General features: G+C 42.8%; 2 protein-coding genes, 2 long non-coding RNA genes and 1 other non-coding gene across 8 annotated transcripts; 3 read left to right on the top strand and 2 right to left on the bottom strand.

Annotated features, from left to right (window-relative positions):
• The first annotated feature begins 16,930 nt into the window (after positions 1-16,930).
• On the top strand, positions 16,931-106,553 carry IL12RB2 (interleukin 12 receptor subunit beta 2). The gene is made up of 16 exons (XM_010347867.3): positions 16,931-17,005; positions 29,055-29,160; positions 30,021-30,308; positions 34,242-34,356; positions 35,673-35,857; positions 37,067-37,209; positions 38,436-38,586; positions 46,613-46,692; positions 58,565-58,784; positions 78,248-78,448; positions 83,784-83,882; positions 83,973-84,131; positions 90,954-91,091; positions 97,408-97,498; positions 100,583-100,682; positions 106,011-106,553. The coding sequence occupies exons 2-16, from the start codon at positions 29,091-29,093 to the stop codon at positions 106,551-106,553; spliced, it is 2,583 nt and encodes an 860-aa protein (XP_010346169.2). The 5' UTR covers positions 16,931-17,005; positions 29,055-29,090.
• LOC141580271 (uncharacterized) lies at positions 102,369-114,580 on the bottom strand. The gene is made up of 3 exons (XR_012512445.1): positions 110,310-114,580; positions 105,138-109,329; positions 102,369-104,909 (listed from the first exon to the last, which is right to left on the bottom strand). It is a non-coding gene; the product is annotated as an uncharacterized LOC141580271 (long non-coding RNA).
• Positions 114,581-122,609: 8,029 nt separating this feature from the next.
• Positions 122,610-144,099, bottom strand: SERBP1 (SERPINE1 mRNA binding protein 1). Of its 4 annotated transcripts, none has more exons than XM_003921443.4 (8): positions 143,671-144,099; positions 139,640-139,790; positions 138,298-138,438; positions 138,099-138,170; positions 137,353-137,475; positions 133,270-133,447; positions 127,014-127,187; positions 122,610-124,812 (listed from the first exon to the last, which is right to left on the bottom strand). In XM_003921443.4, the coding sequence occupies exons 1-8, from the start codon at positions 143,981-143,983 to the stop codon at positions 124,756-124,758; spliced, it is 1,209 nt and encodes a 402-aa protein (XP_003921492.1). In that variant the 5' UTR covers positions 143,984-144,099; the 3' UTR covers positions 122,610-124,755. The 4 variants fall into 4 exon arrangements, with proteins under 4 accessions (XP_003921492.1, XP_003921491.1, XP_003921490.1 ...); XM_003921442.4 differs by having other exon boundaries at positions 138,099-138,188; XM_003921441.4 differs by having other exon boundaries at positions 137,353-137,430; positions 143,671-144,098.
• A 90,988-nt stretch (positions 144,100-235,087) lies between these two features.
• On the top strand, positions 235,088-245,042 carry LOC141580406 (uncharacterized). The gene is made up of 4 exons (XR_012512612.1): positions 235,088-235,120; positions 240,971-241,068; positions 243,181-243,330; positions 244,821-245,042. It is a non-coding gene; the product is annotated as an uncharacterized LOC141580406 (long non-coding RNA).
• Positions 245,043-253,542: 8,500 nt separating this feature from the next.
• LOC120366136 (U6 spliceosomal RNA) lies at positions 253,543-253,649 on the top strand. Its single transcript, XR_005580885.1, has one exon. It is a non-coding gene; the product is annotated as a U6 spliceosomal RNA (small nuclear RNA).
• The last annotated feature ends 34,709 nt before the right edge of the window (positions 253,650-288,358 follow it).

The raw sequence follows: 288,358 nt of genomic DNA on the forward strand, positions 1-288,358 counted from the left end.
CAAAAGGCTTCATCCATCGGGGCTCTTTCAGTACCAAAAAATAGAAAACCTGACTCAAATGAACTTAAATGAAGCTAAAAGGTTCAAGAATAGATTTTTAACTTCAAGCACACCTTGATCCAGGACCTCAGGCAATGGCATTGTAGGGGAGCCTAAAGACCCCCTCTACCCACATTTGGGGTTTGTTGCTGTTGTTTTTGTTGTTGTTGTTGTTTGGTTTTTGGTTTTTGGTTTGTTTGTTTGTTGTTGTTGTTTTTTGAGAGGGAGTCTCTGTCACCCAGGAGCGCAGTGGCATGATCTTGGCTCACTGCAACCTCTGTCTCCTGGGTTCAAGCAATTCTTGAATCCTCCTGAGTAGCTGGCATTACAGATACACACCATTATGCCAGCTAATTTTTGTATTTTTAGTAGAGGCGGGGGTTTTACCATGTTGGCCAGACTGGTCTCGAACTACTGACTTCAAGTGATCCACCGGCCTCAGCCTCTCAAAATGCTGGGATTACAGACATGAGCCACTGCACCTGGCCCGTCATTGTTTTTAAGTGGAAGCTTCTGCTGGGTCTAGGAGCTGTTACTGAACCGAACTTTGGTGACACAGCAAAGCCAAACACTGATACCAGAATCTGCAGCTGGAGAAAGTGAGGCATTTATTGCAGGGAACCAAGCAAGGAGAATTGGCAGCTGGTGCTTAAGATCAGAACCCCCTAAGGGCTCATAGGTAAGAGTTTTTAAACATAGGGAGGCAAGCTGGGCACAGTGGCTCACACCTGTAATCCCAGCACTTTGGAAGGCTGAGTGGGAGGATTGTCTGAGCCCAGGAGTTTGAAACCAGCCTGGGCAATATGGTAAGATCCTGTCTTTATTAAAAAATAATAATAAATATTTTTTAAAAGATAGGGAGGCAGAGGTTACAGACAAAATTATAAATCAATAAACGAAGGTTATATATTAATTTGGCCTAAAATGGCAGGACATCTCAAAGTGGGGTGTGGGATGGAGGTGGCCCACAAGTCATAGGTGGATTCAAAGATTCTCTCATTGGTGATTGGTTAGGGATGCAAAGCTTTGTCTAAAAACCTGGGATCAGCAGGAAGAAATGTTGAGCTCTGGCCTGTGGGCATAACTTCCTCCAAGACCCTCAGGAAGAAATTTAGGACAAAGAACCGTGATCAGAGTTCAGTTCTCGGTGCCCCCTGATCTATGTGTCAGTAGATGACATTTTCCATTGGGTGGCGGTCCAGGTTTCTGGAAAACAACTTGAGGACAGAGCTGTTAGCTTTAGTTTCTACATGGAACCAAACATTTTGGAACTTTAACTTCCCTGGCTATTATTTTAAGCTGTTATTACCTTCTTGCTTATCAGGTTGCTCGTGTATTTCCCACGGCTAGATGGGTGCCTGGAATTTCCCTTGAAGGAACTCAAGATTTTCCTTTATTTCCACGTTTGAAGGAGGTCCCCAGGAAGCCCCTAAGAGAGGTTCCTGTTCCATCTCACCAAATTGATACAAGATAGATCAATAGGACAAAAGCATACAGGCTTTATTAATTTTAAATATACATGGGGATCCTCACAAGAGAGGGAAGACCCAAAGCAGAAAGCCTTTACACTTTTCGGGCAAAGAATGATACGTTTTGTGAAGAAATGACAAGACTGAAGAGTCTGGGCTAGGAGCAGTAAATTCCAGGGGAATCATTAAGAGATGTATGGAGGTCTGTAAGGCTAGTGAAAGAAAATTATTTTAATCAGCTCATTTATCCAGATCCATTGCAGCACCACTTCTCAGTCACAGCTAATAAGGGTTATCTTCTAAAGCTGGGACAGGTAAGGCAGCTTCCTTCTTTCTTTTGCTTTAAGTTCCGGGATACATGTGCAGAATGTGAAGGTTTGTTACATGGGTATACATGTGCCATGGTGGTTTGCTGTACCCATCAACCTGTCATCCAGGTTTTGAGCCCCACATGCATTAGGTATTTATCCTAATGTTCTCCCTCTCCTTATCCCCCATCCCCTAACAGGCCCAGGTGTGTGATGTTCCCCTCCCTGTGTCCATGTATTCTCATTACTCAACTCCCACTTACGAATGAGAACATGCGGTGTTTGGTTTTCTGTTCCTGCGTTAGTTTGCTGAGAATGATGGTTTCCAGCTTCATCCATGTCCCTGCAAAGGACATGAACCCATTCTTTTTATGGCTGCACCTTCGTTTCTTTTTTAAAGAGATGAGATGTCCCTCTGCTACTCTTTTTTAAAGAGATGAGATGTCCCTCAGGCTGGAAGGGAGAGGTGTGATCCTAACTCACTGCAGCCTTGAACTCCTGGGCTCAAGCAATCCTACCTCAGGCTCCCGAGTAGCTGGGACTACAGGTGTGTACCACCACGCCTGGCTTGAAGGCAGCTTTCTCACAGGAATTTTTATGGCTTGCTATAGGTAAGAAAGGACAGTTCAGGTGGGGCTTTCTGCAACTGCTGCTTCTCAAGTGTTTTCAGCTAGAAATAATCAACATGCAAGCTGAGCATTTTGGGGTATTGTATCCTTAACTTCTTCAGCATCAAGACTGTTTCTCCCCATTTCTTGACTTGTCTTTCTGCAATGTTGGCATCATTTCTAGGCTTACAGATATAACTCCAGACTCAGGTCATCCTTACTGTTACAGTCCTGGAAAAATGAGACAGCCTCAACTTGGTAGTTCCCACACAAATTCCAATATGTAGGTTGCTTGGCATAACTGGAGTCACATGCTTATCCCTGAACTAAGTAAGCATTGTTGCCATGTAATATGGTATTCTCATTGGCCAGGTCAAGTCACATGCTCACCAGAGAAGTGTTGGGGGGCTGGCTCCACACTTGCACGTTTGGGGGAGGAGGTGTTCTCAGTCAACACTTCTCAACCTTGAATGTGCATTCAAATTGCCAGGGGAGCTTTTAAAATCAAATTCTTCTCAGCACTTTTGGAGGCCCAGGTGGGCAGATCACTTGAGATCAGGAGTTTGAGATCAGCCTGGCCAACATGGTGAAACCCTGTCTCTACTGAAAATACAAAAATTAGCTGGGCGTGGTGGAGTGCTCTTGTAATCCCAGCTACCAGGGAGGCGGAGGCAGGAGAATCACTTGAACCTGGGAGGTGGAGGTTACAGTGAGCTGAGATCATGCCACTGCACTCCAGCCTGGGTGGCAGAGTGAGATCCTGGCTCAAAAAAATAAATAAATGAAATAAAAAATAAAATGCAGATTCTGATTCAGCAGTTCTGGAATAGGCCCAGAGACGCTACATTTACAACAGCCCTTGTCAGATCAGACTCCCAAGGTGCATACTAATCTGCTAAGGGTTTTGAGTGTAGTTAGTTACTGGTGGACCTAATGAGGAGTCTAATGTGAAATGAGAATGTGGGGCCCATCATTCAACAATTATTAAGAATTGTAAGAAAGTGATGGCAAAGCGCTTAGCCAAACACAGAGCTGTCCTACTCTTGGAGTGTGTTCAACTCACAGGTCACGTGCCCATGGAGGCAGCCTTGATTGTAGCCTTCTGTTTTGATGAGTTTGAGCTGGGACCAGAGTGGGATTGCTGTGAACAGTAGGAAAGAGGCAGAGGCAAAACCTGTGGTCCTTCACTGCCCTCCTCCCAAACAGATTTGGCCTCATTTTTGAATGAATGTTGAACATTTGAAAACCAACCATCTTTCTGCAGGAGCACTAGTTATCTGCCTGTTTGTGGAGCCCGTATATCTCACTCCAGTTCTCATCAGAAGAGCCCTGAAATGCTTATGTTTTATTCCTTAATTGCCACTGACTCTGCCCGCATCTTTGGCTAGATGTTCTTGCTCTGTGTCTCCAAAGGCCTTTATGCTTTCACAACCATAACCCTTCGTATGTATTACTTCCATTAACTAGTTTGGTTGTCTGTCTTTCCTCCTGAACTATAGGTTCAAGTAGGGGTAGAAACAGTGTCTGTCTTATTTATCTTTGTGGCCCCTTTTTTAGTATGGTGCCTGGAGTAATGTTTTCTAAATATACATTAACTGAGTTGACAATTATAGTAGTAGTTAACAATAGTTTGGTTGTTTGTTTGTTTTTTTTTTTTTCTGGGCTATAAGTTCAAGGAGGGGTAGAGAGAGCATCTGTCTTGTTTATCTTTGTGACCCCTTTTCTTTAGTATGGTGCCTGGAGTATTGTTTTCTAAATATTCATTAACTGAGCTGACAATTATAGTCATAGTTAACATATTTGGCATTGTCAGATGTTTTAACTTTAGCCATTTTGGTGGGTGAGAAGTGGTAACCTATCGTGGTTTTCATTTGCATTTCCCTGATGACTAATGAGTTGAGCACCATCTCACGTATTTATTGACCTTTTGAATACCCTCTGCATTATTGTACTAGGGTTGTCATAACAGGGTACCACAGACTGGGTGACTCAGACAACAGAGATTTATTTTCTCACAATTTTGGAGGGTAGAAGTCTAGAAGATGAGGGCGTTGGCAGGGTTGCTTTCTTCCGAGGCCTCTCTCCTTGACGTGCGGAGGGTGTGCTCTCCCTGAGCCTTCCTGTGGTCTTCCCCTGTTTGCGTGTGTCCTAATCTCCCCTTTATAAGGACCGTAGTCGTATTGAATGGGGGCCCACCCTAGTGACCTCATTTTAACCTAATTACCTCTTTAAAGACCCGATCTCCAAATGCAGTCACATTCTGAGGTACTGAAGTTGAGCTTCAACATATGCACCTGGGGGACACAATTCAGCTCCTAACATCTTTTGGTATGGGTGTCTAGTCAAGTCTCTTGTCCGTTTTTCTTTTGCGTTATCTGCTGATAGGAGCTCTTGATAATCTCTTTGACTCAAGCCTTTTCTTCAAGCCTTTTGCTGTTGGTTACACGGGTTAAAAATATCTCCATCCATTCTCCTAAGGATATCGTCTAATAAATTTTTCCATACATATTGCTCTTCTCTGTATGTCAGATCTAAAGGTGGGAACTACAGAATTTAAATACAATGGGAATGATCAGATCATGAGGTAGAAGGGGCCAAGTGGCAGCACTCAACTGTCAAAGGCATGGTGGGTGTAGGTCAGAGGCAAAGCAGCAGTCAGAATAATCTGACTAATTGGCTAATTTATCACAGCGGAGACCAACACTAAGCCCTCGATATGACACCATTCTTCGGGGTGATCAGCCAGCCAGCTGGTGGCAGGTTGATTATATTGGACCTCTTCCATCATGGAAAGGGCAGAGGTTTGTCCTCACTGGAACAAACACTTACGCCAGATATGGGTTTGCCTGTCCTGCATGCAGTGCTTCTGCCAAGACTACCATCCATGGACTCACAGAATGCCTTATCCACCATCATGGTATTCCACACAGCATTGCCTCTGACCAAGGCACTCACTTTACAGGTAAAGAGGTGTGGTAGTGGGCTCAGGCTCATGGAATTCACTGGTCTTAACCATGTTACCCAGCGTCCTGAACCAGCTGGATTGATATAATGGTGGAATGGCCTTTTGAAGTCACAATTACAATGCCTGCTACGTGACAATATTTTGCAGGGCTGGGGCAAAGTTCTTCAGAAGGCTAAGTATCCTCTGAATCAGTGTCTAATATATGGTACTGTTTCTCCCATAGCCAAGATTCACGGGCCCAGGAATCAAGGGGTGGAAGTGGAAGTGGCACCACTCACCATCACCCCTAGTGACCCACTAGCAAATGTATTGCTTCCTGTTCCCACAACATTACGTTCCTCTGGCCTAGAGGTCTTAGTTCCAGAGGGAAGAATGCTGCCTCCAGGAAACACAACAATGATTCCATTAAACTGGAAGTTAAGATCGCCACCTGGGCACTTTGAGCTCCACCTACCTTTAAGTGAACAGACTAAGAAGAGAGTTATACTGTTGGCTGGGGTGACTGACCCAGACTATCAAGATGAAATCAGGCCACTATGCCACAACAAAGGTAAGGAAGAGTATGCATGGGATACAGGAGATCCATTAGGACATCTCTTAGTGTTACCATGCCCTGTGGTTAAGGTCAATGGGAAATTACAACAGCCCAATCCAGGCAGGACTACAACTCTCCAAACGACCCAGACTCTTCTGGAATGAAGGTTTGGGTAACTCCACCAGGGGGAAAAAAATTATATATATATATATATAAAATCACACATATATATATATATATATATATATCACACACACACGCACACACACACACACACGTACATATAATATATATATTACACTGCTACCCCCATCTCCAGGGTTCAAATGATTCTCCTGCCTCAGCCTCCCCAGCAGCTGGGATAACAGGCACATGCCATCACACCTAACTAATTTTTAGATTTTTAGTAGAAACAGTATTTCACCATGTTGGCCAACCTGGTCTCGAACTCCTGGCCTCAAGAAATCCACCCTCCTCAGCCTCCCAAAGTGCTGGGATTACAGGTATGAGCCACCATGGCTGGCCCCCTCTGCGTCTTTCTGCCCCATCCACAGAGTACCCATTCTCTTCTTCCTCCAAGTCATTCTTCTCTCTATTTCAAGAGTGACTTAAAGAGAGGATTAGGTCAATGTTTTCAGTCCCTCAATAGTTCTCTCTTTTTTTTTTTTTTTTTTTTTGAGACGGAGTTTCGCTCTTGTTACCCAGGCTGGAGTGCAATGGCGCGATCTCGGCTCACCGCAACCTCCGCCTCCCGGGCTCAGGCAATTCTCCTGCCTCAGCCTCCTAAGTAGCTGGGATTACAGGCACGCGCCACCATGCCCAGCTAATTTTTTGTATTTTTAGTAGAGACGGGGTTTCACCATGTTGACCAGGATGGTCTCGATCTCTCGACCTCGTGATCCACCCGCCTCGGCCTCCCAAAGTGCTGGGATTACAGGCTTGAGCCACCGCGCCCGGCTCAATAGTTCTCTTTATAGACCAGGACAAAGGACAACTCTCTTCCCTAGACGTAATATGCCTCTCTGCCTTTGTCCTCTGCCTGAAAAACCCTTCTTGCATCTGCTGCTATTTTTTTGTTTGTTGATTGGTTTTTAAGGTGCCTTGAGCTTAGAGTAATCTTTACGCCAAAGTGCCATATTTTGAGGTGATCTATTCTACCGCCATTCACACCTTATGAATGTCTCATAGGAATTATGAAAGCCTCTCCAAGCTTAACCTGTATTTGACTTTTTGCTTCTAACCATACTATTCCATCTCCATACAGGTTTCCTCCGCACTCCTCTGTGCCTGCAAAGTTGCTATTTATCCTCCTAGACCCACCTCAAGAGTTGCATCCACATCCAGTGCCAAGCTGTTTTTGATTCCCTAAGAATGAGTCAGATCCTCTTCAGATTACTGCCATAGCAGTGTGTACATTTTATAACTTACTCTTGCACATCTCATGCTTTTAGAAAAATCTTTGTATCTGTTTTCCTCACAAAACTTGAGAACAGACTGAGGACATGAAATGTCCAACCAAAATTGATATTCTCAGCAATTAGCACTGCACACTGAATGACTGATTAAACAAATGTTCAAATATGAGCTTAAGGAAGATTCAATTGGGAAAAGAGTGATTAGGAGAATAATTCAAAGGCAATGAAATCAAATACTAATAATGACAATAGGAATACATAGAATATCAAGGTGGCAAAGTTAAAAGGATTTAACAACCAAGTAAAAGGAAGGACAAGGGAAAAACAGAGTTGACTCCAAGTCAAAATTTTTTAGTTCTACAGGCTTTTGAAAATCTAAAGGAAGTTAAAAACATTCATTCCTGAAAAAAATGCACATAGGCTTTTTTGCATATTAAATGAGGAGATTCCTTTCTTAAATGTCCCTGACTCAAGTTTACAGACCATTACTGTAAAACTGTGAGACCAGATAGTTTGCAAGGTAGTGATACCATTAACTGACCTATGAACAAACATCTTGAAAAATAGTTCTGTTAGAGGAGTAGAGGAAAGTTAAGTTTTGATCATATATTAAGTTGGTGCAAAAGTAATTGTGGCTTTTACATTAAAATTGATAGAAAAACCACAATTACTTTTGCACCAACCTAAATAGAAGCCCCGATAGTGTTGATGAATTTGTCTACTTTGGAGAGACCTGAGGTGCACAACGTGTAGTAACTTGTAGTGATGCTGAGGCACATTCAAATCCTGAGGCACTGCTACAAAACAGCAACTCACTTGGTAGCCCAGCAGAATGCCTAGCAAAACTCAACTGATTTATATATTGGTCCTACCAAAGTGAAAAAGATCAGTTTATGAAGTGGGCTTATGCAAAGGAAACTCAAAACTCTAAAGGGTAAATTTAAATTATTGACACAAGCATTTCCCATGAGAGAATTTATAGATATATTAATTCATCTTGACTATGATGGTTTGCTGTGAGTTTGGAGGCAGAGGTGTTTATTAAGTTGAAATAGTACTGGAAAAGAAACTGAAATTAAGATTGTGATTTGAGAGTGTTTCTTGCTAAGGAGTTCATAGATCTAAGTGTGAGATTACTAAATGTGATAAGCAGAATTCTAAGATAGCTCATGATTCTCCTCTCATTGTATGTACACTGTGTGTAATGCCCTCCTCTTGAGTGTGGGTGGAAACTGTGACCTGTTTCTAATCAGCGGAATATGGGAAAGGTGACAGGGCTATGACACCTGTAGTTGTGCTATTTTTTTTTTTTTTTTTTTTTTGAGATGGAGTTTTGCTCTTGTTGCCCAGGCTGGAGTGCAGTGGCACGATCTTGGCTCATTACAACTTCTGCCTCCCAGGTTCAAGCGATTCTCCTGCCTCAGCCTCCTGTGTAGCTAGGATTACAGGCATGCACCACCATGCCTGGCTAATTTTGTATTTTAAGTAGAGATGGGGTTTCGCCATGTTGGACAGGCTGGTTTTGAACTCCTGACCTCAAGTGATCCACTCACCTCAGCCTCCCAAAGTGCTGGGATTACAGGGGTGAGGCACCGCACCCAGCCAATTGTGCTATCTTATATGGTAAAAGCGAAGGTATCTTGCGGCTGTAATTAAGGTCCCTAATCAGTTAACTTTGTGTTAATCTAAAGGGAGCTTATATAGGATAGACCTGATCTAATCAGATGAGCCCTTTAAAAGAGGGACTGAAGCCCTCCCTGAGTTCAAAGAAATCTTCCTGCCAGGCACAGTGGCTCATGCCTGTAATCCTAGCACTTTGGGAGGCCCAGTTGGGTGGATCACCTGAGGTCAGGAGTTCAAGACCAGCCTGGCCATCATGGAGAAACCCCATCTTTGTATAAAAAAATAAAAATAAAAAAATAAAAGAAATCTTCCTGCTTGTCTTGAAGAAGCAAGCCACCAAGAGTTCTGCAGATGCAAGGAAATAAATTCAGCCAACAACCTTGTGAACTTGAAAGAGGACAACAAGCCTCAGATGCTGTCATAGCCCTGGTCCATACCATGACTGCAGCCTTGTGAGACTCCAAACAGAGAACCTCATTAAGTTGTGCCTCAACTTCTGAGCTGCCAAAACCGTAAGATGATAACGTATTGTTTCAAGCCCCTACACTTATGGCAATTCATAATGCCTCAAGAGAACACTGATACACCAAAGGAAAGAAAATATGAAGAGAAACAAAATGGTTAAAAAAAAATTCTGATGGCTGGGCGCGGTGGCTCACGCCTGTAATCCCAGCATTTTGGGAGGCCGAGGCGGGTGGATCACGAGGTCAAGAGATCGAGACCATCCTCGTCAACGTGGTGAAACCCCATCTCTACTAAAATACAAAAAAATTAGCCGGGCATGATGGCGCACACCTGTAGTCCCAGCTACTCAGGAGGCTGAGGCAGGAGAATTGCTTGAACCCAGGAGGCAGAGGTTGTGGTGAGCCGAGATTGCGCCATTGCACTCCAGCCTGGGTAACAAGAGCGAAACTCTGTCTCAAAAAAGAAAAAAAAGAAAAAAAAATTCAGATGAAAGCACCTGCCTTTGAACGACTGGGGAAAAAAATAAGGACGGTAAAGGGGAATAAAGGGGAGAGTGATCAGGCAGAGACATCCAGAAAATAATATGGCAGGCTAAGACTGACACAGGAAGCTCGCTCTCACTCCAAACACATAGAAAACCTGTTTTTTCCCTTTTTTTCTCGATGATCTAAACATATTTTTAATTGCTTAAAATATATAGCCAAGCCAAAAGCAGGAAAGAAATATCCCATGTGCCAGAAATGAAAAGAGGCCCAAAGTAAGGGCATCAAGTGAGAGAGAAAACAGAGCAGCTCACAGGAGTGAAAGAAACAATGATACATCTTCAGGACTGGAGTTTTAATACTGCTTAGGAGAGTAAGTGATCGGTCTAGGATCTGTGCTTGATGGAAAGCTTGAATAACCCTAGGAACCACACAGGACTGTCCCGTTAGTGAGAATGGAAAACAGAAAACGCCACCAAAACAACACAGTAAGACTATAAAGAGGAGTAAGAAGTAGATGTGAAGAGACAAAGGTTTCATTATTTTTAGGTGATATAATCATTTGCATTTAAAAGGTTCAAGATAAACTATTAGAACCAATAAAATAAACTGTTTTAACAGACTGTTATAATAGTTTACCAGAACAAGATCACTGTATAAAAAGCATTAGTGGGCCAGACGTGGTGGCTCACGCCTATAATCCCAGCACCCTGGGAGGCTGAGGCAGGCGAATTGCTTGAGTCTAGGAGTTTGAGACCAGCCTGGGCAACATAGCAAAACCCCATCTCTATTAAAAATACAAAAAAGTTAGCCGGGAGTAGTGGTACATGCCTGTAGTCCCAGCTACTCAGGAGGCTGAGGTGGGAGGATCACCTGAGCCCAGAAGGTCGAGGACGCAGTGAGCCAACATCATGCCACTGCACTGCAGCCTGGGCGACAACGCAAGACTCCGTCTCAAAAAAAAAAATAAAGTGTTCCTTGGTTTCAGCAACATCCAATTAGAAAATACAATCAAAATATTGCATTTATCAAAACGACAAACAACAAAGTGAGAATTAACATAAGTAATGCCAGAACTTTGTGTGTAAAATATTTTAGGTAAACATTATTTATAAATTAACTATACCATACATATAGCTCAAAATTCAGATACAAAAAGAAATATTACTTTAAAATCTCCTCCCACCTTTCCCAGCCACCCAATTTTCTTTTCTGGGGCAGTCACCCTTTGTTTCTTCTGCATATTTTTAAAAGAGATATCTTAGGCATACCTAGGCAGATATTTTTTTCTTATTGTTTTACAAAATAACAGCATAGTAGAACATGAATCTGCACTTCACTTTTTTCACATATAAATATATCTTGGGGATAGTTTTGTATCGTTACAAATAAAATGGTTTCATTCTTTTAAAGAGAGGCATCATATTCCTTGTATACAACCAATCCCATATAAATGGAAATTGGTGCAAACAATGTTATCGCAAAACTCCCTACACATCATTTTCCACATTTCTATGTGCAAGAATATCTTCAGTTCCAATTGTTAGATGAGGAATTGTTAAGTCAAAGGTTATATGCAGTTAAAATTTTGATAGATAAGACAATAGCTCTCCAAAGAGGTTATGCTAATGTACATGACCACCAGCAGTGTAGGTTCATGTACTGTTTTCTCCCAAGTATCTCTCCATCTTAGTGGGTTTTTTCAAATTTTGATCTTTGCCAATAAGATATGTAAAAAATGGTCTCATGCAAATAAAACAGGGAAAGGAATATCGCTTCACATCTACTAGAATGGCTATAATCAGAAAGACATAACAGGTTTTGGTGAGGCTATGGAAAAATCAGAACCTTCACATACTACTGAGAGTAGGAATTTAAAATGATGCAGCCACTTTGGAAAACAGTCTGGCCGTTTCTTGAAAACTTAAACATACTGTTTGACCCAGCAATTTTACTCCTAGGAATATACTCAAGAGAAATGAAAACTTACGTCCATGCAAAAATTTGTCTATGAATATTCATAGCAACATCATAATTCTACCAAACAGTAGAATAATCAAAATATCTGTTATCCCAAGAAAATGAATAGAAAATAAGTAATTAATAAAAATAGACAAATTGTAGGAGGAGAAACCTGAAAGGCTAATAAATATATGAAAAGATGTTTAACTTGACTGTTAATAATAGAAATGCACACTAAAACTATATCAAGACCATTTTTGCAATAGTTTCACAGTTGTGCAACCATCACTGCAATCGATTTTATTTATTTGTGTGTTTGAAATGGAGTTTCCCTCTTGTTGCCCAGGCTGGAATGCAAGGGGGTGATCTTGGCTCGTAGCAACCTCTAGGAGGCTGAGGCAGGAGAATCATTTGAACTCGGGAGGTGGAGGCTGCAGTGAGCTGAGATCATGCCACTGCACTCCAGCCTGGGCAACAGAGCAAGACCCTGTTTTTTAAAAAAAATAAAAAAAATGAGAGATCTACTATGTACGTTATAGAATGAAGTTTGTGTCATGTGGTAAAAGAAAAAGATGGATGGATAGAGAAATAGAATAATTCAATTTGTTTAAATACAGAATATATTTTTATATGGTTTAAATTTTAAAAAATACCTAAAATGCTTTTGTATTTCTATAAAGGCATGAAGAAAAATATGGAAAGATTCTCATGAAACTATTACTTGGGAAGCAGAGACTGGAAGGGAAAGGAAATACTATTAAAATTTGATACTCCTCTGCAGTGTTTGATTTGTAGAAAAGGATACTTGAGATTATTCCTGTCTTAGTTTTAGCAGAGGTCCTACAGGCCAAAATAAAAAAAAAGAATACATTCCCCGCTGAAGACAGTGGTACTTTGAAGACCAGTGACTTCTGGTGTGTCACATGCTTCCCCTTGTCCTAAGCTGAGCATTCATCGTCCCTGTTCCACTGCATTACATCCTGGGAGCACAGTGAAGGTAATCTGGCTTTTTGTGTTTGTTTTTAGGCTGTGGACGCAAAGGAGCTATATGTCAGTAGGTAGTCACCACTGCTCATTTTTCAGAGCGCTTGGCTCTGAGCTGGATGCCGTGAGTGGACGGGACTTTGGGTGTCTCCCTTGGGAAATCAGAGTATTTTCTATTTATGAGAAGCATGGGGAAAAGAGATATTTGAAGCCAGAAGAGGGAAATGTAGAAAAGAATCTTAAAGATTGTACATCCACATTTCAGAGTGCTTTTCATAGGGCTTCTGTTGATATACTCTATAACAAACCAAAAACAAACCAACCACAGCCACAAAAATGAGGAACGTATATGTGATTTTGTGTGGGAATGTTTGTGAGAAATTTGCCTTTTATGTGAACACTCTCTTTTTTATAAGAACTTGCCAAAGTTTTGTACCACTAACAGTTCTGGCTCTGATGACCAGGTAACCAGCTCATGACATGATGCAATCTGTGAATCCTGTAACATATGTTTATCTTTAGCTGCTAAGAATAACAGAGCCAGTTTGTGAATAAAGTTTATATCGTGCAGGACCCTGCAGCTATCACAGCTTTAAATTTGCTTCATGTCTCACTTTACTCTTTAACCTTTATGTTCATTTAACAAGGCTTCCAGCAACCTAAAAGCGTCTTGAAAATGCATTGTTCCTCTCCAAGGCTGCTGCATTTTTATATTTTTTCCATGAGGTTTTTTTTTTGTTGTTGTTCTGTTTTTTTTTCTTCCAGAGTCTCGCTTTGTTACCCAGGCTGGAGTGCAATGGTGCCATCTTGGCTCACTGCAACCTCTGCCTCCCAGATTCAAGCCATTCCCCTGCCTCAGCCTCCTGAGCAGCTAGAATTACAGTAGTGTGCCACCATGCCTAGCTAAGTTTTGTATTTTCAGTAGAGGTGGGATTTCTCCATGTTGGCCAGGCTAGTCTTGAACTGTTGTCCTCAGGTGATCCACCCACTTCAGCCTCCCATAATGCTGAGATTATAGGTATGAGCCACTGAGCCTGGCCAGTTTGTTCATCTGTAAACAATGTTTGTGCTTGTTAAATGTCAGTTGTGGAGAATTTATAAGTCTACATCTTAAGAATTACAAAGATTATTCATAATCTGAGAATCCAGTATTGCACTATTTTAATTTTATATAAACTTTTTCAATACATAACACTACAAATATATCCAGGAGTTATGCTGGTGTCCTATAAGTTAAGTATTTTGGAGAGATGAGTAAAACTAATAAAGTAAAAACTTTTAGAAATGAAACTTTTACAAAGTGAGGCAGCAAGGCTGAACAGTTAATCTTAGATGCTGAGTTTCCTCATTTTAAGTAAAAGTTTAAAATCATGTTAAAACCTTATTCCCAAGCTTAACAAGTGCCAGCATTCATTTGATGCCCTAAATCACTGTGTTGGCAACCACCTCTTAGTATTTAGGAAAAGCACATCTCAGTTATTCATAGAATAGTGTGATTAAGTATTTTCAGGGTGTTTGGTATCAGCAATGAACCAAATTAGACATTTGAAGTAGTGGAAATATACCAGAAATGGAAACTGAACTAGTATTTCCTAGAAAAGAGTTTGTCACTGTCACTGTGGTTATCCACTTAATTGAGCTTTTGATTTGCAAGTACATTCATTTACCTAACAGCTATACGGAAGACCATGTCACACCCATAGACCTAAAAATGATTACCCTAACAATGATAGTTGACATTTTGGGTTGTATATTAGGCTCTTGCTTCAGCAAGCATTCTCTACCATCTAGGGTTTATTCTTTAAAAAGCACAGAAGCAAAATTGGTTTTTCAACATTTTTGATGGTGTACTTCTTCAGGAAAAATAAAAAGCATTTTTGAGAAACATCTTCAACATATGTTTCTTTGTTTCTTTATTTCCTTATGAAATACATGTATATGTATGTGTATATGTATATGTGTGTATACATATACACACACACATGCACACACAAATAAATCAATTAAATTTGAAATGAGATAAAGAGTAAAATACATTTTTCAAATTATTGATTTATTAACAAAATTAAAAGCCTTCCTTCTCACGAAAAAGTATTGAAAAATCCATGAATTATGCAAGATTGTTATAACATTTGGTTGTAAGTATCTTGTTATTCCTGATATCAGTTGTCATTTTAAATTAATGAGAAGCTGCCACATTTTTGCATTTTTTAACAAATGGATTCAAAATTTACTGCTCAATTAAAAGATTGAAACAAAATAGCAAATTGTTTCCAAGTTTTTAAAAGTATTTTCTGTAGATGATAATCATATAATCTTTAGTAAGAAAAACACACTTTGGCAACATAATGGCAACACTTTGAAATATTTGTTTTCAAATGGTCTCTTCATAACAAGATATCACTTGGCGTGAAAATTACCTTGAAGAAACAACAACAAATAAACCTCTGGGGTTTTTTTTTTCTACAAAACCTTTTAGATAACATATACTGAGAGCCATATATCAATACAGAAAGGATCAGCAAATTTAGGATATTTGTGGGGTTTTTTGGTAAAAATAAATAAAATGTCTCACTTTAAGACGACTTTTAAAAACTTGGTTGCAAATGATTTTTAGCATTAGGTACCATCTCATTACAAAGTAATATTAAGATTTTAGGGTCTACAATTTAAAAGATTTCAATTAAATTATTTATGTAGATAAATTACAAAAGCATGTAAATTACAATATGTCACAATCCCATAAAGACAATCTACTGTACATTGTTGATTCTAAGATGTACATTTTTCACATTTAACACCTCAAACATTGGGAGCGGTTTTAAGGTGATGTCCAGAAGTATGGTCTGTAGTTACCTGCTTGTTCGGGCTCAGCAAACCTGGATTGGGCTCAGTGGACTAGAAGAAAACTTCAGAGACAAGTGGGGGGCGGGGGAGGGTCTTACAAAAAAAATTCTATAGATAATATACATACGTCTAAAATCTAAAAGATATCTCTAAATAAACTTTTAGTTAAAAAGATTCTAAATGTTGAGAAAGCATTGTCATTGTTTACCTGGCAGTTCTTTTTATTTCTTACTAACGCATAAATAATGGTATGTCTTATAATTAAGGAAGTCTCAGAATTAAATATTGTTGGCGGGGCACCAAGGCTCAGGCTTGTAATCCCTGCACTTTGGGAGGCCAAGGCAGGAGGATCGCTTGAGGCCAGGAGTTTGAGACCAGCCTGGGCAACAGAGTGAGATTCTGTCTCTATAAATTTAAATAATTTTTAAAGTAATATTGTCATAAACAAGGGCACAGCTGCCAACCCCTCTGCACTGTGGGCAGTTTTCCCTCTTCCCTGAGAACATCACTTCTAACACGGGATCTATGTGGACTGGTGACATGCCATCTGTTCACGTTTAACTTCTTTCTCATTTTTTAGATAGCAAGTACAAAGGTTAGTTCCAGTATGTTCTGTCCGCACTCCAGTGGGCAGTCTTGTGCGCAGTCCACTTTGGAGGGCTCGGCGCTCGTGTGTGGTAAGAGCTGGGCGGTGCAGAGCACGGAGAAAGGACATCTGCGAGGAAAGTTCCCTGATGGCTGTCAGCAAAGAGCGACCTCTCTGTGGCTGTGAGCGCTGAGAACCTGATCCTGTGGCGCGTATCTTACCTTGGTGCATAACGCAGCTCACCTCGGTCAATCCTTGCTCGGTCTTATGAGACAGGCTTTATTATCCGCATTTTGTATGAGGGGAAACTGAGGGTGGAGAGAGAATTACCTTGCTCAAGGCGACACAGCAGAGCGCACAGGTGGCAGAATCCCACCCGAGCCCGCTTCGACCCCCGGCGTGGAAACCACAGGCGCCCGCCCGGATGCGTGTCTGGCGCTGAACTAGAGAGTTAGTCCTCTTCGCCCGGCGGCCACGGCCCACACCGGCTCCTGCTCCGGCTCGACCCCTACTCGCCGCCAGCTCCGCGCGCCTCGGCGCTGCCTCGCCCACTCCGGGGTTGGTGGCGCGGGGGTGGCGGGCGCGGAGGCGGGAGGGCTGGCGCTGGCACCGCGAAGGGCAGAGCGCCGGCGGAGAGCGCGACACGTGCGGCCTGAGCACCGGGGCCTCCAGGTCCCCGCAGGCCCTGGACCGCGCCCGCGGGCAGGCGACAGGTCGGTGAGTGACCAGTGGCTCGGGGTGGGGGCGGAACCCCAGGATCCCGGGCCAGCGGGGTGTCGGCGTGCCCGGGCTTCCGTGCCTCGCGTCTCCCGAGGGGCCTTCGGCGACGGTCTCTCTCTTTAAGAAAAAAAATATATATATATACATATATTATTATTATTTTTAAGAATTCCAATATGATCTCATATGACTTATCTTCATCACGGCCCTAACGTTCTGGGCACAGATGTTCGCTTGGAGGTGCTGGGTTGTAGTTTGGCTAGATGCAGGGGAGGGAGCGCCCGGACTGAGCCCCTAAAGTACTCTTTCAGCCGGGGCACGGAGTGGTGGGCACACGCGGAAGGGAGGGGCCAGCGACTGGAAAAGGGTAGAGCGCACCCCTGAGGGTCCAGCCTTGGTTCAGGCCCACAGGCGTGGCTCCCGTTGCCTGACAATGGATCTAATGTGAGTAAGCTATTGCTGGGGGTTGTGGGGCGGGGGGGTGCGGGGGGGGGGGTTCTTCCATTGTCTTGGATGAGGGTGAACTATCCCTGTCTCAGCAGGCTTTTCTGTGGCCTCTGGACTGACCCGGAGTCCCTGCGTGACCAGTTACTAGTAGGAAGCTCTGGTGCAAGCCAACTGGCCAGCCTCAGTTTTCTCTTCTGTGAAATGCCTCTTCATTTGTGAAATATGAGGCCCTTCTCACCTCCCTGGGACATACTAAATATCAGCATTGTACGGGATTATGTATCTGTACCATTAGATCCAGGTCTTACCAATAGTAACCTAAAAGCACACTAATAGACCTGGTCTAAGAACAGGGACCCCACGCGGTGGCTCACGCCTGTAATCTCAGCACTTTGGGAGGCTAAGGCGGGTTGATCACTTGAGGTCAGGAGTTAAAGACCAGCCTGGCCAACTTGGTGAAACCCTGTCTCTACTAAAAATAACAAAAATTAGCTGGGCATGGTGGCCACACCTGTAATCCCAGCTATTCGGGAGGCTGAGGCAGGAGAATTGCTTGAATTCGGGAGGTGGAGGTTACAGTGAGCCAAGATGGGGCCATGGTACTCCAGCCTGGGCAACAGAGCGAGACTCTCTCTTAAACGTATATATATATATATCAGGCCAAAATTAGTCCCTTTACTCTCATTTTTAAAACTCTAGATCAGGCATCCCCAAACTTTTTACACAGGGGGCCAGTTCACTGTCCCTCAGACCGTTGGAGGGCTGCCACATACTGTGCTCCTCTCACTGACCACCAATGAAAGACGTGTCTCTTTCTGAAGTGTGGTAGGTGGCCGGATAAATGGCCTCAGGGGGCCACATGCGGCCCGGGCCGTAGTTTGGGGATGCCTGCTCTAGATAATTGTTACAATCTGCTGTAGAATGTGTAGATGAACATCTTGGTTGAGCACCTACCATGTACTTGGTTCTTGGATATATAGTATCTAATTCTTTTAAAACATAGTGAAATTGTTATTAGTATTCCCATTTTACAGATGTGGAAACTTACATGTTTCACACAGAGAGTTACAGATTTCTGGCTCAAAACTGTGTTCCTTCTGTTTCCATCTCTGGCGCAGAACCTTGTAACCACCTCCACATGAGCAAACAAGTGTTGGATTCTTATTCTCCATTAATAGGTATGGTACGGTGCCCTGTTTCTCTGTCCAACACTTAACTGAAAGGGCTTTAGTGGCTAAGAGCTAATACTTTCCTTCCCCGTTTTAATGTGAAATCCTCAATACGTTACACTCTGTCTTTGTTAGGCACAACAGGCTCTAGAAAAGTTTGCAGTATGCACTTTCCCATGTCATGCTTCTTGAATGTTATGATGGTTATACAGGCTGATAAATTCCCAAACTTTGACAAATGTAATATTTCCTGTATTAGAATGAGTTTTAGTGTGGAAAAAACATTCTAAAGTGCACATATAGTTTTTAAGGTCGAATAATCCTCCAAGTACAGTAGGAATTGGGCATCATTTCTGTTGTGGATTTATTTTTGTAATGCTGCACCTGCTTTGTTCTCTACCAAATTATTTTTCACCTTTGTAATCACACTCACAGCACCACTGTCTACTCCTACATATAAATTTGTGCAGACTGGCCAGGTGTGGTGGCTCACATCTGTAATCCTGGCACTTTGGGAGGCTGAGGCGGGCAGATCACCTGAGGTCAGGAGTTCAAGACTAGCCTGGCCAACATTGTGAAACCCCATCTCTACTAAAAATACAAAAATTAGCAAACCGTGGTGGCACATGCCTGTAATTCCAGCTTCTCGGGAGGCAGGAAAATCGCTTGAACCCAGGAGGCAGGGTTTGCAGTGAGCTGAGATGTTGCCCGCTGCCTGGGTGACAAGAGTGAAACTTCGTCTCAAAAAAAAAAAAAAAAAAAAAAAGGAAGAAGAAGAAAAAAAAAATTGTGCAGAATAACCTAAAAAGAAAGCCAAATTCCAAAAGAAGTCTTGCTCTTGGACGTTTCTAGTGCTCTTTACTAGTGTAACAGTGGTTTGGTTTGGTTTTGTTTCCAAATAAGTATTGAACATGTACATTATGGTCCGTACATTTGCTAGACTTAGATTTAGTGAATATAAAGAAATGTAAGACCCAATTCATGACCTACGAAGTCAAAATCATTGGGGAAAATTCAGAGAATACTTAATATGTCTTAAATGATAGGTGGCATGAAGTTAGGAGGTATGGAATCTAGTTTTAATCAAATCGGTCGTTCAGTAGTAAACCGGATGAATGGGCAAAGAGAATCAAAAGCAAGGCCATCTAACGTAATTCTCATAGTGTCACTGAAAAGAAGCGATACTGCCTTTCTTCTTATCATAATAATAGCAGGTAGCATTGATTGAGCTCTTGCTACATACCAGGCACTCTGCGAACAGCTTGTCATTTAACCCCCACGACAATTCTGAAAGGTAGGTACTGTTTTTATTCCCACTTTATAGATGAAGAAACTTAAGCTGAGTGGTCAAGTGATTTGTCACAGGCCATACAGTTAGAATTATCCAAGCCAAGACTTAGGTGTCCTGAGCAGATCCGCTGCTCATTTCATTACTACTCTAGCTGCACAGGAGGCTCTCCAAGGAGCTTGCACTGAAGTGATGAGAGTAAACATGGTTCAATTCCTCTTGGAGGTAGTAGCTTTGTGGCTTCAACATGGGAGCCCTGAGGCTGGCTGAGAATAAATGAGGTGGGTAAGCCTGTTCCTGCGGAATTTAAACCAACAGAAAGGGGAAAGCAGTTAGACTAACAAGAGTATCAAGTATGGGTTTTTATTTCTCAGATGCTCATGGAGTTAGAAGGAAAGCATAGAATGTACCTCTAATCCAATAGTGGATTTATGTGTGGTTTTTCTGGGTTATCTGGGTCAACTTGCACATTTTTCTGTATGTAGAATAGGATGCTAATTATTACTTTACGTACTTGATCAAATATTAACAACTAAATTATATGCTTTCATAATGATAAACTGCTAAGTAAATGCCTACAAAAAATTATTAAAATTAGAATCTTAATTAACCTCTATTTCGCAATGATAAGCAGGAAAAGCAACACATTAAGTAAAATATCAGGAGATACTGAGATGAAAGGTTGTTAGAGACTTCAGTTAATTCTTAATCTATATGAGAAACTTGAGAAACATTGTGGAATAGTCGTCACTACTTTCAGTTTTTTAATTCCCCTCTCAGGTGTGCCTCCAATTATCTTAAAATAATTGTGACATTCTTAGAAAACTCTCAAAACAATGCAATTATTTTAATAGGATAATGCCTCATAGTACTTTATGAAAATACTCAGTGGTTGCTTACAGGGTGAAGCAAAACCTGGCCAGGACTTCACCATACCCAAGATCCAAAGGTAAACCTCCTGCCATTATCCACGAACAGAGTCTTCCAGACTGAGGATGTCAAAGAAAAAATCTTTCCAATTAACTAAGGAAGAAAAGTTCGTTAAAGAGGTTTAATTTTCTCAATAAGGGTCAATTGCTTTCTTTTTTCTCTTTCTTTTTTTTTTTTTTTCATTTTGAGATGGGAGTTTTGCTCTTGTTGCCCAGGCTGTAGTACAATGGAGCAATCTCGGTTCACTGCAGCCTCCGCCTCCCAGTTCAAGTGATTCTCCTGCCTCAGCCCCCTGAGCAGCTGGGATTACAGGCATGCGTGATCACGCCTGGCTAATTTTGTATTTTTAGTAGAGACAGGTTTTCTCCATTTTGGTCAGGCTGGTCTAGAACTCCTGACCTCAAGTGATCCACCCACCTTGGCCTCCCAAAGTGCTGGGATTACAGGTGTGAGCCACCGTGCCCGGCCCAATTGCTGTTTTTTAAGACAAGAAAAGGAGACTTTGGAGTGTGAAGTTACCTGCCACGGTGACAGAGGCAGAAACAAAGGATGGCGCCTGGGGCCTCTTTTCAGCACATCGTCCCTCCCAGTGGAAGACAGCTTATTTTATTGACAGATCTAGCAGCATGCAGAGAGTGAATCAGAGAAGGTTGGAATTTTTTAAACTTTATCGAACACCTGCCATGAGAGTTTTAGGCTTATGGGAACTATTCAAAGAAAGAAAAGAGGTCATGTAGTTTGTTTGAAAGTGTCTTGTTTCTTTCTTTTTACTGTTATGTTGTAGAAATGCTGGTTCAATTTATAGGATAAAATAGTTCTCAGTACAGATGATTGAGGGGTTGGGGTTGGGCGATTTATTTCAAGTGTGATTTGTTTACACACAACATTTCAGGAGCCTATGATGTCAAATGGGATATATCTGAAATGGAAATAAGGATAAACAGAATTGACAGAAACAACATTCCAGAAAAAATTGAAAAGAAGAGAGAAATGAATAAAGGAACTTTTAAAAAATATATAAACAGGTCATAAAGAGGGAAAGGAGAAAACACATTTAATTTTTTAAAAAGGAACAAAAATTCAGAAGTCTTTTGAATTTGAGCAAGAAAACAAAGTTCCTGTACTTGGGTGAAATTAAAGAGGAGCCAAAAGAAAAGCAACTGGCCCTTATTGAGAAAATCAAACCTCTTTCACGAACTCTTCTTCCTTAGTTTATTGGAAAGTTTCGTTGTTTCATCCTCGTTTGAGGGAGGTGGGCATCAGAAGTAATGAGTCAACCTGCTGAAGAGTAAAGCATTAGGCATTATAAATGCTTTACTAGATAGGTATCATAAAGATTGTAAGGTGCCTAGCATTATATCTGAAACATAGTAAGAGATCAAATAACTGCAGTGTTAATATTAGTATAGTGTTAAGATTAGCATTATTTTTAGTATTATGCTGCTACTGTTGCTACTGATTACAAGCAGTCTCACATCTGAAAGTAATGTTGGATTAGAAATCAGGAGGCTGGCCAGGCGTGGCGGCTCACACCTGTAATCCCAGCACTGTGGGAGGCCAAAGCAGGCGGATCACCTGAGGTCAGGAGTTCAAGATCAGCCTGGCTAATATGGTAAAATCCTGTCTCTACTAAAAATCCAAAAATTAGCCAAGCATGGTAGCATGCACCTGTATTCCCAGCTATTCGGAAGGCTGAGGCAGGAGAATCGCTTGAACCCAGGAGGCGGAGGTTGCAGTAAGCTGAGATTGCACCATTGCTCTCCAGCCTGAGCGACAGAATGAGACTGCATTTCAAAAAAAAAAAAAAAAAAAAAAAAAAAAAAGAAAGAAAGAAAGAAAAAAGAAATCTGCTATTAATGTTTACTTGAGTAAATCCTCTCTTTTTTTCTAGGCCATGGTTACCAATTTGTAAAGTAGGGAAGGTGTAATAAATGACCTCTGAAGTGTTGTCTGTATACTGATTTGCTACCAGCAAAACATCTCTGTAAGTAGCTTTGCAGGCAGAAGGGAAGAATTTTGTTCTTTGCCTCATTCAATCACCTGATCATTAACAGCGTGCATTTATATGACATTGAGACACACTTGAAACAGCTATTCGGTTGTCTGTGGTAGCCCAGACTGAAATGTCAGCTGTTGGAGGGAAGGGAGTGGCAGGACACAGTAGTTATTAGTAACTTGTATGGCTCTTTCCTCCCCTGATTTTTAAGTTATTTGATAGCCTTAGGAATTAAGATTTGTTCATCTGGCCTAAAAAAACGAACACTTGTAGTATATTGACAATCGTTCATGATTTAGCGAAGAAATACAAATGAGGGAATCAACAGGAGAAATAGGAACTAGCCTCAGTAAGGTTCCTACTTTGTGCTAAGTATTCTCACGAATCCATGATGCCATGAACTGTTAACAATAACTTTGTCTTAATCGTCACAGTAACTTTGTCCAGCTAGGTGTTACTATACCTACTGTAAGGGATGAGGAAATGGAGCTCTCACAGTCAATAGCATACAGCAGAACTGAGATCCATTCACCTTTTTCTTTTTCTTACTATCACTATTTTTTTTGACCTTAATACAGTGACACAGAAGAAAAATTTGGAAGTAGAAAGTGTTCCTGCCAACATGAGATTATCACCTGTGAAAGGAAACTTAAGAGCTTCTTTTTTTCCTAGCCTAGCACAATACAGTTTGGAAGTAGCTGCATGCTTTGTGCTTCTCTCTAGAGCAAGGGGGAAAGAGGCTGGTCGGGGAGAAATTGTTGCCTCTGTCTTTCTGCCGGTTGGTGTATTTCTGGTTTGTTCCCACCCACCCACTCCCCTACCCACCATGTGAGATGTTGTTTTCACCATCTGGAAACTCTCACAACTTGAGTGATGAGTCAATGACATAGCACACTCTTTGATTTCCTGATTCAAGACAGAGTTGTTGTTTCAACATTGACCCTCTAGACAGGGTATGTGAAGGATGTTTACAGCTGACAGGAGGTTTCATTTTATTGGAAGATACCTCATTTACTTGAAGGTCGTTGGGGATTCTAAACTTCTCATAAATGGAGAAGCTATTTTTACCTGGTAAATGAGCAAGTTTGTGTTTGGATCAATATACCACTATATAAACTCAAATTTATCTTCTATTTTACCTATTTCATATAAATATAGATGTTTATATAATATACACATATATTTTAACCTATGTCCTATATATTATATAGGACATAATATATAAAAACATACTTCATATGTATGCATTTTTTAAATCCTTATAATTACCATCTGAGTTTTTTTACTATTTGGAGAATGTTAGAGCTTCATAAATTGTGATGCATGTTGAAAATTTCTTCAGGGGAGTGCTGCAGATATCTTGTATCCATTCATTCAGTTCAATCCATAATTTTATCTTGTGTAAGACTATTCCAAATTTTAGTACAACAGCTAACATAGCTACTATAGGGGTAGAAAAACTCCCCTCCATCCTTTAGTGTCTTGGTTGAGTCTAAAAATTAAATTGACATTAGATTAACAGGAAAAAAAATACAAATTTACTCATCAAATATTATGGGACATGGGAGCACATGAAGAAATGAAGACCTGAAGAAATAGTCAGTTACTTAAATACTGGATTGAACAAAGAATAGTAAACTATAAATATGTGACTAAATTATGTGGGGATGCTAAAGTCTGTACAGAATTCTCTTGTTCTCATCTTCTCATCCTTGAAGATAAGGAACTTGCAAGGTAATGAAGGAGATAGACAGCTATCTAAATAAATTAGTTATCTTTACAATATGTGCTAAGACAGGAAGATGCCAGGGTGCTCTGAGGATACTGGTAGGAGGGGTCACTCTGACCTGAAGACATACGTAAGGCTTCCTGAAATCTGACCATTTCTATCGCCACTACTGCACCTGAGGTCCACGTCATCATCATCACCTGTGTCTCGGCAATCGTTTCCTAACTGGCCTGCCTGCATCCACCCTAGTCCCCAGACAATAGTGTGTGTGTGTGTTTGTGTGTGTGTGTGTGTGTGTGTGTGTGTGTGTGAATGTAACGTGTATCCTGTTACATCCTCAATTAAAACTCAATTAAATCGGTAAAATTCCTAATTAAACTCCAGTGGTTTCTCATGTATTTAAGAGTAAAATCTAGGCTCCCTTTTTTGGCAAACAAGTCCATAGTAAATCTGGCTCCTGCCTTCTTCTCTAATTTCATCTCATTCCATCTCCCTGCAGTCACTTTCTCCAGCCACCCTGCCCTTATTTCTGTACCTCTCCCTTGGCAAGCTCATTCCTCTGCCTCCAGGCTGTGCATTCACCATTCTTCTGTCAGGAAAAAGTGTTTCTACATTTTCAGTTGGCCAGCACCAATCTTAGCTCACGTTTCACTTCCTACAGATGCCTTCGTTGACCGGCTTCTATCCTCCCCAGGGTCTCTCCTCTTTTATATCCCTCTTTTATTATTACCTGAACTCACCAGTGTGTTGCTTATATTTTTGTTTTCTGCCTCCATACTCCAGGATGTCGTTTCCGTGAGAGCTAAAATCCCTCCTGCCTTGTTCTCTCTTGTATCCCAAGGCCTTGGCACTAGCAGCTGCTTCATACGTGTTTACTGAATGAATAACGAATGAAAGTTGTCTGAATTGAGCTTAGATGGATGAGTAAGACTCACCCAGTGTAAGAATAGTGGGAAAGTGAAGAGAATAGCATGAAGGAAAGACACCAAGGCATGACTCGGCATGGAATGGGCAGGGATATAAGCAGCTCAGTGTCACTGGAGAGTGGTGTCAGCAGAGAATGGAGGTAGATGTGGCTGGTGATAGAAATTAGCTCACAGAAGCTGTTGTACTCCATGATCTTGGACTTTTTTGATTTAGAGATGGGGAGACCTGCAGATTTTGGGTTAAATCTGTGCTTCTCAAACGTTTTAACAGCAACTCACAAGAAATACATTTTATATATCTGTGAACTGAGATCCATCCCCAGCTTTTAGAGGCTGTCACATTCATTGGCTCCTGGCTCCTTCCTCCACTTCAAAGCCAGCAGCAGCGGAGTGAGTCCTTCGTACATCGTATCTCTCTGACCCACTCTCTTGCCTTTCTTTTACACTTTTAAGGACTCCTGTGATTACACTGGGGCCACTTGGTTCATCCAGAATAATCTTCCCATCTCAAGGTCCTTCACTTTAATCACATCTCCAAAGTGTTTTTATTATTTGAATATGTTCACAGATTCTGGGGATTAGAGCGTGGACATCTTTATTGGGCCATTTTGCTGCCTACCACAGGGATGTTTATAGGGAATTTTCTAAAGATCATATTCCTTTCTCTCCTTCGCATCTTTCTTTGAATAGACATTTATTGAATACCAACTGTTTCCCAGTGTTAATTGCTGATATTCAGCAGTGAGCAAGATAGTTAATGTTCTTGCTTTTATGGGGCTTATATTCTAGTATAAAAGACAGATGACAAACAAGTAATTAAGTAAAGAAATAAGGTAGTTACAGATTGTGCCATGAAGACAATAATAATGTGATGAGTAAGAATCAACTGGGGAAGACCACACTGGTCAGGGAGGGTGTGGGAAGGATAGAGACAGCGGTCAGGGAGGGGCTTCCTGGGCAAGTAACACATGAGCTGAAATCTAAAGGATATAAATACATCAACCACATGAAGAAACAAGGGAAAATGATTCTAGCAGAGGAAAATGCCAAGTCCCCTAGGCAGCAAAGAGCATGCCTGCATTGTTCAAGGAACAGTCTGGAGGCCAGTGTGAATGGAGCAGAATGAGCCAGGCAAGAATATAAAGTGATGATGGCAAGATGGGAGGAAGTGAGGCCATGCAGTGGCTGAGAGATCGTGTGTGGTATGGGCTGTGGATAATTTACCAACAGCAGTAGGTATCTGTTGAAGGATTTCAAACAGTGGTGGTGTGCAGCGGGTAACATGATCTGATTTATGTTTTTAAAAGGGAGTGAGCTATGTGAAAATGGCTTAGAAAGGGCAAGGCTGGATTGGAAAAACATGTTGGGGGCTAGTGTAGACTAGGGGAGAGATGACAGTGGTTTGAACAAGGGTGAGGGGACAGTTGGAATGGAGAGAAGTACATTGATCTGTAACATGTTTTCAGGGTAAAGTTGACAGGACTAGAGATGGTTTCGCTGTAGAAGATGAGAAAGAGGTTGGAATCAAAGATGACTTGTAGATGTTTTTAACAACTTAGGGGTAAGAATGTCATTCACTGAGATAGAAAAGGCTGAAGGAAGAACCAGTTTGGAGAAGGGGTGCCAAGCATTCAAACTGAACACCTTAATATTGAGAAGGCTGTTAGACATTCAAGAGGCGATGACAAGGAGAAAGATGGATGAGACTGGAGCTCAAGGGGATGTGTGAGTTGAAGATCTATGTCTGAAATCTTTAGCTTGCAGATGACATCCAGAGCCAGGGGACCAGGTGAGATCCCTAAAGAGAAAGTAGAAATAGAAAAAAAAAAAAAAAAGAAATACCTTGAGTGTGCTAAGGTCCTCCAGGAGTTAAAAATCAAGAGGAAAAGAAAGAGTAGCCAGCAAAGACTTGGGCTAATATTATTTAGGGTTTTCCTGAATGATGACTAGGCTAGAGGTAGAGGAATCAAAGGGCACTTTCCTAGAACCCCACAGGGACAAGATTGCTGTATCTCCAGCACTTATTGTGCCTAGCACATGAAAGGCAGCCATCCATATTGAATGCATAAGTGACATTGTCTGAAGCTCTTCAGTATCTTCTGCATATGTCGAGGAATGGGGTTAAGAGGTAAACTTTTGCTTTGCATTGGCTACCTTTTAGTGGCCTGACATTACAGAACTTCCCAGCCTACTTTATGAATTTTTGGCCTATCTTTAATAGAATTTTAAAAATTTATTACTGACCAGTGGAGCCATTTCTTAGGTTTGAATGGGAAACAAATCAGAAATTGCCAGCTTATGTTTTCTGACATATTCAAGATAAAATCACTCTGTCAAATAAATAACTAATTAAAAAACGAGCTTCTCTAGAAAATGCAAACAGCCCTTGGAATTCCTTTTTTACTGCCAAAGAGATCAGTCTTTTACTACTAAGTTCCAGATGGGTTATGAACCATTTTTCAATATATATTTCCAGAATGACATGACTGGATTAGAAACTCTAATTAGTGAAAATACTCTGTCTGATATGATGATGAAGCCTTGTTTGAAAGAAAAAGTAAAAGAAAAAGTGTTGTGTGGGACTAAGGTTCAGACAGGTTAAGTAATTTGCAGATAGTCTCAAGCATTTAAACCCAGTTCTAAAGGACCCCAAAGCCCATTGCTATGGTCTGAATGTTTATGCCCTGCTCCCAAATTCATATGTTAAAATCCTAACTCTCAAGGTGATAATATTAGGAGGTGGGGTCTTTGGGAGGTGATTGGGTCATGAAGGTAGAATTTTCACGAATGGGACTAGTGCTCATGAAAGCTCTGTTGTCCCTTCCACCATGAGAGGTCACAGCAAGAAGGCCACATCTATGAACCACCTATGAAGTGGGCCCTCACCAGACACCAAATCTGCTGACCTCTTAATCTTGGACTTGCCAGCCTCTAGAACTGAAAAATAAATTTCTGATGTTTATAATCTACCCAGTTTATGAGTATTTTGTTATAACAGCCCAAATGGACTAAGACTGCCAGTTCCTTCTCTAATCCTTTGCTGACCCCAAGAAGTTTCACTGAGTTGGGGGTTGGAAGGTGGCTAAGATATTGGATTTACTAGTTTTTTTTTTTTGAGACGGAGTTTCGCTCCTGTTACCCAGGATGGAGTGCAATGGCACAATCTCGGCTCACCGCAACCTCCGCCTCCTGGGTTCAGGCAATTCTCCTGCCTCAGCCTCCTGAGTAGCTGAAATTACAGGCACGCGCCACCATGCCCAGCTAATTTTTTGTATTTTTAGTAGAGACGGGGTTTCACCATGTTGACCGGGATGGTCTCGATCTCTTGACCTCGTGATCCACCCGCCTCAGCCTCCCAAAGTGCTGGGAGTACAGGCTTCAGCCACCGTGCCCGGCCTGGATTTACTAGTTTTAAAGGTATATATCATTTTTTTAGAATAACAAACAAAATTTCAACAAAGTGGAGAAAAATAAAGTGATACTTAAAACTATTCTGAACTCTTTTGGCTCTGGTATTTTCTAAATGCATTTGACATGAATGAATTTGTCTTCTTTTGCAAGGAAGAATACAAAGTTCTATACCAGAGTTGATCGTTGATGGCACGTAGAGGCTGCTCATTGGCACTGATTTTTATAATCATGTGGCTGTTGATTAAAGCAAAAATAGGTAAGATATTTCTATAAGTTACTCTGTGGAAGAATTTGTGGTTTAAATTTTCAGTTACAGATGAAGTATTTATTTGCAGTAAATGTTTAGGTAGTTGGTCTTTTGTGTACAATCTCTGTCATTTAAGTGGATAAGTCTGGTTCTGTCTATGACTAGTAGTTCTTCTATTTAATTTGCACTAATGATTAATATAGGGGTCCAATTATTTTATTTCCTCCTAAGAAAGTGGCTTGGTAATCCAGCTAGGCATCACAAATACATGTTTTACATTTCAGCACATTTTTCTTCCTGCCTCCCACCCTCCACAAGTTCTTTTTTTTTTTTTTTTTCTGAGACTGGGTCTGGCTCTGTTGTCCAGGTGAAGCGCAGTAACACAATGTTTGCAATACTCTTTTAATGCTCTTTTAAAACTTTTTTTTTCTTGGTACAAGTATTTAAGTAAAAATTACAAGTTATAAATGGTGATGGAACGAATGTGATTTATTCTGGGAAGGCTTTAGTAGTCTGGTAAATAATTTGCATATTAAGAGAGGCTGGTTTTTCCCAGAACTGTGTTCCTGAATGTTCTTTTAATCCTGCTTTCTCACCACTTTCCTGGTTATAGGTCTGATTATAGTTCTGATTGTAGTAGTACTGTTATGAGCAGAATGCATATTTTCATTCAAATACAGTTAGACTTCAATATGTTTATCTTCTGTTCTCATTACACATCACCATTATAAGCAGAGTCATATAGGTTATTTATATTTGCATGATCCGATGGGGCTAATTTTGTCCTGTTTTGGGGAATTACATAAACTCTTCATTTTGAAATGGGTTTATTATCACAAACTAAATATTGCATTTGTACCTTATTGCAGATGAGTGCAGGAGGGGCGATGTGACTGTGACGCCTTCCCGTGTAATTTTACTTGGATCCACTGTCAATATTTCATGCACTTTGAAGCCCAGACAAGGCTGTTTGAACGCTTCCAGACATAACAAGTTAATCCTGTACAAGTTTGACAGAAGAATCAATTTTCACCATGGCCACTCCCTCAGTTCTCAAGTCACAGGTCTTCCCCTTGGTACAACCTTGTTTGTCTGCAAATTGGCCTGTATCAATAGTGATGAAGTTCAAATATGTGGAGCAGAGATCTTAGTTGGTGGTGAGCATTCCATTTTGAATTTTTAAAACTTGGCAATCTTTTAGTATTTTTCATGTGTTAAGCAGAAACCCAGATACGGGTCCATGTTCTTTCTTTCCCGCCACATTGAAGTATTTTATGTTGATAGCAACATGAGAGCTTCAGTGTGTGAAGTTCAGAAATTGAAATCTTATTTGGCAAGTCAGTCTCTCTCTCTCTCTCTCTCTCTCTCTCTCCCCCCCACTAAAACCATTTATCTGTTGTCCTTAACTTTAGTGGCAGAAAAAGTGGATCTCTGCAGTTGGGTCTTTATGCCTTCTTGACTTATAAGAATGTGTTTAAAGCTACAGCCTCCTAAAAAAAAGAAAGAGATGTCTCTTTAGACTTACGCAGCCCAGGATGACTACGCAGAGTTGAGCAGCACCTCTCGCCCTCCCTAACTTAATGCCCCCCAAAATAGTTCTTCCATCCATGCTCACCTAGACCACTGGTTCTCACACTTCATAGAAGTTAAAAGAAAACATTGATCATACGTATTGTCTTTTCCTCAGTTCTCTAGAAAACTGACTGCAGAAAACAACAACAATAACAAAAAAACAAACAATAAAAAACCTGACCTGCTAACCATTCATGGGAAGGGGGTGTGGGTCAGAGGAGTTACACAGCCCCAAGGAGGCAAGAGGGCAGGAGTGAGCCAGGAGAGGGACAAAAGCAAATACTAGGTGGTAACATGATTGAGCTGGCCACAGCTTCAACATAAAATACAGCTGGTTGTGCCAGGCACGGTGGCTCAAGCCTGTAATCCCAGCACTTTGGGAGGCCGAGGTGGGTGGATCACGAGGTCAAGAGATCGAGACCATCCTGGTCAACATGGTGAAACCCCGTCTCTACTAAAAATACAAAAAATTAGCTGGGCATGGTGGTGCGTGCCTGTAATCCCAGCTACTCGGGAGGCTGAGGCAGGAGAATTGCCTGAACCCAGGAGGCGGAGGTTGCGGTGAGCCGAGACCGCACCATTGCACTCCAGCCTGGGTAACAAGAGTGAAACTCCGTCTCAAAAAAAAAAAAAAAATACAGCTGGTTGTTTGTGCACTTAGGGACATTTCCAGAAACAGCATATAGAAATCTCACGACAGGAGAAAGAAAGAAATTTAACTATCTCCCATTGGTCAAAGTTCACCTGACAGGGGATCAGTTTCCCACACTGCTGGCTTGCATCGCTGGGCCCTTCCGGCAGCTGCTGGGGGATTAGAACTAGTGTCAAGAGTCGACATCTGCAGCATGAGCCACAGTGCACAGGATGAACCAGCAGCACACCTACTGCAGTTCCCAACCTGCAGCCCACAGCCTTGCACGTCCAACCAGGCAAGCCCGTGAGCAAGCATGAGACCTAAGGGATTCCATGGCACCCTGTGCCTCAGGGGTTCCAGGGAAGCTTTGGGGTGGCAGACAAGAGGCATGAAGAGACTAGGAAGAATTGCTATAGCAGGCTGGCTGACCAAGCCTCATAGACATGGTATCTGTCCTAAAGGCTGTGATACAGAGCTCAGTGAGACTCTGTCCAGGAAAGATGGAAACCTCTTCTCTGTGACCCATAAGGATATATATGCATAGCTGGTGCCAGGCAATTTTCCACCAAAAGCATGGAGCAGAAGACCAAGCCAGTGGCCAAGCAGATCATTGGTAGGAGGCATAAGGTAGGCCAAGTACGCACCTTCCAGCTCAGGGCCTCCTGTTCACACCACTGTGAGTCGCGTACTCAGCATTGACAGCCTGCGGTACAGCAGAAGTGCCATGGGCTTTGAATGTCAACTCTGCCAGTAGCAGTGTACCTTAGACAACTTAAATTACCTGAGCCTCAGTTTCTCCGTCTGTAATATAACGGTAATAACATCTACCTCATAAACTGGTTGTAGTCTTAGATCTCCTCTTATATGCAAAGTGCTTAATGCCATTCAAGGCACATGGGAGGCATTTAGGTGATGGCTTCAGGCTTCTCAACAGCAACCTGGAATGTGGAAGGCAACAGAGTCCTGACTAAAAATTCTTTTAGACTTAGAAGTCTATACTCAAAGTATCAGTCAAACGTGAGGGTAGAATAAAGACATTTTAAACTATGCTCAAAATATTTCCTCCCATGCACCCTTTCCCAGGGAAATCCTGGAGGCTATGCCCCGCCAACACAAGTCATTCAGCAAGAAGGAAGAAAACATTTAAATCTAAGAAACAAGAGAGCCAAGGGAAAAGGAGAAAGAAGTTAGGACACACTGAGGATGAGCAGTCCCAGAATGACAGCCGGGTACCAGGCATGGAGGCGACCGGTCTTATACTGGAAAGTACACAGGGCTGCAAGAGAGCGGTCCTCAAGCAGATGAAATGGATAGAAGTCCCAATATATTTGAACAGTGTATTGAACAGTGATTGAACAGTGATTCAGATAATTGACTTGAAAGTTTGAAATTTTATTAACAAGAAAACTAAACAAATGGAAAGCAAGATAATTACTAATTCTAAGATAAAAAGTTGTACAGTAAATGTAAAGTGAACAGTATTCTATATGGCTCAGTCATGAGTAGTTTGCATATATGCGTAAGTATACACTGTATAAATATATATATAAATATATCTAAATGTATATATGTACACAGGTACATATGTATATAAGGAAGAGACTTTTTGTTTTTTTTTTTGAGATGGAGTCTCACCCGGACCCCCAGGCTGGAGTGCAGTGGTGCAATCTCAGCTCACTGCAACTTCTGCCTCCTGGGCTCAAGCAATTCTTCTGCCTCAGCCTCCCAAGTAGCTGGGATTACAGGCATTCACCACCATGCCCAGCTAATTTTTGTATTTTTAGTAGAGATGGGGTTTCACCATGTTGGCCAGACTGGTCTCCAATTCCTAAACTCACTGATCCACCACCCTCAGCCTCCTGAGTAGCTGGAATTATAGCCATGCACCACCATGTCTGGCTAATTTTTTTATTTTCTATCTTATTGAAGAAATTAGATTTAGATGGTATAGCCCAGGAGGACATGACTAGGGTGGGTGGATATAAGTGTCTTGACAGCAAATGTCAGGTGAAGAAAGCAAATAAGTCTGTCTTTTTTTTTTTTTTTTTTTTTTGAGACAAGGTCTTACTCTGTCGCCCAGGCTGGAGTGCAGTGGCACGATCTGAGCTCACTGCAACCTCCTGCCTCCTTGAGTCAAGCAATTCTCCTGCCTCAGCCTCCCTAGTAGCCAGAATTACAGGCACCCACCACCACGGCCAACTAAATTTTACATTTTGAGTAGAGACAGGGTTTCACCATGTTGTCCAAGCTGATCTTGAACTCCTGACCTCATGTGATCCACCTGCCTCGGCCTCCCAAAGTGTTGGGTTTATAGACTTGAGCCACTGTGCCCAACCAAGGCTGTCATTTTTAAAGGTTTCTAATATTTGAATGGGCATCACTCTAAAAAAAGTTAATTTATTATTCCGAGGGGTAACGGAGCTAGCATTGATGTTCACCTGTCAGGGAAAACGGTAAAATACAGAGTAAAAGGCTTGGACTTGAGTTAGCCACGCCTGAGCTGAAGCCTTGATTCTGCCGCTTCATTGTTTTATAATCTTGGGCCAGATATTTCACCTCTCTTAGTTTCCCCTCTGAAAAAATAAAGATAATAATGGTATCTACCTCATGAAGTTCTGTGCTGTCTAATTCGGAAAATCTGTACATAGCACTGGGCTAGGCGTATAGTAAGTATTCGATCCGTATTTACTACTATTATTACTGTTTCTAGAAGAAATTTACACCTTACTGGCAAACTGGGGCTTGGATGGAATCTAAAATAGCTTCTAGTTTACCTGAGTTTATGGCATGTGGGGGAGGTATTGTCATGTTGTTGGCAGATAATAACAATTTGGTCGAAGTATCCCCTCTGTGATATATAAAGTTTTGTCTTTTCTTTTTCAAGTTGCTCCCGAGCAGCCTCACAACGTATCCTGCATACAGAATGGAGAACAAGGGACTGTGGCCTGCACCTGGGACAGAGGACGAGACACCCACCTATACACCGAGTACACTCTACAGTGAGTGAGACGCTGTATTTTTACAGCTGTCTTGTAGATCTTCTCTTAAATGACATTTAGAAATATCTGTTTCATTTATTTATTTTGAGACGGAGTCTTGCTCTGTCACCAGGCTGGAGTGCAGTGGCACTTTCTCGGCCCACTGCGACCTCTGCCTCCCAGATTCAAGCAATTCTCCTGCCTCAGCCTCCTGAGTAGCTGGGACTACAGGCATGAGTCACCACACCCAACTAACTTTTGTATTTTTAGTAGAGACGGGGTCTCACCACGTAGGCCAGGATGGTCTCGATCTCTAGACCTCATGATCCGCCCTCCTCTGCCTCCCAAAATGCTGGGATTATAGGGGTGAGCCACCATGCCTGGCCTATCTGTTTTATTTTTATCAGAAAGAAGAAACAATAGATATCTCTAGATAATTAAATACTTTTTTAAAAAAAGTTTCTAGTGTTTGTAGTTAAAAATGGTCCATTCATCTACAGTATGAGAGACCTAATGTCTTGGGTCCGAGTTCTAACTCCGAGTTCTCTTCAGGGCATCCAAGACCCAAGTTTTGGCTGTTCTTTCCCACTCTAGTAGGGTTAAACTGGCTGCATAAGATCTCTTCTTTTTTTTTTTTTTTTTGCAACTGCAGACTCTTGGGGTCATGATACATAAATAAACTCTTCCTTGTGGTAGTTTTCCATTCCCTTGGAGAAGTTTCTTTTTAAAGCACATTGGCTGACCTAAGAGTCCATGAGAAGAGAGAGTCTGGGAGATTCTGTTCCTTGAAGTAGATTTGATGATCCCATTAAAGACCCAGCTGATTTGTGCTATTCTTGAGTGAGGAGATGGAGGAAAGGAGGGATTCTGCATTATTTGTGTTTTTTTAACCTAAAGGAAATAACTACCTACATGCGAGTCTCAGTATTGGGTAAAATAGCCCAGGATTCTACTCTGGCCACTGCTGTACTAGGAACTGACACTTCTGGACCATAGATGTCAAAGTGGCCATGGTCCTTATAATGATGTTTGGAACTGCCCCAGGGAGTCAAGATGACAGAAGGGTTTGGGGAATTTCAGCAGCGTAGGCTTGGTTACCTATCTATCTACACGAACATAAAAAAAATCTCAGTTCTACCAAAAAAGGGAGTTGGGTGAAGTGTAGTCTTATTTATGACCATATAATACAAATGTTCCTGGGGTGTATCACCTAGTCATAGATGGACCTTTAAAAATTGTCTAGAATTCTAACTATTTAAACGTTTTGTTCTTTTGTACTAAAAGTAGAAAGCAGCACATGAACCGTCTTGCTACCCATGTTTGTGTTTTGTTTACAGGTTAAGTGGACCAAAAAATTTAACCTGGCAGAAGCAATGTAAAGATCATTATTGTGACTATTTGGACTTTGGAATCAACCTCACCCCTGAATCACCTGAATCCAATTTCACAGCCAGGGTCACTGCTGTCAATAGTCTTGGAAGCTCCTCTTCATTTCCATCCACATTCACATTCTTAGACATAGGTACATTTTATTTCACTTTTCATGTCATTCATTAGCACTTCATAATTATTTTTAAAATCGCTCGAGTCTTGTTTATATGGTTGTTTCAAGAAAGACAGAGATTGATGGAAACTGACCAACAGGTATAGGCAAAAGATAGAAGTTGCTTTGATGCAAGGTAAAGGGTGCATGATTCTAGAGCTATGTAAAGATGGCTATACAAAATGAGATGTTCAACATTATTCTCTCTATCGGAGAAATTAGTCCCTGGATTCAAATCCCATGAAAGAATCTGACGAGGGAGGGTCCTGTGAGCTCATTCAGGATGCTCAGTGCAAGCCCTTCTTGGAGGACGTGTCCTTTCCCCCTCATGGCTACTTCCATCGTTGTGAGATAGGCTACCTGTGGGCCTACCAGGCTAGAGCATCGAGGTGCAAACTGTAAATTGTGTCAAGTCACAAATGCATCTTGCCCTGAGAATACTTACCTCCATCCCTGGGGCGAGCCAGTCCCAGTACATTTCTGAGCGAATGTAATTGGTCCAGTCGAATCAGAGCCCAATCTCACGCATTCCAAGTTCTGATCATCCAGGTAGAATTGGGCTGCCTGAAGTTCTGACCTCACACTGTGTGCTTCTCCCCTCTTTTCCTACAGCACTTCTTTGCATACTTATTAATACATACTATGAGTCTGATCATTGGTATTTACTATACACTTTTCCACCACATTTTCTCTCAGGCTTCCTCTCATTTTTTTCATAGACTGTTCATCTCTAGGCTACCTCCTTGCCCCAGTATTCTTTTCCTCTTTTCCTCTGTCCCTTTGCTGTGTATTTTCCCGCCAACCTTTCTCCTCCTGAGGCAATCATTACTAACCACCTCTGGCTTCTCAGTCATTGGAACTCTTGGGTTTGGCACATTGGTTTTTTAAAAACCACTGGATTAAGTGGAGTTGAAATTTACCACTCATGTTGGTAGTACTTATTTGGTAAAAATGATATTTGATTGGGGGGATTACTTTAAAGATCCAGAAGTGAATTCAACTTTTTAATTTTTTTCAGTTTTGTATATTTGGTGAAATATACAAACTATACAAACTCCCTTGTATATTTTACCAAACTGATGGTTGTACATCTCAGAACTGAGTTTTACCAAACTCTTTATAGCTCATGCCAGACAACTGCTGATCATAGATCCTGAACAACACTTTTTTGTTTGTCCTGGTTACTAGTGAGGCCTCTTCCTCCGTGGGACATTAGAATCAACTTTCAAAAGGCTTCTGTGAGCAGATGTACCATTTATTGGAGAGATGAGGGACTGGTAATGCTCAATCGACTCAGATATCGACCCAGTAACAGCAGGCTCTGGAATGTGGTAATGATCTTTAGAGTGAAGTTAAGAATATTGAGGGGTTCTTAATATTGCTGCGCAGGCCTCTGTGTTTTCATACAGTAAAATATGGAGTTTAAGAATATTTATCCCAAAAGTACACACTTGAGAACTATCAGAAGTTATGTACGTCCTCTATTGATTAAGAAATATCTTGGGCCGGGCACCTGTAATCCCAGAACTTTGGGAGACCGAGGAAGACGGATCGTGAGATCAAAAGAGTGAGACTATCCTGGCCAACATGGTGAAACCCCATCTCTGCTTAAAAGAAAAAAAATTAGCTGGGCATGGTGGTGCACGTCTGTAGTCCCAGCTACTCAGGAGGCTGAGGCAGGAGACTCGCTTGAACCTGGGAGGCAGAAGTTGCAGTGAGCTGAGATCATGCCATAGGACTCCAGATTGGGCAACAGTCTGAAAAAAAAAATCTTGAATTTTGATCTCTGATTCTGAAATTTTTAAAGCATTTGTAAACCAATATTAATTTTCTATAGTTTATTTCTAGTAGAGGATTCATTTCTTCTTATTATTTACCTCCTGTCCTGTTATTACTTGTCAGCATTTTCAAAAGATATTGAAAAGAGAAATACTAAGGAATGTCCACAGAGATTTATATAGAATTTAATATTTCAAAGGAAAGGCCCACATGTTAATATAATATTAAACATTACAGGGTTTAAAATAAAAGATATAGGATTATGATTCTTTCCAGGATTTTTATAAAATTCAATGGCTTATAATAACAAAGAATCAAGTCTACATATAGTTTATATTCAAGAGAGTGTAACTAATTAAAGGGCTTTTTTAAAAAGCTAGTTCTATGTTTGTGTTAAAACAGTCATCACATTCTAATTGTAATCAAATAAAAAAAACTCTAGTGTAGAAACTTCTCCAAGGCATTTGAAACTTGGTAGTCTTCAATTTTTACTTGTTTTTCAGCTGGTTTCAGGATCCCTGCTGAGAACCTACATAGATGGGTTTTTCCCAGGAGATTTTGTTTTATTTTTAATGAGAAGCTATTATTTCAGATTAATATCATATCTATTTAGTAAGACAGTCATTGAAATTTCTTCTCATTGAATGGTAGGTCTGAAAAACAAATAGGATCAAATGGCCTGGGTTTTTTTTGTGTTTTTTTTTTTTCATTTTCTGTTAAAATTATTTAAATTAGCACTCTAGTACTGATTGGCACTTAAAAAAATGTCTCTTTCAAGGTTAATGTTACAAAGGCCAAAGGAAGACATGATTTGCTGGATCTGAAACCATTTACAGAATACGAATTTCAGATTTCCTCTAAACTACATCTTTGCAAGGGAAGTTGGAGTGACTGGAGTGAATCATTGAGAGCACAAACACCAGAAGAAGGTATGTTTCCACAATATGCATACATATCGGGGAAGAATTGAGGAAGAGAGCGAGAAGATGCAATGATTTCCTTGGAATAGAATCTTCAAAGTACTGGTGCTCAATCAAAAAGTATGATTGCATTAGTTAGCAAGTTAATTTTTATAGTAACTTAAGTATCGCTAGGAAATTTTTAACACCGGGTAAGTTCTACTCCTGTTTGCTATCAGTGATGTGGGCTACAGTGCTTGGTTATAACTCTTACCTCTCTTACTGTCTCAGTAACTTATTTCACAGAGCTATAACCAGTAATTAATCTCATTTCTTTGTAATTAAAGCTACATATATTTTTTTATTTTTGATTCTTTGAAAAGTAATGTGGCTCAGTAAGCCAGATGAGAAAGAAAGTAGGCTCTGGAGACCTATATTTCAAAATAAAATTTAGTATCCAGCAATCCTCTCTTCTCCAAACATTATGACGTCGTACTTCAAGCCTTTGATATTCACTGCTCAGATGAGAACCACCTGACCATCCATAGCTATGAAAAGGATAGCAAATGTATTTTTCAGTCTGGTGAATTTCTCTTTTTTGATAATTATTGGGAAAGGAATGTTACTGAAGTATAAGAAAATATTTTATTGAAGCAAAAATGCCTATATAAACTTTATGCCAATGTTAAATCTTTGGAGACACAAGAAATAGCCATCTGAATATTAGTTTTTAAAAGCACTCATTTAGTAATACAGTAGAGAGCCTGTCATAATTTATATAAATTTGGCTCAGAGGAAAAATTTTTGGCATATAATCCATTGTTCATTATCTGGAGATTTTGTAATACTAATGTGCAAAATCTAAATTCTTATTTGTGAAACTTATGGATATGAGTGCATGTAACTAGCCTCAAAATTAAGTTGCATTTATTTTCTGTGAGCTACTAATGGTTTTTGATAACTGATGATACTTAGCAGTGATACATCAATGACATTCAAGGAACTAAAGGGCCTTTTAGCAGAATATAATACCTAATACATAATTCGTAGAATAATATTATATTCTTCCTTACTTCCTGCATTAATTGCATTTTTTTCTTTTGAGACAGAGTCTTGCTCTGTTGCCCAGGCTGGAGTGCAGCGGCACAATTTTTCTGCCTCAGCCTCCCAAGCAGCTGGGATTACAGGCATGCACCACCACACCTGGCTAATTTTTGTTATTTTCAGTAGAGATGAACGGTTTCACCACATTGCCCAGGCTGGTCTCAAACTCCTGACCTCAGGTGATCCACCTGCCTCGGTCTCACAAAGTGCTGGAATTAGAGAATTGGATTTATTTATCTTAAAAAATTGTCTAAAAGTGAATTTATTGAACAAATGATAATTTATTACCACTCGTTTTATAATAAAATCTCTTAATGTTGAATGACTTGATCTCTGGTTGTCACTTTTATAATCCAGAGCTTACTCATTATATCCTTTTATTATACATAGTCAAAGTAATTTTTTTAAAGACTATCTCATGAATTATATTTTGTTTATATAGGTGGTACAGATAAAATTTCTGAAAATGGGCTATATTTTATATCCAAGTTCTACATAGTAAGTAGGCTGGGAAATATTTAAGTTATATCACATTAAGCTAAACTATAAACTAGGGAAACTCTGGGCTTATGAATTCTTGTCATTCTTACTCACATATGATAATGATCCAGTTAGAGGTGTGTGAAAATGTTTTTCTTTTCTTTTTCTTAAAGTGTTTTTTTCTGTTGAATTAAAAATTCTTCAAGGCAGCACAGTAACTTTCTCATTTCCTATAAAATAAACCATCACAACAATGATATAACTCATTATGGTTATGAACTCATGGATAATTATGAATTGAACTAGGAAGCTGGCTTATTCAGTCATTGCAGGTATTCATAAAGAGAGAAACCCATACTCTGAGACACACCACCTTTACCAAGCTCTGGTGGCTTCCTTTCTGTGTCTGAATCTCCCTTTTCTATATGTGATTTTTCTGTGGGCTGTCATAGGTCTTTTTTTCTCTTACTCTAAGCTGCTTGGTTTTCACCCCTTACCCGCTATTTCTGTCATCAGTTTCTTTATGAAACACCAACTGATGTAAACCTAAAAGGTGTGAATTTTTTTTAGCATGTCTTCCTTTAACTCTTTCAATGTGTACTCATATGTAGCTTGGCATTTAAAATAATTACTAGTGAGCTTTTTTTTTTTTTTTTTTTTTTTTTTTTAGACGCTCTTTAAAACTGTGAATGATTCTAAAACGGAGCTCTCTCTTTTGCAGCCTTTGCTTCTCAAACTTGAGAGGAACGTAACATCTCCGGATGGATCGGGTGCAGTTGTTTATATCATTTGAACAGTGGGCGAGGGCTTCCTTTACTCCATAGGGCCCTTTCCTATGTCATTAAATTCAGCTCCTCTCATTGAAAAACACTTTTTAAATGACTGCAAAATAAGGGGTAGGAGGAAAGAAGCTACTTTGCTGTATTTAAGTGGACAGTCTTGAAATCAAATCCATCAAAGGCAGGCCTGATAGTGACACTGGAAGAGGGCAGCCACATTTTTCTTCTAGTGGGAAAACATCCTTGAATTTGGGCTCAAGGTGCCCAGACATGCTTGAGAATATGCACAGCTATTAAGGGAAGGTGATCTCTCACCACTTAAAACACCAAGAAGAGATACAAAAATACCGATGAATCAGGTGTTCCTTAGCACTATCTTACCAATATGTGTCTCTGTTCATTCAGCATTTTAAAAAGTCTTATTTGCAGTTTTTGATCTTGCTCAACACTAATACAGCTAATAAAGGAAGTGTTGCATGTTCATTCATACTTGGGGCAGAGTAGTAAGGGAGAAACCCTCTCCCATCATGGTGAGGGCAGAGGTGAGGGGTGAAGGATCCCTGAAGTGGGGAGAAAATGAAATTACCAGTTGCAGCCACCTCTTCCCACATTGAGAAGCTAGGAAATTCATGCACTCATTTGTAATTTAAAAATATTTATTGCCAAGAAAAGACAGGTGGGAACAATTAAATATTAGAGGTTATTTTGGCATTAAAAAAATTACTAGTGAGTTGTTTTTTTTTTTAAGGTACTCTCTAAAACTGTGAATGAGCTCTTTTTTGGCAGCCTTTTTAAATGACCGCAAACATCTCATAACAGTCTAGCTTGGGGGATCAGCAAACATTTTCTCTACAGGTCCAGAGAGTAAATATTTTCAGCTTTGCAGATCATATGATCTGCTACAACTACTAAAATGTGCTATTGTCACAGGAAAGCAGCCATTGACAATACCTAAACAAATAGGCATAGCTGTGTTCTAACGAAACTTTATTTATGGATGCTGAAATCAGAATTTTATGTAATCTTCACATGTCACTAAAAAGGATTGTTCTTTTGATTTCTTTTCAACCATTATCAAGACCATTTGCTTACAGGATGTATAAAAATAGGCAGAGAGCCAGATATGGCCCATGGGCCATAGTTTGCTGACTGCTAAGCTAGCTATACATGAAAGCATCATATTTGTGTCATTTTGCCTAAGGCTTGAAAATGAATGATTCTTTTCTCTTCTAAAGAGACTTATATCAAACACTTTCACTAACAGGAAAATTTTATGTTTGCGATTCCGTAACAGTCCCTACCTCCTTCTCTCCTTCACTTGTTCTCCTCTAAGCTCAACACCTATCTTGGAAGGAAGGAATGACTGAGAACACTTTTCAAGGAGTTATATGAAGAGCAGAGATATCAATCTTTTGCTGTTTTTGTTTTTAGAATCTGAGATAATACAGTGTCTTTGCAAAGGGATGAAGAGTCCAGCAGAGAATCAGAAGTTGATAGCACAGGGAAGGTGGGGATGATGGCTTGAGATGGATCTTTGATAAAGCAAGAGGGAGTGCGCCCCAGAACTCTAAAGAGTTGGACCGTGATGGAAGATGGTTCATCCACTGGGACATCAGGAGCAGTGCTATGTTAGGGAATTGCTTGCGGTAGTTTGAACGTTTTTATGGTGGAAAGAGGAAGGAATTTCCATCTGATTTCTTCCTTTTGCTCAGTGAAGTCTGAGGCAAGGTCATCTCTTTTTCATATTGGTGGCTTCTTTCACTTCAACCCTGCAGTTTTTTCCTTTACAGACAAAGTAGTTTCATCTGACTTCTATTTCTCATATTTGTATGTTTAGTCATTTGTGCTCATTTTTTTAATCACTTGAATATATTGGCCTTTGGCTTCTTTTTCTCACATGCCTATAATAGTTTTATCTGTATTTTGCCAGATAACATTGAGGTTAGAACTTTCAGTGATTCCGTGACAGTTGAATGTCAAAGATTCTCCTCACTATTAGCCATTATGCTGCTTTAAGCAGCAGTGATTTGATACCTCTGGTCATGAAATGTTACACTTTGCAGACTCAATTAATGGTTTCTCTCCCATAGAGGTATACACTGCAGGTGGGCACCATTAACATTTCAGTTTACTTGCAATTTACCTTGTGAAAAGAGTATAATTCTAGAATTTGATTCTTAACTCTGTAATAATCTGTTAGGTTGTGGATTTTTAATGAGTCAATGAGTGTTCCCTTTAGATTTCTTACCAATCAGTAATAAACTGAAAACATGTACTGCTATGGTACAAGTCAACTGGCTTTGACACTGAGCATACCCAGGTTTCCAAACCCGGATGTCTGGATCATCTAGTTTATGGAGTATTCAGGGCTTTGGTCAATGTAGTGAACTGTAATAAGAAACGCAGAGTCTTTGGAGACAGCAAGACCTGGCTCAGTCCTCAGCCTTGCTATTTACCAGACCCAAGTCTTTTGCAAATCATTTAACCTTTGTCAGCCTCCTTGTCCTCCCCTATAAAGCAGATGTAATCATAGGCACCCTCATGTTGTATGAGGGTTAAATGAGATGATGGATATAAAGTGTCCAGACACCACCTGATAGTAGGTGGTTGGTGAATGTCACATCCCCTTTCCTTTGTTGCCTGTGCTTTTTTTTCTTTTTGCATCTAAGTTAGCAGATACAAGTCCCCGGCTTGACTCCTGGGCCACTCTTAACACTCCTAGAGAATTAGAGCATTTTCAAAATGTTTTACATAAGCATTTCTTACCTCTAAGTCCTCACTGCAAAGGTAAATACTACCACTACTGGAAAAAGAGAGGAAATAAAAGAAGTGAATGTTTAGAAAAAACAAAAAAGAAAGGAGAGCAAGAGAGGCAGGAAAAGGAAGTGATGAAGGAAGAGGACAGAGCAAAAAGAAGGCCCACCTGGGCCGGGCGTGGTGGCTCAAGCCTGTAATCCCAGCACTTTGGGAGGCCGAGGCTGGTGGATCATGAGGTCAAGAGATCAAGACCATCCTGGCCAACATGGTGAAACCCCGTCTCTACTAAAAATACAAAAAATTAGCTGGGCATGGTGGCACGTGCCTGTAATCCCAGCTACTCAGGAGGCTGAGGCAGGAGAATTGCCTGAACCCAGGAGGCGGAGGTTGCGGTGAGCTGAGATCGCGCCATTGCACCCCAGCCTGGGTAACAAGAGTGAAACTCCGTCTCAAAAAAAAAACAAAAAATAAGGCCCACCTGATGAGGATGGAAGTACTGCAGAGAAACCGTCAGCCTTCTCAGAGCCAAGGCTGTGGGCTCTGGGATAAAACTGATTTGTGTTCAAAGCCTGGCATCCCTGATGATGAGCTCTGGGACCTTAGCAAGTTCCTTAATCTTTCAGCACTTCAGTTTTCAAGCTGCAAGTGCTGAGCACTCACCAGGTGTCAGCACGATCCCCTTAAATTCCCACTCTGCCCATGTGATGTGTGGAATTCTCACCCTCATCTCACAGATGAGGAACTAGCCGAAGGACGTGGTTAGCATTTGTTCAAAGTCATAGAGCTGGGTTTACCCCGCAGACCTGGCTCTGAAGCTCACACTGACTGCTGCACTGCGGTGGCATCCTGGGTTTGAGGACAGGAGTCGGAGCTGTGGATGAGCCCACACAGCACCTGCCCCCATGTGCAGGTACTTATACTCCCTCGCTTTCTCTTTTGCTCTTCTCTTAGCTCCTGTTATCCAGGTGGTGGGACGTAACTTTTTAGAAATTTCTACCTGGTTAGATGGAACTTTTTTTTTTTTTTGAGACGGGGTCTCATCTCACCAGGCTGGAGTGCAGTGGCGCGTTCTCACTCACTGCAACCTCCGCCTCCCGGGTTCAAGTGATTTTCCTGCCTCAAGGCTTCCGGAGTAGCTGGGACTACAGGCACGTGCCACCACGCCCAGCTAATTTTTGCATTTTTAGTAGAGATGGGGTTTCACCATTAGGCCAGGATGGCCTCCATCTCTTGACCTCTTGATTAGCCCACCTCGGCCTCCCAAAGTGCTGGGATTACAGGCGTGAACCACCTCACCTGGCCTAGATAGAACTTTCTTTTTTTTTTCTTTCTTTCTTTTTTTTTTTTTTGAGACGGAGTTTCGCTCTTGTTACCCAGGCTGGAGTGCAATGGCGCAATCTCGGCTCACCGCAACCTCCGCCTCCTGGGTTCAGGCAATTCTCCTGCCTCAGTCTCCTGAGTAGCTGGGATTACAGGCACGCGCCACCATGTCCAGCTAATTTTTTGTATTTTAGTAGAGACAGGGTTTCACCATGTTGACCAGGATGGTCTCGATCACTTGACCTCGTGATCCACCCGCCTCAGCCTCCCAAAGTGCTGGGATTACAGGCGTGAGCCACCGCACCCGGCCCCCTAGATAGAACTTTCTAATCCAAAAAATAACCCAGTGCAGCCTCACCTGAAATAAACTCTAAGTTTCACTATTGAGGAAATTCGCTTGGCGCAGCTGAAGCCTGTTTTCAGAAGTGGTTCCACTCAATCAAAACAAATCTAAGTGACTTGATAGTAGAGAAAACAAAATTACTTCACCCACTCACGTGAGCATGAACTTATGCACACACACACTCACGCTCACAGGTACACACAGGAGTTGATTATTTAGTCTCTTTGCTAGTATGTTTGGCTGAAATTAAGTTGGGCCATATTTGACCATTGTCTTACAGATTGGTGGTTATTTATTTAATCAGTTCAACCTGGGTTTTGGCATTAAATAGATAATATCACCTGATATGCATTCATTATTAAACAATTATTAGGAGACTATTATATTCTAAGCACCATACTGGGTATGTGGCATATTAAATGAGATAGGCCTTCCCTTTAAGTGGATCATCGTCTAATGATCACAAATGAAATAATTATAACTACAACATGATAAGTCTAGGAATGGAGATGAACACAAGGTTTGTCATTTGTATTAGTGTATTTTTCGAAGTCAAAAAGTGTTTTTCTATATGAGTTGTATCTTTCTCTGTTGAGAATTCTTTCTGCATTTTAGTAAAAAAAAAACAACACATATACTTTTAAAATTTATTTATTTATTTATTTATTGCTCTGTCTTATGGTGCTAAAGCCATATATACTTTCCTAGGGTTATTTTAATAATACATGTTTTAAGAGTAAGTTAAGTTCAGGTGCAGTGGCTCAAGCCTTGGGAGGCAAAGGTCCGTGGATCACTTAAGCTGAAGAGTTCGAGACCAGCCCAGGCAACATAATGAAACCCTGTCTGTACAAAAAATACAGAAATTAGCCAGGCATGGTGGCACACACCTGTAGTCCCAGCTACGCATGAGGCTGAGGCAGGAGGATTGCTTGAGCCTGGGAGGCAGAGGTTGCAGTGAGCCAAGATTGTGCCACTGCACTCCAGCCTCAGCAACAGAGTGAGATCCTGTCACCAAAAAAAAGTAAATTAAGAAACAAATTTCTCATCATTTTTTTAGAAAATTGTTTTTAAGGTAACCTTGTTTTTTTGACTTTTTGGCCAAAGATATCTATGTGCATTGTTAAACAAGAAAAAGAAAAAATACTGGAACACACACACACACAAAATTGAAATTTTCCTCTTATTCTACTCTTCCAGAATCATTTAAAAACGTTTAAAGCTTTTCTACTGAGTAAATATGTAAAAATTTCATTTTTTTTCTCCTTCGAAACAGAGCCTACTGGGATGTTAGATGTCTGGTACATGAAACGGCACATTGACTACAGTAGACAACAGATTTCTCTTTTCTGGAAGGTAAGTTTTCAGTGTCAACTTAAAACTCAAGGGAATAATACTAGTTTCAAGGCTGAAAAATACCTATTTGCATAATGGCTTTGATAGGATGCTTCGGTGACTATTAGAGCTCATTTTCTCAGACATATTTATGACACACCACACAGTGTCATGTGCCTTTGGTGGATAGGGGTGAGAGCTGAGTTCCTTCCTCCACACGGTCACATCGTTTCAATCCCACTTGCTGTAAGATCAAGGTCTCTTTCCGCCCTCAGCCTTTCCACCTTCTGTCCCCAGCTACATCAACTCTTCTGACTGTTGTCCCCTCTGCCCACTCCCATCTCTCCCACATAAATATACCCAGCAGTGGCCATGTCATCTTACTTCTTCACTCTTCGGGAAATAAAAGATTAGAAAGCTGTGGATGGGGATATTTAATAATAGTTTTAAGTCATTGAAGAGGGAGAAAGAGGAAAGGAAGCTACCCTACTATAGGAACACTAATAGTGGTAGAAAATAATACAAACAGGCCAGGTGCAGTGGCTCACGCCTGTAATCCCAACACTTTGGGAGGCTGAGGCAGGTGGATCATTTGAGGTCAGGAGTTAGAGACCAGCCTGGCCAACATGGTGAAACCCCATCTCTACTAAAAATACAAAAATCAGCCGGGCATGGTGGTGGGTACCTGTAATCCCACCTACTGGGGAGGCTGAGGCAGGAGAATCACTTGAACCCAGAAGGCAGGGGTTGCATTGAGCCAAGATGGTGCCCTCGAGCCTGGGTGACAGAGTGAGACTCTGTTTCAAAAAATAAAAAGAGAAAATAATATAAACAGGAGTAGAAAGCAGTCTTTTCTCAGGAATGGTAGTAAAACAGTAGTAAATTAACCTTCCAGAAAGCAGTGAAGCCTGACATTATTATAGAATGTGAAAGTTTCACAAAGCGCTGAAAGCTGGCATTGCCATTTTATTTAATCTTCACAAAAGCCCCCTGAGGTAAGTACTGGTATGCCCACTTACCAGTGAACAAGAAAACAAATGAATGAACGAAAAAAGCGAGTATCAGAGAAAGGAAGTTCTTGCCCAAAGTCACCCAGCTACTAAGCACAGACCTGAGACTGAAACCTTATCCAGAACTGCTGCATCGTGATTCATCTTTGTTGAAAGAAATGCTGTGCGACTTGAATTGAGCCACTGATTGGCAATGCTCATAAGAGGTTTCCAGGTGGACTTCCCTCCTCTTTATTTCTCAGAACTCACATCCGCTTCACTCTACCTCGTCAGTTAAGGATAGAAAGTAAGTTTTGGAATTAAGAATCTGAAGGAGCACAAAACCAGAACAGTAAGAACAGCAATTGTAAAGTCCTCTGATGGGGTTCGCATGATGGATTTTGATCACTGCACTCTTCTTCAGTTTTAAACAAAATGAGTTATTTTTTCTTCTTTCTTCTCCGTCTCTCTCACACACGCATAAAATGTCTGGTATAAGAGGAGACTACTATAAATAGCTTGGTGAATCATGATCAAGCTCTCTACTTTGAAACTAACACTGCAGCTCAAAATTTATTTTAAAATAAATCTACTTTTAATAGCAAGACAATTCTCAAAATAGGACATTTAGAACACATAATTTATGAATATTATAGAAAAACCCAGCTCAATTATTTCCTTTTCATTAGCAAGTGACTAGTTAAAATCAAAATTCCCCCTCTCATGTAAAGATGTCTCCTCCAAAAGTGTCCTCAACAGTGATCTGGAAAGATATGTTACGTGCTGTTCTATTCCACGCCCCTCAACTCAAGGGTTTCTCTCAGTAGAATGAGGGTAATGATACTGGTATCTGCAAAGTTGACAAGACCATTTGGGGATCAGCAAATGAGAGGACACAAATGTACAAATCACAAGGGCCACCAGTGTAAAAATCAGCAGTGCTGCATGATGCATGCTTATCCTAATGGTGAAAGCTCCATGCCTGTGTGCTTCTCACTGTAACAAAGCAAGTATATAGTGGACGTCATCTTGGTTCTCTGAAACCAGCATCAGAGTGAAGTCAAAATAAGTATTTGTTAGCCACGAGTGATGCTTGGTAAATGTGAGTATGCGATTTATTCTCTGCTGCCCTGATTTTATTTCTAGCTTCACAAAGCTTAAGTTCTAAAAGGAGGTCTTGGAATTTGGAGGGACTTCAAGGCTCTTCTAGTTCAGCCATCCTTTCATTATAAACATGGCTCCTACTCCTGCCAGGACAGACAGATGTCTCAGTGGGGACATTCTGGGACAGGGAGAATCTCACTTTGTAGTCTGCCCATGCCATGGTTGAACATCTCTTATTGTTTAGAAAATATTTCCTTCTGTACAGGCAGGATTGTGGGCCCAAGAAGAATGCTTAGGGTTGGAACTGGCTTATGATAAGAAACCAAAAAGACCAGGTGCAGTGGCTCACACCTGTAATCCCAGGACTTTGGGAGGTCAAGGTGGGCAGATCACTTAAGGCCAGGAGTTCGAGACCATCCTAGCCAACATGGTGAAACCCCGTCGCTACCAAAATACCAAAGAAATTAGCTGGGCATGGTAATGCTCAGCTAATCTCAGAAACTTGAGAGGCTAAGGTAGGAGAATCCCTTGAACTTGGGAGGCAAATGTTGCAGTGGGCTGAGATGGCACCACTGCACTCCAGCCTGGGCAACAGAGCAAGACTCTATCATCAAGAAGGAAAGAAAGGAAGGGAGGGGAAGGGAAAGGGAAGGGAAAAACAAAAAAGTAAGCACTAGAAGCTTCTACAACTTGATGTCAGATGGTGGTCATCACAAGCTAACCTCAAAACCTTCACTGACTCTCTAGTCTCAGAAGCTCCCCAACGAAAGTTGGATCCAGTCCTAAACTGTCGAAAGATGGATCCAGTCCTAAACAGTCACAGGATTCAGTCCTTTTATGCCAAACCTGGGCTTCTTCAGTGGCCCCAGACAGGCCGCTCAACTGGAGATGGGGGGATGGAAACACTGACCAGAATTACCGAACAGTTGTGCTTTGGACCACAGAAGCACATAGTTACAGACCTCTAGAGCCAAAGGATTTAACTGGCATGTAGTCTCACTCCACATTTTAAAACACAGAAACTCAAGTGTCAAGAGGTGATTTCCAGTGAGGGGATTTCAGGTGATTTGAGTCTGCTCTTATCCCAGCCTCTAACAGGGATTCCTCACGCCGGCTTGGGAATTCAGGCAGGCTTGGGAATTCAAGGGAGTGCCCCAGTACAAGGGACTCATCTAAGTGTCAGGCTAGCAGGAAAACTTTGCAGCCAGATCACTTTGTGATAGGGCCCAAGTCATACCTCACTGAGGAAAGGGAGCAAGAACATGTGTGGTGGGTTTTGTGGGTTTTTTTTTTTTTTAATTTGAGCAACTCTGAGAAACCAAATGCAAGAAACACCCACCACTGCAAGGAAGAGAATTTCATGTCTTGGTATCAAAGGAAGCCCCAAGTAAAACCCCATTTGCCTGTGAACAAAGTGAGAGCACGTTTCTTTTACATATGGGGAAATATGAGATGGCCTTTCACTTTTGTAGGATGTTGACATTAGAGAACAACTCTGTGCTGACTGGGTGCAGCCCCGGGAGTGGGGGTGGGAGTGGGGTGAGTGTGGGTGTGAATGGATGAGTGTGAGTGTGTGGAAGGTGTGGGAGTATGGGTGTATGTGAGGAGCGTGTGAATGTGTAAGTACGTGTGTGTGTGTGTGTATGAATGGAGCAGGTGTCAGTGTGTGAGGGTGTTGGTGAAGGAGACCTTTGCTTTGTTATGGTTTGTCACTCCTTTTCCCATGCCGTAGTTTCTCCAAAAGTACCATTTTCTCAAAAACATCTTGTCCTACTTTTTAAAATCATAGCTTTTTGTTTGTTTGTTTGAGATAGGTCTCTCAGGGTGGAGTGCAGTGGCACAATCTCAGCTCACTGCAGCCTTCACCTCCTGTGCTCAAGTGATCCTCCCACCTCAGCCTCCTGAGTGGCTAGGACTATAGGCCTGCCTCACCATGCCCAGCTAATCTTTGTTTGTCACAGAGACAGGTTTCACCATGTTGCCCAGGCTGATCATGAACTCCTGGGTTCAAGCAATCTGCCCGCCTCAATCTCCCAAAATGTTGGGACTACAGGCGTGAGCCACCACACCTGGCCCATAGCTATTTTTAAGAGGACAAATACTTTCAGTGTTGAAGCCAAAAAGTACAGCCTAATCTATGAAATGAAACAAAGACACCTGGGTATTGTTAAAACCACAAATGCAATAAAAGTAAAAAATGTTGCTTGATCACAAACAGCCCCAGTATTAGACACCTTTACAAAAAGGGGCTTTTAGCAATCCTCTCCTTCAAACTTCCTTTCTCCTCTCCTATGCTGTTTTATATTGTGTCTTTTGCTTTAATTAAGCATCTCAGTCCATGATTCCAATATACTTCTTTTCTAATTAAAACTGCATGTATCTTCTAAGAAAACCACCTTTCCTATGTATACGAAAAAGATATGAGAACCAAGTAAAAGCCACATTAACCTTTCTATAATTTATTTAGTGTCCTCTCATTATCTTGATCATAGCAAATAACAAACTTTCTGAAATTTGTTTGAGGCCATGAGTCTGGGGGAGAAATACTCATGTTAAGCTCATTCATTCATTTAAACAAATATACAAAAGCTCCTGCGGAGCTGGGATGTGAAAGTGAACAAGACAAATCCAGTCCTCATGTCCTGGAGCTCGCAGTCCAGCAAGAGGACAGGAGTAGGAGCAGGATGCTGAGGACACTTGGGTGTTAGGGGGCAGTTCCAGGTTCAGCTGAAGAGATGATGGCTGGGCTTGCCCAGTGGAGTAGGGGAGTGGTGAGCAATCAGAAAGAGCCCCCTCTATGGATTTGGCATGGAAAGGATTACTTTAGTGAAGCACTGTTCCATGGAAATAGAAGCAAGCCACAAATGTGAGTCACATGCATGATTACAAATTTTTATGTAGCCAAATTTTACAATGTAAAAAGAAGCAGGTGAAATTAATTTTAATAATTTTTTTCGAGATGGAGTCTCCCTCTGTTGCCCCGGCTGCAGTGCAGTGGTGCGATCTCAGCTCACTGCAACCTCCGCCTCCTAAGTTCTGGTGATTCAGGGGCCTCAGCCTCCCACGTTACTAGGATTACAGGCATGCACCACCATGACTGGCTAATTTTTTTTATTTTTAGTAAAGACAAGATTTTGCCATGTTGGCCAGGCTGGTCTCAAACTCCTGGCTTCAAGTGATCCACCCGCCTTGGGCTCCCAAAGTGCTGGGATTACAGGCATGAGCCATGGCTCTCTGTCTAATAATACATTTTATCTAACCCAGTAGATCCAAAATATTGTCATTTCACCATGTAATCCATTTTTTAAATTATTTAGATATTTTATAACCTTTTTATCCTACTAAGTCTTCAAAAACTGGTGTGTCTACTCAGTGCCAGTAAGGGCACATTGGTTAAGAGTTCAGCCTCCAGACAGCACATCTTGGTTTGGACTAGCCATGTTTCAAGAGCTCCATGGCTTCCTGCAGCTAGGGGCTCCCTCCCACATTCAACAGTGCAGCTCCTATTTTTTGAAAGCAATACAAAGAGAGTTAAGAAACCTCAGGCCAAGCCTAGTGGTTCACGCCTGTAATCTCAGCACTTTGGGAGGCTGAGGTGGGTGGATCACCTAAGGTCAGGAGTTCAAGACCAGCCTGGCAACATGGTGAAACCCTGTCTCTACTAAAAATACAAAATAATTAGCCGGGCATGGTGGTGTATGCCTATAAATCCAGCTACTCAGGAGGCTGAGGCAGGAGAATTGCTTGAACCTGGGAAGCAGAGGTTGTAGTGAGCCAAGATCGCGCCACTGCACTCCAGCCTGGACAACAGCATGAGACTCCATTTCAAAAAGAAAAAAGAAAGAAAACTCTTGGTTCCAAAAGTGAGGAAAACATTTGATGTTTTTCATTTGTGATACGAGGTAATTCATTTTGACAAACAGCTACCCTCAAATCACAGACGATAGAAAGAGATGATAGCAAGCCCCGTATACCAATTTGTGGCACAGCCTCAGAGAGACTGTTGTGAAAGGAACAGCTTATTCAGTACATTTGATTTGTCTCTTTCTCCTTGCATTTCTCTTTGATATAAAGAATATTCCAACCTATTCCATTACACCGAAGTGATAAATTCTTAGGCCTCCTCAAATGAAAAAACTTGTTAAAAGTGGAAAGTATTATTTGGGACCTGATTTATATTGATGTAGGACAAAGGTCTATTGTAAATCCATAGTGAGGATTAGCTGCCAGGAGCTCGGGGCATTTATATAATTGTAGGAGCTATCCAATCTCAGAATCAATATTTAAATACAAAAGCAGCAGATGGTACAATTTAGATTGTTTTGTTGTAATATTCAACTCTGTCTCCCTCTTCCCCATCCTGGCCCATCACAGGCTGGCACAGCTTTGCCAAAGATATTTTCAGAAAGAAAGGGCTGCTTTTCCTTGCTTACCAGTCACACGTGATGCCAGCTGAAAGTAGGGAATCTGGGTTGGATAGCAGAATGCGGCCAGTGCAAAAAATAAGAGAGTAGGTAGCGAAGAATCAACAGACGATAGAAAGCAGAGATGGGAAGGGCATTTTAAAGTTTTGCTTTCATGACAGGTTCTCTTATTTTTCTGTTTTTCCAGCTGCCAAACAAAATAGAAATCATTACGCCAGGGTCACCATGGAGAGGTTTGACTATGAATTAAATCAGTTCAGTTTGGCAGAACACTGGGGCGTATCCAGGAAGTGCTAGCATGCTACAGCAGTTCAGAGCTCACCTCTTGGTAGAGCTGTGCCACCTGGGTTCAAGTTCCAGCTTCACTACTTATTGGCCGGGTGTTCTTGGGCAAAGTACTTACACTCTCTGCTCCTTATTTTACTCATGAGTAAAGTGCAAATCACATGAAGTTGTTGTCAAGATCAATGAGATCGTTGTGAAGAGTGTGTGTTAAGTTATTGTTATGAGGCAAACATTGTACATGACATTGAGGGTGCTAGTAGGAAAATAGATCCTGAGACAGACAATTTCAATGAAGTGTTTTTTAAAATGTCGAGGTGAGAGTTGTCTTTTCTTTCTTTCTTTCTTTTTTTTTTTGAGACAGGGTCTCACTCTGTCACCTAGGTTGGAGTGCAGTGGCGCCATCTCAGCTCTCTGCAACCTCTGCCTCCTGGGTTCAAGCAATTCTTCCACCTCAGCCTCCTGAGTAGCTGTGATTATAGGCACGCACCATCATGCCCAGCTAATTTTTGTATTTTTAGTAGAAAGGGCGTTTCACCATGTTGGCCGGGCTGGTCTCGAACTCCTTACTTCAAGTGGTTCGCTCACCTTGGTCTCCCAAAGTGCTGGGACTACAGGCGTGAGCCACTGCACACGGCTGAGGGTTGTCTTTTGAATCACTTCTTCATTTTGGACTGGAGTTGCGGAAGGCAGTCATGAGTTCTAAAATCAAGACGCCCACAAAAATCTCACATTACATGTATTTTGTAACCAACTGAATGGCATTGGTGAGACTTCCATATAGAAATGGAGAATACACCAAGAGTCAAGATAACCTAGCTCTCCATAGACTGGTAGAAGAGTCATGTAAGCATATTAGCAGAAGTACCAGTCATGATGATTTCTATATTACTTCAGAGTAACTGAGAGAAGGGAAGTCGCCAAGAGTCTTAACATGTGCCAAGCGCTCTTTAAAGCAGTTTACCTCCCTTAACTCATCGAAGGCTCCAATAAGCCTACATTTGATAGATAAGGGCACTGAGGCTCAAAAAGGGAAAATAATTTGCCCAAGGTCATACAGCTGCCATGTGGTAGAGCAAGAAAGCAAGAGATCTGTTCTAACAAGAAAAAATCAAAGTCAGCAGTATTCCAAAGCCAAAATCAAAAGAGAGAGAAGCTGTGGTTAATAGTGTTCAGATTCCCCCAGCTTTCTAAAGTCTAAATTATAGGCCCTCTTCTTTGATATAGGCTAAGTGCTGAGAGTTTTTTTTCTTGATTATTTGCATCAGGGGAAGTTCAGAAGTTGAACATTGCTTTATGACAAATTCAGTACGTTTTTTTAAATCTTAAGAAGAAATGATTTATCAGTTCATGGAGACACCCCTCCTCCAATAGATCTTTAATTAAAAATAAAAACAGATGCATTGCATTCTGAAATGTACCGTATTTTGTCCTGTCATGGATTAGATTTACCAAATTTTTTAATGCTGAAAGCTTTTTCAGGCAACAGAACTCTTACAGTAGGTTTACTGAGAAAGAGAGCTGTTCACTCTTCAGTTCTCAAAGCCAAGTCCGAAAGGCTTTCCATAAGAAGTTTAAATCCTTTCCCACAGGACAGAGCAGAAAGAAAACTGAAGGAGAGAGGCAGTGGGATGGTGGTTCCTTTATGGCATCCTCTTACCAGTGGGAGAAGGTGACAATGACAGTAGGAACGCTGGCCTGAGACCCATTCTCAGAGAAGGTACAAGACGTTGCAGGTCTTGTCTTGGAGACACTGCCAGGGATACCAGACAGGTTCTGGATAGCGCACACTTCTCTCACATCCACCAGAGGGCACTCTAAACTCTCACTGCAATTTTCTGTGGGGACTATTTGAAACAGTTCCTTAGCTTCCCCAAGCGTCAACATCCTCATCAGAATGGAGAGTTATAAGGATTAAATGGGACATTAAACATAAAGCTCCTGGCTCACGGTATGGCCCAATAAATGTTGGTCTCTCCTTTATCAGTCACCCAAACCAACAGCAGCAGCATACAAAGAAGTTGGTCTGGGAAGAGTCGGCAGGCTCCTCCCATCTGCAGTTCTTCTGAGCTCTCGGTTTGTCTCTTGTGAGTCAGAACCTGCTAGCTCTAGAAAAAAAAGGGATTCTCAGTCTCCACCCTCCCCAGACTGATGAGCTCACGCTGGCTTTTGGTGCTGCATGTCAGAATGTATCAAACCTCACAAGCAGAGAAGTTGCTTTGCAACTTGTGGCTGGAAGGGTGGCTGGGGATTTCAACTATCAAACACACCTGCCCACACCTACCAGTTCACTGTCTCAGGCTTGTCTCTATAGGGAGCAGCATGTCATAACAGAGGAAACACAGGCCTAGAAGTCGAGAACTCTGGATTCTGTGCTTACCTTCTTCATCTGTCCATGGCCTTGAGCAAGTCACTTCATGTCCCTCAGCCCATTTTCCCACTTGTAAAATGAATCATTGAATTAATTGTTAATCTGTAGACTCACTTCCAGTTTGGTGGTTCCTTGGCGATATTCCCTTCCATCAGGGCAAGGCATGTTCCAGGAGTAATGGACTACATACACCATTTGCAAACTTTATGTTGCCTTAAAAAAAAAAAAAAACCCTGAACTGATTATACTGTTTTCAGTTGCCTCAGGAGACTAAGCGGCTAAATATCTGTTTTCCTATTGGTTCATTGAAGTTTTGTCCCATGGACCCTGTTGGACCAGTTAGGGTTGTTTTTCAATTTGGTTAAGGAGACCAATTACCTAAGAAAGGATAATCCTTATTCCAAAAATTGAGTTCTACATTTTATATCAGCCTAACTCATAGGATACCATGTTTACTTCTCCATCTACTTCCATCCCACTCCCACCTTTTCACTGATATTTTCAACTCTAAAATACGAGATGCAAAGGGGAAAATGTCAGAGTCCGAGTCCACACCCTCTTGAAATCTGCATGATCCTTCAGAGCCACACCCCTGTTTACTAGCTTGCTGTGATCAGCTAGATTTTCACAGCAGTCACTATGCACAGTCATTGGATCCAAGATGATATTTCACCCCTTCCTGCAGCACTTTACTACGGTATTAAATGAGATTTCTGGGAGGTCTATGAAGGACAGTGAGAGCGAGGCGATAAAGGCTGCTTTGCAATGTTGGAGTGGGACTGAAGCCTCTTGGGTCCCTGGCCAGAAAGAAGACTTTTGTGAGCTCAGTTAACTCTTGGGAAGTACTTTAGAGCTGGAAAAATTGGGGGGTGAATGGAGTAACAGTCCTGTCTCTGGACTTGCAGAAGTGACAGATAGGGAAGGATGGAGTGAGAGATAGCTGAGGGGATGGCCTTCCTTCACCAGAATCTGCTTTAATGTATTGTTTTTCTCCTCTGACAAAGAGCATATTTAATAATAATAGTTAGAACATCCTACTCTAAAAAGCACTTGCTTGTTCTAATCCCTACAACAGGCCTATGAGATCAGCTGTGACAGACGTTTGAAAAGCTGACTTTCGACAAGGGCAGAATGTCCACACAAAGGCCCAGAGCAACGCGGCATCCTCCTGGGGCACTGACCATGGTTTAAGATCTAGTTTTGGGGCTTTTGGATCCAGAAGGGTCACCAGAATGGACCTGCACTAACCAAGCTTCCAGAAATGGAAATATAAAAAACTAGATGCCCTTGGATTAATTTCAGCAAAAAATGCAACTGTGGGGCCAACCAGAAAGCTTGAGTCAGCAGATCGGAACCTTCTCTCCCAGTATGCGAATTGTTTCAGGAGCCAGATTATAATCAGAAGGCCAATTTATTCACTTAAAGTGAAAAATACAAATTATAAGTGAACCAGATGTTCACGTTAGCCCAGCCTTTCCTGACAGATAAATGACATAGGAAACCAAATTATTAGAAGAGTGCTCCGTGAGCAAGGGGCATTTGCTGACTACAAGGTGTCTTTCAGCAAAGGCAGCTGGAGGCCCCCACTCATGGAAGGGACAGCCTTGCCAAGAAAACTGTAGCGCTTAAGTCTGGTGAGCAAGCCTTCCTCTCCTTGCATTAGGCATGGATGGCCACTACCAGTGCTAGACTTGGCAACTCTTCGTATTCTATGCTTCTGTTTCCTATGGTCCTTGTCAAAACAGGGTTATAATACAAATAATTAGTTCTCTGCTTACTTTCTGGGATTGCTCCCAAATGATCTCAATTGAAATTTTTGCAGTTTCAAAAGTTGTTAGTCACATGTTTATGAACAGCATCTCAGTTTCCCAGTACAGATGGCTAATTCAATTCAGTAAGTGAAGATTTTACTAGTTTAGCTCTTGAAAATCTTCTGTTTGATGTCTTGAGCAGCAGTGCACTTTCTATAGGAAAGGTTATTTGTGCGTGTGTGATCTACAAATTTAAAAATGGAGACTAGGGCTGAGTGCCTTGCCCTTGGGCTGTGTTATCAGTAGAACTGGAACTCAAATCCAGATCTTCTGAGTTCAGATTCTACACTGGTTCTATTGGAAGTGACCAAGTTGTCTACTATTAGTAAGTTTCATTTTAAAGCAAAAAAGGAAAATCAATGTGTTCTTAAGAATTATCTTGCCGGGCGCGGTGGCTCAAGCCTGTAATCCCAGCACTTTGGGAGGCCGAGGCGGGTGGATCACGAGGTCAAGAGATCGAGACCATCCTGGTCAACATGGTGAAACCCCGTCTCTACTAAAAATACAAAAAATTAGCTGGGCATGGTGGCACGTGCCTGTAATCCCAGCTACTCAGGAGGCTGAGGCAGGAGAATTGCCTGAACCCAGGAGGCGGAGGTTGCGGTGAGCCGAGATCGTGCCATTGCACTCCAGCCTGGGTAACAAGAGAGAAACTCCGTCTCAAAAAAAAAAAAAAAAAAAAAAAAAAAAAAGAATTATCTTTAAAAAACATTAACTGATTTTTTATTTCCTAAATGGCAGCGAGGGAAGGGTGGGTGTTGCATAAACGTGTGTAGCGGGGCACTTGAGATGATATGAATAAAAAGGTCACTCGGTGTAGCTGCCTGCTACATCTGGACCCATGAGGTCCAGGCACAGAGTATCAGTGATCTTGTCTGGGAGTAGACAGTGAATAAATGTATCTTGTTACAGAATCTGAGCATCTCAGAGGCAAGAGGAAAAATTCTCCACTATGAGGTGACCTTGCAGGAGCTGACAAGAGGGAAAGCCGTAACACAGAACATCACAGGACACACCTCCTGGTCCATAGTCATTCCTAGAACCGGAAGTTGGACTGTGGCTGTGTCTGCAGCAAATTCAAAAGGCAGTTCTCTGCCCACTCATATTAACATAACAAACCTATGTGGGGCAGGTAAGTTCTAATTCTTCTTTGACATTGCCTGTGGAAAACTGTGTCTTACTCATCTCTTAAGTCCTACAGGCCCAACCCAGGGCTAAAAATGAGTAGCTAGGAGTTCAGGCTTTGGAATCAACAGTTTTCAGAGGCTTTTTTATTTATTTATTTATTTTCCCAATCAGCCTATGAGTAGCCTTGGACAAGTGAATGAACACCTCTGAGCTTCAGTGCCTCCTCTCTAAAATAGAAATTATATTACCTATCTTGTAGATTCATTTTGAAACTAAATATTAATACATAGCATATTTAATACATTGTAGTTAAGGAAGTACTAGTTACATTAAATGGAACACCAATACCTGACCAGCTTTTATAGAAGCAGGAGTAATATGTGTTGTTAAGTTTTCAAAACATTTTACACCTACAATCAAAACATATTTTAAAACCAAAGCTGGGAATGGTGGTGTGTACCTATAGTCCCAGCTACTCAGGAGCATGAGTGGGGATGGTTGCTTAAGCCCAGGAGTTCCACGCCAGTCTGGGCCTCACAGTGAGACCCTCCCCCACTTCATGAAAAACAAATAAATAACTATAACCAATAATATTGAAATTCTGACTCTAAACTATAGTAAAATTTTGTTTAACCATCGCCCTTTATTGCACAAGTTTAGACATGTATCCCATTACCTTTATCAAAAAATTCCCAACTAGATATAGAGTCTCACATTTTATAGTCATATTCTCTAAAAATTAACTTCTCAGGATAAAAGCTTATGATTAGACAAGGAAATTGATAATCCTATTTCTCAAGACCTGTATTATGAAAGAATTCCATATCAAGTTCATTGGCCTAACTTCAAAAAATGCCTAATAGACTAAAACTCTGTAATTAGATCCTTCCTTAAAATTCAGTATAATGATTTATCTACCAGTGGGTTTAGTAATCTTCATTTTGAAAAAGTCTCTACCAAAATACTATTATTTAATATACAGTGTTAAATCTTGGTTATATATCTTTTCAGTCATATATCTGTACACATAGAGATAAAGTAGTAGATAAAAGACTTAGAAGAAAATACAGGTAAACATTAATGTATATATATATATATACAAGTAAACAGTATATATATTATATGCATATAACCTTGGGTTGATGTATGAGTTAGGAACTTCTCTTGGAATTAGGGTTGTTCTTATCAAAGGCCTGACTATAGGAACTTATTTATTCTCTCAAAAAAAGAGAAGTCCAGAGGTAGACAGCATAGGGCTGGTGTGACAGCACCATGATGCCATCGGGGCTCTAGGCTCCTTCTTTCTGTTCCCTCTGCCAAGTCTGGCTTTCATCCTCATGATGGAAATGGTCCAAGATGGCTGCCAAGGCTCTAGCTATTTCCTTCTAAACAGCGGAAAAGGAAAAGAGGGGCTCAGCCCTTACCCTTAAGGAGCTTCGCCCCGGGTCTCACAACAACACTTGCATTCATCAGCCTACTGGTAACCAGATCACACCCAGCTGCAAAGGAGGCTCAAAAATATACTAAGGCAGCAATGTTTCCTTGCTAAAAATGATGAGGAGAAGGTGTTTGTAGGCAACTGGTCTCTGTCTCATGTAGGGAAGACACCTAAAGCAGGAACCTTGAAGGAAGAAAAAGTATTAACTAAAGAGAAAAACACTTCAACTTCTTGCATAGTAAAATAGATTTTTTTAAAGACACCATAAATAAAGCTTTAAAATACAAATAGCAATGTAAAAAAACTGTACGTCACATTTTTAGCAGAGGAGGGTTGATTTCTATATATCTATATGTTTATGTATATATCTATTTATATAACTTTTTCAAATATATGAGACTAGGGAATATGAACAGGCAACTCAAAAAAAAGTATAAAAGGAGCAATAAAGATATGAAAATATGTTTACCACAATCAATGAGATACAAATTTTGAGAAAACCTGAGAAACCAAATCAGATGAGAACGAATAGGTAGAATGAGCATACCCTATGTTGGTGAGGGTGTGGGAATATGATACTCTTGTACACTGCTAGTGAGTGTGTAAATTGGTGCAACTTACTGGAGAGCAACTTGGCAATATGTAACAAACTTTAAATGTAAACTTGTATCTTTCACTTTTTTGGGGGAGGAGGGGATGGAGTCTCGCTCTGTCACCCAGGCTGGAGTGCAGTGGCACAATCTCGGCTAACAGCAACCGCCTGCCTCCCGGGTTCAAGCAATTGTCCTGTCTCAGCCTCCCGAGTAGGTGGGATACAAGGGCGCCTGCCACCACACCAGGCTAATTTTTGTATTTTTTATAGAGACGGGGTTTCATCATATTGATCAGGCTGTTCTCGAACTCCTGACCTCAGGTGATCTGCCCGCCTCGGCCTCCCAAAGTGCTGGGATTACAGGCATGAGCCGCCACACCTGGCCAACTTGTATCTTTTGTCCAGGAAATTCTAGCCTTCGAAATGTATAGCCAGTCACCCAGAGAGGCAAGAGGAAGACTTCATCCTCTGAGAGTGGGCAGAGGACCATTGGTCACGGAATGGTAAGAGTGGGGTTGATGCACGGATCATGTGGGAAGGGAAGGAGGGACATGAGGCAATTCTTTAGAGCCGAGCTATGGGAAGAGGGTCTTAGAAGTGCTAGAATCTCAAGGGTCTCTTGCCTCTCCTAAGATCACACCTGAGCCATTCAATACGAGTAGTTGTGTGTCCCAGAAGGACCTGGAGAACAAACTGGCAAACTGCATGGTCCTTTCTTTGAGAACTTTGCCTCCCACATACTCTGAATGGTCTGTAGAGGTAGAAGAACGTGACTTTGTGCCTTCTCCTCTTTCAGTATGCATTCATACCATTTACATATGTATCTTTCCTTCAAGAAAAGGATAAAATAATGCGTCAACATTATTTAGGCTGATTTATACTAACTTTGAGAGACCAGAGACAAATTTATTGTAAAAAGCACCTGCCACAGCATTGTATATCAAGAGGCACAAGAGTGATTTTGTTAGCTTATGATAAAAATTGCATGCTAGCCAGGCATGGTGGCACATGACTGTTTTCTCAGCTACTTGGGAGGCTGAGGCAGGAGGATTGCTTGAGCCAAGGAGTTAGAGGCTATAGTGAGCCACGATCATGCCACTGTACTTCAGAGCAAGACATTATCTCAAAAAAAAAAAAAAAAAAAAAAAGTGGCCAGGGCCAAGCATGGTGGCTTATGCCTGTAATCCCAGCACTTTGAAAGGCTGAGTGGGCAGGTCACTTGAGGCCATGAGTTCAAAAGCAGCCTGGCCAGCCCAGTGAAACCCCATCTCTATCAAAAAATACAAAAAAAAAAAAAAAAAAAAAAAAAAAGCAGGGTAGTGTGTGCCTGTAGTCTCAGCTACACAAGAGGCTGAGGCAGGAGAATCTCTTAAACCTGGGAGGCGAAGGTTGCAATGAGCCAAGATCATACAGCACTCCAGCCTGGGCAACAGAGTGAGAGACCCTGTCTCAAAAAAAAAAAAAAAAAAAGAAAAAAGAAAAAGAAAAAAAAAGGAATATATGCTAAACTTACCAATCAACAAGTAAAATGTATTAAATATTTCAAAGACCCAGCTCTTTACTCAAGAGCTCTTGAAACTACAGGAAGAGTCAGAAGCCAATACAGTCATAAACACAGGCTCATAGAGATGGCAGAGACGGAGGCCCTGGTAGATGAAGTAACTGAGCCAAGATCATACATCCAATAGTAGCAGAGCTACACGGAAAACCAGTCCAGCCTTGGGTGGGGACTTTTTCCAAATTCCTCATGAACTTTATAACTTCATGCAGAAGCTCTCAGTGAAAATGGAGATGGGAAATGGAAGGATTGAGGCTGAAGGAATAATTTTGAAAGGTGACAGCAAGAACACGAGTTGTTAGCAGACTTTTGAAGGAGAGAACATGCCCCAGCAAACATCATGAAAGAGAAAATTCTAGGCTGGTTCCTGGCAAGTGTGGTGACTCAGAGACCAGCAAACCCTCGGCAATGCCAAGTTGATTTGCTTAGCTAATTCCAGAGAAAGCAGTGGTTAGAAAGGCTCTTTGGCTATTTTACCTCAATACTTGCCAAAGGATCTTGCAAACCATAGTGTTCAACAAATACTTGCTGAATGAGTAAATTCTATTCTCCAAAACAACAACAACAACAAATAAAAATCCCATAGCATAACCAGGACATCAAATACCAAGGCAAATGAAGACAAGGAACCATTGCTGGGAATCCCAGTTCCTGACAAGATGGCCAGGACAGAGTCTACAGGCTCTACCACCAAACCTGGCCCTGAAGATGCTGCTGAGAGATAGGGTATGGATGGCCGAGTTCCCCCTGGTGGGGAATAGTGACAAAGCCGGAAGGACCAAGGGAGCTTTCTACTTGTTTTTTATTATTTCCCTTGTTGTCCTGTTGCGATCACTGCCCAGGTATCTCCCTGATGGGGCAGGAAATTCTGGAGAGCAGGGCAGAGTCACTGTCAAGGAATCCCTGGAAGCTCACTGGGGAGGAGAGCCAGCGGCAGAGTGCCTGTGAGCTGGCTGGCCCTTCAGCACTTTTTCCCATGGGCCCGGCAGTTTTAAACAAGAATCGTAGCCCAATTCCCTCATGAAAAGCAGTCCCTACCATAGAGGTACTAGTTTGATTCTGAAGGTATGTGTATGCCTAAGGGGCTCCTGGGGACAGGAAGAGCTCAGGTTGTATCACTGCGGGATCTCTGACTGGAGCTTTCCAGCTGGAAAGCCCCTCCTCCCTACCCTAAACATACCTGGAGGACCATGAGCTACATCTGAACTTAGACTCCTCTCCCCATAGAAAAAGAGAAGCCAAAGTTGTTGACCAATCAAAGGAAGTAAAACATGATCCCAAAAGAAAATATCAGGACAAATGTGAAGACCACAAGCCCTAGGAATGACAGGCAACAAACCAGTATCATAGGAAACAGAACGAATCCAACAGATAGTACCAAAGATTAGAATAAATATAAAAAATGTCCTTAGAAAGATAAGAGACAATACCAAAACATGAATCAGAAACTGGTAGTTATGAAGAAAACCCAAACAGAGTCAGATGGAATGTTTAGGGGTTTTTCATGTGAAATTAAACAGATTTTTTATTAACTCTTAAATATGTATGTTTTAGCCCAAGTGTGGTGACTCATGCCTGTAATTCTAGCACTTTGGAGGCTGAGATAGGCAGATCACTTGAGGCCAGGAGTTTGAAACCAACCTGGCCAACATGGCAAAACCCTGTCTCTACTGAAAAAAAAAAAAAAAAAAAAAAAAAAAAATTAGCTCGGTGTAATGGTGCATAGCTATAATCCCAGCTACTCGGGAGGCTGAGGCAAGGAGAATTGTTTGAACCTAGGAAGTGGAGGTTGCAGTGAGCCAAGATCATGCCACTTCACTCCAGCCTGCAGAGTGAGACACTGTCTCAAAAAACAAAGAAAAGGAAAAAAAAAGCATGTTTTATTAGAATAACCACAAAGGGCCGAGCGCGGTGGCTCACGCCTGTAATCCCAGCACTTTGGGAGGCTGAGGCGGGTGGATCACGAGGTCAAGAGATCGAGACCATCCTGGTCAACATGGTGAAACCCCGTCTCTACTAAAAATGCAAAAATTAGCTGGGCATGGTGGCACGTGCCTGTAATCCCAGCTACTCAGGAGGCTGAGGCAGGAGAATTGCCTGAACCCAGGAGGCGGAGGTTGCGGTGAGCCGAGATCACGCCATTGCACTCCAGCCTGGGTAACAAGAGCAAAACTCTGTCTCAAAAAAAAAAAAAAAAAAAAAAAAAAAAAAGAATAACCACAAAGGGTCATTAAAGAAAATGACTTCAGTATTGTATAGCAACAAATAATGGCAAAATTGTTTTTTTTTTTTAACCTTTGAAGTTTCTCATATACTTTGTCTATTTAGAAAACAAACACATTTAGTTGTTTCCATCTCTTAAACTCCAGTTGCACTGCATTCTTCAAACATCATTTCATATTAGGGCTTAATGTACTTCGAACATTTTGCTAGAATAGTATTCTACTTTTGCCTGAGAGTGGTCAATTACATCTATCTTTTCCAGCATACAAACTTCAATATATTTAAAAGGATGCAAGAAAAGTTTATTGAAACAACTAACTCAGTCAGTGGGATGAATAGGAGAGATGTGAAGATTAAATTAGTGAGAGGAAGACTCGGGGGAATTCTTCCAGAACGTGTAAAAAAATGGGTAAAGGAATTGAAAGATGAGAAAAATTAAAACACTAAAAGAACAGAAATAGAAGTTATATCAACCATCTAAAAGGAATGAGAGGAGAGGAAAAAAATGGAAGGGAACAAATATTTGAAGACTGGTGATCAAGAATATTACAGAATGAAAGAAAGACATAAGATCTCAAGTGGAAAGGCCTGAGAGTGGTCAACTCAACAGCACTTTTCATTTTATCATAGTGTAAGGACCTTAAAGCCAAAGAAAAAAAAAGTATAACAATATTTAGAGAGAAAAAGGCAAGTCACCTACGAAGGAACGAAGGAACAAGAATCAAAAGGATACTAGATACGTCAATAACAAAACATATAAAAATGTAACAAAGTAACATCTTCAAATGGAAGAAAGAAAATAACTTTAAATCTGGAAATGTTCATCCAGCTAAACTATCATTTACAAATGAGAGAGAACTGGTTGGGCACAGTGGCTGATACCTGTAATCCCAGCACTTTGGGAGGCCGAGGCAGATGGATCACCTGAGGTCAGGAGTTTGAGACCAGCTTTCCCAACATGGTGAAGCCCCATCTCTACTACAAATACAAATATTAGCTGAGTGTGGTGGCATGGGCCTAGCTACTTGGGGGGCTGAGGTTGCAGTGAGCTGAGATTGTGGCACTATACTCCAGCCTGGGCAACAAGAGCAAGACTCCATCTCAAAATAAATAAATTAATCAATTAAAATTAAAGTTAAAAAAATTAAAATGAGAGAGAACTTAGGTAATAGAGTAAATTCAGAGGAACGGGATGTAAGGAAACAATAAAGGTAAGGATAAAAATTAATGAAGCAGGCAATAGCAATATTTAAAATCCAATACAAATGAGTGATAAAACCTAAAGTTCATTTGTTAACAGCCTAATATAGTGGCTCATGCCTCCCAGCACTTTGGGAGGCTGAGATGGGTGGATCACTTGAGGTCAGGAGTTCAAGACCAGCCTGGCCAACATGACAAAACCCTGTCTCTACTAAAAATACAAAAATTAGCCAGGCAGCATGGCATGTTCCTGCAATCTCAGCTACTCGGGAGGCTGAGGCAGGAGAATGAACCTGGGAAGTGGCGGTTTCAGTGAGCTGAGATCACACCGTTGCACACCAGCCTGGGCAACAGAGTGAGATTCTATCTCAAAAGAAAAAAAAAAATTAGTGGTGATAGTGAGATAGCTGAGATCACACCATTGCACACCAGCCTGGGCAACAGAGTGAGATTCTATCTCAAAAAAAAAAAAAAAAAAAAAAAAATTAATGGTGATACTTTCAGTTTCCAGTCTAGTATCTAAGGCACCTTGGAGGTCATCATTCTGTCATAATAACAAGTAAAAACTCAACGAATGGGAAATCAACAATTTTTCTCTGACCGATGAGAAAAGTGAGGCTGTATGGCAAGCCACTGCCCGGAAAATTGAAGGGATAGACAGGCAAATACAGAGAATCGTAAATTACCATAGCAAAAGTCCCCAAGCAGAAAACTTCATGGGAACCAGTGCTGAGGTAGGAAAACCTGAACTGTAACTCACAAACTGTTGGAGGCTCAGAACAGACACATCTGAGAGTTAAAATCTCCACTGGGGATCAGTCATAGGAGGTCCTCACAGTTTTATGACTTTTACCTTAAGGAACTTGAGCAGGGGCTGGACGCGGTGGCTTACACCTGTAATCCCAACATTTTGGGAGGCCAAGGCAGGCAGGTCACTAGAGATCAGGAGGACAAAACCAGCCTGGCCAACATGGAGAAACCTCATCTCTACTAAAAACACAAAAATTAGTCAGTGTGGTGGTGCGTGCCTGTGATCTCAGCTACTTGGAAGGCTGAGGCAGGAAAATCACTTGAACCCGGGAGGCGGAGGTTGCAGTGAGCTGAGAGGACACAACTGCACTCTAGCAGGGGTGACAGAGTGAGACCGTCTCAAAACCAAAAAAGGGGGAGCTTCACCAGCTTCTCACAGTGAATATAAGAAAAATTCCCCATGTTTCTCTCAGGGGGAGGGAAAAAGGAACTGTTACAAAATGCATCAGAGTTGGCCAAACACAGTGGCTCACATCTGTAATCCCAGAACTTTGGGAGGCCAAGGTGGACAGATCATTTGAGGTCAAGAGTTTGAGACCAGCCTGGCGAAACCCCATTTCTACTGAGAACACAAAAATTAGCTGGGCATGGTGGTGTGTACCTGCAATCCCAGGTACTCGGGAGGCTAAGGCAAGAGAATCATTTGAACCAGGGAGGCAGAGGTTGCAGTGAACCAAGATCACACCACCGCACTTCAGCCTGGGCAAGACTCTGTCTAAAAAAATCAAAACCAAAAACCCCAGAGCATTCTGTTCTTAACAAGGCCTGGCCTCCACAGAAACTGTTTTAACAGGGCTGAACTATTGGAGTTCTATCAGAGCCTCACCAACCTGATGAGAGGAACACATCCAATTCCATCCTGGTCTGGCCTTCTATGTGGAGGGAAAGGAAATACCCAACCCAATCCCCTGTAGCCTTCTAGGTGGGAGAAAGAAAATACCCAACTCCAGCCCACTGCAGCCATCCTATCCCACTTAAGGGGGGCAGGGGGGACTGATAAAGCCTTGTGAAGTTCCCAGTCCAGGGGCAAAAGCTCACATAAAAACTGGGATCTAATCATAGGGTTATAGAATGCTTTCTCTCCCCCGACACCTTTCTACCACATTACTAAAGCCCATTTACTGCAGATTCTTTTACCCAGTAAATTATATCCACCTTCCAAGAAAAAATTGTAGGGCATACAAAAAGGCAAAAACAAACAACAACAAAACAACAGTTTGTTGAGACACAGCAAGTATCAGAACCACACTTGGATGTGGCAGGGATGTTGGAAGTATCGGACCAGGAATTTAAAACTACTATGATTAATATGCTAAGGGCTCTGATAGATAAAGTAGAAAACATGCAAAAAACAAAGGACCGGGTAATCAGAGAGGTAGGATTCCTAAGAAAGAATCAAAAAAGAAATGTTAGTGATCAAAAACAGTGTAACAGAAATGAAGAATGTCTTTGATGGGGGATTCATGAAATAGACATATCTGGGGGAGGAGTTTTTGAGCTTGAAGATATATCAATAGAAACTGCTAAAACTGAAAAGCAAAGAGAACAAAGACTGAAAAAACATAACAGCATATAGGAAACCTGTGGGAAAACTGCAAAAGATGTAACATACACATAATGGAAATACCAGAAGATAATTTTTTAAAAAAGGAAGAAAAGAAATATTTGAAACAATAATGAATGAGAATTTCTCAAATTAATGTCAGACACCAAACCGCAGACCCAGGAAGCTTAAAGAACACCAAACAGGGTAAATGCCACCCTCCAGCCACAAAAAAACCTATACCTATGTACATCATTCAAACTGCAGAAAATCAAAATAAAGAAAAACTCTCCAAAGAAGCCACAGGAAAAAGAAAACTTATCTATATGAGAGCGAAGATAAGAATGACATCTAGCTGGGTGTGGTGGCTCAAGCCTGTAATCCCAGCACTTTGGGAGGCCGAGGCGGGTGGACCACAAGGTTAAGAGATTGAGACCATCCTGGTCAATATGGTGAAACCCCATCTCTACTAAAAATACAAAAAATTAGCTGGGCATGGTGGCGCGTGCCTGTAATCCCAGCTACTCAGGAGGCTGAGGCAGGAGAATTGCCTGAACCCAGGAGGCGGAGGTTGCGGTGAGCCAAGATCACACTCCAGCAATTGCCCTCCAGCCTGGGTAACAAGAGCGAAACTCCGTCTCAAAAAAAAAAAAAAAAAAAAAAAAAAAAGAATGCCATCCAACTTCTTCAAAGAAACCATGCAGGCCAGGCACGCTGGCTCACTCCTGTAATCCCAGCACTTTGGGAGGCCAAGGCAGGTGGATCACCTGAGGTCAGGAATTCGAGACCATCCTGACCAACATGGTGAAACCCTGTCTCTAATAAAAGTACAAAAATTAGGTGGGCATGGTGGCATGAGCCTTGTAATCCCAGCTACTTAGGAGGCTGAGGCCAGATAATCACTTGAACCTGGAAGGCAAAGGTTGCAGTGAGCTGAAATTACACCACTGCACTCCAGCCTAGGCAACAAAGTTAGACTCTGTCTCAAAAAGAAACCATGCAAGCAAGAAGAGAGTAAAGTAAAATATTTAAGATATTGAGAGAAAAAAAGCCCACCAACCTAGCAGTCTATACCCTGTGAAATTATCCTTCAAAAGTGAGGGAGACATATGGACTTTCTCCGACAAAAATTGAAGAAATTTGTTGCGAGCAGACCTGCTTAGCGAAAAATGTGAAATGAAGTTTTTCAGAGAGTAGGAAAACGAGATAGGTCAGATATTTGGAACTACATAGAAAAAGGAAGAACATCAACAAAGAAATAAGTGAAGGTAAAATGCAAACTTTAATTATTCTTATTCTTAATTGATCAAACAGGTAGTAATTTATTCAAAATAATAATGGTAACAATGTATTTGATTACATATGTTTGTGTATTAGAGATGCCTATGCATGCTTATATATAAGTGAAATGAATGACAGCAATGAATCCCAGCAACGGATAGGAGGCAGGAATTTGGATTCTATTGCTATTTTAAGGTATTTCTGCTACCCATGAAGCAGTATATTGTTATTGGAAAGGGGATTTGAATTAGTTGTAAATGTAGATTGCAAACAGTAGGGAAAGCACTAAAAAAATTTTAAAACCAATATAACTGACATACTAAAAAAATAGCAGAAAATGAAATAATATAAACTGATCAATTAAAATCACAAATGGCAGAAAAAGAATGAAAAACACAACAAGGGACAAATGACAAAGGCAACAAATAGAAAACAGTAACACATAGTACATATTACTTCAACTCCATCAAGTTTTTTTGAACATCATTGGACTAAAAACACCAATTACAAAACAAAGTCAAAGTGGATAAAAAAAAAAGACCCAATTATAGTTGTTTATAAGAAACCAACTTTAAATATATAGACATATAGGCCAGCACAGTGGCTCACACCTATAATCCCAGCAATTTGGGAGGCTGAGGCGGGCGGATCACTTGAGGTCAGGAATTCAAGACCAGCCTGGTTAACATAATGAAACTCTATCTCTCCTAAAAATGCAAAAAATAGCTAGGCATGCTGGGGCACACCTATAATCTCAGCTACTTGGGAGGCTGAGACAGGAGAATTGCTTGAACCTGAGAGGTGAAGGCTGCAGTGAGCCAAGATCGCGCCGCTGCACTCCACCCGGTGAGACAGAGGGAGACTATGTCTCAAAAATCAATCAATCAATCAATCAATCAATTTAAAAATAGACACATATAGAGAAATATAAAGGGATAGGGAAAGATATGCCACGTTAACGTTAATCAAAAGGAAGCTGGAGTAGCTGTATTAATTTCAGACAGAATAGACTCAAAGCAGAGAAAGTTATCAGTGTTAATGAAGAGCATTACATAATGATAATGGAGTCTCATTCTCAAAGGAAACATAACAATCTTTAATGTGTATGGACCTAACAACAACAATCAAAATGCATGAGTCAAAAGCTGATAGAACTGCAAGGAGAAATAGGTGAATCCACTGTCACAGTCAGACTTCAAGACCACTGTGTCAGAAATGGACAGACCCCGCAGACGGGACAAAGGCTGCAGACAGAAAATCATTAAAGACATAGTTGACATCAACTAAACATAATTGACATCTGTAGCCAACTTCATCTAACAACAGCATAATGCACATTCTTCTCATGCTCATATGGAACCTTCGCCAGGACAGACCATATTCTAGGCCATAAAATATGCCTTAACAAATTTAAAAGAATAGATATCATGCAAGTCTGCTCCCAGACCACAAGGGAAATAAAATGGAAATCAATACAGAAAGATAGCTGTAAAATCCCAAAATAGATATTAAACAATACACTTCTAAATAACACATTGGTCAAAGAATACGTCTTAAGAAAAAATTTAAAATATTTTGAACTAAATGAAAATAAATGTAAAACATCAGAATTTATGGAATGCAGCAAAATCAATGCTTAGAGGAAAATATATAACATTGAATGAATACATTAGAAAAAAAGAGAGGTCTAAAATCAATAATCTAAGCTTTCACCTTAGGAAACTAAAAAAAAAAAAAAAAAAGGAATTGAACAACCCGAAAGTAAGCAAATAGTAATCATCATAAAAATTAGAGCAGAAATCAATGAAATTCAAAACTGGAATAAAGAGATAATTAATAAAACCAAAAGCTGATTCTTTAAAAAGATCAGTAAAATTGATAAAATTTCTAGCCCAGAGCCAGGCACCGTGGCTCACGCCTGTAATCCTAGCATTTTGGGAGGCCGAGGCAGGCGGGTCATGAGGTCAAGAGATCAAGACCATCCTGGCCAACATGGTGAAACCCCGTCTCTACTAAAAAAAAAAAAAAAAAAAAAATTAGGTGGATGTGGTGGTATGTGCCTGTAGTCCCAGCTATTCATGAGGCTGAGGCAGAAGAATCACTTGAACCCAGGAAGTAGAGGTTGCAGTGAGCTAAGATTGTGCCACTGCACTCCAGCCTGGGCAACAGAGCAAGACTCCTCCTCAAAAAAAAAAAAAAAAAAATTCTAGGCAGGCTAACTAAAAACAAGAGAGAAAGAGGATGAAAATTACCAGTATCATAAATAGAAAGGGGCTATCATCACTGATCTCATGGACATCAAAAGGATAATAATCAAATACTATGAACAACTCTATACCTACAAATTTGATAATCTAGATGAAATGGACCAATTCATTGAAAGACACAATCTGCCAAAATTAACACAAAAAGAAATAGACAATTTGAATAGGTCTGTACCTATTAACAAAATTGAATCAATAATTAATAACCTTCCAAAGCAGAAGGAACTAGCCTCAGATGATTTCACTGGTGAAGTCTACCAAACATTTAAGGGGAAAAAAAATCATACTAATTATCTACAATCTCTTCCAGAAGATAAAGCCAGAGAAAACACTTCCAAACTCATTCTATTAGGCCAGCATTATCCAAATACCAAAACTAAAAATATTACAAGAAGAGAAAACTGCAGCCCAGTATCTCACATGAACATAAATGCAAAAATCTTCAACAAAATATTAGCAAATCAAATCAAGCCATATATGAAAGAAAATTATACACCAAGATGTGGTGGGATTTATCCCAGGTATGCAAGGCTGGTTCAATATTTAAAAATCAATTAATGTGACTGCTCATGGTGGCTCATGCCTGTAATCCCAGCACCTTGGGGGGCTGAGGTGGGAGGATTGCTTGAGTCCAGGAGTTTGAAACCAGCCTGGACAACATAGCAAAACCTTGTCTCTACATTTTTAATTAAAAAAAAAAGAAAAAAATCAATTAATGCAATTCATTACATCAACAGGCTAAAGAAGAAAATCAGATGATTATATCATTAGATAGAGAAAAGGCATTTTACAAAATCGAACGTGAATTCACGATTTAAAACGTTTGGCAAACTAGGAAGAGAAAGTATTTTCATCTACTTGATAAAAAAAACAAAAAAATCTGCAAAAACCCTACAGCTAACATCATATTTATTGGTGAGAAACTGGAAGTTTTTCCACTAACATAAGGAACAAACCAAGGATGTCTTCTCTCACCCACTGTATAAGTGAAACAATAGATAAATAAATCACCTATATAGAATAGATAATCCAGAAACAGGCCAACAAAATTATATTCAAGTGATCTTTTTTTTTTTTTTTTTTTTTTTTTGAGACGGAGTTTCGCTCTTGTTACCCAGGCTGGAGTGCAATGGCGCGATCTCGGCTCACCGCAACCTCCGCCTCCCGGATTCAGGCAATTCTCCTGCCTCAGCCTCCTGAGTAGCTGGGATTACAGGCATGCGCCACCACGCCCAGCTATTTTTTTTTGTATTCTTAGTAGAGACGGGGTTTCACCATGTTGACCAGGATGGTCTCAATCTCTTGACCTCGTGATCTACCCTCCTCGGCCTCCCAAAGTGCTGGGATTACAGGGTTGAGCCACCATGCCCGGCCTATTCAAGTGATCTTTACAAATGAACAAAGGTAATACCATGGAGCAAAGATTGTCTTTTCAGCAAATGGTGCTGGAACAACTGGGCATTCATGTGCAAAAATAAATGAATCATAAACCTTAACTCTTCACAATAAATTAACTCAAAGTGCATCACAGACTTAACTATAAAGTGAAAAACTATATAACTTTCAAAATATAATATAGGAGAAAATGTAGATGACATGGGGTATAGCAATGACTTTTTAGATACAAGACCAAGGACACGATCTATGAAGGAAAGAATTGATAAGCTGAACTTCATTAGAATTTAAAATGTTTGCTCTGTGACAGACACTACCGAGAGAGTGAAAAGACACAGACTACAGAAAATATTTACAAAAGACATACTTGGTAAAGCACTGTTATCCCAAATATACAAAGAACACTTAAAACTTAACAAGAAAATTGGACAACCAATCAAAAATGAGCAAACGATGCAACTGACACCTCACCAAAGAAGATGGCAAATAAACATATAAAATGTTGATCAATATCCTCTGTTATTAGAGAATTGCAAATTAAAGCAACAATAAGATATCAGTATACACCTATTAGAATGGCCAACATCTAAAACACTGACAACAGAAAATGCTGGCAAGGATGTAGAGTAACAGAAACCCTCATTCAATGCTAATGGGAATGCAAAATGAAACAGCCGCTTTGGAGAAATTGAAAGTTTCTTACAAAACTAAACATACTCTTACCATATGATCTAGCAATCCCACTCCTTGGTGTTTAGCCAAATGAGCTCAAAACTTGTATCCACACAAAAACCTGCATGTGAATGTTTATGCGTTTTGTCTACAATTGCCAAAACTTGGAGAAAAAAATACAAGATATTATTCAGTAGGCGAACAGATAAACAAGTGGTGGTCTTTCTAGATAATTAAATATTACTTGGTAATAAAAACAAATGAGTTCTCAAACTCTGAAAAGATATGAAGGGCCGATAGATGCACATTACTAAGTGAAAGAAACCAATCTGAAACGACTACATACTGCATAATTCCAGATATATTGACGTTGTGGAAAAGGCAGAACTACAGCTAGCATAAAGGATTCAGCGGTTGCCAAGGGTTGGGGAATGGAGCAATGAATAAATGAAGCACCGAGGACTTTTAGGGCAGTGAAACAACTCCGTATGATATTATAATAGAGAATACATGTTATTATACATTTGCCTAAACCCACAGAATGTACAACACCAAGAATAAACCCTGATGTAAGATGGACTTTGGTGCTAATGATGAGTCAATGTAGGTTCATCGATTGTAACCAATGTTCCACTTTGATACAGAATTTTGATATCAGGAGAAGCTGTGCACATGTAGGGACAGAAGTATATGTGATATATCTATATCTTTGCTTAGTTTTGTTGAGAACCTAAAACTATTTCTGCTACTAAAAAAAAAAGTTTGTTTTTGAAAGTTTCAGGCAAAAAAGAAAACTACAGAATGATCAAGTAGGGTTGATCCCAAGAACACAAACATGGGTCAATATCAGAAAAATGTATCCATGTAATTTATCACATTAGAACTGAAAAAGAAAGAAAAAATATGTTTTTACCAGATGTAAAAAAATAAAAATTTAGTTTAAAAAAAGCATTATTTAATAAATAAATGTATTTCATAAAAATAAAAACTTTGAAAACTATGAAGAAGAGAAAACTTTTTAGCTTTTTAAAGACTTTCTACCAAAAACATGCAGCATACATGATCTTAATAAAACAATATACTCCGGGCACGGTGGCTCAAGCCTGTAATCCCAGCACTTTGGGAGGCTGAGGCGGATGGATCACGAGGTCAAGAGATTGAGACCATCCTGGTCAACTTGGTGAAACCCCGTCTCTACTAAAAATACAAAAAATTAGCTGGGCATGGTGGCGTGTGCCTGTAATCCCAGCTACTCAGGAGGCTGAGGCAGGAGAATTGCCTGAACCCAGGAGGCGGAGGTTGCGGTGAGCCGAGATCGCGCCATTGCACTCCAGCCTGGGTAACAAGAGCGAAACTCCATCTCAAAAAATAAAAAAATAAAAATAAATAAATAAATAAAAGATATACACACATTCTCTTTAGAACTTGCAATAAGATAAGAACCAAAAATGGAAATAAGAAATCTAATTCAAAATTGAAAGGAGGAGAGATGTTTTAAGTGTGTTGCTAATAAAATTATTTGCATGGAACATTCAACAAGGCCAGCAGACAAATTATTAGTTTAGTAGGTTTGCCAGAATAACACACACAGATTAATAGTAGAAAAAGTAGTGGAAAATAAGATGCCATTTAAATAGCAAACCAAAAGTCCTGGCCAGACACAGTGGCTCATGCCTGTAATCCCAGCACTTTGGGAGGCCAAGATGGATGGATCGCTTGAGGTCAGGAGTTTCAAGAGCAGCCTGGCCAACAATGTGGAACCCTTCTCTCTTTCTCTCTCTTTCTAATAATAGAAAATAACTTTTCTATTATTAAAATAGAAAAATTAGCTGGGCATGGATAGCAGCTGCCTGTAATCCTAGCTACTCGGGAGGCTGAGATGAGAGAATTGCTTGGACCTGGGAGACCATGGTTGCAGTGAACTGAGACTATGCCGTTGCACTGTAGCCTGGGCAGCTGAGCAAGACTCTGTCTCAAAAAAAAAAAAAAAAAAGAAAGAAGAAAAGTATAAAGTGTTTAGGAATTAACGTAACAAAGAACACATAGAAACTTTAAGGAGGAATTTTTAAAACTCCATTAAATGATATAGAAGATGACTCTGACAAACTGATGCTAAAAGCTATATGGAAGAATAAAGTTTCATGAATATCTAAGACCATTTTGAAAAAAAGAAGAATGCCAGGCGTGGTGACTCACCACTGTATTCCTAGCACTTTGAAAGGCTGAGGTGGACGGATCACTTGAGGTCAGGAGTTGGAGACCAGCCTGGCCAACATGGTGAAATCCCGTCTCTACTAAAAATACAAAAAATTAGCCAGGCATGGTGGTGGGCACCTGTAATCCCAGCTATTCAGGAGGCCGAGGCAGGAGAATTGCTTGAATCCAGGAGGCAAAGGTTGCAGTGAGCCAAGATTGCACCATGGCACACCAGCCTAGGCAACAGAGGGAGATTCTGTCTCTAAATAAATAAATAAATAAATAAATAAATAAATAAAATAAAATAAAGAAGAGCAAAAAGGAAATGCCTTTACTGACCAAATAGACATTACAAAGTCTAGTAACATGAACAGTGTTTTCTGGTAAAGTGGCCTACCCAGACACAGACCCATGATGATATGAAACTTGGTACATGACAGGGATGACATGCCAAATGTGATTACATTGGGAAAAACTGGCTCACCATGTGGAAAAGATAGTAAAATTTATTCCCCCCCCCAAAAAAAAACCCTTTTGTTAGATTTGAATTTAAAAACCTAAAAGTGAAAGGTAAAACTAAAAACCAATAGGAGAAAATGTAGCTGAGTATTTTCATGACCCTAGGATAGAAGGATTTCATAAATACTATGGAAAGTACACAAATCACGGATAAATTTACCAACTTCAAAGTAGCTATGTATGTGCAACAGTAGCTATAAATGTGTCATAAAGTTATCAGAGAATTGACAGGCTAGGGTAAGATACTGTTGAAAACTGATAAGTGACTAAAATCTAGAATATAAGAAGCTATCTGCAAATCAGAGAGAAGGCAGGAAACCCAATGGAAATGAGTAAAATACATGAACCGGCAATTGACAGAAGGGAAAAGTCAAATAGCTAGTAATATATGAAAAGAAGCTCAGCCTCATAAGAAATCAGAAAAATGAAAATGAAACCACAATGAGATACCACTTTATACATACCAGATTGATAAAAATTAGAAAAATCAGAAAATACTAAGTATTGGTGGAGAAATGAGAACCCTCGTGCTTTTCTTGCGGGAGTGTCAGCTGGCTATTTTAGAGAACAATCTGGCAGTATTTAGTAAAATAATATGTGAATTTGCTCTATAATCAAGCAATTCTATGCGTATATATCCAGAAACATTCTTGTACAGGCACACAAGAGAACATGCAAGAGAATATTCATTGCATCCTTGTTGGTGTTTGCAAATTCTCCAAAAGAACTTCCTGTCATTCATTCAAGGATTGGACAAGTAAAGGGTTTGGGCAACAGCCTGAAGGAATGAGTCGGATTTACATACGGCAGCAGGATGTATATGTCCCGGAAACATCATGCTGAGTGAAAAAAAGAAAAAGCATTAGATTTATCTCCCAACACATCTCATGAAAATTCAACACATAGGCACACAATAACACTGATTTTCAAGAACAGGAATTTGTCTAAATAAACATATGAAAAATGGATTAGAAAGATGCCTAATACGTTCACTAGATTAGGCCCCTTTGAGGCTATTGAAATGGAGAAAGGAATGGGGCTGGACGTGTTGGCTCATGCCTGTAATCCAAGCACTTTGAGAAGCTGAGGCAGGATGATCACTTGAGCCCAGGGGTTTGAGATCAGCCTGGGCAACATAGCAAGTCCTCATCTCTCTCTAATAAAAAAAAAAATTAAAAAAAAAATTAAAAAAAAATTAGCTGTGTGTGGTGTCACGCGCCTGTGGTCACAGCTACTCAGGAAGCTAAGGTGGGAGGATCAGTTGAATCTGAGAGGTCAAGGCTGCAGTGATCTGTGCTTACACCACTGCACTCCAGCCTGGGTGACAGAGCCAGACCCTGTCTCAAGAAAAAAATAAATAAATGAGAGAGAGAGAGAGAGAGGAAGGGGAAAGAAAGAAAGAGAGAGAGAGAGAAAGGAAAGGAAGAAAGAAAGAGAAAGAGAAAGGAAGGAAGGAAGAAAAAGAAAGAAAAGGAAGGAAGGAAAGAGGAAGGAAGGGAAGGGAGAAAGGAAAAGAAAGAGAGAAAGGAATGGAAGGTGAAGGGGAAAATAATTCTACACGTAACATTTTACGTAATGTTTGAACAAGCTGATGTTAGTTCTCCATGAACTGAGAAATTGAATGAACTTAAATCTGTGACTACAAAGTCTTTAAAAGTAAATAGATTTTTCCTAAAACTTTGTTGGGATAAGCTATTTGGTTTTTGTTGTTGTTTTTAAAATCTTCATCCTTCCTCTTTTTTTAAATTTTCTTTCTCCTCTTTCTGACTGATACAGGGTTGCTGGCTCCTCTCCAGGTCTCTGCAAACTCAGAGGGCAAGGACGGCATTCGGGTGACTTGGCAGCCTCCCAGAAAAGCTCCTTCTGCTGTTCAGGAGTACGTGGTGGAATGGAGAGAGCTCCATCCAACGGGCGACACACAGGTCCCTCTGAACTGGCTGCGGAGTGCCCCCTACAATGTGTCTGCTCTGATTTCAGGTACCTAATTGTTCATCTTCCTTCTGGAGCGTTACGAAGTTCACATTTGTTTGGGGAAACTGCAGGCAAGAGCCAGAACCCTGCCTTCAATTACAGGTGGCTACATAATAGGAGAGACTGATGACCTAGAGTCTATCCAGCGGCACTTTAGAATCCTCCACTGCAGACATAAATGACCAAGTGGTTAACTAAAAACTCGATTATTTACGAAAAATTCATATCCCTAGCACAGTGCCAAAGAAGATGAATGAATAATTTAACCAAACAAGTATGGCTGAGAGCTAAGTTAACTGACCAGTGTAATAGACACCTTTATTTTGGGGAATTCATTTATTTAATAACTCTCAAAGCAATCATGTTCAGTAAGAGTCAGTATGGGCTGGGCGTGGTGGCTCACACCTGTAATCCCAGCACTTTAGGAGTCTGAGGCAGGTGGATCATGAGGTCAAGAGATTGAGACCATCCTGGCCAACATGGAGAAACCCTGTCTCTATTAAAAATATAAAAATTAGCTGGGCGTGGTGACACATGCCTGTAATGCCAGCTACTCGGGAGGCTGAAGCAGAAGAATCACTTGAACCCGGGAGGCTGAGGTTGCAGTGAGCTAAGATTGTGCCACTTCACTCCAACCTGGTGACAGAGAGAGACTCAATCTTAAAATTAAAAAAAATAAAAAAAAAATAAGAGTCTGTATGGCCATAATGAAGAAACCAGGAAATCTTTCATTACCAATTCTGCTACTTATTAATTGTGTAATAATAAATCTAGAATTATCTATATGACAATTGGTATTTCTAACCTCAGTTTCCTAATCTGTCAGTGGTTAGAATCAAGTGGCTAGAATCAAGTGAGAGAACCCATCTGAGAATATATTAAAATGACTGGACAGAACTTAGTTAATGTCATTGTTAAGCATAAATTCAGCACTGAATTGAATCAGTGGTTTAAAGTTTTGGCTCTGCAGCCATACTACCTGGGTTTGAGTCTTGGCTCTGTGCGATCTAGGGCAAGTTACTTAACCCCTTTGTGCCTCAATTTCCTCATCTGAAAAATGGGGATAATAATATTACCTACCACATTGGGTTATTATGAAGACTAACTGAATTACTTCAAGAAAAACATTTTGAACAGTGCCTAATACATTTTAAGGGGTCGGTAATTTAGCTACCATCATCATCATTATTATTTCATAAGACAGAGCTAATATTTTAAGGTTTTCAAGCTCTAAATCCTAGAATGTTTCCATCACACCCTAACAATCATTACACCTGTCTAGGAGGATATACACACCCTGCTTAAGGTGATAAGACTTACACAAATGAAGTAAACAGCACACTGCATGATAATATATGAGTCCATCCTTAACTGTGTACCCCTTTTATATTCTGGCTGCTCAGACTTCTAGCAGGTTCATTTGTAATCACTACCCTTAAAAAAAAAAATGCTGCCCAGATAACCTAGTAAGCATCCAGAGGAAGATGGGCAGGTTATTAGGAGCCTGGAACTTTGAATCTGGAAACCATTTAATCTAGAAAAGAGAATTCTAGATGGGCATGGGAATGGGATGGCTGATGGCTATTGCCGGCTTTGACATTACACACAAGAGAGTATGTTTCCTTTGTTGCTCTGGAGAGAAAAATTAAAGCGCTGTGTGGAAATTATAAAAGAAGGAGCTGGCCGGGCGCGGTGGCTCAAGCCTGTAATCCCAGCACTTTGGGAGGCCAAGGCGGGTGGATCACGAGGTCAAGAGATCGAGACCATCCTGGTCAACATGGTGAAACCCCGTCTCTACTAAAAATACAAAAAATTAGCTGGGCATGGTGGCGTGTGCCTGTAATCCCAGCTACTCAGGAGGCTGAGGTAGGAGAATTGCCTGAACCCAGGAGGCGGAGGTTGCGGTGAGCCGAGATCATGCCATTGCACTCCAGCCTGGGTAACAAGAGCGAAACTCCGTCTTAAAAAATAAAAATAAAAATAAAAATAAAAATAAAAGAAGGAGCTATCAGCTCAATTTTGAAAGAGAACTTTCCCGCCTTTGATGGTCTCTAATGGGACAGTCGGTTACCTCTCAAGGCAGTGTGTTCCCTGTCGCTAGAGTTTTTGCAGTAGAACCGGTTTTCTTTAGGGCTGTTGTGCCCACCAAATCAGGTGAAATAGTGAATAGAAAAGCATTTACCAAACTTTAAGCTGATATGAAATTGTAAACATTATTATAAGCTGTATCAGGACTTACTCCTGTGGGATAGTTTGAATTATAGGGCAAGAGAGATGTTTTCCCTACTTAGTACGTATCTTTATACACTTTAGTTGTAATATTCATTGAATAAAATCAATATACTAGGCTGGGTGCGGTGGCTCCTGCCTGTAATCTCAGCACTTTGGGAAGCCAAGGCAGGCCAATCACTTGAGGCCAGGAGTCCAATACCAGCCTGACCAACATGGTGAAACCCTGTCTCTACTAAAACTACAACAATTAGCCAGGCGTGGTGGTGCACACCTATAATCCCAGCTACTCAGGAGGCTGAGGCAGGCGAATCACTGGAGCTCAGGAGGTGGAGGTTGCAGTAAGCTGAGATTGTGCCACTGTACTCTAGCCTTGGTGACAGAATGAAACTCCATCTTCAAAAAAGAAAAAAAAGAAGTTAATGTACTAATGAATAAAATAACTGTAAAGTTGTTCTCCTGCTTGGAAACACTTGGTTAGCTGTTAGTTTATGTTGATGTTACAGTCTGGAATAAACACTTAAAAATTAAGCAATTCATGTTTATCATGAATTCAAAATAGCCCCCTCTAGTCAGTAAGATCACTCCTCATTACTGATTTTCACCAGCCTCGGGTAGATGTGGGCATTTTGGAGTGGGCCAGAATACAGCCTGGCTCCTGGTTGATAGGTTGGTTTATAGACTAGTTCTGCCCTGTCTGGATGAAAATTCTTCTGACCATATACAGCCACTCCTTTTACAAATGCATAACATCACAGTGTCTACAAAACCTTCCCTGATGCCTAGAGTTGTTGGGCACCCTCTTCCTCCCTCTTCTTCCCCGTTACTGGTCATTTAATGTTTTGCCTTCTCCTACACTTAAGAGGTGAAATTAGCTTTCTGCAGAAAGACCACTTAAGCGATGGTTTATAAACATGGGGACAGGGACTTTGCTGAAGGGTACTAGGTACATATGTATGTATGGGAATGGTGGGAAATGAGCCTAGAAATTGGGGTCAGACTCTAGAAAGGAAATAAAAGCCTTAGGAGCATGGGCATCATCCACTGAAGGTTTTAAGGTGGGGAGCAGATATTGTTAGAGAGTGTTCATATGAGAATCAGCCAGTCAAACAGGAGTTCTTGAGGCCAGAACTAAGCAACAAGCTTGCTAGGAAGGCTCTACTCCCGGTGGAAAGGAAAATGTCCGCTGAGTTACGGGCCACATTGTCTTCTCTCCTCCATTAAAGGTGAGCCATTCACAAGAAGAAAACACAGCTTCTAATGCAGCACTCGCCAAGGCCTCTGCCCTGAACTCACATTTTTTTTTTTTTTTTTTTTTTTTTTTTGAGACGGAGTTTCGCTCTTGTTACCCAGGCTGGAGTGCAATGGCACCATCTTGGCTCACCGCAACCTCCGCCTCCTGGGTTCAGGCAATTCTCCTGCCTCAGCCTCCCGAGCAGCTGGGATTACAGGCACACGCCACCATGCCCAGCTGATTTTTTGTATTTTTAGTAGAGACGGGGTTTCACGATGTCGACCAGGATGGTCTCGAACTCTCGACCTCGTGATCCACCCGCCTCGGCCTCCCAAAGTGCTGGGATTACAGGCTTGAGCCACCGTGCCCGGCCCTGAACTCACATTTTGCATGGCAAAACACCATGGAACTGTCTACCTAGTGGGCTCATCTGGAACTCCCATGCCTCCACAAGGCAGTGGTTGGTTGACCCCTTTCACCACTAGGGGCAGAACAGCGAGGCACTGGGGGCTGAAAGCTACTCACAGGCTCCTGTCGCATGAAAGATGATTTCATACTCTGTGTTGCCCTTTGGGCTTCTCGGTGTCAGTGCCACCCATGAGGAATCTTTGGATGACCGTACTAAGCAGACTGTGTCCTCTCCTCCACTTCACTTGGTTCATGAACTCGAACTGGGATTTACCCCTGGCATGTGCTTCGATCTTGTCATGGTCTCTTCTGACAGCACAACTGAGCTTCATGTGCTGTCTATTTGCTCGGATATTTAACAGGCCATGGATCTTCATATATAATACACATAGTTTAATAAATTATTCTATGATACAAAATTATTTCTTCCTGGAAAAAAAAAACGTTAAACCCTAATAAATCGTCAATGTAGAGGACACTGGCTACCTATCAGCAGGGCATTCATCAATACTGGAGAGGGTGCTTACTTTAACTCCCTGATACTATAGTTACCTAGCAGGAGTTATTTCTCTTTTTCCTTTAAATGTTCATTTGCAATGTAAAAGTACATCATGAGAGGTATCTATGAAAGGGGCCTTTTATTCACAAGCAGTAGAAATATGAGCTTCATGAAAATAAGGAATTTCGGCGGGGAAGAAAGACTTGCCAATAGATGAAGAAAAGCTTGCTGCCTGACAGACAGGTAATTGCAAGTGGTGCTTGAAAAGCCAGGAAGGTGCATTAACATTCCCAAGTACCTTTTAAATCTTCCAGGCTGTGAAGCAACTGAAATCTAACTGGAATATAGAGGGAGAGGAAGTAGAGTAACAAAGGGTCGGACTGCACCCAGAGCGCCCTGGTTAGTCATGCCTGAGTGTGTCTTCTGCCCTGTCAGATCTTGATAAGCATCACGGAATTAGAAAAGCCATTCAGGTTCTATGCCTGCAAAATTCCAGCCTCACTTTCCTGTAAAAAGCAAATGCTTTATTTGCAGAAATCAAATTTCTTTTTTCTTGAGGGCAAGTTGTTTTGTTTGTTTAAAAAGCAGTCTGAGTGCATGTGTGTGTGTGTGTGGTTATATTTAAATCCGTGTTGGAACTCAAATAGCTTTTGTCTCCTTCTTATTCACGGTGACCCCGTTTGTTTATATGGAAAGAAACTCAGGTTCATTGGTTGGTTGGCTGATCTCGTCCTTTGAAGTTGGGAGCGGTGACTTCCAGAAGCCAACGTCATGGCAAATCAGATGCTGAGAATTTGTAACATAGGTCATCAATCCAGACTGTGCTTGAACCATCTTTAAACTAGGAAAAGACAAGAAACGCGTTGAAGGCATTTGTATCAGATATTAAAATGGCTCCCTTTCGCTAAAGGCAATGGCTTCCTTTCACCGGTAATGGCGCAGCTGTAATAGGAACTCCCTTTTCCTTGCAGAGAATGTAAAACCCTACGTCTGTTATGAAATCCATGTGTATGCACTCTCAGGGTATCAAGGAGGATGCAGTTCCACCCTGGGTAACTCTAAGCACGAAGGTGAGTCTTGGGACCTTTTGCCAAATTTTGCTTTAGTTTAATGATTTGGATTTGTAGGGTGACAGAAGCTTCCTGTGCCCTACTTTACAGCACCACTGAGTGGCCCCCACATTAATGCCATCACAGAGGAAAAGGGGAGCGTTTTAATTTCATGGAACAGCATTCCAGTCCAGGAACAAATGGGCTGCCTCCTCCAATACAGGATATATTGGAAGGAACGGGACTCCAACTCCCAGCCGCAGTTCTGTGGTATGTGTGAGAACCAAATGCAGTGGGTGGGACCTTCTTGTTTGGATGTCAGGAAAACACAAGGAGGTGTGCATGTATATCTACATAGAAGTACTAGTGTCATGCCTGGCACATAGGAAGTACTCCAGGAATACTTGTGAAGTTAGCTGAGTGAAGAATTAGAAAAGACATCTAAACACACACACAGAAAGTTATTGAATATGTGTTATATGCCAAGCAAATTGCTAAGGATAGAGAAATGAAGTAAATGGGCTAGCTCTCAAGGTGCTTACTCAGATGGAGAGACAGCATTTCAATAAATAATAGTGGCATTTCAATACTGGATAGACTTCTTTGTTTTTTTCGACAGTGCCTCACTCTGTAGCCTAGGCTGAGTGCAGTGGTGCAATCACAGCTCACTGCAGCCTCAACCTCCCTAGGTTCGAGCAATCCTCCTGCCTCTGCCTCCAGAGTAGTGGGAACTGCAGGTGCACGCCACCATGTCCAGCTAATTTTTACATTTTTTTTTCGTAGAGACAGGGTCTCCCTGTGTTGTTCAGGCTGGTCTCCAACTCCTGGGCTCAGGCGATCTGCCTACCTCGGCCTCCCAAAGTGCTGGGATTACAGGTGTGGGCCGCAGCGCCCCACCAATCCTGTACAGACCTTAAGGTTCACAAGAAATGCATTTGGAGAACTTTTAAATACCCACATTTGCAATTACTGTTACAGCATATTATTTTCTTCTTAAAATGGAAAAAAATATGATATAGATTAAGTAACCCTTTATAGCCCAAAATGATTCTGTAAGTATAAAACTAAAGCAATTAGAGTCAAGTCTAGCTGAGTGCTGTCTGAAATGATGTCATTGGTCACTCATCCACATACAGCTCCGAGTCACTTGCCATGCTCAGAGTTTTTGTTTTTCTGGATTTGACCTTCTCTTTATTTTGTAAGCAGCTCGCTTTCAGGAGCATTTATCATAATGAAGAAACATTTGTATTTCTTTATGAGAGTTAGTAGATCCGAGAAGCATGCAACAAATCCACCCTGAAATGCAGCTGCCAGAGAGCTGCCTGCAAGGTGATTTCCACCGGGGAAGCTTTAGGAGCTGGTCTTCTCTCTTGACCTGAAGAGGTCCACAGTGTGACATTAAAAGCTGGTTAATTTTTATTATATAAATAATACTTGCACATGGCAAAAACAGTAAAGTAGTTCGGAAAGACATAAAAAGAAAATTCGTCTTCCCTTCACACTTAGGCTGTTAACAGTCCCTTGTGTATTCTTCCAGAACAAAAAAAAAATTAATGCATATACAAGAATATATAGTTGAGATCTTTTTTAATATTCTGATCTTCACCTTGCTTTTATGTCTCAATAATTCATGCTGGAGACCCTTTTACATCCATCCATGTGAACTTACATCATTCTTTTCTATTGGCTCTGTAGTATGCCATCATAAGGCCTTACGGTTGTTTGTTGAACAAATCCACCGTTGATAAACTGAACATATCACTGATCAGAACTGCTTCCCCCTGGACTTGTCAGGGTAAGTCAGTTCTGAAGTACACCCCAAGAGGTGAGGAATCAATTGACCTCTTCTTGAGCCATCTGGAATTTCTCATGTGAAATTTGTCCTCCAAATAATTTTCATTTTGGCAGAGTTTAAATTGAGATACCTGTTTACAACCACAAAGATCAACATGGTCTGTATGGTCTGTTGATTTTTTTTTTTTTTTTTTTTTTTTTTTTTTTTTTTTTTTGAGACGCAGTCTTGCTCTGTCACCTAGGCTGGAGTACAATGGCATGATTTTGGCTCCCTGCAACTTCCGCCTCCCTGGTTCAAGTGATTCTCCTGCCTCAGCCTTCTGAGTGGCTGGGATTACAGGCATGTGCCACCATGCCCTGCTAATTTTGTGTGAGCCATCGAGCCTAGCCTCTTTTTTTTTTTTTTAACAGTAAACCATTTAACTTAATAGTCAAAGTCTCTTGAGTCTGTTGATTTTTTTTTTTTTTGAGACAGTTTTACTCTGTCACCTAGGCTGGAGTCCAGTGGCACGACCACAGCTCACTGCAACTCTCCTGGGTTCAAGTGATTCTTCTACTACAGCCTCCTGGGTATCTTGGACTACAGGCACCCACCACCATGCTCGGCTAATTTTTTTTTTTTATTTTTAGTAGAGACGGGGTTTCACCATATTGGCCAGGCTGGTCTTGAACTCCTGACCTCGTGACCCGCCTGCCTCGGCCTCCTGTAGTGCTGGGATTACAGATGTGAAACACGCGCCTGGCGAGTCTGTTGAATCTTAAAGCTGCTCTTGTGGATGTTGAAGAAATGCCTTCCTTATTTTGTCATAAATCTGATGACTCTAAAGCCTGCATAGGGTATTTAAAAATAAGCTAAAAGGAGAGGGAGAGTACAGATTCACAGTCCTATTTTATACTAGTTTAGGTTAAATTTCCATTTAATTCAGTAAGCATCTGTTGATGGATAACCCGTATTCCCTATCTTTGACAAGCTCACAGTCTATGAGGGAGATAGAAAAGTACACAAAAGGAGGCTGGGCACGGTGGTTCACACGTGTAATCACAACACTTTGGGAGGCCGAGGTGGGCAGATCATTTGAGCCCAATAGGTCAAGACCAGCCTGGGCAACATGGTGAAACCCCGCCTCTACAAGAAAAAATTTTTTTGATTAGCAAGGCGTGGTGGTGTGCACCTGCAGTCCCAGCTACTCAGGAGGCTGAGGTGGGAGGATCACTGAGCCAAGAGGCAGAGGTCCCTGTAAGCTGAAATCCCACCATTGCACTCCAGCCTGGGTGACACAGCTAGACTCTGACTCAAAAAATTAAAAAAAAAGGGGGAGAGGGGGAAGAAAAGTACACAAAAGGGATTAACATCATAATCAAGGGCTGACAACTACCTATTGCATTTGGCAACCAGAAATCAATGGTGAATTCACAAGAGCACTTTCTAGAGAGCGGTAGGAGGTGGTAGGTTGAGGAGGGAAAATCACTTCACAGTAGCAAAGCGGGAGGGTGTTCTGTTTTGATGGCCCCATCTTACTGCTGTCTCAGCACCACTGACCAGGTAGCAGTATTAAAGGCACATGTGGAGCACAGTAGGGAAAAAAAAATGAAGGGCCTGCCTGGGCAGAAGAGGTAAGGTGTAGAGCCAGGGAGGGGCGTGGGTATCTGCACTGTAGTGAGTCACATGGGTGGTTCTGTGCACAGCCACTCCTCTGGACGCTTGTCCATATTGCTGTGTGCACCAGTAGAGCCATGGTCAGAACACTGTTCTACTGGAGAACACATTATTAGACTTTGCTGCTACCTAGTAGTCTTTCCAACAGTCTCTAAGCATCTTAAGGGAAGAAGCCACGATAATTTCCTCACCGTTGTCTCCTCATACCTAGAATACAGCCAGACACATGGTAGGTGCTTCATAAAAACAAGCAGCTGAATACCACTCTACCCTTTGTTAAATCCAATGGAGACTGTTAGATAAAAATTTGTTTCCAATAGCAGTGAGGCTGTTTTGCCTAGTACCGCTTGACCTTCCTATCGACAGTCTTTCCAATGACTGGCAACTATCACATCTTTCTACACTGGTGCCTTTATCATTGAACCACCTTGAGTCTAAGTTTTCAGACTGCCAAGGATTGAATGGCCCCTTTTATCTGTGCCAGAGATCACAGCCCAGAGGGAGCAGGACCAGTATTTCGTGCTTTACTTCTTGACTTCTTTCTCCTGTTACACAACTCAGCCTATTTTGGCAACCAAACTGCTGACATCATCATCCTCCTCACTGCCTCTTCCCCCACAGAGCTTCTATTTTTGTTCTTCTACTATGTGTGCATATGCATGTATATAAACTTTATTGGCCCAGCAACCCATACAAATCCCTTCCCTTCTGTTCCAATGTCTCATTTCACTCCTGGAGTTAAGGATGCCCTCACACAGTTGGACAATTGATTCCCTGACGCTTGCTGGTTTTGTTGCAGCAAGAGGAACAGAAGGTCTCTCTAAAATTAATTTTTTAATCCCCTGCTTTAGGACTAGAGAAAGGGCTTTTTGAGCTCAGTCATATAGCTTAAGACTATGCAAGCAATTTCACCAGCCTAGAGTATACTTGAGAAATTTCCACAGGGACTTTTCTCAACAGAATGTAAAATACAGAAACTGCTCTGAGAGTCATGGTGAATAAATTATCTGCATGGGCCTCAAGCCCTCTGGGTGGAGTAGAGGTAATATGATAGGACTTCATCTTGCTGATTACCCATAGTAAGCAGGGATGGCATAATAGAAGGGGTCTTTTCCCCGTTAGATAGTGGACTCTTTGAGGCAGAGTCTATGCTTTTTGTATTGTCCGTGCCTTGTCCAGTGTAGGCACTCATATTTATGACTGTTGAAATAACTTCAGCATGCAAGACATCCCTGACTTGCCCTGCAGTTTGTGAGCCAGTATATGTTGAGTATATGATGCTGAGTTCTAGTTTTCCCTTTCACCAGCATAGATGAGGTCATCTCAATGAGCTAGGAGGTATAAAAGGAAAATAAAATCTCAAGACCCCCAACTCACTATGCGAAAAGGAAAGATAAGCTGGGGAACTGAGTCACGCAAAAACTTCCTTTCTTTTGTTACCAGATAGCTGTAACTTCACATGCTTACTTTACGTCAAATGTAGATGTACTGAGCTCCAGAGGAAAGCATAATTGACCATTTCTCTACCCCTCCTTTCACATGTAAAATGTAGATTCACTGAGTGCTAATAAAAGCCTCACAAGACCACCTGCTTCACTGCCTATCTTCCCCACCCCATGCCCATTTTTTCCTTTCCACTTTCCCCTGTCTTTCCTTTTTAAATATTGAAGTCCTCAGCACAAGTCACAGATCCAACTGTAATTTGGGTTTCTTTTCAATCTCAACCTCAACTTTGGCAAAATGAATCTCAAAACCAGTTGAAACTTGGCAGGGTGCAGTGGCTCATGCCTATAATCCTAGCACTTTGGGAGGCCGAGGCAGGTGAATCACCTGAGGTCAGGAGTTCAAGACCACCCTGGCCAACATGGTGAAACCCTGTCTCTACAAAAAGACAAAAATCAGCCGGGTATGTTGGCAGGTACCTGTATTCCCAGCTACTTAGGAGGCTGCTGCAATAGGATCTCTTGAAGCCAGGAAGCGGAGGTTGCAGTCAGCCGAGATCGTGCCACTGCACTCCAGTCTGGGCGACAGAGTGAGACTCTGTCTCAAAAAAATAAAAAAATAGAAACTTGTCTCAGTTATTTATTTTTTTCTAGTGGACACAGGCTACTTCTGCCAAAGTGCTGGCCTTGACTCTGCCATCTGCCCCAGGTTTTGAAAGGTCACTCCAAAATCCACACCCAGCACGTCACTGGAAAAGTTTGCCTGTTTACTAAAGACTACCTATATTCATGTTTCTTAGATTTAAAAAATAGCATCAGTGCATTACTCAAAATACAAAATCTTCCCTACAGAGAAAACTACAGGGGTATTGAGAACATAAAGAACTGGTAATCTAGGTTTACAGTTGCCAAATAAATCAAATATAAGTAGCATTGCTCTAGCTTTTAATGATTTTATGTCAGATTGAAGAAGATCCTCATATTATCCCCTATAAGCTCAGGGCCTAGAGCTTACAAATGGAAAAGTTCAAAATCAGAGTTTAAAAATGTTAAGTGAATGTCTGTTTCATTAATTGCTAAACTTTCCTTTCTTAAAAATTCCATAGGCTGGGTGTGGTGGCTCATGCCTGTAATCCCAGCACATTAGGAGGCCAAGGTGGGCGGATCACTTGAGGCCAGGAGTTGGAGACCAGCCTGGCCTCCAGCAGGCGAAACCCCATGGGTTTCGGCCAGCATGGCGAAACCCCATCTCCACTAAAAATACAAAAATTAGCCAGGCATGGTGGCACACACCTGTAGTCCCAGCTACCTGGGAGACTGAGGCAGGAGAATTGCTTGAACCCAGGAGGCAGAGGTTGCAGTGAACAGAGATCAGGTCACTGCACTCCAGCCTGGGCGACAGCACAAGACTCCATTTCAAAAAAATACAAAATACAAACTTCTATAACCAACCAGAGGCAGTGGCTCATGCCTGTAATCCCAGCATTTTGGGAAACTGAGGCAGGCAGATCATTGAGGCCAGGAGTTCAAGACCAGCCTAGGCAACATGGTGAAACCCCATTGCTACTAAAAATACAAAAATTAGCTGAGCATGGTGGCACATGCCAGTAGTCCCAGCTACTTGGGAAGCTGAGGCAGGAGAATTGCTTGAACCCAGAAAGCAGAGGTTGCAGTGAGCCAAGATCGTATCGGTGCACTCTAGCCTGAGCGACAGACAAGACCCTGTCAAAAGAAAAAACAAAAAGTTCCATGGCCTCAAAAACGATTTGTACATTTAACTTTTCTCCTCCAGAATTCCCAAATAAGCCTGATAAATACTAGAAATCTTATCATCATTGGAAATAAAGGGAGGGAATTAGCTATAGCTAAATAATTTTAAAAGCAAAACAACAAAAAATGTATTCAAAAGATTTTACCACAAAACACACACAAAAAAGAAAAAACAAAGTAAAAAAAAGATTTTGCCACCAAAAAATAATTTGTTATGCTGTGGAGTGAGAGGTCCATAAATGACAATGTCGAGGGCCTATTAAAGTATTAAGTACTTGGGAATTTGGACTACAGTATTTTAAAATAGCAAAATGATTTTTCCTTCTAAATTAAATGAAGCATTAAAGAATAAAAATGAGTAAAAGCCTATATTAAAAGTCATATCCTTTAATATGTGCCTTTCTTCCTTTATCTTTATCTTCTTTTCAGAAATTCCCTATAGAGTTTCCCAAAATTCACATCCAATAAACAGCCTGCAGCCCCAAGTGACGTATGTCCTGTGGATGACAGCTCTGACAGCTGCTGGCGAAAGTTCCCAAGGAAATGAGAGGGAAATTTGTTTGCAAGGTGAGAGGCAATGTTAAAGATGGCGAGTCCACCATGGATTCTTGCACAGGCATGCACTCCCACTACACTTGGCATAGAGATGATCAGATTTTCTTTAATTCACTAATAACTTTCTTGCTGTCACTTTGTACTTGCTGTTGCTTCTAAATAGAATGTTTTACCACTCTACTATCTTCTTCTTGGAGACAGTGTCTATTCAGGTTTCAAAATTCACCAGAAATGCTTTCTCGTTCAGGAAGCCTTCCCAAATGCTTCTCCATAATGCACTTACATTTAACTCCTACTCAAAACTCTGAATCCAGTAGGCAGGGACTGATATCTGTTTATCTCTGTCTTTAAGGCCTAGCCTGGTGCCCAGCAGATAGTACTTTCTCACTAAGTATCTGTTCCATGAATGACGAGAGTCACATCAACAATAATAATAGCGGCTATTGCATATGCAACAGTCATTCTGTTAAGTGCTTGGCATACTACATTAATTTGCTGGGGCTGCTGTAATGCAGCACCATAAACTGTGTGGCCTAATCAACAGAAATCTATTGTGTCATAGTTCTAGAGGCTGGAAGTCCAAGACCAAAGTGTCAGCAGGGATGGTTCCTTCGGAGCGCTATGAGAGAGAATCTGCTTCCAGCAGTTTGCAGGCAGTCATTGATATTACTTGCTTGTAGGTCTCTGCTTTCATCTGGCATTCTCCATGTGTCCAGATTTTCTTCTTCTTCTAAGGACACCAGTCATATTGGATTAGGGGCCCACTCTACTCCAGTATGACCTCATCTTAACGAATTATATCTACAACGACCCTATTTTCAAATGAGGTCACATTATGAGGCTGGGGGTTTAGGGCTTCGACATATAAATTTGAGGATCACACAGTTCAACCTCTAACATGTACTTTTGCTAATTTTTCCTTACCAAAATTACATGGTTACACCTATCCCATCCTACCAGACACTATGAAATGAATGAAAAAATGAAGACGGAGTTTTCATTTTTGAGACGGAGTTTCGCTCTTGTTACCCAGGCTGGAGTGCAATGGCGCGATCTCAGCTCACCGCAACCTCCGCCTCCTGGGTTCAGGCAATTCTCCTGCCTCAGCCTCCTGAGTAGCTGGGATTACAGGCACGCGCCACCATGCCCAGCTAATTTTTCGTATTTTTAGTAGAGACGGGGTTTCACCATGTTGACCAGGTTGGTCTTATCATTTCTTTTTTAAAGTGAGGTGACTAAGGTACAGAGAGATTACTCAAGGTCATGGAAGTGGTAAGTGGCAGAACTACAAATTAAACTCAGATTTTACTTGCTTAAATTAAGTTAAATTTGAGTCTGTTGAATAAGTGACCCAGCTAGCATGGGCTTCCCTCCACCAGCTAAGTTACACTGTTCTCTCTAGCAATGCTCATTTGCATCTGCTCTAAGCATAAAACAAGCTGTTCTTGCTTTGTGACATGAAGCATCAAGTTAATCATTCAAGAGACTTTGTTGTTCTATGCCAGGAAACTCTCCATTGGGAAACTGACAAGACTTCTCATCTCTCCAGCACTCCCATGAAAGATAACTTGCTCGATTAATGTAGATTAAGGACGCAGACAAAAATTAGCCCGAGTGGTGGTGCACACCTGTAACCCCAACTACTCAGGAGGTTGAGGCAGGAGAATCACTTGAATCCAGGAGGCAGAGGTTGCAGGGAGCTGAGATCACACCACTGCACTCCAGCCTGGGTGACAGAGAGAGGCTTTGTCTCAAAAAGAAAAAAAGAAAAAGGACTTAGCATCCTTCTACTGGTCCTACTCCAAACTTGTTCCATCTGCCCAGAAAGGAAAGCAGATGCTGAAGAAACGTGAGATTTGGCCAAGTGCTGTGGCTCACCCTATAATCGCAGCAATTTGGGAGACCGAAGTGGGAGGATTGATTGAGCACAGGCATTCAACACCAGCCTGGACAACATAGCAAGACCCCATCTCGATTAAAAAGAAAGAAAGAAAGGCCAGATCCTCCTGATTGTATGGGGTGGAAAAAAGGATGCCTCCATTAACTTCTCTATTCAGCCCTTTGATACTTCTCATGGGCCCAAGTCTCTCTGGCCTCTAGCTCCTCCTGCTCACTCTCCCTCCCAACCTGTTTTTCATTCAATAAGAAGAGTCTGCAAGACTCCAGATGCTGGCATTACTTCTCTTGTTATAACTCTTCAGTGGTTCCCCAAGGGCCTTCAAGCTTGAACTCAAACTCCGTATTTGCCAGGTCCACATGGTCCTGTTTACTCATCTAGTTTGATCCTTTGCCACACACTTCAGCATTTATTACAGAGGAAGACCAGACTTCCTGCAGTTTCCTGAAAGCACTGGCTGTTCCCTCCTTCCATGCCTTTGCATAGTTCTTTTTATCTGGGCTGTTCTTATCCTATTTAGATAGGAGGGATCTAAATAGGATAAGAACAGCCCAGATAAAAAGAACTAAATGGATAAAAATTCTCTTATCCATTTAGCTGACTCCTATTCATCCTCCAACTCTACTTTTTTTTTTTTTTTTCCGAGATGGTCTTACTCTGTTGCCTAGGCTAGAATATAGTGGCATGATCATAGCTCACTGCATCCTTGAAATCCTGGGCTAGGCCAGGTGCAGAGGCTCATGCCTGTAATCCCAGTACTTTCAGAGGCTGAGGCAGGTGGATCCCAAGGTCAAGAGTTTGAGAACAGCTTGACTAACATGGTGAAACCCTGTCTCTACTAAAAATACAAAACAAATTAGCCAGGTATGGTGGCACATGCCTATAATCCCAGCTACTCAGAAGGCTGAGATATGAGAATCACTTGAAACTGGGGAGCGGAGGTTGCAGTGAGCTAAGATGGCACCACTGCACTCCAGCCTGGGTGAAAGAGCGAGACTCTGTCTCAAAAAAAAAAAAAAAAAAAAATCCTGGGCTCAAGTGATCCCCGTGCCTCAGCCTCACAAGTAGTTGAGACTATAGGTTCATGCCACCATGCCCAGCTCATCATCTCTAAACTTTTGACATTGTGCCTTTTGCAAAACCTTCCTCCACTACTTGTGAGCCAGTTTTCCATACTGTTCTCTGCTACACTGCTGTGGACATTGCACACACACTTGTTTTCATATATATCCCATGTGAATTAGTCCATTCTCACACTGCTATAACAACATACCCAAGACTGGATAATTTATAGAGGAAAGAGGTTTAATTGACTCACAATTCCACAGGGCTGGGGAAGCCTCAGGAAACTTAGAATCACGGCAGAAGGGAAAGCAAACACGTCCTTCTTTACAAGGTGGCAGGAAAGAGAAGAATGAAAGCCAAGTGGGGGAAAGGCCTCTTATAAAACCATCAGATTCTCGTGAGACTTCACTCACTATCATGAGAACAGCATGGAGGTAACTGCCCCCATGATTGAATTACCTCCCAGTGGGTCCCTCCCACCACATATAGGTATCATGAGAACTACAACTCAAGATGAGATTTGGGTTGGGATACAGCCAAACCGTATCATTTCACCCCTGACAGCTCCCAAATCTCATGCCCTCACATTTCAAAACACAATCATGCCTTTCCAACAGTCCCCAAAGTCTTAGCTCATGCCAGTAACAGCCCAAAAGTTCAAGTCCAAAATCTCATCTGAAACAAGTCCCTTCCACCTATGAGCCTGTAAAATCAAAAACAATCTAGTTACTTCCTAGATACAAAGTGGGTACAGGCATTGGGTAAATACACTCTTTCCAAATGGGAGAAATTGGCCAAAACAAAGGGGCTACAGGCCCCATGGAAGTCCAAAATCCAATAGAGATTTCATTAAGCATTAAATCTCCAAAATGATCTCCTTCCTAGACCCACTTATGCCTAGTGTTCCATTATTGGAACACTAAGCATGTGGGAGTTATTTATATCCTGCTGCTCAAGATCATCACCAAGGTCTGATTTTTTCACTCATGCAAAAATTCAAAAAATTGCAACCTCAGGCATAAATGGGTTAATTTGATGTCTCACATCAGATCATGCTGATGCAAGAGGTGGGCTTCCACATCCTTGGGCAGCTCCACCCCTGTGGCTTTGCAGGGTGTAGCCCCCTCCTAACTGCCTTCATGGCTTGCATTTCCATGTGCATGGTGCAAGCTGTCAGTGGATCTACCATCCTAGGGTCTGGAGGATGGTGGCCCTCTTTTCACAGCTCTACTAGTGAAAAGGGACTCTGTGTAGGGGCTGGCACCCCACGTTTCTCTTCCACACTGCCCTAGTAGAGGTTCTCCATGAGGGCTCTGCCTCTAGAGCAAACTTCTGCCTGGGCATCCAGGCACTTCCATAATTCCTCTGAAATCTAGGTGAAGTTCTCCAAACCTCAACTCTTGACCTCTGTGCATCCACAGGCCCAACACCACATGGAAGCTGTCAAGGCCCAGGGCTTGCACCCTCTGAAGCATTAGCCTGAGCTGTATGTTGGCCACTTTTAGCCAAACCCGAAGCAACTGGGATGCAGGGCACCAAGTCCCAGGGCTGTACACAGAAGGGGGGTCCTGGACCTGGCCCTGAAAACCATTTTTCTCTCCTAAGCCTCCAGGGCTGTGATGGGAGGGGCTGTCATAAAGGTCCCTAACATGCTCTGGAGACATGTTCCCATTGTCTTAGTGATTAACATTTGGCTCCTCGTTACTTATGCACATTTCTGCTGCCAGCTTGACTTTCCCCCAAGAAAATAGGGTTTTCTTTCCTATTGCATCATCAGGCTGCAAATTTTTCAAACTTTTATGCTCTGCTTCCTCTTGAATGCTTTGCTTCTTAGAAATTTCTTAGACTACCCTAAGTCATCTCTCTCAAGTTCAAAGTTCCACAGATCTCTGGGGAAGGTACAAAATACCACCAGTTTCTTTGCAAAGCAAGAGTAACCTTTACTCCAGGAAAATGTTCCTCATCTCCAACAAGTTCCTCATCTCCATCTGAGACCACTCCAGCCTGGACTTTATTGTCCATTTCACTATCAACATTTTGGTCAAAGCCATTCAACAAGTCTCTAGGACTCTCCAAACTTTCCCATATTTTCCTGTCTTCTGAGCCCTCCAAGTCTCTAGGAAATTCCAGACTTTCCCATATTTTCCTGTCTTCTTCTGAGCCCTCCAAACTGTTTCAACCTCTGCATTCACCCATTTCCAAAATTGCTTCCACATCCTCAGGTATCTTTACAGCAGTGCCCCACTCTCTATGGTACCAATCTATTTACTGTATTAATCTATCCTCATGCTGCAAAAAGGACATACCTGAGACTAGATATGTTTCCTGAGGGAGGCCTCAGGCAACTTACAATCATGGCTGAAAGGAAAGTAAACACATCCTTCTTCACAAGGCAGCAGTAAAGAGAAGAATGAGAGCAAAGCAGGGGTAAAGCCCCTTATAAAACCACCAGATTCTTGTGAGAACTCACTCATATCATGAGAACAGTAGCATGGAGTAAATGGTCCCATGATTCAGTTGCCTCCCGGCAGGTACCTCCCACCACATGTGGGGATTATGGGAACTACAATTCAAGATGAGATTTGGGTGGGGATACAGCCAAACCATATCACCATGGCATTGTGGCTTATTGTTTACATGTTCACACATCTGTGTCCTACACTATATTCATTACTTCTTTAGACAGCAGAGCTGATATCCTATTTATCTTCGTATCCTAGCACCCAACAGAGCCTGTTACATAGCTAGTACTCAGCAAGTGCTGGATGAATTAATGGACAATTCCAACAAGTAGTAAAATGCTGTAGTTCTTTTCATAGGAAGGAACAAGCACAATTTCAGATATTTCAAAAATTTCACAATCACCCTAGCTAGCTAAAGGCTTATCCCATACTTTGCTAAAATTAATAGCTACTGTTTCTTGAGGACCTCCTATCTTCGGACATACTGACATGTGCTTTAAATATACCATCTCTGATCTTCATAACAACCAGCAAGGTACATGTCACCGTTCACATTTTATAGATCAAGAAACAGAAGTCCACAGATTATACATCTGTTAGTGGCAGAGCTGGGACTAGGGCAGGGCTCCCAACTCACAACATGCTTTGCATTCTGTACCTCCTTTCTTTCTGCCCCTGTGAGTGGGAGGAGCCCTGTAGGGCCAGAGCTCCTCTTAGAATCATAGAATTGTCCCCCTTAGGGTCCCATTTCTCGTACTGCATAGACAGAAATGAACTGTTCTTGTTCCTGAGTACAGCTGCCCAGGAGCTGTGGGTAAAACCCAGAGGGCTCATACACCAAACAGGATTTTGAAATGTTCACTGACAATAACTCACTCAGTCACAGGATTCCCTCACTTTTCAGGTAAAGCCAATTGGATGGCGTTTGTGGCACCAAGCATTTGCATTGCTATCATCGTGGTGGGCATTTTCTCGACACATTACTTCCGGCAAAAGTGAGTTGATTACACCTGCCAGTTTGGTAAATGAGGTTTTAAAAAAATGATAACAGCTGTTGCTGCCATGGGTCAGGAAAATAGACACTCTCACACATTCCTGGTGAAAGACTAAGCTTATTTAAGCATTTTGGGCAACAGTATGTGTCAAATCCTTAAAAATACACCTTTTAATATAATAATCTCTAACTAGAAATGTATTCTGAACATATATATATGTCATATATATGTCATATATATATTATGTCATATATATGTCATATATATATATATATATATATATATATATATATATATATAATGTTTTTTAGATGGAGTTTTGCTCTTGTCGCCCAGGCTGAAGTGCAATGGCGTAATCTCAGCTCACTGCAACTTCCACCTCCTTGGTTCAAGCGATTCTCCTACCTCAACCTCCCGAGCAGCTGGGATTACAGGTGCCCACCACCACGCCTGGCTAATTTTTGTATTTTTTATTAGAGGTGGGGTTTCATCATGTTGGCCAGGCTGGTCCTGAACACCTGATCTCAAGTGATCTGTCCCCCTAAGCCTCTCAAAGTGCTGGGATTACAGGTGTGAGCCACCTAGCTTATTCTAAGTATATTATAAATGTCTTCAGATATTTCATGGAAAATATGTTCATTGAAATAATTTTCAGAAAAGGAAAATATTTGAGACAATCTAAATGTCCAATGATAAGGGATTGGTTAACTAAATCCTGATATATCTTGTACTATAACATATTACACATCCATGAAATATGATGTAGAAATTAAACGGTATAAACAATATTTACTGCATTCCATTTAAAAGGCAGCCTGCCAAACAATATGTACTTTCATTTCTTAAAAATAGTGCATACACATACATGTAAATGTAAGATATCTCAATTAGCATTACATTTGGTTACATATAATATAAAAGTCAAAATAACATGTCTGAGGCTGGGCACAGTGGCTCATGTTTGTAGTCTCAGCACTTTGGGAGGATGAGGCAGGCAGATCACCTCAGGTCAGGAGTTCGAGACCAGCCTGGCCAATGTGGTGAAACCCTGTCTCTACTGAAAATACAAAGATTAGCCAGCTAGGGTGGTGCACACCTGTAGTCCCAGCTACTCGGGAGGCTGAGGCATGAGAATCGCTTGAACACAGGAGGCAGAGGTGTTGTAGTGAGCTGGGACTGTGACACTGTACTCTAGCCTAAACCAGTAATAATAACAACAACAACAACAACAACAACAAACAAACAAACAAACAAAAAACAAAAAAAACCACTGTGTTCTTTCCTTTGAGATAGAGCTGCAAGAAAAGAAAACAAAACTGTGGTCCTTCATCCAAGTGCACTGTCATCCTAATAAATCTGGGTCCTCTTCCTAAGAAGGAGGGGAAAATGAATATTGAGTGGCAGTTACTCTCTGCCCCAAGGATATAAACCACAATATTAACGGTGTTTATATCTGGGGATAGAATTGTAGGTGATTTTAGTTTTTCTTGTTTAACTATATTTTCTAAAATTTCCTTAGTAAACACATATTATGTTTCAAAGAAAAGATTTTTCATGAGTTGGTTATTCAATACAAAGTTTTCTTCAAATGCTGTGCAAAAAGAAGAGGTCATTCTACCAGCCACTGAACTTGTCTAGCAGGCTGCACATTTACTGAAGATCTAATGTGTGATAGATACTTCAAAGCAGAGCTCTCTTTAGACAGACTTTGAAAAAGTTTAACTCAAAAGGAGTCAACTAGGATCACATGCATCCTCTTCATGGAAATTGTGAAGATCAGTTACAGTGCAGGCTAAACTACCTTTAAAAACAAAAAAGAGAGAGGGCTGGGCGCGGTGGCTCACGCCTGTAATCCTAGCACTTTGGGAGGCTGAGGCGGGCAGATCACAAGGTCAGGAGATCGAGACTATTCTGGCCAGTATGGTGAAGCCCCGTTTCTACTAAAATACAAAAAACTAGCCAGGTGTGGTGGCATGTGCCTGTAGTCCTAGCTACTTGGGAGGCTGAGACAGCGGAATCACTTGAACCCAGGAGGTGGAGGTTGCAGTGAGCCGAGATTACGCCACTGAAGTCCAGCCTGGAGACAGAGCAAGACTCCACTCCATCTCAAAAAAAAAAAAAAAAAAGAGAGCCAAAATGCAGTGGCTTAAAAAATACTTTATTTCTCTTCCATATGACAGTCCTGAGGTAAGATATCCAGATTGGTGGGCAGCTGCGCTCCACAGTCATTTGAGGACCCAGTTTTCTTCCATCTTTTTGGCATACCACCCCTTGGGCACTGTCCTCATCTGCATGATCTCTATGAGATCACAGACACTGCTGCTCCTATTTCTCTGGAGAAAACCTAGTCACATGGCCACATCTCTTACTTTAAAAGGTTAGACAAATTGTAAAGCACACTTAAAAAAAAAAATCAAAGCTTATTAAAGCCAAGTCTTTGAAAATGTTTCATATTGGTCTTGAACTTAAAAAAAAAAAATCTACGTCACATGCATTTATAAGAAATGTTTTTAGGATTTTTCCTTCTACATCATAAAAGATCTGTATTTCCTCTTACTGCCAAATACAACCACTGTTAACAGATATTTCACGTATTTCCCTATAATACTTTTTCTTGGCATTTTTAACATGGTTATGTTCAAGCTATTTATACCACTCTGAATCCTCTTTTTTAACTGTTTGCATAATTTACCTGTCATTACAAACTCTTTGTAAATATTCTAATTAAGTAGCAAGGGTAGGGAACATGTCATCTTCAATGCTCAGCAGGTAGCATTGTGTTGGTCACATATTAGGGGTTCAATCAATGTTTGTTGAATGAAGGCATAGCTGGATATTGATAGAGTGCTATCAGGTTGATCAAAGGTTCCATGGTTTATTTAGCAAACCCCAAGTGGCTGTGCTGTAACTTCACAGAAAACTACTGTAGCCTTGGACGATAAATCATCTTTGTCTTTCAGTGTTTACATTTTACTTATTTACATTCAGAAGCAGCCCTTACACTGAAATTACTGCACTGAGAATCTGTGCTTCCATGCCACTGTGTCACACTTAAGCAAATGTCACTGTTTTCTTTACCTATAGGGTATTTGTTCTCCTAGAGTCCCTCAGACCTCAGTGGTGTAGCAGAGAAATTCCAGATCCAGCAAACAGCACTTGTACTAAGAAATATCCCATCATGGAGGTAAGGTATAATGCCTCTGTGGTCAGTCAGTGGGGTGCTGGTGATCACCACATCTAAGTTTTCCATTGCAGTTACAAGGAAGCCCGGGTGCTGAGATCCTGTGGTTGAACTTAAATTATTCATGCTAAGCTACCACTGAGTCATCACTCTCATTTTTTTCCCTGAACTTACGAGCAACCATGCGCAGGAATCTTCTGAAGTTTATAATCGTAAGACTAAAAGCCCCCTAACTTTTTATTCCTTAGGATGCTTCACATTCACCTTCTCACCAAGCTGCTCTCCTGTTCTCCTCACCTAACTTATTTCAGAAGAAGAAAGCAAGATTTTTTTTTGTTTTTTGGCCGTTGGTTGAATACTAGTCTGAGCATTGACTCATCCAAAATTCAAGAGAATTGAAGCTTTTGATTTTCCTATCTGAGCATAGAACAGATAAATAGAACCCACACTATGCTGGTTTGGGCAGGAAGCCAGTATATCATTCCATGGTGCAAAGAAAAGGTTTTAAAGGAGAGGCGGCTCAGCTGGCAGATGAGAGAGCAGAGAGTAAAGGAAATGGAGGGAGCCGCTGTGGCCCAGGAAAGGAGGTGAGAAAGCTCACAGTGGGCAAGACGGGCCATCCCTGGTGGAGGGTCTGGAAGTTAAAAGCATCTGAATATGAAGACTACATTTTTTTTTTTTTTTTTTTTTGAGACAGAGTCTCTCTATGTCACCCAAGCTGGAGTGCAGTGGCACAATCTCAGTTCACTGCAACGTCTGCCTCCCAGGTTCAAGCAATTCTCTTGCCTCAGCCTCCCCAGTAGCTGGAATTACAGGTGCTCACCACCACACCCGGCTAATTTTTTTTTTGTATTTTTAGCATAGACAGGGTTTCACTATGTTGGCCAGGCTGGTCTTGAACCCCTGACCTTGTAATCTGCCCAAGTGCTGGGATTACAGGTGTGAGCCACCATGCCTAGCCATGAAGACTACATTTAAGGGGAGAAATAGGAGAGAGAAGTGGCAAGCCAGTATTCCTCCCATTGTCTGAGGCTTTGACGGCTCCAGGCTCCCTTTCCAAGACCTTATAACGCTTCTCGCCCAAGATGCTTCTCTTTAACTACCCAGTGTATTCTGTCACCCACACCCTTCCTCGGGCCAGAAGCCAGTGGTCCATAGTCCCAGCCTCTGCTCTAAATAAATAAATAAATAAACAAACAAACAAACAAACAAACAAACAAATAAAAGAGCGGATCCCAGTCACAGCTTCCTTAGGAATTTAAGTCACTACAGTTTAGTGCCTTTGAAATCAAGCCTGAGGAGGCCACCCCTGCCTCTGCTGCTTACTATGTGTGTGACTCCCGGGCAACTTGCCCAACCATCTGAGCCCAAGTTTCAGCCTCTATAAAATAGGAGTTGACAATATCATTCTTACATACCACTGTGAGGATCAAATAAGATGCCATGTAAAACACACAGGACATACAAGACAAAGGTCATTCACCTTTTTCCTGGGAAGACACATAACTTAAGTCTCCTCTGAGGAATTTTGTCCCTGTCAAGTTACAACTGCAAGAATAGTGATAATAACAGCAGTTTGTGTATATATATAATACACAGGTTATATATTTATATATTTTATATATTCTATATCATATAATAATTATATATTATATATTCATTATTATAATTTAGATCTATTACCTTCTATGTACCAGGCACTTTCGAAAATATTTTTGTATGTCAACGTTTAACCCATGCAACAGCTTTATGAGGTTATATGATTATTATCATTTTTCATATGAGGAAACTGAGGCACAGAGGACTAAGTAACTTGCCCAACATTAACGAGTAAATGATGGATCCTGGACTCACAACCAAGCCAGATCACTGCATTATACATTGTAAAGGATCTTTTATCACAGGGCAAGGAGAGTGTTTCTAGCAGTCTACACCTCTGAGCTGAACGGACTTATTAGAGAAAGTAAGAAAGGAGGAAGGTGATAGAATTAGTACATGTACACCTCAAGTTGTGTAGCATAAGAATGTTTATTGCAGCATTATCAACAGAAGCAAAATCGAGCATAATGGAAAGGTCCACCAGGGGGCAGATTAAACATTTTGGGTACATTCGTACAACAGGATATTAGGCAACTGCTAAAAAAATGAGATAGATCTATATTGCCTAAAGATCTCGAAGACAGTTAAAAGTAAAAAGAGAAACATTCACAACAATTGTCTAAAGTGGGTTCATTTATATAAAAATGAGGGCGATTTTATACACACTCATACATCTGCAGCATGGGCATAGGATATTTCTGGAAGCCCACTGACACATATGAAATGGGTAAAGGGAGGGGGCTGAGAGTATGAGGGCCACTTAATTTTCATTACATAGTCCCTTTGAACTTTTAGAATATCTTTTTTTTTCTTTTTTGAGACGAAGTCTCTGTCGCCCAGGCTGAAGCGCAATGGCACAATCTCAGCTCACTGCAACCTCTGCCTCCCAGGTTCAAGCGATTCTCCTGCTTCAGCCTCCCAAGTAGCTGGGATTACAGGCACCTGTCACCATGCCTGGCTAATTTTTGTATTTTTAGTAGAGATGGGGTTTCACCATGTTGGCCAGGCTGGTCTTGAACCCCTGACCTCAAGTGATCCACCTCCCTTAGCCTCCCGAAGTGCTGGGATTACAGGCATAAGCCACCACGCTCAGCCTAGAATATCTTAAGAAAGCTATGTACATATAATTTTTTTGCAAAAATAACCAGTGAATTAGAAAATTTTTTAAATTAAGCAGTTTAAATATAGCCTTCAGGATGAAGGCCTTGAGATGGCCAGTGTGCCTTGACCCTTGAAGGAGGTGGACTGTTTTTAGAAACCAAACTGCTCTCCCGGTGCTAGGTGGAGGCAGACAACAGAAACATAATAGTGTGTCCTTTCCTTCCAGCAAATGTGCTTTGAGCTCTCAGGCCTTCCATCCCCTACTGTTTCTTAAGATGCGGCTATAAAACCATGTGCCCTAAAGCTCTGGAGGAAAAGGCCAAATCATAAAGGGGATCGCTGGAGTGTTATCCAGCTTGTAAAAGCTTAAAATAGTGGCATGAGGTTCCTGAACTTATAGGGGTTTAAGAGGCCTGCCTCCAAGGACTTGGCAGCCAGAGGGCTGCTTTGTAAAAGACGGGAGAAGCAGCCTCTCAGTGTTGCTGCCGCTCTCATGATAGCAGAGCCAACACCTCACCTTGTGAAAACAACAAGCCGTTTCCGCAAGCCATGCAATCTCTCCCACATCTGCGGTAGCAGCACTTTGGCAGCTCAGCTTCCCAGAGCTGCCAGCTGTGTTCCGAGCCAGACCAATGTGCCAGGGCCAGTTTGAGCAGTGATCAGAAAAGAGCAGGCTCCCCGAAGTGAAACATGCACATCCTCTAGCTTGGTGGGGCCCTACGTGGAAATCTGTTCTGAGACAGTGCCGTTGTTCGCCTTCCTGACGCTTGTCTTGCCCAAGGCAAGGGAGGGGACATCAGAAGATCCAGACCAAACCCCTCTTGCACAACTTGTCATTGGACAAATCAGAGAACTGAGGCCCCAGAGAGGCTGATTGGGTATTGCCAGGCTACAGTGTCAGAGTTGGGACTAGTCCCCAGGGTGTGCCTTGTCTCAAGGCTATTTTTTGTCATCCTGGTCCTCCCGTTAGAGACGGTCCCGGTGCACACATGGCTTAGAGGCATGTAAAGAAAGCGACAGCACAAAGCACAACATGCCAAGAATCTTATGGTGGGTTGCTTCACTGAATAGGCATCCAGGGGAAGGGACAGTCAGCAGGGGTCTAATGGAAAGGGAAGGTGCCAAGCAGGGGACAGTGGTAGACACACAAAAAGAAGGCTGGGGGCTGACGGTGGAAGCAAAAGTGTGGAGGGCACTGAGAGAAGGGTGTGATTAGTAAGACTGGGACGGTGGCTGAAAGAGCAGCTTCTGAAGAGGACGGGGAGGTGGAGGAAGCGCAGGAATCAACTGCAGAGCCAATGCTAGAATCCTGACTGTGCATGGAAGCCAAGTTGATAGAGGCTCTGGACCTCTGCTTGGGAAGTATCAGACAGCCAGTGTGTGGGATTCTTTCTAGGATGCAAGGAGACCCCAATTAAAGCCCAGTTTTTAAAAATGTTAATAAAGTGCCGAGGACTTAGACTCAGGAATTGGCAGCAAGTTCGGAAAGGAAAGAGATACTACATTGAAGAGCTGGTCACTGGCAGGATGCTAAGAGAAAACAAGGGAGAGAATTCATTAGTTAACAAAAGTATAACCTAATTTTGTCTGTTACAAACAAAATTAGCTAAAGGCAAAATAGGATGAAAATTTCTTCTAAAAATGTTACTCCAAAGGAGTCTTTTTTTTTTTTTTTTTTTTTTCATTTTTATTTTTACTCATCTGTGTGAAATAGGACAAAGTAGTCTTTCTTAAAAGCAGATGTGACAAGGACATTACCTTGCCTGAAATCTTTCGGTAGTTGTCCCAAGGTCCAAACCCTCTTGCATAACGTAAAAGGCACCATGTGATGTGATTGCTTCCTATTTCTGAAGCCTTGGGTTATCAGTCATAAGAAATAACGAGCAGGTTCCAGAATACACCAGTCCTCCTTGCCAGCACCTCCCTATCTGGAAAATACCACACATCTCTTAAGACTCAGCTCTTGTGTCCCCTCATCACCTGTTTTAGTGTGACCCTAAAGGCTTCCTGGCCTCCCACCCCAGACAGAAGTCTCAGCCTTTCCTTTGCATCTCTGGTGCCCTCTGTCCTCAAGGAAAAGCAAGTAGGACAGCTTGGTTGACATTAGAAACGGGGCCGGGCACGGTGGCTCACACCTGTAATCCCAGCACTTTGGGAGGCCAAGGCAGGCAGATCACTTGAGGTCAGGATTTCGAGACCAGCCAGGCCAACATGGTGAAACCCCGTCTCTACTAAAAATATAAAAATTAGCCAGGCATGGGGGCATACACCTATAATCCCAGCCACTGGGGAAGCTGAGGCACAAGAATCACTTGCACCTGGGAGGTGGAGGTTGCAATAAGCCAAGATGGCACCACTGCACTTGAGCCTGGGTGACAAAAAAAGAAACAGGTTGAAGGTTGAATGGGGTAGTGAATCACTCACTGGCTGGGGGTTGAGAGGAGTCTCTGACTCGTGCTCCCCTGCTTCCTTGACACTCTTAACTTTCTCTTACAAACTCCATTGCCCACCATGTTCCAGCCAGGGCTGAGGAGGCAGTGCAGTTTGTGAGACCTTTGGCAACCTTGGAGAAATAGTTTGCTAAAGTCGCTTCTATAGCAGTATGAGCCTCTTCCTCCTCCTTTCTCTCAGGAGAAGACACAGCTGCCCTTGGACAGGCTCCTGACAGACTGGCCCACTCCTGAAGACCCTGAACCCCTGGTCATCAGTGAAGTCCTTCCTCAAGCGACCCCAGTCTTCAGACGTCCCCATGGCTCCAACTGGCTACAAAGGGGAAAAGGAACCCAAGGTCACCAGACCTCTGAGAGAGACATGATGCCCAGTGCCTCAAGCCCACCACCTTCAAGAGCTCTCCCAGCTGAGAGGAGACAACTGGTAGATCTGTACAAGGTGCTGGAGAGCAGGGGCCCTGACTCAAAGCCAGAAAACCCGGCCAGTCCCTGGACGGTGCTCCCGGCGGGCGACCTTCGCGCCCAGGATGGCTACCTACCCTCCAACATAGATGATCTCCCCGCACACGAGGTGCCTCTCTCTGACTCCCTGGAAGAACTGGAGCCTCAGCACATCTCCCTTTCTGTTTTTCCCTCAAGTTCTCTTCACCCACTCACCTTCTCCTGTGGTGATAAGCTGACTCTGGATCAGTTAAAGATGGGGTGTGACTCCCTCATGCTCTGAGTGGTGAAGCTTGAAGCCTGGAAAGTCAGCTTGCCCCCAACCAGCACAGCCTGCCCCAACTCTCCCAGCCCCAACGCCAGCGGCTGTCATCTCTGGGTTCCACCATCAGTCTGCCTGCAGCTAGAGGACAGGCAAGCCAGCTCTGGGGGGTTCTTAGGAACTGGGAGTTGGTCTTCACACAGATGCCTCGTCTTGCCTTTCCCAGGGCCTTAAGTTTACAGCCTTCACCATGTGGACTTAGAGACTCCAACTTGAATTCCTGGTAACTTTCCTGGCTATGCTGGCCAGGAAGGGAAAAGAGGAGGAGAGTAGAAACCACAGCTCCTAGTGGTAACAGCAAATAATCCAGAGGACCATTCATGCAAAGACGATTTCTAAAATCACCTGCTGCATAGCAGACTGTACACAGCAGATCAGCACTGTTCAACAGAACTTCCTGAGATGATGGAAACGTTCTACCTCCGCACTCACTGGCCAATGCAGTAGCCAGGCGTCCCCACACTTTTTACACAGGGGGCCAGTTCACTGTCCCTCAGACCGTCGGAGGGCCGCCACATACTGTGCTCCTCTCACTGACCACCAGTGAAAGAGGTGCCCCTTCCTGAAGTGCGGTGGGGGGCCGGATAAATGGCCTCAGGGGGCCGCATGCGGCCCGCGGGCCGTAGTTTGGGGACGCCTGCAGTAGACACTAGGCACACTGGATGTTAATCACTTGAAATGTGTTTAGCTTGACTGAGGAATTAAATTTTGATTGTAAATTTAAATCGTCCCATGTGGCCAGTGGCTATTGTTTTGGAGAGCACAGTTCTAGATGGCTCCTAGATTACTGGGAGACGCCATAACAAATCAGCCTAGTTCCATGGACGAGGACATAAAAGACACTGGTAAACGCCAGTGTCAAAGGGCCCCCAAGGTGGTCATGACAGGTTTTATTTGTATTAGTCTAAGAATGTACCTTTTTCCTAGTTTTGCTGGTTTATTGTTTTATTCTGGCTTCATCCCTTTCAGTGAGTCAAGGGCAGCTGGATGGTGAAGAGCTACCATAAACTCACTATAGGACGCTGAGCCAGCCAGCATCCCCTCTGAATCTCAGGTGTCTTGTAAAGGGCTAAATCAAAGGCTCTCTGACCCCTTGTTTCCTCTCCTTTTTGCTGTAGCAGGTGCTGCCTTCAGGACGAGAGCTGTCTCAGGGTCTAAGACCCCAACCTCCAAGGCTACTCTCAGAAGTTGTCTGTCCCCTATTCCCAAAGGCACAGCTTTCATGCCCCAAGAAGACTTTGAGCTGGCCCTCTGACAGCTCAAGTTGAGCCTGGAAGATAACTCTCTTTTCCACAGCATGGACTTGGAACGTGATCCATGTTTTGCTCTTTAAACTGTGGCCCCTTGCTTGTCACTCTCCCTGGTGCATTGCTACCTCTGGCTCTTCACCATAGGCACTTCTGCCAAACTAGTGGAGAAAAGTCTTTGTCTAAACTGCTAATAGTGCTCTTCCCAAAAGAACAGGATAAAAGATCCAAAAAACTTTTTCTTAAATTCCTGTCAAGCCTGGGGTCTAACCCCCACCCCTTCCCACACAAACACTGGAACAGAGATGGCTTTGCCATCATCCTCTAGATTTTCCTTTTTTCTTTTTTCTTTCTTTTTTTTTTTTTTTTTTGAGATAGAGTCTTGGCCTGTTGCCAGGCTGGAGTGCAAGGGTGCAGTCTGGGCTCACTGCAACCTCCGATTCCCTGGTTCAAGCAATTCTCCTGCCTCAGACTCCCCAGTAGCTGGGATTACAGGCACGTGCCACCACGCCCAGCTAATTTTTGTATTTTTAGTAGAGTTAGGGTTTCTCCATGTTGGCCAGGATGGTCTCGATCTCCTGACCTCGTGATCCACCCACCTAGGCCTCCCAAAGTGCTGGGATTACAGGTTTGAGCCACTGCGCCCGGCCTCTGGATTTTCATTTAACGAAATACCTGTTGCAAATGTGTACTTCTTCCCTAATGTGCGGCACTAGAAACTTGTCCATACAGAGCCCGGTCCTGTATAAATGACTGTTCTTGTGCTTTAGGTTTACCAGATTTCCCCCAGAGATCTAAAAATTGCACAATGAACACTTGCTCTGCTGCTTCATGTTGAAACTCTTGATACATCCTTGTTTCCTGCGATTCCAAACTTAACATCGATAGTTTTCTCAGGCTTTTTCTTTTTCTTTTTTTTTTGAAAAGTTCCTATTACCATTCCACTTTATGTAGCTATTATTGTGGGGCACCCCCAAGGGTTCCTTTCCTCTCAGCATCGCTGCAGCATGCCTGCACCCAGGACGTGCCCTTGACTGGCACAAACCATGCCAGACAAGGCCACCGCCTCAGAAATGGACCAACCGACTATCTTTTGGCAATGGGAGCTAACTTCACTGTTTTCGTACAATACCTGGTTTTTCCTATCTTTGGTTTCCTTTTGATGACCCGTTATCCATCTCAGCCACTCTCCTCCTCCCCTCTTTTGTGTCCACAACACCCCATTTAGCAAGTCTTCCATTTAACCTCCCACCCTTTTTTCCCTTAAAGTCTCAGATGATACTGTAACTCTCATTCGTCTTTGCAAAAAAAGATTTTTTTTTTTTTTTTTTTAAGGAATCCTTCCTTGATTCCTAAAGACTCCTAAGGATGCTGAGGCCTCCTCAGCATGAATCCCAATACTTACTTTCTCTGTTGTTCTGCAAACAATTTGAAAGCAGGCACTTTGGCAGTGTTTCTCCAGCACTAGCATCAGGCCTGGTCCATAGTACCTAGCAATAAAAAAGTAAGCATCATGAGCCCACAAGTATCTGTAAAAGGTCTCAATTAATTTAAAAAGTTTTGATTTTGCCAAGGTTAAGGACACACACTGACACAGCCTCAGGAGGTCCGGAGGACAGGTGCCTAAAGTGGTTGAGGCACAGCTTGGTTTTAGACATTTTAGGGAGACATAAGACATCAATCAACATATGGAAGATGTACATTGGTTGGGTCTGGAAAGGCGGGACAACTCAAAGTGGGGGCTTCCAGGTCACAGGTAAATAAGAGACAAAAGGTTGCATTCTTTTGGGGTTTTGATCAGCCTTTCATTAAATACACAATTTACATGTGAGAAGGAGGTAGCTCAGGTGAGCAGAGGGATGGTGCTGAGTTCTGTCTATACTTTGTCCCACACCTGTGAAAATCAGCTATGGTGAAATTCAACACAACTGTTTTAGGGTAAAGATCCTGAAGCCCTCGAAGGCAAATTTTGACGACAGTAGACAGTTTCTTTTTGAGGTGGAACATACACTGGGAGGCAGGTTTGCCTGATGCAGTTCCCAGCTTGACTTTTCCTTTTAGCTTAGATTGATTTTCTTTTCACAACAGTATCACCTGCCACTGCTTTGTCTTATTCTTTCTAGTCTAGAAGCTAGCCCAGCTGTGCCCACTTCCTCATTATTGGAACAATTGTTTGCATTTGCTCATTTTCCTTCCCAAACCTCATTCTACCCCACTGTTTGTTGACAGCACCGCTGTGAATGCACAGAGGGGTATTTCTCGTTTTAAAGACATATTTGAGCATGTCTTTGGCCGCTACTCTGCCAGATAAGGTGTCATCTTTCCATGAATGACAGAGGATGGGTAACTCCATTCTGCCTTGTCCCAGGTGGTTTTCACAATCTGCTCTTCTCCCTCCTGCCCACCCCCCCAACACTAGTAAAAACCCCAAGCCAAGTTGCTAGATTCACCAGGTTTAGGTGGAACTCACCAATGTAGAGTCAGGCTTTCATTTCTCAGGAAAATTGTCAGTAATTTCGTGGTGTGATAATGTTGGAAATAGGTTTGTAACATTGGGAGGAATCCACACCGAGACAATGGATCGCTCAGCAAGGCTACTTTTACTACCTGCAGGAAGGGTGCGACTCGCCGGCAGTCTCGCCACAAGAGCACACCTGAACAAAGGAGACAGGGACATTTATAACGTTCATAACCTGATGCAGTCGCCCTACTGCTGTGTCAGTTTTCATTGGCCAGAACGGGACCTCACATTCTATGTTTTACCCAATTGGCTAAAAACTTGAAAATTTCCTGAATAGTTAAGGGGGGCAGGGAAAGAAGACAAGGAAGAAGATGAGGAAAAAGAGGAAGCTAATCAGGAGAAAGGAGGGTTTCCAAATAAGGAATGGCATGCACAAGGGTTTGGAACTTGTCCAGTTCTGTTCAGACATGCCAGAGTGAGTCAAGGTAGCTGATTTGGAGAATATACATACATGAGTATATATTTATACTAATAGCAGATAATGGCCATAGAGCAAGAGATTGTAACTCCTTATAATGTAGTCTAAGATAAAACTTTGAAGAACTTTCCCATCTCTCACATATAATGATATATATTGGTTTTCATCTATGGTTGCTGGCTCATAATGTCAGAGGCGTTTGAACCAGAGTGACTCCATCTTGAACAAGGGCTGGGTAAAATAAGGCTGAGACCTACTGGGCTGCATTCCTAGGAGGGTAGGCATTCTTAGTCACAGGATGAGCTAGATCAGCACAAGACACAAGTCACAAAGACCCTGCTGATAAAAGAAGTTGTGGTAAAGAAGCCAGACAAAACCCACCAAAACCAAGATGGTCATCCTCACTGCTCATTATATGCTAATTATAATACATTAGCATGTTAACAGACACTCCCTCTAGTGCCATGACCCAATAGTGTCTAAAAGGGGAAGAAACTCAGAGCTCTGGGAATTGCCCACCTCTTTCCTGGAAAACTCATGAATAATTCACCTCCTGTTTAGCATATCAAGAAATAACTTGGCTGGGCTCGGTGACAGCTATAATCCCAGCAATTTGGGAGGCTGAGGTGGGTGGATCACCTGAGGTCAGGAGTTCGAGACCAGCCTGGCCAATATGGTAAAACCCCATCTCTACCAAAAATACAAAATTAGCCATGCACGGTGGCCTGTGCCTGTAATCCCAGCTACTCAGGTGGCTGAGGCAAGAGAATTGCTTAGAAGCCGGGAGGCAGAGGTTGCAGAGAACCAAGATTGTGCCATTGCACTCCAGCCTGGGTGACATAGCAAGACTCTGTCTAAAAAAAAAAGAAAAGTACTCAATCAAGCAGCCTATGTTGCTGCTCTGTGTATGGAGTAGCCATTATTTTATTCCTTTACTTTCTTAATAAACTTACTTTCAATTTACTCATTTACCTCAAATTCTTTATTGCTCAAGATCAAGATCCCTGTCCCATAACAATAACTCCCATAGCCTTCCTTAGTGTTTTGAGATAATATTGTGTCTGTCAGGCCCCAGTGGCCGGCCTCTAACCTTCTCCTACCCTCCTTTCACTCTAACATTCCTCTGTCTTTCCAATTATGGGTCTTAAGGCCCTTCCATGAGAGGGTACCACCCTATACCCTGGGAGAAGAAATGCTGATGTCATGCAGCTTTCATAAAAACCCAAGTGGTGACCTTTTGGGCTGGATGAAAAAAAAACAAAACAAAACCAAGAGGGCCAGGTGCAATTGACTCATACCTGTAATCCCAGCACTTTGGGAGGCCAAGGCGAGTGGATGACTGGAGGCCAGGGGTTTGAGACTAGCCTGGCCAATTCAGCGAAAACCCCATCTCCACTAAAAATACAAAAATTAACCAAGCATGGTGGCACATGCCTATAATCCTGGCTACTTGGAAGCCTGAGCCATGAGAATCGCTTGAACTCGGGAGACGGAGGTTGCGGTGAGCCAAGATCATGCCACTGCACTCCAGCCTGGGCAGCGGGACAAGACTGTCTAAAAAACAGAACAAAACAAAAAAAGCAAAACCCAAGAGGACTGGATTCAGAGAGCTTCCAAATAGCTGAACATGTGGAGATTCCTGAAAGGTGGCGCATGTAAGCTCCACACCCCTTCCCCCATTCCTTGCACGACACCTCTTTATCTGTATCCTTTGTAATAAACCAGTAAAGGTTGTTTTCCTGAGTTCTGTGAGCTGCTCCAGCAAATTAACCAAACCCAAAGAGGGGGTTGTGGGAACCTCAACTTGAAGCTGATTGGTCAGAAGTTCTGGGGACTGGACTTGTAACTGGTGGGGTTGGGACAGTCTTGGGGACTCAGCCTGCAACTTGTGGGATCTGACACTATCTCTGTGTTCCCAATACCCAGAATAGTATTGGCACTGAATCAGAGGACACCCAGATGATGTCCACTGCTTGGTGTGTGGGGAAACACCCCCTGACACCCACCATCTGGTCACAAGTTGCTTCTGTATTTAGTTGTGGTCTGGGGGTAGAGCCTGACTAATTTTTGTATTTTTTGTAGAGACAGGGTTTCGCAGTGTTGCTCAGGCTGGTCTCAAATTCCTGAATTCAAGTGATTGGCCCGCCTCGGCCTCCTCAAGTGCTGGGATTACAGGTGTGAGCCACTGCGCCCAGCACGTGAGTTCACTCTTAATGAATTCATGGAAATCCTCACCATGAGTATCTTTGAAAGACTCCTCTCTTTCCCTGGAGCCAGAGATTCTATTTTCTAGGTTTCTGTATATCTTATAGGCAATACGAAAATTAAACTAGTGTTTTTTTTTTTCTCTCCCTTCTTCTCTCCACATTGTCCCACTTTTTCAGCTTCTGTTAATAGCTTTTCAGCTTCGGCTTTAATTCACCAATCCTCCGAGACCTGTAAAAGCAATGCCAAACTAGGCACATTTTATAATAGTCAGCTCCCAGTGTTCGATTTTTGGGTTTTCTCCACCAGGTTCTGCTCTTTTCAGTCACCTAATGCAGTTGTCACCTGTCCAAATAGCACCACTCAAGCCCTCCAAAGGAGGCACGTTTTCCTCTTTCTAACTTGCAGGACTCATGGAAGTTCACATTATCCACCTTTATGAAAAGCTGGTAGGTGAACCCTCAGGAGTAAAAGCACCTCTCAAGAGATCAGAGGGTCTTCTTCCCAACCTAGAAATAGATAAGCAATTGAGTCAATCTGCTGGCTGATGGAAACAAATTGGATCATTAGATCACAGCCTAACTAGAATGAATTTTCAAAACAGATTAAAGCCTCACAAAACTCTTGCTCTTACACACACATACACACACACACACACACACACACACACACACACACACACACACAGAGATAAAAATATTTGCAACAGCAGGTCAGGCATGGTGGCTTATGCCTTAGGACTTCAGGAGGCTGAGGCGGGCAGATCACTTGAGATTAGGAGTAGAGACCAGCCTAGCCAACATGACAAAACCCCGTCTCTACTAAAAGAAAAAAAAAATTAGCTGGGCATGGTGGCAGGCACCTGTAATCCCAGCTACTCAGGAAGCTGGGGCATGAGAATCGCTTGAACCTGGGAGATAGAGGTTGTAGTCAGCCAAGATTGTGCCACTACACTCCATCCTGGGCAAGAGTGAGACTCCATCTCATAAAAAAGAAAATAAAAATAAGTTGGCCCCTTGTAGAAGGCAGATGGACAATATTCAATAAAATTTGAATAAGCAACTCCACTCCTACACTATTACCTAAGGAACAGTATAAATATATTAAATTGAATGCAGGATTCCTCAGCAGCATTGATTTTATAAAATGGCAGGGAGGGGGAAAAAGCCTTAAATGCCCTTCAATAGAGACCTGGTTAAATCATGACATATTAGTACAATTAAATATTGAATTTCAAGGAATCTGAGACTCCAGCAGTTTTAAGACATCTCATTAGCCAGGTGCCATGGCTCATGCCTGTAATCCCAGCACTTTGGGAGGCCGAGGCAGGCAGATCCCCTGAGGTCGGGAGTTCGAGACCAGCCTGACAACATAAGAGAAACCCCCGTCTCTACTTAAAGTACAAAATTAGCCACGTGTGGTGGTACATGCCCGTAATCCCAGCTACTTGGGAGGCTGAGGCAGAAGAATCTCTTGAACCCAGGAAGTGGAGGCTGCAGTGAGCCAAGATGGTGCCATTGCACTCCAGCCTGGGCAACAAGAGCGAAACTGTATCTCAAAAAAAAAAAAAAAGACATCATTAGTTTATGTTCTAAGTACCAAAAAAAAAAAAAAAAAAAAAAAAAGCCAATAAAACCGTAATATGCCATTGGAATCTATGATGCACAATTTTTTAAACATGTTAATATGCCTAAAATTTGGGATATATCTTAGAACTGATAAAAAGCATTCTATGCAGTGGTTTTTTTTTTTTTTTTTTTTTTTTTTTTTTTTTTAAGTATAAGAAAGGCCAGGTAGAGTGGCTTATACCTGTATTCCCAGCTCTTTGGGAGCCAGGGCCAGAGGATCACTTAAAGCCAGGAGTTCAAGACTAGCCTGGACAACAACATAGCAAGACCCCATCTCTATCAATTTTTTTAAAATTAGCAGGGCATGGTGGCTTATGCCTGTAGTCCCACCTACTTGGGAGGCGGAGGCAGGAGGATCACCTGGGCAGCAGAGTGTTATACTTAAAAAAGTATATCGATATTTGACATGGAAATGGTCATTTACAAAAGGCTGAATCTTTGTAGTGCCTGGAAAAAAATAATAGAAAGGCTGAATAGAATCATTTCACTTTTACCAATCAATGCAAAAAATCATAAAGAATATACACCAAAATGCTAACCATGGTTATCTCCAGCCAGTTTTTAGACTTTTTGCATTCTTTTAATCATACCTGCTCAATACTCTTGTAATTAATTGGATACTCAATAAAATATTATCAATTTCTTTTCAAAGACCTGGGTCTAGAGACATACTACTGACCACTTTCTTTGTGGCCCTGGCTCATGTTTCTTTCCACCTTCTGTGTTTGGCACTTGCATTGATCCTTAGTGCTTCTGTCAAAAGAAAAGGCAAAGCACATGACACAATCAAGTAACCTGGGGGTGGGGACATTAAGGTAGTATTTGAGGTAATCAGTCTTTGAAATCCAATTTATATATAGGCCAAACACAGTGGCTCATGCCTATAATCCCAGCACTTTGGGAGGCCGAGGTGGGCAGATCACTTGAGGTCAGGAGTTTGAGACTAGCCTGGCCAACATGGTGAAATCCCGTCTCAATTTAAAAAAAAAAAAAAAAAAAAAAAAAAAAGGCTGGTCTTGGTGGCTCATGCTTGTAATCCCAGCACTTTGGGAGGCCAAGGCGGGCAGATCACCTGAGGTCAGGAGTTCAAGACCAGCCTGGACAACACAGTAAAACTCGGTCTCTACCAAAAATACAAAAATTAGCTGGGTGTGGTGGCAGGTGCCTGTAATCCCAGGTACTCAGGAGGCTAAGGCAGGAGAATCGCTTGAACTAGGGAGGCAGAGGTTGCAGTGAGCTGAAATTGTGCCACTGCACTCCAGCCTGGGCAACAGAATGAGACTCCATCTCAAAATAAATACATATAATAAGAAGCTAAATTTTGCCAATTTCTATTCTAATTGGAATTGTTAATTATACTCAATAACACTAACAGTACTTAGTGCGTAAAAATTTTTAAGGACTGTAAATCAGTTCTTACCACCAAAGAGATGAAGAAACAGATACAAAGGTCAAATAACAATGGAATTCACACAATACCTTATACCAGCTAGTATAGTTTCAAAGCATAACTTTTAAATACTCTCTAATTCCATTCTATGAAAATGTTGTACAAGTTTACATTGAGATTGACTGTAGTTAACTGTAACTGTGATTCTGTACCAATCTTTGAAGTCTCCAAAAAACCTGTGAAATAAATTCAGACCAAAGAAAGTTTTTATGGGGCAACCACAAACTGGTGTTTCCATACTTCCGAAGTTCTAGTTCATTCTTGGTTCTTGAGAAATCAACCTAAAAACCATATAAATGTAAAAACAAACGACACAGGGACAAATCTGGCACTCTCGAATTTGCTAATTTATCTACCCAGCTAGTCTAAATCCTGTAATAGAAGGCACAGATAGGCCACAAAAAGGAAAGTACCACGCCTCAAAAAGAACAATTTGAGGTAAACTGATAAATGGAGTATTTTAAGCCACTAATAGGAACATTGTCTTTTAAACAGCAAGTAACCAGAAAATATGCTCTTCCTTCTTTAATTGAAATATCTAGAACTCCACCCAATTTACCTGACTTTTTCTAAAAATAAAGACTATTTCTTGTTGCTGTTTTCGAGTCTCAGTCTGTTGCCGTCTGGAGTGCAATGGTGCAGTCTCCGCTCCCTGCAACATCCGCCTCCTGGATTCAAGTGAGATTCTCCTGCCTCAGCCTCCCAAGTAACTGAGATTACAGGTGCCTGCCACCAGGCCTGGCTAATTTTTGTGCTTTTAGTAGAGATGGGGTTTTGTCACATTGGCCAGCCTGGTCTTGAACTCTTGACCTCGTGATCCTCCCGCCTCGACCTCCCAAAGCGTTGGGATTAGCAGCATGAGTCACCACACCTCACTAATAAAGACTATTTCTTAAACAAAAAGAAATTAGGGTTGTATTTAACTCAATTTTTGTTGCTATGAGCTGTTGAAACACAAAGTGCCCTTGTTTCGTGCTGTGGTAATTGGCTCCATATTTTGCTGGTGGTCACTTCGAGTTACAAGCCTCAAAACTATTCTAAAGTTGGCTCCTCGGAGACTTCAATCACATCACTAAGATATAAACCTATTACATGCTGCCAAAGGGTTCCTTTAAGTCAATTTAGATCTCTTTTCAAGTTCCCCAACTTTAAGGAATTCTTCCATCAAGAGACCTTGGCTTACCTATGCAAGACTATGACAGGTGAGGTTCAAGATACCTTCCAATTTCAGATATTTTACCACCTACAGGTAATAGAACCCAAGAAAACCCTTCAAGGGAAGACAGAATATCCACTCACCCTCAGGGCATTTTCACTAGTTAGAAAAACTGTAAAAACACTTCCAAAACTGGATGGAAATTAAGAACGAAGAGCATTCCCTTCTTTTCACAACACTTGTTTCCAAAGTTTTTTCCCCCACCCTCCAACTCTCATACTTAAATTGACTGGATTCCTTTGCATTCCTGTAAACACTTCAGAATCTCTTTAGTTGACAGACACTCATCTGTCTTTGGCAGAGTAGCTTTCAGAGTAGCTGTAGAGATGGTTTAAGAAGAATTACTGCTTGTGAGATTAAAATAATTTGCAATGATAATCAGCTCGTAAGTCATTTCATCAGCTACCGCTGCAATCTTCAAAAGTTTTCATCTAAAAATCTGCAGTTATTTTTATGGTTTAATAACCCTAAGAAGCAAGAGATTGATGATCTTAAAAAGAGGAAACATCCACACTCTCCTGTAACTGAGAAGTGCTGGTTAAATTCTTCAATCAACAGTTTATTTGAAGTTTTCTCGTAATAAACTGTCCATTTTCTCCTGAAGAGAATCTTTCATATTGTCTGTTTTCACTTAGAATTACTCAGCATCCAAAGCAGACTTCTAGCTCTAGCACTAAAGTTGCAAGAGGTCAGTCCAATCGTTAATAAATACTGTTTTGTTGATATACTGTGACTAAAAGCCACTCCATCGTCAACATACACTGTTATTAACAAAATACAGAGGTCTGAGGCAAACACAATATACCTGCCATGTTTATCGATTTGCTTGTGACTACTGACCAGTGAACATCTGCCTTAAGAAAAGCTTTATCCAATCCAGGCTTCCCATACATTCTTTAGAACCTCCTAATTTAGGCTTTAGCACCTAAATAAAGGCTTGGAAAATATGCAAGAAGTATACTACAAAGCTTAAAACACAAAATCAAATTAAAACCAAATTATCTGTAGTTGTTAATGAAAGTTCTTTCTCAAAAAAAAAAAAAAAAAACCAAACAACAAACAAAAAAACTGTGGAAGTTTCATTAGAAATTCTGAATTCTGATTGGGTTTGGTGGCTCATGCCTGTAATCCCAGCACTTTGGGAAGCTGAAACGGGTGAATTACCTAAAGCCAGGAGTTCCAGACCAGTCTGGCCAACAAGGCGAAACACCCCCTTTACCGAAAATACAAAACTTAGCTGGGTATGGTTGTGTATGTCTGTAATTCCAGCTACTTGGGAGGCTGAAGGATGAGAATTGCTTGAACCCAGAAGACAGAGGCTGCAGGGAGCCAAGATCACACCACTGCACTCCAGCCTGAGTGACAGAGCAAGATCCTGTCTCAAAAAACAAACAAAACAGCAAGGCACAGTGGCTCATGCCTATAATCCCAGAACTTTGGGAGGCCAAGGAAGGTGGAACACCTGAGGTCAGGAGTTTGAGACCAGCCTGGCCAACATGCTGAAAGCCCTCCCTGTCTCTACTAAAAATACAAAAAATTAGCCAGTTGCGGTGGTGGCACCTGTAATTCCAGCTACTCTTCCAGCTACTCTCGAGGCTGAGCCAGGACGATTGCTTGAACCTGGGAGGCGGAGGTTGCAGTGAGCTGAAATCATGCCGCTGCACTCACTCCAGCCTGGGCAAGAGTCAGAAGACGCCGTCTCAAAAATAAAAACACGAAATTCAAAATTTTCGGGAAAGTACATAAACCAACTGCCTAACTCTAAAGACATGTGTTTAGTTCACCAATCATGAAGGCCTAAACATGTTCCGTTGCGTTAACAGGGAAAATACAAAACCCACCCATTTCCAGTCCATTTCTTTCCCAAAGAACCCCAGCAGCCTGAGCGCTCTGACAATGTCTGAACACGTGTTTATCTTAGTACTCTGAGTGTAGCTGCCATAAGAAGCAACATTACTTTGTGGGTTATTACATCCAAAGTGTAAAACAAAGAATATGCAAAGTCCCCAAAATAAAACAAAAATGTTCTTGGACGTTATTCATTGGCTAACAGAACATTTTAGTCCCAATCCAACAAAATTCTAGGTAACTGTCAAGAACCAAGACCACTTTAAACAGAATTTCATTCTAGGTATATAAAAAGTTTCTTTAAATTGGATCTTTTTGGTCCTAAAATCTAGAATTGAATCAGCTATAACTGCAAATAAAGTGATTAGCTCCAAGTAATACAACTGTCCAAGGATAAGCTACTTCACCTTTTCCCTACTCAGTAACACATTAACAAAATCCTTAAATATTAGCCCTTCACTTTCCATGTTTCTATCCCAGTAACACCTAAATCGACTATTTAAGGAATGAAGCCACACAAGGTCAGTTCAGGGTAACTGATCACCTGTTACGAACAAATTATCTAAATAGATTTCTAAAAGTCTACAATGAATCAGAACTCAGATATAAAGTTACCACCAGGTATCTTTTATATACTTTCTTGCACATACAAGTCTCGGGAGTAATGTCACACAAGCGCACTAGGAATTGCCACATACTCCCAAATGGGCAGCAAAAGGAACAAACATTACTGATTTAAAACACTAAATACATACATATTACCTCAAGAATACAATTTGGTAAATTATTTTCTAACTTGTGTGAGTTTTTTCCCTTCCATTTAGAAGTGAACAATTGACTACCAGTTTAGTACAGAAGTAATCAATAGCACAAAAGCCAAATTTTGTCCAAATGGGCATTCTAAGAACTAAAAAAAAAAAAAAAAAAAAAAAAAAAGGCAGTCTCCAGGAGTCATTAATTTCTGTCCCAGCTCAACCTATGGAGTTTACTTATCTATATAAAATGTTTAGAATTCTTATCCCATGGAAAAATCTTTGTACAACACAAAGGACTTACACAAAGTGATCTGAAGTGTCACTGTAAAATACTAAACTATAATCATAGTATTTTTGTTAAGATTTATACTCCTCTTAGCCTTCAGAATATATTTTAAGTTGCAGACTACATATTTTAAAAATAACAAAACATGTTTTACTAGTAAGTCACGATATCTTGCCCTTATTCTGATTATAGAGGTGTAAAGTTTGCTTTAAAATTACTTCTCATTTCACAACTTCCTATCAGGTAGACCACTTAATTTGTTACCTGTAACTAAAACTTTATTTTCTGAGATGGGTTGTCACCCAAGCTGGAGTACAGTGGTGCAGTCTCAGCTCACTGCAACTTCAGCCTCCTGGGTTCAAGCAATTCTCCTCAGCCTCCCAGGTAGCTAGGACTACAGGTGTGTGCCACCACGCCTAGCTAATTTTTTTGTATTCTTAGTAAAGACGGTGTTTCACCACGTTGGTCACGCTGGTCTTGAACTCCTGACCTCAGGGTCTTGAACTCCTGCCTTGGCCTCCCAAAGCGCTGGGATTACACGTGTGAGCCACCATGCCCAGCCCTAACTTTTATTTTAAAAGAAACTTTATGCTGGACTCGGTAGCTCACACCTATAATCCCAGCACTTTGGGAGGCCCAGGGGTTCAAGACCTGCCTGGCCAACATAGTGAAATGCCATCTCTACTAAATACAAAAAATTAGCTGGGGTGTTGGTGCAAACCTGTAATCCCAACCAACTGGGAGGTGGAGGTTGCAGTGTGACCTGAGATCATGCCACTGCACCATGCCACTGCACTCCAGCCTGGGCAACAGAGCAAGTTTCCAAAAATACAAAGCAAAACAAAACCTGTTGTAACCTGTTGTCACAAAACCTGTGACAGTTTAAATCAGGGGTCAGCAAACATTTCTGTGTAGAGCGGTATCTTATACAAACGTAAAAACCATTCTTAGCTCAAGGATGTACAAAAAACATATCACAGGCTTAACTTTGCTGACCCCTGGCTTATATATTTAGCATTTTATTTAAATGATACTCATTTCCAATGTTCCTATTTTCATCTGTGGCCAAAATCTTGGTTTTAACAATTTATATTCTAATCATTTCCTAAATTTAAGCTTCTCATGTTTAGATCACAACCTTGCTTTCTCTATATTCTTGAAATTACTGACTTCCTCAGCCTGACTTATTTCAATCACTTCACATAACCTCCAAATTGAACTTCTCAACCTGACAGTTATCTTGCAAATTATATTGATAAATCATTTAATTACTATGGTCCAATTCAGATATGTATCATTTTACTACCTTGTTAACAGTTATGGAGCACAGTAAATAATGAAGTTTCTGGACTTTTCTTAGTCAACCTGAAGATCTGGCTTGTCAGTAGTGAGACTTGCTAAAACTTATTTACATATTTATCTCAGTATAATCCAAATGTCTGGGTTAGAATCTATTTTCTAAGTGTTTACTTATTTTAGAAAGCAGAATTGCATGCACCTGAGACCCCTGGAATTTGGTATAGCATTGGACTAGATGTCCACTAATATACCTAACAATCTTACCTCTAAAGCCAACATCAGTCAGATTCTAGCAATTTTCTATTTCTCATTCCTTTAAACCATTTAATACCGGTTTCCTTTTACATGCTAGTACTTATCTAAAGACATATTAGGTTGTTGCAATTACTTTTGTACCAACCTAGTATTTTCAAAATCCAATGCACATTAGGCTTTGTATGCAACTCCCTGTTTGTGAATTTCAGTGCAACCATCTCTGGCAATTAGAAAAATAATGAAATTAGAATGAATACAATATCCTTCCAAACTCATGCCAAAGACAAGCCCCAAATCTATTTACAACCCTGGAAATCATGTGTCCTACTTCCATTTAAAAAATAAGAGTAAAGGAACTAACTAGATATACAGCACCTGGTGCCACTTTTTAAAAATTTTGCGTAACTCCACAGGTTTCAAAATAGCTAATAAACCACGTTCTCCAATCATTTCAATACAAGTTATAAAAGCCTTAAAAAATTCAGCTTATTTAAACACATCAAAATAAAAATTCACTGAAATATCAGCTGCCAGTATTACTGCAGGAATCTGTATCCATTTAGGAATTTTCTCCCCAGACTATTATAGCCAGTTTGTCAATAAAAAGTAGCATTCAGTATGCTTAACTAACAAAGTGATCTGCTAAAAAGTGACAACCAGATTAAATCCCAGAGGTTCTTGGATTTTGTATTTTACAAGAACTCAACTTTCCCAATTAAGTCATTAAGATAGGTACCCTTCCCAAATGTGATCAACAGCCTGGATTTTATCAAATAAAAACCCCATATAAAATTCAATTTAAAAATTAAACATAAGCACACAGCAGTGTCCAGGAAACACAAGACGATAAACAGGATCCTATGTGATTGTTTTTATGACTTTTAAGAAGTGAGCATGAAAATAAATCTTTATTTTCAGTTATTACCCACCAGTAAGAGAAAGTTAGGTTCACAGTTTTAGCTCTTGACACAAAGTCAACTAGGAGGCAAATTTATATCCATCAGATACAACTAATGGACTAACTTTTTAAGTTCAGGCTATCTTGAAAGCTTGCAACATACCAGATATTGCTGTGTTGTCTCTCACGACAGCAATGGGTGACAGAGTAGAAGTTGTGAAGTGTTTTTAATAGCAGGTGTTTTCTATAGTATGTTGCTGGAAATCAAGATGTTTATAAACATGGTACATGTTCAGAAATGAGTTAGATACTTGAAAAGTCTCAACACACTGATTCAGGAGTGCGTATGTTGCAGTCTCAAGAGGGGTCAACAGTCCACATGGACTAAATTAATCTCTGGGTAGCAGGTATGTTTGTAAATATAAAATTATATTAGACATTAGCACCAGTGCAGAACATGTTCAGCATCATAAGATCCAAAACACCAGCACAAGTTTAACCATCATTAAAAAGTTACCTTCTTCCTAAAATGTCAGAATAGTAGGTAACTGAGATTAAGAAATTTAATCCAAATGAGTAACTCTTGTAATGTACAATTTCTCTTTTAGAAGTATAAGTGAGAACCAATCAGCTAAACAGAAATGTTTAAAATTGAAGAGGTCCAATATTTTAAAAACTGGACATTACCACATACAGGTACAACATTTCTAAAAATGAAGTGACAATTCTTACAACTTTTTAAAAAAATTTCCTCCCGTTTATCAGTAAATGTGGCAGAATAAAAGACAATCCTAGAAAACTTTTTTATTCATCATTCTCTCCATGTATGTTTTAGTAAGTGGTGATGTTCCCATTAAAGGAATCCCTTATTAATCTAATTTTCTAATGGAGGAAGAGGGAAAAGGTAATTACCACTTTCCATGGAACAAATACTCAGGACCAAATAATAGCAATCTAGGAAATTTAGAAACATTAAAGAATTTTGGTTTATATATCATGGATGATGATGCTGTTCCAACCTTATAAAGTAAAGTGGTCTGCTTCCCAAATTCCAAAAATTAAAATACTTCCCCACCTCACCCTACCACCAGTGCCCTTTGGTTTTAAAACAAGGAAAGATAAATGGTTGCTGATTATCGATGAACCATTTTGATTTGGGGAGCTTTCACACACAGAAATCATATCAAATGGCCAGACACTTATTTTACAGAAGAGTTTAACTATTACACATTGGCCAAATCATCTTATTCCACCCACCCTGGTGGAGGGGGAAAAACCCCTACCTATAAAACTACTTCACTCGACAGGATGTGTCTACCAACAATAAGTAGCTTAAACAACTTTTACCAATAAGATGTCTAGTTTAGATTTTAAAATGGGAAAGCCACACATTTTAAAAAGTAAATATAGTTGAAAATGTAATTCAGTTATAATTTGAACCTAATGAACCATGCAAGGAGCAAGGGTTAATAAACCAATGTGCTTTGAATTTGTTCAAGTACTGGTATTTCTGTATATAAAGATTTAGCATATATATATAACAGCTATCATGAGAAGTGAAAAAAGATTTTTCCCCAAAAATGAAAATATTAAAACTAAGTTAAAATACATATCGTTAGTATTCCACACAGCATAAAATTTGACAAATCAAAGTTTAACATGTCCCAGTTGACCATGTGTGAAAATGCAAAGCAGGTATTAAAACCAATATGTCCAATATTTAAAACCAGTTTGTATTGGGGGAACTTCTAAATCCTTAATTAAAAAACACAAATGAAGTGAAAGCTTTAAACTGGTACACACTGTTCACACCTATATTTCAAGTTTGGAAATGCATATTTGCAAGCAGCAATACAAAAGTATTCATGAAGAATGCATAATCTCTGAAAATTATGAAAACATCCCTGCTACCAATACATTTCTAAATACAAAACTGACTACCATATTTGTTACTTCTGTGTAGCGAGAGAAGTTCATTTTTAAAACAGATAAAATTCAGTCTTTAGGTGTGAATGGTATGAATGACAGTCTCTCTTTTTTTTTTTTTTAATTTCTTAGTCGTTTGGAATCCTTATGCATGCAAAAGCTTTGAACAGAAGGGTTCACAAAGGAACCAGGGTTGTCTTATGGCATCCAGTTAAGCCAGAGCTGGGAATGCCTCTGGGTCATCCACATCAGGAGCAGAAGCACTTGACTAAAAAAGAAAAACCAAAATTAACCACAGTTCTCAATTCTTCAAAATTACATTGCTAGCTAGTGTCTACATTTAGTCAGAACTCTAAAAAGATCTTACTGTTGGCCGGGCACGGTGGCTCACATCTATAATCCTAGCACTTTGGGAGGCCAAGGTGGGCAGATCATGAGGTCAGGAGCTCGAGACCAGGCTGGTCAACATGGTGAAACCCCATCTCCACTAAAAATGCAAAAAATTAGCTGGGTGTGGTGCCAGGTGCCTGTAATCCCAGCTACTCAGGAGTCTGAAGACAGAGGCTGCAGTGAGCTGAGACCGAATCACTGCACTCCAATTTGGGCAATAGAGTGAGATTTGTCTCAAAAAAAACAAAAAACAAAAAACAAAAAAACAAAAAACTGTTAAAATTCTAGGTAAAATATATCAAGACAAATTATCGACCGGAAAAGGAATACAGAGACTTGCAATGGGCCCTGTCCTGAATTTCTACCAAGACCTATTTTCATTCCAGAGTTAACAGTATGAGTTTTCTTTTTGTGGTTTTTCTTTTCTTTCTTTTTTTTTTGTGGGAAGAGTCTTACTCTGTTGCCCAGGCTGGAGTGCAGTAGCATGACCTCAGCTCACTGTAACAACCTCCCTGCCTGCCTGCTGGGTTCAGTGATTCTCATGCCTACATTTTCTGTTAACGTAGCTGGGATTACAGGGGTATGCCACCACACCTGGCAATGAAACAGGTTTCACGATTTTGGCCAGGCTGGTCTCAAACTCCCAACCTCAAGTGATCTGTTCACCCAGGCTTCCCAAAGTACTGAGACTACAGGCATGAGCCACTGCACCCAGCCAGTTATTTTATTGTTTCCAATAAACCACACAAGTAGATTCACATGCAATTATGTATGTGAATTCATACTGCTGTTCAGTATTCCTCTTTTTTTTCCTTTTTGAGACGGACTCTCGCTCTGTAGCCCAGGCTGGGGTGCAGTGGCGCAATCTCGGCTCACTGCAACCTCTACCTCCAAGGTTCAAGCAATTCTCCTGCCTCAGCCTCCCAAGTAGCTGGGACTACAGGCATGCACCACCATGCCCAGCTACTGTTTGTATTTTTAGTAGAGACGGAATTTCACCAGGTTAGCCAGGATGGTCTCGATCTCCTTACCTCATGATCCCCCCTACCTCTGCCTCCCATAGTGCTGGGATTACAGGCATGAGCCACTTCGCCCAGCCTGTTGTTCAGTATTCTTATACTTTTTCCACTTGCTAAGAATGGCATCAACGTGAAAGCATGCTAAGAAACACAATCAACAAGGTTGTAAGTCTGAAAAAAGGAGTCCAAACTGCTTTTTACAGGCACAGAACTAAAAAAGAAGGTATGGGAAAAACCCATCAACCTAATAGCTGCCTTAACAAAAAAAGCAGACTGGTTTTAGAGGTAGAAACAAAGTATCATTACATTTGCAGTAATGACCACGAAATTTATACCATTAAGTTATCCTTATAATCAAACAAAGACAGACTGAATCAAGCAGGTGGGTCCCTGAATTTGTGTATCAGGTGCTAAGAATTTAGGAGGACATTATGATTGTTTCCAAGCATCAGATCTGAGTTCATATCTATAAATTACTTGGGAATTCATCAAAATATTTAGCTAAGAACTTATTTTGTGACACACATTGTTTAAGGCATTGGAGAGATTATAGAAAATAAGACAAAAATAAATCCCAGATTTCACAGTAGAGTCTAGTGAAAGAAAAAGTGTCAACAATCACGAGTGTCACAAAAGAAGTTATACAAGGAACACAATGGTTAGTAAGTGGAGACCTAAAAAGCAGTTAGGAATTATCAAAGTCAACAACTGGTTTTCAGGTAAACCTTAGCAAAGGCCAAGAGTTAACTTGATTCACTCTATCAGTTTCCTCATGTGGAAAATGAGAACGTCATCACAGTAACAAGACTTACATGACATTAAGTACATAAAATGCCTAGCCCAGCAGCAGGACCAGCACCTAACAGGAACTCAAAAGTGTGGCAATTTAACATTACTAACATTATACAAAAAGGCATTTAAGTGCTTTAATCAAAAATATAATCTAACATGTAGTTTCCTGAAGACATGGCTACTACTTCTACTTATGTTCCCAAAAAGACCCAGCCAGTGACTTATAAGAGGTCCTTAAATTACTTAGGAAAAGAAGGACTTAAATTACCTTGTCGGTCCTGCTGCCACGGTTTGGGCGCCCACCACGCCCACGTCCACCTCGTCCTCCCCTGCCACCACGTCCTGGGCGGCCAAGGTCTCCAAAATTGATCTCTAGCTGAGACGTTATATCATTTGCTGGCTTCCGGAAATGATGGTCCATAACCGAATCTTCAGCATGAGCCTAAAAATGTAAGTGAAGACGACTGAGTAGCAGAAGAGCAGTGTTGCAAAATTTCTAAATAATAAGCTTTCTTCTAAAACGACCAAAAATCCAAACTGTACTTTCTGTGAACAAATGTCTCCACAGGTAACAAGCTAGGACTCAGCTATAGCGATCTTGAAGAAAGAATTTCCTTCACTTTACTCTATCTCAAAATTGCAGGTAATGCCAGCAGTCCTCAACTGAAGTCATATATGTTATCACAATCAATCCAAATAGTTGAAACCCATCCCAAACCTGCTGAATCATAATCTTTAGCAGTGAAATCTGGACAAGTACATTTTAAATATGCCCTTCAGTTTAGGACTCCAATGTGAATCCTTGATGAAAACCTTTGGATAGATGACATGTAAGGTTATTACTAGTACTAACATTGAAGTTAAAAAGAACACTCACGTTAAAAAGAAATCCTCTTTTCTACACTCTTCCAACTACAACGTGGATAAAGACAGTATTACATATAAACTTCTTAGAAGCATTTTCTGTTAATATACAACTATTACGTTTTTCTATACAAATTAGAGCTATAAATTCAAGTGAAACACTACACACTTTAAGAGGGGAACATTGGAAAGCTACGCACAAAAAGAACCACACACATTGGAAAGCTACACACAAAGAGAACCAAACATTAAATATGTCACAGGAATCTCTTTGTTTGTTTTAGACAAAATCTCACTCTGTCACCCAGGCTGGAGTGCAATGGCATGATCTGGGCTCACTGCAACCTCCACCTCCCAGGCTCAAGCGATCCTCCCACCTTAGCCTCCCAAGTAGCTGGGACTACTGGCACGTTCCACGACGTCTGGTTAATTTTTTAAAATTTTTTATGGAGACAGATTTTTGCTGTGTTGCTCAGGCTGGTCTCAAACCCCTGAGCTCAAGAGATCCACTGGCCTTGGCCTTTCAAAGTGCCGGGACTACAGGCATGAGCAACAGTGCCCAGTTAGAACCTTCTTACAAATGAAGTCATGTTTATGAAATTCCGATTCTCTTTTCTATTTATGTGTAAGATACATGACCCAGTCTGGGGGAAAAAAGCAAAAAGTCAGACAATTCTACACTGCTCCATGCCTGTTGTCTTCTTGTACGCTTGGGATGGGTTTTCATCTTCTAGTTAAAAACTTTACTTATTTGACTTTAAAGTACAGTTTTTCCATAATATGTGCAAAAAAAATCCTTTTTTCTTTTCTTTTTTTTTTTTTGAGACGGAGTTTCACTCTTGTTACCCAGGCTGGAGTGCAATGGCACGATCGCGGCTCACTGCAACCTCCGCCTCCTGGGTTCAGGCAATTCTCCTGCCTCAGCTTCCTGAGTAGCTGGGACTACAGGCACGTGCCACCATGCCCAGCTGATTTTTAGTATTTTTAGTAGAGACGGGGTTTCACCATGTTGACCAGGATGGTCTCGATCTGTTGACCTTGTGATCCACCCGCCTCGGCCTCCCAAAGTGCTGGGATTACAGGCTTGAGCCACCGCGCCCGGCAAAAAAATCCTTTTTTCTTAAGGGATAATCAACATTTTATTCTTTCAGTACAACCTGTACTATTACAACTCCATTAGATTCAACTTACGATATTACAGCTGTTAATAACTACCCTCTGAGGTGCAAATAAACTTGTTTTAATCCATGTTTTCGCCCCTTACATCATCTCATACTAGTATTAAATGTCATCCCATTTTGCCACATCAATACACTGTAAGGCAACAGAAAGTTCTAATACTAATTTAAGAGGAGCCCAGAAACTTAAATTCACAAAAACACCAGTAAATTAAAGTCAGTTATATATGCTAATTTTTAAATGTTTTCTATTTCAAACCAATGCTTTCAATTCATTACAAACCACAGATCAAAAATATTCAGAAAAAAAAAAAAATAACAACCAACCACATAACAAAAAATAAAGTCAGGTGTGGTGGCTCACACCTGTAATCCCAGCACTCCTGGAGGCAGAGGCTCCCAGGAGTTCAAGATCAGCCTCCGTGATACCTAACATGGTGAGACCCTTCTCTATAAAAAATAATAAAATTAGCTGGCCTTGGTGGCACAGGCATGAGTTCCAGCTACTCAGGAGGCTGAGCTAGAACTGTTTAAGCACAGGGAGGCTGAGGCTGCAGTGAGCTGTGACCATCCTACTGCACTCAATAAAAGAACAACCCCCACCAGTTGTTGTTGTTGTTGTTGTTTTTTGAGACCGACTCACTCTGTCACCCAGGTTGGAATGCAGTGATGCCATCTCAGTTCACTGCAACTTCTGCCTCCTGGGCTCAAGTGATCCTCTCCCCTCGACCTCTCAAGTAGCTCAGACCACAGTTGCATGCAACCACACCCAGCTAATTTTCCTATTCTTTTTGTAGAAACAGGGCTTTGCCATGTTGCCCAGACTGGTCTTAAATTATAAACTTAACAAGCTTCCTGCCTCAGCCTCCCAAAGTGCTGGGATTACAGGTGTAAGCCACTGTGCCCAGCCTCCTTTTTCTAGAGCACTGAGACAAAGAGGAGAAGACACAAATTGAGCTCTGTCAATAACATGGTAACACAGTTCTCCATGTGTAGTTTCTTCCTTCCCCTTAACTACCTCTTATTTGTCACGAGGATAAAGATATGTGAAAATTAAAGAGTTCCATTGTGGGCTGTTTTTTTTTGGGTTTTTTTTGAGACAGTCTCCCTCTGTCGCCCAGGCTGGAGTGCAGTGGTGCAATCTCAGCTCACTGTAACTTCCGCCTTCCGGGTTCAAAGGACTCTGGTGCCTGAGCCTCCCAAATAGTTGGGATTACAGGTGCTTGCCACTGTGCTCAGCTAATTTTTTGTATTTTCAGTAGAGATGGGGTTTCACCATGCTGTGCCCAGGCTGGTCTTGAACTCCTGAGCTCAGGCAATCCAATCACCTCGGCAAAATGCTAGGATTACAGGTGTGAGCCACTGCACCCAGCCAAAGAGCTCTTAAAATGTTAGACAACAAACTTTTAAGACTTTATTCAAATGACAAGGCCATATATACCAACACTGAAACGTTTAAGTATGCATAATAGAGAGACATAATAATTTTAAGGCTCCAAACCTATAAAAGTGGCTTGATAAATTAGGCATAAAAATGTCCTAAGTTCAAAGTTATTCATCACCAATTTCACTTTTTTTTTTTTTTTTTTTTTTTTTTGAGACGGAGTTTCACTCGTTACCCAGGCTGGAGTGCAATGGCGCGATCTCAGCTCACCGCAACCTCCGCCTCCTGGGTTCAGGCAATTCTCCTGCCTCAGCCTCCCGAGTGGCTGGGACTACAGGCGTGCGCCACCATGCGCAGCTAATTTTTGTATTTTTAGTAGAGACGGGGTTTCACCATATTGACCAGGATGGTCTCGATCTCTTGACCTCGTGATCCACCCGCCTCGGCCTCCCAAAGTGCTGGGATTACAGGCTTGAGCCACCGCGCCCGGCCACCAATTTCACATTTTATATATTTTTCCAAAATCCCTAACTCATATATATTACCTTGTATGATAGTTATCTGTAAAAAGCTCGGTGCAAAAAAAAAAAAAAAAAAAATTCGAGCTATCTAACATGCTGTCTATAAAATGCATCGAGAGACATCAGGGTATTCAAAGATCACCTAAAGTTAGAACTAGAATTTTATATGTATTTTATTTTGGGAAGAGGTCCAGCCAGGACCCAGAAAAGTTATAAATAATTGTCTAAAAAAGTCTAGGTAAATCATTTTTCATATTAACCTAAGTAGTATACTAATTAGTTCAAATAAACAATATCCCCAAGATGAACTTTCATGGTTCTTAAATCAGGAATTCCATTTGCTTTGCTCAGATATACCAGTTGATAAATAACAACATAAGAACAACAAAAAACCAAGTATTGCTTTTTTTTTTTGTGGAGACACAGATTCACTCTTGTTGTCCAGGCTGGAGTACAATGGCACCATCTCAGCTCACCACAACCTCCGCCTCCAAGCGACTCAGCCTCCCCAGTAGCTGAAATTACACACATGCACCACCACAGCTGGCTAATTTTGTATTTTTAGTTGAGATGGAGTTTCTCCATGTTAGTCAGGCTGGTCTCGAAATCCCGACCTCAGGTGATCCACCCACTTCAGCCTCCCAAAGTGTTGAGATTACAGGTGTGAGCCACTGAGCCCAGCCAAAACCAAGTGTTCTAATGTGTTTCCTCCCCTCCCCAACCACAGGACTTAAAAAAGACAATGTCCTCATTTACTGCTTATATGGAGTAAATATTAAAAATCATGCCTAAACCTCAAAAAAAATTTAAGTCTTTTTAACGTCAATTTAAAAATGTTTCCGAGTTTGTCATATAGCCATTTTTCAGTTTAAAAAATTAAGCTTATCGGCTGGGTATGTTGGCACATGCCTATAATCCCAGCACTTTGAGAGGCCCAAGCAGGCAGATCACTTGAGGCCAAGAGTTCGAGACCAGACTGGCCAACATGGTGAAACCCCTTCTCTACTAAAAATACAAAATTTAGCTGGGTGTGATGGCATGCACCTGTAGTCCCAGCTACTCAGGAGGCTGAGACAGGAGAATCGTTTGAACCTGGGAGGCGGAGGTTGCAGTGAGCCAAGATCATGCCATTACACTCCAGCTGGGCAACAGAGCGAGACTATGTCTCAAACAGAACAAAACAAAACACACAAAAATTACTCAGGCACGGTGGCGAGCACCTGTAATTCCAGCTACTAGGGAGGTTGAAGCACAAGAATTGTTTGAACCCGGGAGGCAGAGGTTGCAGATGGTGGCACTGCACGCCAGCCTAAGCGACAGAGCCAGACTCTGTCTCAAAAAAAAAACACCTCAATTTATTAACACCTTCTTGAATGGGTCTGCCCTCACTACAGTTTCATTTAACTTTACCTTAGGATGACAGAACTTGCAGTCTGGATTTCTGGCACAGCCCAATTTATGACACAAATTAAACATAAATTTCAAAAGGTTAAAGGAAGCTGAAGGAGGAAAAAAAAATTTAGGAGAAGAAAGAATATGGTTTGGCTTTAAAAACTCAAGCCCTAACAGGAAATGGCACTGAAATACTCCTCTAAGAACACACCCCAAGGCTTAAATGGAAGCTCCCAAAGCAAAAGCCATTAATGTGACTTTCTCCAATACAGCTGACCCTTGAAGAGCCTGGAATTTGGGTTTGATCATTCTGCCTCTGTCAGCCTTGAGAGAAGCAAGACCAATCCCTCTTCTTCCTATCCAAAATAAAGACCTTTGTGATGATCCAGTTCTACTTAATGAACAGTAAATATATTTTCTCAACATTTTCTATAGCTTGACTGTAAAAACACAGTATATAATATATAACATACAAAATGTGTTAATTGGTTATGTTATCGGTAAGACTTTCAGTCAACAGTAGGTTATTTGCAGTTAAGTTTTGGGGGAGTCAAAGGTAACGTGCATTGATCTGCAGGGTCAATGCCCCAGCACCCCCATTTTGTTCAAGAAGTCAACTGTATTTTCACTAGTTTCCACATTTCCTAGGTAAAATCCATATATTCTTTGGTTTTTAAAGCCATCATTCCTTTAACAAGATGTATACTGCCATTTACTGAGAGTCCTGGCCATTATACATGGTACGGGCGATAATTTCAAAAGTTGAATACTAAATGAAGTCACTTACATTTTAGGTTAGACTATACAAAAATGTCGGCATTTCAACCTAACACCATAATACCACAGTCTTTTAATGATCCCCAGTTTGCAAGATTTCAAAAACATAACAACTTTGAAAAGAATTATCATTTCTGAACACTAATTACACAATATATGAGTAACAGCTTTTGAAGAAAAAGCAACACTACCACATAGAACATAATCATGAATTGATCAAAGGACTAAATTTCTTAGAACATGTGATAATAGTTTATTTTCCTTGTAAAGCAAATTATCTGCCCCACATGATCCTACGTAAAGCTTTTTTTTCAGACAAATCATCAATGTGAAATTTTAAAACAAAAATTGTAAATATAATTCAACTCACACATGAACATTTTCAAACATGACAAAACTTAATTTTACCTCTTCACTCTTTGATTTATGAAGAACAAATCCCTTCTTCCACTGCCCATCTGCACCTTCATTTGGTTTTCGAATATTAAATTCTACTTTTGCCCGGTCCTTATTTTGAATAGCCTTCCACTCATCCAAAGTCATCTCTTTTGGACCCTCCTCTTTTACCTCTTCAACTTCATTCTCCCTGTGAAAAGGTTTTCAAGTTTTATACCTGGTAAAGAGCTGGTATAACTTAAATAAAAGTATTTCAAATTTATGATTTTAATTAAGAAAGTTAACTTTGTAATCTTCTAGAGAAAGATTATCCAAGGATGAAGGTATCCTAGTTTACTGTGTAAACAGGCAACTTGGTAGAGACCAGGAATTCAGTATTTGCTGATTAAAGTATAGACAAGGAATATGGAATTCATCCTCATAAACTCTTAAATGATCACTTATCAGTCATACAATCTAGAACTGGCTTTACTAACTCTAAAACACACATTTCTCACTATCTTGTTTAAGAACTACCCTCTTAGGAAAAATCCTATCTACTCCTAAACCACATTTTCAATTTCCGTAATTCCCATAACATATAACTCTTAATAACATTTTCTTGTTCTCTATGCACTATCTAGATGCTTAGGGAAAAAAAAAAAAACCAAACATCCTCTAGGTTACCTTAAGGTAATCCTCTGGGATGTGTCAGCAACCAGGGTTCAAATTTGGGAACATAGAAGAACTGTTCCGCTAGCACTTAAAGCAAATCAAAATAATAGCCATGTGTCTACAAACCCTAAAATCCACATACTCCAATTTTCAAATCAACCTGGAAAGGTTAGAAGCCATGGATTCACTACTTATAGAACTATCCACAAAAACACACTGGTTTAATACTAAACCATGTATTTCCAAATATATTCTCAGATCGTAACTACTGAATATAATCCTTTCCTTTTTAAAGAAACAATGTACAGGCCTAGGGATCCATTATTTTAGTAAAATCTCAATTTGCAATTGTCACCAAACAAGTCATTTGCTATTTGGGGAGCACTGCTTCTTTCCAAACATAGCAGGTGATTCAGTTGGCCTTAGAGCTCAAATGTCTCCCTGGATGCTGCCCCTTACTGTTTGACAAATCCTATCTTAAAACTTCCTCCAGCTACATCTATGCTGCAAAGAAACAAAACAAAACAAAACAAAACAAAACAAAACTTCCTAGAGCAAGTTTACATTGAACTGACAGGATCTTGGGCACTGAGTCCACCAAATCATTTTACAGATGAAAAATCTAAGAATATTTAAAAAGTCCTGGTTACTCATATGTTATGACACGGCCAGGAATAGAACTTATCATATCCTTTATATCATGGAGGCATGACACCTACCTTTCAGGAATTACTGCAAGGATTATATGAAAACCAAACAGAAGCTCTGAAAGCTATATATAAGCTAGTTAATCAAAGTCAGCCAATGTTGTGTTTCTTAAATATATACTTCCATATGCTATGCCCAGATTCTCTCCTACTCTGGAGTAAGATTAGAGACAGTTCTAATGTGATGGATAACTATTTTCTTTAAACCAAACACCCTCAATTTCATTACTGGGCACTGAGCTAAGGATCTGCTACCAATATCCTTTCAATACATTATTACCCTTTGGGAAACAGTTATCTTTGCAGATCACTCTGCATGATCTGAACATGGGCTCTATTAAACAAACAGTTGTGGTTAGATGTGGTGGCTCACACCTGTAATCCCAGCATTTTGGGAGGTCAAGGCAGGAGGACCACTTGAGTCCAGGAGTTCAAGACCAGCCTGGCCAACATACTGAAACCGTGTCTCTACCAAAAATACAAAAATTAGCTGGGCATGGTGGTGCATGCCTCTAGTCCCAGGTACTTAGGAGGCTGAGGCAGGAGAATCACCTAAACCCCTAAGGCAAAGACTGCAGTGAGTTGAAATCATGCCACTGCATTCTAGTGTGGGTGACAGGAGACTATGTCTCAAAGAAGAAAAAAAGACAAAAAAGTTGTGTTGACCACTGTGAGAAACTTAACGTTGCATAGGGTTCACTTGTTAAGTCACCAATCACAATTTCATTATCATGCAAAATTATGATTCCATTCTAGTTTGCATAAATTTTTATCACCAAGTTCAAAACATTACCCAACACCCAACATGTACTTTTATCTACTCCCTCCAATAGCGTATCATATTTTTTTTAATCCAACAAATCCATGGAATGATACTCCCATCATTAACAGTACTTCAACATAAGAGTAATTCTTCCTGAAGAAAAGAAAAAGTTTAGAAAGCATCTGCCCACCACCCCTCAACTAACTTGAACATGCTTCTGGTTAGGAATCACTGCCCTATATAATCTGTAATCCAAGACTTTAAACCACAATACTGTAACTAATGACTGGCAAAGTAAACATAATTTTAGGCTTGGGCTCGGTGGCTCACACCCATGATCCCAGCACTTTGGGAGGCCAAGGCAGACAGATCACCTGAGGTCAGGATGTTGGTGACCATCAGGACCAACAAGGTAAAACCCTGTCTCAACTAAAAATACAAAAAATTAGGTGGGCGTGGTGCATGCCTGTAATCTCAGCTACTCGGGAGGCTGAGGCAGGAGAATTCCTGAACCTAGGAGGCGGAGGTTGCAGTGAACTGAGATCATGCCACTGCACTTCAGCCTGGGCTACAATGAGACTCGTCTTTAAAAAAACAAACATAGCCGGGCGCGGTGGCTCACGCCTGTAATCCCAGCACTTTGGGAGGCTGAGGCGGGTGGATCACGAGGTCAAGAGATAGAGACCATCCTGGTCAACATGGTGAAACCCCGTCTCTACTAGAAATACAAAAAATTAGCTGGGCATGGTGGCACGTGCCTGTAATCCCAGCTACTCAGGAGGCTGAGGCAGGAGAATTGCCTGAACCCAGGAGGCGGAGGTTGCGGTGAGCCGAGATCGCGCCATTGCACTCCAGCCTGGGTAACAAGAGCGAAACTCCGTCTCAAAAAAAAAAACAACCATAATTTTAAAAGCTAGTGAAGGGCCGTGCTCAATCCCAGCACTTTGGGAGGCCGAGGTGGGCAGCTTGCCTGAGCCCAGGAGTAAAGACCAGCCTGGGAAAATGGTGAAACCCTGTCTCTACTAAAATTACGAAAATTAGCCGGGGCCTGGTGGCACACACCTGTAGTCCCAGCCACTCAGGAGGCTGAGGTGGGAGGATCACTTGAGCCCAGGAGGCAGAGGGTACAGTGAGCCAAGATCATTCCACGGCACTCCAGCCTGGGCAACAGAATGAGACCTTGTCTCAAAAAAAGAAAAAAAAAAAGATGCTAGTGAGTAACATACTCTGATCTTTGCTCTCTTCATACATTTAAAAACAGGCCAGTAATTCTATATTCCAAATTCTATGTTGGAAAAAACTTCAAGAAAAAACTAAGCTTAAAATGGCCACATTTTCTAGTTGTTGTTGTTTTTTTTTTTTTTAAATTTTTAGAGACGGGGTTTCACCATATTGGTCAGACTGATCTCTAACTCCTGACCTCAGGTGATCCACCCACCTCGGCCTCCCAAAGTGCTGGGAGTATAGGCGTGAGCCACCGCGCCCAGCCGCTAGTTTTAGCTGTCTCAAAGTAAAATTTGCACAGTTGTATGACAATGGTAAATGACTAACCAAATAGAAAGAACCACATTAAAATATTCTATTTTTCAAGCATTAGAGTCAAATATACACACGTAAAGTACTCTTTAAGGGCTGGGTGGAATGGCTCATGCCTGTAATCCCAGCTCTCAGGGAGGCCAAGGCAGGAGAAACATGTTTGAGGCCCAGGAATTGGAGACCTGAGCAATATAATGAGACCTTGTCTCTATTCCCTGCCCCCAAAACTTAACGTTCTTTTAAATACTTTTTTTTTCTTTTCATTTTTCTTTTAAATACTCTTTTAGGGATGAAAATACTCTTTTCATCCCTAAAGAGTACATCTCTCTTCTCAAAAACAAAAAGTCATCAATAACAACATTAAATCTATAGGTTATCTTACTGGATAAGTGCTTTCAATTCTGGGACATCACTATTACATGCAAAACCACTTACTTATTTTCAGTGTCTGCCACTGGATGATGTTCTTCACCTTCAGGTGTTTCCTCAGTCACGTTTGATTGATCCAAGTCACTGTAATTATAAGATATTTGTTTCTGAATGTATTTGGGAGACTCTCTATGGAAAGAAAAGAAAAAGAAAGGCATCTAGGTCCATTTACACATAGTGGAAGAGTTCTTCATACAAAAATACCATAAGCCCTCACGTTCTCTAACTCCTTTTCTACTAACTATACTCCCCAGCAGACCTCTAAGAGGAAATAACATAAATTACTGGTTAATTCATATACTTCATACTTAAAAAGTAACAGAACATAAACTGGTTATTCTAGTTGGGGAAAAAAAGGTAAAAGAACAAGGCAGTTATTTCTAAAACCAAGCTTTACTAGCTTATCAAATTATTTAATGATAACAAAGTCGAAAGCTAAAATAGGAACTATTAAGGACACTAAGAAAATCAGAATACCCAAATAACCTTATTGTGGGTTTCAAGAAAAGCTACAAATACATGTCGAAAAAATGAGTAACAAATATATTAAAGTATAGAAAAACTGGTCATTCAATGCACTACAACCCAAACCCATCCCATAAGACATTATCTTGTAATATAATAGCTCTCAGAAGAGAGCATTCACTCTTATCTCAGAGATAAGTAAAATTTAACACAGGTATGGATAAACCTTTAGTTAGGCATAGAATTTTACTAAAGTTAGCTTTGTTATAAAAAATCAGAATACCAACGTTAATTCGTCTTTGACAGTTCCCCAGTTGTGAGATCCGCTACCTCCACGTTTGTCCTCGTGCTTCAGGCCACTGTAATGTGAAAAAGAACTAACAAAACTGAGTTAACATAATACTCTTTCATTCTAGAAATTCAAAGTTTGTTTATTAAATAAATAGATTAAAATATTAAAGTAAAATAAAAACCAGTAAGACTTACGATCTATCACTTCCACTATGCCTATCAAATTCACGTTTGCCACGAGAATCAAATCCATCTCCTCGGCCCATTCCACGTCCACGTCCCCCTCGACCTCTTCCAAGACCACCACGACCTCGAATAGGTCGGTCAACAATCGGTCTATAATACAAATAAATTATACTTCCATAGTTTCCAGAAGAAATAAGGGAAATCCATTCAAAAGATCAAAAATACACAACATATTTACTGGCTCATAAACCAAGTTAAATACACGTGCTTCAGAAAATTCAAAATAGCCTGTATCTAAACATATAGGAAATCAGGAGAAAGCCTCCCAGAACAAAAAAGCTATTTTAGTACTCTAAAACATTATTACCTGTGCATATACTTTTCGTGGTTATTCGTTGCACATTATAATCCAGTCCATCACTATTTACCAATACACTTAAAAATTAAACACATCTAACCTGTATAAGTAATTTATTTTGCTATAAACAATAAACCAACAATATTTTCCTGTAACAGTGTTTTCATTTTAACTCTGTATCTGGAGACAGCAAGAAACAGAAACTGGTCATCAATTCAACTGAAGTGTTTCTATTACCAGAGACCTAAATTTGACAATGCACAGAATTATACAATTTCACAGAAACATTCAGATGTTTCTGTGAAAAACTAGTAGACACAACTAGACAGACTGCTACCTGGCAATTATGCCCAATTAATAGCTTAACATTAAGATGCGACTCTAGAGCCGGGCGCGGTGGCTCAAGCCTGTAATCCCAGCACTTTGGGAGGCCGAGGCGGGTGGATCACGAGGTCAAGAGATCGAGACCATCCTGGTCAACATGGTGAAACCCCGTCTCTACTAAAAATACAAAAATTAGCTGGGCGTGGTGGCGCGTGCCTGTAATCCCAGCTACTTAGGAAGCTGAGGCAGGAGAATTGCCTGAGCCCAGGAGGCGGAGGTTGCGGTGAGCCGAGATCGCGCCATTGCACTCCAGCCTGGATAACAAGAGCGAAACTCCGTCTCAAAAAAAAAAAAAAAGATGCGACTCTATATACTAACAAAATATGAGGACTTTTTTGGCTCATGCCCGCAATACTGCAGGAAACATAGCTTGAGCACTAGAGCTCAAGACTAACCCATGCAATATAGGGACACCTCAGCTCTACAAAAAATTTTTAAAAATTAAGCTATGTGGTGGCGTTACCCTGTAATCTGAGTTACTGAGGAGAAGAGGCTGACGTGGGAAGATAGCTTGGGCCCAGGAAGCAGAAGCTATAGTGAGCTGAGCTTATACTATTGCACTCCAGCCTAGGCGACAGACCAAGACCCTGGCTCAAAAAAACAACTTACCTATCAACTGAAAATTCGCCCCCTTCACCCTTTTCTTCAAGTGGCTTTTCAAATCTTCGTTCACGAGGTGGTCGCCTTTCTGGTCTTCTATCAATTATTTTCCCTTCACCCTGAAGTTGTTGATCAGGTCTTCTTCCAACTCGTCTTATTCCTAAAACGATAGATAACCTGCATAAGCAAATTATTTTTGCAATACAAAAAGTTTAGGCCTGGACTGTCAAAATCTGCTTTTCTTCCAATCCACTATCACTTCCTGTTGGAAAAAAGCTAACATTGGGCATCTCTAATGTTAACGAAGTACCTTAGTGAAACTGCCACTTAAAAGACAATAAACCTTCCAATCCATACCACTGACTAAATACATAAATAAAATAAAGACAATAAACTTGTTTTAAACTTCTATTCAGTTTGCCAAGTTATTCTCTCCCAAAAGAATTTTCTATAATTGACTTGGAAGTCATTTGGGCAGCCATTTTTCCCATCACTTTCCAAGATATCAGCAGTCTCTTAATTAAGTTTTAAATTTGAAAAACCTTAGGCAAGCAATACACTTTGACTTTTAAAATACCAAAGAAGGCCGGGCGCTGTGGCTCACGCTTGTAATCCTAGCACTTTGGGAGGGCAAGGTGGGTGGATCACCTGAGGTCAGGAGTTCAGGACCAGCCTGGCCATCATGGTGAAACCCCATCTTTATTAAAAAAAAAAAAAAAAACCCGAAAGAAAATGCGAGCAGCTATTCATAAATAACATTAACACTCTCACTAGATAAGGCCCCTCACAAAAGCGAAGGCCCCAATGTTATTCTACCTAATCTGAACAAAAATGCAATTAAGACTAATAATTCCATAAAATTACAAATCTGAAAGGAAAATACGGCATTTAGCATTAACAGAGAACATCACCTCAGTTTAAAACAGCCATTTAACCAGAAAAGGTGTCATCTTTTACAGTACTGTTAACTATAGGCACACAAAAAGGGCCATCTTCCTCTATTAGTTTAAAAATGTATAGCATATAAAGTGTATATATGTTTGTACATACTATCAATCCCTAAGTACTTCCGAGTTAGGAAACAGTTACTTATTATGCATGGAGAGTCCTCTAAAAAAATGTGCCCTAACAACTATCTTTATTTTCAAAGAATGTTTAAAAACCAAATACACACATAGAAGACCCCTTTTAAGCAATATATAGAAAATAAGAAACTTGTGATACTAAGCGATAGCTGAAGCATTTATTTATTTCCCCCTAACTGCTTTTTTCCTATAATATCTGAAACCCCACAAAGACAACCAATGTTATTAAATTACTGGTGGCCTTAAGAATCAATAGATTGATGGTTAATGACTGTTAAGATTGCCGGTATGCTGTAATTCCCAATTTCTGACAAAATCATAAAGCAGCCAAGGAATTGGTTTTACAAGACTTTAAGCTGCTTTACTCTGGTTCTTTCTAAGAAAGCAGAACACCATCAGGACACACTCAACTGTCCAATTGCCTGTAACTGGAGCCAAATGGTAACTATCAATCTCTTCAATAGAATTGTGAAGTTCATTCCCTGCAAACACTCAAGAAAGACTACAAATGTTAGACCTTACACCAAGGTATTTAAATAAATGTCGTCAGCAAAAAAAAAAAAAAAAAAAAAAAAAAAAAAAAACGTGCTGGGTGGAGCTATGGAGCCAGTCCTTCCAATAATATCCAAGCCAAACACACCCAAGTGAACAATAGTTGGTGTCCCCACCCAATATCCATTATTAGGCTTACAGAATCTTAAAAAAACACTTATTAAGCTCACCTAATGAAAAAGATTGATATTTAAAACTGCATGCTTATTTTGATATACTTATCTATAACTTGCAAGCTCACTAACTGCACTAGATTCCAAGCATTCATTCTTTTTAAGAAAATCTCTGTCTACACTCTCAATGACATTCTGCTGTTAATTCTCAAGGTCTTCAAATGGACAAGAGCAGCTACAAATTTAATTCATAAAACATTAAATATCTGTCTAAAGTATGTTAAGCATTGTGTCACAATGTGTTACCAAAATCACAGAACACAAACAGTTAAACTTCCTACTCTATGCAGGGATTTTGCTTAGATTTATTCCCAGTGAACCAAACGGTAGAATCTCAAAACCAGTATTTTCCATTCAACATGTTTCCTATATTTATATGCTTGTATTTTATGCAACTTATTAAGAATGCTCTGAAATACTGACCTAAGAAAATGCTGATTGCTACCTGCAAGAGGCTGGGGGGAAAAAAAATAAGTAAATGAATTAAAAAAAAGAAAGAAAGAAAGAAAAATGCTGATTGCTAACATGGAATAGTTTTCTCATGGATTTACTGAATGGTCCTGGTTTTAACCATGGTTCTAACCATGAAATCATTCCCCACATTTGCAACTTATAAAAACATTACTTTTCAGGTAAGAGCTTATTTCATAGACAGGCTTCATGATCAAAACTCAGGCATTTAAACCATGCTTCATGCTTTGAGCATTCAAAATGAGTGAACACATCTACCTGGTAAATTTTAGATTTGTTCGTCAGACTCAACTTTTTCACGTACTTCCCTGAGGTGAGCTTAAGCACAGTTTCAGCGTTTCTGAACACACGAACTAAATGATTGATTGTGCTAGAGTCCCATAAAGCTTAACTAGCTGAAGAGATACTTGGCCTAAGTGACGTACATGCTTTCTAATACTCCCAATTGTTTTTCCCCAACCTACAGTTTTACCTCAAGAATTATTTTCCTTTACTCACCACCTAGGACCGAGGTTCATTACAAGCCTCACAAAAGTCCTCAAAAAAAAAAAATTCCTACAACAAATCCTATCACGAGTAAACATTTGATTTTGAAAATCAGTTGAATGTTAGAGAATTCAACTAAAGCTAATGAGAAACAACTTTCAGAAGCACGTGGTAAGAGGGCGTCATTTCAACTTTCAACATATAAATACAACTTTAAAGATTCAGAGCTGAAGTCCAACACCTGCTTGCAACTAATCACGCATGTTCTTATCCCTAAACTGTTTGCTCTTTTTCATCCATAACGAACCAGTAATGAGAGTGCAAAAACGAAGACAATCCTACGAAACTCAGTGCCCTGGAAACAACTGTTAACCGCCAGTGAAACCGACATGCTTCACGCACACGTGGGGTGGAAGAAAATGCTGCAGACTCCAAAGAGCTCTGCTGCGATCAACGCTATGACAGCCTCTGCCCTGACTTCACCCACGAGGCCCAGACCTAACCAAGTGAAAGATTCAGTCTGGGGAGTCGAGAGAGAGGATCGCGACTCGAGGACGTTCCTCGGGATGTCCTGCAATCACCGGTCTTCATTCGTAATTCCCGCTTCTGCTTAACCGAGTGTGGCAAACTCCTCCATTTCCCGACAGCTCAACTCACCCCAGCAAGTTATGAGAAGGCTCCTAACAGTTGGGAGGGAGAGGGGAAACAATAAAACACATGCGGCACCCCAACCAGCAGCTTATTCCACACGTCCGAGGGCCTGGAACGACCCCCCGCTTTTCGGCGGGGGTTCTCCGCTCCGTCGTGGGACAAGATGGCAGGACAGGAGCCTGAAACAACAGCATCTCAAAGGAGCAGCTCTGGCAGCAAGCAGCGGTGGACCCCGAGCTCCTCCGTGACTGTGAGCGGCCGGCTTCCCCGCAGCTCAGTCCACGCGCTCGCCCGCCCGCCCCGGAATCCGGCGGGAAGGCAACAGCCTCCCAGGACCTCGAGCGCGCTCGAGCAGCAGCTCATCTGCGACCGCGCTCCTCTGCTCACCACCCGAGGCGGGAAGGAGGTGGCTCCGGGAACCTAGCCGGTGGTGGCTGGAACTTGGGGCTACCACGCTCCCGGCACCTTTGCAGGACCCGGCTTTGGGCGCGTGAAGAAACGTGAGGAAATCGGCGGCAAAGTCTCCCGCGGACCCTCGGAGCTCCAGAAACGAGTGGCAGCCGGCAGCCCCCTGGCTCCTTCCCTCCATCCCGATCTCCCCCACGTTCGGCCCCTGCTTTACCTTCTTTCTTAAGCGCCACGGGCGGCTGCGTCTCCTCTTTCTTGTCAACCACGCCAACGCTGGGGGGCAGGGGGTTCTTGCGGTCTTTCTGGGACTCCTTGCGCAGCTGCTTGCCTGCCGCGTTGGAGTTGGTCTGCGCCGCGGCCTGAGCTGCGCTCTTGGCCCCAGGGCCCCCAACGCCGCCCCCGCCGGCTTCTTTTTTCTTGTTCTCCGCCGCCTTTAGCACCTCGAAGGGGTCCGATTCGTCGTCAAATAACTGGTCGAATCGGTTGGTGACCACGCAGCCGAAGCCTTCCTGTAAGTGCCCTGGCATGATGGTGGCTCGGCGGCGCGTTCCTCCACGGATTGCAGCGGGCCGCGCCGAGCCAAGAGCGCCTGCTTCAGCTCTTCCCACAAGATGGCCGGGCCGAGAGAGGGGGGCCGTCTTCTCTTCCGGCGCCAGGCACACATCCGGGAGCGGCCTGCGCCGCAAGGCACTGTGGGGTATGTAGGCCAGAGTCGTTTCTCCTGAAGCGACTCCCCGCGTGGGGACTACAATTCGCAGGATGCAGCGCGCGACAACTCTTCGCGCGCGCCTGAGAGGCGGGACCTCACGAAGGGAGTGAAGCGTGCGAGCTGAAGGAGGGGTAGCGCGGTGGTGGGCGGAGTCCTGCCACCTGCTCTACCCACCCTTAAACTCTCTAGGTCTTCAGCTACCCTGAAACCAGAAAAACGTGACGGCGTAATTGACTCGCGAAAGTGCTCTCTGGTTTCACTCACGCCCCCTCGGGCCCAGGGCTAACTTTCCCCACCGCTCCGGGAGGGTCAAGGTGACTCCCAGACCTCACAACTGGAGACGCACAAACTTCCGGGGGAGGGGGTGTTGCTGAGGTGCGGCGCCGGCCGCGGGTAGGCTGGAGCCGGCCAGTGCCAAGTCCGCGGTGCTCAGTTGCTGGAGTCCCCCTCCGTCAGCCTCCACGGTGAATCGAGGCTCTTCTGTCTGATGTGAGGTGGAATGCGCTTCCTCTAGTGGGGATATGAACTCGGGTAGCAAAACTAACCAAAAAGACAAGTGGCACTGTCACATGGGAGTGTGGCGCGCCTTTCCCGGGCTTCTCGCCGTGTGGCGGTCGGTGTCGTAGGAGTGGGTCACTCCGGACCGTGCAGCGCGAGACGCGGGGGAAGCCTCCGGGAAGCACTGTAGGAACGCTTGCTGCAGTCATTCCGTTTAATTGTCCGTCCGTGTCCGGCAAGCCAGGGCTTCGGTGGCTGCAGTGTTGGTCACATGCGCTCAATCAATACCATGTTAGAGCATTTCGAGTGCATGTGTGCTAGGAGTTGCGATGAGGGGAGGGAAATACTGAAGTCAATACTTGATAATGACTAAAAGCCTTGATACTAGTTAAGAAGATTAAAGTTACTTAAGAGAATACAATTTCATTGCATTTTTTAAGCACATTTGGTAGCACCGTCTTTAAATATACCATAATTTTAAATCGTTTTCCGTTGACATAAAATAGCAAATGCATCTCTTATTTGTCAGGAGCTATGAATAACCTTGATGTCAACGTCTTGTTAGGCAAATAGTTTGCCTCTTCTCACAAATGCTGAAGCCATTTCAGAGATGAAATTATTTGCCACATTCACACCTCTGTAAATGCTAGTGACAGGCATTAGCCCAGTCTTCTACCTCCGCTGTGAGACTGGACATGAACTCTTTAATTCAGACTCTGCCCTGATAGAAACCAGTCCAATTTTAACATTTCCGGTATGATTAAAACATTGTTGCATGTCAGGGTATGTAACACGGCAGAAGGTAATCATCAATTTCCGAGCAGATTTTACATCAATTCCTTAGCAGGGAAAATCGAAGACAAGAGTCATGTTAGATACATGTGGCAGCAAGCCTCCTGGTTGTCTTCTCAATCCTCCCCAACTCCTCAGAGTCACTTATTTCCCTGCTGCCTCAGTCGTAAACTCCCAACCTCAAACACACCCCCTACCTCACCCTCCCTTCCTCAGTCCCTGGCTCTGTGGCACCTACCAAGACAAGGAGCTTTTAACCATACTCTTCCCACCCTTTCGAAATAGCTCAAGTGCAATGTGGAAGATCTCCACATTTTGATAGATCCTTTCTCTCCACCAAGAGCTGTTGCATCTTTGAAACTATCTGCATCTTTGAGACATCTGTGAAAGCTCCTCTTGTTACCTCTGAGGGCCATGCCAACAATAACAATATTCATAGCTAAAATGTCATGTTTTAGTATATGCTTGCTGCACTTTACATATGTGATCTCCCTGAATCCTTACATCAATTCTATAAGAAAGTTATTCCTCCTATTTTAAGATGAAGAAAATGAAAACAAAGAGCTTAAGTAAGTTAACCACTCCCTGCCATAATCTAGGGTGTGGGGCAGGCCTGTTGTTAGTCATTTTTCTCCTCCATTACAGATTGCGGGTTTGCTCTAACAGACCTTCATGACCACCAAGCATGATTACAATAAGAATATTTGAAAAGCTACATATAGGGGAATTTTCTGGCTAACGAATTGATGAGGTTAATTCATGCTCCTCAGAGAACTTACCTATTAAATGTTACATAAAAATGTTCTGATAAGCATTTGGAGAAAAGGGGAGAATCTTCTATATTTCAGAAAAGTTTTAAAGCCCATTTTTAAAGTACACAAAGCTCAAGATGGTCTTTTACATCTCTCAATCGATTATTTTATAACTAATATTATAAATGTTTCACTAATGTTTCCTTTATTATACAAAGTTGAAATATTAATTTCTTAATATTAAATATTAAAATATCTAAAAGTTCTTGCTACTCTCAGTAGGAGAACATCAGCCAAATGAACCTCAAGGGAAGAGAGATTTCCTGGCAGACACTATTATTCAAATTAAAGGCATGATTTGTAAAAGCAACAAGTGTCAGGTGATGTCACTGATTAGACATGTAGCCTAAAACAGCATCTCTCTGTAGCAATATTTGAATCACATCTTCTCTGAAAAATACTCATGTAACTTCACAGTCTTATCTACAACAAGCCTCTCTAAAGAATTTTTTGGCAATAAATGCTGAAAACCATGATTAAATATCCAATATAGTTGCCTAATGTTAATGAAATGGAGAAACAATATTACATATTCCTTCCTGCCTTCGTTTACTTTCAGGATGCTAGTATAGTACTCAGTTCTCAGCCACATTGCAACTTGCTTTCATCCATTTCTTGATAATCCTGACCCCTGTTATTGTTGCTATAAATAATGGTAATAACTAACAACTGCCATGCTACATTTTTTTGTACCCATGTTCAAGCGATTCTCCTGCCTCAATCTCTAGAGTAGCTGGGATTACAGGTGTGTGCCACCATGCCTGGCTAATTTTTTGTATTTTTAGTGGAGATGGGGTTTCACCATGTTGGCCAGGCTGGTCTTTTTTTTTTTTTTTTTTTTTTTTTGAAATACAGTCTTTCGCCGGGCGCGGTGGCTCAAGCCTGTAATCCCAGCACTTTGGGAGGCTGAGGCGGGTGGATCACGAGGTCAAGAGATCGAGACCATCCTGGTCAACATGGTGAAACCCCGTCTCTACTAAAAATACAAAAAAATTAGCTGGGCATGGTGGCACGTGCCTGTAATTCCAGCTACTCAGGAGGCTGAGGCAGGAGAATTGCCTGAGCCCAGGAGGCGGAGGTTGCGGTGAGCCGAGATCACACCATTGCACTCCAGCCTGGGTAACAAGAGCGAAACTCCGTCTCAAAAAAAAAAAAAAAAAAAGAAAAGAAATACAGTCTTTCTCTGTCACTCAGGCTGGAGTGCAGTGGCTCAATCTTGGCTCACTGCAACCTCCACCTTCCAGGCTCAAGCAGTTCTCCCTGCCTCAGCCTCCAGAATAGCTGGGATTACAAGCACCTGCACCCCGCTAATGTTTCTTTTTTTAGTAGAGAGTGGATTTCAACATGTTGGCCAGGGTGGTCTTGAACTCCTGACTTAGGTAATCTGCGCCCCTCAGTCTTCCAAAGTGCTGGGCTTACAGATGTGAACCACTGCGCCTGGCCTACTGTACTATAATTTGAGCATTTACTATGCGCTAGACACTGCTAAGCATTAAATACCTTACATGCATTATTTCCTTTAATTTCCAGAATAACATTTGGAAGTAAAAAGTATTACTACCTCTATCCCCCTGTTATAGATAGGGAACCTGAGGTTAAGTGCCCCTCCCAAATTCACATCGACTGAAAGAATCTGGCAGTCTGATCTTACAGCCTGGATACCCACTGGTAACACGGTAGAGGAAAAAGTCCTTCATCTTTGCATTGCCACCATATGTAGCAAAATCAAACTATTCTAACAGTTTAAGGACACTGGATATAGGCATCACATCAATGTAAATAGGCTAATTTTTAGTGTATTTAATATATAATGTATTTTTAAAACAAAACCAGTAAAGGTGGTTCTTGTGAAGAAAAGGACAAATCCCTTATGTCTGACAATGGAATGCTAAGTATAATATTGCAAGTCTAGGCTTGTGCTAAAGTTAGAATATCAAAGCTAAAAATAGAAACATTACACTCCTTTTGCCACCTCAAACTCACTTTGAAGGTTGAACTTCTTGGTTTTAAACTTCCTTTTTTTCTGTTATGTTCTTCAAAACGAAACAACAACAACAAAACTAAGCAGAAAAATATCTATATTGAGATATAATTCATGTGCTGTATAATTCATCCACCTAAAGACACCAGTTAATGGGTTGTTTTTTTTTGGTTTTTTTTTTTGAGACAGAGTGTCACTTTGTAGCCAGATGCCAGACTGGAGTGCAGTGGCACAATCTCGGCTCACTGCAACCTCCACCTCCTGGGTTCAAGCAATTCTTCCGCCTTAGCCTCCCAAGTAGCTGGGACTACAGGCGCATGCCACCACGCCCAGCTAATTTTTTTTTTTAATTTTTAGTAGAGACGGGGTTTCACCATGTTGGCCAGGATGGTCTCGATCTCTTGACCTCATGATCCGCCCACCTCGGCCTCCCAAAGTACTGGGATTACAGGCTTGAGCCACCGCACCTGGCCTCAGTTAATGGTTTTTAGTATATTCACAGAGTTGTGCAACTATCACCATTATCTAATTGTAGAGCATTCTTATCACCCTTGAAAGAAACCTATACCCATTAGCAGTCATTCCTCATTTTTTTACTCTCAGCCCTAGGTAACCACTAATTTACTCTCTGTCTCATAGATTTACCTATTCTGGACATTTCATGTAAGTAGAATCTTACAGTGTGTGGTCATTTGTAACTGGCTTCTTTCATTTACCACAATGTTTTCAAGTTTCATGCATGTTGTAGCATGTATCACTACTTCTTTTTTTTGTAACTGAATAATTTTTCACTGAATAAATATACTAAATTTTATTTATCCATTCATCAGTTGATGGGAATTTGGGTCATTTCCACCTTTTGGCTATCATGATAATGCTGTTATGAATATTTGTTTATAGGGTTTTGTGGACATGGTTTTGGTTCTCTTGGAATGGAATTGTTGGGGTTATATGGTAACTCTGTGTTAACATTTTGAGGAATGGCCAAACTGTTTTCCAAACAGGCTGCACAATTTAACAATCCCACCAACAATTATGTGAGTCCCAGGTTCTCCAAATCCTCACTAATGTTTGTTATTGTGTGTCTTTTTTATTATAATCATTCTACTGGGTGTGAAGTGGCTCTCTTTGTGGTTTTCTGATTGCATTTCCCTAGTGGCTAATGATGTTGGAAATCTTTGTACATGTTCAGTAGCCATTTTTGGATCTTCTTTGGAGAAGTGTCTGTTCAGATCCTTTGCCTTTTTAAAAACTGGGGTACTTATCTTTTTATCATTGCATTGTAAAGAGTTTTCCATATACTCTAGAGGTAAGTTTCTTATCAGATATATGATTTGCAAATTTTTTTTCCCCATTTTTGGGATTGACTTTTCACTTCCTTTTTTTTGTTTGTTTTTCTTTTTTAAAAATTATTGTATTCTTTTGTTTTTTCCCCCACAGCCAACATCATTAAGACTTTTTACTTTCTTGATAGTGTCTTTTGGGGCATAAAAGTTTATAATTTGATGTCATCTTTATGAAAAATTCTCTATCTTTTTTGTTGGTGGTAGTGGTCACTTGTGCTTCTATTGTCTTGTTTTGTTTTGTTTTTTATTTGTTTGGTTTTGAGATAGGGTCTCACGTGTCACCCAGGCTGAAGTGCAGTGGCTGATGAAGGCTCACTGTAACCTTGAACTCCTGAGCTCAAGCCACCCTCCCTCTTCACCCTCCTTAGTAGGTGGGACTACAGGTGCACGCCAGCACACCTGCTTAATTTTTTTTTTGTTTTTTTTTTGTAGAGATGGGATTTCACTATGTTGCCCAGGATGGTCTCAAACTCCTGAGCTCAAGTGATTCATCCACCTCGGCCTCCCAAAGTGCTGGGATTACAGGCGTGAGCCACTGCGCCCATCCCTCTGTTGTCATATCTGACAAGCTTTTGCCGAATCTAAGATCACAAAGATTTACTTCTATATTTTCTTCTAAAAGTTTCATAGATTTTTAAAAAATAGTTTTAGGGCTTATAGATAGGCCTTAATCTATTTAAAATTAATTTTGTGTTGAGTGTATTCCCCTTCTTTTTAATTTAAATTAATTTTGAATATGTAAAACCAAAAAGAAAAAACTTTGAAAGTAAAAGAAAGAGATACTGTTATTCATCTTATGCTTCTTTTTAAAACATTTTATTTTAGACATTATGATAGAGCTCAAGTTTTTAAATTTAAATACATCCAATGACATTCTGAATGTAGAAAATATATTTTACACTTATTACTATGTATCCACCCTGATAATAAACATGTAGTTCAATAACTATTTATTGAACATTTACCTGTGTGTCAAGCACTGTTCTGTGCCCTGAGGATTCTGTGGTAACAAAACAAGCAACACCTCTGCTTTCAGGGAGTTTACAAGCTGGCAGAGAGAAGCAAAGAATAAGCAAATAAATTAATATAAGTAAACAAGATCATTTTCAGAGTCATAAGTACTAGAGAATGTGCTGTGAAGAGGAAACAACTTTTTAGATTGTGTGGTCAGAAACCCTTAGAGCAGAGTGAGGCCTGAATCATGACAAGGAACCAGTCTTACAAAGATTTGAAGAAACAGTAAGCAAGACAGCATGAAGTAGGAAGTAGCTTACAGGTTCCAAGACAAAAAACAAAACTAAACCCAAAGATCTCTGTAGGTCCAGCACTGTTATAAAAATAAATAAATAAATGGACAAATGAGCATGAGGTAGGGGAGTGGGCCAGCAGAACCTGTGGTGAATGCAAAACTAATTAAGTCTGTGTGTGCTTTCACGTTGCTTCTAGTTTTCCTTTTAAAGAAGGATCCTGGTCGGGCATGGTGGCACACGCCTGTAATCTCAGCACTTTGGGAGGCTGAGGCAGGTGGAACACCTGAGGTCAGGAGTTTGAGACCAGTCTAACATGGTGAAACCTCTTCTCTACTAAATACAAAAACAAATTAGCTGGGCACGGTGGCAGGCGCCTGTAATCCCAGGCTGAGGCAGGAGAATTGCTTGAATCCTGGAGGCAGAGGTTGCAGTGAGCCAAGATCATGCCATTGCACTCCAGCCTGGGCAACAAGAGTGAAATTCCATCTCAAAAAATAAAATAATTAATTGACACAGTAATAATGTTTAAAATTTTATTTCAACCAACAAACTATTCTGTAAGCAAAATATTCATGTTCTTCTGAGAGGCCAGATCAACCTATTCTTGAAGCTCTAACCTGATACCTTAAATATTGAGAGGGCAAAGGCATTTCTATTTGCTCTAATGGGAGCTCAAATATTGCTTATTTTTTCTTTTTTTTTTTATAGAGAAAAAGTCTTGCTATGTTGCCCTGGCTGGTCTCAAACTCCTGGGCTTAAGCAATTCTCCTGCCTCCGCCTTCTGACTTCAAACATTTCTTTTCTTTTCTTTTTTTTTTTTTTTAACTATCTAAGAAAATAGTTTCCTCTCCATACTCTGTTTTCTGGCTTCTGTGAAGTGGATTAGAAGGAATAACAAATAGTGTTGACAGAAGCCTTCTTCATGGTGATAACATATTATTTACTAGGAGCAACCACAGAGCTGAGACAAAACATGTCCAGGTGGTGTCCCTAGAACTGAAAAATTGAGAGAGATAATTCTAAACACAATACTCAGCCATAGTAAGTACCTAACAAATGGTAGCCATTATTTCAGTAGCTCTGACTAATCCCCAGAGATATTGCTCTTGATTGCTGGCTTGAATCTCTTAGGTTTCCACTGCTTCCAGAGGAAACAAATGGTAAGCTTAATAGTAGAGATGGAGCCTCCAGGACAGGCATTCACAGTAGAGATTATCTGTAGAAATATTAGAGTAAATTGTGTGTTTACACAGAGATAGGTCAAACAGAGATACAGGAATGACGGCCACAAGGTCCTGCTGTCCATCGCCACCGGAAGTTTATCCCCTTAGTGCCAACTTTGTAGAGACTGGGTTTGAGTTTATGAAGGACATTCCTATATACAATTTAATCTGGCATCTCTGACTTTCTAGAAATTGCATGCAAAATTTGTGCATATTTCCAGAGTAGAAGTTGCTTTCATCAGATCATTAAAAGAATCTAAGAGCAAATAAACAGAGACAGAAAGTGGATAGGGGTTATCTAGGACTGGAGGGGCCATAGGGAAGAACAGCTAGTGATTACTAATGGTTTCTTTTAGGGTTGATCAAAATGTTCCAAAATTAGATTGTAATGATGGTTGCACAATATTGAGAATATTTTAAAAAGCATTGCATTGTAAACTTTAAGTGAGTATGATACATGAGTTATATCTCAATAAAGGTTGTTTTTTTTAAAAAAAAAAAAAGCCTGTAAGACATTAAAAAAAAACTAAAATCCACTGCTGTTTGGTACTAACCTCTGATCATATTCTGTTTTCTTCTCTTTTCTTTCTTTCTCTGTTTTTTTTTTTTTTTTTTGAGACGGAGTTTCACTTTTGTTACCCAGGCTGGAGTGCAATGGCGCGATCTCGGCTCACTGCAACCTCCGCCTCCTGGGTTCAGGCAATTCTCCTGCCTCAGCCTCCTGAGTAGCTGGGATTACAGGCACACACCACCATGCCCAGCTAATTTTTTGTATTTTTAGTAGAGACGGGGTTTCACCATGTTGACCAGGATGGTCTCAATCTCTTGACCTCATGATCCACCCACCTCGGCCTCCCAAAGTGCTGGGATTACAGGCTTGAGCCACCGCGCCCGGCCTCTTTTTTTTTTTTTTTTTTTTTTGAGAAGAAGTTTGTCTCGTATTGCCCAGGCTGGAGTGCAATGGCATGATCTCAGCTCATCACAACCTCCACTTCCCAGGTTCAAACTGTTCTCCTGCCTCAGCCTCCCAAGTAGCTGCGATTATAGGCATCTGCCACCACCCCAGCTAATTTTTTGTTTTTAGTAGAGATGGGGTTTTTCCATGTTGGTCAGGCTGGTCTCAAACTCCTGACCTTAGGTGATCTGCCCTCCTCGGCCTCCCAAAGTTCTGGGATTACAGGCGTAGCCACAGCGCCCAGCCTTTTCTTTCTTTCTTTCTTTCTTTTCTTTCTTTCTTTTTCTTTCTTTCTTTTTCTTTTCTTTTCTTTTTTTCAGACAGAGTATCATTCTGCTGCCCAGGCTGGAGCTCAGTGGCATGATCTTGGCTCACTGCAACTTCCACCTCCCTGGTTCAGGCAATTCTCCTGCCTCAGCCTCCCAAGTAGCTAGGATTACAAGTGAGCGCCACCATGCCTGGCTAATTTTTTGTATTTTTAGTAGAGTCAGGGTTTCACTATGTTGGCCAGGCTGGCCTCAAACTCCTGACCTCAGGTGATCCAACCGCCTCAGCCTCCTAAAGTACTAGGATTAGAGGTGTGAACCATTGGGCCTGGTCTATGTTCTATTTTCTTTTTTAAATTTTTTAAATTATTTTCTAATTAATTTTTTTTTTTAGAGATGGGATATTGCTGTGTTGCTCAGGCTGGAGTACAGTGGCTATTCACAGGTGTGATCCCACTACTGATCCTGCTACTGACCTGCTCCATTTCCCACCTGGCTTGGTTCATCACTCCTCCCCACTCCCAGGAGGCCACCATATTGATGCCGAACTCAGTGCGGACACCTGTTGGCATAGCACACTACAGCCCAGAACTCCTGGGCTCAAGCGATCCTCCCACCTCAGCCTCCTGAGTAGCTGGGACTACAGGCACGCGCCACCTCGCTCGGCTTTATGTTCTATTTTCTAATCCCACAACACTCATAATTATCATGTACTGATTGTTTACTATGTGCTAAGCACTATACTAGGCACTCTACATGTATTTTTAATATATTACTAATCCTAACAAACTATGATGAAGGTTTATTAGCAATACTAACTCTGATGCCAACAAATAGTAGAGACTGGATTTAAATTCAATTGCAAGGAGCTCCAAAAACTCATGTGCAGATGCTGGGCTGACTCACGCCTGTAATCCCAGCACTTTGGAAGGCCAACGCAGGTGGATTGCCTGAGGTCAGGTGTTCAAGACCAGGCTGGCCAACATGATGAAACCTAGTCTCTACTAAAAACACAAAAAATTAGGCAGGTGTGGTGATACATGCCTGTAATCCCAGCTACTTGGGAGGCAGAGGCAGGAGAATTGCTTGAACCCAGGAGGCAGAGGTTGCAGTGAGCCGAGATGGTGCCATTGCACTCCAGCCTGGGCAACAGAGCAAGACTCTGTCTCAAACAAAACAGAACAAAACTCATGTGCTTTCCATTATGCTATCTGTACTACTTAAACATTTCCAACAAAGTACCCATAGTGGCTAGAAAGATACAACCTGTGAAATCAGTGTAGGCTGTTACTGCTCTTCCAATCTGCTCGAATCAGTCATCACATTCTAATAATTCCTCCTTTTAGCTCTCAAACTTCTGCATTCCAATGGCCAGCAAACCATTGCAGGCCTTTATTTCTTACCAGGGGTTACTGTAACTGGAGCCCTGACTCCAGCATTCCTCTGATCTGGATTATGTGATCATATCTTTGCTAGAGGTAAAGTGTCCATGGCTCCCATTGCATAAGGATCAAGTCCAAAATCCTCTACAAAGCACTGCAGGCCCTTAACAAGCTGGTGCCATTTTCTTTCCAGCCTCCTCATCCTCTTCCTACCCTTGTCCCATGCACCCTAACCCTCAAGCCATACAGGACTACTTGCTCTACCTCTTCCTGCCTCTGCATGTGCCCCATATACAGGCACATGCTCCACGACGTTACGAACATTCTAATTCACATTCTATTCTAGTAATTCATGTGGCAAATTTCTTCTCATCCATCAGGTTTCACCTTGGGCTCTCTTCCTCTGAGATGCCTTCTCCTGATTCCTACACCTCCCTGCCCCGGTGTGCTCTCACATTACCCACTTCTAATGCTGGACGCGGTGGCTCATGCCTATAATCCCAGCACTGTGGAAGGCTGAGGCGGGCAGATCATAAGGCCAGGAAATTGAGACCATCCTGGCCAACATGGTAAAACCGTGTCTCTACTAAAAATACAAAAATTATCTGGGCATGATGGCGTGTGCCTGTAATCCCAGCTACTCAGGAGGCTGAGGCAGAGTTGCTTGAACCAGGGAGTTGGATGTTGCTCTGAGCCAAGATCATGCCACTGCACTCCAGCCTGGTGACAGAGCGGGACTCCATCTTAAAAAAAAAAAAAAAAAGAAAAAAAAAACATTCCCACTTCCACCCTAGTTGCAGTATTTATCACACTGCATTGCCATTGTTTGTTCCTCCATTTACCTCTTCTAGTAGTTTGTAAATATTTGTAGTGGGTTGTTTTTTTTTTTTTTTTTAAGCTGTTATACTCCTAGGGCTGAGTGCTTAGCACATAAAAGTATCTATTGAAGGAATGAATATCCTGTACTTCCTACTGGATTATGAGGCCTTTTGTTTCCCCATGTTTAGTATACTTCTATTTCCTAAATTCTGTTTGATGATATCTCATGCTTATTGACCATTTACTATGTGCTAGGCAGTGTTTTAAGTGTTTCGCATGGATTAACTCATTGAAAATAATACTTATGCGAGGTTCGTGTCATCATTAATACATTTTGCACATGGGGTCTGAGGCACAGAAAGTTTAAACAACATGCTGTATGACCTTGAGCAAGTAATTGGCAAAACCACAATTCAAACAAAGCAGTCTGGTTCCAGTGTCTGCTCTCCTAACATTATGCCCTATTGCCTGTGTGTCTGTAAGTGCTTGTCAAATGAAGAAATGAATAAATAGAATCCTTTCCTACTTTGACAGAAGTAGAAGTCCTGAGACAATATTTATGGAAGGAGGAAAGACGATGTATTAGGAACTGGAATGCACTTCATGTCTCATTGGAGTAATGCCACGGATATCCTTGGCAATGGTTGGAAATGTGAGTTGGCTGATCATTCTGAGAGGTGACAGAACCCGGCTTTGATCTGGGGGCTGTATGAACCTGTCTCTATGTGCTGCTATAGAATAAAAGCTCTCCTGTCAAACCGTCACCCTGCTTCATGGCCACGGGACCTAGGGCACATTTGTTACCCTCTATAAGCCTCAGGTTCCTTAACTGTTGAATAGGAATATAGTTATTAGGAATCTCTTAGGACTGAGGATTCAATGAGTTAACACATGTACAACACTTAAAACAGGGCAGGGCATGCAGTTAAGTGCTCAAAAAATAAGGAGGAAAAGGTTTTTCCCTTTGGGAAGGGGCATCAGAGTAAAACGATCACATTAGTGGTTTATAAATAGCTGCCAGCACCTTTTCCAAATGAGTAGAAGTGGGAAGAGAAAGTCTCCAAACTTAAATCACTTCTGCTACTTTTCCAAAAGTTTGGGAACTCAACATTAGGAAAGAAAAGGCCATTGTAAATGTTTGCTAAAGGGAAATGTCGGGGACAACACAAATAATAACTTTAGGGATTCTCCACAGCTCCTGAAGAGTGTCTGACTATATATTTATACTTAGAGAACACCTCTCTTTTGAGGACTCTAAGTAGCTTTTTAAAATTAGACAGAAGCTTCATAGCTTAAGAGCATTCTGAATTCCGTGAACAATTTCAAGAGCCTGTTTCCGCCTTTCTCTCAATCATCTTTTTCCCTCCTTTCCCCTCCAGCTATAAACTTTCCCTCACAAACAACTTTATTTAAATGCCCTAGTAAAGTCCTTGAGTTCCTTTTTGTTTGAGAGGAAGATGGTTAAGGATGAAAGTAAAAGAAAACAGAAATACTCAGTCCCTTGGCTGCCTTCCAGAAAAAAATGCCAAATGTCAGAGGCTTTACTGAAAGCTACCCAGACACGCTGGAGGGACTGGCTCACCACTAGACAACTCTCCAGGGAAATTTACACCAACAGCCTGAAAATCGGGTGGTTTCAGGAACTCTTCCGCATAAAGATCCTACAGCCAGAGTTGATGGTAAAATATTAGGGCCGTAAGCGCCCAAATCAGTCACTAACCAAGAATCTGGGATTTCAGGTTATGTGCAGAGCATTCAAATATCTGAAGGTCAGCTGGTAGTGGTGGATCACGCCTGTAATCCCAGCACTTTGGGAACCTGCGGCAGGCAGATCATCTGAGGTCAGGAGTTCCAGACCAGCCTAGCCAATACAGTGAAACCCCGTCTCTACTAAAAATACCAATATTAGCTGCACATGGTGGCATGCGCCTGTGATCCTAGGTACTCGGGAGGCTGAGGCAGGAGAATCACTTGAACCTGGGAGGCAGAGGTTGCAGTGAGCTGAGATCACACCACTGCACTCCAGCCTGTGCTACCAAGTGAGACTTCGTCTCAAAAAAAAAAAAAAAAAAAAAAAAAAAAAAGAAAGAAAAAGAAAAAAAAGAGAAAAAGGCCAGGCATGGTGATTTACGCCTGTAATCCCACCACTTTGGGAGGCTGAGGTGGGCAGATAGCCTGAGGTTGGGAGTTCAAGACCAGCCTGACCAACATGCAGAAACCCATCTCTACTAACAATACAAAATTAGCCGGGCATGGTGGTGCACACCCATAATTCCAGCTACTAAGGAGGCTGAGGCAGGAGAATCGCTTGAACCTGGGAGGCAGAGATTGTGGGGAGCTGATATCGTGCCATTGTGCTCCAGCCTGGGCAACAAGAGTGAAACTCCATCTCAAAAAATAAAAAAATAAAAAAAAAATGAAGGCCGTATCTCAGAATGGAGAAAGCACCGGCCCAGGGGCCAGAGAGACCTCAGTTTGGATCCTGGGCCATGACTTAACCACCTTGGCAATTTTGTACAAATTGCTTATTCTCACCAAACTACCATTTATTTAACTTTAAAATTATGAATAAAACAGTACCCATCTCACAGAGTTGTGGTGAGAATGAAATCAGAAGTTACTAACCCATGTAAGTACCCTGCTCAGTATATGTTAGTTACCACCACGACTAATTTCGCCAAATCTCAACATTTGTAGGTGGAAACCAATGCCTCTTCTTATAGCTCTTAGTATAGAGGCTTCTAGACTATGTCGGTCTGAGTTTATTTTCATTATGTCTATGCTCATAAGTTACCCCGGAGAATCTGGGTATGTTTGATAACTCAATCATGAATTTCCAGGGCAAAAGAAACCTGAAACGGACTGTTCTCCTCTTGTACAGCTCCCTTCCCTTCACTCATGCTTCCCATGGGCAGTTTCTTTTAGGTTTACTTTTAGGTCCTTGATTCTTGAATCAAGGACAAGAGGTATACGAATGACTATCATAGTATTTATCATCTCTGAGCATCTGATACACTATTGCACTTAATCATCACAGTGGCCCCTATGGAAGTATCATTAATCCTACTTTATAAATAAGAAAATGGAGGCTCCCAGAAGCTTACCCACTTAGTAAACGATAGAACTGAGATTTATCTCTAGGATTATCAAACTCCAAACCTTCTTTTCTTTTATCTCCACTATCAGGTCTTAGAGCTGAAATCTTGAAGATTTAGCAGTGTAATCTAGAAAAGCGCAATATTTTTACTGAATATGAACCTGTAACAAGGGCTCAAAAAGTCATTTGTTTCAGTACCCCCAACCCTCTGTTGAGATCAGAGTCCTTCTTAAGTACACTTCTCATAGGCACATGCTTATTTTGAAGCCCTATCTTTAATCATACTAGAAAACAGCCAAAAGATAGGACTGATACACTGGAGCTGTCTTATTCATCCACACATGGTAATGAATGCCTACCAATAGGGTAGGGCTTGCAGGGAAGCCTGAAAGAGGCAGAGCACCCAATCAAAGCAGCGATGTGCCCCAAATATCCCTGCAGCAGAATGTAGTTTCCAAAGATGAACACAGATATGTCTCGGCCCTCATGCTCTTCTGTAATGTGATCTTGCAACTCCTCCATTCAGAGGTGGAGTCCGTAAGTATGTGAGGCAATGCATATATTAATTAGCTCAATTTAACCATACCACAATGTATACCTATTTCAAAACAACATGTCTGTATACAATTAAAATATATAGCCTTTATTTGTCAGTTAAAAGAAAAGAGGCCAGGCACAGTGGCTCACACCTGTGATCTCAGCACTTTGAGAAGCCGTGGTGGATGGATCATCTGAGATCAGGAATTCAAGACCAGCCTGGCAAACATGGTGAAACCCCATCTCTACTAAAAACACAAAAATTAGCCAGGTATAGTGGCAGGTGCCTATAATCCTAGGTACTCTGGAGGCTGAGGCAGGAGAATCACTTGAACCCGGGAAGCGGAGGTTGCAGTGAACTGAGATCACAACATTGCATGCCAGCCTAGGTGATAGAGCAAGACTATGTCTCAAAATACACAAATAAATAAAAGAGGTGAAGTCTAATTCCCTTACCCTTGAATCTGTGCTGGCCTTAATCTCTTGCTTGACCAATAGAATGTGTTGCAAGTGACACTCTGGGTCTCCTGAAGTAGAGTAATAGGAAGCATGCCCACTGCTTGCATCTCTTGGGACACTTGCTTTTGAGATACTCTCTTTGAGAAGCTCAGGCCAAACAGAGAAGTTAGATGTGTGGACTTCAGGTGACAGTCTTAGCGTAACTCTGTGTCAACAGCCAGCATCAGGTGCCAACCTTGTGAGTGAGGCATCTTGGATGTCTGGTCTAGCCAAGCCTTCAGTTGACTACAGCCTCAGCAAGAACTAACAAAAGTTTGAGGCAAAAAAAAAAAAAAAAGAAAGAAAGAAAGAAAATTTGGGGCTCCATGTTGAAAAACTAAGATTGGGTGGGAGTGGGTGGGGCCGCTGCAGGCCATGCCCATGTCCCTGCTCCCAGGTAATAATTATTTTTAAAAATTTAAATTAAAATGAAAACCAAACAAACAATAACAACCAAATAATGAAAAGTATTAGGGATTCAAGACATCAGTTGGGTGCGGTGGGTCACGCCTGTAATCCCAGCCATTTAGTTCGAGACCAGCATGGTCAAGATAGTGAAACCCTGTCTCTACTAAAAATACAAAAATTGGGCCAGACGTAGTGGCTCACACCTGTAATCCAAGCACTTTGGAGGCCGAGGCGGGTGGATCACCTGAGGTCAGAAGTTCAAGACCAGCCTGACCAACATGGTGAAACCCAGTCTTTTAAAAATAAATAAATAAATACAAATAAAAATACAAAAATTTGCTGGGTATGGTGGCTGGCACCTGTAATTCCAGCTACTCAGGAGGCTGAGGCAGGAGAATCGCTTGAACCTGGGAGGCGGAGGTTGCACTGAGCTGAGATCACACCACTGCACTCCGGTCTGGGCAACAGAGCTAGAATCCACCTCAAATGAAAAAAAACAGCATAGCATTAAATCAAGCATGAGGCCCCTTTTAAGCATGGGGCCCTGTGTGACTGCACTGGTTGCATGTCACAGAGCAGCCCTGGCTGCAGTAGACTTTGACTGCAACAAGTCAAAAGATCCTAAGTAAGAACTTCCGGGTCAGGCTCACGCCTGTAATCCCAGCCAATGCAGGCAGATCACCTGATGCTAGGAGTTTGGGACCAGCCTGGCCAAGATGGTGAAACCCTGTCTCTACTAAAAATACAAAAATTAGCTGGGCATGGTGGCATGCGCCTGTAATCCCAGCTACTTGGGAGGCTGAGGCAGGAGAATCGCTTGAACCTGGGAGGTGGAGGTTGCAGTTAGCCAAGATTGTGCCAATGCATTTTAGCCAGAGTGAGACTCCGTCTCAAAAATAAATAAATAAAAAGAAAAAAATAAAAAGAACTTCCCAGTCAACCTGTAGAACCATGAGAGACAGTAATAAATTGTTGGGGTTTTTTTTTGAGACGTAGTTTCACTTTTGTCACCCAATCTAGAGTGCAGTGGCGTAATCTTGGCTCACTGCAACTTCTGCCTCCTGGGTTCAAGTGATCCTCCTGCTTCAGTCTCCTGAGTAGCAGGGATTACAGACGCCCACCACCACATCAAGCTAATTTTTTGCATTTTTAGTAGAGACAGGGTTTCACTATGTAGACCAGGCTGGTCTCAAACTCTTGACCTCAAGTAATCCACCCGCCTTGGCCTCCCAAAGTGCTGGGATTAGAGGCTTGAGCCACCGAGCCCAGCATAAATTGTTATTTTTAATACAATAAGTTTTGGGGTGATTTGTTATGCCTCAATAGATAATCATAACATTGCTACAAGACAGATACAGGTAGCCCTAACCAGAGAAATGCTAAAAGCAGTGAGTCTATGAAAGGACCCTCTGCTCAGATACATAAAAGGAGGTTGATTTTACACAATTAAACACATAAATCCCAGATCTAGAAGTAAGGCCTTCATGGAATCAGAGAGATTCCCATTTAGGCAGACCCTAAGAGAAGACAGACAGTATACCTTTCTCAGAAACAGCTAAGGATGAGACATTATCATTAAAAATAAAAGCCAAATGAAGTATGAATAAAGTTGTACTCTGCATTAGATTTTTTGGTGCAATAGAAAGAAGCTGAAAATGTGGGAGTGTGCCAGGCATGGTGGCTCACGCCTGTAACCCCAGAACTTTGGGAGGCCTAAGGTCAGGAGTTCAAGACCAGCCTGGCCGACATGGTGAAACCCCATCTCTACTGAAAACACACAAAAAATTATCTGGACTTGGTGGTGCCTGCCTGTGGTCTCAGCTACTTGGGAGGCTGAGGCAGGAGAATTGCTTGAACCTGAGAGGTGGAGGCTGCAGTGAGCCGAGACTGTGCCACAGCATTCCAGCCTGGGCGACAGCGTAAAACTCTGTCTGAAAAAAAATAAAGTGGAAGTGAATAGTTGGACATGGTGGAGTGTGCCTATAGCCCCAGCTACTTGAAAGGCTGAGGCAGGAGGATGGCTTGAACCCAGAGTCTGAAGCTGTAGTGCGCCAAGATCACCCCTGTGAATAGCTACTGTATTTCAGTCTGGGCAACATAGTGAGACCCCATATCTATAAAAAAGAAAAAAAAAAATGAGGGAGTAAACTACTTTGGTTGTCTCTCTGAGGCATCAAAAAGACCATCCTGAGGATGCATAAATAGGCTGATTCTTTAAAAGTAAAGATGTTGGAATCTATCAGCTACAGCTTAGTTACTTCAATGTACATCTCGGGCTACATTCTGGAACAGCATGTTAAAGGAATAGTTTTTGCATTACTAAAAGAGGAAGAATTGATTACTAGGATTCCACATGGATTCATCGGGAATAAATTATGGTAGACAAAGTAGGTATTCAATAAATACTTGCTCCATGAATTAATCATATTTTTTTCTTTAATGGAGTCACCACACATTTCATAGAATTAGTAGCATTTAGCATAGCATTTCATGAATACCTTGAGAAAAAGAGAGAAAGATGGGTCACAGGACAGTAAAGTTGGGTGATTTGCAATTGATTCAACAGTCAGTTGCCAGTGCTTTGTAAGAGTCAGAAGAAATAGACTACCTGGTCTATCTAGCATAATGGACTAGTGTATGGATTTTGATGTCATTGTTTTACTATTTGCTAGGGGTAGAAAACTGGGCAAGTTAAATAACCTCACTCTCCCACAAACCATATAGGATAGGCGGGAAGTAGTTAAATGGAAAACCTGAGGTCAGTTGGCTATGTTCACTCCCCAGAGAATTAGGGCAGGTGGTTCCTCTGCCAGGGAAACAATTACAGTGAAAGGCAGGAAATAACCAGAGGAAAAGGTTTTTGAGCAAGAGGAGAGTCTTCCGGGCAGCACTTGGCCCAGGAGAGAACCTTTTTTTCAATAGACTCTTGGTTGAGGTCCTACCAGCATGATCTTGAGGGCAGAGAAAAGTCACTGACTTCTAGAACCTTTGGAAGAACTTTAACTGGAGAGAAAGTCCTGGCTCCTGATATATGTGGGTCTGATTTTTTATTACTATTAGGTCTAGACCCAAAACATAAGAATCATATAAATTCAGCAACAGAAATATGTCACACAGAGAAAACCCATGCATGAAGGACCCAACCTGAGGTACCACAGAAAGTGAGAATTCTGTGCAGTTGGCAGATCGGCATGAAAACAGAAAGTTAATCTAAGGACAGCCAGGAGACTTGACACAGGACTATCAGGAAAGCTGTGATCCAAAGCCCTCCTGTGTACACTTCTGGTTTTCCTTGTGGTACACAATAGTTGCTAACTTTAATTGTGTTTTCTTTTTCTTTCTTTCTTTCTTTTTTTTTTTTTTTTTTGAGATGGTGTTTCACTCTTGTTGCCCAGGCTGGAGTACAGTGGTGAGATCTCAGCTCACCACAACTTCTACCTCCCTGGTTCAAGCGATTCTCTTACTTTAGCCTCCTGAGTAGCTGGGATTACAAGCATGTGCCACGACACTCAGCTAATTTTGTACTTTTAGTAGAGGTGGGGTTTCTCCATGTTGGTCAGGCTGATCTTGAACTCCCGACCTCAGGTGATCCATCCACCTCAGCCTCCCAGAGTGCTGGGATTATAGGCATGAGCCACCAGTCTCGGCCCTTTTAATTGTGTTTTCTCACATAAAGTGATACAATGGATTCTTTCACTGCAACTAATATTTGCAAAGAACTTCTTATGTGCAAAGATAATGTGTAGGCACCATAAAGATTTAAGGGTAACATTGTGAAACGGTAAATGATAAATGAAAGGATCATAGTCCCTATATTGGGGAGGCAGATATTCTGGAGAAACAAAACTAACACATCACTTGGTGAGTCTTAAAAATAAAGTACAGATAATCTTGAGAATACTTATGGACCTTTTTTTGACCCAAAGTCTCACTCTGCCCAGGCTGGAGTGCCATGGCAAGATTTCGGCTCACTGCAACCTTCCCCCACAGAATGAAATGATTCTCCTGCCTCACCCTCTCAAGTAGCTGGGATCACAGGTGTGCACCACCACATCCAGCTAGTTTTTGGATTTTCAGTAGAGATGGGGTTTCACCATATTGGCCAGGCTGGTCTCAAACTCCTGGGCTCAAATGATCTGCCCACCTTGGCTTCCCAAAGTGCTGGGATTACAGACATGAGCTACTGTGCTCGGCCACTTAAGGACTTTCCAAGGGCTTTTCGGCATGGATGACTTTAGGGAGTCTAATTCCAATTTGTATGCTCCATTTGTATTCTTTGCTAAAATTATTTTCGCTAAGAACTCACTGATAAATATGGTGATATGGATTCCCAGTCTCCATTTTCCCGTAAACAATCTCCTGTCTCCCACTTTATAAAACACAGACGAACTCTCACCCATCTTCATGCATTCCATGGCGGTCAAACGGGGGACTTCTTGTGTTTTTTTTGATGTTATTTTCAAATGAGGTTATATATTTGTCCTAGAGATATAAAATTGAAAGAAAGTCATGTTCATTATGCAATGTTAAACTTGTATTTCATTACTGGATCCCACCACTGTCATGTATTATCAATTAACATTTTTCTTTTTTTTTTTTTTGAGTAGGAGTCTCGCTCTGTTAGTCAGGCTGGAGTGCCGTGGTGTGATCTCGGCTCACTGCTGCCTCTGCTACCCAGGTTCAAGCAATTCTTCTGCCTCAGCCTCCCAAGCAGCTAGGAGTACAGGCATGTGCCACCACACCTGGCTAATTTTTGTATATTTAATAGAGATGGGTTTTCACCATGTTGGCCAGGCTGGTCTCGAACTCCTGACCTCAAGTGATCCGTCTGCCTCGGCCTCCCAAAGTGCTGGCATTACTGGTATGATCCACTGCACATGTCCGCCAAGATTTTCAAAACCCGTATATGACCTAGGTTTCTCTCAGCCTCTAAGACAAGGTAGAGGAAAGCCAGACTCAGAATCATGACAGTGAAAATAGATAATTTAGGCCAAGACACCATGGGTGCCACTCCCTGGCTGAATTTCTCCAGAATCACATATGCGGCATGGGGATGCTGGCCTCAGCCTTATGAGTAACCATTTGTATATGTTCCTTCTCTATTGACATTAGTTTTCTCCCTTTAAACTGGGTACAATGTTGGACTTACTGCTCTGAGATAGTTTCCATCTTTAACATTTGAATGCAGCTATTAATACTTGAGATGAGAGAAAGGTGGTCCTCAATTTCTTGTCTAAAACCTTTGGAGGCAGAGATTTTCAAAATTCAGAATTTTTCAGATTTAGGAAAGATAATATGTGCATGTAAAGTACATTATGTAACACTCCAATGAAGCAGACTTGTAATCAAAACCAAATGCAATTTCTGCACTGAAATTTAGAATACTCATAGTAAGTGGGAAATAAAGACTATACATAGCCATATAACATGTGAGCTCAGTTCAGGTTTTGCTACTAAATGAATTCAGGTTATGTTAGGTCTTGCCACAGAATGAGTTACAAAACAAAACAAAACAAAAAGCCACCAACTTTCAATTTTTAAAACTTTTCAAGGATTTCTGAGTTATGCAGTTAACCCTGGTACCTCTCTAAAGGTATGCCTTTTATTAAATAACATTTATGAGGCTGGGTATGGTGGCTCACGCCTGTAATCTCAGCACTTTGGGAGGCCGAGGCAGGTGGATCACCTAAGGTCAGGAGTTTGAGACCAACCTGGCCAGCATGGCAAAACCCTGTCTCTACTAAAAATACAAAAATTAACCGGGTGTGGTGGCTTGTGCATATAATCCCAGGTACTCGTGAAACTGAGGCAAGAGAATCGCTTGAACCCAGGAGGTGGAGGTTGCAGTGAGCCAAGATAACACCACTGCACTCCAGCCTGGGTGACAGAGTGAGACTCCGTCTAAAGAAAACAAAAAACAAACAAAAAAAAGTATGCATATCTACACATAGGTCAAGCATTTCTAATTTGAAAATCTAAAATCTAAGGTGTCCCAAAATCTGAAACTTTTTGAGTGCTGACATACTGCCATGTGGTGGCTGAGATAGTGATACCTTTGCTTTCTGATGGTTCAATGTGTGCAAATTTTGTCTTGTATAAAATTATTAAAAATATCGTATGGCCGGGCGCGGTGGCTCAAGCCTGTAATCCCAGCACTTTGGGAGGCTGAGGCGGGTGGATCACGAGGTCGAAAGATCGAGACCATCCTGGTCAACATGGTGAAACCCCGTCTCTACTAAAAATACAATAAAACTAGCTGGGCATGGTGGCGCGTGCCTGTAATTCCAGCTACTTAGGAGGCTGAGGCAGGAGAATTGCCTGAGACCAGGAGGCGGAGATTGCGGTGAGCCAAGATCGTGCCATTGCACTCCAGCCTGGGTAACAAGAGCGAAACTCTGTCTCAAAAAAAAAAAAAAAAATATATCGTATGAAATTCCTTTCAGGCAATATGTATAAGGTATATATGAAATATAAATACATTTTCTGTTTAGACTTGGGTCTCATCTCCAAAATACCTAATTATGTATACGCAAATACCTGTATTCCAAAATCTGAAAATATCAGAAATCCAAAACACTTCTTCTGTTCTCAAGCATCTCAGACAAGGGATATTCAACAAGTCTATTTCAGTTAATATTTACGTAGTGTAAATTGTTCCTGTTAGAGTGTGTGCTGTCCTTTGCTTCTTCGTTAGTGATCATTTTGTTTGTTTGTCCTGTAAGTCCCAAGGTAAGAGAAGTTCTTCAGATATGGAAAAAGAAGGATAAGAAGTAATTGCAAAACTAGTTTTCCATATAGAGAATACCACATTATTTTAAAATACCAAAACACCAGCGTGTTTGTTGGTGTATTTTTTTAAAATCTGAAACTGAAATTGAATCATTTGTTTTTTGAAGTATACTCAAGGAATTATATGCTGCATTAAAATCTCCAGTTGAACAAAGGTATATTTTTAAAAGCAGGCGTCCCCAAACTACAGCCTGCAGGCCGCATGCGGCCCCCTGAGGCCATTTATCCGGCCCCCCGCCGCCGCACTTCAGGAAGGGGCACCTCTTTCATTGGTGGTCAGTGAGAGGAGCACAGTATGTGGCGGCCCTCCAATGGTCTAAGGGACAGTGAACTGGACCCCTGTGTGAAAAGTTTGGGGACGCCTGTTTAAAAGTGTTCTGACCACATCCCTTCCCTGTTTAAAAACTCTTCCAAGATTTGTTAGCTTTGTTTTAAATTTCCATTTCCTAGGTTTCCAGAGAGGTTTGGCAGCTTTTCTTCTGTTGATTAGGCATCTGTGTTTCTCTCCGAGCCTGTTTCTGTTAGAGGGAGTCCTTTAAGAACGCAGGATGAGGGGGTGGGGTAGAGAGAGTAGGAGGCAGGTGGAGGGGTGGGCGGAACGTGAATATGTATAGTGGTGGTGAGGGGGTGTGGGTGGAAGGAATTAGGAAAAAAGTTTGGGAAGAAGGTAGAGAATTAGGAAGAAGTGTCAGTCTAATTCCCGTCCTTCCCAGGGAGCCTAACCACCTTCCCTGTCTTAGGCTGCCTTGTCTCAATACTCCTGCCCTTTTGTTTTCCAGAATCAGATCCGTTTTCTCATGGCCCAACTCTGCTACAGTCCTAGGATAACTTATTTTAATCAGGACCTTCTTGTCTAAGCATAGGCTTTCTACCTGGAGAGAATAAAGCCTCAGGAATAGAGAATGCTCAGTCCTGGGCCCTGGTATTTTCCCATGTGTGAGAGCATCTGATGACAAGGTGTGGAAGATGGCGGTGACATAACTAACCCATGTACGGAGATAACAATCTTGTCATTTTGCTCTGGTGTTGCAATCTTGCAGTCTTGACTGTCATCATATTTAAGACCTGGCATTTGTCAGCAATATCCTGGTAGAACAAGCAGAATCCCAGTAGGAAAGTCCCAGTGGGTTTACCCAATAGGCAAATCCAGTAGTCTCTTTTAGGGTCTTCTCTAATCTATACAGGTGAAGAGCATGAGGTTTGAAGTCAGGCTGAGACACCTTGGAATAGATATTTAATCTCTTTGAGACTTTGTTTTCTCACCTATAAAATTTAAAATTGCTGCTGCTAGCAAATCGGTGAGTAGTACAGATAAAGAATGTAGCATGCCTAATGCAGTGGAGATGTGTATTAAATAATAAATGTGATTTCCCTCTTTCTCCTTATAGGAACTTGTGGCACCAGCAAAGAGAGAGGTTATGAAAGTTAAACAAGAGAGGGGAGACATCTGGGACTCTTGAAATTACAGGTCTTCTTGGCTAAACCTGAAAAGAAAATTGACTGAGATACTTTTCTAGACATGAAAGATGTTAGAAGGAGAGAAAAGTGCCATTTACTAGAATCTAATTATTTCCTCCAGTTTATCTGATGCTTTAGACACAACATTTGCCTTTATTTCATTTCTGTGGCTTTCATGACTCTTCTGATAGAAACATCCCACAGCAATAAATTATCATCTTTGTGTTCTTCCCTGAAGGCAGTGGGGCATGAGATCAGTGGTTGGTGATCAGGCTATAATCAGAAACATTTCATTCCCAGCTTTGCCACTTATCATGTGATCATGGGCACATCTCGAAGCCTCTTTTCATCATCAATAAATGGTATAATCCTACCTAACTCACAGGGCCATTACTTCACTCACAAATATACATATTTTTTGAGCACTCTGTATATGCTAAGCACTGTGTTATATGATGGAGACAGCCAGTTAACAAAACAAAATTCTATCTGTATAGACCTTGCATTTCTTTTCTTCTCTCTCTCTCTCTTTTTTTTTTTTTTTAGACAGAGTCTCACTCTGTTGCCCAGGCTGGAGTGCAGTGGCGTGATCTTGACTCACTGCAGCCTCTGCCTCCCAAGTTCAAGTGATTCTTTTGCCTCAGTCTCCCAAGTAGCTGGAACTAGAGGTGCGCACCACCACACCCAGCTAATTATTGCATTTTTAGTAGAGACAGGGTTTCACCATGTTGGCCAGGATGATCTCAATCTCTTGACCTCATGATCTGCCCATCTTGGCCTCCCGAAGTGATGGGATTACAAGCCTGAGCCATGGCACCCGGCCAAGACCTTGCATTTCAATGAAAGAACAGAAAATAAGACAAGAAATGCAAATATGTCAGATGATGATTATTGCTATGGAAAAAAAAGTGAGGAAAAAAGAAAGGGAGTGAGGGAGCAGGTTACTTTTTTGTATACAGTTATCTGAAAAGCCTCTGTAATTAGGTGCCCTTTGAGTAGACACTAACGAAAGTGAGAGTGTTCCAGGTTGTTAGGAGATTTAAATGAGATAATGCAGGTAAACTCTTAGCACAGTGTCTAGAATACATTGGTGATCTCTCAGTGGTAGTTGTTTATATTAAACAGAAAGTATGGCGTTACAGATAAGCTTTTAAGTAGGCTTACCTGCAGGAGGCTGGGAAGAAAAAAAAAGCTGTTTTAAGTAGGTGAAAATCTTTCTGGTTCCATCTAAGATACTCCTAAGGGACTCTGAATCATTTTGAAAGAGAAAGGCAATGGGTCAGGAGACTTTGTAGGCACATATTTTGTTGCCAGCAATAAAACACCAATTCTATGAACAAGAATACTTCTGTGGGAGTGGGATGTTTTAACCCCGCAGAAAATAGAGTGGGAAAAAGGTGATCCATAGTAGAGTCTTTAGGTTCACATTCTCTGTAACAAATATTCCCAACTCTGAAGTTGGCATATGCATTGAACTATTCCCCATCATCAACAATAATAATGGTGATGATGCCATTAATTATGCCATTTATAGGTTTGTAAATGTTTTTCTTCCAAAGACCTCAAGTATTTTATGGACATGACCTAATTCACCCTTACAACTTGCTCAAAGACAGGTCTAGCCTCATTTACTAGATGAGGAAACTGACATGTAAAGAAGCTAAATAATTCCTTCAAGGTCAAACAGTTACCTAGGCAGCTTCCATCTGGATCCCAGACTTTAATTTTGAGGTCATCGCCCTTTCTGCCTGCCTCTTCATCTCTCCAAATCTCAGAGATGACAAGATGTGTGCAAGGAAAGACACCCACGATGTCAGATGTTAAAATGCTCACTCATTGTTTATTGCACAGTCAGTGATCAGTAAATGCTGGTTTTAAAAAAAGAAGCTCTTTAAGAAGGGCCTTCCTCATTTTGTTAATTAATTATTTTTTATTAAGATAGAGACAGGATTTCACCATTTTGCCTAGGCTGGTCTCAAACTCATAGGCTCAAAGCCACCTCAGCCTCCCAAAGTGCTAGGATTACAGGCATAAGCTACTATGCCCTGCCAAGAAGGGCCTTCTTTACTGCTACTAAAGTATTAACTATTTAGCATACCTTTCTGCTTTCTGATAGACACCTCATGCCTATGCATCAAGATGCTATAAATAAATACAAACCTTTGTTGGTGAGAGAGGTCTAGTTTGAAAATACACATATACTGAAACCAATTCCTGCCTGGAGTTGGGAAACAGAGATATTTGCTTTTTTGCTGTGAAAAGTCAACAGGAGCATAGCAAGGAAACTCATTTTTGCTGATCACCTTCTGTAAGCTAGGCCTTTTTCATAATTTATATGCAGGAAAGATGATTAACCTTTGCAAATTACGAAACAAGGTATCCAAAAAGTTAAGTAATTTATCTAATGCCACATAGAAAGCAAGTGGCAAAGCTGAGATTCAACCTCATAGCTCTCTGACATTTAAGTTTCAGCATCTTCCAAAAGTCCAATAGCCATTTCATACAGCCTTACTCAAAGTACCTGCAGTCTGATGATCCAGTGTGAGTCATTTATGATCCATTTCATTTTTTTTACATAAAATGTTAGCAAGAGAATAAAATCATCAGGTGAAATTTGAGTAATTCAATTTTGATATTTTTAAGCCTTCATCTTAAAACTTTAACAGATTAGCATATGCAGCTAAAATTTGGAATTTGGGAAGCTCCATTTGAATTTTAATTGTTTGGTCTATTCGTCTGCTCATCAGCATGGATAATTCATAGCTTTTTAGGTAAACATTTTCATACACCTCCTTTTCCCATTGCATTGACATCCTGGATTTCACAGATAGGCACCTCTGGAGACCCAAGGAAGGTTAGAAATCTGGGCTTCTATGACAAAAAGACCTTCGCAACTGAGGTCTTATTGTGAAATACTACAGATTTTGGAAGGAACTTCACCTATGATTCAATCACTTATATCATACAAAATAGCAAAAAGATGATACAAGTAGGTAAGTTATATATATTTAATATTGCTACCAAAAGCAAGCACCAGAAAACCTTATACAAAGAGATATACTCAGAAGCACTAGAGATTAATCAAAATGGAATTATCAAAAATATTCAAGTAGGTCATGGGAAGGTATGAAAAAGAAAACGGAGAAAACAAAAATGACTACAGACAAAACAAACAGGAAACAAAAATAAAATGACAAACTTAAGACCTAACATGTTACTAATTACATTAAGTGTAAATGATCTAAATACACCAATCAAATAACAGAGACTGGAAGAGTGAATAAAAACGTGATTCAACTAAGTGTTGTCTACAAACAACTTACTTCAAGCATGGGCAACATAGTGAGACCCCCATCTCTACCAAAAAGAAAAAAAAACCCAGCAACAACAAAACAAATTAGCTGGGCATGGTAGCACAAAAAACAAAACTTACTTCAAATATAATGATAGAGACAGGTTAAAAGTAAAAAGATAGAAAAAAATGTTATTATGTAAACATTAATCCAAAGAAAGAGTGGGCCATATTAATATCAGATAAAATAGACTGCAGCACAAAAAAAGTTACTATGGGTGGGGATCATGTATACTGATAAAAGGAACACTACACCAAGAAGATTACATCACGAGCACATAACAATCCTAAATGTGTGTGTACCAAACAACAGGGCTATAAAATATGTGAAGTAAAAATTAACAAAACTGAGAAGAAAAATAGACAAATTAGCAATTATGATTGGAGACTTCAGTACATATACCTCTTTCAACAACTGATATAACAAGAAGACAAAAAATTTACAAGGACTCAACAATATCATCTATCAACAGGATCTAACTGACATGTATTAAATATCCCACCCCATAATAACAGAGTAAACAGACTTTTCAATTGTCCATGGATCATATATCAAGATTGACCATATCCTGGGCCATAAAACTTTTACGAATTTAAACGAAATGAAAACATCCAGAATGTGTTCTCTAATCACAATGAAATAAAACTAGAATAACAAAAAGATAACAGAAATATCTCCAAACACTTGAAAGCAAAACCACATCCATATAAATAATTCCTGGGTCAAAAAAGAAGTCTTAAGAGAAATTTTTAAAAATTCATCAAAATAAATGAAAGTGCAACATATCAAACTTTGCAGAATACAACTAACGCAATATTTGGAGGTACTCCTCTGTCCTCTGAATTCCCCAGCATTTTTCATGTTCCTTTTGCAAAACACGAAACTTTCTCTCTTTAAACTATTATTTCTACATCTTTCTTCTTCTTTAGATTTTGAGTGGAAACTATCTTTCTTATTTTTCTATGCTAGCATCTGGCTCAGTGCTCAGTAAAAGTTATTTGAATAAATGAATTACCGGACAGAGCAAGCTACTTAGCTAAATAGAATTGAGGCCAAACCAGTGCCTGCATGGCGCTGGGAAGTGTTTTTGGTGATCCAATGCAAGGTACCTGGCCGTTACACAGTGAGGGTCACTGCACAGGCACAATTCTGAGCCACTGCCTAGTTTGTCTCACAGGAGAGCCTCCCTGGTTACACAGCTGCCAAAAGTAGCATTTGCCGATAAACAGTGAAAGTAGAGAACATTCAACATACATAATTCCACGTCTCTGTCCAGTTTGGTAAAGATAATTTCTTTAGTTAATTAAGTCAGGCCTGGCCTCCCTTATTCCCCTGCCTCAACTCTCCAACTTTTCCCATGCATCTCTCCTTCCTCTACTCTATTCATAGAACCATAAAACCTCAATTCAGAAGGACAATAAAAGTCATTTAGTGTGGCTTCCCACTTAAAACCTAAATATCCTACAGCATAGTTAGTATGGGGTTAGTATAGTAAGCTTTTCTCAAAACTGACTCAACTTGACTAGGTGCAGTAGGCTCATGCCTGTAATTCCAGCACTTTGGGAGGCTGAGGTGGGCCTGGAGGAGTTCAAGACCAGTGTGGGCAACATAGCGAGACCCTCTCTCTACAATAAAGAAAAAATTAGCCAGGTGTGGTGGTGCACGCCTGTAGTCCCAGCTACTTGATAAGCTGAGAGGCAAGAGGATTGCTTGAGCCCAGGAATTCGAGGCTGCGGTGAGCCATGATCACACCACTGCACTCCAGACTGAGCTACAGCACAGGACCCAGTCTCAAAGACAAAACCTAGCAAACAAACAAAGAATGGACTCAAATCCTCTGAGAAGAGCATTAGTATGAATCAAAATGTAAGGCATAAGTTTAGTAAATGAGGAGGTGAGCTAAGAATCTGTGAATCTCCCACAACAAGTGTTTCTACTAAACACATAAAGGCAAATATATTTTTGGAAACATAGGTATAGTCAAAAGTTGGATACACATTTCAAAATGTGAGTGTGAGAAAAATCTGTCAATAGTCTTACATAACATAAGGCTGATTCTATTCCTAAAGTACAATAAAATCCCTTATACACAGTCTTGACAACATAGTTCCAAGATGCTGTAGGTGTGTTTAAATCTTGTTCTTTTCCTTCACAATTGATAATGCAGTCAATTGGCAGACATATCCAATATCCTGTATATTATATTTCTCAATGGGAGTGAGTAAATGGCTCTCTTGTTTTTATATACATGTCTCTTGTGAGTTTGGTAAATTAGTCTCTTAGTGTTTTTTATCTCTTGGTGTACTTGTAATTGAATGTGTGAGCTCACAAAGAGGATAACCCTTCCAGGAAATCTGGTGACTATGTCCAAGTGATGCCACCCTTTGGTAAACTTGCCAGATGGTCAGACAGCTTGCTTTGCTCAAATACCAAATGACTTTATCCCAGGCATCTCTCTTCGGATGACCACATCCTAACAATAGGACACACTGCTTATACCTGGCTCCTGTTGGGGAGAGAGAATTCAGTATTCATGAAATTGCTTTCAGGCTTTGTTGGTACCTTTAGAAATGCTAAAATTTGCCATTTCCTTTTCTTCTCATTGATCCTCATTCTACTCCTTAAAGCTCTGGGTGAGAAAATTTAAGCTTTACTTAAGACAATGTTAAAAACTTAAAATGACAAACTGAAATGAAATAAACGAACTATGTAGCAGCAACGATAACATTATCCCTGCACTTTTCTCTTCCTTTTTTGATAATTAAAAAGAAAAGTACAGATACAGCAATCATCATCCCCATCAAAAACCTTACCAAAGGGACTCAAAGCCTGGGGGCGCTAGAGCTGAGAGTCAGCGGCAATTAACCTCCTACTGTGAAGTCAGCAGGACTATGGCTGACTTCACCTCGCCAGCCTCACTCAAGTGCATAGCAACCAGCATTATTACAGTCTACTTAATAGCGTGTGCTGCCTGCCAGGATTGTGCATTAAGAAAAGCAAAGACCAGTGGGACCTGTTGGTCAGGCCCTAAAACTAGAATTTTCCTGGTTATACACACCGCAAAATGAGTGTCAGCAACATTAAATAGTGGCAAGCACGATGGGATCAAAAGTTTGACTCGTGGTCTGCTGTCATTATTAGATGATGTAGCACGCAAGTAGGCTGACAAAATCATATTTCTAACTTAGAGACAGTCTACCTATTACTTTAGCTTTAACGTGTATATTTGGCTTAAGTTGGAGCTCTGAATATTTTCTTGAAGCTGATTTTGCATTTATTAAAGAGTGTTTAAACCTTGAGATGGTGATGGGTGACTTCATAGAAAATGTGGACTCCAGAGCTAAAATGTTCCAGGCAGCTGATTGGGGGCGATGATTGAAAACTTTCTTTTTTTTTTTTGTTTTTGTTTTTTGAGACAGAGTTTCGCTCTTGTTACCCAGGCTGGAGTGCAATGGCGCGATCTCGGCTCACCGCAACCTCCGCCTCCTGGGTTCAGGCAATTCTCCTGCCTCAGCCTCCTGAGTAGCTGGGATTACAGGCATGCGCCACCATGCCCAGCTAATTTTTTGTATTTTTAGTAGAGACGGGGTTTCACCATGTTGACCAGGACAGTCTCGATCTCTTGACCCTGTGATCCACCCGCCTCAGCCTCCCAAAGTGCTGGGATTACAGGTGTGAGCCGCCGCGCCCGGCCTGATTGAAAACTTTCGTTTCCTCCAATAGGTGAGTCAGTCTCTTCTACATTGGAACTTTCTCCTTGCCCCTCAGCTTCTAAATCCTGCTGAGATGCTGAAGTGGTCTGAGGTTGGAATAGTAAACAGTACATCTGTGAGGCCAGCTGTAGGCTTTTAATCATTTGTAATTGTGACTCCTGGATGATAATAATTGATACAAAATGACCAGCAAGCCTAACAGACTAGACATCTTTCTTAGTTCTATCCTTTGGCATGTGGCCTCTAGGTTAGTTCACGAGATACCTTTCCTGTCACCCAGGCTGAAAGATTGGAGCTAATTTTCTTCACCTTCCTCTTCCCTTAACGTCCAGTTGATTCTATTTAGAAACATGTTTGTATTGCCACCTCCTTTCCGTAACCACTGTCAGTACTCTTTACCTTTCCCATGAGTTCAAGAGGCCTTCAGCTAAAAAACACAGTGACTATTAGCAGTTGTTACCTCTGGGTGAAAGACTAACAAGGACTTTTACATTTTTAGCTACATAATGTATAGCTAGAACTTTTACATTATATAACTAAAAATGTAAAAGACTAGGCTGGCACAGTGGCTCACGCCTATAATCCCAGCACTTTGGGAGGCCGAGGTGGGTGGATCACTTGAGGTTAGGAGTTCGAGACCTGCCTGGCCAACACGGCGAAAACCAATCTCTACTAAAAATACAAAAATGTGCCAGGTGTGTGTCTGTTACCCCAGCTACCTGGGAGGCTGAGGCATGAGAATCGCTTGAACCCGGGAGGTGGAGGTTGCAGTGAGCAGAGATCACACCACTGCACTCCAGCCTGGGCGACAGAGTGAAATTCCATTTCAAAAAAATAAAAAAGTTTCAAAGACTATAAAGACTATATACATTATAGTCTTAGAAACTTTTTTTTTTTTTTTGAGACGGAGATTCGCTCTTGTTACCCAGGCTGGAGTGCAATGGCGCGATCTCGGCTCACTGCAACCTCCGCCTCCTGGGTTCAGGCAATTCTCCTGCCTCAGCCTCCTGAGTAGCTGGGATTACAGGCACGCGCCACCATGCCCAGCTAATTTTTTGTATTTTTAGTAGAGACGGGGTTTCACCTTGTTGACCAAGATGGTCTTGATCTCTTGACCTTGTGATCCACCCGCCTCGGCCTCCCAAAGTGCTGGGATTACAGGCTTGAGCCACCATGCCCGGCCGAAACTTTTAACTAGTACAAGCATGCTTTGATAATCAGAAAAAAACTTCCATTTAAAAAGGACATAGCAGAGCAATGTGTTATCCCAAGAGGCCTGTTTGATATGACGGGACAAGGATGAGACAGGTACGTTTGAGAACAAACACACTTCTGTAAGTTTTTCACATGTCACATGACCCAGAACCAAATGTTAGTTCCTGTTGTGGCTAACGCGGCACAACTGTCTTCTATAAATAGAAAAACTCCGTCTGGATTCTTATACAATATCATCTGACAGACACGATGGAAAAGGCATGTTACTAGAAGGCTGAGAGAAAGAGGAGTGCAGGAATGAGGGAAAGAGAGGAAAGACTTAAACCATTCCTAATACAAACTGAGTGTGAGATCCTCAGTGTTAGGTATGTGTAATAGGAACTGCCTTTTATCCGAGACCCGCTGTTGAGACTCACTGACGTACCATCACCGAGGAGCGCCAGCAGCCCTCCCTGATTCACTGCTTTTTGCACGTATCACGGGTGCTATTTATGGAGCTGCCTGGGCAAGCTGCCTGGCCCCAGGGTCCAGCCCCAAGGAGGCCCTGTATGCTTGGGGACAGGCTCTCTACTAAGGCTGGACAATTTTCAAAACCAGCCAACAGCTACTAGTGGTTTTTAAGAAAAAATGCTAACAGGGTAAGGGGGGGGACAACATAGAAACTCCCGTGAAAATTTCATCTGGCCTCCTCACTTCCTATTGGATCCAGACTGGAAACGGACCACACCTACTTCTCAGGAGCCCAGAGCCTGCAGGCGGTGAGGGCTTGGGGGAGCAGTCTTTGGGCTGCCAGTCAGTATCCTCTTGGCTCATCTTCCCTGCAATTACTGCTTGGGGGGACTCTGGGATTAGGCCACAGCTTGTGTTTGCTTCTGTGGTCAGATGAGTTGCTGAGGCATGGGAGAAGGTACTAGAAGCATTTATCAAACATGCTTTCATTAATGAATACCTGCCTCAGCAAGAGCACCTGGATTGTATTTATAAAGAACAAGAACTAAGAAAACAAGACACACTCAATAAATGTCTGTTCAGTGACTAGCAGAACATGGTGGTTAATACCATAGGCTCTGGAGATGGCCTCACTGGGATTTCAGTCCTACTTAGCCGTATGACCTTGGTCAAGTTGAAGCCTTCTAAGTAAGAACACCTGGTTTCTTGTTCAGACTCTAGTTTAATGACTGCATGTGCAAGGCGTTGAACTTCTCTAAGTCTCAGTTTTCTCATTCATAAAGTGGGATAATTATACCTGCCTTGTCTACCTTACAAGGTTGTCAGTGAGATCAAATGAGACAATGTCATAAAAGCCTTTTATAAGTTAGAATATACTATACAAATGCAAGCTGTTATTATGGATAATTCTAGTGACTAGTGAATAATAAACTGATGGAACCAACAATCCCATTGTCACCAACCTAAATCTTACAGAGCAATTTCCCAATTCCACCCACTCTACCTTCTAGGCACTTCCACCTACTTCCTCCTATGACTTAAGTAAATGACAAGAGAAAGAGAGTACCATAATAATTTTCGTAATTAACTTTCTCAATCAGAGTCCCTTGAAGATGTGTCCCAAAGACAAGAGGAATGTGTAGCAGAGTGTTTACTGTTTCTTTGAGGCCAGCTCTTTATTCCCCCACTATTTTTCAGTTTGTCTCAGTGCTCTGAAACTGAGCTCATCTTCACCTTGTTTCTGGGTATACATCAGCAGGCGAAGGTTCTGGTCTCTGTTTTGCCACAGTTGGCTATGTGAGTATGCATGAGTTACATTCTTTTCAGGCCCTCACTCTCTCCCCCTTTTGCAAGTCAGGGATTAAAGTAAATGACCCACTGGTCTTTTTCAGTCCCATGGGTCTATAATTCTTTTTTTCTTTCTTTTTTTTTTTTTTTCTTTTGAAACGGAGTCTGACACTGTGGCCTGGGCTGGAGTGTAGCTGCGTGATCTTGTCTCACTGCAACCTCTGCCCCCCGGGGTTCAAGCAATTCTCCTGCCTCAGCCTCCAAAGTAGCTGGGATTACAGGTGCCCGCCACCATGCCCAGCTAAGTTTTCATATTTTTTTTAGAGGGGTGGGGTTTCAATATGTTGGCCAGGATGGTCTCAAACTCCTGACCGCATGATCTGCCTGCCTCAGTCTCCCAAAGTGCTAGGATTACAGGCGTGAGTCACCAAGCCTGGCCGGATCTATAATTCTTTTAGAAGTGGGTTTCCTGACCCATTGGCCTACTCTAGACAACTTCCTTTTTTTTTTTTTTTGAGACAGAGTCTCTGTTGCCCAGGCTGGAGTGCAATGGCATGATCGTGGCTCACTGCAACCTCCACCTCCCAGGTTCAAGTTATTCTCCTGCCTCAGCCCCTGAGTAGCTGGGATTACAGGCACCCACCACCATGCCTGGCTAATTTTTTTTTTTTTTTTTTTTTTTTTTGAGACGGAGTCTCGCCCTGTCACCCAGCCTGGAGTGCAATGGCACGATCTGGGCTCACTGCAACTTTTGCCTCCTGGGTTCAAGCGGTTCTCCTGCCTCAGTCTCCTGAGTAGCTAGTATTACAGGTGTGCACTACCATGCCCAGCTAATTTTTTGTATCTTTACTAGAGATGGGGTTTCACCATGTTGGCCTGGCTGGTCTCGAACTCCTGACCTCGTGATCCACCCGCCTCAGTCTCTGAAAGTGCTGAAATTACAGACATGAGCCACCATGCCTGGTCTTCCCTGCTTTTTTTTTTTTTTTTTTTTTTTTTTTTTTTGGTGGAGACAGAATCTTACTGTGTTGCCCAGGCTGATCTGGAACTCCTGGCCTCAAGCAATTCTCCTACCTTGGCCTCCCAAAGTGCTGAGATTACAGACGTGAGCTACCACGCCTGGCCCAGACTTTCTTCAACCTTTTTGGTAGTGAGCATGTGTAATTTGTTGGGGTAAGACTAAGTGCAAAAGAAAAAGTCACAAACACAGTAATAACAGAAGGCGCCTGCTAAGCTAAGCTTCTTTCCAAATCCTCTTCCCATTGCCTCCTGCCCTTTTTTTTTTTTTTTTTTTTTTTTTTTTTGAGATGGAGTCTCATTGTGTCACCCAGGCAGGAGTGCAGTGGTTCACTGCAACCTCTGCCTCCCAGGTTCAAGTGATTCTCCTGCCTCAGACTCCCGAGTAGCTGGGATTACAGGCAGGTGCTACCATGCCCAGCTAATTTTTTATTTATTTTTATTTTTATTTTTTTGAGATGGAGTTTTGCTCTTGGAGTGCAGGTTGGAGTGCAGTGGTGTGATCTTGGCTCACTGCAACCTCTGCCTCTCAGGTTCAAGTGATTCTCTTGCCTCAGCCTCCCGAGTAGCTGGGATTACAGACATGTAATTTTTTGTATTTTTAGTAGAGATGGGGTTTCACCATGTTGGGCAGGCTGATCTTGAACTCCTGACTTCAGGTGATCCACCCAACTCAGCCTTCCAAAGTGCTGGGATTACAGGCCTGAGCCACCGTGCCTGGCCGCCCATCCCTTTTTGAAGCTCTTCTCTAGAGTAGATTGAAAAGAGAAGGCCCCTTTTTAAAGAGGTAAAAGCCACAGTTGGGAAGTTGGAGTAGATTTGGATTGTGAAACTGGGATGGAGCCTTAGCCTATTTATATTTTTTTGCAATTTTGGGCAAGCTTATTAGCTTGAGTCCTGGTTTCTTCATCTTTAAAATGGGGCTAACATCTGCCTTATTTACTTTATAGGCTTGTTAGGAGTAAATGAAACAATGTAAAGCACTTTGTCATCTTTATTTGTAATGCAACAGAGGTTGATGCTGGCATCTGAGAGCATAACTGGGAACTTAGATCTATGCAGACTGAAGACCAAAAATAGAATCAACATTGCACAGAGCCTAGAATAAAAGCATTACTAGCTGCCTACCCATCCTTCCTGGTCCACAGTAAATTTTTCCCAGGACCTTTGCATCGAGCTACTTGCTGAACATTCTCATTCTCAGATGATTCAGACCTGCTTTCTTTAAAATGCCTCATATGTCTAACACATAACTACCACTGTATTTAGAAACCTCTGAGCAGAGCCACGGAATCTGGAACTGCTTCCCGCAGCCAAGCTCCATAGGTACAGGACACGCTGCCAGCTGCCTTTCATTGCAAATCAGCTTGATCCAATTGCACTGACAGCAGCGGCTGAATGTAGGCCAGCAGCAGGGGTTCACATGGCTGAATGTAAGCCAGCTCACATACTTGAAGAGGACTAGCTAGGACAAGTCACTTCACCACTTAGCGTAATTACCTGTAATGGGTTTAGGGCTGTTCTAGAGGAAGAGAACAACTTAAGAGATTCCATGAACCTATTTTCCCCCTTCCCACTCCACACTCTCTCACCCGAGTGATCTCATTCATTCCCAGCCTTTTCTGATGACTTCTCCATCTCTGTCCTGAATCTAGATGTCTCATCTCTGGTCTAAGCTACCATCTGTCCACTGCTTGTCTCACTTGGATGTCCCACTGTCACCTCTAACTCAACAGGTTCTGGGTGGATGTCCTCATCTGCATATCCACAAACCACCTTCTGCCCTCCTTCTGGTACCTTCTTTCCATTGATCTCTATCTTAGTGAATGACGCTGCATCCACCCAGTTGTCTAAACAAAGGGAAGGCCCTTGAAATCTCCCTCCTACAGCCCATCTTTCATCAAGGCTTAGCAATTCTACTTCCTAAATATCTCCTTAATTTATCTACTTCTCTCCATCGCCACTGCCACTAACTAAATTCAGGCTGTGATTATCTTTCACCTGAACTATTGCAAGAGGCTTCCAACTGGTTTTCTTACTCCTACTCCAGCCCTCCCCTCACCAATTCACGTTTCCCACAACAGGGACGTTCTGAAGTTTGCAAGTCTCATCATCCACAAGTTTCCTTGCTCAAATGTTGAAATGGCTTCCCAGTGCTTAGGGAAGAAACTCAAGCTCCTTGACAAGGCCTTTCAGGCCCAGCGTGATGTGCCGAGCTTAATTCTCCAGCCTCACTTCTCATCACTCCCTCCTTTTCATGTTCTGGTCCAGTGGCTCTCACCCTGGCTGCACATTAAAAGCCACCTGGGTGGTATTTCAGTTTTTGTGCAAATGATAATAATAAAATAAAGTCACCTGGGAAGCTTTTAAAACATACCCAAGGCTGGGCTCTATCCAAGACTAATGAAACCAGAACCTCTGGCAGTGGAGCCATAACAGGCTACTTCTGAGTTCCAGCAGGGCAGCACCCACTCTCTCATCTTTTATCCTTTGCACGCACTCTTGGCTTTGCCTAAGAAACTTTCCTTTGACCTCACTTCCCCTCCTGCCACCTGGCTGACTCACTCGTCCATCAAGTCTCAACTGGGGCATCACGTTGTCCTCCAAGAAGCCCTTCACCAGCCTGGTCCTCCGGAACTGGGTTAGGTGCCTCGCACGTGTGCTTCCAGAGAGATTGCTCTGCACTTTGGCTGCTGGCAGTAGCACCTGTCACCCTGTACCATCCTTGCCTGAATGCTCTGCTGGACTTGAAACTCTATGAGAGCAGGGCTGGGCCTGCCTTGCTTCCCCCTCGACCCCCAGCATCTAGCACAGTGTCTAGCACATAATGTATGCTCACAGTGTTTATGGAAATAACTAGTTAGTTTTATAGAGTGACCCTGGTGACGCCAGATTTTCCAGTCCTTTGTAGTAGCAAGGTCTCTAGTCATATCCATTTCTGAGTTCCTTTACTCACTCACCTGCACATTCTCTTAACAAAACCTGAGGATCTGATGTGTGATAGGTACTAATCATTTCAAAATAAAATTGGACTTGATTTCATGTTAAAAATTCCTCGCAACTGGGACCTGAGACATATCTGAGGTGAGACAAGGGAAGCTTCTCACAATTTCAGTTTGCTTTGGTCACAGAACCACAGCCAAAGACCTAGGCAGCTTCCTGTTTGTGCTCGCCTTACTCCTCTTCCCTACAGGGATCCAGGCCAGGAATGACAGTCGTTTCCAAGGACTGCCTCTCCGGATGCTTGAGACCTTGAATAAGAACGACTACAAAAATTGAAGGGATTATAGTAAGCCCTGAGTTGATGATGAAAACAGGCAAAAGCTGGCTTCTTAAGCAGCCAATAAGAGAAAACACAGGTGAACATCATCCCAACCCACCCTGCTCAGGGAGCCTCTGTCCCCACCAAGAGCTTTAGAGGCTCACCTGTGGGCACCAGACAGCCAGAGCCCTGGGACCATAGCAGGGTTAGTGTGTATGATTCCCAGGGAGCCTGGAAATTTCTCAGCTCTTCTCCAACCTGCAAAGAACTGGTTTTATGCATCACGACTCTGTACCACCACCAAAAAGACCTGGTGAGATCCCAGCTTCACTTCATATAAGTGAACCAAGGAGAGTGAAACTAACCGAATGAGAGTGAAAGAGGAGAGGGAGAAGAAAGGGTAGGAGGCAGAGGCAAGAAGAAACCTAAATCATAGTGGTCGTTGTATTAAGATTGGCTAACAGTTACTGAGCACTTGCAATGTACCAGGCATTGTGCTGAGTTCATCTAGTCCTTACAAAAAGAGCTCAAACTCTGGTCACTTCTGTGGAGGCCAGCCTGTGTTTTTGGCTATGATGCCAAAATCTGTGCAGGGAATCAAGTCGAGAGAAAGCTAATGGCTTGGAGATGTAGGGGAAATGAAGCAATTGGATTGTCTACTTTCATGGAGGTGGGATAAAGGAGGCTTAGAAAAGATGGAGGTTTTGAAGAACAGAGAGATTCCAAGCTGGAGATGGTTGAGTGGGAGCCCCAGAATATGATGATGAAGGCTGGAATATGACTATGCTGTATCTGGATGGCTACGCTGTGTTGTGTGGAAGGAAGATGGGAAGTGATCAGATGTCACTGAAGTGGTGGCTCACACCTGTAATCCCAGCATTTTGGGAAGCCGAGGCAGGCAGATAACTTGAGGCCAGAAGTTCAAGACCACTCAGGCCAACACGGCGAAACCCTGTCTCTACAAAAATATAAAAAATTAGCCAGGCATGGTGGCACACACCTGTAATCCTGGCTATTCAGGAGGCTGAGGCAGGAGAATCACTTGAACCCAGAAAGCAGAGATTGCAATGGGCCGAGATCGCACCACTGCACTCCAGCATCTCTGCTGGAGTGATAGGCATTACACTAGACTTTGTGGACACAGAGGTGAACAGGACAAACAAGGCCCTGTGATGATAGAGCCGATGTCTTGTAGGAGTGACAAGCAGTCATCGATAAACAAGCATGTCACAAAGATGACAGATAGGTGCCAGTAAGTGACAGAGTGGGCACCGCAGATTGGGTGGTTCAGGAAGGCCTCCTTGAGAAGGTGACATTTAAGTGGGATACCAAAGGCAAGAAGTTAGCCATGCAAAAATCAGGGGGGAGAGCATTTCAAACCCAGAAAAGAGCTAGTACAAAGACCCTAAGTGGGAACTAGTCTGGCAGGAAGAAGACCAAGGTAGTTGGAATGCAATGAATAGCTAGGGAGTGGTGTGGGATGAGGTCTGAGAGGTGGGCAAGGATGGGATCATTTAAGACCTTGTTGTCCACAGTTTGTTGTATGGATTTTAATCTAGGGACAGTGGGAAGTTGTGAAGAGTTTTCACTGGAGGAGGGATGATCTGGGGTGTGTGTGTGTGTGTGTGTGTGTGTGTTTATAAAAGTTATCTTAACTGTGGAGTGGCAATGGATTAGAGAAGAGAAATAGGGTCCCCAAAAGAAACAAACTGTCTTTCACAAGCTGTTGTTTGGTTGAGCTGGATTTTATTTTCTCAGATCTTGAAGTAGAATGCATTTCCAAGGGTCAGTTCCCAAGGTCAATGGTAATCTGAGGCCGGATGCAGTGGCTCACACCTGTAATCTCAGCACTTTGGGAGGCCAAGGTGGGTGGATCATCTGAAGTCAGGAGTTCGAGACCAGCCTGGCCAACTGGCGAAACCCTATCTCTACTAAAAATATAAAAATTAGCCAGCTGTGGTGGTGGGCACCTGTAATCCCAGCTACTCAGGAGGCTGGAGAATAGCTTGCACCTGAGAGGTGGAAGTTGCAGTGAGCTGAGATCGTGCCACTGCTCTCCAGCCTGGGCGACAGTGAGACTCCATCTCAAACAAACAAACAAACAAACAAACAAAACACTAATCCAAGGAGTCTGTCTGCTCCCTGTGGTTGTTCGTGAGGAAGTCAGAGAGGCACAGACCAAACCTCTTATTATGGAGCACAGGGTGTGTGTGTTTTTCCTTTCCACTGAAAAACAGACAACAGAAGAAGAAACAAATTTATTTGAATCTCTCTGGAGTGTGCCACCAGCCACCCCCTCTCTCAAGATACCCGAAGACTGTTGCCTGGTATCTTTATTCTTCCAATAATTTAATAAATTAAGCCCTGCCTGATTTTTTAAGCTGATTTCCGGAGGGCTCTGACTTGGGAGGCCCCTTTCCTGTCATAGGAACCAGTGGACTGACTTCGTTTTCCTTTCTTGCTCCATTGCTAAAGCCATGGAGGTAGGAGTCACTTTCCTGGCTCCATACCACCCTCTCCCCAGGCTGCCAAGTCTCCCTCTGGGGCCTCTATTCCTCCTGCTCCTTGGTGTCCAGACTCCTCATTTTCACCAGATTTCATCTGGACAGCATGTAGGGCGTGAGGGAAGGGACGACTGGGCCAGGGCAGCCCATGGAGATGTCTTTGCACCCCAGGCAGCTGCTGTCCTGGCTTCCCAAGCCTGGGCCAGTGGGTAGGCTGTGGCTGATTCCAGCCAGGTTTCCATAAATAAACTGCCATGAAGTTGCCAGCAGAAAATGTGGATGATTCAGAGCAGGGAACCAGTCTTTCCTGACTCTTCCTTCAGTTTTGGTGGCCACGACACGGCACTGAAGGCCATTGTACAAGAGTGGTTTATGCAGAGTGAGGACACACTATGTACCTGGCTCTGCACTTGGATCTTCAGGCCCATACTATGCGATACTTCCAATCTTCCTACAGAGAAGGGATTGTTGTCTTCATGAGAGGAGGCTCTGTGGAGTTTAGTCACCCACCTACCCAAAGTGATAGAGATGAGATTCTAACGCTGACGGTCAGGGCGCAAAGCCTCAAGGGGCTTAACCGTGACTTGGCCTTAAAGCTTTCTATCTCCCCCACCATGAGTGCAATCCCAACATAACCTGATGTAGTGTATTTTCAGGATGACAATTAGCAAACAAGACCTCACCTTGGACTCCACTATCCATGCCACGATTCTTTCTCAGTGTTGGACCTGGGAACGTGTGGAGGAGGTTCTGTTTAATGACATCAAACCCAAGGTTCTGAATTATTCCCGAACAGCCTTGTTTTCCCAATTAATGAACTTTTTTTTTTTTTGAGATGGAGTTTCGCTCTTGTCATCCAGGCTGGAGTGCAATGACGCGATCTCGGCTCACCGCAACCTCCGCCTCCTGGGTTCAGGCAATTCTCCTGCCTCAGCCTCCTGAGTAGCTGGGATTACAGGCATGTGCCACCATGCCCAGCTAATTTTTTTGTATTTTTAGTAGAGACGGGGTTTCACCATGTTGACCAGGATGGTCTCAATCTCTTGACCTCGTGATCCACCCACCTCAGCCTCCCAAAGTGCTGGGATTACAGGCTTGAGCCACCGCGCCCGGCTCCAATTAATGAACTTTTAAGTGCCACACATGAAAGTGAAAGTTTGGAATTATAGATGTAATGTTGTTAGTCCTTAACTGTTCTTTTCAGATTATTTTACGTAAAATATGCATTTATCTTTCTATTAGGAAGAAAGGAAGGGTGAAAGAGAAAAAGTGGGGAATAAGAGAATGTTAGGATGGGGAAAAACAAAGGAAAAATAAATTGTTTCAATCTGTCTCTGACCATCCACACTAATAAGCTTCCTGTGCAGAGGCTTTCACTGCAGTCACATAGACCACTGCCAGACTCGAATTTAGATCTGGCTGAAGGGGAAAGCCCTCATATCTGCAGTGCGTGGTCAACACGCCAGAACAGAGATGGGGCTCAACAAAGATTGGCGGTTGAGTCAAGTGATCCAGGATACAGAAGGAGAGCCAATAGCTGGGCAGTTTGGATAATATGAGGTCGAGAGTCCCACAGGTTTATTCCCTTCTGTGAGATCATTTTTAGTGGGACTCAGATTTTAGAGACTTGAGAGGAAAACTGACGTTATGATTCAGTGCAGTTCCTGAGGAAACACATGGAACTTTTTGGCCATCTATTCCCAGCTTTTTGGTTCATTTGGCATATCTCCATGCTAAATTTAAAAGCAAATGTCAAACACGATTATTATGTATGTGGAAATTCACCTCCCAGGGACTTATGTTCCTCATCTGGAAAATGAGGGGGTAGACCAGATGCTCCCTAAAGGGCTTTCTAGCATTTCTGTTCTCTGGTTTATGTATTTTGGGCATTGCATTTCAGTTTTTGTTTACTACAAACTGAAAAGAGTGAAAAAGGATAATATCCAGGCTCCAATTCCCAATCATGTTACAGACATACAAATTGGATGTCTAAAGGCTTATGTTACCTTGGACCAAATAAAAAAGGTAGATCAGCATTCTGAGAAGATGCCTGGATTGTGGTCTTCTAGACAAATCCGAAGCCCAGGCATTTGTAACAAATGCCCCATCTCACAGAAAAAGAATTATTCCATGCCTTATGAGTGTGTATAAAAAGGAATTAAGGCTGGCGCAATGGCTCATACCTGTAATCCCAGCACTTTGGGAGGCCAAGGCAGGTGGATCACAAGGTCAGAAGTTCAAGACCAGTCTCACCAATATGGAGAAACCCTATCTCTACTAAAAATACAAAAATTAGCTGGGTGTGGTGGAGTGCATCTATAGCCCCAGCTACTTGGGAAGCTGAGGTAGGAGAATTTCATGAACTCAGGCGGCAGATGTTGCAGTGAGCCAAAATCGTGCCACTGCACTCCAGCCTGGGCAACTGGGCGAGACTCCATCTCAAAAAAAAAAAAAAAAAATGGTACTAAGGAGCCGGGTGCAGTGGCTGACACTTGTAATCCCAGCACTTTGGGAGGCTGAGGTGGGCGGATCATGAGGTCAAGAGACCAAGACCATCCTGGCCAACATGGTGAAACCCCATCTCTACAAACAATACAAAAATTAGCTGGGCGTGGTGGCGCGTGCCTGTAGTCCCAGCTACTCAGGAGGCTTAGGCAGAAGAATTGCTTGAACCTGGGAGGCGGAGGTTACAGTGAGCCGAGATTGCACCACTGCACTCCAGCCTGGTGCCTGGCGATGGAGTGAGACTCTGTCTCAAAAAAAAAAAAAAAAAGGTACTAAACCAAAACCAACTATAGTATTTAAGCAGTTCTGTGTGTGTTGCTTTTCATTTTTTTGTGTGTGCTTATTTATTTGAGACAGGTTCTTACTCTGTCACCCAAACTGGAGAGCAGCAGCATGATCCTAGCTTACTGCAGCCTTGACCTCCAGGAGCTCAATCTCCCACCTCAGCCTCCCAACTATCTGAAACTGCAGGTGCATGACACTACTTTAAAATTAGCTAATTTTAGAGTGTGTTTTGGAAACATGAGGTTTCACTATGTTGCTTAGGCTGGTCTCAAACTCCTGGGATCAAGGAATTCTCCCATCTCAGCTTCTTAAAGTGCCAGGATTATAGGTGTGAGCCATCGTGCCTGGACAATTGTTATTGTTTAAAACAAATAATCTATAAATGACATTTACTTCGGCCTCCTTTATTTTAAAAGTCATTTAACTGTGCAAATAAACTCTCCAATGCTCAAGTATGTATAAGGTGATATTTAATTGCAAAGTAATGTAGTAGTTGAGAGAAGAGGTCTTAGATCTCTGCTCTGCCACTTAACCAGCTAGGTAAACTTGAGCAAGTTACTGAACCCTGACTCTTTGTCAATAAAATGAAGATGTTAATAGTTCATTCTTTCCACCCCACCTTCCTCTCTTACTCCTTCCTTTGCTTTAACAAATGCATTTTAAGCAATGTGCAGCTGAAGGCTCTGGAAATAAATACAGCAGTGAAGAAAGACAGCCAAAGTTCTTTTTCTTTCTTTCTTTTTCTTTTTTTTTGTTTTGTTTTTGAGACAGAGTCTCACTCTGCTGCCTAGGCTGGAGTGCAGTGGCATGATCTTGGCTCACTGCAACCTCCACCTCTCGGGTTCAAGCAATTCTCCTGTCTCAGCCTCTCAAGTAGCTGGGACTACAGGTGTGCACCACCATGCCTGGCTAATTTTTGTATTTTTAGTAGAGACGGGGTTTTGCCACATTAGCCAGGGTGGTCTCGAACTCCTCACCTCAAGGGATCTGCCCACCTCGGCCTCCCAAAGTGCTGGGATTACAGGTGTGAGTCACCACACCTGGCCAAAAGTTTTTTACTTTATATACCTAACAATCTAGTTGAGTGAAACAAATGACAAACAGATGTAGATGTTAGATGACAAGTGTGATGAAAAAAGCAGGGAAAGGAAAATGAGAGATGGAGAAAAGCAACTTAAAAGGGGTGGACAAGGAAGGCCCCTTTAAGGAGGTGACATCTGAGTTGAGATATGAACCAAGTGTAGGGAAGAAGCGTCCGGGTGGGGAGACAGCAGGTGTGAGGACTGTAAGGTGGGTGGTATGCTTCTAGTGAATTTTTGAGAAAGAGTGAGAAGTCCAAGGTGGCTGGAACATTTTAGCCCGTGTAAAGCCTTTAGATTTTACTCTAAAGGAGCTGAGAAGCCACTGGAGGGTTTGAGCAGAACAGTAATAACATGATGTAGTAGATGTGGAGGAGGACCTGCTTTTCAGGTTGTTTTCATATGTGATTTGACAATGTATTTAAACACTGACTTCTCGGACATGTGATGAGATTGGCATGAGTTTATGAGGCAGGGCATATGAAGTGCTTGGCCCGGTTCCCGGCAGCAGACTGCACTCAAGAGGCAGCTCTTATGATTAAGCTATTAGTGAAGCTCACGGACCACCACTGAAGTTCCGCACTGATGTTGATAGAGCATCTGCCTGGGGACCCAGGAAGCGAGGAGAGAAACACCAACATTTCTCGAGTACTTGCTCTGTGCCAGGCTTGTAGCTATTTAGCGTAGATACGATATAGATCAAAAGAGTACACTTTGAGGGAAGGGAAACAAAGGCAGCTGACCCCAAAATAGCTCTTCTACTGTACCAGTGTGGTCATTGGTACCCAGAACTAGTCACAACTTTGGGCTGAGGTCATTATCTAGAATAGTAACATCAGACCCTACTTACTTTCACCCTGAAGTGATTTCATGAATCAGATTGACTAGCCACCCCAATGGCTCTGGAGTCTGATGGCCTAGGGTCAAAGTCTGGCTCAACCACTAACTAGCTGTGTGGCTTTGGGTAAGGTACTTAACCTCTCTGTGCTTCAGGATTTCCACCTGTACCTTAGGGATGATAGTGGTAACTATCTCTCACGGTTTATTCGAGCTAAAGTGAGACAATGCATGTAAATTCTTTATCAGGTATAAATGTTATCTGTAAAGTTGAGTTAATGAGTCAACTATAAGAACTCTGAAGCACAGACTGGACTGCTAAGTTTCTAAGAGAAAGCAAAAGGCTGAAAATATTATCATGTATAGAAAAAAGCAGGTGCCAAGTAGAAACCATAAGTATCTTGGAAAGGAAGGGAAAGGCTTTCTTTCTAACTTTTCTTTTTCCTTCCTTCCTTCCTTCCTTCCTTCCTTCCTTCCTTTCTTTTTCTTTTCTTTTTTAGATGGAGTTTTGCTCTTTCACCCAGGCTGGAGTGCAGTGGCATGATCTCAGCTTCCTGCAACCTCCACTTCCCAGGTTCAAGCAATTCTCCTGGCTTAGCCTCCTAAGTAGCTGTGATTATAGGCACCCACCACCATGCCCGGCTAATTTTTGTATTTTTAATAGAGACGGGGTTTCGCCATGTTGGTCAGACTGGTTTGAACTCCTGACCTCAAGGGATCCACCCACCTTGGCTTCTCAAAGTGCTGGGATTACAGATGTGAGCCACAGTGCCCAGCTGGGAAAGCCTTTAAATCTAGGGCAAAGGGACAGAGACAGAAAGGATGCTGGAAGAGTTATAAAGACATGCTCAGTCTGCTTCTTAATTTGCCCAAAACCCTTTCTGTCAAAATAGTGTCTTCATAGTTAGGCACCTGGGTATGGTATAACGCCTCTGATTCTCTGAAGGAAGATGGACTCCATCTATGCTCTGTAGCTCCACCTTGCTTTAAAACAATGTGGTGAAAGGCTAGGATAGAATAACTGATGCTAAGAGGGCCTGTAGAACTCATCAGTTCAATCCCCTCATTGAGCAGAAGAGGACCTTTCTGCCCCAGAGAAATTAAAAGATTTGTTCATAGGCCGGGTGCGGTGGCTCAAGCCTGTAATCCCAGCACTTTGGGAGGCCGAGGTGGGTGGATCACGAGGTCAAGAGATCGAGACCATCCTGGTCAACATGGTGAAACCCCATCTCTACTAAAAATACAAAAAATTAGCTGAGCATGGTGGTGGGTGCCTGTAATCCCAGCTACTCAGGAGGCTGAGGCAGGAGAATTGCCTGAACCCAGGAGGTGTAGGTTGCGGTGAGCCGAGATCGCGCCATTGCACTCCAGCCTGGGTAACAAGAGCGAAACTCCGTCTCAAAAAAAAAAAAAAAAAAAAAAAAAAAAAAGATTTGTTCATGGTCACACTGACAGTTAATGACACAGCAGGGACTAAACCCAGCCTGCCATATTTCCTAAACCACTGTAAGTTTCATCCTCCTTTTCTGCCTTTGCCTAAGAGATAAATTAATAGGTAGAGATTTGCTAGTCAAAAAAGTCCCGATAAAAATCTCTTTTATTTATTTTATTATTTATTTATTTATTTTGAGAAGGATTCTCGCTCTGTCGCCCAGGCTGGAGTGCAATGGTGCAATCTCGGCTCACTGCAAACTCTGCCTCCCAGATTCAAGCCATTCTTCTGTCTCAGCCTCCCAAGTAGCTAAGATTACAGGCAATGTCACAGTGCTCAGCTAATTTTTGTATTTTTAGTAGAGATGGGGTTTCACCATGTTGGCAAGGCTGGTCTTGAATTCCCACCCACCTTAGCCTCCCAAAGGGCTGGGATTACAGGCATAAACCACAGTGCCCAGCCTTCTTTTACTTATTTATTTGTTTAGAGATAGGGTCTCACTCTGTCACGCAGGCTAGAGTGCAGTGGTGCAATCATAGCTCACTGTAGCTTTGAACTCCTGGGCTCAAGCGATCCTCCTGCCTCAGCCTCCCATGGAGCTGGGACTATAGGTATGCACCACTGCACCTGGCTAATTATTTTATCTTCAGTAGAGACAGAGTCTTGCTTTGTTGCCCAGGCTGGTTAATGAACTCCTGGCCTCAAGCCATCCTTTCACCTTGGCCTTCCTAAGTGCTGAGATTACAAGTATAAGTCACCACTCCTGGCCTAAAATCTCTTTTAAATGGTCAGTGGTCCTAGAGCAGAGCTGCCCATTAGAAATATCAAGTGAATGGCTGGGCACTGTGGCTCACACCTGTAATCCCAGCACTTTGGGAAGCTGAGGGGGACAGATCACTTGAGGTCAGGAGTTCTAGACCAGCTTGGCCAACAAGGTGAAATCCCATCTCTACTAAAAATTAAAAAAAAAAAAAAAAATAGGCCAGGTGTGGTGGCTCATGCCTGTAATCCTAGCACCTTGGGAGGCTGAGGTAGGCAGATTGCCAGAGCTCAGGAGTTCAAGACCAGCTTGGACAACACCGGGAAACCTCGTCTCTACTAAAATAGAAAAAATTAGCTGAGTGTGGTGGTGTGCACCTGTAGTCTCAGCTACTTGGGAGGCTGAGGGAGAATCACTTGAACCCAGGAGGCAGGGGTTGTAGTGAGCCGAGGTTGCGCCACTACACTCCAGCCTGGGTGACAGAGTAAGACTCCAGCTCAAAAAAAAAAAAAAAAAAAAAAAGAAAAAAGCTGGTTGTGGTGGTGCATGCATGTAGACCCAGCTACACAGGAGGCTGAGGCAGGAGAATCACTTGTTGAACTCAGGAGGCGGAGGTTGCAGTGATCCGAGATGGTGCCTCTGTACTCCACCCTGGATTACAGAACGAGACTCTGTCTCAAAGAAAAAAGAAAAGAGGACGGGCGCGGTGGCTCAAGCCTGTAATCCCAGCACTTTGGGAGGCCGAGGCGGGTGGATCACGAGGTCAAGAGATTGAGACCATCCTGGTCAACATGGTGAAACCCTGTCTCTACTAAAAATATAAAAAATTAGCTGGGCATGGTGGCGCGTGCCTGTAATCCCAGCTACTCAGGACTCTGAGGCAGGAGAATTGCCTGAACCCAGGAGGTGGAGGTTGCGGTGAGCCGAGATCGTGCCATTGCACTCCAGCCTGGGTAACAAGAGCGAAACTCCGTCTCAAAAAAAAAAAAAAGAAAAGAAGAACAAATATCAGGTGAGCCACATAGCCATATATGATTTAAAATTTTCTAGTAGACACATTTTAAAATATAGAAAAAGGAAAAATTAATTAATTTTAATAATACATGTTAGCTCAGTATATCCAAAATACCAGTCCAATATAAAAATATTATTGAGCTATTTTACATGCTTTTTCCTGTGAAATCTTCAAAATCTGGTGTATATTTTACACTTACAGAACTCGACAATTTGGACTGGCCACGTTTCAAATGCTTAATAGCAACAGGTGGCTAGTGGGTAGCCCATTGGGCAGTGCAGCCCTACAGCATTAAGGTGCGCTAGGTTTAACTGACTTAATATGGTTTAATTTGGTGTAATAGGTATAATATAGTTTATTTTTTCTCTTACAGTTTAATTTTTTTTGTTTTCTTTTTTCTTTTTTTTTTTTTTTTTTTTGGTTTTGAGATGGAGTCTTGCTCTGTTACCCACGCTGGAGTGCAGTGGTGCAATCTCTGTTTACTGCAACCTCTGCATCCCGGGTTCAAGCAATTATCCTGCCCCAGCCTCTTGAGTAGCTGGGATTACAGGCACACACCACCATGCCTTGCTAATTTTTGTATTTTTAGTAGAGATAGGGTTTCACCATGTTGATCAGGCTGGTTTTGAACTCCTGGCCTCGTGATCTGTCCACTTCGGCCTCCCAAAGTGCTGAGATTAGAGGTGTGAGTCACCACACCCAACCTTACAGTTTAATTTTTAGAAAATTTGACTTAAACTCATTTTCCTAAAAGCACATATGTCGCATAAAATCAGGAACACACATCTCTGATTATATTTATCATTTAGTCATTTCGTCATTCAATTATTCAGCAAAAATATGTATTAGCCTTTCTTCCTATGTGCCAGGCACTGGGGACACAGAAGTGGGCATGACAGATAATATCCTTACTCTTATGGAACTGCAATTCTAGGGAGAGAGACAAACAATAAACAAGTCAGCCAATAAAGAAGTAAGAAAAGTTCATATAGGGAGAAGTGCTGGGAAGATCAGAAAGCCAAGCCATGTAGAATAAACTGAGGAAAGAAAGGCCTCCTATTTTAATATGAATGGTCCGAAGAGGTGTTATTTGAGCCTAAATGAAATACTGCAAGATGAACAGTGGGGGGCCGGGCGTGGAGGCTCACGCCTGTAATCCAAGCACTTTGGAGGCCAAGGCGGGTGGATCACCTGAGGTCGGGAGTTCAAGACCAGCCTGATCATCGTGGTGAAACCTTGTCTTTAAAAAAATAAAAAATAAGAAATAAATAAGAAAGATGAACAGCGGGAACAGTTGGTGAAAAAAAAAAATGCTGAAACATGTTTTGAAAAAAACCCGACGTAAGCCTCTGCAAGTTCTCACAGTGGAGGAACTTTCCGTCAGTACACTGCAGGGTGATGAAGGCAAGGGAACCAAAAATGAGATGGGCCAGGTAAAGAGTTCAAACACAGGGGCAAGCAAAACATCAATGTGGGGGAGGACAGAATCAGAAAATTCACAGAGTAAGAAACTGGAACACAAACTAGTGAGGGAAATCTTTGCTAGTCAAATTAGCAAGAACTTAAAAACAATACAAAATCCCTTGCAATTATGACAAAAAGAAAAAAAAAAGCTTTATGTATATTGCAAATCAATAAAACCCTTTGAGAAAGCAATGTGCTGGCACAGATTAAGCATCTTTAAAGTGCTTATTCCCTTTGGCTTGATAGTTCCATTTCTTTTCTTTTCTTTTTTTTTTTTTGAGACGGAGTTTCGCTCTTGTTACCCAGGCTGGAGTGCAATGGCGCGATCTCGGCGCGATCTCGGCTCACCGCAACCTCCGCCTCCTGGGTTCAGGCAATCCTCCTGCCTCAGCCTCCTGAGTAGCTGGGATTACAGGCACACGCCACCATGCCCAGCTAATTTTTTGTATTTTTAGTAGAGACGGGGTTTCACCTTGTTGACCAGGATGGTCTCGATCTCTTGACCTCGTGATCCACCCACCTCGGCCTCCCAAAGTGCTGGGATTACAGGCTTGAGCCACCACGCCCGGCCAATAGTTCCATTTCTTGATTGTTATATACTCATTATAGTTTTTTTTTTCTAGGTTTTATCGATTTATTTGAAAAAAATTGGCCAGGTGTGGGGGCTCATGCCTGTAATCCCAGCACTTTATGAGGGAAAGGCAGAAGGATCACTTGAGGCCAGGAGTTTGAGACTAGCCTGGGCAACACAGTGAGACACAATCTCTACAAAAAAAAAAAAAAAAAAAAAAAAAAAAAAAAAAAATAGCCAGATGTGGTGGTGTGTACTTGTAGTCCTAGCTACTTGGGAGGCTCAGCCAGGAGGATCATTTGAGCCCAGGAGTTTGAGGTTATAGTGAGCTATGATCACATCATTGCACTCCAGCCTGGTTGACAGAGGGACACGCTTCTCTTAAAAAACAGAAAAAAAAAAAAAAAAAAAAAAAAAAGTGTAGATATAACGTTTTCATGGAATTTATTATAGCGATCCCAAATTAGAAAGATTACAATACCTTCAAATCAATGGCATATTTTTCAGTCATTTAAAAACACAACTGGCCAGGAATGGTGGCTCACACCTGTAATCCCAGCACTTTGGAAGGCTGAGGTGGGTAGATCACGAGGTCAGGAGTTCAAGACCAGCCTGACCAACATGATGAAACCCTGTTTTTGCTGAATATACAAAAATTAGCAAGGCATGGTGGTGTGTGCCTGTAATCCCAGCTACTCAGGAGGCTGAGGCAGGAAAATCTCTTGAATGTGTGAGGCAGAGGTTGCAATGAGCCAAGAGTGCATCATTGGACTCCAGCCTGGGCAATAGAGAGAAACTCCGTCTCAAAAACAACAATAACAACAACAACAAAACCACATCTGTATTCACATGCAAAAGAATGACACTAGACTCCTTGCTCACACCATACACAAAAATTATCTTGAAATTGATCATAGACCTAAACATAAGAACTAAAATTATAAACCTCTCAAAAGAAATACAGGAATGACTGGACACAGTGGCTCATGCTTATAATCCCAGCACTCTGGGAGGCCAAGGCAGGCAGATTGCTTGAGCTCAGGAGTTTGAGACCAGTCTGGGCAACATGGCATAAACCTTGTCTTTACCAAAAATGCAAAAAATTAGTTTGGCATAGTGGCATGTGCCTGTAGTCCAAGCTACTTGGGAGGCTGAGATGGTAGGATTGCTTAAGCCTGGGAGGTGGAGGTTGTAGTGAGCTGAGATCATGACATTGCACTCCAACCTGGGAGACAGAGCTAGCCCCTGTCTCAAAAAAAGAAAAAGAAAAAAAAATAAAGAAATATAGGAGTAAATATTTGTGACCTTGGGATAGACCAAGACCTTTAGATATGACACCAAACTTGGATTTCATCAAAGTTAAAAGTTTTTGTGCTTCAAAGGACACTGCAAAATGAAAAGACAGTCTAAAGAATGGAGAAAATATTTGCAAGTTGTTTATCTAATAAGGAACTTGTATCTAGATTTTGTATATGTGTATAAAATACATATTTTATAAGTAGAAGGAGTACACTCTAAAATAATGATAAAAAGTATAGTACAGGCCGGGTACCTTGGCTCACGCCTGTAATTCCAGCACTTTAGAAGGCTGAGATGGGTGGATCACTTGAGCCAGGGGAGTTCAAGACCAGCCTGGCCAACATTGTGAAAGCCTGTCTCTACAAAAAATACAGAAAAATAATTTAGCCTGGCATGATGGCACATGCCTGTAGTCCCAGCTATGTGGGAGGCTGAGGCAGGGGGATGGATGGAGCCCAGGAGGCAGAGTTTGCAATGAGATTGCACCATTGCACTTCAGCCTGGGTGACAGAGTGAGACTCTTGTCTCAAAAAAAAAAAAAAAAAAAAAAAAAAAAAAAAAAAAAAAAGCATAGTAAGTACATAAACCAGTAACATAGTTGCTTGTTATTATTATTAGGTATTACATACTATACAAATTTTATGTGCTATACTTTTATAAAACTGGCAGCACAATAGATTTGTTTACACCAATAGAACCACAAACACCTGAGTAATGTGTTGTGATATGATATTATGACTGCTACAATGTCGCTAGATACATTTTGCAGCTCCATTCAGCTCTGGAATTTTTCAGTTCCCTTCAACTCTTATGGAATTTCTGTCACATAGGTGGTTTGTTGTTGACTGAGACATCGTTATGTCCATTGATATGAAATGTTTAGAGTAGGCAGATCCATGAGATGGAAGATAGAGATTAGTGATTGCCTGGGACTGGGGTTGGGCAGAGTGGGAGTGGGGCACAGCTACTAATAGGTATGAGGTTTCTTTGCAGTGTAACAAAAATGTTCTAAAATTGATCATGGCGATAGTCACACAATTCTGTGTTTATACTAAAAACCATTCAGTTATATAATTTAAATGCATGAATTATATGATATGGGAAATATATCTTAATATGTTTGTGTAAAGTATATACTAATGGGAGAAATGTTCGTAATGTGTATGCATGATTTGAAATTATGTATTGTAAACTATGATTATACTTATTTGGAAAAGAGATAAAAAGCTCTGACATAAATTCCGACAGGAACCCACTAAAGTGTTAATGAAGCTTGCTTCTGAGTGGTGAACTAGGGTTGATGTTTTTTCCCTTTGATGAGCAGATCTTACTTTTATAATGCAAGAAATTGTTCCTTAATGAAACAAATGAGAAGACCTTATTTCCAAAGCTGTCCTTGGGTGTAATACTCATGAAATATGGCCAAACAGTAAGCAACTGAAGAGAGTTTCAACGGTCATCCTGCAGAAAACAAAGTCCAATTGAAATAAAAAATGAGGTTTCCCATCCTGCCTCCTACCTCCTGTTCCTCCACCACTCAGACCCATAAAAGAAAATGATTCAGAAAGTCCCGAGCAAGTAAAACCTGGAAATCCGCCGGGCTTCCATCTGGCGGTAGCCTCACTCCCGAGCGGGGAGGGGCAGTGGGACTCCAGCAGTGAGAGCGGAGTGAGGGGGGCCTCTGTCCCCCCTGGAGCTGCGAGTTATGGCCTGGGCCAGATCTAAGGAGAAGTTTTATTTTTTTTCCTTGACCACACACCATATACTTATCTCTACTGAGAAAACCAGCTTTTCCTTCTTACTTCCCAAGAGGAGCCAGTCCTAAGCTCAAGTCCCTGGCTGGGGTTACATACACCCCCAGCTGGTCTCTGTCCAGGCCAGCCAGTTGTCCATCTCTATCCTAGAGGAACAGCTTTGACAAAGTCCTTGGCCCTGTTTTGAAATCTTCTTTCCCTTGCTCTTGCAAACAAAATTAATTTGAAGCGATTGGGTTAATCTGACGGTTTTCCCTCCGAGGAGCATGTGTGCATTTGAGGGGCTGGGGGAAGGAGATCTAGAGGCAGCCCTGAGGCCACTCTCCTGGAGCCCACATCCCTCCCCAGTATTGAGCCTCTGAAGTGCATTCAGAGCTGCACCCAGGATGGAGAGGGGTTTGGGGCCTGCTTTCTGGGGGAATGGTGAAGGATCTGGGGCTACTTAGCTTGGAGAAAAAAAATGCAGGGAGCTCCTGAGGGTTGTCTCAATGAGCTGTTAACACGGAAAGGTTTATTTTGGACTGTCTCAGAGAAAAATTGGAATCGTTATAGAGAAGTTTCAAGGAAGAAAGCTGCCTTAACATCAGAAGGAATATACTTATTTTTAAGACCATCTCATTCTGTCACCCAGGCCAGAGTGCAATGGTGCAATCTCAGCTCACTGCAACCTCGGCCTCCTGGGCTCAAGTGATCCTCTCACCTCAGCCTCCTGAGTAGCTGGGACTACAGGCACTCACCACCATACCTGGTTAATTTTTTGTAGAGATGGTTTTGCCACACTGCCCAGGTTGGTCTCAAACTCCTGGGCTCAAGAGATCTCCCATCTCAGCCTCTCAAAATGCTGGCCAAGAAGAAATTTTAATAGCTAGAATTTTCCAACATGCAATATTGTCCATAGTTGAGGAGGCGAGTTCCATCCCAGGAAGGCCATGTAAGAAGTTTATAGCAGCCATTAGTTACCCGAGAGTACAAAATATTTTTCAACAATTATGTGGTTCTTATTATGGGTCAGGCATTGTACTAAGTACTTTTAATTGCTACCAATTCCTGGAATACTAACGATCTTCTGAAACAAATATATTCTTATCTGCAGTTTACAGATAAGAAAAAAGTAAGGCCCAGCTGGGCTTGCTGGCACGTGCCTATAACCCGACATACTTAGGAGGCTGAGGTGGGAGGATCACTTGAGGTTGAAGGATCACTAGAGTTTGAAGCCAGCCTGAGCAGCATAGCAAAAACCCATCTCTTTAAAAAAAAAAAAGGCTCAAAGAGGTTCAGTAAGTGGCCCAGGACCATGCTGTGACTCAAACCCAGGTAGTCTGGCTCCAAAATCCATGCTTTTAACTGTTGTAGTGAGGTCACATTTATATGAATACACCAAGATATAATTGTAGGCCCCTCCGTGTCAAATTACAGGGCTTTATGCTCTGATATGGAAAGGCTGCAGTCATGTCCAGGATTTCCCATGGGGTGCTTTTCAATGCCTGTAACCTAGTATATAAGCACGGGTTCCTTTTTCGTACCCTGACTTCCTTCTGAGTGATGTGTCTGCTGTCAGCACTGTTCAAGCAGCCTCATTGCTGCCTGTGCCATCTATACTCATTGTGAGGACCCCAACCTCTGTGCCAAGAAGACTTCCTCACAATGTGTCCTTGGCTCCTAGGCCTCAGGATGCCTATGTGTTTCTGGGTTCCAAGCAAAACTATGGAGAATGATCCTCTCCAAAACAATACTTTTGGACAGAGCCCACCATCTCTCTTTTCTTTTCTTTTCTTTTTTTTTTTTTGAGACAGGATCTCACTCTGTTGCCCTGGCTGGAGTACAGTGACACAATCATGGCTCGCTGCAGCCTCGACCTCCTGGGCTCGAGTGATCCTTCCACCTCAGCCACTGAAGTAGCTGCGACTACAGGCATATGCCACCAAGCCTGGCTAATTTTTGATTTTTTTTTTGGTACAGACAGGATTTTGCCACGTTTCCCAGGCTGGTCTCAAACTCTTGAGCTCAAGCAATCTGTCTGCTTCAACCTCCTAAAGTGCTGGGATTACAGGCATGAGCCACTGCACCTGATCTACCATCTTTCAGCAACAAGATGACTCTCTCAACTACTGGTCTTCATCTCCCTGGTTACAGAATTTCAAAGACAGTCTCACTTTGGAGGTGGTTCGTATGACATGCTGTCTCCCTCCATCACCTTGATTTCTCTCTCAACTGTCTCCTGTTACCTGGACAACCAAAATAACTTATAAAACCTCATTTCTCCCATCCACAAAACGCAGAGCCTCCAAGTGCCAGCAAAGAGACCCTCTGAGGAAATGTTGCCCCCCTCATCACTCTAGCCCCTGCCCAGTCACAAAAGACCTGTGATTCTCGTGAGCAGATGCAGGAAGACTATTGGTCAGGAATGCTGGGGAAACCAGTGCTGCTTCAGGTTGGGAGCTGGAAAGAATGGTAAAGTTGATGCAGTCCTAAAATGTTAGAACCCTGTGTTCCAAACAGTTTGATAGGAATGGACTTGCTTTAGGAGGTGTTGGTTTTGATGGCTTCTCTTGGGTTTGTAGGGGACAGTACATTGTGTTTCCAGGTAAAGTTTTGATTTTGTTTTTGTTTTGTTGTGTTGTTTTTTAAAGCAATTTCTGAAGTTTATTTATGGAAGGTAAAGTAACTGGAGAGCAACTAATGGCTCTGTCCAATAAGCTATTTCCTTGAGAGAGAATTCCAGAGATGAGCTTATTGTGTTCGTACCCTAGTCTCTCACGCTTTTCAGGAGAGCAAAGGTAATACAACCTCATTTAATTTTTTGATTTTTTGATGTTTCCATCTTAACCAGGTGTCCTCCTTATTGTCTTTTGTGATTGACTGTAAGTTTTGGGACATTCAGATTCTCTGGGGTTGTGTGGTCACATTTGAATGAAATAGAAGAGAGATAGGGACGAGAGTGAGGCACATCTCACTACGATTATGAAGAAAGGGTGAGATACCAGCCTCAAAATGGACTTCAGTAATCTTTGCCTCCTGGAATCGTGTTTTCCATAGTGTCTGTCCCTATAAAAGTTACAGTGTTTGACTAGGCTAGACCACGGCTTCCACCTAGATCTCTTGGGTGCTTTGCTCTGGGGGAAGCCAGCCACCATACCGAAAGGGACACTCAAGCAGCTCTGCAGAGAGGCCCAGCTGGGGAAGAACTGAGGCCTCCTGCCAACAGCAAGCACCAATTTGTCAGCCAAGCAAGTAAACCACCTTGAGACTAGATTATCCAGCCCCGGTTGAGCCTTCGGAAGACTGCAGCTCCAGTTGACTGCAATCTCAAAAGAGATCCTCAGCTAGAACTGCCCAGTCAAGTTCCTTCTGATGTACAGAAACTGTCATCAAAACTGTTTATTTAAGCTGCTAAGTGTTGAGATAATTTGTAACACAGCAATTGATAACCAATGCAAAGGGTAAGTCTGATTATTTCAAGAGCTTGTTAGTAGGAACACCCACGTACACTAAATCCTTGGGAAGCCAGAAGGGCAGTTGCCTTGTTCTCTTCTTGACAAAGCAAGACCCACAGGCCAAATATGGCCTTCCATTGACCACGCCTGGCCAGGCCAATTGTTTACATATTGTGTATAACTGACCCTGTTACAATAACAGAGTTGCATAGTGTGACAGAGACTGGAGGGCTCACAAAGCTGAAAATATTTACTTTTCAGCCCTTTATAGAAAAAGCTTGCCAACCCCTGTGCTACAGGAGTTTCTAGTCTAATGGGGAAATGTCTCTCTCACACACATGCAGATATACACACTCTCCCCACCCCAGAACCTGAGTGCAGGCATGCAACTTCCATCTGCCAGGTGAGTCCTCTCTGCCTTCATCTAGTTAACTCTTCCTCATCCTTCAACTCAGTTCAGATATCACTTTCAAGCCCACCCACCTCTCCTCCTTTAAAGCGGGCTTAAATATCACCTCTTTTCCCTCCTCATTCCCTCTACCTAGGCAAATCTAAGATTAATTTTTTGTAACTCTGACCAATCACATAACAGAGTTTTGTTTAATGTCTTTCTTCCCTATCAGGCTATGTGCTCTTTAAAGGCAAGTACGGTATGTTATTCATTTTACAACCTCAGAGTAATATACCTTTATTATTGATCACCAATACTTACTGAATTTTTATTATTGGCCAGATAATTTACTGACACTGGGATACAGAGGGAAAAAGACTGAGTCCTTGGCCTCAGGTTATTCTAGCCTGGAAATGAAAAGCAAACTAGTATTAGCATACAGTGTGACAGATGCATGTTCAAGCCTCATTATGAGTATATTTGCTATAACCATATTAACATTTCCAAAAGAAATTGGTTTTCAACAGTTTCATAGTATTGACTCTGTATCAGACAGTACAAAGCACTTACGTGCATTATAATTTCCTTAATCTTTACATCTTCCTATAAGACAGGGCAATTATTTCCATTCTGTAGAATAATATAGAACCCAGTGAGGTCAAGTAACTTGCTGGGGTCACAGAGCTAAAAAAAATATTGAATTAATTTCAGAGCAACTGCTGTTGACTAATTAATTCTAAGGCTGGGAAAGAACGTTAAGTTTAAGGAATTGGGATTCTGTTCTACTTTTCTCTTTGAACATTAAGTGGATAGCTTCTGTCAACGTGGAAATACCTACACCAGGGGCATTCTGATGACTTGGGCTGTGCTTGGCATTTTACTAGGGATTGCCTTCTGGAAGATTCTGCTGTTTTAATGATCATGTAAGCCTGGTTTCCTCATTGAATTGCACCATTTGCCATTCTGAAGTCATCCTGAGTTGTCAGTTTTACTTTCCCAGGGCTCCATGGAGGGGTTGGGGTGGAGGGTTTAGGAGGAGAACACATTCAAACAGCAAAGTTGCTGCCCTGCCCCCAACTGTGTTTCAGTATTTTTCTTGGCAAGGTCAATAGAAGCATGGATTGCTTGCAGCTGGGATGGTGGGATTAGGCCCTAGTGTCTTCTTTTTGTCATCTCGTTTCCAGCTGTGATGTCAGCTGTGGATTAATTTGTTTGAACCAGCCTGGTGCGGTGGCTCATGCCTGTAATTCCAGCACGTTGGAAGGCTGTGGCGGCCGGATCACTTGAGGTCAGGAGTTCAAGATCAGCCTGGCCAACGTGATGAAATCTCATCTCTACTAAAAATACAAAAATTAGCTGGGCATAGTGGCATGCAGCTGTAATCCCTGCTATTGCGGAGGCTGAGGCAGAAGAACTGCTTGGACCCGGGAAGCAGAGATTGCAGTGAGCTGAGATGGTGCCACTGCTCACTAGTCTGTGTGACAGAACAAGACTCCGTCTCAAAAAGGAAAAAAAAAGAAAAAAGAAAAGAAAGAAGGACAGTTTGGGACTTGGGGATCCTACCCTTTTATTTTACAGCAAGCAGGCCTTGGTAAAGCTACTGTTACAAATTCTTTTCCTTTTCTGGAGCCAGACTGCCTAGCTTAGAGTCCTAGCTCTGACACTTGGAAGTTATAACTTTGGGCATGTTACTTAACTGTTCTGCATCTCAGTATTTTATCTGTAAAACAGGTGTTTCAAAAAAGCATCTATCTCATAGGATTATTATGGAAATTTAATAAGTTGATGTTAATTAAGTGCTAGAGCTAAATACCTATCACATAAACAGTCAACAAAAGTGTTACTGTCATTATCCTATGTAAGCTACTGTACCGCACTGATACCTCAGATGGCAGTGAAGGTGGGGTCACTCTCCGGGCAGGGTTCTCCCTGAAGTCGTGGTACAGCTTGGATGATATACTTTAATTCAGAAACCATTTTTATACCAGACTTGCTTAGACACTACTTGCATCATTGCCTTTGATCTTCCCAACAAACTTAAGAAGCAAGAATTATTACCATTTTATAGATGCAGTAACTCAGGTTTAAAGAGATCAACTGATTTACCTAAGCCCATGAAGCTACTACTATTCCTAGGCCCATCCCTGAGATTCTAATCCAGTGCATCTAGGTAAAGCCCAGGAATCTGCATTATAATTTTCACCCCGACTCCTCTCCTGCCTCCTGCTTCCAAGTTTTTTTCTTCTTCTTCTTTTTTTTTTTTTTTTTTTTGAGACGGAGTTTTGCTCTTGTTACCCAGGTTGGAGTGCAATGGCGCGATCTCGGCTCACTGCAACCTCTGCCTCCTGGGTTCAGGCAATTCTCCTGCCTCAGCCTCCTGAGTAGCTGGGATTACAGGCACGCGCCACCATGCCCAGCTTATTTTTTGTATTTTTTTTTAATAGAGACGGGGTTTCACCATGTTGACCAGGATGGTCTCGATCTCTTGACCTCGTGATCCACCCACCTCGGCCTCCCAAAGTGCTGGGATTACAGGCGTGAGCCACCGTGCCCGGCCTTCTTCTTTTTTAAAAAATAGAGATGGGGCCGGGCACAGTGGTTCATGCCTGTAATCTTAGCACTTTGGGAGACTGAGGCAGGTGGATCACCTGAGGTTAGGAGTTCAAGACCAGCCTGGCCAACATGGTGAAACCCACTCTCTTCTAAAAATACAAAAGTTAGCTGGGTGTGGTGGTGGGTGCCTGTAATCCCAGCTACTTGGGAGGCTGAGGCAGGAGAATCACTTGAACCTGGGAGGCGGAAGTCGTAGTGAGCCGAGATCAAGCAATTGTACTCCAGCCTGGGTGACAGAGTGAAATTGTGTCTCAAAAACCAACCAACCAACCAACCAACCAACCAAACAAACAAACAAAACAGGGATGGTTCTCACTATGTTGCACAGGCTGGTCTCAAACTCCTGTTCTCAAGCAATCCTCCTGCCTTGGCCTTCCAAAATGCTAGAATTACAGGTATGGGCTACAGTGCCTGGCACCACTTCTCAGCTATAAAGAAAGTAACCTTTTTATTATACGTTGGATAACTTTGGTTTAGATGATCTCTAAGTCTCTCTCTGTCTGCAAAGTCTGTGAAGATGAGAAAGTCCATATATGCAAAGCAGACAGTTTAGTGAGGAAGGCAGTTAATACAAACAATAAAATATATTTTTAATAAGCAAACTAACGCAATTCACATCATTGTTTCCTTGATACAGTATTTTTCTTTTTGAGATGGAGTCTCACTCTGTCACCCAGGCTGGAGTGCAGTGGCACGACAACTCACCGAAACCTGTACCTACCCAGGTTCAAGAGATTCTCCTGTCTCAGCCTCCTGAGTAGCTGGGATTACAGGCACATACCACCATTCCTGGCTAATTTTTGTATTTTTAGTAGAGATGGGGTTTCACCACATTGGTCAGGGTGGTCTCAAACTCCTGACCTTGTGATCCGACTATCTTGGTCTCCCAAAGTGCTGGGATTACAAGCGTGAGCCACTGCGCTCAGCCCGATATAGTCATTCTCTAACAAACAGAGTGAGGCTGAGAGTACACTGAACTGACGTAAGGTGTGCTGAGCTTTGACAAGCTCACTTCACCTTCACAAAGTATTTTGGACCTTCGCGAATACATGCCCTGTTCACCTCTCATCTTAGAGGTATCCAAGAACAGGACCTCATCTTCAAAGGACCACTGGAGATAGCTTTCCCAGGAGCTGCCAGCTTTAAACTCTACAAAGCCTATGATACCATTTGGAATCAAAGTGAAAAAGTCACGATAATAGCTGTTGTAATCAAATCAGTTAGGAATTCTTTTTGGTGACACATGTCAGAAAATCCAATCCAAAAATGACATGACCTAAACTGAGCACAATGGCTCACGCCTATAACCCCAGCACTTTGGGAGGCTGAGGTGGGTGGATCACTTGAGGATAGGAGTTCAAGACCAGCCTGGGCAACATGGTAAAACCCTGTCTCTACCAAAAATATCAAACAGAGCTGGTTGTGGTGGTGTGTGCCTGCAGTCCCAGCTCCTCTGGAGGCTGAGGAGGGAGGATTGCTTGAATCTGGGAGGCAGAGGTTGCAGTGAGCGGAGATCATGTCACTGCATTCCAGCCTGGGTGATGGAGTGACACTTTTTCTCAAAAAAGAAAAAAAAAAGAGGCCGGGTACGGTGACATGCATCTGCAATCCCAGCTACTCGAGAGGCTGAGGCACGAGAATCACTTGAACCCGGGAGGCAGAGGTTGCGGTAAGCCAAGATTATGCCACTGCACTCCAGTCTGGGTGACAGAGCTTGACTCCATCTCAAAAAGAAAAAAAAAAAAAAGAAAAAGAAAAAGACAAAAGAAAACACTGGAGGCTCTTGCTGGAAGTTGAATAAAGGAATGTTGCCAATAAATTTCAACAGCAAACCTTTGAGCTCTTATGATGTGCCAGACTCTGTGCTAAGTGCACTGTGTGGTGATCCTATTTAATCTGTATAAATGACTCAAGAAAGACACATTCATATTAACCTCATATAATGGATGAAGAAGCTGAGGCTCAGAGAGATTAGGTAACGTGGTCAAGGTCACATAGCTAGTAAGTGGTAGAGCTGAGTTTGAGCCAGTTTTCTCTGATTCAGCATGTATTCTCGTTCCATTTTATGGAGCTGCCTGGGGTATTAGCCTCCACTAAGGCATACAGACTGAAAACATCAGTCTTTCTCAACATTTCCTCTTCATTTTCTACATCCAGTTAGTCATCAAATTCAGTGGATCCTACTTCCACCAGGTTTGAGCTATCTGTTCCCATGTTGGTTCCCATTTCCACTGCCCTAGATAAGGACTTGATCGCCAGGTGTGGTGGCTCATGCCTATAATCCTAGCACTTTGGGAGGCTGAGGTGGGTGGATCACCTAAGGTCAGGAGTTCAAGATCAGCCTGGCCATCATGGAGAAACCCCATCTTTAAAAAAAAAAAAGGACTCGATCGTTTCTCCCTAGATTATTACAATATTACAATAGTTTACTCTTTTCTTAGGACTTCACACAGGTAGTCTGAGAGCTACTTTAACTTACAAGCTCATATTTAAAAGTTAGAGTCCTGGGCGAGGCTCAGTGGCTCATGCCTGTAATTCCAGCAGCTTGGGCAGCATGGCCTGAGGAGGGCAGATGGCTTGAGCCCAGGAGTTTTTGAGACCAGCCTGGGCAACACGGCCTAACCCTTTCTCTACTGAAAACACAAAAATTAGCAAGGCGTGGTGGCACACGATTGTAGTTCCAGCTACTTGGGAGGCTGAGGTGGGAAGATCCCTTGAACCAGGGACCTCAAGGCTGTAGTGAACTGTGATTGTGCCACTGTACTCCTGGATGACAGGGCAAGACCCTGTCTCCCAAGAAAAAAAATAAATTAAAAAATTAAATTTAAATTAAATTATATTTATCAAAAATAAAAATTTTTAAAAAGTTAGCATCCCATGACAGTCTGTATTGTTTGGCTTTCCCTGAAAAATAGAAAAATTTGGTAACATTGGACCCACAATCTACATGGCAGTATTGGCTGGAACTGAGCAGCGGTTGCCCACTGATGAGAAGATATGTGTGGCTCAGTTGGCCAGGTACCTAATTCTTATCTGTTCCTTGCCTGCCCTCTGTAGGCATCTGAGTGTGCAAACCTAGTACCTAGTCTCTCCCTGTTTAAACCCATCCTTCTGTGGCCACTGCAGTTATCTTCCTAAACCACGATCTTAGTATTCTGAATATTTCATACTCAATTTTCAGATCATATTTATTTATTTATAGAGACAAGATCTTGCTCCATCCCAGGTAACAGTGCAGTGGTGTGATCACAGCTCACTGCAGCCTCAAACTCCTGGGCTTAATCGATCCTCACACTTCAGCTAGTAGCTGGTAACAGTCTGAAGTAGCTAGGACTACAGGTGTGTGCCACCATGCCCAGCTAAGTTTTTAATTATTTGGAAAGACAGGGTCTCATTCTGTTGCCCAGACTGGTCTCAAACTCCTGGCCTCAAGCAATCCTCTTGCCTTGGCCTCCCAGAGTGAAAGAATTACCGTTGTAAGCCACTGTGCCCAGCCTCAATTCTCACATTCCATAGTTCCTCACTGACTGCAGATTCATTACACACTTGGTCCTAATCTACTTTTCCCTGCCTATTTCCAACTGTGCCCACACGCCTCTACTTCAGCCACACCCTCCTGGAATATGCTCAACACTCCTCCTCCCACAGATGTTGCTCGAACCTCACTGGGCCTCGAATGCTTTGTTGGTCCTCTCTGTGCCTCCTCACATTCAGTCTTTTTTTTTTGAAACGGAGTTTCACTCTTGTTACCCAGGCTGGAGTGCAATGGCGTGATCTCGGCTCACTGCCACCTCTGCCTCCTGGGTTCAAGCAATTCTCCTGCCTCAGCCTCCTGAGTAGCTGGGATTACAGGCACGCGCCACCAAGCCCAGCTAATGTTTTGTATTTTTAGTAGAGACGGGGTTTCACCATGTTGACCAGGATGGTCTCGATCTCTTGACCTTGTGATCCAGCCGCCTCAGCCTCCCAAAGTGCTGGGATTACAGGCTTGAGCCACCGCGCCCGGCCTCACATCCAGTATTTTAAGGATGCCCACATGACTTTCAACGATCAGTTCCATTCCCACCTCTTCCAAAAAGCCTTGGGTCTTTTCGATTTATTGATTTATTTATTTATAAATTTGAGGCAAAGTCTCACTCTGTCATCCAGGCTGGAGTGCAGTGGAGTGATCTCCGCTCACTGCGACCTCTGCCTCCCAGGTTCAAGTGATCCTCCCACCTCAGCCTCTGGAGTAGCTGGGACTACAGGTACACGCCACCACACCTGAGTATATTTTTTTGTATTTTTGGTAGAGACAGGGTTTCGCCATATTGCCCAGGTGGTCTTAAACTCCTGAGCTGGGATAACAGGTGTGAGCCACTGCACCCATCTCATGTTTTGTGAGTTTTATTAGGAAAAAAAAGTAAGCTAATGTCTATCAGGCACACAAAGCAAGGCATGGGATTGGGGTTTGATAGGGGGTGGATAGGAGATTTCAGGTAAAGAAAGCAAGGTTGGGAAACAGTGAGCTAGTTCAGAAAGGCTGGTGTTATCAGGTACTTGAGGTTGCTGGGGGCAAGGCCTGGGTCTCAGAGCAGCCAACTAATGTTCCAGAGGCATATGGGAAGCATATGGCCTTAGAAGCCCTTCCCAGCAGCTCAGACTCTGTCCTGCAGGGAACAGGGCACTGGTAACAACTTTCAGGAGGCCTGAAATGTGCTATGAGTGTGCTTTTTTTTTCTTTCTCTTATGAGACAGGGTCTCATTCTGTTACCCACTTGCTGGAGTGCAGTGGCATGATCATGGCTCACTGCAGCATTGACTTCCTGGGCTCAAGTGATCCTCTCACCTCAGCCTCTTGATGAGCTGGGAACACAAGTGTGTGCCCTGTGTCTGACTTTTTTGTTGTTGTTTGTAGAGATGGAGTCTTGCTATGTTGCCTAGACTGGCTTCCCAAAGTGCTGGGATTGCAGGAATGAATCACCATGCCCAACTTGAGTGTGCTTTTTAAGAAAGATCAAGCCTTCCAGTGAAATTTAATGATTAAAAACAAAAAAAAGAGAAAGAAAGAAAGATCAAGCATATGCCCTTAGGGAGGAGGGTAAAATTAGCAGAAATGTGGAGACAATCAGGAAATTATTTTAACAATCCAGTTTAGAGTCAGCAAGGAGTTGAGAATGTGACCATCATCACATGGTAGAGAGCAGGATATCTATGTCATTTTTGTTTGTGAATTTCATTCATTCATTTAAAAATTCTTTTAATGAGTAAAAGTGGGTTTCCATTTTGTGCCAGACCCATATGTGCTGGTGCTGAAGACGTAGCCGTGAACAACACAGGCATGGCTCTGGCCCTTCTAGAGCAGAGAGTCTGATCAGGAATGCAGACAATAAACTTATAATGATACAATTGATGAATTATAATTGTGAGAGATGCTATTAAAGGACAAGGTCAAGGTGCTAGGTCCTGCTGTAGCTTGCACACTGCCCTGTAGTCAGACAGCCCTAGGTTCAAAGCCTGGTTTCTCTACCACTCAGGGGAGGGGCCCAGAGCAAGTTTCTCAGGCTCTTCCAGCTTCAGTTGCCTCATTGAAAATGTGAGTAGCAGCATGCACTTACAGGATGGCTAAGAAGGCTTAAGCTTAGCACTGTAGATGGAAGTGTCTACAAGCACCTCACAGGCAGCAGAAGCTCAAGAGGTGCTAATTGGCTCTTCCATAAGGTAGTCATGATAAATCCCGGCTGGATAGAATCATGTACTTAATCTTGAACCCCTCACTCCCTGGCAACGTGACTGAAGACCCTGAGCCATGCTGATCTGAAGCACATACAGTAGCTAGTTTCTTCTGGGCACAGTGGCTCATGCCTGTGCACCTTGGGAGGCTGAGGTGGGCAGATCACTTGAGGTCAGGAGTTTGAGACCAACGAGACTGGTACATGTTGAAATCCCATCTTCATTAAAAATACAAAAGTTAGCCGGGCATGGTGGTGTGCACCTGTAGTCCCAGCTACTAGGGAGGCTGAGGCAGGAGAATCGCTGGAACCCAAGAGGCAGAAGTTGTAGTGAGCCGAGATGGTGCCACTACACTCCAGCCTGGGCAACAGAGTGAGACTCCATCTCAAAAAAAAAGTAAAAAAATAAAGTAGCCAGTTGATCTGTGAATAAGCTCTTTAGAAATGCTCTTTTTTTTTGAGATGGAGTTGCATTCTTACTGCCCAGGCTGAAGTGCAATGGCGCAATCTTGGCTCACTGCAACCTCCACCTCCTGGGTGGAAGTGATTCTTCTGCCTCAGCCTCCCACATAGCTAGGATTACAGGTGTGCACCACCACACCTGGCTAATGTTTGCATTTTTAGTAGAGACGGGATTTAACCATGTTGGCCAGGCTGGTCTTGAACGCCTGACCTCAGATGATCCATCTGCCTTAGCCTCCCAAAGTGCTGGGATTATAGGCGTGAGCCACTGCGTCTGGTAGAAATGCTTATTTTTGAGAACAGCAGGTCTGCTTCAAAATTGTGAAAAGGGCTACCCCCCTGTGTTCTACCCTCAACCTCCAAACAAAGCTTCTGCCAGGCATGTAGAAAACAGCCCTGGGTTTTGGTAGCTCCCAATAATTCATCTCCTAAGGAAATGACATTCCCTGGAATATTTAAAGAAAAACTTTTTGGAGGGCACCATGGCTCACATCTGAAATCCTAGCACTTTGAGAGACTGAGGTGGGTGGATTGCCTGAGGTCAGGAGTTCAAAACCAGCCTGACCAACACGGCGAAACCCTATCTCTACTAAAAATACAAAATTAGCCCGGCGTGGTGGTGCATGCCTGTAATCCCAGCTATTCGGGAGGCTGAGGCAAGAGAATAACTTGAACCCGGGAAGCAGAGGTTGCAGTGAGCCAAAATGGCGCCACTGTACTCCAGCCTGGGTGACAGAACAAGACTCCGTCTCCCTGGATCATCTCCGCCCCACCCCCCCGACCCACCGCAAAAAAAGAGACTTTTTTGACCGTCATAGGCCAATGTGTCTATATCCTTTGTAACTCCAGTGGAATTTATATCTGCCAAGGTCTTTCTCTTAGAAGGTTCAAGCCTTCATCCAACAGGCATAGATTGAACATTTGATTGACACATGCCAGTCACTGGGCTAGGTGCTGGGCTTATAATATAAAAATAATGGCCGGGTGCAGTGGCTCACGCCTGTAATCCTAGCACTTTGGGAGGCCGAGGTGGGCGGATCACAAGGACAGGAGATAGAGACCATCCTAGCCAACATGGTGAAAACCCATCTCTATTAAAAATACAAAAATTAGCTGGGCATGGTGGCATGTGCCTATAGTCCCAGATACTTGGGAGGCTGAGGCAGGGGAATCGCTTGAACCAGGGAAGCAGAGGTTGCAGTGAGCCGAGATCTTGCCACTGTACTCCAGCCTGACGACAGAACTAGATTCCATGTCAAAAAGAAAAAAAAAAAGAAAAAAAGAAAAGAATAAGGCCCACTCCAGCCTTAAGGCATCCTAACCTTGTGGGAAGTTAGAGAGATAAAGGAATCAGTGCCATCTGTATTTTAAGGACTAGAATCAAAATTGCACAAGCCATAGGGTGAGTGCACAGAGGCAAACCAAGGCACCTTGTCTGGGGGAAAATTCCAGACTGCTCTTGATCTGCTACTTGATGATAATAACTGTTACTTATTGACCACCACTATGCCCAAGTCCATTATTTATGAATCAGAAGATTTCACATTGAAATTTTGAAAACAATTGCAAGGTAAGAAAAACAGCTCTAGGTTGGGTGTGGTGGCTCACGCCTGTAATCCCAACACTTTGGGAGGCTGAGGCAGGTGGATGGCTTGAGGCTAGGAGTTTGAAACCGGCCTGGCCAATGCGGTGCAACCCTGTCTCTACTAAAAATGCAAAAATCAGCCGGCCATGGTAGCACATGCCTGTAATCCAAGTTTTTCGGGAGGCTGAGGCATGAGAATCGCTTGAACCGGGAGGTGGAGGTTGCAGTGAGCTGAGATCAGACCATATACTGCAGCCTGGGTGACTGAGTGAGATTCTGTCTCCAAAAAAAAAGAAAAAACAAAACAAAAAATAAAAACCTGAAAAAATAAGCTCTAGCTATGTCAGCTATGAAAGATGACAGGATATTGCATGTTTATAACAAATTGATGGAAAGGCTAGAGGAGTGGGCTCTAGGCTGGGCCCTGACAAATGGCACCAGAACACCCGCAGATCCTCCGGCCAAAGTGGTATCCCAACTGCTGACTCCAGACTCCTACGACCTTAATCGCAATCCAGAGCCAGGGAGCCACCATTATCCAACTACGTTACTTTATTTAATCCTCATGGTAATTCCATGAGGAGTGTATTACATAAAGTAGTATATGGACAGCGTTTAAAAGAGAGCCTGAATTATGGTAACTGCTTCATACATGTTGCTTATTACTGTTACTGTCTTCATTCTACAGTGGATGCAACCGAAGTCAGGTGATACAACCTCAAAAATGCCATAGAGTCCAAGCATATGTTTTAGGCAAATTCCCAGGAGGCCCAAAGAGCAGTTTGGGTTTCCATCGCTGGCAGAGTGGACAGGCAAAATGTGGTACATTCACACAATGGGATACTGTCTGGCAGACAGAAGCAACAGACTAACAGTATACAAAGTGCTAATGAGAGTTGGAAGACTTGATCCTTGGCTTCTGAAGGGGCTTCTCAGCTCCAGCTGATGGATGCCTCGTGGGAATGTAGACCACAACAGATGCGGTAGGATGACTCGCTTGGTGTCTCTCCTTCCTTCCCCTGGTGCCTTCCTGAACCGCAGAGGCTAGAAAGGTAAAATCCACCTTTCTCAGCCTCCTTTACTATTTCTGGGTGTGCTCAGAACCCATCATTTGCAGAAGATTCAAAGTTAGAGTCAAGTTAAATGGCAATGAAGGTGGAGTCACCCGGTCACCTGTGTTCCTAGTGTAGGCCTGGCCAATCCAGAACCAGCACTGACAATGGCAGCTGCCTGATCCTGGATCGTAGTTAAGGTAGAAGGAGCCTGGAGTCAGCAGTTAGGATACCAGCTTGGCCAGGTGGTCTGGGTGTTGTTCTGGTGCCATCCCCAGGGGCCCAGGCGAGAGCCCACTCCTCCAGCGCTTCTATCAATTTTACAAACACGCAATATCCTGTCATCTTTTACAGCTTAACATAGCTAGAGCTATTTTTCTTAACTTGTAAGTTTTTTTTTCAAAATTTTGAGGTGAAATCTTCAGGTTTGTAAATATGGACTTGGAAAAGGTACCAAGCTTTCTGAGCCTTGGTTTCCTCACCTATAAAATGGTTGTTTGGGCCCGGTGCAATGGCTTATGCCTGTAATCTCAGCACTTTGGGAGGCCGAGTTGGGCAGATTACCTGAGGTCAGGCGTTTGAGACCAGCCTGGCCAACATGGTGAAACCCCAACTCTACTAAAAATACAAAAATGAGTGAGGCATGGTGGCCTGCAGCTGTAGCCTCAGCTACTCAGGAGCCTGAGGCAGGAGAATCGCTTGAACTGGGAAGGCAGTTTGAAGTGACTTTGCAGTAAGCAGAGATTGCACCACAGCCCTCTAGACTGGGTGACAGAGAGAGACTGTCTAAAAAAAAAAAAAAAAAAAGGCAGAGGTGGGGGGTTGTATGAAATCACTTCCTGTAGGCAGTGGGGAAGATTCTGTGGAATATCATTTGAAAGTACCTGTCATATAGCAATTGCTCAATAATGGAAAAGTGTGTAGTATAAAAACCATGGGTTTTGTAGGAACTAGGTTCAGATAGCGGGAATGCTGCCTACCAGCTATGTAATGACTTAAAACTTTCTGAAGCCCTGGGAAATGCTGCTGATAAAATAGCACCGACTATGTGGTCTTTGGTTTGTGTGTATGTTTTGGGGAGGGTTAGAGAACTAACCTACAGAAAGATGCCCAGCACAGTGCTTGCCTGACGCATAGTAGTCTCTTCTCAAATGTTAATTCTCTTTCTTATCTCCTCTTCTCTCCAATTATTTAATGTGTTTTTTCATGATGAGAATGGTTGAAAAGACACTAATTAGGTACACAGCTATAAAGGATGTAATTACTCTCCCTAATAGGAGGCTGATACCTTTTTTCCGCTCTCTCCATAACACAGGAAATAAAGCTGCATTTGCCATTTCACTGGGGGTGTCTGGGTGCCCTGGTGACTGTTCTGTTCACACCTATTTCCTGCCACTAACCGTCCTTTCTTCTGCCACTGGAGCCATGACCTTGATCTGTTTCGAAAGATAGGACTGTTGTTCTGGGCCTCTGGGGACTGCCAAGTGAGATAGGAGGAGTGGGGCAAGGGATGCCCTCTGAGAGCCCGGGGAAAGTGCCAGTAAGGTGGGGCAGTGGAAGGGGTGACGCTGGGTGTTAGAGTTGGTTAGTCTGCTGAGCGGGCTCTACAGGAAGTTGTTGTTATATATGCAAGGGTATGGTCAGGTGTAGAATTACAGACAGAAGAGTTGGAGCTATTTAAGACCTGATAGAATAGAGGGAACAGTGACTATCTTAGGCTTAGACTTTGGCCTCTCTGTTGCTGAGACAGACTTCTTGGCAAGAAGAGTAACCCATGGAATCCACTGAGAAACATTTGTGGGGTGGGTGCAGTGGCTCACGCCTATCATCCCAGCACTTTCAGGGGACCAAGGCAGAAGGAGCACTTGAACCCAGGAGTTTGAGACCAGTCTGGGGAACATGGTAAAATCTTGTCTCTACAAAAAATAGCCAGGCGTGGGGGCATGTGCCTGTAGTCCCAGCTGCTTGGGTGGCTGAGGTGGAAGGATGGCTTGAGCCCCAGAGGTGGAGATTGCAGTGAGCCGAGATCGCACCACTGCACTTCAGCCTGGACATCAAAGCTACTTGTCTCAAAAAATGAGAAGAATTTGTGGAATCCACCGATAAACACTTAGGTTGAGTATTGCTCACTGTGTGCTCCTGTAAGCACTGGAGGGAAGGACAGTGGGGTTTTGGTTTTGTTTTGTCTTGGTTTTTTTTTTGTTTGTTTGTTTTTTGTTTAAGATGGAGTTTCACCATGATGACCAGGCTGGTCTTGAACTCCTGACCTCAGGTGATCCCCTCACCTCAGCCTCCCAAAGTGCTAGGATTACAGGCGTGAGCCACCGCCCCCAGCCTTGTCTTGTTTTCTAATCCCTACTAGAGCCTACCAATAGTGACTGGCATATAGTGACCAGCACACAATCTGTAATTTATTGTTAATGTAGGCAGGGCATCTTGTGAAAAGACCGGTCCACTCAGAAAACATTTGTTGAGTGCCCACTAATTTCCTGCCAGGCATCCTGCTGGAGTCTGAGGAGATGAAGATAAATGAGTCTCTGCACCCAAGGAGTTTACATCACAGAGATGGAGGCAGAGGCGGGCATTCAGCTGACAGTAACTGAGTACCTGCTCTGTCCACGCACCTGCCAGGCTCTTGGAATGTAACAGGAAGTAAGACCTAGTGTCTGCCCTTAAAGATCTGATAGGCTGCCGGGCGCGGTGGCTCAAGCCTGTAATCCCAGCACTTTGGGAGGCCGAGGCGGGTGGATCACGAGGTCAAGAAATCGAGACCATCCTGGACATGGTGAAACCCCGTCTCTACTAAAAATACAAAAATTAGCTGGGCATGGTGGCGTGTGCCTGTAGTCCCAGCTACTCAGGAGGCTGAGGCTGGAGAATTGCTTGAACCCGGGAGGCGGAGGTTGCGATGAGCCGAGACCGCGCCACTGCACGGGTAACAAGAGCGAAACTCCGTCTCAAAAAAAAAAAAAAAAAAAAAAAAAAAAAAAAAAAAAAAAAAGATCTGATAGGCTGTTGCGGGTGGGAAGGAATTGTCAGATGGACAGGCTGTTCCAATATAGTGGGCTTCAGGCAAGGGTGGGTAGAAGCTCCCAGTGCTGTGGAAGATCTGGTAGGTCCCTTTATCCAGAAAACCTGGGCAGTGTGGTGGGGGGAGCTGTCCAGCATGAAGTATTGGTTAGGAGAGAGGAGTGGAAATTGTCCAGGTGGCAAGAAGTAGCAAGAAGTAGGGAGGGGGAGAGAGAGATAGAGAGAGAGAGAGAGAGAGAGAGAGAGAGAGAGAGAGAGAGAGAGTGTTTCTGTCACTGAGCGTGAGGAGAAAGCTACACTGGCATAAGCAGGGCCCGGAGGCCTGAGAGAGCGGGGCTGCTTCAACACCGCTGGAGGGTAGGGGATGAGGCTGCTGGCTGGGAGTGGTGGGAAATGAAATTTGAAGCAAGTTGGGACTGGATCTTGCAAAAACTTGTTTTTCTTGCCAAGTAAAGAACTTGGACTTCATTCTGAAGGCAAATGGGGAAACAAGACAGGTGTTTTTAAGTTAGACTTTATTATTATTATTATTTTGAGACAGAGTCTCGCTCTGTCACCCAGGCTGGAGAGCAGTGGCACGATCTCAGCTCACTGCAATCTCCATCTTCCGGTGGCAAGAGATTCTCCTCCCTCAGCCTCCTGAGTAGCTGGGATTACAGGTGTGCACCACCATGCCAGGCTAATTTTTGTGTTTTTAGTAGAGATGGGGTTTCACCATGTTGGTCAGCCTGGTCTCGAACTTCTGGCCTCAAGTGATCTGCCCACCTTGGTCTCCAGAAGTGCTGAGATTACAGGTGTCAGCCACCATGCCTGGCCTAAAGTTAGACTTAATTCATTAATTCCACAAATATGTATTGAGTGTTAACTATGTATGTATTTGCTGTTGGACTAGGTTCTGGGAATTTGATGGTATATAAAACAGTCCTTGCCCATATGGAGTTCATTATATAATATGAGAGAGAGAGGTTAAACAAACTAATTTTTTTGGAAGCAGAATTTTTTTTTTTTAACAATACATTTTCCCATCCTTTTTAAGAGGTAGAAACGTTTTTTATGTGCTCCTTACAAAGAATTTTATCTTAGTTTCTAATAAAAGCATATATGTTTCACCCACATGACCTTAATCTTGAGGACAGGAATTTGTCTTCTTCATTTTTTCATTTTCCATAAATGTATGAAGGTAATGTTTACATAATTTAAAGTCAATTTAAAAATCATCATATAAACAATCACCCAAAATAAAAATCTAGTTATAAGGTATGATGGGTGCTGTGAAAAAGACTCTAAGTCTCCTGCTGGTAAATGCCATCATAATGGCCAGTAATAATAGTCACAGGGACTTGGCAAGTGATCAGTGTGCAGCTGTCATTGTGCTTCATGCAGATTATCTCATTTAATCTTCAAAGCAATTGGACGAATATTATCTCCACGTAGGGACATATGTCTGACTGCTAAACTTGTACAATTCATGGCGAGTGGATTTTGACTTTCATCTTTTGGCATTAATGACTGTGTGAGACTGAATAATGTCCCCCCACCCTGTCCCCTACCCAATGTCCGCATCCTAATTCCTGGAGCCTCTGAATATATTGCATAACAAATGGACTTTGAAGATGTAATTAAGTTGAGGACTTTGAGATAGGGAGATTGCCCTGGATTAGTAAGGTGGGTCCAGTGTAATCACAGGGGTCCTTATAAGAGGAAGGCAATTGAGTCAGAGAGAAAGAGAGGAGAGAGAGGTAAGGATGGAAGGGAAGCAGAGGTTGGAGTGATGTGCTTTGAAGATGGAAGAAGGGGCCACGTGCTAAGAAATGCAGGAGGCCTCTAGAAGCTGGAAAAGGCAAGGAAACTCATTCTCCCCTAGATCTTCTGTAAGAAATATAACTCTGAGGCCGGGCGTGGTGGCTCACACCTGTAATCCCAGCACTTTGGGAGGCCGAGGCGGGTGGATCACGAGGTCAAGAGATCGAAACCATTCTGGTCAACATGGTGAAACCCCGTCTCTACTAAAAATACAAAAATTAGCTGGGCATGGTGGCGCAGGCCTGTAGTCCCAGCTACTCGGGAGGCTGAGGCAGGAGAATTGCCTGAACCCAGGAGGCAGAGGTTGCGGTGAGCCAAGATCGCACCATTGCAGTCCAGCCTGGGTAACAAGAGTGAAACTCCGTCTCAAAATAAATAAATAAATAAATAAATAAATAAATAAATAAATATAACTGCCAGTACCTGGACTGTAGCCCCCAAGAACCATGTCCATCTTCTGACTCCAGAATTATAAGATTGATTTGTGTTGTAAAGCCATTAAATTTGCGGCATTTTTGTCACAGTCAGAATAGGAAACGGACAAAGCAACTTCTGGGGGGACCTACCTGGCAACAGCTGAATGAAAAGCACCACATCAGAATACCAGGTTTTGTGTAAGAGAAGCTTGTAAAAGATCTCCAGGCTGGGCGCAGTAGCTCACGCTTGTAATCCCAACACTTTGGGAGGCTAAGGTGGGTGTATCACCTGAGGTCAGGAGTTTGAGACCAGCCTGGCCAAATGGTTAAATCCCATCTCTACTCAAAACACAAAAATTAGCCAGGTGTGGTGGTGCGCATCTGTCATCCCAGCTACACAGGAGATTGAGGCAGAAAAATCGCTTGCATCCAGGAGGTGGAAGTTTCAGTGAGCCAAGATCACACCATTACACTCTAACCTGGGCAGCAGAGCAAGACTCTGGCCAAAAAAAAAAAAAAAAAAAAAAAAAAAAATCTCCAGCAAGATTTGTCTGAAAGCAAAAGGAGAATAGGAGGAGATGGGACAGAGAGTGTTGCAAGTGAAGGGACAAGTGGAAACAAACCCATCAGGCCCATCAGGCCCACCAGTGGGGCTGAGTGTGAATGAAGCCTGGAACTTGTGGCTGCAAGCAGATCATGGAGCATAACTTTCAGGCATGTGAGCCTCCTTGACCAGGAACTAAAGAGTAATTTGAGGGTTTTGAGGGGGACAGTGATTTAATCATGCTGTATTTTATAAAATGTATAATATCTTCACAGTTGGAAGTGGTGGGAAACCAGTTCTGAAGCTTTTGCTGAAGCCTGCCCAAAGTAATACAAATCTGAAGCAGGTTGGTGGCAATAAGAAGGGACAAAGGAGTCTCGTTGCTATAAATTACACTACGATGGCCGGGCGCTGTGGCTCAGGCCTGTAATCCCACCACTTTGGGATTTACAAAAAGAAAAAAAAAAATCACACTAAGATAAAATTTCTTTCTTTCTTTCCTTTTTCCTTCCTTCCTTCCTTCCTTCCTCTTTCTCTCTCTCTCTCTCTTTCTCTCTCTCTCTTTCTCTCTTTCTTTCGTTCGACAGAGTCTTGCTCTGTTGCCCAGGCTGGAGTGCAGTAGCACGATCTTGGTTTACTGCAACCTCTGCTTGCCAGGTTCAAGCAATTCTCCTGCCTCATGCTCCCAGGTAGCTGGGATTACAGGCACCTGCCAACACGCCCAGCTAATTTTTGTATTTTTGGTAGAGGCAGGGTTTCACCATGTTGGCCAGGCTGGTCTTGAACTGCTGGTCTCAAGTGATCCGTCTGCCTCAGCCTCCCAAAGTGCTGGGATTACAGGTGTGAGCCATCATGCCTGGTTGAAAGCTTCTTGTTGTTGAGACAGAGTCTTGCTCTGTCTCCCAGGCTGAAATGCAGTGGTATGATCATGGTTCACTGCAGCCTCAATCCCCTGGGCTCAGGGGATCCTCCCACCTAGGTCTCCCAAAGTGCTGGGATTAGAGGTGTGAGACACCATGCCTAGTGTAGACAGACGTTCTTGTACGCAGTTCTCCAAGTAAGGCCCGGGTGGTGTCCTTGAGATACTTTCAGGGAATTCTCAAAATTAAACTGTTTTTTACTCTCATTCTCTCAGAATGCACAGTGGAGTTTTTCGGAGATTACATGACTTGTGAAATCAGTAGAGACTCAATGCAAAAGGAAAATTCAGGTCTTTTTCTATTAAGCCAGACATTAACGGGATTTGTAAAAGATGCATATTTTGGGGGTTTTGGAATTTTTTTTTGCAAAAATACATTTATGCTAATATTTAATGACTTATTGTTGCTAATTTTTAGATGGGTATGTTTTAAACATTTCTCAGTATTAATTTCTAATATAGTAAACATTGATAGCTATAATCCATATAAGTAATAGCTCTTTGGGATCCTCAATAATAACTTTTTTAAGAGTATGAAAGGGTCATGAGACCAAAAAGTGTGATACCTCCTGTTGGACACAAACTTTTAGGCATGTCTCATTTATTTGGAATAAATTCCTAACTGTAGTCAAAAGGTCAGTCTTTCAGAGTCCTACAACAGGCAAGGCAGATGCAACGGCTCCCAATTCACAGATGGTCCGCAGGGCTGAGGAGCTGCGCGCACTCACCTGCTGGATGGAGTTAAAGGCTGAAGGCTTTTCTCCACACTCCCGCCAAAAGCGCTCAGCCAGCCATCCTCACTCGCTGCTGCGGCAAGCCCTGGAGGCCCGGCAGCCGCGGCGCGTCCCAGGCTCGAGCTCCCTGGCCTGTGCTCAGAGCGCCCTCTACAGGCCGAGAGTGGCTCCCACACCATTCTTGCCTGAATCTACCGGTCCAGCTGAACTTTCAGCGCCGTGGGAGTTTGAGTTCGCCTGGCGCCTTGGAGCAGTAGATAAGGCCCATCTACAAGCTTCTTTTCACAGGAGCGGCCTGCGGAACGGGGAAGCAGCGTGCTGCAGTGACGAAACCACTCAACTGACCTGAATCTTGATTCTGGCTCAGTCCACAACTACCGTGGGGTCCCCTGATCTCTCTGGGTTTCAGTTACTCAGGAGGAAACAACCCAGAATGACCTATTCACAAAGATCCTTCTGCCTCTAGCAGCCAATGATTCTAGGTGCTAATTGTCCCCACGTCTTACCCAGAGAAGGGGCTTAGTTCCCTGGTTACTGCCTTTCAGAGCTATCCTTGCTTTCAAGGTTTGGCTCCATAAGAATCTGACTTCAGGATGAGTCTTTGCAATGACGGAGCTCATGGATTCTGTTCTTTAGCAAGTGCATTTTAAAACACCTTCTCTACACTTCATCAATTTATAAAGCAAACCATAAGAAGCTGGCATTGGCTCAAGCACTGGGCCAATATATGCATTTTCTTATTTGAGCCACACCATAATCCTATTACCATCATTCCCACTTTACAGAGGAAAACACTGAGGCCCAAGGAACTTAAGTAACTTGGCAAAATCACAGAGCAACTGTGTGGCAGAACCAGAATTCAAAACCAAGCAGTCTGGCTCCACAGCCACACTATACCTAGCCCAGACAATGAGAGTTTGCAGTTTTGAAGGTTTGCTGTGTCCCTGGAGATTTATATACATTATCTCATTCAATACAACAGTTCTATGAAGCAGGTATTCTTATCTCAGTTTTACAAGGAGGACACTTATTCTCACCCAGCTACTGAATAGAATACTAATTTGAGATTTGACCTCTGGGACTGCAAAGCCTGTGCTGTTCATTATTATTCAGAACCATCTCTGTGCCAGGAAAGGACGAAGAACACCAACTGAGACTTCAAGAAACTTGTATTATAGTCTCTTTGTGAGATAATAATAGTGACTGACCTTTACTGAGAACTGTTCTAAGCCTTTACACATATGAACTCATTTAATCCTCACCACAACCCAGTGAGATACAGATAATTACTATCCCAGTTTGCAAACGAAGAAATCGAGGTACAAGGGGGTGCGGTGCTAAGTAAATTGCCTGAAATCCTACATTTGGTAAATGTTAGAGTTGGAATTCAAACCCAGGAAGCCTGGCTCTAATACTTGTGTTTTTAACGACTATATTATACAAAGAGCAAATAGTTCCTGCAGAGACACAGAGACCATTGACCAGGGTTGAAGACAGCTGAAAGAAGCAAGCCTGGTCTGCAGAAAGATCTCAATGTGGGAAGGGAGACATCGACCCCATAGCCCCATTCCTTTTCAGGCTCCGTGTTTCAGCTGCGTATAAGATGGCTGTGTTAGAAAATTATGCCTTCTTGGCTGGGCATGGTGGCTCACACCTGTAATCCCAGTTCTTTAGGAGGCTGAGGTGGGTGGATTGCTTGCGCCAAGGAGTTCAAGACCAGCCTGGGTAACATGGCAAAACCCTATCTGTACAAAAAATTAGCCATGTGTGGTGGCATGCACCTGTAGTCCCAGCTATTCAGGAGTCTGAGGTGGGAGGATCACTTGAGCTCGGAAGGTTGAGTATTAGTGAGCCATGAGCCATGACTGTGCCACTGTCTGCTAGCCTGGACAACAGAGCAAGGCACTCCCTCAAAAAAAGAAAAAAAAAAAAAAAGAAAAGAAAAGAAAAGAAAAAAGAAGGGCCGGTGGCTCATGCTTGTAATCCCAGCACTTTGCAAGGCCGAGGTGGGCAGATCGTGAGGTCAGGAGTTCGAGACCAGTCTGGTCAGTATGGTGAAACCCCGTCTCTACTAAAGACCTACAAAAATTAGCTGGGTGTGGTGACACATGCCTGTAATCCCAGGTACTTGGGAGGCTGAGGCAGGAGAATCGCTTGAACCTAGGAGGTGGAGGTTGCAGTGAGCCGAGATTGCACCACTGCACTCCAGCCTGGGCAACAGAGTGACACTCCTTCTCAAAAAAAACAAAAAGAAAGAAAGAAAAAGAAATTGTGTTTTCTCAATTTCATGTGCTAAAAGTAGAATTCAAAACATCTACCCCAATGGTTCTCTAAATGTCTCTTCCTTTCCAGTAATGCCATCATTCTCCCACACTAACAGGACTCAGTCCTGATTGATACTTTTTTGGTGCTGAAAAACTGTGTTAAGAAAGATTCTGAGATGCTGTCTTGTCCAGTGTGAGCAAGAAAGGGTGATATGATCAATTCATTAACATTTCCATCATTGGAATAGAGGGAAATGGCAGCTTTGCCATGTGTCTGCTATTTCTGGAGTGGGCTTTGTCCTAAGAAGCGTTAAGGAACTGAGTTCTGAGAACATGTGCTGACAGGTGCCAATATGAATGAACAGCCAGTAAGGGCCAGAGCTGACAACATGGCTGTTCTTGCTGAGGCAGATACTGTCAAACTAGCCAGGCTTAGAGAAAACTCTGTATAGGCTGGATGTGGTGGCTCGCGCCTGTAATTCCAGCACTTTGAGAGGTTGAAGTAGGCAGTTCACCTGAGGTTGGGAGTTCGAGACCAGCCTGACCCACGTGGTGAAACCCTGTCTCTACTAAAAATACAAAATTAGCAGGGTGTGGGGGCGTGCACCTGTAGTCCCAGCTACTTGAGAGGCTGAGGTAGGAGAACAGCTTGAACCCAGGAGGTGGAGGCTGCAGTGAGCCGAGATCACACCATTGCACTCCAGCCTGGGTAACAGAGCAAGACTCTGTCAAAAAAAAAAAAAAAAAAAAAAAGAGAGAGAGAGAAAATTCTGTATAAGAGGCATCATCTTGGGGCACTAAACTAAGCTTACCAAGCTGGAGGAGGATGGCAGTGCCAAAAAGGAAGGACAGAGCTGATGATTTCTTGGTCAGAAAGCCATGGCGGAAAAGCCTCAAGTCCGAGGATGAGATAAGGCAACGTCCAGCCAGGTGCATTAGCTAGGATTTTCCTTGAGCTGTTGAGCTCTCATCTTAAGGAATGCAAAGCAATGGTGTCCTTTAACTGGGTAGGTTAGAGTTTTGGAATAAGCTCTCCTGTGAGTGAAATCATTCAGGGATAGTGAGTAGAAGAGAAGAGGTCAGTTGGGACTTAAATTGCAAGTAGCAGTCCCATGTTGAGTGCACCCGAACACAATGGTGAAACGTGAAATGAGGATGGTGATGTGACTGCTTTTGGAGGCCAAGGCTGGGAATGTCATGGGCCATTAAAAGGGTCTACAATCAGGCAACTGAAACATCGTGTCGGGGATTCTCACTGTCTCCTGTCTCTGCTTCTCTGTGCTTGTATGCTTTGTTCTGTTCTCTCCCTGACAGTTTTGCTCTTTAGCCTACTTGCTAGAATGCGGATGTTGGGTCTTAGTTCCTAATTTTAGGGAGCAAGAATCTGGTTGACCCATCTTTGGTCAGTTGTCCACTGGGGTCAATCTGCTAAGGCCAGGAAGGCAGTACCAACACAACCTGTCAAAGGCTCATTCTCATGGATGTGGGTGAAGGAGGAGGATATTCTCAGGAAGAGGGATTAGGAGTTGGCCTGTGGGCCAGGAAGATACCCTAAATGCTATTTCTTACAGGATCTAAAGATGGAGAACTGGAAAACACCAACATTGATTGGATGTCAGAGAGCAGAACCAGAGAAAAAGACAGAGAATGTTTCTCCAGGCAATCAGGAGGAAAACTAAGAGAAAAATAATGGATACTAAGAGAGAAGAGAGTTTATTTAAAGAAGAGAGGAGATGTAAAGGGTCAAACGTTACGGAGCAGTCAAAAGGAATGAACAGTATGAAAGACAATTCGATTACAGAAAATTTGTGAAAACTTTTTAGAAAACACATTAAGAAGAAAGTTAATGAAGAATTCAGATTTCTATGGGTTAAATAATGAAGTCGGTGGTGCTTTTATAGGTAAATATTAAAATTTTAGTGGTGCTGTCAACTGTGGAAAAAGAATTGGCCTCTACTATGTTAAGCTAGCATTATTCAGATTTTAACATAGGCCTAGAAACAGTAAACGTTTTTTCTCTGATCTTTACTGGGGTAACAGGCTGTATTAAATATGTAAGATCTTATCTACACAGTTGAGATTACAGAAACTGAGACATAATAGCAAAACAATGTCAAAAAGGGGAGAAAAATTATTCAAAAGGCTAAGAAACATATGAAGGTGTGTTCAACTTTACTTGTAACCACAGAAGTGTTTTTTTTTTTTCTTTTTTCTTTTTTTTTTTTTTTTTTTGGAGTGTAATGGAGCTATCTCGGCTCACCACAACCTCCGCCTCCTGGGTTCAGGCAATTCTCCTGCCTCAGCCTCCTGAGTAGCTGGGATTTCAGGCATGTGCCACCATGCCCAGCTAATTTTTTATATTTTTAGTAGAGACGGGGTTTCACCATGTTGACCAGGATGGTCTTGATCTCTTGACCTCGTGATCCACCCGCCTCGGCCTCCCAAAGTGCTGGGATTACAGGCGTGAACCACCGTGCTCGGCCGAGCTTTTCTTTATTAAAAAATTTATTTTTTATTTTTTTTGAGATGATGTCTTGCTCTGTTGCCAGGTTGGAGTGCAGTGGTGTGATCTTAGCTCACTGCAACCTCCGCCTTTAGGGTTCAAGTGATTCTCCTGCCTCAGCCTCCCAAGTAGCTGGGATTAAAGGCATGGGCTACCACACCCAGCTAATTTTGTATTTTTAGTAGAGACAGGGTTTCACCAGGTTGGTCAAGCTGTTCTCGAACTCCTGACCTCAGGTTCTCAAAGTGCTGGGATTGTGGCCAGGAGCATTTTTTTTTTTTTTTTTTTTTTTTTTTGAGACAGAGTTTCGTTCTTCTTACCCAGGCTGGAGTGCAATGGCGCGATCTCGGCTCACCGCAACCTCCGCCTCCTGGGTTCAGGCAATTCTCCTGCCTCAGCCTCCTGAGCAGCTGGGATTACAGGCACGTGCCACCACGCCCAGCTAATTTTTTGTATTTTTAGTAGAGACGGGGTTTCACCATGTGGACCACGTTGGTCTCCATCTCTCCACCTCGTGATCCACCCGCCTCGGCCTCCCAAAGTGCTGGGATTACAGGCTTGAGCCACCGCGCCCAGCCAGGAGCTTTTATATGTAAATGCCAGCAGCTGTACCTGGTTCCCCCTCTCTTTTCCTTGTCACCACGTGTGCCTGTGTCACTATATAAAACCACGTGTGCTGGTATCCTGACGGCCAGGTAGAAAGCCATTTGCATAATAAAAGACTAGGGTGGGAGGGCCAGTTTTTTCCCTGAGCTATGTAAATGACACTCCTGGTCAAACCAATCCTCTGGGCCCTATGTAAATCAGTCACTGCCTTCTCAAGCCTCTGTGCAAAACTGATTGCATTCTGCTGCAACCTGGAGATCCTCTTGGGCGACCGCTTTCTCAGCCTGAGGAAGCCTTTTTTTCTTTCTCTTCTTTTTTGAGCATTAAACTTTACTTTCCTAAACCCACTCCTTGTGTGTGTGTCTGAGTTCTTTCGGTGTGAGACAAAGAACCAGGGTATATACCCCATACAACGGAGCTATTTCATTAGCAGCCACTGACAATCATTAAATAGGTTTATTAGTTCATTAGGCATTGTGAAATAATGATATTCCAAGTCTAAAGAAAATATTTTCATTCATCTTCCTTTACTAGCTGAATCACTTAAGCAGTCTTTATGTTGCTGCCTCTTCAGCTGTTTTGGTTGCCTGAAGCTTTCTCTTAAAGATTCCTTAGAAATGGCCCTTGGAAAATAGTGTTTCCCAAATCCTTGTTTGTTCGCCAAAGCGTGATTGCTGCCTTAATACTTGAATGTCAGCTGAGCTACATTTAAAAATTCTTGGCTCACATTTTGAGTATTCTAAACGTTATTCCATTGATTTCTGGCATGAATCATTGAGGTTGAAAGTCTAATGACATTCTAATGACATTCTGATTTTCTTTTTCTTTTAAAATACTTATTTTTGCCTGTTTGCACAATGAAATTTTTTCTTTTACTCTAAAATTAAATAGTTTCAGAACGGAGCTATTGTGGGCTGATTTTTTTTTCCCAATATATGCAATGTGTCTGTTCAATATGTAGTTTTAAGCTTTTTTTTTTTTTCATTTTAAGTTTTAATTTGAAGAAAGTTTTTTTTGAACTTTATATTTTGGTTAAAAAAACAAAAACTGGAAAAGCACCAGACTCCTCTTTTTAGAGGGAGGAGTTTTTCCTCATGTGATTCTAAGAATTGTAAGCAGACAGATTTTTCTCAGGCCTAAGACTCTGCTCTCTTTTGTAGGGTGATACCTCATCTCTCTGGCTTTGGGGAGTACCGGAGCTAGCTTGGTACTGCGAGAGCATTTGAACTTGGTGTGTGTGTGATGGCTGAAGGTGTGATGGCTGGCGAGAGCTACAGAGTTAGGGGTAGCTGATAGCAATTTGCAGTGAATGTTTATTACTACAGGAGGCTACCCGCTTCTTCGGGCTTTTTAAGAAAAGTGTGTTTTGGGCCCTGAAGACTGCATGCTCTCTTAGCCCTATCCCTTAGTGGGCTCCACTCCAAAGCCAGTAATCTCATTAGGCAGCAAGCCAAGTTGAAAAGACTACCTGTCAAACAAAACAGCTTTGAAACTGTTGGTAGAAGAAATTTACATTTTTAAAGGTAATCTCCGTTTGTAAGGGCATTTCAGTCTCTGCACTGAACCACTAGGAACTTTCACTCTGGGAACTTTCACTCTGGCTTAAAGTTTATGTAACAAACCTTGTTTTTGCATAGATCTAAGTTGTGTGCCTTTGAGGTGTAAATTTTCTACCTTCCCTGGCCTGACTCCTCTCTTTGAAGACGCAAATTTGGAGTTGCCTCTTTAACAATTGTTTAGAGCATGGAACAGGTATGCAAGATACTACTACTGTAAAGTGAGGAAGAAACTGAAAACTGGCAAATGAAAAGTCTTTTTAAAAAAATTATTATTATTATTATTTTATTTTTTATTTTTATTTTTTTTTTTGAGACGGAGTTTCGCTCTTGTTACCCAGGCTGGAGTGCAATGGCGCGATCTCGGCTCACCGCAACCTCCGCCTCCTGAGTTCAGGCAATTCTCCTGCCTCAGCCTCCTGAGTAGCTGGGATTATAGGCACGCGCCACCATGCCCAGCTAATTTTTTGTATTTTTAGTAGAGACGGGGTTTCACCGTGTTGACCAGGATGGTCTCGATCTCCTGACCTCGTGATCCACCCGCCTCGGCCTCCCAAAGTGCTGGGATTACAGGCTTGAGCCACCGCGCCCGGCCTAAAAAAATTATTTTTATTTATTTTTTGAGACAGGCTCTCACTCTGTTCCTCAGGCTGGAGTGTCTCAACTTCCTGGGCTCAAGTGATCCTCCCACCTCAGACTTCCAATTAGCTAGAACTACAGGTGTGTGCTGTGCCTGTAAAAAATTATCACATGGTCAGAAATTACCAAGCCCAGCTAATTAACATTTTTTTTTTTTTTTCGTAGAGATAGATCTCACCACGTTGCCCAGGCTGGGTGAAAAATTTTTTTTTTTTAGCGGGAGTCTCACTCTGTCTCAGCCTGGAGTGCAATGACGTGATCTCAACTCACTGCAACCTCTGCCTCCCAGGTTCAAGTGATTCTCGGGGCTCAGTTTTCCGAGTAGCTGGGATTACAGGCTTGTGCCACCACATCCAGCTAATTTTTGTATTTTTAGTGGAGACTGGGTTTCACCATTTGGCAAGGTAGGTCTCAAACTCCTGACCTTGTGATCTGCCCACCTTGGCCTCCCAAAGTGCTGTGATTACAGGTGTGAACTACCATGCCCGGCTAAAGAAATCTTACAAATTTATAAGGTCTGCTACTGTCTGTGTGCCTGTTATGTTTATATGAGTCATGCGCATGTGATATTTCACTACCAAATTACCTGAAAGAGCTCTAATCAATTGAATTAAAGAAAAATTAAGCACTCAAATCAACAGTCAGAAAAATAGAAGCTAGCTCAAATGCTTTTCAGTTTATGTGATTTTAGTAATCTTTGGTAAATAAAACGAGTTTCAAAATTCTCTTCAGTAATTTAAAATCTTAAAGTCATTTTATGTTAAATTAAGTAATCCTAGAGTTTTCATTAGAAATAGACTTGCTAATAAGGAAGGAGACCCTTAATCCTCTTCAGCTTCTAGGGTCATTTCCCCTTCAGCCTTCTATATTACATCTCAAAAGAAGAAGTTAGAAGTCAGCCAGAGGAGGGACTGGTTGGTGCTGCTGGCCAGCTTAAGGATAAGACCCCTACTGCTAACCACAATCCCATTTATAGATCACGGATAGGTATGGTATGGAGGAATCTTTCCGGAAGGCATTGTTTTTACTTAAACACGATCAGAACCCCACCTAAGCCATGTACCCCACGCCTACTTCATGGATCGAGACCCTTTCACATGTAATTTCTAGCGTTGTAAGCCTTTAAAAGGGCAAGGATTTTCTTTGTTGGGGAGCTCAGTTGTTAGGCATCTATGCCACCACAGCTCCTGGACGAATAAAACACCACTTCCTTCCCAGTTCGTATTCAAGAGGTTTGTTTGAGATCGCTCCTGCTTCACTGAGAGTTAGAATAGTAGTTAATATATGTAATTGAAACTGCTAGATATAGGAGAAATATTCTACATAGAAAGTATGTTAAGAAAGGAAGATGTGTTTTTGGTACACGTTAAAAAAACAAGATGTAGGTTTTGCTTAAAGGAAAAGCCATTGTGTCTACTCTAGAGGCTATTTAAAAAATGTTTCAAAATGAAGGGAGAAAAATGATACAGATGAAACAAAATGGAGAGAAAGAGGAAGGATAAAAAAGTGGGGAACGAGGAACCTTTGATTCCTAGCTGGCCATGTAGTCACCCATGGTATGGAACTGGAGCTGTGCTGTATTCAGCTACAAATTTCCCTGTGAAATTTAGAGATGGCTCAAACTCCTGGGAAGCTGGTTCATTAGATGCACGAGGAGATGCAAACCCATAAGCACAAAGCAAAATATTCAATCTCTTGGTTATTGTTATCTGTGATAGCTAAAACAAAAGTTGAAAAGTTTAAACAGGCTTTAGGTAAGGTGGCTTTGACTTCTTTAGCTAAATGTTTTTTGGTAATGAATAGTGTATCTGACTAGGGAGTGTTTTCCCTGCTTACTACTGTGAAACAGAAAACATGTACCTCTGCCCTTTGAGCAATGTTAATTGGGCACACTAAATGGGAACTGTTAAGTGTGCTCTGAAGGAGGAGACTACCTCAACAGGCTTTGTGTGAGCAACAAGGCTATTTATTCACTTGGGTGTGAGTGGGCTGAGTCCAAAAAGAGAGTTGAAAGAGAGTGGTGGGATAGGAGCTGGTTTTATAGGTTGGGGGTAGATAATGGAAAGTTACAGTTTAGGGCGGTTTTTCGAAAGCCGGTGGGGGATATGTCACAGGGTCCAGTGTCACAAGATTGACTTATCAGTTGAGGCAGGAACAACGGTAGAATGTCCTAAGGTCAGTTAATCAGGCCACTGGGGCCAGTGTCACAGGTCGACTTATCAGTTGAGGCAGAAGAATGGTGGAATGTCACAAGGGCAGTTAACCAGGTAGTGCAGGAGCTAGCTATTCTTCTCCTTCTGTGGTTTTCTTGCTATCTCAAACTTTCTGGCTCTGGGAGGCCGTCTGGAGGTGTATGTGTGGGTCACAGGGGTCACCATGGTTTGACTATGGTGTAGTCCATGGTACAGTCAGTTCAGAGAAACTTGCTGGAACAAGTAAGATTGTCTGAGCCCACAGAGTGCTGGGTAGAAGCTGGAGTGCTGGTAGGGACAAATTCTCCACTTGATTGTTCTTGTGGAGCCCATACTGGGTCTCATGGCAAAACTATGAACACCTCCCAGTGACAACTACTGGGACTTTGGATTAGAGAATTTCCACTTGAGGGGCATTTACCGCCCTGGTATGGGCGGTATGGGATGTTCTGAAGCTACCCCTATGTTAATGGAAATAACAGGGCCCCAAAGAGTTCCATGATAAAATGGAAATGGTTTACATAGTATTGAAACTGCCATTGCAAAATTGTAACTGAGACAGTGAAAGAGATTTGGCCTAACCAACTCCATCTTGCCTCTGACCCCCAAGCTGTCCTTGTTTATTTCTGGGCATAGGCCGAACTAACGTTGGGAGGAACTTACTTTATAGTTTAAAACAAAGACGATAACAGCCGTTTCCCAAAACAAACTTCCTTCTTGCCTGGGAACCAGGCTGTCTTTGTAGGACTAACAAATTAGCTACATGATTAGAAATTATGGTTTAGGAGTCATGAAGCTGGAGGTAGCAAGATTCTGACTTTCCCTAAACTGCCCCTAAGATCAGAGACCTATTTTCTAGGCCCTGCACTTGATGGATCAGCTGACACCACTCAGACTGATAAACTGACTCATCTGATCATGTGGCCCCCACCCAGGAACTGACTCAATGCAAGAGGACAGCTTCAGTTCCCTAGGACTTCATCTCCTACGTGACCAATCAGCACTAATGGCTCACTGGCTTCCCCCCACCCTCCAAGTTGTCCTTAAAAACTCTGCTCCCCAAATGCTCAGGGAGACTGATTTGAGTAATAATAAAACTCCTGTCTCCCACACAGTAGGCTCTGCATGAATTACTCTTTCTCTATTGCAATTCCCCTGTCTTGAGACATTGGTTCTTCCTAGGCAGCCATCAGGCGACCCCATGGGGTGGTTACAGGATCATGCTACCTGAGGAGTACAGGGAGGAGGTACTCACAAGCAGGGAGCTTCTCTTCTTTGTTTTTCCCTCGGACTGACTCTGGAACTGTGTGAGGAGCTACTCAACAGCTCTGGGCTGATTGACAAAGAGCTGCTTGGGTTGTGGATTGCAGTTCCAAGGTGAACAAAGGAAATCCTGTTTGGATGACTACTACTCTGATTGAAGAAGAGTCAAAAAGACCTTTTTCTTTTGAGCTATTTATACGTTACAATGATTGAGTAAAGTATGCATTTTTTTTTTTTGTAAGCAAAATTTACCTTTCTCTCTATCCGAATTTTCCAAAATTTGAAAACTATTTGTGAGTATTCTTATTTTATTGGCAATATATTTATTTGCATAAGTTCAGTAAGAATCTGTTTTCTTTTGTAACAGGACACAATCAGAGGTGCTGGTCCTTTTACCAGTGCTTTGACTGTGATGGCTTAGTTTCAGATATGACCAGGCTGAGAAACTGAGGTTGGCTTCATAAAGTCAATAAAAAGCCCCTTGGAGGCCAGGCATGGTGGCTCACACCCAGCACTTTGGGAGGCTGAGGTGGGCAGATCACCCGAGGTCAGCAGTTGGAGACCAGCTTGGCCAACCTGGTGAAACCCTGTCTCCACTAAAAACACAAAAATTAGCTGGGCGCCAGGGGCAGGCACCTGTAATCCCAGCTACTGGGGCGGAGGTTGCAGTGAGCCAGGATCGCACCACTGCACTCCAGTAGCTTGGTTTCTTTACAAGGTTTCTGACTGTAATATGAAAAGAATGTCGCTTTCTATTAGGCCCAGGAACCTTAAGATATTCTGGGACCTTCTCTCTTGTCTGTGAGAAGAGAGTAATTCCTACAGGTATTTGCCAAAGTCTAATGGCAAGTCCTTCTCTTGGCTTCTGATGGGGAGGCTTCTAAAAAATCAAATCGAAAAGTCCTTATAAAAGCTTCAGCAAAGCCAACTTAAAAGGAAGCTCTATGGCTGATTGCTATGATTGCTACATGTTATGTAAGGAACCAGACCAAGTATAGTGAGACCAACATACATTTATTTATTTATTTATTTGTATTTATTTTGTTATTTTGTTTTTAGAGATGGAGATTTGCTCTGTCATCCAGGCTGGAGTGCAGAGGTGCGATCTCGGCCCACTGTAACCTCTGCCTCCTGGGTTCAAGCAATTCTCCTGCCTCAGCCTCCCAAGTAGCTGGGATTACAGGTGCCCGCCACCATATCCAGTTAATTTTTGTATTTTTAGTAGAGACAGTGTTTCACCATGTTGGCCAGGCTGGTTTTGAACTCCTGACCTCTGGTGATCCACCTGCCTTGGCCTCCCAAAGTGCTGGGATTACAGACGTGAGCCATTGTGACCTGAAATTTATTTTGCAAATAAATTTGGCTCACTGTGAATTATTTGTGGAAATGGGGACACCGGAGAGAGAAAAAATTTAGATTCTAGCCCTGACCATTGTTTTGAGTTTTTAAATTTTTTTGGCTACAATTGTACTAATCCTGAATTATTTTCCAGCTATAAGAAGTCTCTTAAAAAGAATAAGGTTTCAATTATTTTTTAAATTTATTTGTTTATTTATTTGTCGAGGGGTGTGCGTGTGCGTGTGTGTGTGCGTGTGTGTGTGTGAATTGTCTTCATGATGCTTTTAGTTGGCTCCTTAATGGAATGGGTGTTTTGTTTTTGTTGTTCTGGAATAAAAATTCATTCTCTCTCTCTCTCTCTCTCTCTCTCCCCCTCTCCCTCTCTCTCCCTTTTTCTGAGACAGAGTCTCACTGTTGCCCAGGCTGGAGTGCAGTGGGGTGATCTCTGCTCACTACAGCCTCCCCCTCCCAGATTCAAATGATTCTTCTGCCTCAGCCTCCTGAGTAGCTGGGATTACAGGTGCACACCACCACACCCGGCTACAGATTCTCTTGTTTTTTAAATTAAATATTTAATTTTAATTTTTATTGTTTAGAGACAGAGTCTTGCTTAATTGCCCAGGCTGGAGTGCAATGGTGCAGTTATAGCTCACTGTGGCCTAAAACTCCTAGGCTCAAGTGATCCTCTTGCCTCAGTCTCCAGAGTAGCCGGGGCTACAGGTGTGCACCACCATGCTTGTCTAATTTTGTGATATTTTAAATTTTTTGTAGAGACATTCTTGCTTTTTAGCCAGGCTGGTATCAAAACTTCTGGCTTCAAGCAGTTCTCCCTTCTTGGCTTCCCAACGTGCTAGGATTACAGCTGTGAGCCACTATGCCTGGCCTACAAATTCTCTTTTGATTGTAATTCTTGTGTGCATTACATTTCTTTTTGAGACAGGGTCTTGCTCTGTTGTCCAGGCTGGAGTGCAGTGGCACAAACTTGACTCACAGCAACCTCCGGCAATCTCCACCTCCGGAGCTCAAAGATCCTCCCACCTCAGCTTCCCAAGTAGCTGGGATTACAGGGGTGCACCACCATGCCCAGCTAATTTTTGTTTCTTTAGCAGAGATGGGGTTTTGTTATGTTGCTCAGGTTGATCTCAAACTCCTAACTTCAAGTGACCCACCCACCTTGGTGAGCCATCACATCCAGCCTTACATTTCTGTCTGTTGCCCAGGCTGGAGTGCAGTGGCATGATCTTGGCTCACTGCAGCCTCCACCTCCTGGGTTCAAGCCATTCTCCTGCCTCAGCCTCCCCAGTAGCTGGGATTTCAGGTACCTGCCACCATGCCTGGCTAATTTTTGAATTTTTAGTGGAGATGGGGTTTCACTATGTTAGCCAGGCTGGTCTCAGACTCCTGACCTCAGGTGATCCGCCCACTGCCTCCCAAAGTGCCTGGATTGCAGGCATGAGCCCTTGCGCCTGGCCCAAATCATTAACTGTATGTATCTCTCATTGTTTTACTTCCAAGAAAACAGAAGTCTTGGTATTCTGAAGACTAGAGATGATTCAACAGCCTATGAATCTATTCCATCTGGAATCCTACTGGCCCTGATCTGTTTCCCATTGCCAAGGCACTGCTGTTTAAACTGTACCATACCAAGCACCCTCCCTAAAGGCTCAGCGGCCATAGTGGAAGAAGATACATGGGATTGTAAGAGACAGAATATGGGGTTGGAGTGTAGAGGCTGAAGCAAGGCCATCTTGGATGCTAACGCACCATGCTAGCTATTGATTAACCCCAGTTCCAGGAAGGCCGATGAGACTTCCAGTTTATGTATTGTTCCTTGTATAAGAGCACGGACTTACTGCAAATCCTGCCCTTAGGGCAAATTCCTACCCATTCCCTCAGAAGCATGTGTGCCATTCCCCAACGGCTTATAACCCCTGGGTCTAGGGCGTAATGGCATGGGGACCCACCAGCTTGTCTGCCAGCATCTGGGGTAGGTTTGCACAAACTCCTGTCCCCTGCGAAATAGTTCCTCTTCCTTGCTCTCCTCCCCTTTTACTCTGACTTTTTTTTCTTCCTTCCTTCCCTCCCTCCCTCCCTCCCTCCCTCCCTCCTTCCTTCCCTCCTGCCTGCCTTCTTTTCCTTCCTTCCTTTTTTTCTCTTTTGTTTTTAAGATGGAGTCTCACTCTTACCCAGGCTGCAGTATAGAGGCACCATCTCAGCTCACTGCAACCTCGGGTCCCTGTGCTCCAGCAATCCTTCCGCTTCAGCCTCCCAAATAGCAGGGACCACTGATGCATGCCACCATGACCAGCTAAATTTTAGTATTTTTCGTAGAGGCGGAGTTTCATCATGCTGCCCAGGCTGATCTTGAACTCCTGAGCTCAAGTGATCCACCCATCTCCGCCTCCCAAAGTGCTGAGATTACAGGCGTGAGCCACCACGCCCCGCCACCTGAGAGAAATCCTCTTTTCTTTGGCCTTGTTGTTCCTATTTTGCTCTGTTTGGATTTTACGTCCAGGCTTTCCTCCTCAGGGTGGAGTTTTGTCCAGAAGGATGGTTTGGTTTGGTTTGTTTGAGAGTTCACGGTGCCTGGAAATCTGGATCACTCCACCGCTGCTAGAGCTTTCCATCGTCCATGGTCTCCACGTGATCACCTTTCATCCCAATGTCAGCTGGCCACTGTTCTCCAGTGGCGCACTGAATGTTCCAGTGAGTTCCTGGGGACTTTCAGTTCTTACGGGTGGTGTCACGAGTCCCTTTACCTTCCATCTTCTTGATGCCGCGCAGGCCATTGCAGTCATTGGTAGCTTGTTTCCACTCACTCAAATTTTGGAGCTCAAGGAGAATCCGGTTGCTGGGGTTTGTTGTAGGTGTTGGTCATGGGTTTTGGTTTTGCTAACATAGCTGTTGTGAATGTTTTAGTGGTAGGATGCAAAAAGATTGAAAACTACTTTACTGCCTGGTTGTACAACTTGGTCAATTTACTAAAAATTGTTCAATTGTGCACTGAACATAGATAAATTAAAAAAATATATATGTATACATATTTAATAATAAAACACACACGGGAGTCTCACTATGTGGCCCAGGCTGGGCTTGAACTCCTGGGCTGAAGCTATCATCCTGCCTCAGCCTCCCAGAGTACTGGGATCACAGGCATGAGCCACCTCCTGCACACGGACGCTTTTCTGTTCTTCAGACCATTATGGGCCAGGTTAGCGGAGCCGTGCACGTGCTGGTTAAGTGGTCACCTGCAGGAACAGCTCCACCAGGCAGCGTCTTTTGCAGGGCCCGCAAGTCTGGTCACCACTGTTTACCCCACTGATCAGCTCTAGAAGCACGTAGATCCAGAGACACCACTACTGAGTTTCTTCATGGCCAAGAATTCCGCTTTTCTAGCACTGGGTGGATGACAGGAAACCACGCACATTCCTTTTGATAAAATGGGGAGCCCGCATCTGAAGAACAGCGAGTATTAACTAGGGCAAACTGAGCTAGAAGACCAGGAATTAAACTACAGTAAGGTAGATCGTGGTCATATCACCGGGGATGTGAAATCCAGGACTGATGGCTAAGCACCGGCAACTAGGGTAAGACAGGTTCGATTTAGAATGCCATGTCCATCATTTATTAGCTACGTGGTGTTAAGCAAATTTCTTACCCTCTCTGAGCCTCATCTGCCTTGCCTGTTGTTTAGTCCTATGGATTAAATGAGATAACACACGCAAAGGATTTAGTGTAGTAACAGGCATTAGCAAGCATTGGTTACATGCTGGGCGGGGTCTCCAAGACTGTAGGCTCCTCCTTAGAACTCCCTGCTGAGAAAGACAATTATCCATCCTTGCAGTTTGACCTTGCCTTGTCTGAGTTCAGGGTGGGTCTTTTGTAGCGTAGCTTTGCAAGACCTAGGAGAGCCCACAGAGGGTTGGTCCAAAATAGAATTTCAGGGAAGTGCCTGCAGGGGGCAGAATTGTGACAGAGAAACTACTCTCATTAACGTTTGGCACAATCACAGTCATTAGCTATTTTCACTGAAACGATTATCCAGTGCAAGGAAAACAAACAACCCCCCCACCCACCCCCACCTCCCCCACCTCCCCCCGCCCCCCTGCACTTGTGACCAAATAGAAACCACTGCTGACTGGGTGGATACGGTAGGTCGTTCTGTGCTGTGGATACACACCTTTTGTCTTCTACCCAGGCAGGGATCCTGGGTGGGGTGAGGCTATCCGAGCTGCAGGCTTGGGAAGCAAACCAGAAAGGGCAGGGAGGCAGCTTGAGGGCGTCTGTGGGCTGGGCGTGTTTGGAAGTTGCTACCTCTGCGGGGTTGCTTTGATCTCCCAGGCACAGAACATTTGAGTGCTCTTTGCAAAATCCTGTTTTGGGACTCACTGATGCTGAAATGCCAAGCCACAGAGGATGAACAAAGGAACGTGGCCAGACATCTGGATGGGACACACACTAGGCCCCTCCACCCAACATGTCCTCAGTGACACTCATCACTTGCCTCTCAAACTGGTCCTCCTCCAGTTCAGTGAATTGTGTCACCATGACTTAGTCACCATGCTGAAAATCTGGGTGTCCCATCTCCTCCCTGTCCCTCTCTGCCTGCTTTCCTCTCTCCCCGTGGCATTTGTAGACTTGGCTGACTGTCCCAGAGGCAACCTCGTGCTCACCACGCCTCTCCAACTGAGAGTAGACCATTCCTCTCACCTTGACCACGGCAATGGCCACTCTAAGTAAACACCTGCCTCTAGCCACAGCCACGTGTACCTCACCATTTCTTTGCAGTACTCCCTGGCCATCTTTCTTTGTTTTTCTGTAGAAAGGGCCCTACTCTATAACTCAGGCTAGAATCAAGTGGTATGATCAGAGCTCACTGTAACCTTGAACTCCTGGGATTGAGCAAAATCCTCCTGCCTCAGCTTCCTGAGTAGCTAGGACCACAGGCACATACCACCATGTCCGGCTAATTTTTAAATTTTTTGTAGAGACAGACTTTTGGTAGGCTGCCCAGGTTCTGTCTTTCTAAAACTAGGCACACACTCGCTAAACTTTTAGTGACGTTATTACCGAAGAAAGGAGCGTACAGGTAGTAGGAAACATAGCTGTCTTTGTCTTGTGCAACATGAGCCAGGCACTGTGCTGAACAATATACATACACCTCTCAATCAAGATTACATGAAAAGTCATGCGGAACCCCATGTCCATGCCATTTCCTTTCCCCTTCCTTCAGTAAGCCCTTTCTCAGCTACAACTTCCTCCTTTAGGGATGCCAGAGATTTTTGCTCAGTGACTGGAGACATCCCCTTATGAAAAACACGATTACGTTCTATTTAATGCATAAGAAGATGGAGGCGCAGAGAGGTTAAGTAAGTTGCCTCATGTCACGCACTAAGGGAAAAAGTGTTAATGTTATCTCAGGTAATCTGACTTCCCAGGCCTCCTGTTTAACCACTAAACTTAGGATGAGTAATAAGGCCCTTGCATCTCAGGAACATGGGCCAGCAGGAGAGGTAGATATAGACATGTAATGTTAATGCGGTATGACAGATGTTCTGGAGACGTGAGGAAGAAGTGGGCCAGTTGTCTTCCTTACCTTTTCTCCACACCACGCAACTTGGTTTTTATATCGTATCAGCATAGTCTTCACAATTTTGAGGTCTAAATATTTAAAAATATTCGCAGGCCGGGTGCGGTGGCTCATTCCTGTAATCCCAGCACTTTGGGAGGCTGAGGCAGAGGATGATTTGAACTTAGGAGTTCGAAACCAGCCTGGCCAATATGGTGAAATCCCATCTCTGCACAAAATACCAAACTTAGTTGGGTGTGGTGGTGCACGCCTGTAGTCCTAGCTACTCAGGGGGCTCAGGTGGGAGGATGGCTTGAGCCTGGAGGCAGTGTTTGTAGTGAGCGGAGATCATGCCACTGCACTGCAGCCCGGGGGACAGAATGAGACCCTGACTTAAAAAAAAAAAAAAGAAAGAAAATACTGTATAGTTGGAGAATAGGTGCAGTGGAATGATTGTTCTCCACCTAGCTCTGCTCCCGTGCCCCCCAAGTTGTGCCCCCACTCAGTGTAGAGCCTTTTATTCCTAATATTAGAGTAATGATTCATGAAGCTTTGTCAAAAAGAAGGAGGGACGGAGGGAGGGAGGGAGGGAGGGAAGGAAGAAATGAAGGAGGGAGAAAGTGAAAGAGAGAGAGAGAGAAAGAAAGCAAGAAAGGGAGGGAGGGAGGGAAGGAAGGAAAGAAGGAAGGAAGGAAGGAAGGAAAGAAAGAAAGGAGAAAGGAAGGGAGGGAAGGAAGAAAGGAAGGAGAAAGAGAGAGAACGAAAGCAAGAAAGGAAGGAAGGAAGGGAGGGAGGAAAGGAAGGCAGGAAGCGAGAAAGAAGGAAGGAAAGGAAGGAGGGAAAAAAAGAACTGGGAGCAGAGTCTGATTGGCTCTGATCTTTGATCTTTGGCCATTGGTGAGTATGACTTTTGTGTCAACGGAAAAACCCTAGCCCAGCACGGTGGCTCACGCCTGTAATCCCAGCACTTTGGGAGGCCGGGGCGGGCAGATCACGAGGTGAAGGGTTCAAGACCAGACTGGCCAACATGGTGAAACCCCGTCTCTACTAAAAAAATAAATAAATAAAAATACAAAACTTAGCTGGGCATGGTGGCTCATGCCTGTAATCCCAGCTACTCGGGAGGCTGAGGTAGGAGAACTGCTTGAACCGCGACCTGGGAGGTGGAGGTTGCAGTGAGCCGAGACTGCACCACTGCACTCCAGCCTGGGCTACAGAGAGAGACTACAGAGAGAGACTCCATCTCTCTCTCTCTCTCTCTCTCTCTCTCTCTCTCTCTCACACACACACACACACACACACACACACATAGAGAGAGAGAGAGAGAGAGAGAGAGAGAGAGAGAGACAAAACCCTGTATCTCCCTTTGTGGGGTTACAGCAGAAAGTCTGACAGCTCACAAAAAATATTAACCTTCACAGATAATATCAATCAATTATTCTGTCTCAGCCAAATGGAGTCGCTACTAAATGGGCCTGGGCGTCATTTCCGTGGGGAGCACTGTGTGAGCCCCTGAAACTAGTGCCCTCATCTCTCCTCTCTTCTTCCCCTTCCCAACTCTCCTTCTCTTACTTTCTCTTTTCCTTCCTCCTCCACTGTGTATTAAGCATCTATTTCTGCCAGGTACAGAGCTGGGAGCTGGGATACAGGGACAAATAAGACACAGAGCCCATCCCTAAAGAGGCAGTGTCCCCACTATAGCAGGGAAGAACATGGGCTTTAGGACCTGAGTGTGTCGCTCAAAATTCTAGCTCCACTAACTTGCCAGCTGTGTGATCTTGACAAGTTCCTTAACCTCGCTGGGTCTCAGCTTCCTCATGTATAAGATAGATAACCCTGAGGACTCTGCCTCAGAGTTGTTGTGTGGCTTACAATGAGAGAATTAAGTCATGCACTTAGAACGGTGCCAGGCACGTGAAAACACTGCATAGGTATTTGTTATTATTTGCATAGTCTAGTACAGTCCTGAAAGCTGCATTCTGATCATTTATATTCTCCCAAGATAAATTACACAGCATGGCACATAGTAACTTCTCGATCTATAAAATGGCAATTTGAATGGAAAATTCTGGAATTATTGTAGGTAAGCTATTATTTTGTTCCTCCTTGCTGAAGTGTGAAGGAAATACAAAAGTAATCTGTTAAGGGAATTTTGAGCATGACATCTTTGGTGTCGAGACAATACAATGATTAAAACCTAGTAGTGAAGACAGGCTGAAAGGTTGTTGTTGCTGTTTTTTGAGTCGGAGTTTCACTTTCGTTGCCCAGGCTGGAGTGCAATGGCGCAATCTCAGCTCACCACATCCTCCGCCTCCTGAGTTCAAATGATTCTTCTGCTTCAGCCTCCTGAGTAGCTAGGATTACAGGCATGTGCCACCACACTTGGCTAATTTTTGTATTTTTAGTAGAGATGAGGTTTCTCCATGTTGGTCAGGCTGGTCTCAAACTCCCAACTTAGGTGATCCATCCACTTTGACCTCCCAAAGTGCTGGGATTACAGGCGTGAGCCACCTCGCCCAGCCTGAAAGATTTAACTATCACCATCTTAGTTGGTCTGGAATGAATTATCTCCCCTGGGACCCAAAAAGTGGTGATAAGTTATTAATTAATTAAACTAGACAAGACAATCCTAGGCCTGCTGACTCTAACCGGGGTTTAGCAATGTGCACTAGAGTTCAGCACTCCAGCTGTTCTTTCTTTCTGTTTTTTTTATTTTTATTTTTTGAGACAGGGTCTCACTCTGTTGCCTAGGCTAAGGTACAGTGGTATGATCATGGCATACTGCAGCTTTGACCTTCTGGACTCAACCTCCTGAGTAGCTGGGACCATAGGTGTATGCCATCATGCCCAGCTAATTTATTATTATTATTATTATTTGTAGAGACAGGATCTCACTATGTTGCCCAGGCTGGTCTTGAACTCCTGGGCTCAAGAGACCCTCCCACCTCAGCCTCCCAAAATGCTGGGATTACAGGTGTGAGCCACTGCATCTGGCTAGCACTTCAGCTTTTAGCAAAGAGAAAAGAAAGAACAAATTTCAACCAAGCTTCACTATCCTCACAATAGATATCATGTGTGTGACGGTGGGGTGGTAGTGTTGAAGGCGAAGGGGTGGGTGTGGGCTGACAGCATGAATCTGCAGTATCAATTGAGGAAGCCAACATTTTAAACTATTCTTGGATTGAGTTTTTTTTCCATTTCGTTAGCCAGATCATTTCTTTTATTTTTATTTATTTTTTAAAGTGAAAGTAAGTTTATTAAGAAAGTAAAGGAATAAAAAGAATGGCTACTCCATAGGCATAGCAGCTCAGACCATTTCTTCTAAAGGTGCTATTAGGAACAAGTATTCTCTCTCAGAGACTTTCTTTTTATAAAGTTAAGTAATCACATGTGTGTTTGAAGTAGGTCAACAAAGAGGAGTTGTCTGGTTTTGCTTTCTAAGCAACTCTGCCTGTCTTGTCATCTACATAACTTTTTAATTAGAAGTCTCTTCCAAGTTCACAAGTAAGAACTGCACCCCTGCTGCCTGAAAGCGCAGAATTATTTACACTAACAAACGTCTCACGAAGGCATGTCACAAACATGGCTAGACAAAAAGATTATTCATGTTCATAGGATTTAAAGCTGGGGTGTCCAATCTTTTGGCTTCCTCGGGCCACATTGGAAGAAGAATTGTTGCAGGCCACACAAAAAATACACCAATGACAGCTGATGAGCCAAAGAAAAAATTGCAAAAAATATTTAATAATGTTTTAGGAACATTTATGAATTTGTATTGGGCTGCATTCAAAGCTGTCCTAGGCCACATTGATTTAAAACTTTGATGCTAGTATTTCTACAAAGACAAGTGGGACTGAAACAGCCAATATTATTTCAAAAGTCATGATATTACTCAGGGCTTAGTAGGGCTCAGGTAATTTACCTGAATCAAAAATGGAAACAGAATGATGGTGTGGGTGAGCCAGGCAGAGCTGTGAATGTGACCTTCTTTGAGAAAAGGATCTTTGTAGATGTAATTAACTTGAGGCTTGCCCCAAGTTCAGCTGCATCACTTACTCATTGTGTGTCTTGGGCAAGTTTCTTTTCTGAGCCTCAGTTTCTTTGTCTACAAATTAGAGCAAATAGTAAAACTCTATGATCTTCAAATCCAAGAGCTCTGGAAATTGACATTCTATTCTAACTAATATGGTGATGAATCCAATTGACCTCAATTATTTTGTTCATAAAACTCTTTCATGTGGCTTTTTATAGTCTGTTTATTTTATTTAATGTTAATCTACATGTTTTGCTAAACAATTATTAAAGTATTAGTTTAATAATTGGAGTGCAGCCCCAGACCCTGCTGGGTGTAGCACATAATATATTATACTTGTAACATTTTTTTTTTTTGTCAAAAATCTAGAAAATTTTGAGTTCCAAAGCATATCTGGCTGCAAAGATTTCAGATAGCAAACTGTGGACCCATACCTTCCTCATAGGATTATGACAACAGCATGAAACAATGCACATAGAATTTCTGGAACACCCTATGTGAATGCTATTTCCCTTCCCCTTTTCTCTGAAGAATCTTTTCTAAGACACCAACTTCTTCCTTCAAGCAGCAGCCAGAAATGTTTGCTCAATGACTGGTAGGGGTTATCCATGCTTTTGGCATTTGTATCTTTTCGCCCAACTTGCCTACTAGTCTGTAAACTCTTTCAGGGTAGGGATTGTGTTCCAGTGATTAGTGGCACACAAGCTGCCAGAAGTTTAACAAATATTTAAACAATAAATGCAACAACGATTTACTAGGTTTCTGGTGGGATCCATAGTTTCTTGATCACATGTTGGGTAGAGATGCACCATGGAAGGGGGTTTTTCTACAGCTGTACAGGAAAAGTTTTGGAGTCTTGGGGAAGCCAGCAGGAGAGGGCTGCCGTGGGAGGCAATGATAGGGACTCCCTGCGTCCAGGTTTGCCTGGCACTGTCCTGCTTTACACCTGTTGTCACAGGACAATCAATGACTCATGTATTAGTCCATTCTCACACTGCTAATAAAGACATGACCAAGACCAGGTAATTTATAAATAAAAGAGGTATTTTTGTTTTTGTTTGGAGACAGTCTTACTCTGTCACCCAAGCTGGAGTGCAGTGGTGCAATCTTGACTCACTGCAACCTCCACTTTAGGTTCAAGTGATTCTCATGTCTCAGCCTCCTGAGTAGCTGGAATTACAGGTGTACACCACCATGTGTGGCTAATTTTTGTCATTTTAGTAGAGACAGGGTTTCACCATGTTGACCAGGCTGGTCTCGAACTCCTGGCCTCAAGTGATCCACCCACCTTGGTCTCCCAGTGTTGTTATTACAGGCGTGAGCCACTGTGCCTGGCCAGAAAGAGGTTTAATTGACTCACAGTTCAGCATGGCTGGGGAGGCCTCCGGAAACTTACAATCATGGCAGAAGGGGAAGCAAACAGGTCCTTCTTCACATGGCAGCAGCAAGGAGAAGTGCTGAGCAAAAGGGGGAAAAGCCACTTATAAGACCATCAGATCTCATGAGAACTCACTCACTATCACAAGAACAGCAGCATTATGGGAACTACAATTAAAGATGAGATTTGGGTGGGGACACAGCCAAACCATATCAACTCCCATTTTCTCTCTTGCATTCTCAAATGTGTCTTCATTTGGATAAATCCTGTGGACACTCTGCACAAAGTGCACTAGGGGGAAGCCTCAAGGTGCAAGGAGTTTTTTGTGTGTGCAGGGTAGAAGGGGAGGAGGTTCACTAAAAGGAGAGAAGAGGGTGCCTTAAAAAGGTAGGCTTGAGGGGTAGAGGAGACAGACGTGAGGCTAGCAACAACCTCGATCCCCTTAACAATGATTAAGAGCATAGCCTTTGGAGTCAGTAGACATGAGGACGTATGTCAGCTGTATAACTTACTGGCTGTATAACATACTATAGTGGGTTAAATGGTGGCCCCTAAAAAGATACACCAATGTCTTAACTCTAGGAACTTGTGAATGCGACTCTTGGAAAAAGAGCCTTTGTAGATGTAATTAACTGAAGGCTCTCGAGAGGAGATCACCCTGGATTATCCTGGCGGGTCCTAAATCCAGTGACAAATATCCTTATAAGAGAAACACAGCAGAGAGACCTGGAGAGGAGGAGAAGGCCGCGTGAAGATGGAACAGAGACTGGAGTTACTCAGCCAAGTCAAGGAATGCCTGGAGCCACCAGAAGCCGGAAGAGGCAAGGAAGGATCCCGCCCTAGAGCGTTTGGAGGCATGTGGCCCTGCCAACGCCTTGATTTCAAACTCTGGCCTCCATAATTATGAAATAAATTCTTGTTTTAAGCCACCAAGTTTGTGGCAACTTCTTACAGGAACCCTAGGAAACTAACACACAGAGTGTGACTTACCTAAACATTGTGAGCCTCAGTTACCCTATCTGAAAATGGGGCTAAAACTCGGACCTACCTTTTAGGGCTGCCTTAAGGAGTAATAGAAATTATACATGGGAATTGCATGGCACCAAGTTGGTCCTTAATAGTTGGAAAGTTGTTAAACAATGGCTGATGGAGAGTGGTAATGAATTACTGAACTCATCGAGCAGATGGCAGAAGATGGATTTGCAAACAAGAGGACATCAAAAGATTTGCTGCCCAGCAACACAGCTCCAGGCCTCAGATAGCCTTCCTAGCTCACAAACTGATGAGGATTAACCCTCGCCAAGTCAAGTGAGCTCTCAGCTCTGTAGGAACGGAAGTAATTCTGTTTTCCTTTGACCACTGTACACCACAGAGGCTGGCACTGGTGAATATAAAGAACGTGGTGCAACAGAAAATACCTGGGCTCTAGGCTCGGCTGTATCAGCTCACTAGGATTCAGTTTGCTCATCGGTAAAGTAGTGACAAGATGAAATACCAAGTGCGCCATAATTAAAGGACTGTTGTGATTCCAAAGTAACATCATGTGTACAAGTGTTATAAAAACAAGATGCCATAAAACACAGAAGGGGCTAAGGGGAGATTAATTCATGGAGAACTTACTCATTTTTTTGAGACAGAGTCTCGTTCTGTTGCTAAGGCTGGAGTACAGTGGCGTGGTCTCAGCTCACTGCACTGTCTGCCTACTGGGTTCAAATGATTCTTGTACCTCAGCCTCCTGAGTAGCTGGGACTACAGGCGTGCACTACCAAGGCTGGCTAACTTTTTTTGTATTTTTAGTAGAGACGGGATTTCACCATGTTGGCCAGGCTGTTCTCAAACTCCTGACCTCAAGTGATCCACCCATGTTGGTCTCCCAGACTGCTAGGATTACAGGCATGAGCCATCGTGCCTGGACTAATTAATGGGATAACTTCTGCAAGAATCCAGGGTCACAGTCGATTTGTTTATTCATTTATTCACTCAGCAAACATTTATTTGTGCCAGGCATCGTGCTAGGCCCAGCGAATATTGCTTACACTGGAGAAGTTCACATTCTAGTTTGGGTGGACAGATGTGATAAAGATGTTCACAGGGTGGAATTTTCTCTCAGCTACTAGGGTAACATTCCAACTCCGTGTTTTGGTTTAAGGAACACATTTGATATGATGTAAAATATTATGTTTTTTTAAATTTTTTATTTCTTTTCCCTATTTACAATAAGGCTTACTTTCAAAATTAAGAAACACACATTTCCTTCTTAATTTCTTTGTAAAATTCTTAAACACTACTATTTGTGATTAAGTGAAAAAAGAAAATTGCAGGACGGGCCAGGTGTGGTGGCTCACGCCTGTAATCCTAGCACTTTGAGAGGCCAAGTTGAGTGGATCACTTGAGATCAGGAGTTCAAAACCAGCTTGGCCAACATGGTAAAACCCCATCTCTATTAAAAATACAAAAGAAATTAGCTGGGCATGGTGGCGTATGTCTGTAATCCCAGCTACTTGGGAGGCTGAGGAAGGAGAATTGCTTGAACCCAGGAGGTGGAGGTTGGTGTGAGCTGAGATCACGCCACTGCACTCCAGTGTGGAGACAAAGAAAAGAAAAGAAAATTGTAGAACAGAATGCAGAGAAAGAATTATTTGTCTATATAAAAGCTGGAGGAATACACTTTCATACTGTTAACAGTGGCTGCCTCTGGGGAAAGGGTGAAGCGATATTTGAAAAAATGGGGCTTTTGCCTTTTCTTTTCTATACTCCTGTATCATTTGCATTTTTTAAAACAAAATGCACTTCTTTTCCCATTAAAAAAAGAACAGTAATATTTTTATGACCCTGTCCCAGAAAACCCTTCTGTACTCACATGGCTAACTCAGACACAGTGGCGTACACTGATGAGGGAGCTAGTTGTCTGCCTTTTTGAAAGAAAATTAAAAGGAAGAGGAAAGTCCATATTTATCCTCCTTTGTACTCTTGTAGAGGTCATCTACACGGAAGTGATCCAAGCTGCTTTAAAGGCCTTCTCTTCTTCAAAGTGGTTTACAAACATTAGTTCAGAACCCTTCAGGGCCTCATAGTGAGGCAGGCTCATATAAGAGGCTGGTGAGTCATAAGGAAGTGCCAGCTGTGGATGCCATGCCAGCAGCCCTAATAACACCCCTACCATGCGTCTCTGGCTGTACTGTGCTCAAAGGGCTTTCTCCTGCATTATCTAGTATAACCAACCCTTCTATGACCCTTGGGAGGTCAGGTCGGTAGTGCCATTCCTATATTACATAACAGATGGGGGAATCTATAATATAGGTTCTGGAAAGTGAAATGACAAGCCCAAGGTGGGGAAGCCAGTCAGTCAGCAGCAGGGTTTCACGTCACTTACATGTCAATTACAGCACAGCACAAAAGAGATGATCACTAAAGTCAAACCTCATATGACATACCTTTGGCATTGGGGAGGTAGAAGAGGGAGAAGAGCAAGCAGTCTTTCTGCCTAATCTTCCTTTCTTTCCCTCTTTTCTCCCTTCTATCCTCTCTCCTTCATTTCCTCTCTGTTTCTACTCCACTGGGAAAAGAAGTGGTGAGGAAGACGACCCTAGTAGAGAAGTAAACAGAGTATCGCAATTCGGCAGCCAAGCTTTATGCAAATTTGAATTGCACTGCAGATTTGAAGCAATGCGTCAGAAATATATTAATCAAGTCTCATTTATGTACAAATAGTGAAGAAACTTTTCACACTGTAAATTAGTCAAGAGTTGCTTGAGTTCAATGCAGGAAGGCTGAGTGACCTGCAGGCGGTGTTCACACTTTGGCCACATGGGGACGCCACCACCATGGGTAGCTGGGCATACCGGCCGCTCCGTCAGGGTGGAACATGAGCACTGCGTAATGCGAAGTTTCACTCAGCCTCATCACTCCTTTTGAAATGACCATTTACACAGTTTTCTCCCCCACCAAACTAAATCCCTCAAAGGCAAGCTTAGACTTACGACTTATTCCTTTAAACCCTATCTCCTAGACCAGGCATATAGTAACTTATCATTACAAATTTTTTCTCTTAAAAGTTTTTTTTTTTTTTTTTTGAGACCAAGTCTCAACTGTGTCACCCAGGCTGGAGTGCAGTGGTGCTATCTTGGCTCACTGCAACTTCTGCCCTCTAGGCTTAAGAGATTCTTGTGCCTCCGCCTCCCCAGTAGCTGGGATTACAGGCATGTGCCACCACGCCTGGCTAAGTTTTGTGTTTTTAGAAGAGACAGGGTCTTGCCATGTTACCCAGGCTTGTTTTAAACTTCTGGGCTCAAGCGATCCTCCTGCCTCAGCCTCCCAAAGTGCTGGGATGACAGGCGTGAGTCACTGCATCCCACCTTATAAAGTATTCTTAATACAGAAAATTTCAAATATATCCCAAAGTACACAGTATAATATAATGAACTCCCTTGTACCCATTATCCAGCTTCAACAACTACCAACTCATGGTCAATCATCTTTCCTCTATACCTGCTATTTCTTAGAATTAAATACATAAATGCGAATGCCTTGGTGTATTTGTAAGACATTATAAAAAAGAAAAGAAAAGAAATGTGAATGCTAGGCCTCTCTCACTGTCTTTAAAACACCTGGGTGGGTGGCGGTGGGCAGAGTAGAGAGAAGGAGCATTTTTCTAGAGGTTGGAACCTTTTGTAGAACAATTTCCTGTAATGGGAAAAATTGAGAAGTGTAAGAGGAAGGAATAATGATTATCTTGTGCCAGGCGTTGTGCATTGGTATTGAATTTCACCTTTCTGGGAGTTACAGGTATGACAGACCCATTTTAAAGATAAGGCTCAGGGATGCCGAGTGCTGTATCTTCAGCGAAGCTGGGATTGGAACCCAGCTGTGTGTGGCTTCACGGTCTGTGTTCTCCACCCTCTTATAGGACGACCCTGCAATGCGTATCAAACCAAATCCACCCGTGGTCTGAGGCTCTCCCTCCCGCTCCTGTACCTAAATCCAGCTTCATTCACAGGGCCCTGGGGAACAAGCCCCGAGGGTTACTCCAACCTTTTGGAGAAGGAAGGGTTTCCAGGCCCAGAGTGTCAAAAGGGGAATTCAGTTTCTTATTAAAAAGAGTTCATTTCCTCCTGTTCCATGTCCTAAGAAAATGACTGCTTGGAGTCCCAAAGAATTTGCAAGTAAATTTGTAGGCGAATGCGTGGCGGCTCTTGCCTGTAATCTCAACACTTTGGGAGGCTGAGGCAGGAGGATTGTTTTTGTCAAGGAGTTTGAGACCAGCCTGAAAAACACAGCAAGACCTGTCTTTACAAACACACACACACACACAGGCACGCACACGCACACACACACATATTAGCTGGGCATGGTGACACACACCTGTGGTCCCAGCTACTTGGGAGGCTGAGGTGGGAGAATTGCTCGAGCCCAGGAGTTTGAGGCCGCAGTGAGCCATGATCATGCCACTGCATTCACCCTGGGTGAAAGAGTGAGACTGTGCCCCAAAATAAATAAATAAATTGTAAAGAGTTAAACAATAAAACATACATACACTGGTTAGGATAAGCCATTTGTGGGAAAAATCTAAGAGATTATGTGTTTAAGTGTGTTCTTGAATAGATTAGACTGGATTTGATTGCAACTCTAAGGGAGTAAACCAAGCCCCGATTACTTTTAGGGGAAGGTGACCCAGTTCTAAGAGAAGGAAGCTGACCAGCCATGGCTGCTTGGGGCAAATGTTGGCAAGGTCTGTCCATTCAGTGTCTAGCCAGGAAGAAAGCTTGGCAAGCAGACTTGAGCAAAGAGGTTTGCTGGGCAAAGCAACCCCTCTAGTGGGTAAGAGCTCTTTGAGCTGAGAGATATGTCTTCTGTCCAGACTTTGCTCCAATTCCTTGCTCACTCTTCTGGATAATTTGGCTTCTTGGGTATTGGTTTTTCAGCAGGGAAAGAACAAGGTGCCCTGGCTCGTATGAACTTCCAGTACTCTCAAAAGTTGATTTTCTCATTATAAATGAATAAATTGGCTTTCTGGTTATAACTTGGCTTCTCCAGTAATTTGCCTCCAGGGAGGGCATGGACTGATCTCCCTACTAAAGTGTGCTGTCTGCTTGCCAGCTTAACTTCTCTCTGTAAGTGAATAAATGGGCCTCCTGTAGTTTGTATACCAACCTCTCAGGGGTGCCTGGTTAATGCCTGGTTTCCTGGGGAAGAAGGACCAGGTGAGAAGTGCCAATAAACAGGTCTCCTGGCTTGCAAAAGAGCAGACCCCATAGGTGGAGAATTCAACAAGGCAATGAATGTGGTCTCCTGGAGTCTCTTGGGAAAGAGCTGGTGTCTGAACCACAGTGACACGTGGCCTTAACACGAGGAACTGAATCTTCATGTCCCAAAGGAAGCAAGTTTGGATCCTTTCACCCCCAAGCAGGTTATTCCAGCTCATTGAGGAGCATTCCTACTTTATTCCCATTGGCATGAAACAAAGAGGTTCTCAGAAGCAAAACTTTGCCATGTCGCTCCTTCCCTTAAAATCCTTTGACAGCCCTTTTATTACTTAGAGTATAAAGTCCAAACTCCTTGGCAAGACTTGCCTTTATGACAGGAAAAATAAAAAATTATTGCTACATGATTTCATCAAATCAAATCCCCTTATGACTGCAAGGTGTTTTATTATTTGAAGTACTAAATAATACTGTCAGTGAAACTATGAGATCCCATTGATCATAAAACACATCCAATTTCAGATAGACCAAAATGTGGAAAATACTCGAGTCTGAAAGTTGCTAAAATATGGTATTTAAAATGAAAGTTGAGAGTTGTAATTTTTCCCTTTTAGGGGAGAGATACAATTCATTTTAAAGAGAAATAATTCTGGCCAGATGTGGTGGCTCACACCTGTAATCCCCGCACTTTGGGAGGCCAAGGTGAGCAGATAACTTGAGGTCAGGAGTTTGAGACCAGCCTGACTAACATGGCAAAACCCCATCTCTACTGAAAATACAAAAATTAGCCTGGCATGGTGGTGCGCACCTGTAATCCCAGCTACTCAGGAGGCTAAGGCAGGAGAATCGCTTGAACCTGGGAGGTGGAGGTTACGGTGAGCCGAGATCGCACCACTGCACTCCAGTCTAGGCGACCGAGCAAGACTCCATCTCAAATAATAATAGTAACAATTCTGTTATTTAGGAAAACACTGTTATGAATTTTATATTTTTGAGACGGTCTGGCCTGTATGCTTAGGCTTAGATAAAAGAACAAGTGAGAGAGACAGAGAGAAACAGAGAGGGAGGGGAATTACTCTATAGCGTAAGGAACTAGAGGTTTCCTTGCTGCCGGAACAGTGGGGATAGGGAGATACGAGCAAGGTCTAGATTCAGAGCAGTATTCTCTAGAATCACCTAGGAGTGTTCAAATGCATGCCCATCTGGCCCCACTTTCACAAATTCAGACTAAAATGATTTGAGATGAGTACTGGGAATTGGTCTTTTTAAAAACGCCTAGGAGATTGGAACTGGTGAGACAGAGGAGGTGGCAGTCACAGGTGCTTAAGGAGATCAAGTTGGCTGGTAAGAACCTTCCCATAGTGGAGGTGGCCTGCGCAAGCTGGGGCCGCCAAGGAAGTGAGAGCCTTTGGCTCTCTCACGCCCGCAGTGTGAGCTGGCCATCCCAGCACTTGTCTGTGAGTGGTGTTTTGGGGAAAGGAGGAAAGCGAGTTGCTGCCCAGAAAGGAAGATGCAGAAGACAGACTTCAGGGACCAACTGCAGCGGGCGGAGCCGAGAGCGGCGAGCGGCAGAGGCCCAGGGCCACAGCTCCCAGTGCTGGGAGAGTACCACCTTGCCCTACTGGGGTTAGGTCCTGGGAGAACCACAGCAAATCCTCAGGGACACTGGGCTTCCCACTGTTGGTGGCATGGCTGTTTCAGCTTTTCCATTTGAATATTGAACGAGAGGATCATGCCTGAGAGCTTGAGGAACTGGGGACATTCAGAACCAACACTGGTTTTGTCACGTGTTTGATGATCTGGTTCCTGCCCACGTATCCCACCCCCTCCACACCTATGATCTCACCCTCACCTCCATCCTGGGCTGCTTGAAATACCTATTCACCCTTAAAGACTCAGCCCAAGGTTTACCTGCTCTGAGAAACCTTTTCTTCCCCTCGCCTGTCCTTCACCTCCACTGGAGTGGACGATTTCCTCCTGCTGCTCCGGTGGATCACCTGCAGGCTTCTCAGCATGCCTCCGTTCTGGGTTGAATTGTGTTTCCCCTAAAAGATAAGCTGGCATCGTAACCCCTGGTGCCTTATGTGACCTTATCTGGAGATAAGGTCCTTATAAATGTTACTGAGTTAACATGAGGACCTGAGGACATGAGGGTGAGCTCTGATCCCTAGGACTGGGGGGGTCCCTAGGTCCTTACACAAAGAGAAGAATTTGGACGCAGAGAGGGAAATGCACAGAGAGTAGGCCATGTGAAGATTAGAGTTGATGTTGCCACAAGCCAAGGAGCTCTCACTGTAAAGAGGCCTGGAACACATCCCTGCCCAGCTCTGCCAAAGGGGAGGAATACACCAAGAGAATCATTAACAGGGGAACCTGGCTAATTCCAGATAGCCTCTCAAGGCAAGTGACATTTGAGGTGAGCAGAGAGGAAGAGCCCTGCTGACACCTTGGTTTTGAAATTCTCGCCTGCAGAACTGTGAGATGGTAAAATTCTGTGGTTTTAAGCCACTCACTTTGTGGTACTCCGTTATGGCAGGCCTAGCGAATTTGTACGGACTCTGACACGTCAGTGACTTCATGTTTTTAGGTCTGTTACCCCCAATAAACTATAAGGCCCTCAAAAGCAGCGACTGCCTTACTCACCTTTGCACTTCATCTAACAACACCTAAATGTTTGTTGAATGAATCAGCGATTACAGTTCATCTCGTTTCCTGAATCTACTCTCAGAAACGTCACATGGTGCTAGAAAATGCCAGGTGCTTAGTTGGCTGCTGTTACCAGCTCTGCTGCCATCTGTCCATGACTGTCATCAATAACCACAGCAATGACAATGACCCTAGTTTTAGCTAGCATTCAGTGGGCATCAAACTGTGTGAGAGGCTGGGTGTGGTGGCTCACGCCTGTAATCGCAGCACTTTGGGAGGCCGAGGCAGGCGAATCACAAGGTCAAGAGTTCAAGACCAGCTTGACCAATATGTTGAAACCCCATCTCTACTAAAAATACAAAAATCAGCTGAGTGGTGGGGCACACCTGTAGTCCCAGCCAATTGGGAGTCTGAGGCTGGAGAATTGCTTGAACCTGGAAGGTGAAGGTTGCAGTGAGCCAAGATCGTGCCACTGCACTCCAACCTGAGCGACAAGAGCAAGACCCCATTTCAAAAAAAAAAAAAAAACCAAAAAATTATGAGAATACATTGATTCAGTCAGTCACTCAAAAAACATTGAGTGGTGCTTGCTTTGGCAGCATATATACTAAAATTGGAATGATACAGAGAAGATTAGCATGGCCCCCACGCAAGGATGACACCCAAATTTGCGAACTGTTTTATGTTTTTTAAGACTCGTGCACAAATGTCACAAGCAGCTTTATCTGAAATCTCAAAAACCTGCAAACAACTCAAACATCTAACAACAGGTTAGTGAACAAACCAGTTGTGGTATATTGGCATATCTGTGCAGTGGAATAATTCTTAGCAATGAAAAGTAATGAATTGTCCATACAGGCATCAACGAAGATGAACCTTAAAATAATTATGAATGAAATTAGCTAAAAAACAAGTTCATATTATATGATTCCATTTATATAAAAATCTAGAAAATGCAAGCTAATATATAATGACAGGAACAAATCAATCATTGCCTAAAAATGGGGAGAAGCAGAGGGACAGGAGACAGGGGTCACCAAGGGGCATAAGGAAACTCATAGGGGTGGTGGATACATTCAATATCTTGATTCTGGTGATGGTTTCAAATTGTACACTTTAAATATTTTCAGTTTATTATGCGTCAGTTATCTTCAATAAAGCTATTATTTAAAAAAAAAAAAAACCATTGAGTGACTCACATGGGTCAAGTTCTGTGCTAGGAACTGAGGATAGAGCGCTAATCAGGACCTGCCTGGTCCCAGCCTTCATGGAGTTTATAAACTCCATGGGTCAAGTAGTTACATAATTACTATGGTGGTAAATACTAAAAGGAGAAGAAGAGTACAACAAGAGAATAATTAATGGGGAAGCTGGGCACCCCAGAAAGCTTCTCAGGAAATGTGATGTTTGAGCTGAGCAGATAGGGATTTGTAGAAATAAGTGAGGCAAAAAGGTAAGTGAGCATGTTCCCAGTAGAGGACACAGCATGTGTGAAGCCTGTTGATTCAACAATTATCAGCCAGGCGCAGTGGCTCACACCTGTAATCCCAGTACTTTGGGAGGCTGAGGCATGTGGATCACCTGAGGTTGGGAGTCCAAGATCAGCCTAACCAACATGGAGAAACCCTGTCTCTACTAAAAATACAAAATTAGCCGGGCATGGTGGTATATGCCTGTAATCTCAGTTACTTGGGAGCCTGAGGCAGGGAAGTCGCTTGAACCCAGGAGGTGGAGATCATGGTGAGCCGAGATTGTGTCATTGCACTCCAGCCAGCCTGGGCAGCAAGAGTGAAACTCCATCTCAAAAAAAAAATAAATAAATAAAATAAATAAACAATTATCTACTGAGACCTTATATGGGATAGGCACTTGTTCTAGGTCCTGCATACAGCAGAAAACAATTAATAAAGATCTCAGCTGTTGTGGGCTGGTGTGGTGGCTCATGCCTATAATCCTAGCACCTTGGGAGGCCGAGGCGGGTGGATTGCCTGAGCTCAGGAGTTCATGACCAGCCTGGGGAACATGGTGATACCCCGTCTCTACTAAAAATACAAAAAACTAGCCAGGCATGGTGGCATACGCTTGTAATCCCACCTACTTGGGAGGCTGAGACAGGAGAATCCCCTGAACCTGGAGGCAGAGGTTGCAGTGAGCCAAGATCGCACCATTGCACTCCAGTCTGGGTGACAGAGCAAGACTCCACCTGAAAAAAAAAAAAAAAAAAAAAAAAAAGATCTCAGCTGTTGTGAAGGTCACCTTCCAGAAGCCAGATGGAGGTGAGCAGGAAGAACTGGGGAAATAAGAAAGTGTGGCAGGTGTTTTCCAGGATATGAAATTGAAAAGGCCTGACCCACTGAATCTCTCTCTCTCTTTTTTTTTTTTTTTTTTTTTCTGAGACGGAGTTCGCTCTTTCATGGAGGCTGGAGTGTAATGGCGTGATCTTGGCTCACTGCAACCTCCGCCTCCTGGATTCAAGTGATTCTCCTCTCTCAGCCTCCTGAGTAGATTACAGTTGTGCACCACCACACCTGGCTAATTTTTGTATTTTTAGAAGAGACGGGGTTTTAGCATTTTGGCAAGGCTGGTCTCGAACTCCTGATCTCAAGTGATCTATCCACCTCGGCCTCCCAAAGTGCTGGCATTACAGACATGAGCCACAGTGCCTGGCCTCACTGAATCTGCCTTTCATACCTAGAACAGTGCCTGGCATACTGCAAGAGCTTAATAAATTATTTGCTGCAAATGAAGGAGAGTCACTGGGTGGGGTGGGATTGAGGTGTGTGTGGTGATTCTGATACAACCTAAGTTAACTGCCACTAACTAAAAAGTACTTTAGAGCTCTCAGAGGCTTTTAACATTCGCAGCCCTACTTTTCACTGCTGTTAAATGGTGTAGTTGGTCTCAATAATCCTAAAAACTCTTCTGGTAATAAAATGTTCTCAGCCAGTGAGTGGTCCAGTTTTAAGGCCAGCTTCACAGCTCTTGGCATTCTTAACCCAAGCCAGATTGTATGGTTCTTAAGTGGCAGGATTGACTGTGCTGAGGAGCCTCGGAAGGAGGAGACCGTGTCCTTCCCGTCCTGGTGGTTGCCTCCCTTGCTTAGGTTATCATGACCTCCAGTCTGGGCTAATAAATGAGGAGAGAGCCACAGTTCCACTTCTAAGGTTTAGGAAAACATTTTGATGGACTTTTGGTCGATAGAGGCAGATTCCATCTCCTTCTCTCTCTCTCTCTTTTTTTTAAAGACAGTGTCTTGCTCTGTCACCCAGGCAAAAGTGCAGTGGCACGATCTTTGCTCACTGCAGCCTCAACCTCCAAGGTCAAGCGATTCTCTCACTTCACTGAGTAGCTGGAACGACAGGTGCACACCATCATGCCCAGCAAATTTTTGTATGTTTCACAGAGACATGGTCTTGCTATGTTGCCCAGGCTGATCTTGAACTCCTGAGCACAAGTGATCCACCTGCCTTGACCTCTTGAAGCGTTGGGATTATAGAAATGAGCCACCACCCCCCCAACATTTTAAAAAAATTTTATTTTATTTTTTGAGATGAAGTCTTACTCTGTCACTCAGGCTGGAGTGCAGTGGCGTGATCTTGGCTCACCAAACCTCTGCTCCCCAGGTTCAAGTGATTCTCTTGCCTCAGCTTTCCAAGTAGCTAGGATTAGAGGCATGCGCCACCACACCCAGCTAATTTTTACATTTTTAGTAGAGACAGGGTTTCACCACGTTGGCTGGGCTGGTCTCAAACCCCTGACCTCAAGTGATCCACCCGCCTCGGCCTCCCAAAGTGCTGGGATTACAGGCATGAGCCAGTGTGCCCAGCTCACATATATATATTTAAACAATAAAATGTTCATTGTAGAAAATAATATAAAATACACAAAATCAAATGAAAAATGAAAATCATCCATAATCTCACCAACCAGAAATAACTAGTGTTTATATTTGTGTGTATTTCCTGCAGGCTTTATCTCTGTAGATATACCTGGTATGGGTATGCATATTTATGTTTATAAAAATGAGATTGGGCTGGGCGCGGTGGCTCAAGCCTGTAATCCCAGCACTTTGGGAGGCCGAGGCGGGTGGATCACGAGGTTGAGAGATCGAGACCATCCTGGTCAACATGGTGAAACCCCGTCTCTACTAAAAATACAAAAAAGTAGCTGGGCATGGTGGTGCATGCCTGTAATCCCAACTACTCAAGAGGCTGAGGCAGGAGAATTGCCTGAACCCAGGAGGCGGAGGTTGCAGTGAACCGAGATCGCGCCATTGCACTCCAGCCTGGGTAACAAGAGTGAAACTCCGTCTCAAAAAAAAAAAAAAAAAAAAGATTGTATAATATATATCAAATTGCAATGACTTAAATAAGCTTCAAATTTTATTATAAGCATCTTTCTGTGTCAATAGATCTTCGTTAACATCACTATTTTAAATTCTGACCTGGCCTGATATTACAGCCTTCTGTATTCTCTAATTTCTCCCCAGTCTATGGCCAAATTAGTCCTCCTGAAGCATAACATGGATCACGTTACTCTCCTGTTGAAACCCTTTCAAATGTTTTCCACTCCCCATTTTTTATAGATAAAGTCCAAATTACTCGACCAGGTTGGGTGCAGTGGCTCACTCCTATAATCCCAGCACTTAGGTCAGCCAAGGTGGGAGGATCACTTGAGCTCAGGAGTTTGAGATCAGCTTGGGCAACATAGTGAGACCCCTTCTCTATTTAAAACAAAACAAAATCAAACAAATAACTTCGCCTGAAATTCTAGACCCTCCATGATACAACTCTGCCCTAACCTCCTTTTCCATGTTATCTTCCATAACTTTCCCAGCTGTATCCGATGCTCTAGGGAAAGCCTGATGTTTCCCAAGGACCTTGACACCTTTTCCCACCTCTGCTCAAGGGTCTCTTCCATTTAGAATGCTGTCTCCTGCTACTCCCCAGCTACAGGAATCCCAGGCCACCTCGTAGGCCTTGCTCAGATACCACCTTCTTCAGAATAGTCTTGTTTCTCTCCAGTAAGTACCCTAGGAACAGAGGCAAGTTTATTTTATATATATATATATGAGAAATATATATATATATAAAATAAACATATATACAAGGTAGGTATATATATAAAAGAGAAATATATATATTTACATACCTAGATATATATATTTATAAATAAATAAATATATTTATAAATAAATATATTTATATATATTTATAAATATATATATATTTACAAGAGAAAAGATAATTTGCCACATTGCCGTCATTGCTTAAGACATGCATTGTTCTTTGGTTGCACACACACATACACGTCATATTACACATGTTACAATAAATTGTGCAAAGGAGGAGGCATTATGGGTAGACTTAGAATTTAGGACTTCACTCCCACTAATGCTCTTCTCATTTACAAAAACTCTTTTTATACATCTTCCTATCCACATAAGTATAAACTTAGATCTGTTTATGTGCATATATATGTATCGAGGTGTGTATATATATACATTTATAAAGATTTTAGCAATTTATTTTCTAGAGGTTACCACTTCTAAAGGACAAGCTAATCTTCTCACAACATTTATAGGTTTCGATTGACCACTCATTTTAATAGCGAGCTTGCAGGAAAAAGATACCTGAATCATGCGTTTTGTAAACCAATCAACCTCAGTTCAGAATCTGGCTCTCCTTGGTTTTGTGCTATTACATTGACAAATACCTCTTAATAAATCTGCTAAGCTTACATAACTCAGTTTAGGGACTGTGAGACTCAACAACTGGATGAGATGCTAGATGGTTTGCTGGTTGTGGGCAGCTCATATTGAATGCACTCAATTTCCTGGGTTAGCTCTTCAATGCTCGCATTGGCATTCAAAGACCAGACTCCCTTTAACGTCTGAGAAATTCAATTTCCTCAGCTTTTGAAGTCAACTCTGTGGGTGCACAGCATTTCAAAGCTGCAAAAACAGCAAAGAGGAGGACAGGAGGGACATTTTACCCAAGAGATATTCAGAGTTCCAATAGCGTTCCTCGTGGGTATTGACTGATCTGAGGGTTATCAGGGCATAAACATGCAGCTCTCCCTCCCCGTGAGGCTGCCTGGCCAAGTTGCTTGGCTGACCTTCATTTATTGCTGATCCTGTAAGCTTCAAGCTCCACATAGAAGAATCACTGCTGGGCACGAGGGATCATCTCTACGCTCTCCCTCAGCCTTTGTTCTTGATGATGGTGTCATTAAAGAATTTTTCTGGACTCTAGCTCCTGTCAGATTCAGTTTTCTCTTTTTACTCTAGTGTCTCCCTGAGTGATCTCATCCATTCTCATGGCTTTTAATACCACCTATATGGTGATGACACCTACATTTGTATATCCACATAAGACCTGTCTTTGGAGCCCAGGTCCATCTGTCCAATCACCTACTTGTCATTACCATTTGGATATTGACGTGGCATTACAAACTCTACATATGCAAAAGGAATTCATGGCCGGGCATGGTGGCTCATGCCTGTAATCCCAGCACTTTGGGAGGCTAAGGCAGGCAGATCACTTGTTGACCAGCCTGGCTAACATGGTGAAACCCCATTTCTACAAAAAATACACAAATTAGCCAGGCATAGTGGTGGTGGCCACCCATAATCCCAGCTACTCAGGAGGCTGAGGCATGAGAATTGCTTGAACCTGGAGGTGGAGATTGCATCACTGCACTCCAGCCTGTGCTACACAGACTCTGCCTCAAATAAATAAATAAATAAATAAATAAATAAAAATAAAAATAAAACATCCAGCCTGAGTGACAGAGCAAGACTCCGTCTCAAAACAAAAACAAAAACAAAACAAAACAAAACAAAACACAACTGTAATTTACTGTCTTCTAAACTCGTTCGTCCTCTAGGAGTTTCTGTCCAGAGGATAACACTACCTGCTGCCTCGATACGCAGGGAAGACGTTGGGATGTATCATTGACACCTCCTCTCCCTCTCACCTCCTCTGCACTCCTTCTCGCCGTCTCACTGGATAATCATCAAGTTCTGCCAGTTCAATGCCTCCTGAAGAGTTCTCCCTATGCCCATTGCTCTACATTTTCACCACCACAACCCTAGTTCAAGACCCCAGAGCCTGGACTACTACATAAGCCTTCTAATGGTTCCTCCACATCCATTTTTTTTGGAAGGGGTGGTGGTTAGCACCATACTTGCTCTATTTAGTTTTTGTAACAATCAGTTTAACAGACTGCCGGAGAATGGCAACAGGATGTGCTGGTTCTCAGTTCCAAATCTGGAAAACTGGGTTTACATACCCTAGTGGACCAAGTCTGATGGGTGTTTTTGCTAGAATTCCCTACTGGACTTCTCCAAGCCAGAGACAGGTCCTGGCAAGAAGTCTTCTGAGCAATGATTTTCTCAATATTCTAAAATCTACTTTTTCAATATTGTCTCAATGACACAGAGTGAGAGTGACATAAGTCTGGAATTCCATGAGGCTGAGCATACCAGCTAGAGTTTGGTGGGCTTTAGGAACTGGGACGTACATGCTGGCCTGCATATTCACCCTGCCCTGTCCCCAACACTGTGACCTACAAGTATCTCTTTCCAAGGCTGTTTCCATGGCTGCTGCTGCTTCTCCTCCTCCTCTTCCTCCTCCTCCTCCTCCTGTTCCTCTGCCTCCTCTCTTTCTTCTCCTCCTTATAGCTAGATTGAAGTATAATTGCTATACAAAAACCCTGTATATATTTAAAATATATAATTTGATGCACAGGGCATATGCATGCACCTATATCCCCGAGTAGCTGGGACTACAGATGCCCGCTACAACACCTGACTGATTTTTGTATTTTTAGTAGAGACGGGTTTCGCCCTATTGGCGAGGCTGGTCACGAACTCCTGACCTCACGTGATCCTTCTTCCTCGGCCCTACATCCATTCTTGCTGTTCTCTAATCTGCTGCACATAGCAGCCGAAGAATTTTTAAAAACACAAATCTGATTTTGTCACTCTCCTGCTCAAACACTATCAATGATTTACCATTTCTTTTATTTAAAAAATTCCAATCTTTTGTCACGGCTCATAGTGCCCTGCACAACCTGGGCATATGCTCCCCAGCAGCAGTGTCACCTGTTGTCACCTGGCATCACCCAGTGTCACCCAGCATCAACCCGCCCGCTTTCTTTGCCTTCTGTGCTTTTGCTGCACAAATCTTCTCTAGTTCCTTAGACTCAGGGACAGAGGGAGCCTCTCCCTGTTGTTATAGCAGCTGCTTCCTATTTGACTGGCTAATTTCTATTCATCTTTTAGGTTTCAGCTTAAATATCCCTTCCACGGGGAAACCTGCAGCCCCTGAGACCACATTGGCACCCACCATGTGTAGGCACAGCACCGTGCTTCTCTTCTGTTCTGCTTATCACTGTGGCTATCATTTGATCAATGATTTGCTTGCTACTGGTTTCCTCTATGAGTGTCTACACTCCAGGATGTTTGGAACAGTCTCTTCTTGTTCAGTGAGTCCTTTGCAGTACCTAGCACAATGTCTGGCATTTAGCCTTACATCTATTTAGTGTTTAAAAGGCATTTCGTGTTCAGTATGCATTTGTTAAATGGATAAAACATATTCTAAATCTAGATCTTTCTGAGATAGCAGAGCAAATGGATAGTTTTTGTTGGTGACATTTGAGTTTTGAGTGGCTTTAGCTTTGCTCATTGTTTGTCCGTTAATCAGTTTTACTTGTTCATAGAATGCACTAGGAGCATTTGCTCTAGCCAGGTAATGCACCAGGTACTGGAAATCAAAGTTGAATAAGATTTTGATCCTGCCCAGAAGGAGTTTACCAACAAGTAGGATCGCTTATATTTTCATGGAAAGCCACAGATGATGGGAGGACTGGAGATTTTCATAGAAGTGAGAGCATTTGGCAGGGCATGGTAGCTCATGCCTGTAATCCCAGCATTTTGGGAGGCTGAGGTGGGCAGATCACAAGGGCAGGAGTTCAAGACCAGCCTGGCCAACATGGCGAAACCCCGTCTCTACTAAGAATACAAAAATAAGTCGGGCATGGTGGTCTGCACCTGTAGTCCCAGCTACTCGGGAGGCTGAGGTGAGAGGATTGCTTGGGTCCAGGAGTTCGAGGGTTCAGTGAGCCATGATTGAACCACTGTACTCCAGTATCCTGGGTGAGATGATCCCTTTCCTCATAGCCTTACAATCTAATAGAGAAGAGATATCTTACACAAATAAAGGCAGATTCACCATAGTAATTATGATTACATAGGGGATTAGTATGGCTTGGCTGTGTCCCCATCCAAATCGCAACTTGAATTGCATCTCTCAGAATTCCCACGTGTTGTGGGAGAGACCTGGGGGAGGTAGTTGAATCATGGACTGTCTAGGCAGAGGGCATCACATATGGTAGGAAGGAGTTTGATGTGTTGGAGCAACTGAAAGGCCAGGCCAGGGTGGCTGGAGGCTAATGTAACACAATTGTGATAGAGGAAAGAGCTTTGTTCTGTGGGCTCCTTCATTTCTTTGCCTGAACCTATCACCCTAGCTGCTGCCTATCAGACGCTCAGAGCACCTGCTCTCCTGAGTGTGTGTGTGCGCGCACCCTCTGTCTCTGGATTTTTCTCTGCTCAGACCTGCTGCTTTCACCACATCCACACTGGCCTCTTTGCTCCTTCAAAACCAGTCTATTCTGTGGGTCCCCTTGGACTTCTTTAATGAATCCCCAAAATGAATGCCAATGTATGCACCTCCTGGGATCATCTGGCTCCTGAGGACCTTTGATGAAACTACTTGGTTGCAGGTGTGTGGAAGGATTAAGCAGAGAGGAAACAGCAGAGGCTGTGGCCCAGACAAGAGGAAAAAGGAGAGCTCTTGCTTAAATGCCACGCCAAAGGGGGTGAGGTGCAGAAGCCAGGTCCTGGCATGAGGGAGATGGACCAGCACCAGGGAACAGGTCAAACCAGAGGCCTAATTATTGGTATGCTGGAAGGCAGAGGCAGCTGGAAGGCAGAGGCAGCCAGAAGATGGCTGATCTGTCGCCAGGGTGCTTTACAGTCCTGCTGTCTCCACTTAGGAGCTGCAGCCCAAGGGGCAGGGTCTGCACGTGTGAGGAATGCAGAGAATGGCAAACACTGGGGAGGTCACGGTGTGGGGAGGGAGGGGAGGTCACGGTGTGGGGAGGGAGGGGAGGGCCCGGTGTGGGGAGGAAGCTGGGGGGAAGGGTGGCGGGCACCCAGGAGGAGGAGAGATTTCTGGAGCCAGGAACCACGCCTGTCTACATCTTTCAAAGCTTTATCACCTTTGCAATTTAAGCAGTTTCATTTCCACTGAGATTAAAAGTAAATTTGAGCAATTAGATAAATTGTGCCTAATTTACTACTCCCTAAGGAAGTGTGAGAGAATAACCCTGAACATCACCCCACCCATCAAATATCCTGGCCAGAATTGCCTTCTGTATGTCTTTCTTAAGAGTTTTGGAATGTGTGTAAGTGTGTGTGAGTGTGTGTGGAGAGTAACAGAGAGAGGGAGTTTATATATACATACTGCAGAGATATTTTTATGTTTTAACCTTGCAAGCATAGTTCAATGACCTTTGCTCCCATGCTATTTTAGGCAGGAAAATACCTCCTTCCTCTGTGTAGCAGGGGCAAGATGTGGGACGTTTGTTTACTTTGTGTGGGTCCATCCTTTTGCCAGGAGCTCTCCCTACCTTGCCAGGCTCCCTCACACCACCCCCCCCACACCCGCCCTGGAAACTTGGCAACTCCTATTGATCCTTCAACTTTCAGCCTAAATACCATGCTCTCCAGGAAGCCTTCTGACTTCCTGGCTTCTTCCTTGGGTGCCCACCTTGGCCTGGTGTCTGTAGTTGCCATCTCTCAAGCGCAGCATCTATTGCACTGCCGTCATCACTATCTGCTGTCTCTTCTACCAGACCTGCGTGTTTCAGATTGACCTGTAACCTGCTGACAAGCTGTGAAGTCAAATGTCATGACCAGCACATCTGGTTTTGTATTATTTATTTTGGGCTCTTTCTCTATGTTGTATTTGAATTTGAATAAAATCGTGTTTGCTATTTCACTTTATGTTTTTACTTAGTCATATAGGAGTGAGTGTTGTCTCATGAAACTGTTTCCATTGTGTGTGTGTGTGTCTGTATGTGTGTGTCTGTGTGTGTGTGCAGTGGTGAAGAAGACAGACGTAAGTCCAGACCAGGCGTCCCCAGACATTTTACACAGGGGGCCAGTTCACTGTCCCTCAGACCGTTGGAGGGCCGCCACATACTGTGCTCCTCTCACTGACCACCAATGAAAGAGGTGCCCCTTCCTGAAGTGCGGCGGGGGGCCGAATAAATGGCCTCAGGGGGGCCACATGCGGCCCGCGGGGCCATAGTGTGGGGACGCCTGGTCCAGACATTTTGAAGGATATGGTGTGAGGCAGTGTTTTTCTTCAAATTTTTGAGCTGTGAACTATAGTAAGAAAAACTTTTTTTTTTCTTTTTTGAGACAGACTCTCACTCTGTTGCCCAGGCTGGAGTGCGTTGGCATGATCTCAGCTCACTGCAACCTCCGCCTCCTGGGTTCAAGCCAATCTTGTGCCTCAGCCCCCTGAGTAGCTGGGATTACAGGCATGGACCACCGCACCCGGCTAATTTTGTCTTTTTGTTTTGTTTTGTTTTGTTTTCCCCAGAGCAGAAGTGAGAGTCTATTGAAAAGCTTTCGAACAGCAAGGAAAAGAAGAAAGAGAAAGAAAAGGAGGAAAGTTTACCTTGAAAGAGAGCAAAGTTTGCTTATACCCGTTACCGGAAGAAAGAAAATAATCATAAAAATAAATAAAAAATTTAAAAAAAAATGAAAGAAAGCAAGGCAGGTGAGTTGAGAAAGCAGGGGAACCTAATTTTGTATTTTTAGTAGGGATGTGGTTTCACCGTGTTGGCCAGGCTGGTCTCAAACTCCTGACCTCAGGTGATTCGCCCTCCTTGGCCTCCCAAAGTGCTGGGATTACAGACGTGAGCCATCACGCTGGACCAGAAAAACATTTAATATGGTAACATATATACAGGCTCATACACATGGTTTCTAAAGCATTTTCATATGTACTATTTTATTTTGATATGTGCATCTCATATTATTAACTCATTTTAGATATAATGCCGTGGAGAGTGAGCAATGAAGTGATCTATCAAAGATCATATAACTCATAAAAGTTGACACTTGAGGCTAAATCCTGGGATTTTGATTAGTACTCGTTCTTATACACATAACTTTATACACCTGCACTCAGGGAGTCAAAGTATGATGAGCTCTAATATCTAATCAACATATGTAGAAATTGTGATTTGATATGTGCAATGTTGTTCAAAAGTCTAAATGTGCAACTATGGAATGAAGAGCTATGTAAGAGTACCAGAACTTTCAGTGGGAAAGACACTGAGAGAGTTTAGCAGATAGTATACTTATGATAAGCCAGCTTTTGTGTCCAAAGCTCATTATTTGGATTTTGGACTCCCTGAATAGAAGTAGAATATCTGGAAGGAGGAAAGTGATTCTTTGATAGTCTTCTGAGAGCATCGTATTTCATTCCGGGCAGCACATTTGCAGACTGATGGGAAAGAATAGGCTATGTCTAGAAAAAATTACCCTGAGAGGCAGGAGGGCTCAGGCCCTGCCATGTTGAAATAGATGGAGGAGTGGGGTTGGGAAGGGTACACTGCAGGTGCGGTAGAATGGAGTTCATCCCGTCCTTGAAGAGCTGTGCTGTGGAAGACGGCATCAGCTTTGTTTCATCTGGCCCCAGTGGAAACAGCAGGAGAGCAGCCGCTACGTGGCAACACCGTGGCAGACCTCTGTGGTGTTTGCTGCTTCGTATTTGCTTCCCTTTCTTCCATCACAGAGCCTGTGTGTTGCTCAGGCAGTGGTCGTCCCTCGTGGTCTTGACCCCTGTGGTCTGTCTTGGGCATCTGGAGACTCTGGCCTAAGCTAATCAGCACGTCTCATCCTCTCTGGCCACAATCATGACTCCAAGAATCAGCCTGGCACTCAAATTAGAGTAATGGAAAGTAAAGTTTGAACTTTATAAAATTGCTGGCGAAAACCTTTCTCCCCCAACCGGATTTGGGGCTGCATGGCTGCTCGGGGTTGCCGGGGACAGACTGCCTAAGAGTGAAGCCCACACAAAGGAGAGCTGGGCCCAGAGCAGGTGACACTGCCTTGACTCTCATCCTGAGCCCCTGGAACCAGACCAGAAGCCCCTAGATCTTGCAGCTGGGAGAGCGAATATGTTGCAGGTTGCTGCCCCAGAAAGGGTGCAGGATATTCATTAGGAAATGCCTTAGGTGTCAACACTTGAGGGAGAACAGAAGATGCAGAGAGAGGACTGAAGCCAACCACCGGCCTAAAGACAGGCTTCACCACATCCAGAGGAGCCCTGGAGCTACAGTGGCCTTCCAGAGTTACTGGAATTAGGGGAGATGACCAGGCATTTATACTCTTGTGTTGATTACTGATCGGCTGTGGATTGGCCCTTGAAGGGCAGCTACAATGAAGCAATCCCTGAAGGAGTGGACAGTTAAAGGTCATCTGCTGGCAGCTGGTGATAAAAAGCCCTTTACTGGAGGGAGATCTGTGTGGTACATTCAGGGTATGCTGTACAACACTTTCTTACTTATTCGTGAATTTATCTTCTGCCAAACACAGTTTCAGCGGGTTTTTGCCACTGAAGGAATAGTGACATGCATAGTAAGGAACCATTTTCTAAAATTCAGAGCTGTAACCCCATATATGTAAGGGGGTACCTTGGGAGGTACTGAGCACCCCATCACCGGAGGTATCCAAGCAGAGCCTGGCAGACCACTTTGGATGGAAAATTTTTAGGTACTGGAGGGAAACTTGAACTGAATGACCTTGCAGTCTAAGATCCCATGATTCCAGGTCCAGAAACTCTGGTCACTTCTACTGGACTGACACGTAGACATCACATGGACAGCCAGAGGATCCCAGATAAAGTCCTACTTTTCCCAGCCAACTTCCCTTACTCTGAACTGAGGACAGAGGAGAGGCATGAGTAAGAAGTTTGCTAAGGAAAGGAAGGGTAATGCTTTTTCGTCCTTATAAGGCTTGTGAAAGGAGTGTTTCAACGGGCTCTGCCACAGGCAGGGAGTTCTCACCCGCCACACCCACAAGAGGCAAATTAGGCTCAGTGAATGGTGTCTTGGAGCCTCCTCAGTAGAATTTTCCTCCGTTTCTGCCCACGTCTGAGTGTCTTCATATGTCTCCTCTCCAGTCCGGCTCCTCGTGTCACTGTGTCTCTTTGTGACTCAGCCTTCGTCGCTGCTTGTTAGGCTTTTTGTGTTTTGATGCCATAAGCCTCAGTCGCACACACCTGTCCGGCCATCCCTGCCTGGGACACCAAGTTGAATTTCCTCACCCTGTGTCTGGGTCCTCACTCCCCAGCTCTGGGCGTCCAGCTCACACCTGTCAGGTGGATCTTCTAGTCTCCGCTTTGGCTCTCTCTGACCATGGGTAGTTTCTCCAGCCACATGATCTCTGCCTCAGCCCAGTGCCTGCCACCTTGGAGCAGGGAGAAGAGCAGGCAGTTTGCACGTAGTGTGAGGATGGGGCACTGGATTCGGTGTCTGGAAATCCTAAGTCTGAGCCCCAGTAGACTCTGCCACATGGATCAGTCACCTGGAATCTCGGAACTCCAGTTTCTTTGTCTATAAAGTGGGGAGAATACCCATCCTGCCTCCCAAAGTTGTGGTGGAATGATCCGAGGCCAGGCTTCTGTTGGTGGAGCGGTGACCCCGAGCCGGACATTCTGCTTAGCACTTTCAAGGTCTTGAAATCCTTCCTGATCCTCCCAACACAACCCTTTCAAGATGGTATTTGCAAGATGGTATTTCCCCAACTTTACAGATGAGGAAATGGAGGCTCAGGGAGGTTAAAATATTTACTTAAGGTCACACAGCACAGCTAAAATTTGAACCCAGCTCTGCCAACTATACACCTCTCACCATTTATGCCGTCACGGTAAGATGAGGAACACAGAAAGAACACGCTTCATAATGGTCAGAAATCTTTTCTGGGCATCAGCATTTATGACTTTTTTTTTTTTTTTTTTTTAATTGAGAGAGAGTCTGCCTCAGCTGGAGTGCAGTGCATGATCGCCGTTTGCTGCAACCTCAAGTTCCTGGGCTCAAGCAATCTTGTCACCTCAGCCTCTTGAATAGCTGGGACTATAGGCACACACAACTACACCTGGATCACTTTTACATTTTATTGTAGTGACGGGGTCTCTATGTTGACCAGACTGGTCTTGAAATCCTGGGCTCAAGCAATCCTCCCACCTCAGCCTCCCAGCATGTTGTGATCCAGGCATAAGCCACCGCACCTGGCCTTATCACTATTTTTGAATCATCCGTGAGTCTCTCTGGGTCTCAAAGGCATAAGAACTGTCAGATAGGGAAGGTGCTGGCACACTCGTGGGTAAATTGCAGAGAGAACCCTCTCGAGTTAACAGTCCTTCCCATCTCTAGTTTCTTCAGTCTCAGGAAGCGTGCAGCTAACAAATGTGAAGAAAATAAGACTTCCTGTTACTTAAGATGGACTGGAACACTAGAACCAGGAACTTGATTCTGAGATCAACTTTGAAGTAACAAAGCTTGGCTGGGGTCAAAATGACCAGCATCATTACACCACACAAATAAGCCTGCAGTATCTGCAGCCCTCATCCTGTGGTATGGCCTCTGCAGGCACACAGCCTGCGGCCCATGTACAGGGGCAGGAGCCCCTGAACCGCTGGATACCAGCACAACCCTCTACCTCTGAACAGAAGCAGACGCTGGGAGGAGGTTTGCTCCCACTCATCCAAACAGTACGTTCAAGCCTGGCTGGAAAGATGCTAAGAATGCTGCCAGAGACTAACAGCTCTCAGCTGCTGCCAATGCTGGTGCCCTCCAAGTCTCTCAGATCCAAGCTGGATGAGCTAGGGGGTTCTACAGGCTCCTCATGCCAAGAGAGAAGCTGCCCAAAAGGTGGGCGCTGTTGCTGCTGACACCTCTTACACAAGAAAGACTGACTCCAAAGCCAATAACCCCTTGAGAAATTCACCTCAAGACTCGATGACTTCCTAGGTTGTCCCACGAAGCTCAACATCAAGAACCATAGATTGCACCTGTGATAGGCCATTTTGTTTCAAAAGGTCAATTACGAAGCTGTAGACTTTTTCAATTTTATGAATATGCATTCTGGGTTCTGCTACGGCCCAGAAAGTGTTAACTTCTTTTTCTATTGTGGATTTTGCTTTTTGCCTCCCAAGATAGTGGTTTTGTTTTATGTCCCCAAGCCTTAAATTTCTCCACAAAGGAAAAAACTCTCCAGGAAAAAAAAAAAAAGATCAGCCTCTTAGCAGGTACTGGGGGTCATAAACCACTTGGCCGACACCAGAGGGTGGCGCCAGAGAGGCAGGCAGGTGGCAGGAGGGCTGCATGGAGTTGGAGGGAGGCTTATGAGTCTTCTGTTTGATTTGCTGGCGGCTTCTGTGTGCCCCAGGTGCCAGCATCCTGGCTACTCTCGTTCCTCACAGTGTGCTGAGGTGTCATGGGGTTTGTCTCTAGCGGGTCACCCAGAGTCCATCAGGAAGTGAGAGCAGCTCCTTCCTGCTGCAGTGAGAGATGCATATTCCCTCTGGAGAGACACAAATGGGCACGGAAGTCCCTGGCACCGGCCACTATCACTGGCTCCAGCTGCAGTGCTGCTTGCTGTTCACGGGTTTGTCTCCTCCTCCATTATTTATAGTAAACATGGAAGGCTCATGCTGGCCTAGGCAGAATCGAAGCGCTTTTACGTGTCACAGCACAGAACTTTCTAACATGGCATACCAGAGCTGCAGGTGACATATGTGCCTCAATTTTTCATCACCTTACCGCTGGCTGTGAGCAGATTCATCCGTTAATGCCACTATCATTTGTTCTGTGAATTATGTTAATACCTAATGAAAATACTATTTTCTGGTCGGTTGCGGTGCCTCACACCTGTAATCCCAGCATTTTGGGAAGCCAAGGTAGGCAGATCACCTGAGGCCAGGAGTTCGAGTCCAGCCTGGCCACATAGTGAAACCCTGTCTCTACTAAAAATACAAAAAGGTGGCACACACCTGTAATCCCAGCTACTCGGGCGGCTGAGGCACGAGAATCGCTTGAACCTGGGAGGTCGAGGTTGCAGTGAGCTGAGACGGCGCCACTGCACTCCAGCCTGGGTGACAGAGTGAGACTCTGTCTCAGAAAAACAAAACCAAAATATGCCATTATTTTTTTTCTGGAGGCCATGGCATGGAAAAGTTGGGAAACACTGCCCTTATTGAATCTTCACAATAATTTATGGAGTAGTTCTCCCTAATATCTCCATTTTACAGATGAGACAATGGAGGTTCCAAGGGGTCGGTTGACTGGACCAAGGTCATATAGCTAATAAGCAGTGGAGTCAGAACCGAAACCCAGATGGCCTATGTCTAGAGTTTTCATGCTCTTGACCCCAGACCAGAAGTTTGCAACCCCGGCTACATATGAGAAACTGAGGAACTCAAACAAACAAACCCAAAGCCAAGAAATTGTTACAGCCAAGAGAAACCTAATGATTCCTGATGACTAAATGTAACATGGACCCTGGATGGGACCCTGGAAAAGAAGAAAAACATTAAAAGAAAAATGAAGAATTCTAAATAAAGTATAGAGTTTAGTTAATAATAATACATCAATATTGATCCATTAATGGTAACAAATGTACCATACTGAGGTAAGATGTTAAGAATAAAATAAATAGGGTTTGGGGAATTATACTCTGTATTATCTTTGTAATAATTCTGCAAATCTAAAAGCCATCTAAAGTAAAGTTTATTCTTAAAAAACAAGCAGAGGCCAGGTGTGCTGGCTCACGCCTATAATCCCAGCACTTTGGGTGGCTGAGGTGGGCAGATCACGAGGTCAGAAGATCGAGACCAGCCTGGACAACATGGTGAAACTCCATCTCTACTAAAAATATAAAAATTAGCCAGGCATGGTGGCGGGTGCCTGTAATCCCAGCTATTTAGGAGGCTGAGGCAGGAAAATCACTTGGACCTGAGAGGCGGAGGTTGCAGTGAGAAGAGATTGTGCCACTGCACTCCAGCCTGGGCAACAAGAGTGAGATTCCATCCCCGCCACCAAAAAAAATGTTCCTCCAGGATGCAGAACCCCTGCACTGTCTCGCTGACATAGACTCTAAGCACTTTGAGTGCAGGGAGCGTGCTTATTCATTTTCATACTGCAAGTACCTAGCAGAGTGCCTGGTGCAGGTAAAGTACTCAGTATATGTTTGATGAATAAGTAACTGACTGACTGACTGAATGGATGAGTATTTCAGCCTCTCCTCAATTCAAACCTGAGTTAATCAACTCTGAAGAAAGATAACATGAAAACATTTAATGTCGGGCAGCAAGCCTATCATTGGGTACTGACTATTGTGAGCCAGCTGCTAGGTGCTGGCCATGGCTAGGAGTGTAGGCCAGGAAGTGATGCCTGTCCTCAAGGCATATTCTATAATGGGAGGTTTAGGCCCTGTGGGGTCGGGGGTAAGCAGACAGGGTATGAAATCAGATGGTCTAGGTTCAAACCCCAGTTCCTCCATTTAGTAGCTGTGTGGTCCTGGGTCTCTAACCACACTGGAAACTATGGGAAATATGAAAATAAAGCCGAAACAGACAATGCTGCTATGTGAAGTAGAAACCCAAGAGAAGAAACTGGTTAAATGTGGCATATGGGGAGTTTTGCTTTCATGGTTTTGCTCTCGGCAAGATTTATTTCCCGGCATGAAAACTCCACCCATGCCCTAGTTGGAAATCACCTGCGAAAAGGACGGGAAGCTGGGCTGTCCTGACGTGAGCAGCTGGGATCCCGCTAGATCATGAGCTTGGGAAAGGAGGAAGAAAGAGAAGTTGCGTCTGGAGTTAAGAGGAAGTGGGCTCCTCCTGGACATGCTGGATTCTGCCAGGGCCAGAGCCCCCTTTGGGTGTGGGGAGTCAGCCAGATCATCAGTACTAATGCTCACGGGGTTTACGGGGGTCTGACTCAACCCCAGGAAAGTGCTTTCCTTTCTAAAGATCGTTTAGTGTCCACAACCTCTGCATGAAGTCATCAATTCCTTTTTACGGCTCCCATTTTACTGGCGATGAAACAGGCCTAAAGTTAAAGAACTCATCCAAGGTCACGTAGCTAGTCAGTGGCAGGGCGAGGATTCAACACAGGTGGTCTGGCTCAGAGTGTGTCCACTCAAGCACTACCCTAACTCTCCCTTGGCAAGGGGGATGCAGCCTGGTTTTGCAGGGAAAGCACCCACTTCAGAATCAGGCAGAGAGAGGGTCAAATCTGGCCTTGCAACCTTGAATATGGCACTTAACCTTCCTGATCTGTAAAGTGGAAATCGTGAGAGGGCTGTTGGTGAAGACTGAATGACATCATATGTGTAGCCATTTTCTTCCTTTTCCTTTCTTCTCAGGCTTTCCTTCCTCCCTTTCCCCCCTCCACCTGTTCCCCTGTTCAACTTTCATATTTCACTTTTGTTTTTCAAAGCTAGTGAAGAAAGCAAAGAGTGTCTAGGTCTTGATTTACTCCCCTAATGGTGCAAAAACAAGGGATGAAGTATTTTTAATAATTACATGTATATGCATACACATTGAATGTGTGTGTGTGTGTGTGTGTGTGTGTGTGAACTGGCTGAAGGAATCAGGGCAGGCTGCACTGGAAGCCAGACTCTTCGGTGAGGCAGAGGGTACCAGCCAACAACACGGCAAAGACCTTACAGAAGGGAGCAGAAGGGGTGTGCCACGAAGTGGTTCGTCACATGTGCCTGAGAGGGCCTGGTGAACTACCACACGGAAATAAAATGAACACGGAGCAGACCCCCACCCAGTGATCTCCTGTGATCATCTTGACAACTTACGTGCTTATGTTCATTTCATAGGGAGGTTCAGTCACTTGCCCTAAACCAACCCCATAGCTAGGGAATAGAGGCACTAGGATATGTCTAGTGCCACACAGTCTTCCATTCTGAATATGTAAAGGTGGGGGTGGGGGCAGGGCGTGCAATGTGGAAAGAGGGGCCAAGAAAACAGGAAGACTAAGTTTAAATGCTAAGTGTCCCTTGTAGCCTACAGGGCTGTTAGGAATTCAAATAAGATAATGCATTTTAAAAATGCTGTAACAGTAAAGTGCTCTGCAATTTTCCATAATATCAGAACACAGCGAGTACAGTTGTTATCTACCTAAGTTTCAGAAGAGCATCTGGTGCAATAGTGCCGACCATGGAGGCATACAGGCTCCTTTCAATTAATGGAAAGTCTGTGAACTTCAGCATCTGAAGGTCTGGGTTCTAGTAGCTGCTTTACCTTACCACTCTAGCAGTGTGGCCCTGGGCACATCCCTTCTCTGGGCCTTAGTTCCTCTTATCCTTGAAATGGAGAAGCTGTACCCAATGCGCTGCAGGGTCTCATCAGCCTTTGCGTGGTGAGGTTCTGGGACAACACAGCTTGGTTCAGATCCACCTTCAAGTTGGCCCGCAGTGACCCGGAAGGTAGTCAGACAGTCTGAGGAAAGAAAACATCGCTTTATTGTAATTTGATTTTAAAACCTCAGTTGTTCTATTTATTATAAGGGTAGCATAGGCAAACTTTCAGAAAACACTAGAAGAATACAAAAGTCCTTAAAAAAAACCTTGAGGTTGCAGAAGAATACAAAGATGCATATATAGCTCATTTAGACCTAGACACTTAACTTCAACTTCTTGGTGTCTGTCACTGCAAATTTTTGATTAAACAAAATCAATTTATAGAAGTCCATATTTACAATCTTGATACTTTCCTTTTGTATAATCTTCTTTCAGTAGTAAAACGTAAGGGATACTCTCAATATAGAGAAACTGTCTTTAAAAAAATTCTAGTTGGTTCCAAGTCATCAATTCTGAAGAAAAAAAACATTCCAGTTGGATTCAGTCAACTAATCAAAAAATGTTTTTGGAAAATTAGTTGAGCATTTTGATGTCAATATCGATTGTCCAATTGTTACTAAATCTGCCAGATAAAAGTGAAAAGCCTAGTAGATTACGTAACTAATTTTTCTTAAAATTCTTTACTGCCTTTAAATAAATAAGTCAAACACAAACCTGGGTAATTAAACTTGACTGCATCTTTAGCTTTAAGAGACTCGGTTGGTAATCGCAACACTTACATTTTACTTTACAAAAAGTTCACTCTCTATACAATATTCTATTTGTTAAGAAAAATTGACATAGGCAGCACTTTGGGGAGGGAGTGTTTGATGCAACAAACCAGCAGAGCCAAGCTATCACTGACTGTCTAGAGCCTTCTGTCAGGAGCTGGAATTCTACAGCTGTCTTCCTTTCATGCCATAAATGATCCAGCTCATTCAATCAGATTAATCCAGCTGGGGGAGAAGTCATTGGTGAGTACAACACTGATGTGTGCGCAGGCTTGACTGGGGTTGAGCAATGTCACAAGAGTTAGATGAGGCATTCGATTACTGAAGCTCTCATTCTTAGCCCCACATGTATCAGTCAGGAGCAGCCAGGGTCTGCTGTGCTAACAACCCCAATCTCAGTGGCTTAACATAAAAAAATTATTTTTCACTTTATGCTATCATTGGTAGACAGGTGGACTCTGTTCATTCCTGTCATTTGGGAACCCAGGCAGACAGAGGCTTCATTTCAACACATGCTTCTAAGAAATGTGACAAATTCTTAAAGCTTCTGCCTGGAAGTGCTACATGTAACTTTGTTTTCTTTTTCCTTTTTTTTTTTCTGAGACACTTGCTCTGTCACCCAGACACCCAGGCTGGAGTGCAGTGGCACGATCTCAGTTCACTGCAACCTTCACTTCCCAGGTTCAAGCAATTCTCCTGTTTCAGCCTTCTGAGGTTCTGGGACACCAAGCGCACACTACCATGCCGGCTAAGTTTTGTATTTTTAGTAGAGATGGGGTTTCACCATACTGGTCAGGCTGGTCTCGAACTCCTGACCTCAGGTGATCCACCCGCCTCGGCCTCTCAAAGTGCTGGGATTACAGGTGTGAGCCACCATACCCAGCCGCTATATGCAACTTTCACTCACATTTTATTGAACAAAGCAAGTGACTTGGCTACATCTAACTTCATCGGGGTGGGGAAGTAGAATCCTGCCATATCATTGACATTTTTCCACTAAACCAACTATGTGACCTTGGGCTCTATCAGCCTCAGCTTCGGTATCCATAAAATGGGGGGATACCTGCCCTCTGTAGTCATCAATTTATCATTTATTCATTCAATCAATTAATACAGTTTTCTGAGGAGCCCAAATTCTGGAGCCAGCTTACCTGAGGTCATTCTCAGCTAAGTCACATACTACCTGTAGAACCTTAGGCAAGTTGTTCAATAGCTTCTGCAGCTTAGTTTACTTATCTGTAAAATGGGGATGATAATAGTACCCATCTCATAGAGTTGTTGTGCAGGTATAAAGCATATGCGAGATAGATACATCGAATAGGCAAAGTCCTGAGACTAGTTCCATGTGGTGAGTGCTGTGCACATGTTAATTTTAATATTCATGCGTTCATTTAGCCATTTATTTAATGAATATTTGTTGATAATTTTTCCTGGTTATCTCTGAAGGCCCACAGGGAGGCATAATAAGAGGCAACATTTTTATGGGACTTGGATTCAGTTTTACTACCATTTATTGAGCACGTAATACATGTTAGGCTCTGTACTAAATGCTTGTATAACAACCTATGAGGTAGTTTTATAGATGGGGAAACTGGGACGTCGGGAGGTTAGGTCCCACAGCGGGTGAATAGCAGGGCTTTTGCAGGATATAGACCCAGGATATGGTCAGCCTGGCATGAAAACCTTTGCTCTTTCCCTGGCACAACGCTATGGAGAATCATCTGCTCATCATTTAGCTTATTGGTTTTTCTACTAAATTGAAGCTCCTCAAAGGCAGAAGATGTTCCCCTTAATTTTTGGTGTTCTTTTGCTGCCTAGTGCCACACCAGTGACACCATAAGGTGACCATTTACAAAGAGAAGGAGGCCAGGCACATTAGCTCATGCCTGTAATTCCAGCACTTTGAAAAGCTGACGCAGGCAGATCGCTTGAGTCCAGGAGTTTGAGACTAGCCTGGGCAACATAGCGAAACCCCATCTCTATAAAAATATAAAATTACCTGGGTGTGGTGGTGCGTCTGCGGTCCCAGCTACTTGGGAAGCTGAGCCCAGGAGGTTGAGGCTGCAGTGAGTCGAGATGGTGCCACTGCACTCCAGCCTGGACAACAGCGAGACCCTGTCTCAAAAAAAAAAAAAAAAAAAAAGAGGAGAGGGGCAGAGATTTAAGCCAAGTCAAATATCAGAGTCTTGGGTTTCAATCTTCCCTCTCCCCCACCTGGCTGATAATTTTTTGGGACATCGTTTCTCCTCTTGAGGTTTTTTTTTTTCTTTTTCTTTCCTTTCTTTTCTTTTTTTTTTTTTTTTTTAATTTGAGATGGAGTCTTGCTCTATCACCCCGTTTGGAGTGGATCTCAGCTATCTCAGCTCACTGCAACCTCTGCCTCCTAGGTTCAAGCGATTCTCCTGCCTTAGCCTCCTGAGTAGCTATGATTATAGGTGCCTGCTACTTCATCCAGCTAATTTTTGTATTTTTAGTAGAAACAGGGTTTCACCATGTTGGCCAGGCTGGTCTCCAACTCGTGACCTTAAGTGATCCACCCACCTTGGCCTCCCAAAGTGCTAGGATTATAGGTCTGAGCCACTGCACCCAGCCTCTCCTCTTGAGATTTTAACTTCAACTCTTAAATCACTTCCACAGCCCTTTCTGTCCATAAAGCCTTCATGATTCCTACTCTTTGAACACTTACAGCTTAAGAGATATTTGTTGGTTTGATAAGAAAGCTTGACCACACTTAAAAGGCTACTGATTATCAATTTTAGGCCATTTAGCTTGTCTCCGACATACTTCAAAGCCAGAGAAGAAAAGATATTATCTGATACTACACATCTTTCTTCACCTGAGCACAAATTTTCCATTTTGCCTCTGGCTCTGCCAAAAAAAGCGGGAGGGGAAGGGGAAACACAGTCACACTAAGGAGCTCATGGGCCCTGGTGCAACGCGTCCTGGGGAAACTTCCCAAAACCAAGGCCCCTGTTGGGTAAGAAGCAGACCCCGCCTGGCCTCTGCAGGAAAATTCCCCTTGAGACAATGTTGCGGGGTCACGCACTTCCAGCTTGCCAAGGCAAAACACATGTGCTGCAGACACAATGGCTTAGAGTAAACCAGTCCTTCCTGCAGATACCAGCCTGCAGAAAACACATTTTGGGAACCTCTGGCCAGGGGAATGCAGTACGTGCCACTCAGCCCGGGAGCAGTCAAGGATGTCGTGGCAAGGAGACTCACTCAGCTGGGGAGCAGCGAAGACTTGGCCACACTCATTGCTACCCCCGAAGCCGCGAGCCACCCCGCCCCACCACATGATAATAGCTGCCACTCTCAAGCACCTGCTTGGTGTGGTGACTGTGCTCAGCACTGTGTAGACATTAATTCTCTTAATCTCTTAGCTGCTCCCTGAAGTAGGTACTGTCCTTCACATTCTGCAGAGAGGACCCTGAAGCCCGGGAAAGTTGCGTGAGCGGCTATGGTCACACTGCTAGTAAGTGCAAGGTGAGGATCCTGACCCACGACCTGCACTCCAAATTCATTTCTAGGGTTTGTCATAAATCAGAAGTGGTGGTAGAGGGAGACCCCGATGCTTCCAGACCTAGCCTCTCTCTCCCCAGGAACAGCGCTCATTCTTCCTGTCCCATACACAGGAAGGTTCAGAGGATACTGGGGCTGCCTGGGACTTTCTATCCTGGTTGGACCAAGACCTGTGCAGAGGAACTCGGCTTCCGGGGAATCTTCAGCAGCCCTGGTTTTCCATGGGCTGAGTCATTGTAGCTTAGCCTAACGTTCTTAGCTGGAACAGTCATAGGAAAGTGTCTGGAAACTCCCTCAGGTCTTATCAGCAAAGAATTTGTTGAAGACCATTCAGCCACATTCCTCAACTTTCTCAGACCTCACCTTGCTGTGGGAGGATGAGAAAGGCCGGAAAGACAGTAGGGTGAAAATGAGCCCTGGAATTAGGAAGAGCTTTTCATGCCGGTGCAGGGAACTGGCAGCTTCTGAAAACATACCACTGACAACAGCTGGCCTGTGAGGGCCCAAGGACAATGACCCTGTACCCAAGGCGGCAGCTCCTTGGAGAACTTGCCAGCCCCTGCCACACGCCTTCCATCTACCTTGACTAGTGCCAAATGCCTAATGTGTGCAACGAGCCGAGTTAGGTACCCATAGAGCCCAGTGGTTGAGTCTCTCAGGCAGATCTGGACTCTAGATCTGCTGCTTACTGGCTATGTGACCTCGAGCAGGTTATTTAAACTCTCTGAGTCTTATTTTCCTGTCATTTATCAAAACTTGTGATTTCGCGGTGAGGATTAAATGAGAAATATATATGCTCAGCATACTGTGTCTTATATCAAATCATAGTAGCTTTTATTAAGTATCAAACAATCATGTCACACCTCAATGAATTCAGTTCAGTTCCACATTTATGGAGCACCTGGTTTGTGCTAGGAACTGCGCTTGGCTCTGGAGGGAAGTGGAAAGACAGACACAATCCCTGCCTTCGAGGAGATCACAGGACCGTCAGTTAGCAAATTGTTACTAGGAAGGAAATGTATCCAGGCAGATATACAAAGGCTATGAAGAGAACAGAGGCTGGAGACCCAGTGGAAGGGTAAGTACAAGTTCCTGGAGAAGGTGATGTCTGAACTGGTACCAAAGTGGGATGGGGATTTGCCAACTGAAGGGGAAGGGGCTGGGAGATAAGGGCAGCCAGAGGCGACAACTTCCCCAGAAGCTTAAGCGTTACTCAGGGCATGATGTGGACTGGAGGTGGAATGGCTGAGGATGAAAGGACTCTAGGCTTGATGGAGAAAAGCTGGATTCAAGAAGTCTGTCCTTGCCTTTCCAGCTGTTAACCTTTAGTGTGTCTTATTGCCCCTTGGAGACTTAAGTTCCTTATCAGTAAAATAGAGCCACCACTAGCTTCTTAACAAGGTGCGCTCCATTAGAAAACGCTACAGTGTTTGCACAGTGACGGGCATGTTTGTGGCTGAGTCTCTTGCACTCCAAACACAGTCCCTGGTGCAGCCAGTACTTTGGGGTGCTCAAAAGGCATCATACTAGCTTTCTTAGTGGAGCTCTCACTATGGGACAGGCACTGCGATAAACCCTGCAAATGCTATCCAGTTAGAGAAGCTAAGTATGATCGTTATTCCTCTCTAGGTGTGTCCAGAATTGAGGGGGTTCCCAGCACTCAGAAAATTCTGGGCAAACCTGGAGAAGTTGGTCACCCAACAAATGGGGCATAAGAATAGGCCCAAGGTCAGGGGCTGAGCTGCAATTTGAATCCAGTCCTGTTTGCACGCAGCACCCAAGTTCTTAACCACGGCACTATTACTTGAACCCATAAATGATGTTCTTTCCAAACAGAGTAATTGCCGAACCGATTCATTCCTAAACAGACCAATTAATCTTCCCTGTCTTTAAACTAATTCCCCTTCCGCCCAATGGGCCCAGCATTCCGTCTTGAGCTTATGACACTCATATTTAGAATACTTGAAATACTGTCCTGCGGATAGACTGTAAACAGAGAGGAGAGCAGAGGAAAAGAGGGGAAGGGAGGGGGAATGGGACGAGGCTGCAGCGCGAGCACCTGTCCAACCGGGACCACAGCCTCTGTCTCAGTGCGGTCTCAGCCTCTGTCCCCGTCACCCACTCCTGTCCGGAGCCGGGGGCATCAGTTCCAAATATTTGGCTGACCCACCCCATGAGCCCTGCAGTTGAGCAGCAGCTGTGAAATGGGAGTTTGGGAAGGCCACTGAGCTGAGCAGGGAGCAGAAGCCATCAGGACCTTTGATTTCTGTTCCAAAGCACATTGTAAACCAGCAGCATGCTGGTACGGGGCTGGCGGCCCACAGTGAGGGATGAACTGACGCCTGCTTGGCGACAGGCAGGCATATGACACAGGGTAAAGTATTATTTACTTTCTGGGAACAGGTGCTGCCCAAGACTCCCAGTCCTCTCTTGCCTCACTTCCCCCCTATCCACATGGCCCAGCCCTTCTCTGAGCCTGCACCTTCCTTCACCCCACACAGCCCCAGCCCTGGGCACCGCTTCCTTCTCAGCCTTTAACAACATGCGACTCACAGGCACCTGGCCCATGCCGGTGGGGGGCTGGCTCCTGCCTGGGACATGTGCTTGCTGGAATCAGCCTGTTTTACATAAGCTGTTGGCACAGATGCCAGGTGATAACAACTTTTCAGTCCCAGTTAACCTGCAACCACACTGTCTGTGCTCACACAGATGCAACAGAAAGCAGCAGAGGGAAAGTCATGGGAGAGAGAGAAAGAAAGTTAGTGCATGCAAACGTCTTTGCGTACTGCCAGACTCATTCTGGAAAAAGTGTCAGACTATGAACCATGATCAGCTTCTCTATTAGAAGAGAAACAACCAACCACACAGGCAACATCCACCTACCACCAGCTGGTCTTTCCTCCTCTGATTATATGTTATTTCCTGAAATCTCTGGTTGGGGCTCCTCTGTTGATTCACAAAACAATACAGATGGCAGTTAAGACATTTCTTTGCATAGTTTGATTAAGGACAAACAGAGAACGGGGAGTGAGCGCAGGGCCTGGAGATTTTGCTTGGCTCATGAACTGATCACAGGCTGCTTTTACCCCATGCCTCTCTTTCTGAACCCCATGAAACCCCATACCCCTCTTTCTGAACCTCAGAACACATTGGTGCCAACTGTGAAGCAGCTACTCAGCCCAGGAATGCAGAGGAAAAAGCACTCCCGATCTGGCAGTGGAGGGAAACCAGATACGCAAATCTTCGCAGCACATGGCCCAGGGTCACAGGCCATGAGTGAAAGAAGCCACATACCGTGGGTTTAGAAGAGGACAAGATTGCTGATGGTTGAGGAGCGCGGAAGGAGGTGGCCACATGGCTGCCAGGTTCAGAGCCTCACTCTCTCTCCTCGACCACAGTAAACTGCATCTTCACTGGCATCTTGTCTCTGAACTTGCCTCACTTCAATGCACCTTGAATTCTGTGACCAGAGAAGTTGTTCCAACTTGAAAATTGGACATAGTCCTTCATTCATTCAAAATCTTTTATTGGCTACCATCACTCCAGGATAAAGAATGGCTCATCATCACCTAGCTCCTACCTCCCTCCCCAGCCTCGCCATTTTTTTTCCTTTGAGATGGAGTCTTGCTCGGTTGCCCAGGCTGGAGTGCAGTGGCATGATCTTGGCTCACTGCAACGTCTGCCTCCTGGGTTGAAGCGACTCTTCTACCTCAGCCTCCCCAGTAGCTCGGACTACAGGTGTGTGCCACCATGCCTGGCTACTTTTTGTATTTTTAGTAGAGACGAGGGTTCACCATTTTGGCCAGGCTGGTCTCAAACTCCTGACCTGGTGAGACACCTGCCTTGGCCTCCCAAAGTGCGGGGATTACAGGTGTGAGCCATCACGCCTGGCCAGCCTTGTCTCTTAAACTCATCTCTTCCTCCCGTTTTTACTCCAGTGGTGCTGAACTTGATTTCATTTTCCCTTTCTTAGATTGGATTCATGATGAACTCCTCTGCATCTTTCAAAACCCACCTTCCATATGACTACCTTGTAGTATGAATTATGTTGTCTTCTGTGCTCTGTATCTTGTTCTGTTTTTGTTATCACTACTTGGATTATAGTGGTTTATTTTCCTGTTTGTGTCTGCCAAACAACTGGAGCTGCCTAGTGTGAGGGTCATGCATGTATCAAGGATGTGTCCCTGGCATCTAGCACCGTGCTTGGCACTTCATCATGCTCAACAAATGTTGGTACCCTCCCTTTCCACTAAAGGAAATGTGGCATCTGACTGGGGGCTGGACATACCTAATGTCCTCATTGGCCACCTCTCCCATTCTAGGCCCCTGTCCTGTAGTCCTCATGCCACATACCCTTTTACAAAGCTTGTATTTCTTCATCCTCAACAACCCACCTCATACTCCACCCCATAAAAAAAAAAAAAAAAAAAAAAAAAAAAAGGCCTGGTCTCAGGGGAAGGGAATTTAAGCCCTTCTAGTGATTAATTTATCTGTGCCGCCTCCAGCTTGCAACCCACCCCTCATCATAGGGGCGTAACTGGACTTCTGCATCTGATTGGCCGGAGATGAGGCCCAAAGAATGAGACAGGATCGATCTTAGTTAACCCTTTTTGTGTCTTTCATGTACTTGCTCCTTTGTTCTCACGACAACTCTGCAAACAAGGTATTTTTACCTCCATTTTACAGATTAAGACCCTGGGGCTAGGAGACAGCCAGTGGCCGTCCCCAGATCACGCAGCTGATAAGTGATGGAGCCAGGATTCCAGCCTAGACTGTCTGACTGCAAAGGGCTGCATGGGTGGGAGTCTGTAGAGTTGGGGGTGGGGTGATGTTTCCTAGCCACCTTCCGCATAAAAAATGAAGAGTCACTGTCCTGATTATTTCTCTACCCTGAAGCTCCAAGGATAAAAATCCCATTTCTTCCAAGAGGCCCTGCCTTCTTTATCCAGCCCAGACTGCTCTTGTTTTCTGACCTCCCATTTATTTCTCAAGCAGATACTGACCCTCCACTCTGTGCCTGTCGTAGATATACATTGTGATGGGCCCCAGAGATACAAAATCCAGTAAGCCCTGGTCCTGCCCTCAGGTCCCTGTGGTGCGGTAGGGAGAGGGAGCTGAGTGACCTGAGCAAGTTAGGTGTCCTGCTGGGAGACCTGGGCTACTCCAAGAAAGGGACAACTGTCATGCATGTTCCCTCTGTGGCCCTAAATTAGATTTTCAGTACTGTGTTTTATTTTCTCATGGATTCCATTGCAAGTCACTTGTTTTCAGGAATAGGGATGGTCTCCACTCGCCGTAGGCCTGTTCGTCCTTCCTGGCTCATCGTGGAGTCCACCTCCATCAAGCCTCTCCTGATTTTCTTAACCAGACGTCATCACTGACTCCTAACCCTTCCTTGCAGAGCTCAAGTTTCCAGCAGGCAAGAGCATGTTTCACGGACAATTTTCTAAAGTGTGCAAATACAGCAATTCCTAAACTCTGAGGCACAGCAGAAAGTACAGCTGAGCTAGGACTGGCTCTGAAATCCTGATTTCTAGCCTCCTCCCTAGTTGATAATTGTGTAACACACAAGGGATTAAAACGTTTGTTTGTTTTCATTGATCACTAAATAAAATCAGAAAAATATAAAGAACGTTTAAATTACCCATTTCTACCACCAAGTGATGACGACTACTGTTATTTTGGTATACTTTCTTCTTGTCTATGCACGTAACACAGACTGAAATAAACATACTGTTAATATTGTTTTGTAACCTTTTCCACTTAATATTTAATGGACATTGTCATTGGTAAAACTTGTTTCTATAGAAGGGTTTTCTTTAAAACAATTACTAGCTGAATGCAGTGGCTCATGGTTATAATCTCGGTACTTTAGGAAGCCAGAGTGGGAGCATCATTTGATCTCAAGAGTTCGAGACCACTCTGGGCAACACAGCAAGACAATAGCCTATCTCTACTAAAATAAAAAGTTAGCAAGGCATGGTGGCACTCACCTATATAGTCCTAGCAACTTGGGAGGCTGAGGTGGGAGAATCGCTTGAGTCCGGGGGGTCGAGGCTGTGTGAGCTGAGTGCACAATTGCACTCTGGCCTGAGTGACAGGGTGCAAAAAAAAATTATAAAAGAATTATTGAAGTCTAATTTACACACAACAAATATGCCCATTTAAAGTGTATGGTTTGATGAGTTTTGGCAATTGTGTGCACTCAACCATCACTACAATTAAGATTTAGGACACTTCCGCCATTCCTGAAAGTTCCTGAAAATCACTTGAAATCAATTCCTCTCTACACCTAGCCCAGACAACCACCGTTCTTCTTTTATAGCCTGATTTTTAATAACATCATTATAGCTCATCCTATGGTATGCCTTTATTTGTTTGGCCATTTCCCAGTTGTTGGACTTAGGAATAATATATTTTTTTCCCTGTAATAAATTACAATCCAATGAACAGTCTTTGGTCATATCTCAAACTATTTCCTTGGGATAAATGCCCAGACCTGGAATTGTTAGATTAAAGAGTAGGCATACTTTTAAGGCTAATGATAAATATTTGTGTGAGTCATTTCTAATCCCCCTGAATCTGTTTCCTCATTTTTAAAATAGGGATTAAAAATTCCAACCTCAAAAAATTATGAGGATTACATGACGTAGGTTATAAGACACTTTGAATAACCAGTAAACAAATGCGCAAATACTTGGGGAGCTGACGAGGAAGAAGAGCCTCTCAGGCAGATGGATCTGGGTTTAAATCCTGACTCTGCCCCTTTCTCCCTATTGACCTTGAGTAACCTATGTAGTCTTAGAAAACCTCAATTTTCACATTGTCAGATGCGAATAACATGTTTCATTCTCTGAGGGTTGTTATGAAGGTAAAGTGCAATACTCCACGTAAGGAGTTTAGAATAATTCCTGGCTTAGAGCTGCTCAGTAATTTGCATTTGTTTGTTTCAGTCAAGGTTCTTGGTTACAAACAAATAGACACTAACTCTGTTTAACTTAAGGAGAAGAGGAATTTCTTGGAAGGATATTGGGTAGCTCACAGAATCAACAGGAAGACCGGACAACCAGGCGTGGAAAATGGGCAGGAACCAAGGTAGACTGGGCAGCTAAGACACAGCCCAGCCTTTGTCCCAGGAACTGTCTGTCTAGGGTCTGGCGCTGGCATTGCTGCCCCCGAAGGCCTGCTGCTGAGGCTGCCACCAGACACACGTCGTTTGGCTGGGATCGTCCCAGGCCACCCCCGTGTCTTTGTATCACTTGCTCCATATTTAAAGCTCCAGATAGAGGCATCCAAATGACTGAATCCAGCGTGTAGACCAGGGAATGGTTAAAAAGATCATTTCCGGAGAACAGATAAAAAGATGGCTGCTTTCTTCCAACTTCTATAGAGGGAAGAGGGTCTCCACCTACCCTCTTCCAAAAACCCACAAAGTAAGAGGATTTCCTAAAATAGGAAATGGGCTCAGATACTAGGTAACTGAAAATGATGAGGGTCCATTACATTATTACTTTTAATATTATGATGACTAAATAAATATTTGGTGAATTGCATTTATTCTGTAAATGTGCTAAATGCTATAGGATGAGCATTTTAAAGAAACTTTTTGATGTATGGTTTGATAAAAGATATAGCAAGTTTATACATTTGAATGGTGTCATATTGGGTTTTCTTCCTCTGAGAACAGGCAGGACTGCACAACCTTCTAGTGATTTTAACGTGTGTGTGTGTGTGTGTGTGTGCACGCGTGTGTGTGTAGGTGGGCATGAAGAGGACAAAGGGAGAAAGCGGAATCTGTGATTGACTGAAAATGTACACTCTTGATCAAATTCACAAATTCCGTTGCTTATTTCCTGTCAGTTTAACAAGAGAAGTCTACCAAGTAAGATGAGGTAGACAGTCCCGTTGGCCACAGCTAAGGGTAACCTGAGGGCTGTTGGAGAATCAGTCGAACTCAGTCAACAGCTGATTCTTGTTATTTGTCTTTCTGTTATTTATTTAAGCTATGATTTATTGAGCACTTAATGGGCATTGCTTTATTTAATTCTCACAATTACTCTGTGATGGGGGAAACTGAAGCTCAGAGGATAAAGACTTCTTTCAAGGTCACACAGCTAGGGAGTGAAAAAGTTTGGGATTTGAAGCCAGGTCTGCCTGCCTTTGAATTCAGTGCATTTAGCTACCAGTGCAGCAAAGCAAATAGTATGCACATGACTAGGGGAAGCTGGGGACAGTGCCACTGCGTAAAGAAACATGTTGGCCTGGTAGATGTCACACTGGGGTAAAGGGTGAGAGATGACTTCTCTGGGAGGTGACTTCTCCAAGAATCCTTCTGTTCAAGCATCTCAGACAGATTCCCAGCACCCCTGAGCCCAAGGAGGTAGACTAGTCATTTACAGAATAGATTTTTAAAAATTTGTTTTTCCTTAAAAACTCCTTTACTTACTCCTTTATTCATTAAACGGTTAAATAAATGTACACCCGGGTCAAATAAAATCTGAAGTTTTCTACTTATCTCTCCCTCACCTCCCCATACTTCTGGGCAATTAATGCTCTCAGGTTTTATGGTTGTTCTTGTTGTTTTGTTTGTTTGTTTGTTTTGAGACAGAGTCTTGCTCTGTCGCCCAGGCTGGAGTGCAATGGCATGGTCTCAGCTCACTGCAACTTCCATCTCAGCCTCCCAAGTAGCTGGGATTACAGGCACGCACCACCATGCCCAGCTAATTTTTGTATTTTTAGTAGAGACGAAGTTACACTGTGTTAACCAGGCTGGTCTCAAACTCCTGACCTTGTGATCCACCCACCTCGGACTCCCAAACTGCTGTGATTAGAGGTGTGAGCTACTGCGCCCAGCCAATGCTATCAGCTTCTATGTATTCTTGTGGCGCTCTTTTCATGCATTCAGAAGTGTAAGTAACTATTTGTTAAGGAAGACTTCAGGGGCAGAAAAAAACAAAAAACAACAGTAAGTATTTACACGTCCTTTTCTGAATAACATAATTGTATCACACTGTGTGCATTGGTCTACTGTTTACTTTGTTCACTTAGCAATACATCTTGAAGACCTTTCCATGATGGTACATGTAGCTTTACCTCATTTTAAGTTTTCCTAGTGTGACCACTGTATAAATACACAATATTCATAGTTGTAAATATAGAGTTTACTTAATACGATAGATCACTAAAGATTTGGATTATTTTCTCTTTTTTTGCTGTTATAAACAATGATGCCATGATCCATAAGTGGTTTTTCTGCTCCTTAAAACATACCCAAACTGTTAGCATTTATAAATGCAACCTATCTCATTGATCAGTAGGTTGACCTCAAGGAGAAGATCACGGATGTAACTCAGCGTGGACGCTCCTCTAAGAGGCCATCTCTGACAGAACCCAATGGCTTGAGATCATCCCTTCTCCCTTGTATCACCTCTGCACCCTGTACTCACTTTAGTCATTATTCTTATCGCTCTGAAGTATCATTATTTACACACTTGTGTTTTTTTCTGCCAGATTGTGAATTCCATGAAAACAGAGACTGTGCTTTCTGTGTATCTAGCCAAGCACCTGCCACATGGTAAGATCAATAAATATTTATTAAATTAAGCTGATTATGTGTGCTTAATACTCCATTGGCCCCCCCTCACAAGTTTTAAAGGCATGGTTTCCCTTTCTCTGTCTCTCTTTCTCTCTCCTATACCAAGTCACACATGTAATAAACATATAATGTATACACTCCCGTAGAGAAACTAAACTCTCCTGTACGAGACTTGAATTTACCACCGAATAGGAAAGACCTGAATGGAGCCTTTTTTCCTTTGTCCAAAGGAGTTGTTTACTCTCTGTATTAGTTTCCTAGGGCTGCTGTACTTGGCGGCTGAAACCACAGAAACTCATTGTCTCACAGTTCTGAGGCTGGAAGTCTGAAATCAAGCCCCAAGCTTGATTCCCTCTGATGGCTGGGAGGGAAGGGTCTGTGAAGGATCCAGCCCCTCTCGGTGGCTCGCAGAGGGCCTTCTTCTCCCTGTGTCTCTTCCCTCTCTTCCTGTCTGTCCAAATTTCCTCTTCTTGTAAGGACACCAGTCATAATGGATTACGGTCCTTCCTAATGACCTCATTTTAACTTGATCACCTTTGTAAAGATACTTTCTCCAATCACATTTGGAGGTACTGAGGAACTTCAACACAGGAATATTTTGAGGGGGCCACAATTCATCCCAATAACACTGTCTTTCCACAGAATGTTTTAAAATCGCGTCAAGGAACTCTGATCAGCAGGAGTCTCCCGGGACTATAAAAACAAGAAGGAAAGGTCTTTGGGTATATGACTGACAGTCGGCCAAGGCTGATGAAACATTCCCTTCCCAGTCAGAAGTTTGAGGGTCACCCCTGCCCTCATCCTGGGCCCAGCATCTGGAGCTCAAGTTCTCTCTGCCCTTGAAAGTAGGAAATGTTCTATTCACTGCTAATTACACTGCCTGCCGTTCCCTAAGGCCTTTAAAATATTTCTCTGATCATATGGAATCTGAGCTCCTGACTGATAAAAGCTTTGAGTTTCACAAGAGCTTGGCTCTCCAGGTACTTTTTCAGCTCAGGCTAAATTCAACTGATTACCGATGTGTCATCTATTCAGCCTCGTTTAGGAT

The sequence above is a fragment of the Saimiri boliviensis genome, chromosome 11 (assembly GCF_048565385.1).
Source record: "Saimiri boliviensis isolate mSaiBol1 chromosome 11, mSaiBol1.pri, whole genome shotgun sequence".
Taxonomy (NCBI): Eukaryota; Metazoa; Chordata; class Mammalia; order Primates; family Cebidae; genus Saimiri; species Saimiri boliviensis.

Excerpts from the sequence above, each read along its gene's own strand:
- IL12RB2 (XM_010347867.3), top strand. The coding sequence starts at position 29,091 with ATGGCACGTAGAGGCTGCTCATTGGCACTGATTTTTATAATCATGTGG. Across the intron at positions 37,210-38,435 it reads ACAGCAGGCTCTGGAATGTG|GTTAATGTTACAAAGGCCAA; the intron begins GTAATGATCTTT and ends GTCTCTTTCAAG. Across the intron at positions 97,499-100,582 it reads ACACATTACTTCCGGCAAAA|GGTATTTGTTCTCCTAGAGT; the intron begins GTGAGTTGATTA and ends CTTTACCTATAG.
- SERBP1 (XM_003921442.4), bottom strand. The coding sequence starts at position 143,983 with ATGCCAGGGCACTTACAGGAAGGCTTCGGCTGCGTGGTCACCAACCGA. Across the intron at positions 127,188-133,269 it reads ATAAATCAAAGAGTGAAGAG|GCTCATGCTGAAGATTCGGT; the intron begins GTAAAATTAAGT and ends TTACATTTTTAG. Across the intron at positions 124,813-127,013 it reads GTGGCAGCAGGACCGACAAG|TCAAGTGCTTCTGCTCCTGA; the intron begins GTAATTTAAGTC and ends TTTCTTTTTTAG.